The sequence below is a fragment of the Chamaea fasciata genome, unplaced genomic scaffold (assembly GCF_029207755.1).
Source record: "Chamaea fasciata isolate MVZ Bird 193981 ecotype frontalis unplaced genomic scaffold, bChaFas1.0.hap1 SCAF_4, whole genome shotgun sequence".
Taxonomy (NCBI): Eukaryota; Metazoa; Chordata; class Aves; order Passeriformes; family Sylviidae; genus Chamaea; species Chamaea fasciata.
In genome coordinates this window covers 45,727,902-46,016,259 of record NW_027094089.1, presented here as the reverse complement: position 1 = coordinate 46,016,259, position 288,358 = coordinate 45,727,902, and the positions used below count along the sequence as shown (strand labels likewise).

The 288,358-nt window shown below is 41.5% G+C and overlaps 3 protein-coding genes across 5 annotated transcripts; 2 read left to right on the top strand and 1 right to left on the bottom strand.

Annotated features, from left to right (window-relative positions):
• Nucleotides 1-16,854: 16,854 nt before the first annotated feature.
• Nucleotides 16,855-71,661, bottom strand: MUSK (muscle associated receptor tyrosine kinase). 3 transcript variants are annotated; one of them, XM_066182390.1, is made up of 17 exons: nt 71,565-71,661; nt 67,525-67,651; nt 64,084-64,235; nt 62,566-62,693; nt 61,931-62,072; nt 44,697-44,821; nt 40,856-41,015; nt 39,389-39,395; nt 36,406-36,672; nt 31,325-31,500; nt 30,892-30,915; nt 28,222-28,310; nt 27,723-27,882; nt 26,289-26,478; nt 25,759-25,950; nt 19,401-19,549; nt 16,855-17,531 (listed from the first exon to the last, which is right to left on the bottom strand). In XM_066182390.1, the coding sequence occupies exons 1-17, from the start codon at nt 71,659-71,661 to the stop codon at nt 16,855-16,857; spliced, it is 2,862 nt and encodes a 953-aa protein (XP_066038487.1). The 3 variants fall into 3 exon arrangements, with proteins under 3 accessions (XP_066038487.1, XP_066038488.1, XP_066038489.1); XM_066182391.1 differs by lacking the exons at nt 27,723-27,882; nt 28,222-28,310 and having other exon boundaries at nt 71,565-71,643; XM_066182392.1 differs by lacking the exons at nt 27,723-27,882; nt 28,222-28,310; nt 30,892-30,915; nt 36,406-36,672 and having other exon boundaries at nt 71,565-71,643.
• Nucleotides 71,662-116,482: 44,821 nt separating this feature from the next.
• Nucleotides 116,483-242,474, top strand: SVEP1 (sushi, von Willebrand factor type A, EGF and pentraxin domain containing 1). Its single transcript, XM_066181452.1, has 50 exons — nt 116,483-117,001; nt 129,999-130,254; nt 131,416-131,592; nt 162,779-162,937; nt 163,186-163,365; nt 168,350-168,529; nt 172,766-172,963; nt 175,359-175,477; nt 176,750-176,879; nt 177,516-177,623; nt 177,855-177,986; nt 179,237-179,431; nt 180,437-180,558; nt 182,548-182,656; nt 184,535-184,723; nt 185,056-185,289; nt 185,801-185,962; nt 186,685-186,846; nt 187,698-187,859; nt 188,422-188,516; nt 189,668-189,764; nt 190,404-190,517; nt 191,383-191,496; nt 192,374-192,575; nt 193,616-193,773; nt 194,896-195,097; nt 195,773-195,948; nt 197,240-197,364; nt 200,732-200,855; nt 201,384-201,554; nt 203,599-203,772; nt 206,377-206,496; nt 207,237-207,413; nt 208,176-208,260; nt 208,575-208,766; nt 210,705-210,872; nt 212,788-213,460; nt 214,861-217,640; nt 218,814-219,039; nt 220,183-220,338; nt 222,186-222,249; nt 222,906-223,079; nt 224,053-224,226; nt 224,651-224,824; nt 226,117-226,293; nt 227,642-227,812; nt 232,743-232,838; nt 235,503-235,598; nt 238,235-238,328; nt 239,914-242,474. The coding sequence occupies exons 1-50, from the start codon at nt 116,483-116,485 to the stop codon at nt 239,942-239,944; spliced, it is 11,073 nt and encodes a 3,690-aa protein (XP_066037549.1). The 3' UTR covers nt 239,945-242,474.
• A 32,673-nt stretch (nt 242,475-275,147) lies between these two features.
• Nucleotides 275,148-284,538, top strand: LOC136288383 (thioredoxin). The gene is made up of 5 exons (XM_066181451.1): nt 275,148-275,296; nt 281,173-281,277; nt 281,944-282,003; nt 282,830-282,895; nt 284,311-284,538. Exons 1-5 carry the CDS (start codon nt 275,273-275,275, stop codon nt 284,371-284,373), a joined length of 318 nt encoding a protein of 105 aa, XP_066037548.1. The 5' UTR covers nt 275,148-275,272; the 3' UTR covers nt 284,374-284,538.
• The last annotated feature ends 3,820 nt before the right edge of the window (nt 284,539-288,358 follow it).

Here is a 288,358-nt window from a genome sequence, read left to right as displayed (position 1 = left end):
TCCTGAGTCCCACTAAAATTTGTAGTATTTTTTTCTTCTGTTCCTTAGCAAAGAAGGAGTAGCACTCTAGTGAGTCCTTTCATACTGTGGCATTGATTTTTATAAAACATTTCAGGGTTTTTTTATCATTACAATTTTCCATTATTTGTTCCACTTTTAAATTTATCTCCAAAATCTGTTCTCAAATATGTGATCTCGGTCCCCCACCATTTGTCTTTTATAGTATAAGGCAAGTCAAGAGATGTGAAAAGAACATGCTGAAGTCTGTTTCATCATACAGCATCTTCATGGAACGTCCTGACCACACATAGAATAGTCATGAGTAATCTCTATAATTTAGCAGGAGATCAGAGTACGCAGAGTGTGCACACAGATTTGAAACCAAAGATTTCAGTGGAGGCACCAGAGACTGTTCTCAGGACTCACATCCAGGCTGGAGGGTTTGATCCCATGGGAGACAGGGAATTGCATGCTGTTACTTCAGCTGTGTTATGAATTGGCCCTGCAGGTGTTCACCTCTGCAGCATCTGGTAGGATAACAGATCTGCCAGTGCCATGCTTTTTGAGAGTAACCTCAGGGGTAGACAGCATGGGCAGCATCAGGTACGCTGTTGTCGTCTTCAGCAAAAACCTGAGATTTTGTAATGACTGCCTCCATTCCTGTTGCATGAAAGGCTCTGGAGACACCTGGCCTGTCTCTCATCTTGTCTCATCTTGCTGGACATCAGAGTGTTTCATGTAGTCACTGGTGAAACAAATGTGAGTGTTGTTCTCTCACAATAGGTTGGAGATAGGAAGTGTAGTGAGGTTTCAAAAATTCCCCAGAGTGGATATGGCAGGAAAAATTAAGCAGGACTCCTGATTTTCAGCCTCTACTGGCATGGTCCTTTTGCTCCCAGTACATCTTAAGAGCCATCCAACACCTTGAACTTCTGTGCCTTGCAAGAGCCACAAAAAAGTTAACAAATTTGCTTCTTTTCCCACCTTTTCAGGTACCTATGAAGAGAGTTGAGAGCCAAACCTACCAGTAAAGAGAGTGAAATTTCAGAATCTTTCCACACAGATCCAGTGATGTGCAGAAATACGGACCAAATAACTCCTTGAATGTGATCCATGGCGTAAGACAAGTAATTTCTTTACTGAGTGCCTAGTGGATAAAATATGCCAAGAGGCTGCTGCACTCATGCCATTGCTTCTTCAGTGCTGTTTCCAACTTCACTGGGATCACAGATACATGAAGCTGAGTGCTGGAATAACAAAAAATAAGAGGCAGGCTCTCTCAAAAAGACCTTGCCTTTAAGACCTAATCCCAAAGTTAAATCAATGTGGATAGAGCTTTTATCCTATTTCCAGTTAATTTCTTGCAGTAGCCAAGAGGAGGCATGGGTAGGACCTGGAGATTATTCTATACCACCTCATGTCATTGCCAGGAAAGAGGGTTTGGGGGTCTGTTCCCAGGAAAAGGGGTCTCTGACAGGTTGGCATAGCTTGGTGCAGGGAGTGGTCGGGTATTGTTGAGAGGTTTCCCCGCAAATTATTTGCCTCTTTCTTGCACCCTCTGTCATTAGTATTGTTATCATTGTGGTTCCTTTTTCTATCTCACTGCTGTTTCCAGTCAACTGTTCTTATCTCAGCCTGAGATCTTTACCTTTTGTGCCTCCAGTTCTCAATTCCAGACACCTGTAGAGGGAGGGAGAAGGGGAGGAAGAACAAGCAAGCGGTTCATGATTTGGAGAGTCCCAGTGAGAGTGCTTAATTGGCGAATATCATTTCTAAAGCATGATAGCCATCTGTGCTCCAGGGATATACTTGGAGCATTGCCCGAAAATACACCAGTTAGAACAAGACCTAAGTCAATGCCACATACTGGGGTGAAATGAAGAAGCAAAAGAGGGATAACTGGAAACGGAGCAATATACTTTAACTCTGCGTAGTATACATGGGTTTCAGGCTTTTCATTGTCTCATAAAGCTGTGGACTTCTCACCAAACTGGAAGCTTCATGTTTCATTCAATCTCTGTTGTTGAGCTTGCTGCAGGCCAATCTAGCCCATACTCCCAGACCATTTGGGTTCTATTTGTGTCTCATGTGATTTGGATTAGGGAAAAAATGATCATCCATATCAACCTTCTCATTTCCTCATATGCTGCAGTCTCACACCTATCCACTGTGGCTCATCTGTTCCTTTCTATCCCCTTATGGTGTACTGTTGCTGAAAACATTGTGCTAAGCCTTCAGATCTTTTACCATGGTCTGTTTAAAAGAGAAAAAACTAACCAAAAAAACACCCAAACACCAACAGCTTCCTATTTATCGACACTATACTACTACTAAAAAATCCTTGACCTTGTAAAAAAAATCTATTTAAAGTTTTAGGAAGACGTGACATTTTCCAAGGGCCTGTCTTCCAAGACTGCCAATTGGTTCCTTCAGACAAGGATGGCCCCTAGTTTGTAGCAGCAAATTACTGCTTTGGCAAATGCCAGCATAGCCTTCAGAGGTTTGATTTAGTGCCTCCAGATGTGATCCAGATGCAAGAAGTCCAAAGGAGATTAGGACCATGCCCTCATCCACAGGCAGAAGCACCTTGCTGGTATGTCCCTGGAGTTTGCTACCAAGAGAAGGGTGAGAGCAGCATGTGTCCCTGAAGAAGACCCTAGACAAGGCTGTATCTTCTCATTAGGAAGCAGGTCAGTGAGTCAGGACAGTGGGGTGACATTTGGCTCGCTCCTGTTGGCACTGGCCTGGGTAGGGCCAGGACTGTGTGAACTGGGAGTCTGGGTCACGATCAAGTTGATGTATTCAGGCTTGGTTTCCAGCAACAAGTGAGATTATGAGGAGAAGTTATTTAATGTATCTAAAAAGAAAAGTATACTTACTTATGGATTAAAAAATATAGCCTCAAGGGTCATGTTTTGAGCAGTACTGGATTTTGCAGCCATCCTGCAATGTATGCTCTCACTTTGTTTGTGAGGCAGGGAGAGGAAAACTGCTTTCCCTGTGCTCAAAAATTATTTTGCTGGGCAGCTACCAGACTAGATTAGTCAAGCATGCTGAAGCCCCATCTCCCCTATTCTGGTCAGAGTTGTCTTGCTAATAGTTGTCTGTCCCTGTAACTGACAGCCTTGTAAATATTTATGAGCTAATTCCCTGCCCTGAAATGCAACTGCTGTTGTTTCTAAGAGTCCATAGATGTGTGTGGTCTGAGACTGCTTGAGTTGGCAGGCATTGCCACAAGTTTGAGAGCACACACAAAGACACTCGAAATGTGCTGACAAAGAGAACTGTGGTCCAGAAACAAAGCATAAAACAAAATCTGTAAACCTTTTCTCTTCCCTCCTAGAAGCAATATCAGCTAGCCAAGAGTCAGTTTTATCTCCCTCATAGGGCATGCAAAGAGAACTGAACTGAAGGAGTTATTAAAAAACCTTCATCCAGCTCTTCCTCATGACTTTTGCTTTTCACAGAATGCTGATTTGGAAGGGACACACAAGGATCATCGAGTCCATCTGCTGGCCCTGCACAGCACCATCCCCAAGAGTCACATAATGTACCCAAGTGCATTGTCCAAATACCACTGTGATCAATTCCTTGGGGAGCTTGTTCCAGTGTCCAACCATCCTCTGGGGAAAAATTTTTTTTCTAAAATCCAACCTAAACCTTCTCTGACACGCCACTGCCTCATATCCTATCCCTGGTCACCAGAGAAGATATCAGTGCCTGCTCCTCCTCTTCCCCTCACAAGAAGTTGTAACTGCAGTGAGGTCTCTCCTCAGACTCCTCTCCTCCAGCCTGAACAAACCAAGTGACCTCAGCCACTCCTCACACAGCTTCCCCTCAAGGCCCTTCACCATCCTCATGGCCCTCCTTTGGACACTCTCTAACAGCTCAATGTCTTTCTTATTTTGTGGCACCCAAAACTGCCCCCAGCACTCGAGGTGAGGCCACCCCAGTGCAGAGCAGAGCAGGACAATCCCCTCCCTTGCCAGGCTGTGATGCTGTGCTCATTCCCCCCAGGACACGGGGGCCCTCCTGGCTGCCACAGCACTGCTGGCTCATGTTCAACCTGCCATTGACCAGGACACTCGGGTCCCTTTCTGGGAAACTGCTCTCCAGCCTCTCATTCCCTGTTCTCTCTGCACACCCAGGATTGCCTTTCCCAGGTGCAGAATGCGGCACTGTCCCTTGTTGACCTTCAAACGGTTGGTGATTGCCCAGCCCTCTAATTTCTCAAGGTCTCTCTGCAAGGCCTACCTGCCTTCAAGGGAGTCAACAAATTTTCAGATTTCATTCTCCTCCCAAAAAAACAATTCTGCGCTGTTTTCTCTGTTGTGGCAGCATATTCTGTGGCTGTGATTTGAGTGTGCATCATATTTTGGCAGTCCAGCATCCCCTAAAATATAGACACATACCTCCTACAAAGCATCTTAACTCCACAAACCTGTTATCACTTTCCTAGCCCTTTACTTTTTACCCCTGTATAGCTCACTCTTGTGTGACCCCTACCCACACTGCAGCACAAGCCATGGAACTCACCAGTTATAGCTCCTCTAGGGGTTTTATTTTGGAGGGAAAAACTTACTTCTTCCTGAAATTTCTTGATTCTGTTTAGATAGAAGACCACAGGTGATTTTTTATTTCGGCTTTTTTTTCCATCCACGGCTTTCTAATGTTCTGTGTTTCCGTTTGATGCAGATGCAACCTTTAGCTTTTTAGGCAGCCAAGAACTACTCACTACTCATGTCTCAGCCTCCACAAACCTCAGTGCTACTGAGTGCAATGCTTAGCCTTTTCTTGTCCTCAATTTACTGTTTTATTGAGAGGGAGGAGAGTAAAGCAGCCTGACTTGAAGAGTCATGTGAGTTATTGCCTTGTTTTCTCAGGATTAGAAGGGAGGACAGGGAAGAAGATCTCCATTAGTCAGGGCTGTGAATATTTTGGGCAATCACTGTGAGAGTTGATTCTTCCAGCTGTTCTCTTTCCTTTGTACAACTAACACGGAAACAGAGACAGCACAAAGGTACCCAGCCAGGATCACTCTTAGTCATGATGAAACCTATGTGATCCAAACCATTTCCAATATTGCGGCACTATTAAGTTTTTCCATTAATGTTTCATGCCCCAGAACAACTGCAGAAATTTGTCGCTGCTTTGTCAAAGAAAGTCGGGGAACAGCCATTAAAGTGATATATATTAGAATGAAAGGAATGGATATCTTCACCCTATGCCTCAGTTTTTCAAATTCTGTTTTAGTACAGTTTCAGTTTAACTTATTTATGAAATATCCCTCCGGAAAAGTTTGTTCATTGCTGGAAAAAGGAACCCATGAAAGGGCTTTCTAAGGGCTTGGTTTTTTGTAAAATAAATTCTCAAAGAAAGGTTCAGGTACATTTGCCATCTTGAAGCCCAGGGATGCCAATACCAGGGAAAAGCAACCATTACAGCTCTCCTTATTGCTTTCAGAATGTTTGGATTTGTGTTAAACTTAACTACAGTTGGCTGTGAAGTGTAGCCATCTCCTAAGTGAGGTCAATGGGAATTGTCAGTGCGAATTGTCTTCAATGAAAGCTGAATCAGACCCTAATATGCCAAATCTAACAGCTGTAGTGATACATAACATATTTTTGTCTTTATTTTACCCAAAGCAGGGTGGAGAACATGGCTGAGCCTGTTTCAGAGAACTATCCTGTTTGGCAATAAGTTTTTGGTTCCTAGTCAGATGTTTATAGGCAAGTCGGTGTCAAATACTGAACTTTTGTGCTCAGAAAGGGATAAACTGCACACACCCTTAGGGCAAACTTGCTTAAGTATTCTCACCTATTGACTTCATGGCAGCTCTCAGAAGCTCATACAAAATACACAATAGGGATTAATTACTATCTTGACCTCAATCCATTCACAATAGGAGCAGAGAGTCTCTCCTTGCTCACCAACAGACAGACTACCTCATTTTGTATGAGCCTCAAAAAATGAGTTAGATGTGGTAGGTCTCACAAAATTTCCATTATGATACTGTTGGTGTACATTTGATGCCTTTGTTTGGATAGACTTAGGAAAATGATTTCTAGACAAAATCATGCTTCACTGAACACTGCTGAGTAACTCACCATGACTCTAAGGCCACCCATTCGCTTGTTCAGGAATGTAGGTAAAAATAAGGGTAAAGTAAGTGGGACTCAATTATCTTAGAGGTCTTTTCCAACTCTGACAATTCTATAATCTCAATGGCCCCAGCACCTATTGTCAGCTGGGTCTCCCATGGAGTTGGCATTATACCTCTGGCTACCCTTAGACTGGCCTTCAATTAAGTTCTGAGGCTCATGGTTTGGCTGATTGGAGCCACAAGTTACAGCAGTCCTCTTCCCACCACTGCAGGTTTAGGTGACAACAATGGAACCTAGCAAGGTTTTATGTCTCCTTGTTTTTCCCCTCACTCTCCTTCTGCTGCATTGATGTACACTGTGTTGCAAGCATTAGGAGGCAGGGGACTTCCAGTGCCCTCCTGTCATTTTGACTTGGGAGACTCACAGCATGAATTTGTACTGCAGAGTTGGCAAATGACCAAATTTTGGCCTTATTGAAACATCCATTTAATTTAAAAATAGACAAACCTCAAAGGAAGGGCAGGAAGGGCACTTCCCCAGAGCTTGCTGTAGCCTATTAATTCAGCCAGGGGTGACCAGAAGGCTCTTCTTTATAAAAGTATCTCTGAAGCAAGGGAAAAAGGAAAGAGGAAGAGAAGAAATTTTCCTTGTTGTTCTGCCACCAAAACTGTGCATTTGGAAGATATGCCTAATGCAGCATCAGGCTGTTTGGAGTCTCAGCTTACCAGAAATATCTATATCTGGAATTTGCCAAAATGTTTGGATCCAGCTATAAATTTGTCATCAGAAGATCTCTAATGGCATGTGAGAAATTGCCAGGGGAGGCCAAGTGCAGGTCATTCTTGTATAACTCCCACATGGATTTGCAGCAACTAAAGAAACTGTGATATGTTATCAAAACTGTCCATATTTACAGCAGCATAGATGTTATAAATCTTTGCCTTGCATTACTGTTGATACTACAGAAACTTTGCTGTCAACAGTGAGGCTGGCATTTTCAAGCATGTTCTGAACAAGCCAATTTCTCGTGGTTGTGCCAAAATCATGGGAAATTCAACTTCAACAGCCAGCAAGTAGCAATAACAATGCAGGGGAGGGTGAAGGATGAGTCTCTTACTACTGCCCCACTTTTCCTTCCCCAGGAAACAAAGCAGATCAGGATGATCCCTGCTGTATCAAATCATGTCTGTTACTTGGAAACAGCATCAACATGCTTGCTGCTGCTTGGCTGGGACTAATTGTGTTCCTCAGGACAGAAAAGCCATCCCAAAAGTGGTCATACCCATCCTGGGGTGCCTTGTAGATGTTGTCCTGCAGTACCACAGTGTCTCTGCTAAACAAATTCCCACCATGGTGAACAGTGTATCTCACAAGTCTTACTCCTTCCTACCACCCAGCCAAGCACTGAGCCTGAAACAAATGCTCTTTCTGCGCAAGAAGTTTCTGAAAATGCAGAGAGGTCCATGCCAGCTCGGGGTTCACATCCTTGCTGGGGCAGAAAGCGCTGGGATTGTCAGTTATCTTGGCTGTGGGTGGAGCTGCCTGCTGATTCAGGGAGCCATCTGCAAATGAATCATGGGTTTCTTTGGAAAAAGACTGCCCCAGGAGACACAAGGCAGCCAGCTGCTTAGGCCAATGGTTCCAGGGTTTGGAACTGAAAGAACTGCATTTGGCTGCAATCATTTGAAGCTGAGGACTAAGGGCTGCTAGTGACTAGATGAAAAGAGCTCTTGCTAAAAAGTACCACTGCTGATACTGTGCTGGTGTTTTACAAGTCGTGACATCGCCAAATCTTCAGAAAGAATATTACAAGATCATGTGATGTGTGTGACCAAATCAGTTCAGTGCAGGGGTTGCTTTAGGGACACAGATGGACTTCAGAATCCAGTGGAGTGTGCATTTCCCTATGGCTTGCTCAGAGACGAGGGCTCCAAATGCAGGTGTTCGTAATTTTAACTTGGAAAATGTCTGTGTGCAATCCCTACTGCCACAGTGGGATCACAGGATTAGCTCCCAGCTGAAGTGTAGGTACTGTGTGCAGCTGTAGGGGCTTCAGTCTCTAGAGGCTTCCTCTGCAGATAACTTTGGCTTCTTACTCTGTATCATCTGGTCTATTTTTCCTTATGCCTTTCAGTTATTTCCCTTCAATGTTTAATACTGTTTCATCTCTATCAGCTGGAAACATGGCCAAAAGTCATTGACACAGTCAGTGGGTAGCAATACTTTGAGTTGCACTAGGAGTTTGTTTTGATTCTTTTAGCCCTGCAGGTACACACAGGGTAATTGCCCATTGAAGGATGCTCAGGTCTTGATTCAGAAGGTGAAATAAGCATTGTACAAGAGAAACTAAAACACAGTACAAGAAAACAGAAAGTTAACATTTTTTCATCCAGTTTCATGCCAATGCCAAGGCCAGACCAACCAATTATCATTCAGGTAGGAGACACCTGTGACCTGAGCCTAGATTTTAAAATCCAGGCTCTTCTGTGAAGGAATCTTAGAATAGGAGCAGTAAACCAGGTATCTGAAGGACAGATATTTGGTATCATGATTCCTGAAGCCATCAAATGTAATGCAAATTCACAGGCCTCTCCCATATGAATTTGTGTAATCTGTTTTGTTTTCTTTTTCTTTAAATGTTTTCATACATTGCCGTCTATAGCCTCATGTGCATATAATTGTGCCCTGTGTATGAATTTTTGCTTCCTTGTTTTGAAGTTCATTGGAAGTCCCTTCATTTTAGTGTTGGCAGAAGCAGTGAATCAGCCCCACTAATCTCTGAGTAAAGTTAGAATTGCCAGTGAAGGCAAAGAGGATCTCAGAGTTCCAAAAGAATATACTGTGCAGATTTTTTGTTGTAGGCAGAGATACTTTTATCTCATGTGTAAGAATTTAATCTAACATTTTATCTCAAGTTATTTTTAAAAACTTCTTGCTAATAGATAATGCTTTGTCTGGATTGGCATAAAAGGGCAAATGTATAGCAGCTACTTGACTGCATGGTAGCTATCCAAGAAAAATATTTGTGCAAGTTATGCTGAATCAGGGTATGTTTCCAAATAGGAAGTGTCCCTCTCATTGGCAGAATTTATCTCATGCAAGCTAAGTCAAATACCCTTCTGTCCTGTAGACTCAGGGCAATAGTGCATATTGTTAGCAAAAGAGACAGCAATCCAGTTCAGCACAGTGTATAAGTATCCTAGTGCTGTGTCTGTATGTGGTGTGGTACAGAGTAAAATAGATTAGCCAGAAAATTTATTGTTTTGTGTAGACAGGTGTCACGTGGTCCCCAGACAGTCACAGTTTTTCACATCTGAGATTAATGAGAGGACAGATCATTAAAATGCTTTGCTCTTGACTTGAAGATCTCACACGTAAGACATACCAATACCAAGTCATCTTGTCTATTCCCCGCCAGTCCAAACTGTTGGACTGCAATGTGCTACTGACACCAAGCTATAAATCAGAGCAGTTTCTCTTGCAATGCAGCTGTTCAGCAGCCTGGCAGCATGCAGATCCTCCCGGCAAGCTTCATCAAGGCCAGTAATGACACCCAGACCTGGGTGACTTTTCATTGCTGGAAGTTTTGATCTGAACACTTCGTACAGTTCTCTCCAAGAGTTCTTCCCAAACAAAATGCAGCCTCCCAGCCCCATACAGACTTGCATCTGTGTCGCAGGTCAGGTACCCGCCTGGGGTAGGGACAGTGCTGCTTTACACAGAGGCCAAACAGCCACACCTCTTCACCACTGTAAGTGGTGTGGAAATGCTCTTGTTTACTGGTGCGGCCCTGCTCCAAAAACAGGCACCTGTCTGGATCCTGTGGTCAGATGAAAGTCGTGCATTGCAGGGAGGAAGGGAAATGGAACGGGGCTGTCCTTCTGCTGGCCTTGAGAAGAGCACAAGGTGTAGAGAGTTCAGGGTCTTGGAGTGTGAGCATCAAGAGATCTCATTGTGTTCCAGAAAAGAAAAAAATGTAACAAAAGCCCTGCAAATAAATCTCAACCAAATCTGAGTGAGTCTGGCACGGGACTGTGCCTGGTATTGTACCCCTCAGGAAAATTGTGTTCTCCTCGGCTGAGGAATGCCCCGCTCCTTGCTGCAATTTCCATGAAACGATCTCACATTATCCCATTTGTTCTCTGCCAGCCACAGGAAGTTCCCCATCTTCATGAAAACCAAAGCCATCCTGTTCTTCAGTGTCACTGCTTTGAAGTTAGCACTACTTCAAATAAGAAGTCTAAATTAGCACAGCTTAATCTCAACATCCAGAGGGTGAATAACCCCCATTCATTCATCTGGCACTCCTCATTTCTGCACAGATCCCCTCCTCCATCAAGCTTTTTGTTTACATGAAAGTTAGCTAGCCTATAAGTGTAACAACTCTTTTACATAAGAGCCATGACGGAGGGCAGATAAACATACAAATGCTTCAATATGTTCACTCATGCCCAGTAGAAACGTATGGTGTGGTTATCTCACAGTCAAAATAAGCACACTGGCCTTTAAATGGCACAAGATTTAAAGGATCCCCGCAGACAGAAGAAAAATATTTCTTTAATAAGTATAATAAATTGATTAGTTGTTTGCTTTTTGGTCAAAATTTATCATAAAACCCTCTATCAGTTGCTGGTGAAAATCTTATTTATTCAATACTAAATTTGTGGGATATTATAAGATGCTCTGTTTGCACAGGAATATGTCAGTGGTATAAAGTATGACTTTTGCTAAGGGCTACCACTCCAGCGCTTAATAAAATTGTTAGTTCTGGTTTTAAGGCAGCTTTGAACTCCTTGTATGTTCCCCTTTCTACAGTTACAACTGGCTACTCTACCACTAAGTATGGACAGAGGCCTCCAGGGTCTGGAGGCAACTTGGCTGTGCACAGCAAGACTGTATAAAAAAAGTGAGTCTCTACAGATTTGTCAATGAATGAGTACATAATTTCTCTTCCAAGGCTGAGAAACTTGTAAAACACCCGTGACATTATTACAACAGGCTCTCTGGTTTTGGTGGAATGGGTAAATTGATAGGGTTTTTTTTCTTTTTTTCCTTCTTTTTAATAATAAACTGATCCTAGTCCTGCATTTGAATACCACTGAAAGCCTCTGAATTCTTTATGAAATATGAAAAGCTGCTTCATGTTACTTCAGAGCTTCACACCAGCAGCAGAGGGGCAGCAACTCCCACATCATTGCAATGACAGAAACTTAGCAAAGGCCAGACCTCAAGTCTCCTTTGAGGAAGTGGATGTCATTACTTTCAGCTGAAGATGCAAAGTTTTAGAATGAATGGAAAGACACAACAAGGAATTTGCATAGAGGGCTGAGTGAAACCTCTTTTGCCCTCCCCACAAAGTAAGCTTCCTCACCCTCTTCCCATACACACACACACAAACACAAGAATATGCATTTACAATATCACATATAAAAGCCAAGGAAAAAGAAATTATGTATTACATGCTTCTGCTTTTCCCAGCCCCAAGTTACACTCATTGTTTCATGCAGGATGGCTGAATTACCTAAAATACTCAGGGATACTCAAGGCACTGGGGACATCCCACTGTCCTGTCTGGTTCAGGTGATGTCAGAAGAGGGTTGGAAGGAGGGAAGCCTGGCAGAGATTGTACTGCTGAAGACAACAGGTTCCATCATAGGGTCAACTTTTTCACCAGGCTAGAAGAATGTTTCCCTACAGATTCAAAATCCGTTCATTTTGTAGTGGGAAAGTGAATGCACCACTTCTTGTGCCTTGAAAAACTTGGCATGTAACAGTCAACCCTTTAATATGATTCAGTCTGATTGAGAGGAGGAAAAAATAACTCCTTTCCTAATTCATTAATGACTTTCTCAGCAAGGACAATATTTACAAAACACTTCCTTCCCCCTAAGATTTCTAGCAAGAAGATTTGCAAAAAACAGTTTAGATTGTTGGGAAGGGCGGTGGGGTGAGGGTGCAAGAAAGAAAGAATGTACTTCCTGGTTTGCCTGACTAATTGCGGTCAGGAAATTTTGTTTGATTCCCCATTACTGATTGTTAAGGATTTGCAATTAATTTTGAAACAGTTTAAATTCCAATAGACTTACTGAGTGAGCTCATCTTCAAGGATCATGTGCAGAAAAAAGGAGTTATAGCCTTTTAGATAAACCCGTCAGCATGAAACTTTGCTCAGCAGTGTTCTACAGACAGCAAACTCATTTCCCCTTTGATTCTATATCACATTTTAATTCCACACATCTAGGCATGAGACCAGAATCGAGGCCCAAATACCAGCAGATATTGGGAGGGAGACTGATGTCATTCTCATCTATGTGAGGCATCTTACACCTCGGGATAGTGGTCAAGAGACTCCAATCCACATTGCTGTAAAAACATTCTCCTTTCTCTTGTCCAGCCCTTAATGTGTTCTCATAATGCAAAGTTTCTTAATGTGTTCTTACAGCACCCAATTTAAGCCACATAAACCTTTGAGCATATATAGTAAGCTGACATTACTGCAATTGCTTCCAGTATAACCAGTGTGATATTAAAGCTGTAAAAAGATATTTTTATAAAATGAAATACATCCATTTTCAGAAAAAAAAAAAAAAAAACACAAACCAAACCCACCAAACATAAGCAAAAAAAAAAAACCCACCAAAAAAACAAACCCACACCAAAAAACCACAACCCCCCCCCCCACACACACACACAAAAAAAGTCACCATGCTGGAAAAGGAAGAAAAGGAAGAGAACAGAAAGAAAAGAATTAGTATTATCCTTTTCAATGTCTCTTTATTTTATAAAATATTGCACACATGAGTTACACAGGTTGAGATAACGAGAAATATACATCTCTGCTAGGGATGTCTTTCAAAGCCATCATTCATGAAGGTATAACAAACAATCACAGAATTATAACTAATATATTCCCTAGGATGAATGAGACGAGACAGTTATGTTCAGACAACAAAGTGTTTGAGAGGAAGTTCCTTCGAACCAAATTTGATCATACTGCAAACAGTGCCCAATCAATTATGGAATTTATTCTTATAAAAGTGCATTTTAAATGCAACTGTCAAGTAAAGGCACGGGAGCATGAGAGGATTTCTGTGCTGTTTGGTTGGTCAAATTTCACAATATACCCAGGATAAAGACGTATACGTGCTCAAGGCAGTACACTTGCAAAGGGAATGAATGCATCATGTCCTGCAAATCCTCTTCTTGTGGTTCTCATCCAGTGCCCCAGATTGCTGGCTCCCTCTGCTATCAGTGGGAATGGGTACTGAAGCACCAAAAAGGTTCATTTTAAATTCATGTATTAGTATGGTCCCTGCACAAGGGTGACATGTGAATTCATGAAGCATTCGATATTTTTTGGGCCAGTATGGACAGAACTAAATGTGGAAAAGTGCTCTACTTTGCAGCACACAAATGTTCTAAAATAAACTCAAAAATGTTCATTTTTTGATTCATCCTCTCTCTCTACATGAATTATAAATCCAAACTAGAGATGCAAAATATTTTTGCTTCCAAGCAACTTTTTTGAGTAAAAAACTTTTATTGCTCTTCTACTCTCTCATAATCCCTTTGTTTACTTCCATTCAAAATAATTCGTGTTACATGATAATTTACAGAAAGTCTAGAAGAATCTGGCATAGCACACTGTATAACACAGAATGAAGACAGCAGAATCTTAAACCTAAGGAGGAGAAAAAACATCTGTGAAAGAAGGCATGTCCTGAAAACAGTAACCTCCAGCTCCTAGCAAGCTGAAAAGCATACAGCAGAAGGAAACAGTAAAATCCAACTACACACTAAGGCAGAAGAAGTCCTACTACAATTTAATCCTCAAAGGACATCACCCTTTAGGTGCTAAGCCATCCTGCTCGATCTGTACACAGGAGTGATTACCATTCCTGGAGAGCACAATGCTGAGAGCTTCTCTGAGTCTGTCTTGAAATGATCTCTTTCCTCCTGCAGGAAAGGAAGCTTTTTCCCTCCTGACCTGCAGACACTGACTACCTCACACTTCAGTACATGCTTATAATGCAAAGGCTGGAATGCTGGATGAGGAAAACCAAATTTTCCACCGTCATCCAAAATATAAGGCCACTGAGAGAAGCATTTGGGCTAGGAGAATGAGATTAAAAGGGCTACACTTCCAAGTCTGTGGGAGTCCTTCTTTCACAAAGACAGTGAGTGAAAATTCCAAGCATGTGACATTATAGGCAGCTAACAAGAAGAAAACTGTGATTATGGTTTTAAAATCATTTTCCTGGGGAAATGGGAGAATGAACAACTGAAGCCTGGGATCCTAGAAGGCAGAAAGGCAAACTGTAAATGGGTGTGTTTGTTTATATTTAGCACATGATGCAGGTTTTCCACCTGTTACTGTGTGCTTTGCCTAGCATAAGAATCATTCCAGCTTCAGAGGAGGTGCTAGGTACCTAGACTCACACCACTATCCACACACAGTTTCTGACCCTGCCCTCTCTAGAGAGGGTGATGAAAAAATGCCTGATGCCTTGAGCACTGCAAGAATCTTGAATGTGCTCCCTCCCTCACAGAGATGATGCAAGTCCTGGACTGCACATTTGGGCTCAGCTCAGCATCACCGCCTATCCCTCCAGGCCTGCCTCCTCACTTCTGCCTCCTCAGAACAGGGAAGACAGAGAAGGAGCTGATACAACCTAACAGAAATTTAACGATGCACACTGCAAGGTGGTCATAATGCAATAACAAGAGCTATATAAGGAACTCCAGTATATTTTTTAATTGAAATTGAGGGTTTGGGGATTTTCTGGGGGTATTTGTCTTTAGCATCCAAACCTCAATAAAGTGTTGTGTCATAGCACTATGATGGCAGGACTGCTAAATGAGTATGACAGCAATGGTCATTTTGTGCTCACTGTGAAGATACAATTATAGCACTTCAACATTTTGCAGCCCAAACCTCTTTTCTTGCCACTGTCTTTAGTAATTGCAAGCTCTTTGCTCCAAGTGAAAGTGACACCAGTGGTCTGAAAACATTAAATTATGCTATTGTGGCCACAATCAGAAAAAAAAAATCTATGGTTAAATGAAAAAAAAATCAACAAAACCAACAAAATGAAAACCCAAACAAACTGGAGAGCAGCAGAGAAAAGTATGATCTTTCCAGTTCTGTTCTTTATAATGGTTCACAGACCTTATCAAGTTTACTTTTCAGAAAGCATAGATAGCTGCTCTCTGTTGCTGCTTTCTGGGTAGGCTAAACCAGTGTGTCCCAGTTACAGAAGCCACACCAAACACTCATTCACTTGCACTCCTCTCTTCAGTCACAATGCACATCCCTGCCCCAGGCTGTATTTTCCATCATCAGTGATGCTCTGGGACAACTGCTTCTCACTCCACAAGGAGCTAAAAGGATACACCTGTCACCACAGGAATAAAATTTTCTCTAGCACTGAAGCATTCATTACAATTTGGAGAACTTTTAGCAGAGAAACATTTGGTGTTTGGAGATGGGCTGTGGGCTATGTGTAGCTAAGGCAGTCTCATCTTTGCCCTGCAGATGGACAGTTTGCAAATCTCCCTGTTTGCACCCACTTTCTCCACCTTCTCCTAACTGACAGGTTGTCACTGAAGGACACTGGTGGCAGACGTCCACCTTCCTTACTTCTCTGTCTCTAAACTGAAGCACAAGGAAAGGTGGCCAGCAAATATTGTCGGGGGACTTAAGAGAGCCTGTCAGGAAAGGAAAACCAGAAACAGGAGGCAAAGATTGTAAAGGAAAAGGAAAAAAATCATTAATGCAACCTGCCACACTTCTGCAAGAGGGGATGCATTTCACCCTCCTTTCGGCATGGTGAGGACCGTGCAGTGGCAAATAAATGCACCTTGGAATCCCACGAGGTGCAGCACCAGGCCTTTTGGTTGAACTTCTCCCGTAGCACCAAATAGCTTTGTTGCTTCAGGGGAAGGCAGGAAAGACGTGCTGCAATGCTTAAGGAAAGCTTTTAGGTGAGACTTTAACAAACATCAAATTAAGGTGACTCTGAATTTCCCACACTGGAAAATGGAAAGTGTCATGCTTGACAGGCGTTTGCCTGTCTTGGTAACATAAGATGCAGGTGGCTGCCAGCCATCCAGCAGGCTCCTGTTTTGACTCCATCAGTGTTATTGTAATGAGAGAAAGTGGAAGTTAAAAGAAAGACAAAAGTGGCCTACGGCTTCAGAAACATCCTTTTTCTGCAAAAAGGACTGAGGATGCAAAAACAAAATAGTAAACAGTATGCAAAAATAAAATAATAAACAGTATCCCCAAAAGATTGAACTCTGCAATCTTTTTTAAATAATACTTAAAAACATAAGAGAAAGGGGAAAAAAAGGTAGAAGCCAAGAGTGTAAGTGCAGAAGGGCATGGTGGGATCTATTAGGAAGGGAAGAAACAGTGGCAGGGAAAAAACATTGGTTTGCCTTCCCCGGGCAACTTTGTGCTCCTGGAAATGCTATATGCAAGCACTGAGTTAGCATGGCCAGCACTCTCACCAACCTGGGGAGTCCTGTCTTGGTGGCTAAAGGTCAGCCCTGTTGTTTGGGAGGTACAGTCCCACTCAATGAGGTGCAAAAGGGGGTACAGTCTATATTTCTCGCTTGGTAGTGGAACAAGCTGTTTCTCCTCCCTGAGTGGGACAGTGTACAAAGCCACCATTGCTCAGGAGCTCATGGACTGGTCCTAGTCAGTCTGGATAGGTGGACACAGGAGACAAGGAAGGAAATGCATCCCTCAGACAGACATGTTGGCCACAGCCCTCTTGTACATTCGCTCCAAGATGCGGTGGATGCTGGCAAAACCTGGTCGGTCGGCAGGCAACTTGCACCAGCAGAGGCGCATCAGGTTGTAGAGCTCCAGGGGACAATTGTCTGGGCAGGAGAGGACATTCCCATCCCTCACGTAGTAGATGACCTCCTCATGAGCCATCCCGTAGTAAGGCTGCATGCCATAGGAGAAGATCTCCCACAGCACCACTCCATAGGCCCACACATCAGACTCTGTGGTGTAGCGGTTGTAGAAAATGGATTCGGGGGGCATCCAGCGGATGGGGATGGCATCATTCTCATTTGCTTTGTAATAGTCAGCCGAATATATGTTCCTCGAGAGACCAAAATCAGCAATTTTGACCACCATGTTCTCCCCCACCAGGCAGTTCCTGGTGGCCAAATCCCGGTGGACAAACTTGCGCTCAGAGAGGTAGGCCATGCCGGCAGCAACCTGCTTGGCAATGCAGAGCTGGCTGGTGCAGCACAGTGCCAGGGGGTTGGGGAGGCGAGGCCTTGTGTCCAGAGTGTCCTGCACCAGGCTGCAAAGGTTGCGGGGCGAGCGGTCACGCAGGTACTCATTCAGATCCCCGTAGGCCATGTACTCGAACAGCAGGCACATCGGCTTCCCAACCGCACACACGCCTGGGAGAGGACAGACCACACAGCTCATTTGGGCAGCAAAGAGAGTTCTACTGTGCAAAAGCCAAAAAGTCCAAAAACACTTACACAAAAGGGAGACTTCCAATAATGCAGAGAGAGAGGTGACCATGCAAATACCATTAACTTTGTGTGCATTCATCATGCATGCTGCCTCTTTTGAAGTCCTTCATCAGAGATCTAACGCTGAGCTCCATGGGTGATGTTAACAAGTCATGCACATGCCTACATGCAGAATTTTTGTCAACATCCCAGGTAAAACACAAGTCTTTTGGAGCTATATTTAATTAAGAGCCCAGTCCTGCTTAAGCTAGCATTAACAAAAGTATTGCCTCTTCCCAGGTGCAACTGCAAGGACTTTCAGGAAGTAACCTTTAAAGTTTTGATCATATTATTTTTAATTATTTTATTTGTTGTGATCATTGTATTATTACAACAATAATATTGTTGTAGGCATGACACATAAGCAGGAAGTCTTCACAAGGGGCATGTTCAAGGGTTCAGTGGAACACTCGAATTGCAAGGAAATTCACAGCTCTAATGAATTCAAAACTCTAATTCACAGTTCTTTATTTTAAACAACTCATGCAAAAAATATTGGTTGAGGAACTACTTTTGGCATGAGTGATATGCAAAAATGAAAGAAAAACAAATAAAAGCAGACAGCAGAAAGGAGACATTTGCCATATCTGTTAGATGCAGAATGCAGTCCCACTGAAGGGCATATGGTTGGCTCTTCATCAGCTATATTGGTGGGCCAGCATTAACCACACTTGCATGAGCCTTACTGTTCATACAGTGATAAAGTAATATCTGTGCGCCTATCATTTAGCTGCTAACCAGCTAATGCAAACATTTAAACCATTTAAAATGTATGTGTTTTGCTTTTTTTGGGCCATCGCTTAGCAAGTGGTGATGCAAATTATTGTGAAATCTGAAATTCTGGTTGATGACCTAATATTTGAATTTTTGAGGAAAAACAAATGGCTGTTCCCAGTCTGATGAAATCAGGATCTGACAAGCATGACAAGTGTATGTGAGAGATTTATCATCCAAGCTGTCTTCAATAATGTGGCTGTTTCTCCACAGCCCCATGATGCAACATTAGTTTGTGCCTGCACCTTTGCCCTTTTCTGGCCTAAAATGTGTTAACAATAAACACAAAGTTTAGTTCAGCTTGGTGCATTTCCTGCTTTTCTTTTCTGTAGCCAAAGTACCTGTATCAACCCAGCTTCCTCAAAACTGTGGTTTATCAATTTCAAATGTTATGGAGCTTCCTACTGAAATAAATTAAGATCTCAGATACTCCCGTTCATGAGAACCAGATCTGCATACAACAACTTAGAGCAGGATTGCCAGATAAAGGTGGCCAGCAGCACCTACTTCAAACAAAAAAATTACAATTTTCTAAAAGAATATTTTTGGTCACCAGTTTTCTTCTCAGAAAATGCCTTATTAGTCACGCCGCAGTGTCAAGACTTTCTAAGAAAAATCCAGCAAAGAAGGATGTCCTTTCAGATGAGAGTGGAAGGAATGGAAAAGACCATTTTTGTGGCTGGCTTTTTTTGCTCATTTAATTTTGTTTTTTTCAATGCTACTAAGTGTTCAGACATCACAATAGTAAGTGGGACCTATAAAACTAACAAGACTTGTGCTATTTCTTTTCAGTACCCACAAAATAAATCACAGTTCCAGGAAGTTCATGTCTTCCCTTGTAAAATATCCGTGTCAATGTTATTAGACATGAAGCAGAGCTAGGCAGCAAGATGACCAGCAGTATACTCAGTGCAGCATGAGGAGGCTTTGATGCAATGCATCATCCTGTTAAGGTAATAGGATGCCTCACTGAGATACCTAAAAGTTTGACGATGTTCGGATTGTCAAATTCTGCCATGAGAGCTGCTTCCCTCTGAAAGTCAGCCTGCATGTCTGCAGATGCTTCCTCCTTCAGCATTTTCACTGCTACCATGGTGAAAGGTTCATATGGCAGCAGCCCTGGGGCCCTGCAAGGAGAGGGAAGAGAGGAAACAATCAGTGATGAATATATGCACAGTAAATCTAGGTTCTGTTTCTGATGCAAAAGGAGAGGCTGACCAAGAAAGAAAAAGAAAGAAAGAAAAAAAAAAAAAAAAGAAAAAGAAAAAAAAAAAAAAAAAGTTGGAAGGCCTCAGAACCAACAGAAGGAACCTTAAAGCCCAGTTTCATCTCTGGGGACTGCAATACGCATTGCATATTACAGAGATATTTAATTTGGTTCAGGAGGGACAAAATTCAATATAGTTTTATGATTACTGGTCTTGCTGCTTACAGACTCATTATCAAGTCTGGTAAAGGCATAAATAAGTAACAGGTTGGTAAGAAGCAACGTCTCCATAGGCTGGAGATCACATCAGAAATTTAATGAAGGAGAGGATGGACCCTTCAATCCAAACAATTCCCTTTTGGTGTGTAATGGTGCAGTTAAAAATAAACCTATTTTCTATGAAATTGTTGAGAGTTCTTCCTTTCCCATACCTGGCACAATGGCGGCTTTGGTATATCTGGCTACTGTTAGAGTCAAAGTAACAATTACAGTAAATGTATTCCCTTGGATTTGTAAGGAAAATAGCCTTTAGTTACTGTTCTCTGTGTATGTGTGCATGGCACGTGTCTGTACCTTTAATTCAACAACTTATAAAACCATTAGCTAATTTCAGCTGGATTTAATATAGTGTAGCTGAGGTCTAGAAAACAGTTAATATTCTTACAAGATTGTGGAAACACATGACAGGATAGAAGGGACAAAGCAAACCTGTGCCTTGTATGGAGAACAAGTTTATGTGTGAACACACAGGTTTTGACACTGGTGAATCTTCATCTAAAACTTAGAGACACAAATCCGTGGGAGACAGAACCCTGACCTGGAGAAACCAACTTGTTTTCTTATGCATGAGTCCCTGCACCCTTAACAAATTAATTAGATGGGCTTGCCAAAGATTTTGGGGTAGCTGTTGTCAGAGAAGAGTAACTTCCCACTCTTCAAACATGCACCAAACCTCAGACATACTTTTTGTTTCCAGTGCAAATTCTTCCCAGGAGCCTTGCAGCTGAAATTCTGTACAGGTAGCCAGCCAGACCCCACGGAGAGTGGTGCCCATTTATGTGTCATGTTACTACACCAGCCTGACTGCCCTCCCATTGCTTGAATGACAGGTTATTTTATTGCTCAGTAGCAGCTAGAACAGACTCCAATTTCCAAAGCAAACTTCCAGCTTCCTTGTCTTCTACTTCAGACACATGGCAGTTGTCACAGTTGCACTTGGATGCTGTAAATGTCAAATGTCACTGGATGGCAGGATGTCCATCAAGAAAGGAAGCACAGGTGGCTAGATCACAGCTGAGACACTCAGGCAAGGACGTTTGGCATGCCAGAGCAGAGGATCAGACCCCACACTTGTCTGCTTGTGCTGCCTCCATTACAGCACAGTGTCTTCCTTCTTTTCCCCTGTGCTGGGCTGGCAGCAGTTTTCAGTCTCATAGGAGGGGAGGAGTATAAGCACCTACCACCTGCTGTCAATTCTCAGCTCTAGAGCTAGCAGCAGCCTCCTGAACAAAGTAATAGAGACTTTAAAAGTAAAAATAGGAGGCATTTATGTCTTCCAGATAGTCTCATAGATTACCACTCATCTCTGACTAGAAGACCCAGCAGAGTGCCAAAGCAGGGGTAGGCAGAGCTCAGTCATGCCTGCTTTGGAGACAGAAACTCACCCCAGGTGATGTACACTCAACCACCCCATTTCACTGAATCCTGTAATAATGTAAACTCACCTAAATGTGACCAAGTGAGGTTAAGCTGCACAAAGTCTTTTAACTGGCCTTCAGGCAAAAGCCAGAAATTTCACCTTTGGTAGCTTGTGGTGATGCAGTACGGTTCTTAGCAGACCTGGGAAACTCACACTAATCTGGCACAGAGGTAGAGACTGTCTGAAGTCCTGGCAGACAGCTATCAAAGCTGACCCTTTTCATGACCTGAAGACAGTCTTTGCACAAATGACAGGGGCACATCTGCAAGGTAGCAGTGGGAAACTGCTGCCTCTGAACCTGGAAAATTCAGGTGAAGGGCCAGAAAGGGGAATGTTTTTCGAAAAATAGGTCAATTGTCTTCTAGAACAGGGAAGCACCAAAAAAATTACCTTAGGTAATCTCTCTTGCAAATAATTAAAAGTTGAGGAGAAATTTACACTGTTTGTGCACAAGGTGGATAGCAACAGTCCTTTGCCTGCTTCACCACCAATGGATTTGTGCACCAGAGGCATCAGTTGGCATTTAAGTACACGCTGCTCAAAGAACTAAGCAGCGGTGCAGTTAGGAATTTCACTCTGAGCCTATATAGAAAATGTCTGATTTAAGTTCCCAGCTAGGTTTTCTTTTCAAAGAAACTATGTCGTTTCTATGCAGCAACCATGAAAAAAAAACAAGGAGCAGTCTGAAGCTTTTATTTGAGACTGTGTCCTGCTCCCATCTTGCTCACCATAACAATCAAATAGCTTCTCTTAGATCATTACATAATACAATCAACATATACAGAGACTGGTGGGAATCTACCTTTACGCCATCCTTTGGTTTAGTTAAAAAGTGAGCAGGAGACTGCTCTGAATCAGCAGTGGCTGCTATTTGAGGGAGTTGGGAAGGGTGGGGGTTTTTTTTAAATTAACACCCACACTATTTTTCAGCTATATATGAGACAGCAGATCAAAGAAATACCCTTTGTAGATGGACAGAACATAAGGAGCTTCTGTCAAGAAACTCTGACCTTAGGGACAGCCTTGTCCTTAAGGAGCGACAAGTTGTGCATTTGTAGTGTAGGTCTACCAGCCTACTAGCAAAAACTCCATACTGGCCTACTAGCAAAGACTGCACATCCAGGTTTTTGGCAACCCTGATCTTCAGGCTTAGCCTGGACCACACGGCTCCAGCTCTGGGAGAAAACTTGTGTGCTGATCTGCACTGAACTGCATGGAGCTGGTGCTCTGGTGGCTTGTGGGGCCAGTGTGGTCCTCCCAGAAAGAGAATCAGCCACAAGGACCCAGCTGGAACAAACCTGAGCCATGTGCTGAATTTCGTTCTAAGCATGGTTACTTCCTTATCCTTCCAAGTGTAAAGCCATTCCTGGTGAAGACAGCAGCCTTTCAGGAGAAGCTGGTAAATGATAGCTAGACACTTCCTGTCCCAACATGTTGCTTGACCCAGGAGTGAGTAAACACTGAATCAGTACTCACAGCAGCCAACTGGCAAAGACATCACTGGCACTGCGTGCAGAGCTTTGTTTACAGAAGAGCGAGAAACATGAGAGCAGAAGTAAGAGGATTGCTAAACTTAGCTTGAGATGTCCATTTAACACAGGCAGGAAAGTACATTTTATCCTTCTGAGATGGGAAGGCAATAATTTGAGTTTTGATAGTTTCAGCAACCTGGATAGACACACAGCTTGTAACAGTGGGTCAACGGTCTGCACTGATCTGCCAGCAGTGCACAGAAATGTCCATAGCTTTTTATAAGGAATTATAAATCCTTGGAGGCACTTTTGATAGAGATGGTGATAAAATAGGAGGTCCCTCAGAAGCAATATTTCTGTAGCTCCTTCCTTAAGCCACAGAGAGCAAGCATCTCTCAGGATGTGGTACTCCTCACTTTGCAAATGCTTGACCAGGTCTGATGCTTTCTTCTTCATTCCCCTGTCTTTTTCTCTCAGTTACCACTAACAATAACTAAAAGTCTTAATGGAAAGAAATTGCAGAGCTGAAGTGGATGAAATCCACATAAAAAATCATCACATCACTTTGGCACTTGCTTAACTAGCACTTTAGTAACATTTGAATGCCCTTTGAGAAGCCTTGCTTGATATCCATGAAAGCCATTTCGAGCTGAGAAAGGTCTGTGCAGCACTCAAATTGTATTAGAACTCCCAGAGCGAGACCAAAGCAGCACTTAGCAAGAAGAATGTCTGCACTGTTCGCACACAGGTGAAGACTCCTGCAGCATGAGCAGGAAGGTGCCCTGCACCTCAGGGCAGCTCAAGTGCTGTGCTGAGGCTGGGACAAGAGCTGCCCTGTTCCCCCAGAGTGCAGTGCCCCAAGCACAGCTGTTGTACAGTTTCTGTAGCTTTGTTCTTGTTTCAAGCTCAGGCTCCAGGCTAACAATTCATCACAGGCTAAGCATCTATGATGATCTCACTGCGAGCCCTTTGAATTTTGCTATTTTTAGTTCTCTCTGTAGTAAAGAAAAGTATGCCTGCTTCTCTTCCATTAGAAATAATTTATCTCTTCATTAGGAAAAAAATCCATCACAGCTATTGAAACTGTTTCCCAGCTGTAACACATTTAACCTGTATGGAACTCATTTTCTAGCAGGTCTATCAACAGCTTAGCTATAAACATTACAAATACCTAGTTTGCATTATGACTGCTTTTTGCAAGGATAGTCCTTTGCTTTGTCAGTCAACAAAAGCATTTCACCAAGCAGATCTTGGCCTATGGTGGGACACTGGTCCTTCCCTGGCTTTTTGTGATGTCCTCATACACTACTCCAGATACAGCTACAAAATCAGCCATGCCCCATACTTGTTAACTGCAAAGGTCAAAGATAACTGCCCTGACTAAGCAGAGAACTATGCAGCCTGTACACTTTCTTCTAGGAATTTGGGGATGGGACTTTAGGAGGAAACCATTACTGTCTTGCACATTGTCTTGCAGAAATTATAGATTCTGTCAAGAAAAACTAGGCATCTTCCATCCTCCTCATTTTTGGGACTGTCAATTAAAGATTTTTCATATTTGTGAAAGTGCACAATCTCACCTCCCATGATATTATCAGAACTGAGCTGTCATCTAATATCTCAGGTTTAAAACAGGTAACAATGGCTGCAAATTCCAAAAATAAAAAGTGAGAAACTAACTAAAGGGGATACTGTAGAAACCTAGAGGTAAGGGAGTTTATGTACATTACTCAAACACTGATATCCAGATAGCTATGGAGCCAACAAAAGATTGTTATGGCTGGGGAAAGGGCCCACACAGAGGTAGAGCAACATTTTTCTGAGACAAGTGTCCTTGTTCTGGCTCCTGGAGATAAGGACAACACCGTACACCAGAGGTGCAGGAATGAGGATAAGAAGTAGGCAGGAAATGGACTGCAATGGGGGATCAAGAGCACCCAAGAACTCCAAAGCCCTCAAACCTTGTCCAGAAAGGTCGGGAGGAAGGGGCTGCCCATGATAACTCACTTGTACAGAAAGTTAGCTTCAGGGCACAGAAATTTTACTATAAAAGGGTACCCCCACAAAACCTGGGCACTCATGTGCCCCAGAACCCTAAACTTCCTGTCAGCAGAATTGATGGTGGAGCCAGGACCACTGATCTTTTTTCCTCTCCTCCTTTCTGTCTCTCCTTCCATTTTTAATCCATCTTTCTGTCTCCCTTCCTTTTCACACTGCCCCTTTATTCATAACCCACTGCCCTCTGCTTATATAGTAGGTTAGGGACTACAAAATAGCTATTGCCATGGCAGGTGTGTAATTTACTAATAAGAATTTTTTTTTTTTGGTACATTTTTGTAGATACTCTGACTTTTGCTGTTCCTTTCACCCATGAGCATCTACAAATTTTGAGTGTGCATTTCCCATTAAGATTGGGACACCACAGACACACAACCACTCCTCATGTCCTCATTGTCCTATGTGGGGAAATTTTTTAGGGGATTTCTAGTTTGGTTTGGTTTGGTTTTGCCAGTGAATTAAATTGAAATTCAGTTGGGACTGAACTGTAGCAGGATACAATAATGTAATCTGTGGTAATTGCACAGAAAAATATTGGTGTTACAATGGAGATCACCACACACTGACAATTCATAAATGCTGGGAAATGTAAGAACTTCACAATAGCTCACATGTCACAGGCAGTACCTTTGGCAAAATTTAGCTGAAATTTTACACCAGACTTTAGTATGTGAGTAAGGCATTACTTCTACTAGAGAGCAGAAAAGAGTAATTTGTGGCAAAAGTTTATCAAATATTGACAGATAGCACCAGACAACAAAGACAATTATTCAAACCTAAGGGTTGTGTACCATTTGATACACATGTATTTGAGTCGGTGGATGGATGGATGAATTATTTGCAGTGCCAATTTTTCACAAGTACCTTCACATAAAGAAGATTCACAAAGAGACTGCTTACCTGGCTTGGAAGACTCTACCAAATGCTCCCTCCCCAATATCTCTCACATATTCAATATTGTTCCTGGGATACTCCAGGCTAAGCAATTTTGGGTTGAGGAGAAGAGGCATGCGCTGATACATGGGGTTGGGGTGCAGCCGGTCCAGGAGCAGTTCAGAGGGCAGAGTGGTGAGAGTTGGTGTCTCCGACTCTCTGAAACAACAAAGCAATTTTTGGTCAGCGTGTACACAGCCCTCAACCAGGAGATAACTATACACATCTCCTCCTGAGCTTATGTCTTTCAGGATGGAAAAGGAAGGTGCAGCAGGGCTACTGAAGGAGCCTTGCAGCAAGGTGTTATGCCATGGCCCTAATCACCAGGCCACCTTCTGCCCTGGCACAGGAGTTCGACAGAATTTACACTGGCCTGCCACAGGCAAAGAGAGGGCTGCTGTCCCTTACCAGATGTTCACAGGACTTCACTCTCAAACAGTAGAAAGCCTTTTTTTCAAAGCAGCATTTCTTGCACTGAATTAAGTTCCAAGTTTTACCTTTTCTTGTTTTTCCACTGTTTTCGATGACGGCAGCAAACCAGGGTGATAATTCCAAAGATCACAGCCAGAGCAAAGCTGGAGATGATCGAGATGATAACGGTCATGGAGTATGTAGGGGAAAATGGAGGAGGAGGGGGGAGATTTAGAGTCTCTCCGTTTGGTTTTCTTGTTCCCAGTGATAACAATGCTGTAATGCAAATAAAATCAGAGGGTTATGCCTCTTCTAGATTATGGAGCTTTCTCTAAGGGAAATTTAGAGCTAGCCTGCCATTCTGGGAATTACTGACACAACCATATAACCACATGAGAGGACCATACTAGGGAAGCTTGGTTTGCAGTTTGCAAACAAAACCCATTTGTGCTTGCCAGATGCGAAAATCCAAGATCTGGTAAGACTGATATATAATTCCCATTAAGCTGAGAACACGGTTTTTGTATGGAATATTGGAAAGAGTTACAAATGGGAGGTCACATCTGATAGTCTCAACAGTACTCAAATATAGTAATGTCTGCAGAGGGAAGGATCGATGGTGCACAATGTAAACCACTATGTATCATGTGTCCTAAAAGGAATCTGCAGGGAGGAGTGCAAGACCAAGTAAGTTCAGTGTGATACTTTCCCAAAATATCCTTTTGCCCCCAACAATTTGCATCTCAGTCTCTTTAGGGGGAAAATAAGGAAAACTAGTTTAAAGCAGTCTTGGCTGTATTATTAGAGGAAAAAAAATCACTTAACTGTCTGTGGAGTAGTTTGTGAGACATTCTAGAAAATGCTACTCTCTGCATGCAATGATTGAGAACCAGGAAGAAACTGAAATTCTTCTACTTCTTAATTGCCAGCTAAACTGAAAATTACTTGTTTGCACTTATGTCCATGGAACCCCTGTTCCCTGTGCAGGAAGTTTCCAAATGCAGTCTTTATTTCTAAGCCCTGAAATCCAGAAACTTGGAATCTTGGATGCAGTATTTTCCAAAAAACTGGTCTATTCTTTGAACAAGAAATAACAGGAAGACTTAGCTTCAACATCAAAGAACAAAGATGCTTCAAACTTTTTTAGGCTTATTTTAGTTAAAACTAGGGGGGGAGGGGGGTATTACTGAAAAAAATCACCCTAAACTAAAAAACTTCGGAAAGCAGCCTGTAACCCTACCTTCTAAACATTCTGACAAATTAATTTTTAAGAATTCCACAGGACATTGTACTTTATCTTTGGCATTTATATAACCTAGGGCTTGATTTGCCTGTCTTCATTTTCCCCTCTTCATGGGGCACATTAAACCTTCTGGTTAAAGATGCTGAGTGAATCCATCAGAAGACCCAGACCTAGCTGAATTCAGAAGACAGAACATATTGGTGTACTCAGGATGCAAACACCTTGCATGGCCACAAAACAACCACAGTGGCAGAAATTATAAAGTGCAGTTGCCTACCATCTCCACAGGGAGACACACTGCAGTATTCCCAGGTCACAGCTGGATCCTTTGTGTAGCACCAGGGACGCTCGTTCTCACCTCCTGGATTGCGGCAGTAATTCTCAGCATCAAACAGCTCAGGGAAAACCTGGGGAGTCCTTCTGTGCATATGGGGGGCCTTAGGGGAGACAGCAAATTTTATTAGTGCTTCAGCATAATTTTCCCTGCTATTATTATTAAAACAAAACGAAAAAAAGCACCGAAGGAGTGAAGAAAGACAGAGCCTTGAAACAGCCTTCCAGTCACCTGGAATGACAGAGAATGCATTTTTACACAGTAAGGGGAACAGACTGAAATATGATGAGATTGTAAAACATCAGTGAGCTCAAGACTGAAGGCAACCTGTTCCTCACTCATCCCTTTCACTGAGACTGGGCTGCCTGACTCTGAGAAACTCCTTGGAAAAGCAAACCTTGAGCACAGCTCTCCATTTGGTGGATCTCACACTGACACGCACCTGATCACTCCACTTCTGGCAGGGAATGCCAGATGCTGTGACATTGGCTGTGCCCTGGTAAAACTGGCCGTTGCCACTGTAGCAAGTTCCTGGGAGAAAAAAAAGGACAAGAAAACCCCATGGGGTCAAGGCATTTCAGACCATGTCCTGTAGCAGAGACTCACAAGAATAAAGCTTGTGCCATTACATGAGACCATCCGACAGCATCAAATCTGAAGGACTAGACAAAATAGGAAGGGTACTGTTTAACCTCCTGTTTACACTCTAATGGATTGTGCACTCAATACATACAAGGAAATCTGGTAAAACTTCAAAGACAGCACTGCAGCTATCTCTGAGGAAATAGGCCATGTGCCTGTGATGGTTGAGCTGCAACTACCTAGTTCACAGTACATCATGCAGAAAGTGCAGGGCAGAACCACACCAAACCCACCCAAGCAAAACCAAGGCAGAAAGCAAATCACAGCACTGGTTGCATGATTCACAGCCTGCATTCTTACTGGGGCACTAATAAGAAGACTCTCATGTTCATCAGGTTGGTAGCAGGGAGCTGGGATTCATAAAGGTGCCCTCCTCCTGCTTCTGTACATTGCTTATCCTTGTGGATTATTTGGAAACAGCCTACAGTTTTCAGCATGCATAGAAACCATATCCTGAATTATGATCTGAACTATGACCTAAGGAATGGTATCAGTATAAAACAACGCTCCTTATAATGAAGATAGTGTAGTCAATGCATACACAGGGCCTGTTTCAGCTGCAGAAAAATTAAGCAGAAAATCTTGAGATTTTACTGCAGGAATATACATTCATGTCCTCATAGGACATATGTCCTCACATACACCTGAGCTCATAGGAGAGTTTGATGCATGCTGGCATAATCTAGGAAGCAGGAAGACAGCAGAGGTAATGCAGCCTTACACATTTCAATACATAGTAGTAATCTCTAAACTCAGCTGAGCCAAGGCTAACATTGGGACGGATGGCATATATTAAGGTCCACTGCATTGTTAGCCTTGGTAGAAAAATTAACAAACCAGGAAGTTCTTTTGTCATAATTTTGTTTTCCATATTTTTATTTTCTAATGTGTATTTCTTTGACTGATACATAAATACCATTTATGACTCCCATCAGCAATACAATAGCAGCCCCCACATGATGGCAACTGTAGCTCTGCAGAGGTGTAAAATCTTGTTAAGCTGTTCTGGAACATACTTGTGTACCTGAGCCCAGAATTTTATTTGTTTCACATTCAAAGGCAAGGAAAGCAGTGCCTGACACATGCCTCTTGACACAGCTAGTAATAAACATGAAAAAGATTTCTTCACAGATCTGAAATAAAAATCAGTGGGACACCTTAACAGATGAATGTGGAGAGCTTTAGGGGCAAGAGCAACACTAAGAAAGAACCTCCTGAATCCTTCTCACCTTCTGGAAATGCAGTTGCTTTCATAGACTGTCTTACTACAATCTAGACAATCTTGCTACAAACAGGACAGAGGGAATAATATAGCTGGTCCATCTGGGCATTAGTGAATAATTTGATAGCAAGCTAGAAAACAGTTCAGTTCAAGCTCAACAAACACTTATGCACATAACAATGGGTCTAAAGTAAAAAAGAGGGAGAAATATTACTAAAGTCTCCCTGGTTCATGACTGAATATTGCATATCTGTGCAATGCTACTCTGGGAAAATGTGGTGGAACCTGAACAAAAACGATCATGCATACTCAGGAGACAGAGGATATGTCTTGAAACCTCTGTGGCGAGACTGATGCCATCCCATAAATACTCCACTCATATGCTGACACCCCTCTCTTGTTGTCCCTCTACAAGGACAGGGATGGCTGTATTTGCAGGCTGTAGGCACTGGCCCAGAGGGTGCTGAAGCCCTTGTCTCCACGTCTGCATCACCAGGCCCCTAGGTCTTGGGTTGTCAGATGGAGCCAAGGTCTTTCCATGAAAGAATATTCCCCAAAATTCTTGATTTTTTTTTTCTTTTTAAAACTTTTTGTCTCTCCATGAAGAAGGTGTCTGACACTGCAAAATCTTCAGACTTCAACTGCTTGATGAAGTTCAGTGTCTGAGCTTAAAACTGCAATTTTATATGAGTGGAAGAATTGGGTGTGTGTGTTTCAGCCATGACCAGCAGCAGGGTGGGAGCCTGATGGAAGTCAAAGCAGCACTGCAGGAAATGTCTGGGTCTCACTACTAGTCATGGAAGGCTTATACAAGAAACAGCCAGACTTCAGAGGTGATTTGAGGAAAGTGCTGCAAGCTTAAGGTCTTGCAAGGCCAGCCTGACATAGGTAACCATGTCATGTCAACATATAAGGCTGGGACAACCTCAGAATCAGAAATGCAAATATGGATAGAAGGAATAAGAGGCAAAGGGTAGAAAGGAAAGGAAACAGCTGGAGGGAGGGGTACCATCTAAAACCACTGTGCCTCTCTCATAAAAGTTACCAGCCCATGGTCTCCCCAACCTCCAAAGAGCTGGAAATGTGTTTCCCCATGCCTTGGACGTGGAAACCCAGGCATTCCTCCGTAATAACCAAAATCCAGCCAGCCAGTACCAGCAGAAAACACAAAAATATTGTGCAAATGGCAGCTTCAATGAAGAATATCATGTCCATTTCTAAAAACATAGTCTGGAGCAGTCTACTTACTGGTTATGTTCTCCTTCTTAAAATCTGTGAATAGACAAGACAAGATGTAAGGAGGGATTGTCCAGGATGCAATATCACTGGATGCTCACTTGGAAGCACATTACATGAAAAAGTTTCCTCTCTAGCAGTGCTTCAACAGCTTGTTTATTTACAAAGGCACCTGAGTGGTAATTTTTCTATCATTAAGACTGTTTTTTTGGGATTGTTATGGTCTTCTAAATAACGATCCAGGCTTTATTTGCTTGAGGGATTTTTCCCACACCACAGTTGCACAAGAGAGGCAAACAGCCAAAGCAGCTGCCAGTTCCATGCACAGGTGCTGACAGGACCCACCATCGCCTTTTAGTTTAGTTGTAAATTATAGACTGTACCTTTCCCCTCTCCCTTACCAAGAGCATAGCTCTCTGGACAATCAGCAGCCTGTCCACCTTACCAAAGAAGGGGATGTGGGTGCAGGAGCCGGGATTCTGGTGCAGGCTGGGCAACCTGTTGCATTCAGGAAGAGTGAGCAGCATCAGCCCTGGCTTGTAAATCCCCTTCTGAGAGTTCTCCTCCATTGAGAGCCATTCCTTAAAGCAGTAGAGATCCTTTACAGCGAGGCAATTCTCTCTGCATTGTTTTGCAAAAAACAGTGAAATACAGCTGTCAATGGCTTGAAAAAAAAATGGCTGCACTTAGCAGTGATATGCAGGGGTTATGCAGGCTCCATTAACGGGGTGACACTTCTTTAAAGTCAGTCTGGCTGGCTCATAAACCATAAAGGAAACAGCATGAAATTCAATGGCTTCCTTTAAGGAACATACAAATCTACATTTTTAATGAAGCAGGGTTATGCTAAAACACAACACACACCAAGCTATGAGGAGTTCATTCCTATCTTTTTCTACAGATTTTTTGACATCTTCTACTAATAAACATCATAGAATGATTTGTGTTGGAAAAGACATCAAAGATCATCTAGTTCCAACTCCCTCCCACAGACAGGGGCACCTTCCACTGGACCAGGTTGCTCAAAGTCCCATCTAATCTGGCCTTGGACACTTCCAGGGATGAGGCATCCACAGCTTCCCTGGGCCACCTGTGCCAGTGTTTCACTACCCTCACAGTAAATAATTTCTTCCTATTATCTAATCTAAACCTATTCTCTCTCAGTTCAAAGACATTCACCCTTGTGCTGTCACTATATGCTCTTGTAAATAGTCTCCCTCTCATTTCTAGAGTTAAAAATTTTCAATGTATTCTAAAAATCTCACTTGATTTCTATGAATTGTACACTGAAGTGTCATCTACTAAAAGCAAGAGGTGAGCTGCAATTCTTAACCTTCTTTAATTAAACATTTGCACATACTTTTAATCTCACTGGATAAAAAAATGTAAATTTTTAGTGTGTGTACAGGCAATTTTAAATCCATTTTTCCTCTGTAGATATCTGCAGTAAAAGCTTTAGATTGCCTGGTAAAAAGTGACCTGTCTCTCACCTAATGTATTACCTCCATAACAATGTGAAACATTCACTGACAAGAACTGCTTTAGATGTTTAAATGGGCCTAATATGAGAAATTATGCCTGCACAGAAAAAAGAAAAAGAAAAAGAAAAAAGAAAAAGAAAAAGAAAAAGAAAAAGAAAAAGAAAAAGAAAAAGAAAAAGAAAAAGAAAAAGAAAAAGAAAAAGAAAAAGAAAAAGAAAAAGAAAAAGAAAAAGAAAAAGAAAAAGAAAAAGAAAAAGAAAAAGAAAAAGAAAAAGAAAAAGAGAAAAACAAGAAAACACACCATACTGGGAAGTCTGTGGATTTGTTGTATTGTTCAATTTATCAGTGATTTGCTTATTTATGTAGCCTTTCTTGAGAGTCTAGGTGACAAAATCAGCTTTGAGGTTATGTGCAGAGATTTATTTTGCACAGGTCAGCTGAAGTCTTTCCCAGATCTATAACTTTTCCAACCATCACACAATGATGCAAAAAGAAAATGGTACTTCTGGGGTCTGTGGTGAAGAATTTAGCCAAATTCACCACCTAGTGGGTTGATGTAATCTCTTTAATTAAACAACTGTTTTGGCAAGACCAGATGGTCATGAGTTTCAGCAACGGCTAACAACACTGCAAACCCTCTAAAGCACCTGAAGGATGGAGGCCATTGGGAACTATACCAGAGCAACAGCTTTTCTGCAACTGTAATGAATGCCCATCAATTTAACAAGCTGAAGTCATCAATGCCCAGCTGCTCTGTGCTTGGTTTTAGTCAGTCCTGGTTTATTCCTTTTTCCCTTCCATGGAAGCCAGAATGCAACCAGATGGCAAGTTTATCTTTGTGAAGTAAAGAAATACGTAGATAGGGAAATGAGAAAAACTTGCATTTGAAGCACTGGCTGAGACTTGAGAGATCTGGATTGAATTAGGTCTGTTCATTTCTGCATCCTGAGCATTCTTAAATAAGCCTTTTATTCAGTGTTCAATTGCAAAACACAAAATACCATTTTTCTGCAATGCGTCTGTGCCAGGGTTAAAGGAAGATTCTCTGCACCCTGGAAGACTGGTAAAGCAGCCAGAGGGGGGGATGGTCAGTCACTTCTAGCTGGGTTCACATGGTTGTAGCACCTGATGCTGAGCAGGGAGAGCTTGCTGAGGTCATGTTGCTTCAGGTTATAGTTAGGAATATTATGTCATGTAAATGACAGATGGACAAAGAACAGTAATGGCAGAAGACAGCAAGTTTGCCAGTAGTGTTTCTAGGGACCACAAGAGACTATGTCAGAGTAGGTGGGGACACACACACCCAAACAAAGTGAGAGTTTTCCAACATGAGACTGTTCCCTACAGCCTGATCACTTCCTATCAGCAGTGGTTGAAACAGAAACCGGGAATACTTCTGCTGTTGCAATAACAACCAAAGATAAGAGGCAGATGTAATCAAGAATTATGAGATGAGGCATAGCTTTCCCTTAAGAATTCTCATTCTAAACAATTTGCATCTAAATTTACATTAAGTGAAATTCTCCCATGTGGTTTTCTTCTGTTTCATTTCATCTTGTTTTACCCCTCGTAACTTTCATAAAAGCTTTATGCAGCCTATCAGTTGCTATTCTTGCTAGCTAGCTTCCAAATCTACCTTTTAATGCTCCAAATGAGCATTTTAAAAAAAACAGCATGTAAAGAGAAAAATTGGTGCAGAAAATAAACAATAAGATAAAAATACATGGACGTACATCGAGGAAAGTATTTCCCTCAAAAACTGGGAGAACTCTCCCTCATCTGAGAGAGTTAAATTCTTACTCATTAAGTATTTCAGCTAAAAATTTGTGTAATCTAGCCAGTTTCTGCAAAAAGCTATAAAGTTGTCAGTAAAAATAAGTTAAGAGAATTGGAAAGTAACCAAGACCATGTGAGATGTATTCAAGAGCCACCAGACCTCTCTTAGCCATTAAGAAGTATATATTAGATGTCTGAGTTATCAAAAGGAGTATTGGGCTCTGGAAGAACTGCTGTCCAGCTGAAGTTCTCTGAGGACAGGAATTCGGAAGGACGCTATTCCAGGACTTTTCTTATGAAGAAAGCTGCATTAAAATTGAGGGGGAAGGAGGGAGGTATAATTAATAAAACCCAGCATTGACTCATGAATCTGAAGAAAAATGGTTCCAGGCAAGCCCATTAACACTTAGGTATATTTGCAAATGTTGTAACTGTTAGTTCAGGTGCATCAAGATCAAGTGCACATTTATGTTGGTTTATATAATTCTGACTTTAGAAGTGCCCCAGGTCTTCAGTTAAATCACTGTGAGTTCTGGTCCTGCAGGGCCACTCATGAGCAGGGGTAAGTGAAGCAAAGCCGAGATCTAACTGAAATACCTTGAGGAGCTTTGTGCAAAACCCTGAGCTGATTAAAGGGCTGTGCATGTGTGTCTGAGATATAAATACTGCCACAGATCTTGAGAAAAGGCAGAGAGACCATGTGTTTAAGGGGACAGTGACAAAGACCAGAATAGCGAGTAGCAGGGAGGAACCTGCCAGCAAAAAACAAATTGTAGGACTTGGCTGCATGATTATCTCTGGATACTAGCACATAATCTTCTTTTGTAGGATATATGCCACTCCTGTGTTGATGGTAGAATAGAAAGCAGCATAGGTACCAAATAGAAAACTAAATGTATGGTCAGCATTCACACCGGGCTTTTCCTCTGTGCCTTTGTTTTAGAGATATTGAAGCAACAAAAAAGGTCCTGACTACAAAAACAACATGCTGCTGATTGTCCTAAAAAGCCCCCACGTAACTGGAGAAATTACTACTATTAGACATCTGGCCCAAGTCCAGCAAGCAGTGGGCTTGCCATGTCTGTAGAAAAGATTTGTATTTTCTTTGAGACAATAGAGTTTGTGCTACTCTTCTACTAAACACAAATCTGAATAGTATTTTAAAATGTAGATAAGGTCTTCTTTCAAGGAAGACAAGAACAGAACTGTGTGCTTTAGGCAGGGATATCAGCTGCCCAAATGTGAAATGGGTAATGACTAGGTTTTTTAGGGGCTGAATATGTCAGGGGGGAAAAAAAAAAAAAAAAAGCTTCACCCTGATATATATGTTTGGGGCTGTCCTCTCTAAAGCACACCAAACAATCATAATTACATTATAGTTAAAAATAACAAAACCTGGACTGGGCAGAAGAGCAAAAGCTATGTGCAGAGCTTGGAAAAATCTGTTTTATTCTAGTCAAATAATCTGGGAAAAGTGTAACATTTCAATGCAAAGAGGAAAGAAAGAAAGTCACCTCCATGACCATGGACAAGGAGAACAAGGAACAACGAGGGAAGGACTGCTTGGGAGGTTGCATAATGAGGCAGAAGTGTCTGTCACTGGGATGTGTTTACAAATACCTGTCAACAGTAGATTAGCTATAGTAAGAGATGCTTTGGACTCCTCAGGGTCCCTGTCAGCCCAATTTCAATGCACATTTCTCTGCATATAGAAGGATATAATAACCACATTGGAGTTTTGGTTTATCAGGTACAATTACACAGGCAATGTCTCTGGTCTCATCTTTTTTTTCACAATTTTGTCATAGCAGGAAGTGCTAAATGATTGGCATATTGCCTTGGCCAGATTCGTTGCATCTTCTGAAGCCATATTTAGTCAAAATTCCAAAGAAGCAATTACTCTTTATAGTAATAAAACATATACATACTGGCCTAGTAAGAGTTAACAGATAACAATATGTTAATTATTGAAACTATTTATGTAATTCAAATGGATATTCCTTTCAACACTGTCTTCCAAACACCTGATATAATATAAAGGTCTTGACTTCAAATTCAGACCATACCCTAGCCATTTGCACAGTGAGAGCTGAATCAGTCTGTGTGTGCAGAGGAGAGAGCAAAGGGAAAACCTGTGCAACCCTAGAAGGCACAGCTTCACTCAGTTCCACTTGCTACTGCAAGCCTGGACAATCCCTCACCACTCCCCTGCTGTGTACACATCCCCATGAAATGAAAGTGAAATATGAGCACGTTTTTCTTCATTTACCTGCACACTGGTTTTGGAGCTGGCCCAGCTCCCGAGGGATTGCACTCTTGGAAGATGTAGTTACACAGCAGAGACTCAGCAGCCGGTTGGCAGAATGAACTCACCATTTTCAGTTCAGTCCAGGCAGTGTGCACAAGCAGCTCTTGGGTCTCCTCTGGGTCAGCATACGAGGAGTTGAAGAAAACAAGAGCATTTTTCGCCAAGATAGCACTACACACCTCACCTCTGTATGTGCTGCAGTAGCCTGTGTCACCCTTGTACAGCTTGCTGTCAAGGACAAGAGCACACACACAGTAAGCTCACAGATCTAAACAGCCACGTGAACACAATGGCCCTGTTTCTGAATAAAGTGGCATGCGTAAGGCTAACAGAGGGCAGAGGAGATGGTAAATGTTTGAGTGACTATATAATCCAAGAATGAAACTTCTGCAGGGTATCCTGTTGCCAGCACAGGTGAACTCCAGGGATGAGGCTCTGCTCAAGAGTTGTTAACATTATAAATGGACTAAAGATTGAGTAATCACACAGAAGCATGACCTAGCATGGCCCCTCACCCTGCCCCTAAGCTCTAATGGGAAAATATTTTAGTTTCCTGCTCCCCTGAAGTAGGGATCAGCCATGCTGCTTTCTGCAGTCCTGTGATAACTTAAGATTTTTTCTGTGCTGTCTAACAAGAGTTAGAGTTTAATTTAAGATAGACTTGATGAGCAGGGGCCAGGGAATTTTTCACAAGATCAGACCAAACTCCTGCCTGCCCTTCCTCAGCTCCTGCATCACTCCTGACCCTGCCCCTCTTCCACACCTTTAGCTGGGGGACTCAGAGACAAGGAAGGAACAAGTCTCTGTGTTTTTATTCCCGGTGTTTCTCTGCAAGGTGCATCTTCTCTCTTCACCACATCTCCCATTTTGCAAAGTCCTGCCATATAGCATGGAGACAGAGTTTTGCAAGAGCAATAAAACTCACAGTAGGGTCATGTTCGAGGGCAATTTGTTTATCTTTTCCATGTTATTTGCATCTAGAAGGAGATCTCTCCCCCACTCCCTTCCTCCTTTCTTCCCCGTGGCCATCAAAAGGGAGCAGCAGGGTAAGGGCAATGCACAGGTCAGCCGCGCTTCCAGCAGCTCCCAGGGTCACCCAACAGCAGCAAGGTCTGGGGGTAGAGGAGGTGCCCTCTGCTGAGACAGCCTGTGGGATGCAGTGTCCTTGGTACGGGAGGCAAAGCTGGGAGAACAGACTCCCTCTGTGTGGGGAATGGCCAAATCAGGGCAGGGAGGAGGGCTGGGTGCAGCTGTCCCCACTGCTCATTCAGTCAGTGTAACTAGGGTCAGAGGGTTCAATTCACAACACGCCAACCATTTGGAGCAGTCAACAGAGCTATTTATATCTTTGCCTTTTATTTCTTTCCCTTGTCCAAATAATCACCCATTGTAAACTCCGGGGTTTCTTGCTGGTTTTTGTTCAGAAAACTGGAGGTACGTGGACTCCAAGGGATTACACAAGGATTACACATTTCTGTTCTTCAGATGTTGTTCTCTGCAGATGACACTCCCTGACCCTGTTTTAGCTGCTCTGTTTTGGGCTCTGTATGATTTTTTTTTTTTTTAAATGTTGTCACATTAGATAAAAAATACAGGAAGACACTAATCCCTTGAGGCTTATGAAAGTGGCAGTGATGCTCTGACACTGCATCATCCCAGGCTCCATGGACACACCTTCACGTGACACAGGAGTCCACCAGCATGCTGCACTAGTCTCACTGTCCATGAGATCTCTCCAGCACACAGGAGTTTTCTCCAAAGCAATGCACTGATCCCTGAACCCTGCTAGAACTGTTCTTGGCATGGCAGGGGTAATGTTATTTACATTTTCCTCATGATTCCCATCGTGCTTAATCTGAAAGTTGCATCCTTCCTGTGCCCCAGGGGCAAAAGCAGGGACAGTTGTGCTGCTGACTTCAGGGGGCTGCAGAGGCAGACTGAGAAGAGCTAACAGTACTAACATTTTATTTCTCTGCTTTTCTAAAATATGCAAGGAGACACAGACCAAGTAGCAATGGAGAAATATCAACAACCTGTTTCTCACAATAGTTTGTCACAGAAAGGGAACATCATGCAGCAAATGTTAACACCTATGGGGACAGATGGGCTGAGCACTTGATCTGTGATCTGTGTCCCCATGCCTGTCATACCTGCATTGGTGCAGATGTAAGGCATAAGTCTGCCATGATTACTTAATCACTTTTAAACTTCCTGAATCAATGTTGCAAGCTCCTGGGATGGAATCAAAAGCCTTTGCAGGGGGTCTGTGTCAGCAGAGTGACAAAGCCACGTGCTCAGACTTTCCCAGGCTCTGCTCTTTTCTCTGATGGCCAGAAGGTCCCAGCCCATCTCCCATTCTCGTTTTCCTTCCAGACTGATCAGCCAGTGCAGCATATAGAAACATGAAAGGATTGTAAAGAGAAAAAGCCAGCTAAATAATTCAGTCCTGCAAAAATTATTAAGCAGAAGTTCATTTCTCATCACATGGAAGTGGCTTTACTCATCTATAACTCTGCTTGGAACAAAAAATAACCTTCTCTTGCCTTCATCTGGTGAGCACCAAACCAAAATACATTTTTTAACCATGAACAGGCAGGAGTTTAACTTGTAGTTAAGCTTTGCCATGAAAATTTATAAGGTCAAGGGAAACTGTGGATCTGTAACCAAATAGAATTTCCTTCAGAATATTCTCCCCAATACCATATTTCAAACACCCTTACTGCTGGCTTGACTCAAAACCATCCTTATCTACCCAAGCTTAGTCTCCAATTATGCTTCTGTAACAGACCTCAGTGATCCCTTCGGGTGAACCTCATCTGCACAGTTGGTATGCAGAAACCCTACCCCTTCATTTAAGACAAATTAACCAAACCCCTGGGTTCATAATTATTCTTCTTCCCAGCCCAGAAAGAGCCTCCACAAAACCACAGAAAGACATTCTTACCTCCATTCTGCCAAGAGGCACCAGATCCAGTAATGGTGATGAGCCAGGAGAAAGAAGAAATGGAAAAGACATCAGTGACACTTCATTGTTCCCTCTGAGATGCATAAGTCAAGATTTCCAGGCTAGGAAATATGTCTGAGAACTGTAAGCTGTATGAAAAAAAGTGCACCTAAATTCTGTTCCTTTTTTTGTATCTTCTTATGGGGAAGAAAAGTTGGCCAACACAGAACACTGTAAAGTGAGAAAGAATGATGAGGAGGAAGTGGACTGTTGATGGCAATGCCAGCTGACGTGAACTCTTGCACTGTAAACCCACACTTTTATCCTGATCCTACGTAACCAGCAGGTAGCATCCTCTGTTTAAGCCACATAGATATCCATTACTTAAGGCAGCAGCTGTAACAAGTAGGAGAAGCCAGGGCTGGAGGTGCAGCACTGGCACACAGCAGTGATCCCAGTTTCCAGTGCCACAGGGAGCTGGGCAGTGCCAGCACAGGGAGGAGGTACTGAGCATCAGCCAAGGCCAGAACACCTCTGTCCTGGGAGCCTTGTGAGCTGGGGCAAGGCCAAAGCAGACTCCTGCTCAGGTCTAGGAGGGTGTTGTCCTCCTGCTGAGCACGCAGGGCCTGGAGGAATACAACTTCCACCAGCCCTAAGTACCTGTGCGCTCCACCACATTTGTAGGACACAGATGGGCTAAAGCAGAAGTGGGGATGGGAAGTGCCCAGCAAGTGCTGAGTACCTTATGGGGCAGAGTTTCCTGCTAGGTTTCAATACCCAGTGTAAGAAAGTGCATGATTATTTTCTCAAGAGAGCAGAAGCTAAGGCACAGAGAGATGAGCAAGTACCTGCCTGGTTAAAATCTACCAGGGCTACCATCCCATGTCCTATTGTGATTCCTCTAACTTAATCCCCCTGCCTGTCCAAAGAGGGATGGGACCAGCTTCCACCTTTCTCCCTGTATGACAAATGCTGTTAGTTAACTCTGACAGAGGTATTTCTCCTCTTTGGAAATTTATTTTGACATTTGGGAGGTGTTCCTGAGAGAAGAGATAACTCCAGGCAAGGCAGGACACTACTCTAACAGCAACCACCCTGCTTTCTGGATGCCAACCCCTTGTGAAGCTGAACTGCTTGAAACTATTTTCACTTTGCTGTTAGATGATACCAGCACTGGGCCATGGCCACAATTTCCTCCACATGGATGAACTTACCAAGTGTGCTTCTGGGACACAAAGTAGAAGACAGCATCAAACATTCAGGAAATGATAGCTATGCCAGTCTCCAAAGTGTAAGAGTATATGAGGAAATAGCCTGGTGGAGGATGTACTTGTACTCAAATTTAGGCCCCCATACACTATCAGCTCTGCAAGGCTTCCCCTCTTCCCCCGGAGTACTCCACACCCCTTTCCTCTTCCGCAGCAGGAAAGGCTAAAAAAATTAATGGCCTCTTCTTTCCCTTCATACCTGAAATGCTGATGGTTGCTGCTGCTTTTGCGGCTCCAAAAGTTTTGCTGTGTTTGTTTGTGGCAAGACAAGTGAACAGGCCAGGCCGGGTAACATACACTTGCAGTCTGGAATCAACCACTCTGCTCTTGACACTTTCTGCTATAGACCCCGCAGAAACCTAAAAGGTGAAAGCCCAGTGCAATAATATTTCAAAAAAAGATGCAAACAAGCAAACAAAGGAAAAATCTGAGACAGAGTCCCAGGCATTTAAATTAGCAGAGGAAGGTGTGGCAAGGAGACAGAAGTGGCAGAGTGTTAAAACTCGCTGGCATTACTTTGGTGCTTTCTTAGCAGCTGACTTCACACACAAAAATAAATGTTAGAAGATCTCTCCTATTTCACACTTCAGCAATATTTCTGCAATTATGTTTCAGTTCAAGTGGGTCATAGTCATAATCTGGTTTATGTAATTGAGCTGCCTAATTACTACAGGGCTTCTTGCAGTAGGTTGTTTAACTCTTCATGCCTTAGCAAGGAATGGCACAAGATGATTTTGTGAACATCCGCTATACAGAGGAAGAAAAGAAAATAGTTTGAAAGTCATTGCTTCTGGATTAATAGAACCACGGCCATACTCTCAAAGCAACCATGAACAAAGAAAGGGCTCTGGCTGCAATACTTCAGCAGATGTCTGGTAGATTTTCTTATCTGGCATCTGGAAATATGGAAGGGGCTGCAAATATGATAATTTTGGCCAGCTCTTCTCCCACATCAGTAATTCCCAGTTAAATGAGCTTGAAGCTTGCTGATTTTGGCCAGTTAGGTTTGATTTACCATCAGGTCTTTCCTGCCAACAAGGCATTCATTAAAGTAGGAGAGCATGGTACAAACAGATTCTATCCTAGAAAGGCAGTAGGAAGAAGAGAATTGCCTGCTCTAATCTTCATCCTGATAGGAAGCATCAAATGCAATTCAAGTATGATATGCTGCCTGTGCATCCCATAGGTGTGACCTGACTGTAAGGACATTGCAGATTGTCTCCCTGGATCCACCCCAGCAAAGCACTCTACCTATACATGTAACTAAGACAAAGATATCAATCTGACCTCCCTGGAGGTTGGTAAAAATGTGCTTTCAATGAGATCTTTCAGTGAAGTGAAATACCCATAGATATTGACAGCAATAATTGAAAAAGCAAGAGGGATCTCATCAGTGTTGTAACATGTCTTGTAAGCAGATTGAATTCTCTATGAAAAGAAAATGCTGAAAATAATATATTTGTTTTACCTCACTCAGAGTCAGCATGGAGTTATGGTGAGAGAATGTTCATGGGAAGAAACCACTAAATAATCAGACCAGCACAGTTTGTAAGTATTGCACCAGGTATGTCAGTTGCTGTGCAGATGGAGGGATCAGGAATATTTTTTGCCTTATAAAATGAAATCAGTTCAAGAGGGTTGGAGCCCAGGGGACATTTTTTTCACAAATATCTCTTTTGTCACAGAGCTGCTCAAATTTTGTTTTAGAATCCTTTTCTCTCCAGAAGCCACTCAGCACTAAAATGGGGCAGGGACCTTCTCAGTGGGAAGGAGGTATTTCCTATAGGCCACCTCTGCCTTCAAGCATCTTGGTGGGATAGGTGGCTACTTGCCGTGAGCATCTTGTGCTAATCCAGTCTTCTGCTCTTGCTGCCTCCTCAGGCCTCAGGTGTACCATTTTTGGCAGGGCTGGACTGTGCCTGCTGAGCACAGATAACGGAGATTGTTCCTTCTGGCCTGGGACGCAGAACGAAGAGGTAGCTCAGGTCACTGCAAGCAGTACAGGCAGTATGCACCATGTACAGTGGAAAACCACAGGCAGTGGTGCCTAGCACTTCCACACTGGCCATCTGTTGTTTTCTTTACTGGAAACTTCAAGATGTTCCCTTGTGTTAATTGATTCCCTTTCCTTTTCAAGCACATTCCTGAGATTTTATTTCTAGGAGTTCTCTTTTTAGCCTTTAAAACATCACCTCAGTTACCAGGAAATTAGAGACATCTAATCTTCACACCTGACTCATTTATTCCTGGATATGTGGAAAACTACATTATAAGGTCCATGATGTCCTGTGGTGCTTAGTGGGAGGAAAATTAATTGTGTTTCTATTTAGGTAGGCCAGGCAGCTGCTGCACAGAGGAGTTTCCATACTCCTCTTCCAGGGCAGCTCAGTAAGGTCAGCTGACTCCACTTCTTCGAGCCTCAGGACAATTACAGGTCAGTGTTCAGAGACCATAATGCCACAGGCATGCTGCATCTTCAAATGACTCACTACTACTGTGAACCAGTCCTCAAATTGGCCATCTCCAGTCCACTGGCTTCCTGCTGACTCTCCCAGAGACAGGCTCTCATTAAGGTTTCCTTGCCATATTTAAAGTGAGGCAATCTGGAGCACTACCCTCCTGGGACAGGGCTATGCTTTTCAGACAGGAAAGGGGCAGAGCTGATATGACCAGTCAGGCAGTGGCCCAGGAAGGGGCTGAGTATCACGTCATGTGCCTCTGCTTTCTGTAGGACCCATGCATCAGGATCTCAGCAGAGCGCAGGTCTGTGCCCTGGAAATGTACTGCTCTTCCCAGGCACCCCAGACTCCTGCAAAAGGTTTCCTTCAGAGTGGGGAAGAAGTCTTAAATAAACACTTGCAGTTGTCTCAAACTAAATATTGTCAGAAACCACTGAGCACTCATGGGTCTCAGCAGAGGCTGATCTGGTCCCCTTGCTGCACTGCCTAGCAACATTGAGGGAATATAGAAAATTAGCCCTAGTCAGACTGGAGAACACAGTAAGATATAGAGGAGGCAAGGAAGGCAAGAAAACCTTCAGACAGCTTTCATGGGGTCTTAATAATGTGTTTTAATGCATGGAAAGACAAGATACAAACCAGGATGGTGATAGCCAGCCTGCACTCAGCAGACACTCCACCTGCCTCCACAGAATCATGCCCTGTGGCTCACATCCTTTAAAAACTGTCAAAAGACCAAATAGAGTACAAAACAGGTTCCCCTTAAGGACATAAAGACTAGAGGAACCCATGGCTTGAGCTGCAGAGCTGCTATGACTGTGGTCCCTTGCTCAGTCCCACACAGGCAATATTAGGAGTCAAGCAGGTCTTCAGTTCACTGAAATGAAGGCATTACAATAGCCTACACACAGGCATGAAAGCCAGGCAAATTGAAAGCAAGCACCCATATTAAATGGTCAGGATCCTTAGACCACAGAATCTTTCCTATGAGACACAGTGGATTTGCATCCCTTGGTGCCTGCCACCGAAGAGGGTGTGCCTTTCTTAAGAACATACTTCTGGCCAGGGATAAATTGATTATATATCTATCTAGGTCAGTGTAGAAATTTTCAGATGTATTCTCTTCTTCAAATATGCTGTGTATAATGCTGTTCCACGGGTATTTAACCTCAAGAGAGTTTGCTCTACTTAACTCCTTGGTTTGTGTTGCCTGTCAAATGCCCAATTTTGCCTTTTTAGTGTCACCACATTATTAAAAAGGGAAGAAAAGATAGCTGCAGAAATACACAAAAAATCCTAGAAATTCTGGCTTGGAGGAAGGTTGAAGGAGTCTACAGCATCCTTCATCTTGGGCTTTCCAGATAGTGACAAATGAAGTCATACAACACCCTGGAGAAGGGGGACAATATTTTTTTCAGAGGAGAAAACTGCAGCAGAGAGATGAGCTGGACTCAACCAGTTTGAAAAACAAGCTGCTAAGTTAGCAAGGAATAGAAACCACTGGTGCTGACTACCAGCCCTGTTGTGATTCCAGCTGATAGCAGTCCTCCAGTGCCAAAAGCATGAAAAAGAGGCACTTACAGCTTTCCCATTTTCCAGCCAGGTAACAGTAGGGACTGGAAGGCCAGTCGCTGTGCACTGCAATGTCACCACAGACCCAAAAGTAATGTTTTGGGATTCAGGAGCCTTCAGGATTCTGGCAAACACTGCAAGAGAAGACAAAAGTGTTCGTTGAATGATAATGTAAAGCTGAGGCTGGTGCTGACATGGGAGTACTCCCTCCCCAGCGGGTCTTGAGGCAAGTCACAGCTGCATGAATAAAAGCAGAGCATAGAACAAACAGGCTTCCCAGTGAGTGACAGTCTTGGAAGAGAGATGAGGAGGAGAAAAAAAGTATTCTGTTATATTCTGCACCTTAAAGACCAAAAGTTTACCTCTGGAAATTTCTATGTCAAGTGCAAAGCCTCAGAGGAGGTAATGTGCAAGAAAACCAGGCGCAAAATCTTCAGTAGCATGCAGATGGAACAGTTTACAGCAAAAAAGCAGCAAGTTACGATGATGGCCTGCCCAGGATGACCTCCTGTGAAGCTTTGTTCAAACCATTAAGGACTACCAGTATGGACATGTGCCATAAAGGTAAAGGGTCAGATAAGCATCTCAGTCTGTTTGCAGTTAGTAAGACTTGCCACAGAGTGCTGCAAACACTGGCATTTTCCACACAACAATAAGCTGCCCTAAAGGAACAGTGTCTAACATCAAGCATCAAAGTATGAGAGAATGGCTAGCAAAAACTTTAGGAAGATGAGATGGAAAAGTAGCTTAAAGTGGCTTCTCAGTTCTATGGCTCTTGCGTCTTTTGTGGAAATATGGTTACTGGGCACTTTGCAGATAAGCAAAATAAGCATTCCCTTTGCCTCTCCCGGCCCCGTCCTTTTTTTGTTGGGCTTTTTGTTTGGTTTGGTTTGGTTTGGTTTTTTGTTTTGTTTGTTTTGTTTTTTGTTGGTTGAGGGGGTGTTTTTTTGCGGGGAGGGGCAAGGGGGGTGCTGTTGACCAGAAATAACAGTTGAAGTATTTTTGGTGAAAACTTATCTTGATCCAGAAACACAACCCTGATGGTTTTCACAAGCTGCTGTACTTGGACCACACAGAGAAAAGCAGAGAAGAGAAATTTCCCACCTGGAACATTTGAGTTTTGACCTAAAATTTTTAATGGAAATGCCAGAATGTCTGTACGGAAGCAGGCTCAATAGCACTGTCATTCCTTACTCAAATCTCTCATGCTTAGTGAATAACACTTTCTGGACCACAAAGCAATGTCTAAAAGTCTCCATCAGAAACTTTTATAAGCAGGGAAGTTTCTGTTGGAGTTGTCAGAAAAGCCTGAGATCTTGTTTGCCACTTCTACCTGTATATTTCTCCTTATCAACATACCTCACCATGTCACCATCTTCTGTTAGCCCTGTACAGAATTAGAGCACCTGTCCCCAGTATTTGTGATGGGAAGGCTTTGTCTGCAAAATTTCAGTTGAACAGGAAAAAGTATATGCTTTCCACATAGTGTTTTCACTGAGTTCTGAGCTGGTATGCAGCTGAGATTTGTTTTGACAAAGAGCCTAAAAACAGTTTTTGCTCATAGATAAGAAGCAGTAGGAGTTAATTTCAGTATGGAAATCTTTTTGTCATTCAATAAACTCTTGGGCAGGGGCTTTTAGGAAGATAAAGTTTAATGCCAGTGAAGTGAAAATGGTGAGAGGATAAATATTATATTGAGCTTCTTAATTCTTCTGTGTGCTCCAAGCAATTCCACTATCAGTGCTCAGTGCCACCTGCCTAAACTCAAAGAAGAGCAGCATCAGGCTTCTGCACCCCCTTACCCCTCAGCGAGGCAGGAGGTATGAAGCGCCATCAGTAATAAGCAAAGCTGCAGTCACTGGCCAAAGGCTTTTCTCATGAAGAATAAGTGAAATGAAACCTTTGCCTGAAGTTTGACTTCAGGCCACTAACACCAGATGGTTATGAATTTGGACCAAAGTTTTGCAGGCTAAGCTCATAATTATTTTTATACTTCTTTTGGAGAAATACTAAACTTTGGGGCCTGTCCTCTGGCAGCAGTTACATTCACGTGGCTCCTGCTGAAGCCAGCATGTTAGCTTCCAGAGTCGGAATATGGCTCTTAGTGTTTTTCTAGTGCTGCCCAGTGTGCTGCTGGGACCCTTGCCCACCTGATGATGCTGACTCTGCTGCTCAGATCCTTCCCAGTTAATACCAGTGACAAATTACCAGCACCCTGATGCTGGATGGTGGCACATATGACCTCCTCTGTACTAGGTGTTCTCCCAAAATCTGCTAGGATCTTTCAGCCAGGAAGAAAAAAGACACACTTTGAAAATGGCAATAGCACAGGGAGGGTGCAAAGCCACAGGAAGCACTATGGCTGGCCCAGCTCATGCCTGGAATGGGGCCTATGGGGAGGTCAGAAAGCTGCATTCCTCTTCCCAGGGTCCAACCATCAGTGGCAATCACTGCGCCTGCTTTAGTGGCCCAGCACACTGCTAGGTAAGCAGTTGTCTGCCAGCATAGGGAAGGTATCAGGCCATTCTTAGAATCCTAAAACACTGAATATAGGGATAAAAAATCCATTAACAGTTCCTAAACCTTCACATGAATCTGGTGGCAAGTACTGCAGGGAGGGATGGCTAAATAAAATTTGGCCTGTAAGGAGCTAAGCTGATTTCCAAAGTGTGGAAGAATTGAAAATCCTTCTATCCCCAGTTCTATCATGCACGCTTTTCAAGACCTTTAAAATTGAAGTTACATATTTAATTCTTTAACATTTCAGGTACTTACATTTGTATGCTTTCAAATATTTTACTTAAAGTTTAGCTATGTACCTAAACTTTGTAGCCGTAGATGGTATTACTGGAATAAACTGCAGAGGGGGAATTTTATTAATTTATTTTCAAATGAGAAATTTCCTGGGAAAAGGGCCAGATTTTCTGGGTCCCAAAATATTTTGGAGCATGGCTGTTTGGCCAATCCAGGGACATATGTTCCAAAGGGCTCTTAATCAATTTGGGAAACAGTATTAAAAAATAGCATCAGCTATTTCTCAACCACATAATCCATGGAGAGATGATCTGACATTGCTGTCAGACTTGAGTGCTGTGGGAAAGTCAGCATGGGTTGCGTAAGTGCAACCAGTGTCACCTTCCACCTGTGCAAAGCAGGGCAAGAACACCAGCATGAGCTCAGGGTCCATTTTGGCAACTGCATAAGCAATGAGATCTGCCCTGTATCTAAATGGCAGAACACAGTCCCCACAACTATGATTTTTCTGCCCCCTCCCTCACCCCCTGCCCCCCACCTCTCCCCCCTCTTCCCCTGCCCCCCAGTTCCATAAGTAAAGAAAAGAGGAAAAGGCAAGGAAGAAATGGCAAATCTGGTGGTGGTGTAGCTGGCAGGAAGAGGTGGGTGAAAGGCAGGAAGAGGAAGGATCAGGAAATAGCAATAAGTATTAGTAAAAGTCACTTTTTTTCGTGGGCTCAGGACTGTGTCTTGTTCTCAGTTTTCCTCAGAGTGAAGATTTCCAACAACCAGGTAATTTCTAATACTTCCATTACTTGTCTGCCTTTCCCCACATCCTCCTGAATGTGGATTTTGCCCTTGCTTGTTTAGCAATATTGCCATTACAAGGTTAGCAACATTCTCATCAATACCCCTGGGCTCTCTGCACTGGATTTACCCACAGGCATGCTAAAAAGCAGTTAGGGAAAGTGGGCAAAGACAGCTTAATTTATTTATTTATTTTAGCAGAAAATGAAACAGAGGAGCTGTAAATGAAATCCAGACAGCTAAGAGCCAAGCCAGCCTGTCAAATTTCACTTCCAAGTCCTTCAATAAATGTATTTTTTTTACAGCCTTGATAAATGATGTTCTGTGCACTGCAGGGCTTGGTAGGAGGTATCTGTACTGTGTCCAGCTGCTCTCATTTCTGAGAATTACGTAACATCATCCAGTCCAAATAGTAGGGCTTTAATTCAGTCACAAAATTTTTCATACTATAAAACAATTAAAGCAGCATGCCCTCCCCCCTTGCCTCCATGTTGAATGGCTAACTCTTTCCAGGTGACTTTTTTTCCCCATTGCCTTTGATTGAGCTACGTTTCATTTCCAAGGTTTGGGGTCTGGCCCTGTAGTTCTGGTAGATGACTGCCCTCAGTCTAGGTGAGGCCTATTTTTTTGTTAAATAAGGCTGGATTTGTCCAGCCAAAACCAGACAGCTCTGTAGATGGTCTGGGGCCATGCTGCTGCTTTGGGGAAAGAACAAAGTGATGCCCAGAGCACCAGTGATGCTGTTTGGTTTTTGTCTTTTTTCTTTGATATGTTCTCCATATTCTTCCCACAAATACCTGTAGCTCTGTAGTCTATTGTATTAGTGACTAGTTTTCCCATTACTTTTCCATGGCCTTTCCCTAGGCAGAAAGACAAAATAAATTCCAGAGCTCCAAGCCCTGGGAGGTGCCGGGCCTCTATGTTATCTTGGTTCCTCCAGGGAAGCAAAGCAGAGAACAGCTTTTTGAGACACATTTTCACAGACAAAGTACAGCTGGTGCCTAGGCGGGGCTCCGGAGAAGGGGCTTCACCTGGAGGGGGGGAAATTGCATCACCACTTGTCCTCCTAATTGGTGTTTTTTATCAATTATGCTGATTTCCTAAAACTTATAAAATAAAAAACCTATTAAAAAACCTTCTCATCCTTGGGAGGGTGGGCTTTTGTGGACATTTTTCCATAACTGCCCCTGAAGGCCTTCAAATAAATATCTGCTCTTTTATTACCTCTTTACTAAAATTATCTCAAGTTTCATTTCCAGGTTGGGAAAAAGGCAACACAAAGACCATTCAAGCACTAGTTTTGGGGTGTGAGGTAGGTTGCTTTATAGCCAGAGGCCACAGTTGCTTTGGTGAACCCTGTATTTAAGAGCATATGGGCAACACTTTCCCATCTATGTGAATTAACCTAGCTTGACAACATCCACAGGTGTTCGCATCCAAGAGTTTGTTACTAGTCCTGGCATACGGTAAAGCATCTGCACCCCCAGTAGTCCAAACCAAGGGAAGGCCACCAGGAGATAAATTTGCCTTGGCAACCACCTGGCAGCATTCCCTTCCCACTGCAACCAAAGCCAGCCCTGACGGGTGAACCAGATCCAGTGTGCCCATCCTGCCAGATCTGATATCTCAACTTCCCTCACTTTCCCCAACTGCTTTGTATTTACCAATGAAATGTGGCATTTTGGGTGATTGAAACCGGGTCTTATGCATAGCATTTTTTTTTTGCAGCTAAGCTCAGAACATAGTAAACGCAAATCTTGCATGCATGATGTATTTTCCTTTGTATCCAGTGTTGTGTTGAGATCCAATGTGTCTACATTGCTGCAGGAGCTGGTAAACTGCATATTGTCTTGGAAGTTTTCCTGACATAAATATCCTGTCAAAGATTTTGCACTGTGCAAAATTCATGTGTAAGTATTTAGCTAAATTGCAAGCATTTTTTTGTTTGTGTTTGCCAGTGTTCCCATAGCTCTTTTGTTCCTGAAGTGTGAAAGGTCAGAATTATTTCTTGTCTGCAGAGGTGTGTCTGGGTTTGGACTTTGCTTGCTAAGCCATAAAAAAAGATCATTTCCACTTAGCAGCTGTATGCTGTGAAGAACCATGAAATTGTACCACTGTGTTTTTTGCCAGTAGGGAATCCATTTGCCTAATTCCCTGTTCAGATTCACTCAGTCCATAACCATTCACTCTTCCTGACAAGCCTAAACTAGGCAGTCAAGGAGAGATAATATGTAGAGGGACTACCATTTCCTTCTGACTCGTGAGAGACGATGGAAGGTCTGACAAATACATTTTTAAATACATAGAAACCTGCAGCATTTATGTTTTCTAACATTACCTGCATGAAATCAAAAAAATCCTTGAAATGCCAGGGTCAAGAACAGGCCACACATCATGCTCATGGATCAGTGATCACAGAGACAGCCACACCAAGCTGTGTGCAGGAGCTTCCAAGAGCCAGGGCTGACCAGGCAAGATACAGTCTCTGCTGCTGAATCCCACCTTGGAGAACAAACAAATTCCCCAGCAAGGACAATCAACCACTCCTCTTGCAGCAACAGCAGCAGTAGGTTCTGTCCGTAGCTTAGCACTTCCAAAATGGGGATGAGTTAATAATTAAATCCCAAGATAACTGCAAGGTCAGTTTCACTTTGATCTCCAAGTATTTCTTACTTAAGTTCTGTATCTATCTCTTTTTGTAAGTCTATCAAATAACTACAAAGAGGAGCAAAATATCTCACAAAAGCTGATATGAGACACTTCCATTTATCTCTATCAAATTGCTTACCTATTTTATTTAATCTGTGTACAAACATGCTCATTGCTAGAGAACTGTGTGTATATGAGTGATCGAAACAAACAAAAATGTACAAACACAGTAAGAAATCCACACAATCACAGTATTATTTCTCAAGGAACAGCACTATTATGTATGGGGCCCAAAATAGCAAGGTGAGGAAGAGCTGTAAGCAAGCTGTAAGCAAGCAGTACTTCATCATCCACTGACCCCCACCCTGTTATTGTGGTAACTGAGGAGGATAAGCCTTTAATGCATCAGAAATATCTGCATTTTATACAAAATCACAAAATGCAAGCTCTTCTGGTTCCTGAGATATTAATTGGGAGATCTGGGTCCTGCTGTAGTCCTTAAAACAACACACAGCACAGGCTAGACTCCACAGCAATACACAGACACTCAGCCTGGAGCCTGAGGCTATGAGAATGGGCACCAGGGACAATTCAACGTCTGTGTGGAAGTAAGATGGAGCAAAGCACATCTCCATCCTGAATCATATGCCTTCAGATTCAAAGCTCTAGTGTCTGATATCAAAGCAAATTTTTCTTAGCAAGGCAATAACTTTTCAAGGTAATTTATTTTAGGGTGGACTCCTAGATATATGGGTGGTAGGACAATTCGCATTAGTAGAAAGACTCATGTGATGGCAAACATATCAGCCACTAACTTCTCAGCTGTGAAAGACTTCACACTGCATGTAGATGTCTCTGGAATCCTAAAAGGAAACACCACAAATATTCAAAGATGTAATAAGCAGGAGTAAAATGTAAATAGATAGCTTATATCCTGTGTAACTATATAAAACCTGTTCTGTACAAATGTTCATCTCTATACACAGAGCAAACACTAGATTCAAGGACAAGTGAGGATAATGTGTTCAAATTACTTCCCAAGGAAATGAATGAGGAAATTCTTTTCATGTCAGTGCTGGTCTTATATATGTGTTTGGTTTCCTTGAAGGAAAGACCCTTTTAAACCTCCCATGTTCTGTCTCATCTACGGTACAGAGTCACATCAGATGCATTTATCTCTGCCTCTACCCACTACTGCATGTGAAATTGGAAAAGAAGTTCCCAGACTCCCGAAGACAAGGAGCAAATCCTTTGCTTGTTCTATTCATGATCACAACCCATCATGGCTGCTACCAGTCTGTGTGCACGTATTGAAATCTTCACGGCTACACACAAGTCTCCCTCTCCCACTCTAAAGAATTGATCAAACAATTATGGGGAATCACTGGGATACCCAAAACTGAGATAATTCATGCATCATCCTGACATCTGGTCTCCACCATTGGGTAACAGCAATGCCATAAATTTAATTACATGTCATGTGAAAAGTACTTCCTTTTGTCTGGTTTAAAGTGCTGCTAGCAGTAGCTGCTAGGATGTTCCTTGGTTTGGGGGATAGCAAGGAGCCTGGTCCCCGCCCACCTTGTCCATCACTCATGCTTGATTTTTTAGTCTTGAAAATTCATCTAGTTCCTCCTACATCAGAGATCCATCTTTGTCCCAAATTCTCAACTCCCTTTAGATATGTCCTTTTCATGATGGTCTATGAGGGGTTCCAGTCACTTCAGAATACTTGTCTCGGTTTACTCTGGTCCCCTTTATCTGATTGCTATGAATATTCTCTATCCTCTACTCCCTTCATTGTTTTGTGGGAAGTTCATGCTTTCTAGCTAGCCAACGGTTTACAAGAGAGAGGGATTTTAACTGCCATATCTTTTTTCTCTTAAAACCACAATTCATGCAATGATGTGAGAAGGTCATAAATTTTTCAAGAGCCTTCCTGAGGTCTTTGTTAGGAGAAAAAAGTTTTTGTGAAAGGAAGTAGCAGACTCAAATGCTTCTTAAAGAAGAATCTTGTGTATGTGCCTTGTCTGAAGCCTCATGCTTCCCAGGAGGCCTTCACAGCAGCGCCTCAGTGCCAGAGGCCACCCTGTGATCATGACACAAGGGCAGCATGAACCTCATGCCAATGCCACAGCAGAGCAAGCCTTGGGAGCAAACTGAATAGCTCACTCCTACCTGTCATTTGCTGAAGGTCTGAGGCTGTTTTCTTTCCCCTGCAGCTGTAATTAGGGCCATGGTTCTTGCTGCAGCATCTGAGAGCCTTGGGATGACTCTGGTGGATGCCATAGGTAGGAGGAGGTTTAATGAGATACTCTGGGTTTTCAGTTATGCCCACGCCACCCCACTGATGTCAGTCAAATACTTTGGGGTAATTACAGGCCAACTTGCTCTTTCCCAGTTTCCTCCTCCCAAACTGTTCACAATTTTTAAAATCAAACTGCTGTATTCACCCTTTACTGTCATAGGATATTGCCTGCAGGTACATAGACCAGCACCAACACAAACAGCAAAGCCATCCTTTCCCAGAGTTTCTGCCTCTGCTCAAGGCAGAGCTGAAGATTCTTCTTAAGTGTTGGTATTTGAATTTCCATGAGGAAATTTCACCCAATACTTATATGAAGAACTACAAACTTTCTTGCCAGATTGCTATTTGGCAATTCACCAGAGCCAAAACACTCTGACTCAAAAGACAACACAGATAAAAATTCAGATTTCATACTGAAATATAATCTGTGGGAAATGCAAGGTAACAGTGCTGACTGGCTGATTCAGTGGTCTCTTAGTATCTCCCTTTCCTACATCATCTATGCCAAGTGCAGGCAAGTCAACACAAAAGTGTAAAAAACTTTCTGGATGACAAATCCGGAGACAGCTTTCATTTGAAACACAGATCATCTCCGGAATGTGGTCTTTCCAAATTGATAGAAGTGTCTGCACTAAATGCACATTTTTGTTTCTGTTACTTAAATTTTGGTGTGACTTGCTAGTCTGTTGATTTATATGTGATGCAAATTTGTCCCAAGACTATGTAAGACATCCAAAAAACAGCTGAAGGAAACTAGTGATTTACACTTTACAGGGACAGTCTCTTAACAAAACGGCAATGGCATTGCTTTCTATTGTCAATTAGTTTGCCATCCCCTCACTGGCACAAGAATTAGACTAAATGATTAAAATAAAAGTCTAGACCAAATCTGGCAGGTCCTTTCTTCTGAAGGGATGGTTCTCCAAGGAAAACCTTCCTATATTTAAAGCTAAGGCAGTTTTCAGAAGTGGCTTACAGGGGAAATTTTTGTGGCCTGTGGCAGGGGATTATTTTAGTAGCTAGTTGTAGGCAATAAAATGCAACCAGGAAAAGACTTCTATCTACCAGGGCTGGAAAGCAAAACCAAACAATATCTAAGTCAGGGGAGTGTAAGAAACCTTGCTTCTACCCTTGTTTTGATTTGATTGTTTTGTGTGCTGCCACATAGTAGCACAGAACAAAGTGAGGCAGCAACACTTCTGCAGAGCGACAAATGAAATGGCCTAGTCAAAGAAAGGGTGAGTACTCCTCAAGTGCCTCTTCAGACAGTTGGAAACTGCAGAGATTTGAACCAAAAATGTAGATAAATCCACGGAGAATAAAGGTAGCTTTTTGTTAAACACAACTACTTCTTCTAAGGTTTGACCAGGATAATTTGTTTGTTTCCTTACAGATCTGTGATTGCAGATTTCTAGACATGTGTCTGTAGAATGATGACTTCAAAGTAAGTGTTATCACACAGTATACTCCTGAATTCCACAAGTCTCTGGTGCCACAGGCTGGAGATCAACCTCAGTTTCGTATAAATCACAAGATGGAGTTGCATCTAACTCATTACATAACCTACAAGACCATGACATACTCTCTGCTCCCACATAGCAGTCCCTGTGTCTATTGGCTTTTTCTGTACTTTTCAACATTAAGAATACATCTATCACTGTGCAAACTGGAACTTCAGAGGTTTCACTAGCTGGATGCAACACCTAGAAAGACAGGAAATTTGTTCTTTACCCACTAGGGAAGGAAAACCTTTTGCATACCAGTTCCAGTAGGCTATTCACACTGTCTTCCTACATCAGAAGACTGCCATTCACATGCTCCTGTTGGATTGGAAGGACACCTCTCAGAAGAATATTTTACCTTCTGTTATGTTAGTGCCTGATTCACCACAACCCTTTGTACATTTCAGCAATAATAATTCCATTATTTTCCAGAAAATTGTCTTTAAATAGTTGAAGCTAAATATAAGGTTAAGGCTGAAACATGGTTTATGGCATTTTTTAATTTGCAAGCAAGTGTTACTTCAAAATTGTCAGAAATTCATGGTCAACTTTTCAATTTATTTTGTTATTTTTTGTTTTGAAGAATGAAGAAGGACAAGAGCCCTTCTTCATGTGAATTCTACCAATTCACAAAGTGGCATTTTCCTTCCCCCAAGGAAGATGAAGAAACATTCTCCAAAACAAAGAAAAAAAAATGAGCCCATGTCAGGCAATGACACCACTAAATCACCACAAAATTTACTAGTTTGTGGCTGTTCTGCAATGGACACTTCTTATTTGATGCAGGAATTACATATAATTTGAATGCTGGCTATAAGTACAATATCTGAAAGAGATGGTGAGAGATGAAAGCAAAACCATCCAACAGAATTTATTTCACATATTAAGAAAAAATTAATGAAGCAGATTCACTCTGTGTCGGAGTCATAAGCATGTTTGTAACAGGAATATTCCCATATCTCTCACCACACAAGAGCTCACGGCTTCAAATATATTTTTTTTAATGTCACACAATTCATACTCCATGGATATGGAGAATGCCATTCTTAACTCACTTCAAACCTTGGAGACTGTACAGTTTTAGGCAGCAAGCCCAGAAGCTAACCTGAAAAGTTCTTTCATGGCTTTTGTGGAACTGTTCTTATTAATGGACTAGTTCAATGTCACTGGAAATACCAACAAAAATGAAAATTCCTCCCCTTCTATGGCCTATGTACATAAATAGCTGTCCAATGTATACAGGGAAAAAAAAGACAAAGGTCTTACAGATTCTACCGATTTCAGATGCTCAGAGGAGGCTCAAAAATACCTTCTTGGCACAGCTTAAATCTTTATACCCTGCCCTGAGTTTTCTCTTACATCAATGGGAATTTCTGCATTTGATGACAAATCTCAGCACTACTGATGACAATAGCTGCATCTATATTTCCAAAAGAGTGATTTCACACTGCAGATAAAACTGGAACATCATAGCCATCTCAGTCAAGATCTTGTCAATAAACTTCAGCCTTCAGATATCTGTGTGAACTACAGATCAGATAAGCAAGCAAATGCTTCTATTTAACCATAGTTCTGAATCTTGGATTTATCCAGGAACCTTTCAGCCAGGTATTCACTTTGAGATCAATATAGCAAACAACAAAAAATCTGTGGAAATTCTTTGGCAAAATACTGCTTCACTGAGTATATGTCCTGGGTTGTAGTATAGGATGTGCACAAAGTACTCTATCACCATCTTCATGAACTGTTGAATCCAGGTGAGGTCGTGTTTCCCCAGACCCCCTCCCTCTGGGCCATTATCTTCTGTTAATGGCCCATCAAATGCCTTGCCCATGACTCATAGATAATTCCCTCCAGGAGCTATCTCTGTTTAATGGGCCATCAAGGACCCCCTGCATGACCCATCATCCCATTGTGAGATGCTCCGCCCAGGGGGAGGAACCAAGCATTCTCACTTGGATATAATCTGGGGTTTGGGACAGTACGGGGGGCCCTTACCCACTGGATTCCCAGAGGAACAGAGCTACCAGACCTTTCTACAGGATCACTGCTTCAGGAAGACCACCTCATCTGGACTGCTTCCATCACTCTGCTCAGGTAGTATTCTGACTCTGTCAGTGGTCTTTTGTATTATTGCATCTATTTTATTTTACTTTCTTTCCTTTCTTTCTATTAAATTTTATCTCTGACTTGGAGCCTCTCATTTATTTTGCTTTCAAACCACTACAGTATATAAATACTCTTCTAGGTTTTACAGAAATGTACATTACCAAAATTTATAATGGAATGATTAAAACGCTAGTTAGCAAAATGCTCATGACAATAGAAAATTAATACAAAACTGTGGGTAATAAATGTTGCCTCCAGGAAATTAAAAACTCATTTCTTGGAAAACAGTCAAGATTATAATGTTTTTGTTTTATCTCAATGCATATGTTACCTTCTGTAGACATCTATGGATGTACAGTAGCAAAAGGAAGTCATTATCACATGCTAATTTTAGCAGACCCAACAAACTCAGTATTTCTTATTTGTTTGGTGTTGTCCTGATTTTTTCAGCCTTCTGACGTTTGTATTTTTGTACTGGAGTTTTTCACAGACTTTTAGGTAAACAAAAAGCGATGTTTTGAAAACTGTGCATTCCTCTTTAAGAAAAAGAACAATTGATGGACTTCTAAGTTAACCAGTGGGGTCAGAGAGGTGTCAACCTCACTGCCCAACCTCTGGTTAAACTCCAAAAACTATATAAATTGAAATCAAGAAATAAGCACCTCTCTTTTTGCACTTACAACCTAACTGCGTAAGTGGTGTTCTTTCATGTCTGTCTAGCGACAGTTTGGCTTTGCTTAGTCCTGTGGAAAAGGCTTGTTTCTGCCTATTGCATTTCTGCTTCATGCCAGTACTTTCACTTGTCCTTTTTTTTTATAAGCTGAGTGGGCTGTAACTAGAAGAACCAAGTGAGGAAAACACCACCATGCAGCTTCAGCACAGCTGTGAACCAGCTCACTAGTGGAGAACCAATTTATAATGATGCCAGCAGATGTCAGAAAGAACCAACCCTACTCCTTTGAGGCATTCCTCAGAACTAAACCAAAGACATGTATCATTTTACTGCTACAGGACACATGAAAATCATAAAATTGTATGTAAATCTTCTTCAGGAGCGATGCCTGTCTTGCATAGCTACTCATAGTCACTCGGCCAATGCTTGCCTGTTGTATCCCTTCTCCATCCCTCATCTCCAGACCCTGTTCCCTGATGTCAAATCAAGGGGATGCTCCACGACCTGTTTCTTTTCCTAATACCCTCCAGGCACCCCAGACATACTTTCAGTGAAGGAAGTGCTGTCCATAGACTCAACACAGTTCCCAGTAAAGAACTCAGCTCTTCCCACAAACCCAGCAATTAGGTCCATTATGACCATGTATCTACCACATGTGGATTATGCCTTTTAAGAAAAAAATCTATTTCACCATCACTTGTCCAAATTCATCTGGGTTTGCTCTAAATTTGAAGAAAAGATGCCAAAAACGGCAAGATTTTTAATCCTCTTAATAAAAATCCTGACCCAGGATTAATTTATTGTAATTCATGATCTAAGCCCTGGTGCCTGAAACGTGCCCTGGGAAAGTGAACAGTCTGCCCTAACTTTGGACAGGTCTGTGCAGAGTGAAAAACCCACAGAATCTCCTTATCTCCTTCACCCCATTCACTGATGAAAATCAGGAATTGAAAAATCCATTTCACTAAGAGAGGCCTTCAGTGCTTTCTTTTTCCTGACAAGAACTGCCCCTGAATTTTCATCTAAAACCTATTGCTCAAATTATTTCAATTTTTTTAGAAAATAATGAAACCTTAAAAATACTTAAGCTGTGCTTTAAAAGTAATTAATAGAGACCAGTATTATGAATATTGAAGAAAGCTGACAAGGAATAGAGGAAAAAAATATCTAGAAAATCAAAATAGCAGTATTTTTCAAACAGTTCTGCCTTGGGCCACTGAAACCAGACAAGCAGTACTGTAAGGTACCTCAGTAGTGTATACATTAGGACTAAAACTGTTGTCAGTTTGAACAAATGGATCCTGCACAGTTCACTCTATGTACTTGTGACTTGCTGTAATTTCTGGGCCAACTTGAGCAAGTGCCTGACCAAAAGTACATTTAGGAGCCTGATTGCCTGCACAAGGCAGAGAGTCATTCTTTCAAGAACATCTCTGCACTTTGAACAATACCTTAAGCTGATTCCATGATGTGGAAGCCTAAAAGACAAGGGGCTAATCTGTGTGTCTCAAACACTATTAGCCACACATCTGTGGAGCCAACCAAGGATTGTTGGTAGCAATGGCCAATAACCAAACCATGACTGGAGAAAGGGGCCATATGGAAGTAGGGCAGTACTTTTCTGGAACAAGTGTCCTTGTCCTGGCTCCCGGAGTTAAGCACAACAGAGTACAGCTGAGGTGTAGGAATGAATGAAAAGGGAGATCAAGAGCACCCAAGACCCCTGAAGGCCCTCAACCCATTTCCAGAAAGGTCTACAAGAATGGGCTGCACATGGCTGCTTTCATTTGCATAGAAAGTGAGAAACCTAGCTCTAGGGCATGGGAAGTCCACTATAAAAAGGACTACAAACCCTGGGTACACATGCGCTCCAGGGGCCTGCATACCCCACCAGCTGGATTGATGCTGGAGCGAGGACTGGTGATAACTCCCTCCTCCTTTCTTCTTTTCATTTTCTCTCCTCCTCCTTAATTCACCTCTCTCTCTCTCTCAGTCCCTCTTGTTTCAACCTAGCCCTTTTTCCAAAACCCACTGCCCCATGCTTATATAGGAGGTCAGGGGTTACCACACACATTTCCATGCCAAATATGTAATTTATTAATAAAATTTTGTAAGCTTTTGCAGGCCCTCTTACTTTTGTCATTCCTTTCAGCCACAAGGACCTATGATCTTTGGGTGTTCCCTTTCATGTAAGGGTGGGATGCCACACAGGACTAATGCTGGAGTCACTGAAATGGAAGCACATAACAAATCAGGATCCATATGATCTAGATCTAGCTAGGCATAAATTATTACACTGCACTTTGAATGGACACTTGCCTTGAATTAAATATTCATATTTAACCAGCCATGTTTATTCATTTTGTTTTAATATTAAACCACACTATGCAGGCTGGGGACTCCAGTAAATACTAGGACCAAGATTTTTTTAAAAAAATATGGTAATGTTATTGCAGAGAAGTGATAAACAACAATTTTCATAAATTTTTTGAACACAATGAATGCCCAAAGAACACTGGAGTGTGATTTTCCTGCTTTGGATAATTTTAGTATCTTATTTATTTGGAGCTATTTTTAAATGCTGATACTAGTGGGGTAAGAGAGGCAGGAGGGGAGGGATACTAAAAATAATAAAAGAGGCATGTGAGAGTGATGTGTGTGAGTACCGACTTGCAGGCGTACACAGGTATGCACACATGTAGTTATGCTAAATATCCATGAAAAAAATCTAAAATACCATGAGGGGAAGGGATTTGTATGTGCAGCAAGCTGCAACATCAGGATTATGGGTGTTGTCAGTTTGAACAAGTGGATCCTGCACAGTTCACTTTATGTACTAAGTCAGGATTAATTCTTCTGGACTTTGGAAGCCAAAAATATAAACCAAACATGTGTCTGCCTACTTTGGGTGGCCACCTGAAATTAGGTATATTATACAGGTGTCCTACCCAGAGAAACCAAGGTGACCTGGAGGAGAGCATTTTTTTGTTCACCCAACACATGACTGGAATATGAGGGGATAATTTGTGTGAGGGCATTGACCTGCCACTCTAATTGACCACCATCAGTTAGGAACTAATCTTCTTCATTTTAAAAAGAGCACACATACACACCCCAAGTAGGGTATTTGTGATTTATTTCGTCAGTCCTTGAATTAACAGGCTACTGCATAATTCTGAAGATGGAGAGAAACCAAGACATCAACCTTAGCAGCTTTTAGATTCCCTAACTGGCTCTGGCAGATCTGGAGCAAAGAATTGCATTGCCAGAGGCCCTTCAATGTTTGTGTGCATGGCACCAAGTATCTGCCATTCACAGTTTAACTCTTGACAAGCCTCTGCCCATTTTCTCAATGACAGGGGCCAAAAACCCAGGCCCCAAGCTATTCACATCAAGATCCAACTCCTTTCAATTTGCCTTAACACTCTTAGCCTGGGAGAATAAAGCTCTAAATCCAGTTTAAGAATAGCTGCCTTCCTGTTTTAAAGCTATTTAAGGAATTTCTAGCATACAAGGGTATGTATGAATATTAAACAGGGACAAAAAAAAAACCCTGAAAAATAAAAGCATTTTTTAGGAAAACAGCAGACCTACAGTAATGTGTAGTTGGATCTAATATACCTGATACTGCTCCCAGAAGGAAGTCTATGTTCCTCTTAGAAATGGGATTTCACACTAAATAACCTCTGATAGTTCCAGGCCAAATGTAACCTACAATATTATTTGAAGCTTACTAAACAAATGAAGACCCTTCTCTATTTTTCCGCATTACAGTCATCCTGAATCAGAAATAAAAATTAGTTCATCTACTAAATCAGTCATTCCCTCACTCACTCCACAAACCCTTGCCCAAACCAAATTCTCTTATAGGATTCAGGAAGATAGAATGCCTTGTTGCCCAAATTTGGGTACCCCTGTCTACTGTTCTTAGCACTTTGAAACTGGTTGTGGTTCACACCACAAAGCAAACACCTTCTGCACATAAGAATTGGACACAGAGTACATAAGGACCAGAAACCGAAAAATCAATCTGGTATTCATTTAGTGGGCAGAAAATGTTCAAGTCTACAAAGGCAAAATGTCTCCTCTCCTTCTCCTTCTCCTTCTCCTTCCCCTTCTCCTTCTCCTTCTCCTTCTCCTTCTCCTTCTCCTTCTCCTTCTCCTTCTCCTTCTCCTTCTCCTTCTCCTTCTCCTTCTCCTTCTCCTTCTCCTTCTCCTTCTCCTTCTCCTTCTCCTTCTCCTTCTCCTTCTCCTTCTCCTTCTCCTTCTCCTTCTCCTTCTCCTTCTCCTTCTCCTTCTCCTTCTCCTTCTTCTCCTTCTCCTTCTCCTTTCCCTTCCTTTTTTATCACCCTCTAGGGTGGTTTTGCCAACATAAGCACAGTACTTCAGGTTAATTCAAGTTGACTGGGTATGCATGAGGGGCTGGGACATGGAACTTGAGCCTGGTTCAAAAGTCACTCACCTTCCACCACCACAGTAGCAGGTTTTGAATAGGCTGTGCCCAAACTGTTCTTGGCCACGCAGCGATACTGTCCTGCATCTTCTCTCTGAACATTGTGTATCCTTAAATTCCCAGAATCAAGGACAGCAATGCGAGCAGTCTCCTGCCAGAGGAAGGAGAAATTGAGGTGAGGACTCTATATGCAGGCTGCACACAAACAGCATCAAAAATCTGTTTACAAAGTTTGGGCTTACATGCATGAACACTATACATGTTGTCCTACAACCCAAGGATTTGGGTCCAGCTCTTCCTGTTCAGCATTGTCATGACATACTCACCCATTGCTATTTTTGCAGATCAGTGATTTATAGCTTCAAAAGAGAATCTTATAAAAGAGAACACTCACAAGTTCTTTTCTCAGTATTTGGCCATACTTAGTAGTAACAAGCATATATCACATAAAATATAGATACAGAGAGAACATTTGGTTTGTATGCAGAATTACTGCAGATGAAGATGTTTGTGAGATGAGCTCTGGATTTTCCAAATGCTTCCTTTCTTGCTACTAGAATTCACAAATACTATAGCTAATGCTAATATTAAACACAGTACCTTTAGCAAATAATTAGCATCATTGAAAACCATTCTCTACTCACCTTTACAACTGTTTCTCCTTTGACCCATGAAACAGAAGGTTTTGGATTCCCCATTGTAGTGCATGGAAGAACAGCCTTTAAACCTTCTATTATTTCTACATTTATAGGTGGACGGGTTATTTTGGGTCCTAAAATTTTAAAAGCCAAAAATAAAGTTGAAATGAAGCTAATAAATAATAGAATGAGACAAATTCAGAAATTACATCAAAAAATCTGATGTCTGTATATTGCTAAAAGATAGAGCAGTCTTTGTTGGTTATGAAATGCTTTGGTAAGAAAAAACATTCTTCAGCACAGCATTCAGTTTCAGTTTATGGATGCAAAAGCAGCTAACTTGTGTGGGTTATTTGTTTTCCTAAGTGGAGTTTAACAGTCATTTGAATTAGGGCCTGGGCTAAAATCCAAATTTAGATAAGAGTATTTCCAGTATTGAAGAATGTTAGCATTCCAGGTTCTAACATTCTTCACTGTGTAAACACTGTCTTGTCTCAAAGCTCAGATCTGGATTGGACTGATTTCTAAAGTGTTTTAACCCAGGCTTGCCTCTAGCTCAACAAGGAGGGCATGTATATGCAATTAATATCCTTAACTGAAGGATTTATAACTATGCTAGTGAAAAGGACAATCGAGCCTTAAAGAAAAAGCAATCAAACTCCCATTAAGTTAATGAAGGATCGATTTAAATTCATTTTACTGAAAGAACATGGTCTGTCTCAATCTGAGCTGAGAGTCTAAAAGATCATCATCTCAGTATTTTGGGAGATCTGACATTCTGGGGCCCTTGCATGATAATGAACCAGCAGAAAAGCAAACTTCGGAGAGCATCACCTCCTGGCCACCACCTGGAAGTGACTGGGATGATGCAGAGTTCCAGAATTACCAGACTTTGAGGGTTATCTCATTACCACAGACAAATCCTTTCCTACAAACAGAGGTTTTATTCAGAATATACCTCTGCTGCCCCTTAAAGTGTTTGCATAAATAACTCTAGCCATGTGAGTGCAGCTTTACTGAGTTTGGCACATATGTAGCTCTCTGCAAGAACAAGTCTTTTGCCTTCCATGTGGGAGGATGAGATTTACAACATGGTGCTCCAGACCATTCAACAGTGCTATTGAGAGCATCTGAACATAATTTAATTGATTTTGCCATCCTCTGGAAGAAACCTATTAGTGAAATTTAACATTTAAAATTCACTAGGAATCTGTGCAGTATTGCCACAGAGGTCTAATCTATAAGCTGTGCCTCTTTTACAGCGTTTTGCACGAAGGGCATTATTCAAAGCATCAGTTTTTGTCCCCAGATCTTAGAACAAGTGCATGTTATTCAAAGTAAATAATCACAACTTCTTCAAGTTATGATTCCATGTGCCATGCCTCTGACCCAAAGAACTGCACTCAGCTTCACAAGAACAAGTCTGCCCTGAACATGGATCCCCAGGCACCATACATGGGAGTCTGTTCTGGCTTTCAATCAAACACTCACATGGCCTCAGGAGGAAATTGCATTTCCACTTACGCATTTTCACCTGGAGAGCCCCACAGCTCTGCGCAGGTGCTCCAACTCCATTGTCTGCTGTGCAGCAGTACACCCCATCATCACTGTCCTCCACGCTCAGGATGGTCAGAAGCTGCCCATTTCTCTGGATGCTGTACCGTGTATCAAACAACCTGCAGGCACAGCACAGATTGTCCGGGACAACCAGGGACAGAGAAAGGGAATTGCATTTGAATAATATGCAGACTGCTCATGTCACTACTAATGGCACTAAGCTTTACCTTTGATTTTCAACCCACAAGCCGAAGGGAAGGTGCTGAAAATCTGAGTTCAGCTTTAAGATTCAGGTTCCCACTAGACCATGCAGTTACTGACCATCCCTAGTGTAGTGGCAATTCTTCCTCCACGCAGACATTGGTAAAGTAAGTAGATATCATGTCTGGGGTTTTGACTGGCCAAGGACAGGCATGAGCACAAACAATCCTTTCTGGCCAGGTCCTGTTTAAGCATAATTGCTCAATGTAAGAGAAAGGTGCTTATATATGAACTAGAGCTGGCTGAAATTGTTTAAAGAAACCTCATTCAGGAAAAACAAAACAATCAAAAAAACAACAAACGCAAAAAACAAAAAAAAACCACACCAGGTTTTTGTGGTGGTTTTTTTGTTTGTTTTTGTTTTGTTTTGTTTTTTAATTAAACAGATGAAGTTATGGAAATATTTTTACAGTTGTGAAAAATACACTAACCAAAAAACATGAACTTTTGTGTCTACATCCTGGAGTGGTTCTGTCTACTTGTTTAAAAAAAAAAAAAAAAAAAACAAAAACCCAACAAACAAGCAAAGAAATGTGCTGAAGGCATCTGAAAGTTAGAGCATTCAAGGATAGCTGTAGTTTAATGGCAGGAGGCTTTAACCTGAATATTTCAGGGAACTGAATAAAGCCCTGAAGCTGAAGCAACAAAAATACAGGATATTGTAACAAAGTATGTGGAGCAAAGACCAATTTCATATGTGAGCATGATGAGAGAAGTGTGGTATGTGAGTAGGGGAGATGTGTGAATTCAAGTGTGAGAGCCAGGGAAAGCAGAAAGAAAGGTGGTGAGAAATCAGAGGGCTGAGCTATTGATTTTCATTGCAAAACTGCAAAATTATAAAAAAATATAAATAAATAGTATAAATTGACACTACAAATAGTAAATTTCTTTGTATTTTATTTTCCCACCTTTGTTAATGCTTTTAGGAAGCACCTTCATGAAACTGGACTTTGATTTTTATGAACAGCAGCAAAAGGGTTCTGACCTGAGGATTTTGTCCCAAGCAACCAAATACCTGACCACTACATATGTCAAGTTTTGTCTTTTACTGTTAAAAATTGTACAGTATTCATTGACTAATCTGAATGTACCGTTTATGATGTTTTAGGCATGTATTTGCTTACAACAGCATTTCACCATTCAATATTACAACTTCCTTCTCTTTTTCAACACAGGAAGAAAGAGCGCCATGAAGTCATTTGTAGTGTAAAAGACATGCTGACCCTGTCGCCTTTCTTGTCCTAATGAAGATTCATTGTGGGCAGCCCTGTTCTGGAAAATGGGACAGGTAACCATTTCACTCAGCACAGGGCACCTGCTGGTTTACTTGCACAAGTTTTGATGTCAAAAGGAAAGGCACATCCAGAAGACTACTGCTGACTATATTCTCTGGCCTGGCTCTACTCCCACTGAAGCTGAAAATTTACATACTGTTTTGTTTTTAAGGTTAATCTTGCTGTCTGTCCAGGATGCTGGGACCTTGGCAAGAGAAAAAAAATTTGGAAATGACGTAAATGATATTAATTGCTTTCAATAACTAGGCCCTTTGAGGTTTGATATGCACATACACACAGAGGCACAGAAGTACATTTCTATGGAGTTTTTTTTCAGAAAAAGAGTCTTCTGACCTGATGTTTTTCTGTCGTGAAAATAATTTCACCTGAGTTTTTAGAAAGTAACAAATATATTCAGCTTATCTTTTCCTCTGTCTTTGGTCTCAGCTTTTGTATCCAGCAGTCCTGAATATAATGCCTTGTGAAACACTTGCTGTTATTAATGCTGCTTCAGAAGCCCCAGTAAAGGAAAGAAGCACTTGAGTTCTATGGCCTTACCAAAAGAGGTGTTTTTATCTTTATTTTCCATTTTGGTCAAAGCACTGTGTTTCAGAGAGAGAGTGGAATGGCTTTAAGAAAGATGTCTTCTCGAAGAGGGTATTGAGATGATAAATCATCTGGATTACAAATTACCTTAGAACACATGGAGAAGGATCATATTAAAGACATGGGGAGAGAAAGACACAGTGCTTCATAGATGGCTTTCTCTCCCTGGTTTGATTTTCAGCCATGATGTCATTGATGGGGAAGAAATTGGAGAAAGGTGACCTGATTTGGAAATAACATCCATGGCAGTTCAGACCTCCATGCTGGAACAAAACCAGGGTCATAAGATTAGGGTCAAATTTTGCTGAGATTGCAAACAATGAAAAAAAAACAATATTTCTGAAGGCCTATATTCATATTTTTAACCTTCTGCTTTGTCCTACTCTAAGGCAGTTTTCCAGGCAGTGAGACGTCCTTCTGCTCTTGACTTATTTGAAGCCTCCTATGCCAGTGGTTCAAAACGTTTTTGAATGTTTGACCACAATAGGGAGAACCATGCTTCAGGTGACCATCTGCCCAACATGGACATCTCCTGTGGAGGACGGAAATTGACTATGTTACAAAAAGGTTGTGCTGCATTTTCCCTCACAGAGGAAGTCCCTTACAGCCGTGTAGAATGAGAAACTGATCCAAAGAACTGGGGCAGATGTAATGTGATTTCAGAGCTAGAAGATCAAGTACAGTTTACTTTGTTAAAACCTGTCTACAGCAAAAGAACAAAAACAATGGTAGCAACTTCCATAACACATTTCCACACTTCTAAAAGGCTGCCTTCTTTGTTGACATCTTGATGCCTTGTGGCTAATATCTGACAGTGCATAACAATGAGAAGACAATTTCCAGATCCAGAACTAGAAGAAAAAAGAATGGCACAGCACAACCCCTTCCATTCAAAGCTTCCAAGAACATTGAGACAGACAACAAGTACTACTAAGCTCCTTTTAAATATAAAGTGATCTCCTCCTTCCTAAATGCATAAGTTGAGAAAGAAAGCAGATTGAATTGTCTGAAGCTGGAGAAAAAACTCCTTGCATAGCTTGGAGCAGAAACTAATTCTCAGCAAGCTCAGGTGTGTGAAGGTGCAAGAGCAACCCCCAAGTGCTCTTACCATTCCCTCAGAAATACAGAATCCTATATAATTACAGCCATTCATTATCTCTCCTGCCACAGACCCATTTTTTGTATTCCTAGATATCTCCTGTCTCATGAAAAAAAGCACTGCCAATTTTGGCAGAAGGTGCTGGTGAGGGCTGGGACTACTCCCTACCTGATGGGAATGCTGTTGCGTGTCCATGTAATCTCTGGCTCGGGATATGACTCCACTACACAGACAAACTTGGCAATGTCTTCTACCAGGGCATCCACTGTTTCCAGAGGAGTGCTGATCAAGGGAGCTGCGTGAAGAAGAGAAAATGAGAACACCTTCTAGTGCCTACTGGAGAGTGTTACACAGCCCACAAAACACATTTGGTGGAGGGAGCCAGGTCCCTGCAGGGTCACTCAGTGGCATTTTCCTTGGGGTCTCTCCATAAGGTGCAAAACAGCAAACCAAGCTCCAAAAATCTTAGTTTCAGACCCACCTCTTCCTCGAGACTCACAGCAATAGCTGAGTATACTGCAAGGACACAGGTAAGGCTGTCCCACTGCTATGAGGGTGGCAGTGTATAGGCTGGACGTGCAAGGGGCAGCACACAAATTGAAGCCAAGCTGACCTGCCCCTGGAGTGGGAAGAGTGCCTCCTTATTAGTGCATGAGATTTGGGGTATTTTTTTTGTCATTATTACAGGATTTATTCAGTCAACTGTTTATCTTGGAAAAAAAAAAAAAAGCCCCGCAAAACAAAATAAAATGCCACCACCTATTATATACAAATACCAAACCCATTACACCATTACATAGCACTGTATTTTTCTAAGCCAGGCTCACAAAGATCATTCAGGTCATTCAGATTTGTCTCATGACAAGGACACATTCTTTTTCTCAGTTTCTAACCAAGTAGCATGAGGGTTAGAAGTTGAATAGCTATGTCTAATGCTTATTATCACAAATCTGTTATCATACATTACTTGAACACATCTTTAGAAACATTTGCCATCACTCTGGTGAAAGACTTAAAGCACAGCTGGAAGAGATCAAAGCATAAGCCTAGCCTCTCTCTTTCCCTGCTCATGGTATTCATTACAGCCACTTCCTCCAAAAATACTTGGAAGTTTTGACCAATGGCTGCAAGTGACACATATCCATATTGGTTGGACTGAATTCCAGTGACAACTGTGCTGAGACAAACTAGTTTTTACCATATTCCTGAAACACTACCTTGAAAATATATCATGGATTCTGGAGTATTCCTGTTCCCCACTGAATGCTGCAGTATCTGGCCCATTGGTTCTTTCACAGAGAATCCCAGTTGCTGTGTATCTACTGGCCGTCCTTAGTACAATGAGATTCAAATTCAGGAAAATATAAGCTATATCCATTTTACCTTTCTCTCCCTAAGGAACGGGCAAAAGAGAAGACATTCAGATTTAAGTAGCTGAGAATAACAGAAAGTTTAAACCTTAATCCTTTTTCAATTTACATGGAAGTCAAAATTAGAATGTCTTTAGGATTCTGCTGGAATGAAGCTAGAAGGAAGAAAGGATCTGTTTCCACTATCACGTTTATGTAAAATTCTAAACGCTTTTGACATTTCATTAGAATGGATCTGCCTCAATAATATTTCTAGATTATATGACTTCAGATTGTATCATCAATTAACAATAATGACTATACTTACGTAAATCTCAAAACTACATCTAAGATAGCTCTAAAGATCATATGGATAAAACTTCAATTAGAACATTCTGTGATGAATTCATAGTTTAAGATCAAATTGTATCATGCATCACTTTATTAGGTCATTTTGGGTCACATTAAACAGAAATAATCATCTGTACTGTTCCCCAGATGAATCCCATGCCAGTGAAACCAAATGGAAGATTTCTATAAAGTCCTCATTTTGCTACTACTGAAGGTTGTCTTAGGAGAATAACCCCCACTGATGGTTATCCTGTCTACTTGAAAAGAGACCCTGCTACTTCACGACAGGGTTTACAGAGGTTTGATGGCATTAACCCTAGAGTTTTGTAATCTAATTTTATACAGTATGTTTTTGTTGCTGTTGTCCATATTCCTCTGTCTCCGGAAGGATGTTTTTCTAACCCTGAGAAATGTAAATTTTCACCGTAACAATAATTCAAAGCAACTAGTTTTATAACTGTTGTAATGATACAACCACCACTCCAACAAGTAACAAAGCTACATTTGTACCAAGAGTTGGTATGCACGATAACGGTTGTTCTTTGAGCAAACAAGACCTGTCAGGTTTCTATATTAAAAAAAATTCTCTAGAAACAGTTACATACTTTTAGAGTGTGCCTTTTATTCAATATTCAACAGAATATTGCATAGACATGGTCTGACCTGGCACTTTTTGAAGGCCAGCATACAGCTTTTTGGGCAGAATCAAGCCTCATACTTACGAGAAAATAGTGTCCAAACTGACAGCACTACAGTAACAGGAAAAGAAGTTATTTTAAAGCTGCCTTCCCAAATTCTACATCCTCCGAGGGCAACCATGACAGCAACAGGGATGCATAATTTTCTCGTATGTTCTTTTCACCTTTGTGATATTTAACCCAAGTAAAGACAGCGGGCAGTGGAGCTTGCCGTCATTTTGTGAGGCAGCAACAGAGTCCCAAAATGGCTGAGATGGTACTTACATCTAAAAGCAATCCAAAAAGCTTGGGTGCTGGTGTCAGTCCATGTTTTCTCCAGAAAGGACTCTAAATTCATGATGTGTGCATTACCAAATTTTAACACAGGAAAATAAAATCTGAACAGTATACAGACATATCTATCATCACATAGAAATGGAGCCAGGCCTTTCCCCGTGCATATACTGGGGATTTCTGATATTTTAAAGGTATCCTTGTGTCTTTAAATAAATAGAAAATAAATTAATTTTTATATGTGTAAAGCCACACAGGTGCCATTTTTCTGCACGTCAGCTGTAATTTCCAGAGATAGAAAAATGACCCAAGGCTGGTCACGGGACCATAAGAAAGCCAAATCCCCTTCTATCCCCAGCCCACCAGAAGCTTCCAAATGTCTTGGCTTTGGATTTGCATTCACACTTTTGAAACCAGACCAACCAGGCAAACAAAACAATGCAGAAACAGAACCAGTCCCTCTGCAACATTTCAGACACATGGAGAAACTGCAGTTTCTATGGTAAAAAACAGCTCATCTGTGATGTCCTAGAAAAGGGAATTCATTACACTGTGACACCACTTTGTTTTTGTTATCTCTCCAATACCACTTGTCTTACCACAACATTCAAAAATTGTAGAGTTCACAGGCTTACTTTAGTGCCTTAGAAAATTCTAACATTTTTATTTCAAAACATTTTTATAAAAAAAAAACCTTTTTTTTTTATTTTGGGAATACCCTGGCTAACAATTGTAAAAGCATAGCCCTGTAAGAGCAGTAATGTTGGCCTAACATGTGAATACTGGCATTCCCCCTAAGATTTTGTTTTGTTTTCCTGAAACTGCAAAGTTTCTAGTAAGTGTAGAATTGTACTGGACCATCACTGTTCAGCAAGAAATTGTTGTCCGCAGATTTACCAAATACTATGTCCAGAATGGTACCACAGTTGCATTTTGTAACTCAAAGACATTTCTAAACAGATTTTTTACCAATTCTTTTGTTGGCTAAAAGTACATGTGCATACTCCCATACGCGTGTGTGCACGCATGATAGGAAGAAGGCATGATAACTCCTATGTTATATGCTATAACAAATAGTGCATATTTGTACTTATATACATATTATTTGTAAAGACATCATAGATATTTATTTCTTTTGAAGCTTTATATACTTACAAACCTACACAGGTGTGCTAAACAAAACAAATCTTGGGCTTTGCAGCAACTGGTGCTACCAGCCATTAACACTTCTGAGCTTCCTTTCACATGAGAAATTTACTTTCCACCCAGGCTGAATCCAAAGGTCTCCCCTGCCTATTACAATAGACTATGTGCTCTTCACAGGCAAAGAACCTTCAATTTCAAACACAAATATGAGAATATTTTTACTGCTATCCTTCTAAAAGCAGAGAAGTGACCATTGGAAGCAGACCATTTTTGTATTTATTTGGAAAGCTACAGCACCACTCACCCCACCTTTACCAGAGACACCTTCCCCTTTGAAAAACCTCCTTCAACAAATGGCAAAAGAGCAAGGGAAAAGCCCCTCCAAGCAAACCTTTCAGAAGTGTCTCAGCGAAGATGAGGGCTGCCAGGGTGAGGACGTGCACCAGGGGCACCTTCAGTAGGTCATTCATGTTTGATCCAGAAGGCATCCAGCTCCTTCAGGCAAGGTGTGCAGACCTCCCAGCCGGCTGCATGTCAGAAGCAGTGCGCAAGCCGGACTTCTCTGCAAGTGACAGAGTGGGGTCTGAGGGATCTAAGTATAATCAGGAATTCTCCCACCCAGTGGTGGTGATGGACGTGGCCAGCTGGTGTGTATCCACTTTGGTCAGTGTGAAAGCGTGGGGCTCATGAAACAAGAGAAAGCAAATCCCTTCTGAATTCCTTCTAAGCAAACACAGAACACTACAATGGGCAAATGTATTTCCAGGGCAGGACTCTATCCCAGTGTTGCAAAGTCACCAGACCTTTATTCCAGCACACTGTAAGTGCAGTAGTATGAAAAAATGCTTGCCATTGCCCTTTCCTTCATTTTCTTTTCCAGTTTTTCTCCTCTCACTCATACACACTCCCTGTTATTATAACCTTTCAAGATTGGCTGTAATATGCCACCTGTTGCCCTGCTGATAGTATTTCTTTTCTTAACAGATGCATTTGCTGGAGCAGAAGAGGTTGGCATTTGTGACTAAAAGTGCATTTCTGTAGGAAATTAAGACGGTGGGGTTTAATCCCCAGAAATATCTTGTTAACCAGCAGGTCTCTGCCTAAGATGAAAGACTTAAAATCTCTTAGAAGTCAACACTCATTTTCTAGAAAGACTTAAAGAAACAACAGAATCAAGATCTCCTGACTCATTCTGTCTTGCCCCATCTTACCACAAAGGCCTACGTTATACTTTCCAAAACTGTCAAGTCATTTGTACTGCCTGTTTTTCCACCATAAATATGTATATGAAGAGCAAAGAGGCTTACTAGTGTGGAAAGGCTGATGCAGGGGCAATATCTGCAGGAGCAGGGAAAAAGATGAATAATCAGTCCAGGAAAAACCTAATAGATGATGATTCTCTTGGAAAATGACTCTGCATACTTTTCATCATTTTATCAGCAGAGTGGACAAGAGCTTTGCACTAAACTACATGGTTTGAGGAAAGCAAATGTGCAGTCATAACATATCACAGTAAAAGGTATTTTGAGATCTCTGGAATTTCCTTTATTTGCTGAAACTTTTAACTTAAACTGCTTCTTAACAGTTTTTTCTGCAATGGATGGTTCAGCATTGCTTCTTCTGAGGAGCAAATGGAGCAAAGCTTACTACTGCTGTGAATGGTTTGGTACAGCTTTATAAAAGCAATGTTACTTTGGGGACATCCCATTGCTGATTAGGAACAAGGATCTCTAGACAAGTGTTCCTCTGCAGATGAATAAAGGCAGAAACACTCACAAAAGACGTTAAAGATATTCCAAAAATTCTGGAGCTAGCCATGACAACAAAGCAAAACAAGAAGATGATGATGAAACAACAGTAATTCTACCAGGGAACACAGAAAAACTGATTCATGGCTGAAGTTACAAGTATTTCTTTTGTTTAAGTCCAGACATATTCAATAAAACTGCTCCATAGGAATGTGATTTGGTCTTTTAGGGTAAAATTCTGTTCATGGAGGGACTTGACCAAAGACCTTTACATTGTTGGATTCCTGTTTGGACTGTGTTACAAGGGCTTTGAAACTGCACCACCCATATGAGCGCAGAAATTAATATTTCCCTTTTATTTGCCAATTGCAGCATTTAGAAATTACACTACCATCAATGGCTGTTACATGTTAATAACATTTTTGCATTTTGGGCATTACCAAAATACTCTTAATCTCTCATTTCTTCTACTTCATATTTTTTTATGAATGATCATAATGAGCTCCACTGCTCTAAACTGAAAGGATCTAAATTTACACAGCAGATGAGAGTAGAGAGGATACAAGAGCAAAGGCTCACAAGCTCCAGCTATACATGCCACACAACTAACATACAATACATGCGGGAAGTTGGTGGTCATCTGTGCTCGTCATGGGAAGATAGTTCTATACACAGTGAAATCAGTGAAAATCAAACACCAAACCTGCTTTGATTCCAAGTATTTTCCAGACTTACCCTGTAAAAATAAAATGTGTCTTGAATTTTTACTCATGGGGTTATGAGTTTGATGCTTGTTGGCTGTTGTGTTTAGGTTTTTTCCTAACAAAGCTGAGATGCATGCAGTTTACAGATAATTGTATTTACATCTGTTGTTACTTACAGTCATGCCCCAAGGCTTCTGCTGAGATGAGGTTCCAGCAGCCTACACAATAATGAGAAGTCCAGTCCCCAGCTTTCAGACATTGAGGGTGAAGTTTTGATCCCACAGATTTCTGCTTATCTCTCTACACTTCAAACACTCCAAAGAAGTCAGCTCATGAAGTTCAGTACACAAGACAAGGTGTGGAGCTACCATTTTTTCCCACTGCAAACTGCTTGTGAAGTGACAAATACAGTATTTTGAAATAAATGCATAAATACAAAAAAAAAGTAGTAATTTGTTAGTTGCCAGAAGAGATAGTTGTCTTGCAGTCAATGAATTGCGTGGCATCTCACCACTATGATGAGCGGAAACTGTTTGCAAGACAACCGTGCTAGACCTTTTTCTGCACACCTCTGAACGCTCCCTCCTTCTTCCAAGTATTCTGCTGGAAGCTGACAGTTTTGCATGCTAATGTGACATAATTTGACCACTGAATTATTTGAAAACTGACTTTTCTCCCACATCGCCCTCTGGATGTCTTCTCCCTGGGTAGTCCCAGATGTTCATCCGAGTAGACAGGCTAGGACAGGTATTTCCACCAGAAACTGTCCAGACACAGAACCAAACCATCCTTCAGAGCGACTTCATGTAATTGCTTTGGCAGAGGCCCTAACCACCCAAGCATCTGGTGATTCACACTGAAATAATCCAAGCCAGTACTAACCCAGCCTGAGTAGTGATTGACGACTGATCTCAGATTAAGGTGAGGTTAACTGGCCTGTAGATCCCTGGATCCTCCTTCTTGCCCTTTGACTGGGTGACACTTGCTTTCTTCCAGCTCTCAGGCACCTCTCCTGAGCACTACAACGTTTCAAAGATTTGTTCCTGGTATGAGGTGCAACACCATACCCTTTGTTATTGGTTTCTCCATCTCTTGTATGAGAATGTTATCATCAATAGTTTCCAAGAACTCCTAGATTGTTCGTGTCTTGCTGAAGGCAAGCCAGAAAACAAGAGTACCCTAACCTGCCAAGTTAGCAGATGTGTACAGGCACAGAAGAGAAGTGGTTTTCAAATCCCAAGCTGCCATTTCACAGCTCCAAGCCTCTTCCAGCCAGCAGAGAGATGAAACGGATTTACTGTGTGGTCTTCCCTTCAGATGGATACATGCACATGTTCCTGCATGCACTAACCTGGTGCCTGATGCACCCTTGCTGCTTCCTGCCTCACAGCTGCTGACCTCTTAGATAGAGGCATCCTCACAAAACATTTGACAGTGAAACCCATTTTAGGGCTGCACATGTGCCTTTCAATGCAGAAATTAATCAAGATCACGTTGTCATAGGGTTATGGTCACACCAGTCCTCCCACTCCACCCTGCCCACTTTGCCAGCAGTACCTACTGCTCCTGGGTGTCTGGCATGGAAAACGCATTTTTGACAATGCACGCCAGCATTAAGGGAGGAGATAAACATAATTTTAGTTCTTTTATTACACACTGCAAGTCACTTCTTTACAGTGATCCTGAGTGGAAGCTGCTCATGTAACTACCAGCTACAAGGGATTCAACCCAAACTACAAAACATGTGGCCAGTAAGGTATTGTTGCTTGTGTCAGAACAGCATATACTGTACTCAGAGTAGCATGTAAAGGAATGCGCTGTACTGCACTTGAGATTTTTTATGCAGTGTTTTGATTTTTTAATTGTCAAGATGAAAAAAAGGCTTTTTTCTAAAGTCCTTTAAGAAACACAGACCCTTCCCAAAGTCCCACTTAGTGTTTAAATTTGAGAGTTTGAGACACGCTTGGCTTGACCTCTACCCTCAGCCATCTGGACCAATCTCTGGTCTCCTACTAATATTTCAACACTTACTAATCTCTGATGCCTGAATCTAAAATAATCGTCTTTTATTCTCCTGAGATTCTGTAGCAATTGGGAAACTCAAATTTTGCATTGATTTCTTGCTATCATCTTGTTATAAACTTCCCTTTAATTTTTCAGCTCACAGGATCTGATGGTACTAAGGAAAATCTAAGATGCCATACTATGTTTTGTGATGGGGCAAAATTATGTAGGGTTATGAGACGTAATTAGGGCAGTGAAATAATGTAAACACTGTCAAGAAAGAAAAATAACCCTTGTCATGCACCTAGCTAGCTGTGCATGGTATATATAGCACAGAGGGTGAGCTGAATGCAGTTATTTCATAATATCTAAAGCTAATTCCTCTGCTGGGAGATCTGCCTCCTGTTTCAGTTACTGCCAATGTTATCCAGCCCCACACCACAACACAGGGAAAGACCCCACCCTCCATAACCCTCTCCTCTCAGAGGATAATGCTGTCATGGTGCTGAGCTGGAGTAGGACATCCCTGTTTCCCCAAAAAGGGTTGCCACAAAAAATGTATGACCATTGTTCCTCAGCTTCTCGTTTCAGTCTTTTATCTTGTGCTTGCCATTGGAAGAATGCAATCTGGGGACCAGGATGTCTGCTGACACACAAAAACTGCTCTCCATCACATGGTATGACAACCCAGCAAGCAAGAAACAAGACCTACATATAAATACAGTTATAGCAGAGCTCTTGCTTACCCCCCAGGGAACTGGGAAAGGAGGGACTCAGTATGGATTTCCAGGCTGTGGGAGTCACATGAAGGAGAGCGTCTACCTACAGAATCCCTTTTTGCAGAAATAAGGAGGTGTTTCACAACAGAAATACACTAGGGATTTAATATATCCCATTGACTTTGATCCCACAGTACTGCACCTTGTAATATCTCATTCTCACCAAGAAATTAATAAGCCTCAGCTTGATCTGACAGTAATATTGGAGTTATTGCACAAATAGAGTCACTACAAAATAAAATCTGGCTATTTCATATCAGAACTCCTGTGAGTAATATTTTAATTATTGCAAACACCTCTTTAAAACAATCAAAGCTAAAAACAAAGAAAAGCAGAATGAAATAAACATACATGATATCTCATGTGTCGTATCAATAAATTTTCAACATTCAGGTTTTGTCTGTCATTATTTGCTGTTCTTGATTGTTGTTTTAGATTGTGGAGGAGAAAAAGGCAGGCAGTGGGAGTTTATAGGCATGCCAAAAGCAAACAACCAGCTTGATTTCAAACATACAACATCTAGCACAGCTGGCTTCAAGTGAGAGATTTTGGTCCTGTACACAGTGTAGAAATCTACTGTCCTGACTGATCATAGAATCATAGGCCTGTAAATACCTTTTCTTTCCATCCCTATAACATCTCTGAAACTCACAGCATCTCCCTGCAGCCAGCTGGGATCCAAGAGGTGTTACAACACAGGGGTGTGATATGAGGAAGCACTCAAGTTTCAGAAGTACCTGCACCCATGCAATAACTTGTCTGCCAGCAGAACAGGACACTTGAAATGGAGCTGCTGCATCCTGCCAGCTGATGGCAGGTTGCCATGAATGGCTGCAGGAGGTGTACAACACACAGGTCCCAGGGGCATCCTATCCCCTTCCCTTTCACTGAATGTGGGCAGCATGCAGCAACATGCGAAACAGCTCAGCTCTCTTTTTCCAGACAAGATAGCTTTTTCCTGTTGTTCTGACAGGAAGAAGAACTTTACAGCATGTGTAGCTGAGGAGTTTTTTGGCACTGTGCTATATGCTGAAAGTCATTTTGGGGGGCTTTGGCTATATATATTAAAAATGAGAAAATAAATTCTGCGCTGAACTCACCCCAGGCAACCCCATTGACGTCAGTGGAGTGTAACTGAGAGCAGAATGTTGCCTGTGATCTTTTTTACTTAGAGTTCACCTGCTGCTCATTTGAAGCCATAATCCTTGGTGACATCCCAGACAGAGAGAGATCAGGTCCCAGTGCGAACTTCACTCAATGAGACATTCTTGTCTATGTGTTTTGGATCATCTCAATATCTACCTGCTACAGCAGTCACATTGGCAGCTATTTAAACATTGCTGTGTACTACTTGGGAGCACCATAATTAGCAAAGCAGTATATGTGGGTACATCTCCTTAATCAAATAGCAGATCATGGCCCAAGATGCATCCAACACATTCAACATATTTAAGAGCAAACACTGCAAAAGTGATATACAGGTGACATGAGGGAAGAAACGGGAGGATAACCAAAGACAGAAGACACAAGGAAATGCCCTTAGCAACACACAGCTCTACATGAACAACAGGCTTTCACAGGGGGACTGCAGCTAGGACAGTGCTTTCTGCAGGAACCACAGTGGGGTTCTGTGTCCTTATGCAGATTTAACAGCCCAGCAAAAAAAGCATCAGAGGCACACAGGGTGAGAGGAGGGTGTTGAGAAGCCCATAAGATGCTGAAAAAGAGCGACAGGTATGGGAATTTGCACATGCCTTATGAGCCTAGGGAAGAAAACTCAACAGTGAGAGGAACTTTAAGCAGATTAGGCATAGCGGGTGGCATTTATGATAATGAATGAGATGTTATGCTTTTCTGTCCCATATTTATTAGCACTGCTCAGTAATCTTTCTTAGGTTTGTTTAATCTTGAAAAAGAACTAGGAAATAGAAAACCTGATCCAAAACAGAGGCATATCCACAACATTAGTCCTTTAACTTCATTGGACTTGACCTGAGGGTCCTGTCCCTGCCTGTTGTCAACATAGCATCATTAAATATGTCTGAAGAGAGGGCAATGTGCACAGTTTGTGGGCCTACCACTACAGCCCAGGTGTGCAGGATGTGCTTTAGCCATTTACTACATTGTGAGTAACTAAAGAACTGTGCATCAGCTGTATAGCTGGTCAGGAGATAATACAGAAGGGGGTCAAGGGTTTGCATCTAAACTGAAATTGTCTCATGGCTAACAAAAGCAAAACACTTTCCCTTGAAAATTGCACAGGGCAGAAGCCATTTTGGGTAACTCTGCAAGAGGATTAAACTAAGTAGGTAGGCTTAGAGGCCTTCCCAAGGGCCCTAGCTACTGTTGCCGAGTGGCAGTGACTTCTCCTACATACACCTGCCCTGACATTTTGTCCCCAGATGGCAGCTGAAGAGGGATGTTAGCCTGGGTGAGGGCCTTTTGTCCCTTTTCTTCCACTCCAGATGGAGAAGGGAGGGTCTGGTCACTGCTTCAGCACACCTCCAGCTTGGACCTTCTTCCTTACTTGTGGCAGATTTGCTGTGGGCAGAGGGTCACTAGAGAAGAGGTCACATTAGGGAAACCTGCATGGGCTCAGGGATGTAGATGCTCCCCAGGAGTAGTAAGATACCTGAGCATCTTCGCAGCTGTGGTCAAGGTTTCATCCTGTTTTAGAAATCATATTTGTCTAGCAGCATTGTTTTTCAGCCCCCAAAATAGCTTACAATTTAATCAGTCAATTCTTCCAGTCAGTGCTTCTGTGGAGAGCTTTCATCTTGGACATTTTCATAGCATTTGCTTTTTTCCTCTGAGTAGCAGTAGCAGCTCTGGAGCACCCAGATTAATAAAAAATTCACTGGGCCAAATTCATCTCCTCTGACCATTGCAACAGGCATGCAGCAGGGTTGGATTTCCCCCTGCTCAACACCAGTTTAATGCACTGCAGCTGCTGAGCGGTGCCTGCCGGCAAGTCTGGAGCTGGCAGAGTTTTCCCATGGTAGGATCCTTGTGTGGTTGCAGACTACGCTGGTCAAACTGCAGAGTCATCCATACTGCCCAGTCAGGCCACACAACTCCATGGGATGCAATCATTTGTGCCCTGTAGCCCTCTCTGTCCTGCATCAAGGGATGGATCATTGCATTTCATTGCATTCCAACTTCATGACTCTTCCCCAGCCATCTAGAGACACAGGGGATGTCCATGATGTATGCATGGAGACCCATTCCTCTCTTAGCAGGAGTCGGAAGTTCCAGTTTCATGGACACCAGTGGCCCAATTTCTAATGGTGTTGACAAGATAGTTGAAGATGCAAGACAGGAATAGCAGGATGGACTTGAATTTCAGCAAAATGCCTGCAAATTTCTGAGGGTGTAAACTGTTATCATTCTCTTGGCAATAGTGAAACTATGCCAGTTTGCCTTTCCTTGAGAACTTCATATTTGATTGGTATCACTGACAATTCAGCTCTCTGTCTTATCTGTACATCAGAGTTTCCCTGTGCAGCTGCTCTGCTCTGTGAACCACTCTCTCCCACACCCTACCTTCAGCTGAAAAAGAAGTTGCTTAGCCCATGGACATATTTTAAATCCAGTCTCTGTGAAGACTTCTGACACAGAGACTGTGTGGAATCTAAATTAAAACTTCAGTGGATGCATCTTCCTACTTCAAGACAAATCAGAGCAGAAGCCACATTCTACATTTTGAATACGAAGTTTCTGTTTAAAAGTTTCTGAATTGCTCACTTGGTCAGAGCATCGTGCCAATAATGCCACAGCTGCAGTTTTGATCCCTATGCAGTCCACTCACTTAAGGTTTGGACTTGATGATCCCTGTGGGTCCCTTCCAACACAGAATATTCTGTAACTCCTGTAATTTTTTTATAATGTACCATGTGAGGCAAAATGCAGTTTCTTTTTACCTGGGTCAGGATGAGAAGGCTTTACCACAGCAACCACCACCCACCAGTTTACACCCGTACTGCTGAACCACTCAAAGTAGACAGCCCTCCAACCACCTTCTGGTGAGACCCCATTCTAAAATGCAAGCCACCTCTAAGAACTGTTTTAACCTAGCCCAAGACTGCATCAAAGAGCTCATAAGCCATGGAATAGTATGCACCTTGACCTCCTAGCATTGTGACCATTTACAGCTGCAATCTACAGGTATATAAGGAGCTACAACATCCAACCAAAGTCAGGGACCCTCTTCTAAGAGAGATTGTAATTTTAGTCTAGACCAAACAAAATGTCTTTGGGATATGTGGGTGTTTGGCCCTTCCTCAGCTTACATGGCCCCAGAGCTGCTGTCCCCATTCATGCCAGTGTGCTTTTTACACCAACAGCAGTACTCCGGACAGGCCTTTCACAAACAACCATCACTTTCCTTTCTTCACCCAGCTGAGTTGGGTAGTTATTAGGCAACTGTCTACAACTCTCATGTAGAAACCACAACCCTAGCTCTGGTAGCTGTTGTCACCAATGCCAGCTGGTGATTCTTGTCCCAGGCTTTGTGCTTATCCCAGTAAATTCCTCTGGACTAGGCACTCTAGGCACTGTTGCCTATCCTCTTTCTCCAGAGCTATAGCACAAAAATTCAGCTACGCTTTAGTGCAGGCATTGTCTTCTTCCCACTCAGTTCTCTCCTTTGCCTCCTGTAAGCAAGAAACAGCCTCGCAAAAGGCAACATCACTTCCTGACATTGTCAAGGGTCAGACAACACAGGATGAATTTCTTTAATGAGACCCCAAGGGGGATGAGAGATGTGTCTGGGTAATACATAACTTTATCTCACCAGATACTGTGCCAGAAAAAGCAGGAACCAATTGTACCTGTAAAGTGACAAAAGAACGTGGGATGGCTGGACACAAAGTCAGAGTGCAAACATGGGTGCATCACAGCAGTTGTATGTCTGTTTTCAGACATTGGAAAAGGAAAGACATGTGCTTTCCCTGATGAAATTTACATCCTGATGAAAGTGTCATCACAGAAAGATGTCAAAAGTGATGTTCCATATCTGGAAAGGACTTTTTTTTTTTTTTTTTTTTTTTTTTTTTTTTTTTTTTTTTGGGGGGGGGTGGATGGGTCTTCCTTTTTGTTTTGTTTTTTTGGGGGGTTAGTTGTTTGGGGGGGGGGTTGTTGGGTTTTTTGGTTCTGGTTTTGGTTTTTTGTGTGGACAAGCATGATTTTGTATCTATTAATGTGTGGTATCACACTTGTCAAGGCACCTCCAACAAGAGATGCGTGGCAGACGCTCCTGGGGGCTTGCTTCTGGAATGTCAGAAATGCATTACAGAGCTACAGTGTTCAAAATATCCAGAGAAAAAGAAATCCCTGAATTACACAATTCTGTCAGGCTGAGGAAATAAGATATCAAGCTGGAAAACTTAAAAATAGTTGTATTTTTAAAAATACACCAATGTCCCTCAGGCATTCAAAAATCATGTGTCAGATCTTTAAAAAATTGTAGTTGACTTAAAAATGAGAGTTGTGGGGGTTAGTAATCTTGCATAGTCTGCACTATTAATGGTTGCATTCCTAAATACTTCTGGAAAAAATGGAAATTGAACTTTATTTTGTAATAAAAGCAGAGATTCTTACATAATCTACCAGCCCCAGGGGCTGAGGTATTTAGCAGAACATCAGATAATATGTGTCTTGGTTTAGGAAGACAGGTATCTGCTAGGTAAAATTACAATTAGAGGCTCTTTGGCAAAGATTTGGGAAATAGGAATAGCAGTTCTTTACTAGTATGTAATACAAAGCAAATAAACACAAAAAAAAAACTCCCCTCCCACCAAACAACTACAGCATTAATGACAAACGACAACAGTACCAAGAACCTTGAGGGCTTTGTTTCACAAAACCCAGGGCAGTTTGGTTTCGGTGTCCCTGCAGGATCTTCAGAGCACCAAGCTGGAACAGTGGAAAAGTCCCGGGCTGGTAGCTGGGATGGCAGGGTGTCCCGGCAGGCAGGGGCAGGATGTCCCGGCAGCGCAGGGGGTGCAGGGTCACGCTGCAGCAAGAGGAGCAGCGCCAAAGAAGCTCGAAGGCGAGGCAGAAAAGCGGCCCAGCTTCTGCTCGGCGTGCTTTGCGGCGGCTGAGATCCTCGAGGAGCGGCCGACACGCGTCTCCCGAACGCCGGAAGCAGAAAAGCACGCAGCTGCCTCAAGCTGTGTCTTTTACCTGCGTTATCTCCCCCTTCCACCTTCTGTCCATCTCTTTGTTTCAGCCAAGCACTCTTAAGTATCCAACACCCGGTCCCCTTGGCAACCCGTGGGGAAAAAATTCCCCAGAGAAAGAAGGAACAAACCCAACCCCCAACAATATGACAAAACCTAAACAGTCGACAATGCTGGAGCTAAACTAATTTGCATAGCCCTGGCAATAAATTTCAAGGCTGGTTCAAGAACCCACATCCACAGAAATGGTGTGCTTTGGTGGAGTCATTCATAGACATAATTTTTCTAGGATGCAGTTTTTGGATGGTGGCCATCAGAAATTACCTGATATCTCTGTTTCATTCAATGGAAAAAGTCTCTGAATAAGAGAAAAGAAAAGCCCCTAAGGGACAGACTTCTCAAGTGACAAATTAACTAGCAGAACAAAGCACAACATTTCAAAGGACCTTTTGAGGTTTTAAGGACTTTACTCAAGGCGAATGTCTCCCATTGTTTTTCAGTAAATGCACTGTGTTCCTCTAAAATTTGTCTCCTGTATTTTAGATTGTGATGGCATTCATGTGTAGCATTAGGTTTGGCTAAAATACACTTATTTATTTGCTAACAACTTAACTTTTAAGAGGACCTAAAGTTTGATTCAAGAGGAAGAAAAACACTCAGCTTCCAAAACTTCCAAAAGCCCTTGCAGATGCCTGGCCTCTCTCATGCTGGGAGATGACCTCAGGGTCTTGGGTCTCCATCATCACACTGGGAATGGATCTGGCATGGTTTCCTAGTCTTTAAGGATGTTACCACTCACTTTGCACTGGGAGAAACATTTCCCATATTTGACAGGGGAAAAATCCATATTTAGAAACAATTCCAGGATCCCAGACCTACCCTAAATGTCATATCCTTCACATGTTGATGTTTTCCCTGGAACACAGGTGACTATAATCCTCTGCCAGACCTTTTATTCACCCCCACAGATCCACCCAGCCTTGGTTGTTGCCATACATCACACAGTGACCAAAATTATTTTCAGAAAACATGTATCAACATTTCTAGCAAGAATGCTTCATCAAAAGTTCTTTGCCAAGTGATGCCACATCTGGCTGTGGCTCTGCTACAAAAGACAGATCACCATATGCCTTTACTAAGAAAAGAGATGGGGCTCTTCCTCATCAGCCATTGTCCTCAAAAGCAAAGATGCTGCCAGTATAGCACTCTGTGCTCAAGCAATCCTCACGGGTAGCTCCCCGCCTGTCAGAAGCACAAAATTATGCAATCTGCTCTGTGCAGCTGCTATTTGAGCAACTATAGTAATGTCTAGACTCACTTCTCCCTTGCGTGAGCTCAGAGGCATTGCTTTGCCCCAGTCCAAGCTCCTACAAGGCTTGATAAAAGATCTGTGACCCTTCTTGTGTGACAGCCAAGAACATATCTGTCAATGTGGTCATCCAGCATAGGAGGCCTTAGACTCTTTCATACTGCACCTCATGTTGAATTAGGTAAGAGAAGTTGGGGCTAATGAAGACCTGCTGTTCTGTGGCAATGACTCTACTGCTCTCTCTGAGGCTGTAGTACCTGTCTGTGACAATGCACAGCCTCTCTTGATGTCTGTGTGGGATGAGACACATTCCTTTGCCTCCACGTTGCAACTACTTGGCCTCAACATCAGCACTGGTGGAAAGGAAGAGGTAACCAGAGATGAAACTGGGTGCATCACTGGTATTGCACAAATTACATGTGGCAGAAAACGAGGCAACAGTAAAAAAAAGAAAGTGAGAAACAAGCCCATACACAGCAGACAGAGAAAGGGAAAGAACCTGAAAGATGTGGAGTTGACCAAGGATGCAGAGAGAAGCCAAGTTTGGCCTTGAAAGATGAAGGCACTGCGTAGGTTGAAAGTAAGTCTCAGAAAAGGGGGATTGTGCTATTGGAAAAAAAATCTGTGCTTTATGGTATTTGGCTGAAAGAGACTTGGTGTGGTTACCCCAATCTCACCAGCATATGGAACCAACAAGCCTGCTCTGTTAGGAATGGCATTGCGCAACCAAAGCAGGCTCACCTGGACTTTCACACTGAGAGGCTGCACATCTTGTATTTGCAATGCTGCCTACACTAGGTGAAGTCAGAAACCGACTCTGAACACCACTGAAAATATAAGGAGCTTAATTTCTTATCAGCAAGAGTTCATAGGGTGGTGTTTGCAGGAAAATTAAAAAGCATAACCTGGGAATCTCAAACTGAGGAACTAAGGCCCAATCAAGAGTTCTTAGAGTCAGTGGAAAGTCTATTAGAACATCATTTACAATACAGCTAGTGACTGTTTTGCTATCCTTGTGACGGCAGTCTGAGTCTGCCATCACAGACTGTCTGCTTTAGGAATATTCTTTAACCATTTGTATGGGGTTAAACTTGTAGTATGGAGGTATTAATCTATAAATAGCCACATCAGTCACTGGGCACCAGCAGCAACCAAGAAACTGTGCAACCAGTTCAAGAGGCAAAGAGTAAAACTTGCCAGAATAGTAGCTTCTCTCTTTATTAGCTGTCCTGTAAGTTACTATTTTAGTACTAGATCAAGAGTGTGGAAAAAGAAATCTAGCCAGAAAATCCCTGACTGTTGTGGCTCAAGGTGTGGGAACATTTTCCTAATGGTACCCAGCACCATGAGACAGCAGAACCAGAGGGCACAGAGCTCACACAGGGCTGACTGGGGCAATAGAACAGCAGTGAACAGATCTAGTAGGTTTTCATCCAGTTGGAGGTAACTGGTCATTTGGGAGGCAATATGCAGGGCTGGTGCCTCTGGCTCTCCAGCGCTACCCCATATCACATGCAGAGTACTTGCATGGAACAAATCCTAACCCCTGAGCAAAATTAGAGTTCTACAATGTCTGCCAAAGTGCCAGAAATTTTTTGTAGTGATACACATTAATTTTGAATTTTATATGCATTACAAGTATATTAAACAAGTAAAGTAACACCTGTAATAATTAAAAAATATGTAAATTTTTGCTCAGAAGTGGATTACAAAGATTTGTTCTCCTTCTTTGCAGAGATATGGTTTAATTTCACAAGATTTTGTATTACTACTGGGAGTCATCTACAGAAGCCTCTTCTGTACAGGTTTCGCTGCGTACCAAATATTGATTCTACGGAACCTCATATAAAAAAACAGCAATGAATGAAAATTTAAGGAAAGTCTCCTGATTTTACATTGGATTCTTATTCAATCTTCAGATAATCATTCTGTAATACTGCGTTAAGTGCCTGATTTTATCTAAAAGCTATTACTTTTTAAAAGTCAGTTAATAGGGATCATTGAACACTGCCAAGTTAAACTCTTCCAAACACTAAGAGAAATAAGTAAGGCCTTAAAAAGCAAAATGCAGCCTGGGACTAATTCCCAGGAGATTTTTGGAATACGAGGCCTCAATTATGTTAAAAGTACTGATAATTCACAGGAATAGAGCATGGATGATCTTCTTCTTTAATTATACTTCTATTTAAAGTACCTCAAATCTAGCTTAGTTTGGACTACGAAAACATCTGCAGGGAGTTTTCAGGTTTGAGGAAAGACAAATGGGATACAGTGGTGCAGTAAGTATTAGCTGATCTGAAAAATAACCTCACTTGGTACAAAATGCAACTTTCCTTTTAAAGCCTAGTCCCTGGAAATTGTGAGTACAAAGGCTGAAGTGACTCACTCTGCATGAAAATGAGACACTTCAGGCACATATCTGAAACTGTGCACCTTCTTTACCTCCAGTGAAGTCACTCTTTCAGCAAGACATTTCTGTGGGCCATGGAATCTGAATTTCCAGGAAGAGAGGCTCATAAGAGCAATCTATTGGGTATGTGCATATTACTGAACTAGAGATCATTTTGAGAAAGGCTGAGGATGAGCTTGGGAGATAACAACCAAGACAAAGGCAGAAAAGTTCAATTGTGCTATAAAGTAATTTTGAAAGGAAAATTCTATATTGAAAAAGAGCTATTGCTGTGTGGGTTGCCTTCTGAGCCACTGCGCTTGCTAAGGACACATATGCAGAATTGTCTGCTTCCTTTGCACATGTTCTCCACTAAAAGGACAGGACAAGGTCTCAGATGTTATTTACTATTAAACTCCCAGAGACTAAGGCATCCATTTCCAATGGTGTCAAGCTTGCACTGGTAGAAGACATTTCATGGAGAAGACTTGGCCCCATTTTTGTCTCATGATCACAGCCCTTAAGAGATATTGTTCTGTAAATGTGAAACTACATGCTTTGAATCTCAAATTTGAACATGAAGTCTTAGGACCCATCCATAGCTCAAGAAACCAGTGCCTAGAAACTGGACAATGCTGGGCATTCTCAACAAAAGAATTAAATCAAAACTGCTAAGATAAGTGGTCTAGGGACTTTTTGTTTCGCCGTTATGAAGTTTCACTGAGAAAGTGTTTTCCTGCAACAATTTTTTTTAAGGCATGTTCTCTTGGGGTTTTTTTAATGCATGATCCTGAATAGTCTGGTATGAAGCCACAAGGACGTCTAGTCACAGGCTCTGGCAGATAATGCTGTTCCTCATAGCTGAAGAACCAGGATACTGAAAAAAACACAAGAAAAAACATGAAAAAATTAACACAATTCAACATGTCTAAGAGGAGAAATAAAATGCTGACTGTTGGGACACTAGTTCCTACCAGTCTGCCATTTTAGTGGCACACAGGAAACTGCAGAGTTGACTTGGACAGAATGATTCCTACTCCTGTAATCTTCATCTGTAGTGTGCCTGGCAAACAAAGGCCACAGCCTTTCTGGCACTGAATATAATGCTGCTGAAAGCCTTGTGCAAGTCCTCACTGGGATTTTTCATGAGCTGTTTTCATGCCTCCACCTCTGACTTCCTTTACAATGCATGATGCTGTCAAGGGCAGAGATAGAGAAAAAGTCCATTCTTTCCAAAGCAGTGAATCTGGTTTGTTTCTATACTACTGTTTATTTTATGACAGTGTAACAAAGCCTGTAAATGTTGTTAAGTCAGGATCAGTATTAGCAATGGAAATAATTACTACCACTTTAACTGACATTTTGTTAATATTACTGTAGCGCTGTCTCATGAGTCATGACAGGATGGAAATTAATTTGTCACTGCTGTAGGTCTCTTTCTTTACTATAAAGCAAGTTTCTCCTTTTACATTCATCTGCTCTAGTGCCTGTAGCAGAACTAATAAACCAAAACCATGCTCGAACATCCTTGTATGTGCTGCCTTCTCTATGGCCAAAGCATTTTAAGTGTTGTTTGGCGTAGGTAATGGAACAGTCATGTGAAATTGAGGCCCTGGAGAAGGCATTTTTGAAGGTCACATGAAGGTTTTGGACTCCTTCACCCTTTGAAAAAGTATATTTTTAGTGTCTTCACAAAGAAATTTGCTTCTGAGGACTTCATGTATAAAAGCTGTGTCTCCTATCAATTGACAGCATAGCCAGCTGTCCTCTGTCCAAACTCAGCTGACAGCATGGCAGTGCATGGAGTGTTGCCCCCTTGGCAGCCACCAGTGGATCTTCATTTCTTCACACCCTTTCCAGGGTGTCACTTCCTTCAAATACAGTGAAACCACATAAAAAATAGGCAAGAAGATGCATATTCTACCTGATGACCAGAGAAGGTCCTTGCAGTGGTTAGGGCTGGAGCATGGACCATATGAGGGATGGCAGAAGATAACTGGGCTGGTAAAGCCTGGAGAGGAGGAGGGGAAGGATGGACTTTATGCGCAGTCATTATGTGATGCACAAGAGGCAAGAGGACATGATTTGCAAAAAAGTTAATTTTGATTTACTTACTAAGAAAGGTTTTTCACCTTGAGGGTGGTTATTCATCGGAAGACAGGCTTGGAGTCATTGCAGGATCTCCAGCCTTGGAAACACTAACACTTTGATAGCACAAGGCAAACAGTAACCTGTTCTAATGCATCCTGTTTCATGCAGCTAGAGGTCTCTTCCCATCTGAGTTACTCCATGAATTAATGAAGTTTTTGGAAAGACTTTTTGTTTTATTTCTTTTTCTGAAGAACGGGTTTCTAATCCCTGTTAAGTTTCTCTGCCTTGGATTTAGCAAACTCACAAGGTTTCAAGCAAAATCTTACTCCAGCTTTGCATATAAGCATTTTTATTTTAAAAACCAGTAGGAGAAAAGAGGTAGATTCTGATATAAAAATATAAAAGAAAATTCATCTTTAGTTTTTCTTTGACTGTTAAAGCAGGAATTTGTTCAATTTGTGCAACCATTTTGCCTTTATCTCTGGATATGTTCAGCTATTCTTCAATGCATCAAGGCTGCAGCAGCCTGGTCAGTTTATAGGTGGTGGCCTAACCTGCATATCCCAGTGTGGATTATGAATGAGACAGCTGCAAATTTAGCTGACTTCATTTGGCACTCTTCAGATCTGCTTCCAAACTCTGTGAAGAGTGAATAAATTAGACTCCTAATGATAAACTCTTTCTACTGAAGAGCTTTTTCTCATTTGCAGAGCTCAAGGAAGCCTTCCTCCATTGTTAAGGGATTTTTATTTTAAAAATTAAATTCAGCATTTACTGAAATTTAAATCTGTTGTAAGTTGGAGGCATGTACTTTGGGGTGTTTTGTGATATTTTAATGTATGAAAGTGATGCAGACAGAAAAACTGCAAGAAATTAAAACTTAAAATGAAAAACAACTTTTCTTGAAAACAGACTCCAGCAGTGAGGAAGCCTAAAGCTCTCATCTACATGTGGAGCAATCCAGCTTTGTCCCTGGGAAAGTATGCCCACTTTCTGTGACCAGTGAGGAATCACAGTCAATTGCTTATCTGCCTTGTACTTCAAGAGTAAGATCTGCACACCTCCACTTGCTCCCTTCACCCAGGCTGGTGCACTGCTCCCTGTCCCAAGCACCTTTCAGTAGGTGACAGGTCCCTCTCAGCAATGTGCTTATGCTTCCACAGCAACTTGGATGTGCAGCATATTCATCCAGCCGTGAAAGAACCTGTGGACAAAGGAAACGTCAGTCTCTCTTCTGAGACTCCAAACATGTAGTTTAACACTTAAATGTTTCATTATGCCAGGATGTGCTTTGACAATACATAGAGGAAGTAACGCTGGGCTTTCCATCTGCAAAGTCCATTTTTTCAGGTGAAATTTCAGCTCTTGAAACCAAATCCTATTGTGAAACTCATTCCAGTGGGCTTTCTGTGAGACAGATGTATATTCCATAAGTTCTGAAACAATACAACACCCTCTTCATGACACAGTTAAACTGTACCATTTTCCTCATTTCACCATGGGTGTCTGGTTTTAAGCATTGCAGAAATACAGATGTGCATTGCAGAAATACAGATGTGTATTTCAGACTCGAGAAAAAACAGGACGCTGATAGTCTACATGATGTATTGGTCTACAACACGGCTCTCTCTTGCATCAGGTAAAAGACCTTATCAAAGAAGGATCTGAGGAGGGAAACAGCAGCTCACTTTGGGGGTTAGGAGGGGTTGGCAGGACGTTTTTTTCTATCCCAGTAGCAGTTTCACTTGATTCAGTTCTATTAGAAAATGTTTGGACCTGAGGGCTTGTTCTCAAAATACATCATTTCTCTAACCACTGCCTGAGAAAACAACCACACCAGTATATTACCCAAAGAATACAGAGTGCTCACATATTAAGACCTGAAGGTCATTTTCTCAGATTTACTGAACAAGATGCCAAGGACTAGGTAGAAAACTTGAAAAGATATCATGTCCTGTCTATTTTGTATCTCTTCCTCCATGTTTATAATCTTCAGTCTCCTGACCTATGATTTTACAGCATATATTTTCCTAACTGAATGGGTCACAACATTATTCAAAATAACACAGAGCAGAAGTTAAGTAAGCTACCATTCTCTTTCAGTAGATACCGCATTTTAGCATCTGAACTCACCATATGTTGAATGCGATGATGCTTTGCTGATGGAAACCAACAGTGCACCTACATAACACATGAAGATTTGCTCAGCTAAATAAAGCGACAAAGCCTGGATTCTTCGTGTAGATCATACATGATCTCTTGGGACTTGGCATGGATTGCAAAAAAGAGCTTTAAAACAAACAGAATTTGGCTCCCAACAGGTTATTCAGGAATACATTATCTTGCCTCCTTCAAATACAGAGAGAGAGAGGTTTAGCCAGCCTTACAGAATGAAAAAGTAGAGCTGTGCACATACAGCCTTAGACAGATCCTAAAGCTCTTGAGATATCTATCTTTCAGAGTTGCTTTCCTTTTTCACGGGTGTGTAGATTCTAACACTGACGGACATATTGAAGCCTGTCCAGTGTGTGGTTCAACTTGAGGAGAGTTCTTCCGCAAATCTGACAAGGCAAATAATTAAGTTCTATTGTCGCCTTTGATCTTGTCAACTTAGTAAATATTTTTCTGGGTGGGAGAGAATGGGTTGACTGCCTAAGATATAAATAAGATTTGAGATGGTCCCTATTGCTTCCTTAAGTTGTCTATGCAAGCAGTGCACCCTTTGTGAATATCACTTCTTGGTTTCTTTGACATACTTGCTTTTTGTGTTAGCAGATTTATGATTGATTGATGAGATGGGGAAAGTCTGTTCATGAGCAATTCCATAGAGGTCATTAAATCAAAGGCACAAAACCTTTGTCAAATGTTACCAGTATCAACCAGTAAAATCATGAGTCATGGCCATGACTCAGCAATCTAGATGTCATGAGCATTTTCAGTAAACACCAGCTCTGATTTTCATCTCTTCTTCTGGTTTCTCTTTTCTTGCAGCACTTTCATGGAATACAATCTAGAGATTATAGAGAGGACAGGGAAAAATGCTAAATTCTAAAAATAGCATGGCCATTGCTTGATTCTGTCCATGAGTAAACCACAGGTGCATTCATGCTAGTGGCTTTCCCGTATGGATATGGAATTCTCCAGGATGAATCATTTTCCTAAGTCATGTCATGTAAAAGAGGAGTGGCTGGGATCATTCAGTCTGTTCAGCCCGGAGGAGACCGAGGGGGACAACTCACTGCAGTAACAACTTCCTTGTGAGGGGCAGAGGAGGGGCAGACAGGACATGAGGGAGTGGCCTGATGTTGTGTCAGGGGAGGTTTAGGCTGGATATCAGGAAAAGGCGCTTCACCCAGAGGGTAGTTGGGTACTGGAACAGGGTCCCCAGGGAAGTGTTCACAGCACCAAGCCTGACAGAGATCATTAAGTGTTTGGGCAATGCTCTCAGGCACATGGTGTCACTTTTGGGCGTGGTGCTCCGCAGGGCCTGGAGCTGGACTCGATGAACCTTGTGAGTCCTTTCCTACTCAGAATAATCTTAGATTTTGTGTAAATATTAACTTCTGAGGGGAAAATAAGCAGCCTTAGACTGTCTTCAGCACAGTTTTAAACCATCGCCAGTGGTTTGTTCTTTGTGAACATACTGACATCTTGTGGTTCCAATCTGAAACTGACTGGTTCACATTCACAAGAGAAATTTCTACCAGGGATAGTCTAATCTTTTACGTAAGTTGCATCATTTTTGCTGATTCCATGAAGGTAGGGAAAAAACATATGTTAAAAAGAACAATTTTTTTAAAAACGGCTGTTTCTAAAGTGGCTGAACAGACTCTGAAACCTGGACCGCTGAAGTGCAGGAATTCATAGTTTCTAGCAGAGTCACCAATGGTGAGACTCAGCTCTGTTTCCATCATTCACTGCACTGTCTTCAGATGGAGGGAGGTGAAGTAGTTGTCTGGGGGGTGCTGATTCAGGGTGACCCAGCCTTGTCCTTCTCCCCAGGCCCCTGGATCAGTGCACCCATGCACTGACACAGACCACTGCTATGATCATGCTTACCTATAAGATCTATTCTGTTCATGCCAAAGAGCATTTCCAAATGTTGGCTAAATTAAGACTAAGGGCTGGCTGAGTAACACGTGACATTCAGGCCACAAAACATCCTCTTTGTCACTAAAAATCTCAACTTCTAAATACAAGGAGTTTTTAAAAAGTCTGTGTTATGGCTTCAATGGAAACTGTAATGAGAGGGAATAGACAAGATGTGAAGAAGAAAGGCAGCAGATACAATGTTTGGCTGTAAGGATTATTAATTTGTCATGGAGCTACTCCAACTAAGCCATGCAAGTGGTTCTTCTGAGCTGCATGAAAAAAGACCTTTTTCCCCCAAAAGTGGTAGTCACAGTGAGGGGAAGAAACAAGTAACAGGAATGCTCTTAAAACCCACAAAGACTATGTGATCAACTTCTCGCTCTGTCAGCCAGTGAAAAGTGAACCAGGTGTACACAAAACAGTCATACATTATGCATGCAAACTACATGTGACAAGAGCTGCTGTGTCCTTGCATGGAGCTTGTGGCTGAACAGCAGCACTTGGCAGAGGCAAAGCCCAAGGAGCCTGCAGTCCCTCCCTATGAGGCAAAGTGCACCCCTCATGGTCAGTGTGCCCCAGACACACTAGCAAACTGCTACACAGGCAGCTGCTCTGCCCCTTCCCTGGCTTTCCTCCATCACTGGCCCCAGGCACATTTTCTCCAAAACATGTATAGCCAAAACACGCTCATCTGGAGACAGGCTGACATTTCTAAACCCGCCCTCTGCTTGACACAGGAGGAAGATACTTGTGTTAGGAAGGTAACCATCTCAGCATGCAAAGAATTGCTGAGACAGGAAAGTTTTGTCCCTTACAGTCTGTGTTTAGACACTCAGTTTTTCCTTTGCCTTAAAACAATCCTATTGATATCTCTTTGAAACAAATTCTCTAGATTAATTTCTGTGTTGATTTAGCATCACTTCTTTTTTTTTTCATGTAATGTCTAACTGATTTTATGAAGACACTTAGACTAGTCAGTGTGATGGGGAGCATGTACAATATTTATTCCCAGCCATCAAAACATGCAGGAATGTCTTGCCTAAAGCCATGGTAGCCTTTGTGGATAATTAGGTATGAGTGTGAGTCTGAGGCTCAGGCTGTAATTACCATTCACATCTCTGTAGTGATGCCTGTTACACTGCAACTTATATTCCCTCTGAGATACCCTTGTTACTGTCAGGAACACTGTATGAGGAAGAGACGTTGTACAGAGTACTACAAGTGTTACTTGTTCATGTCAACACCTCCTGAAAACGAAAAAAAAAAAAGAAAAAAGAAAAAAAAAACACAAAAACAAGCAGAGATCTTGTGAGGGAAACTATTCCAGTTTTCATGAGAGTTCAGCAATAATACTGCATTGAATAGTTAGTCACTTCTTTCTCTAGCCAGTGGACATTGCCTGCTTCTCCTGAAAAGAGCATTCCAGCTGCACACTGCTAAAATTAACTTCATGACTGGAAAGCTCAAAGTACTTACACCAGAGAAAACTGCTGCAGATCATACCTCTGGTCATTTCTATTAATGCTTGGTGTATCTTGCTCTCAATGTCAGCCTTTCAGGAGCTGTGGAGAGTGTAAGTAAGACCCATACAGCAGTCCTCAGGAAGATCTGTGTGTGGTACCTTAGTTCATGGAGGATCTGCTGCATTTTAGGTACTTTGGGATGTTTTTTCCTTAAAGCACAAGAACTTGCCACCCTTGAGAAATGTAAGCAACCTTTAGAAGATAAGAACCTGTAGAAGATACTTTTTACAATCTGCATTTACAACATGTCGTAAAATCCATGTCAGCCTCTCCTCCGGGCTTTCACTGCCAGTTTGGCTGAACCTTAGTGATGCCCACAAGGAGAGGGTCTGGCAGGGCACACAGCCACTCACAGCAAAAGTTTTCGTGTGTGTGAGCTCCTTTGATCTGGATGGCACGCTGACTTTGTGACAGAGGGAGCAACAAGTAAATGTCAGGCCGTCAGCTCTGAATAGAAATAAGCTGTCTGGGGAGTGGAGGACACAGCTGGGTGGAGAGGCTACCCTGCAGGTTTGGCCTCTCTTGGAGCTCTGAGGTGCTCTCCCCAGCTCTGTAATGTAATCTCTCTCATGCTTCCCTAAGTGATCTCAAATGCTTGTGAGGGAAGGGATCTAAGTAAAATTACTATGAAATGTTGTTTCAACTCATAAAATCCCTGACAAGGGAAAAATAAGAGCAACAAATAAAAGTCACACAAAATTGGGTCTGGGAAAAGATCTCATCTGCTTCAATGGATTTTGAATCAGCCTTTCAAAGTCCTTCAGAACTACATTTTGCCCTTACTGCTTTCAGCATTATTCTATGTCCCTTCACCTGAAATGTTGTGACACCAGCCATTCTGATGGATATCTCTTCGTATGCATCTACCTGGTCCTCAAATAAGAGGTCACTTCCTATGGCTTAGCTGTGATTGAAGTGGTAGCAAATGCTGCAACCATGCACAGAGAAGAGTGAACAAGAAAAGAGAGGGGCAAAGTATTTTCCCATCTCTTCACTGGCAAGATTGTCATTCTTCTACCATCCTGAAATGGAGAGGAAAACTTCCAAAAAAGAGTAATGCTGGGATGAAACAGACAAAAAGTATCATTGATCTTTAAAAGAAAAGGACTATTTGTCAATTCGGATTTTCTTTGGATAAAAGCAATTTTGAAAGTGTTGAAATGTCACAGTTTGACAGCTCTTGCTTTAAGATATCTATTTTCTTCAGTCTCAAAACAGATGAATCTTTCTGGAAAAGGTTTCATAGGAAAAGGCCACTTGTTGCCTACTCCATCTACTCCACTTTACCCTGCTTGTTGAACTATGAGGACACATGAGATTATCCCAGCAGGCAGAAGTGACTAGCTGCTTGGTTTATTGACTTTCTTTGCCTCGCTTGTGCGGCTTATTTCAAATCACTTGTGGGTGTAATGAAAATAATGATCTCAGTAGCTCATGGGTGCTTAGATTCTGCTCAGACCCCTTGGGCACTAGAACAGCTTCAAATGTCATTATGCCTATAGTATGTCAGTAATTGAATATTTGTAGCCTACCTAACTTTAAGCCTTTCTTGTATCTATCTCTGAAAAAAAATCATAAAATATGCAATAATATCTTAAAATGCCTCCTCTCCCCCGAGTAGATGGCGAAGTCCTGACTTAATCCATCTTCACCAGATGTTGCAAGCATGCTGTGTTCTACAGAATCAGACAGGCAAGCACAGAAATTGGTCTTTTTCAGGTTTGGATCACACTTTTAAAAAGCATTTGTGTTAGTGACCGTCTAAGAAAACTGCTAATGCTTGCCGCAGTTTCGCTAGAGCATCACCAGAGGGTGGCAGGACACTTGGTTGAGGCCACTGCTGCTGACTTGCAGTGCTGCGTTTGTACAGACACCCATCTCAGCTCACCCTGCATTTATTCTCTTGATCCGCAAGAGAAGTTAGCTTCCTGAAAGAGTAATAGTATTTACTATCTTTATCCTCTTGAAAGACAGCAGAGAAAATTGGGACTGAAATCTCAAGAGTTTTTGTTGTCACTCTTGTATGACAGCATGCCTCACTGCTCAGATTTTGTGGAAAGACTACTTACTCTTCTCATGCAATTCCAAGAGCAGTTGCTGTTCTCTGACCTTCTACCTTCAAGAGCAAATGCACTGAAATAGGACCTTGTCTTTTACTTATTTCAGAGCTATTGCTACAGAAAGCAGGTTCTGGAATGCTAGTTTCCAGAATGGACTTTGCACAGCTTTATGTGGTTGCTGCTTAGTTGTGAGTACTTGCAGGACCCAAGGTACTTCCTTCTACATAGCAGACTTCTTTTCTTCCATCATTGATGATCTTGGAGGGTTTTCCAGATAGGACCAAAGTGGTTCTTGTCAAGAAAGAAAGAAAGAAAGAAAGAAAGCCAGGAAAAGAGAAAGACATGTATGTCTCCCAGAAACTTCAGCATACTTCAAACACTTCCCACTCATTGGCATGAAGACAGAGAACTACAATGTTCATAGGTGCACTGGCACGTTTTTATTTTTCACTGCTGCCTTTGCTTCTCACTTTGGAATGTCTAGGAACACCTCTGCAGAAGGAGAAGGCCAGCCTCAGTGGAGACACTCAGCCCATCTAGCAACTACTACATCAGGCTGTGTGAGGCTTGGCTGGACCAAGTCCTTTACAGATAACCTTTTCTCCCTGGAGGAAAGAGGATATTTTCTTCACCATGTCAAAAAAATGCTATGGGCATCAGTTTATGTTCAGCAACTGGATCATACAACAGTGACTTGAACAGTTTTGGTCAGTTCCCACTAGATGATGCTGTGGCGCCTCCAGGGAAAAGGGCTATTGATGTTACAAGGGGGGAAGTACATCCCTAATTTTAACTACAAGTTTAGCTGAAGCACTCTTTCTGCTCATCCATTCACATCCAAACCATACTCTTCATCTTATACTAAAAGCATTCTAAGCAAGGTATTTTGCATAGATGACAAGATGATGTGCCAAGATGACCTCCCACTTATTTAACAGGATATTCACACCTGGGTGACAGCAGACTTCCAGTGTCTGGAAGCCTGAAGTTCCAGCTCTCTTCTGTCTTCCTCCTTTCTTCTGCATGGGACATTATTTAGGGTATTTTAACATCGGAGTTTGGTGGTCTATTTCCAGAATATATTTGCATCAATCAAGCAGGGCAGATGTCCAAAAATCCTGCCTCATTTAACTGGAAACTGAAACAACTCTTCTGGTAAGTCTGTGATGTGGTAGCAATGGGGATCATAATTTTAGGAAAACAAACCTAAATTATCATCTTTCATGTTGTAGTGGTTGGGGAAAAAATGAGAGGGAGGGAGGTTGTGTTCATATTCTCTGAGTGACTTTCTTAACGACACTCTCATTGAGAGTGACTTCTGCCAAATGCTGTTTATTTTTTGCTGTCAAATCTGTCTGAATTAATCACAAGCATCTTGATTGAAAAGTGAGACTTGTTCCCCTCTGCTTCCTAAGTGACACAGACTGAGCGTGAGAAACAGCCTGCCAATGGCTTCATCAGGAATCCTGTGTCAGTGCAACAGCTGAAAAATAGAATCAGTGCAGTTATATGGCCAGAGCTTGGAGAAGGCTGTGCTCTACAAAACTCTTGTCTATGGAGCTGTTCTTCCACTGCTGGAAAATTCAAAGGAGAAATAAGGCAAGAATCTTATTCAGCCCAGACTGATCATACACAGCTTACAACTGAAAGAAATTAAGCCTGGATAGCAGTAGATATGAATTTGGGAAGGCATATGAAACTAGTGAACTAGAAAAATATGAGGGAGTGGTACACCAGATTTAATTAATTGTGTTCATTTCCAGAATCACAAAAATTTTTACAGGCTTTAATGCAATCTTCATGGAGTATCTGGACACTAAAAGAAGCAGTCCTCAGTCTCTCATCCTGTGAACACATCCTTTTCTACAGTGACCTGTTCAGTATGTATTGGTGGTATTTATTCCGCCCTTACAGATTAAATAAGGAATTCTTCTTACTTACACTTATGACACAAAAAATAAATTTACTCTGAAATACAGGCTGTGACTTTTGTTTCCTCTCTTCTTTTCTCAAGACATCCAAGTTAAATGTGTTTGCTTCAAAGTTAAGATACCTGATTCGTCCTTGGCTTTCCAGGTACTGCACAAGGAGTTAGATCCATATTTGACCAAGTGACATGGTCAGTGCTGTAGCTGTCAAGGTCTATTTATAAGTGTAAAGATTTTTGGCTGGCAATACAAATTCTTTCTGGGCTTGACCATAATACATGACTTTGGTGCTGCATTTCACACAACCGCAAAAAGTGAAGAACTCAAGCGAAAGTGAACCATCCTATTTGAGCTACCCTTTCCTGGATTAGTTGTTGACAAATGGGAAGCATAAATAGTATTTTAAAACCTAAGGGTAAGAGGAGAAGATTCGCATGTTAAGCGGTCTCAGATGCTTCCACATGAGCAGCCAAAGCAGTGCTCAGGAAGCCCTTGTTCTCTCCTATAGGAGACTCGGCAACCACCATCAGTTTTTTATCCCCTCATGCACATTTTTGCAGGGAAGAGGCCTGTATGAGGACGAATTACAGGGGACAAAAGCTTTGTGCCGGCCTATCTCCTCCACTTAATCCCTATAGGGGGCACCCTATTGTTATTATGCTCTTTCCTACCTGCCTAACACCTTTATTCAAGAGAAAAGAAAAATCAAACTTCATAAGCCAACATACAAAGCCAGAAACACTGGGGATTAACTATATCATGGTCTTAGAAATCTAGAGGATTTTGCACAGCCATCCTCTTCCTTTGCACTGCTAATGCTTTGTCTAAAAAATCCTTGTCAGTTTGACAGAAAGAGCTAATTCTATGCGAAGACACTTTATGATTTAACTGACACTAGAATGGTGAAAATCTGTTTGTTCTCTGTACCTCAGATTCTCTAAGACAAGTATCATGGCTGTGATCCAGCCAAGCTTTTAGTATGAATCTACACTCTAACTATGTGCATCATCTTATCAGATGCAAGCAGTAGCAAAAATAAGAGCCATCACAACAGAAATGTTCACTGGATTGCATTTATATGAATTTGTCTCTTTAAAATGGATGCTGAATATCCTCCTTGCATGTGCTTTTCATTGGTCCTCACTTGAACAGAAAGCTTCTTTAAGAAATTTTTTTTAATTGAGCAAGTGGGGGCAAAGGGAAACAGATTTAGAAATGGCCCTGAAACAAGTAGAATGACAATTTCAAATTAGCATGAACTTGAAAAAAGTCTGTACAAACTTTACATATGTTTGCAGAGTGAGTCTTGTTCTGCATTATTTTTGGAATCTGGATGGGGTTCCTTCACTTTCATTTCCAAACCTCTTCGGCTGTCTGGACAGACCTCTCAGGCTATCCCATCCCTGGGTAGTAAGTCCAGGTCAGACTGCTCTTCCAAGGCTCTGACCTATAATTGTTATGTTTTAACAACACCCCTGGGAGTGAGCTTTCCCTCCCTGTCTTTAGGATGAGAGGGAAACAGACTTTCAGCTCTCAGACATCCATTGTACTCTGTTCTTCCTGACTTTGTCCAGGTTAGCAGCATGCAGAAACACAGTCAAGAACTCAGTTCTTGTGGTGACAAGCTAGATATGGCTTACAACAGAACATGTCCTGCTACACTAGTAGGTGGCACATTTCATGAGAAACTGTAAGGCTGCTCTATCAAAATTGTTGTACTTTGAGGCACCTGAATGAAACAAGACTTTCCATCTTGGCACTGTTGAACAGCCAGTGCTAAACAGCCAGTGCTTCCCTTACAAGCAGGGAAACATTCCAGTTATGTAAACAGCAGAGAAGTTTGTTTTGTTTTTTTCTCTGCATTCCTAGAGTAAGCTGGCTTTAGCTGACTCCATAACTTCTGTGTGTGCTGTTCCCTTTGCTGCCTCCACACACACAAACTGATTTTTTTTAAACCACAGCCTGCTAAGTAACCCTACTTAAGCAAGGGGTTTCAATGTGTTCTTGTAAAAGCCAGCAAGATTTTGGAAAAAAAAAAAATGAGTGACCAGCTCTAAAATTCATTTCCAAAATAAGGAAAAACTGCTATGCTAGATGACGCCAAATGCTGCTCTGAGCAGCAATTGTTTCCAACAACAGTTGCTAATGGCAGTTGAAGAAAACTTCACAACAGGACAAGTTAAGACCTCTTTTTTTCCCTCCTGCTCTTCTTCTTCTTCTTCTTCTTCTTCTTCTTCTTCTTCTTCTTCTTCTTCTTCTTCTTCTTCTTCTTCTTCTTAAAGTACTGACTACAATAAAGATTAATAGCCATACATAGTTCTCTTCCTTGAATCCATTGAACCTGTTTTAACCTGTTAATGTCACTGTCCTCTGCAAGATTCCATCCTAGTAATTTTCCATCTGAATTCTGTAGTGTGTATAGTAGAGAAGAGATCAAAAAAGGAGAGAAAGAACAAATTTTTGCTGATTTAAATTGGCTGCTTCTCATTTCATGTCAGTTGCCTCTAACCCTTGAATTATTAGCAGTAATAATTCTCAATCCTCTACACTTTCACTTTTTATAGTTACATTTTCAATCACTGTGTTCCCAGAAGCAAGAGTTATTTCACATGTGTGATGGTTTTTTTGTTCTTTTGTTTGCTTTGAGATGAGGCAAGAAAATAGGCACATAATGTTACTGATCTGGCTATATGACCAGTTCATAGAGGACTGCAATATTTTGTTTTCTATCTTTCCCTTCATAGCTATAAGAGAAAGCTGCATCTTTTATTTTTCCCACAACATATACAGGCACTTGAAATTCATGGAGTGGAAGAATACTGTCACAGCAATGCACAGTGGGTTCTGGTTTTCCTTCAGTTGGATCAGACCTCCACCTTGACTGCAACAGAAGACAGGCAGAAATCATGCCTGAAGTAAAAATACAAACTTGAGATTCTTCTTGTGCAGCTCAAGCTCACTTCTTCACTCATTTATTCAGGAATGTTGTTGGCAATGTATGTTGCAATCAATCCAATCCTACATTCATCCTACTACATTGACTTCACCCTATCAACAAAAATTTTATACATTTTCTGGTTCGTTGCCTTTTCAAATTCAGCTTGAACAAATAACTATTGGTCTTTTAACATGGAGTGCAATTGCTTTACCTTGTCTTGACTCCTTCAGATGTATGTCAGACAGAAGATAGAGCAGAACAGACAGATTAACTTTAGCTATTTGATAACTAGTGCCAACAGAATCCTCAAAGTAAGGCTTCTCTGGAATGTCAGAGATAAGGAAAGCCCCACATAACTAAACAAACAGCTCAGAACAATAAAGTGATCCATGCAATTTCCTGGATTGTCTCTCTGGAGTCCATGGGCTCATGAGGCTCCTAAGTGAGCAGGAAAAAGACAACCAGCTCAGCTGAAAAGAGAGGTACCACCATAAAAAAAAAACCTCTGCAAGAGCTGTGTCAGCTGCAGTGGATGTTATTTCACCTAACTGCAACCAAAATTGAGATTACCAGAAAAAAGAAACAGCTTGGGAAGTTTGAAGGATATGTGTGCCAGTTCTTACTCAGAAACAGTAACTCTACTTTGATACCAGCATCAGCATTTATATGTGGAAAATACATTTTGAAAACCTAATTTTCAGGTGCACACCAGAGTTTCATTTCACATACACATATGGAAATGGGGACTATGGTCTCAAATGTTGAAGACTGCCCTCTTTCTACTGAATCCAGGGAGAGTTGTGTTGGTGGGTGCATTGTTTTGCAAGATACAATTTATCTAAGTCACATGTAGTATTATATATGCACCTGCTTGCATTAATTGGTGAAAAGTCTGTGGATTTGTGGAATGAGATGTTTTCTCCCTATGGCTTTTTATTTCTGTTGGATTTTCCTTTTTTTAATTACTTGGAAATTTTAAAAAATTATCTCTTTTCCAATCTGAAGATGAAGTCAGACACTTTTTTAAATAAGTAGCAAATGTTTACTTACCACTCTGTGTTTGGCATCTGGGTGTAAGACAATAAAGCTTATGCTGACTTTAAAGGACTCTGCATATCATCCACATAATGCTGCATCTTAGAAATAAGCTTATATATAAAATCAGAAGAACGGCATGAAGCCAACAGACATGCAAGCCCCTGCGGCTATCAACAGATAGCCTTGTTAAATGTTTGGTAAACTACTATGGATAGTTGTTGGTACAGTTAAAGAATATTTTTATGGAGTAGCTAGCCCTGTGAGAGGCGGAGACTCAAATTAATTCAGTGTGTGCAGCAAGATTAATTTTGTCAGCACTTTTTATTTATTATAACTCCTGCCTCACTCAGAGCAAGCAGCTTTATCCAAACAGCCAAGACAAAATATCTTTGTTATTTCCCAGCCTCTGAGTAACCACTTTTGCAATCTGAATGTATCCCTAAAACTTTTCAAGTGGTCTTAATATATGATTAAGGTGGCGGGCAGATATTACATGTTTCCTGTGGCTCTCTGGAAAAAAGAAAAAAAAAAAAAGTTTTCTAGACAAAATACAAACTTTAAAATATTTGGAAGGCAAAACCAACAAAGTTTCATAGTTTGCCAGAGGATGGCTGTTTCACAACAGCTCTCAAGTCTTCAACTTATTTTCAATGTGTGCTAAAGGAAAAACAAAGCCCTTTCAAAGCTTTTAGGAGGCAGAATCATTACAAAATTAATCTCCCCTGACATGGAAGTCCTGGGGACATACTTTCCACCTCTCAGCAGCAAATGTGTCATGTTTGACTCAAGAATCTTCTCAACCTGCATGTAAGACAAAATCGTGTTGGGTAAATGAGGGCATTTTGAAAGTCTTTGGGCATATCTAGTGGATCTAAACCAAGTGTCACCTTGCACATCTAACAGATGCATAGAAGCCCTGGCTCACAGGCAAAGGAAGCAATAGAAATACTCTGGATAACCTTTCTAGGATAGTAGGAATTTCTTTTTGTTTGGTTGGATTTTTTTGCTGGGGGGAGAGGAAGCTGTGCTTTTTAATATATTTTAGTCTTTTATTATTCCTACATGTATTGTCTGAATATAATTCCCCCCGTTAGTCTTGAAAATAATTTTTTAAAAAACAAAAAACCCAAAACCACAAACAAACAACCCTGCAGTTTAGAGAGCATGTAAAAAAATCGTATCAGTAGAGCAAAGCCATAAGCTTTCCAGAAGGAACCATGTACTTCATGCTGGTTTTATTTGTTCTCACAGTGCACAGAAACACATTTTGTATGTTCTGTATGTTCACCCATAGGATGCCAGAACATTTGCCAGTGAACTTAGCATCTTGCCATTTAACCTTTAGCCACAACTATGCAGACTATTTAACAAGACAGGCCAAGGAAGTTAAAGTTTTTAAGCATTCTTGTGTAGTGATCTTAGAATTTTAATGTGTGAGTGGTCAAATCTTTTTATATTCAAAGCCCAGAAAAATAAATGAGCTTTCCCATTTTGCTTCATGTGACTGTTAAAGATTGTTTTATGAAACAACAATCAATGTGACTTTCCAGGGTCATGTGCACATTAGTGACAGAATTCAAATCTAAAATGTCAATGCACTCTTAATTAGGTCAAGATGTCTGAGCAAAATTCCTTTTGTCTAAAGCATCCTCTTATTCTGTGTGCAGGATAATTAAAATAAATTATGCCCATGAGAAAAGCCATGCTCTAACATCAAAATCCCATTTATCTAGATAAGTTTCAAATCCTTTCTTGTTTTGTTCTGATAAAGTTCATCTGTCTTTATTTACAATTGATCTGGCTTTGCTTAAGCTTAGTGCAGTGAGTTGTTGGGGGAATTTTTGCCCATGTAGCCTCCATGATTAGGTTTAGATCATTGAAAATGGGGGTCCTTAGCCCCTTCTGCTCCCTTTCCAGCTCCCCTCATGCTCTTTATCTTAACCTTTGTTAGTGACCTTTAAGGCCTCCATTCTTGGCTGTCCTCAAGAAGCAACAATCCAGAGTCATCAACAGAACCATTTCACTCTGAGGTTGTAAGGCCAGTCAATGGTTTAGATTTTAGAGAAACACCACCCTTTGGTCATAGGTATAATAATGGAGAGTACTTTTCACTCATCTGTACTCTGGGGAGAAGGCTTGAGACAGGCAGTTATGCCAAAGACACAGGAAGAGGATGAAATGCTCTAATATTTATTTTTCTAATAGATACTTCATTTCCTGATCTTTCTTTTCAGTATTTACATTAGGAAGCACCTCCAGCTCCATTGCATTCTATGGCATAGTTCACTAGTAGCAATCATACTCACACATAAATGGTATATTCAAAACCAAAAAGGATGGCTGACCCTAGCCTTTAAAACTGGAAAAGCACCCTCCCTTTTTTCCTATCAGCTGGACTAAGAAAACTAGCCACCACACGTAAAGGGCAACTGTTTCCTTTACCCCCCACAGATTCCTAAGGATTCATCATGCTTCTACTCTGGGGTTTTTTGAGGTGTTCTGTAAGGGGAAGGTGGTTGCCCCTGAGTTTAGACACTGCAGAATTATGTGTCATTACAGTAAACTCTTAAATGTGCTTGCAGGAGAAAGAAGCAAGAGTACACAATGAAAAGGAAAGGATGAAACAAAAAGAAAAAAAGTTCTTCCTTCTATTTAATGGAAAGGAGAAAATTAATACTCAACTGTCTACATTTGTCATTTTAAAAGGTTCTTGCTTGCTGATTTGTAACACATGCAGCTGATTATAAAGTAAGAAAATTTAATAAAGAAATTAACAGGTTTCAAAGCTCACACTAGCCTTTCATGGCAATAAACAATTCTGCATTCTTGTAGCCTTTTATTAAGGACAAAAAGCAGTTTCCATTATTATCTCAATTTTAGTTCTACAAACTTTACTTTGGGAGTTGCAATTTTCTACTCTTTTTTGAAATCCAACTATTTAATGACTTCAGAGTGAATTTTAGCTATCTCTGGACTTGGTTTGGATTTCGACTGGTTTTCTCATACATGTCTTTCCTAACCAGAGTTATATACATGAACTGAAACATTAAATGCATGTATGCATATTAATTTTTTATGACTTTTGGTAAGCCTGCTGGCAACTCCTGCAGCTATGAACTTGAGATTCCATGGGACAAAACAAAAGAGGAAGAAAATTTGAGATTTTTTTTTGTTCATAAATCTGTGGGAGGGTAAGAAATATTTTCAATATCATAACTAATTACTTTTTTAAGGACTCTACAGTAGTAAAATTCAGGTTTAGATTTCATGCAGCATTAGGCGTCCTCTTCCCTCTTGTCTATATAGATTTTTTAAGGGTTCCAAAAAAGAAAAAGAACGTTAAAACAAAACATATGGATGTACATTATGCATTTTTTAACATTAAAACTTTCCCACCTCTAATAAACAATACAGATTTGTGATACACTGTACTCCTTTTTCTCACATTTTTTAAAAATACAATATTACACTCCTAATCCATTTATTTTTGAAAGTGGAACATGAAAATCTGCAAAATTCCTGGTCATTGAAACAGAACCATTCTTAGAAGGAACAAGATACTTTGACCTTCTCTAGTTCTTGAAGAACTTATCAATTAAATGAGAAAAAATCTCTGTGAAAAATGACCCTTTTTCAGTGGTTGTGGTAAGAGTTCTGGAAATACATCTAGAATTCACACTGCAGTTTCTTCATTCCTCTAATTTTAAGTAAGATTTGTTCCACACTTTTTTATCCAAACCACAGTGTCTATCTGAAAGTTAAAATCCTCATCAACAGGGACAAGAGGGAAGAAGAAAGCAAACTTCTGCTAGCATGGGTCTAGCACACAGAAGCAGAGGAAAAGGTGATCTTATCCTCAGCAAAAAGAACCATTTTATGATTGAGTGCCAGTAAAGCTGGTGGTCTTTCAGGTGCTTAGTTTCTACACATGGCTAGTTGTCAGGTGTACCTACACTGTTTTTAAAGAGTTATCATATGGTCTTTATTTGGAAGGGCAGGGACAGTCACTTCAGGGACTTTTAGAGATGCATTTTTGAGATATTAAAACAAAGACTGTGTGTCCCCATTACTGTTATTAAGTAATAAAATTGCTTCTAAATATCTTACTCTTTCCTTTTTAAGTTACATTATACAATACAACCTTTTAACACCTTTATAAGCTCTATCTAACAAGGGTAACCTATGGGCTGACACTTGCACATACACAAACAAAACAACACAGCAACAAAAAAGTGAAGCAATTCTTGTACTTCTTAAGGAAAAAAAAAGCATTCCTCGTGGAATGATTTTGCAAGTGTGTATAATAAATTGTAGAAGTTGGTGTTTATAAGCAAGAAACTTTGAGTGTAGAAGACTATTTAAATTGGGGTGAAATAAGCCATTGCTTTCATTCACAAAGAGAGTTTTCAAACCAATTATGTTGTGTTATGACTCTTCTGCTGATGTCAGAAAAAGATCTTCTAGGGATGGTATCTAAGAGGAGATTTTAGTTAGTTCTTTTTGGAAGTAACAGTATCCTAACGATATGAACAGAAATTGTCCCCCTCTTCTTGGTATATGTATATCATCACAGTCTGAGTCTACTCAAATTTAAAATTAGGATTTAAAGTCTGTGTAAAAGCCTGCACAGGTACCTTCTGTATTTAGAGACCTAAAGGGTCTGTTTGAAAGATAGAACACCACCTGATTACGAAATAGTGATATAATGGTACTGCACTGATATGTTTAAAAGAAGGGGTAAAATCAGGAGTGTGTGTTTTGTGTGTACGCTCAAATGATTAGGAGGGAAAATGCAAATACAAAGCTTGGAAGGAGAAGTGAAATCACCAACAGGCAGAAAAGAAAACTTCAAAACAGAGCCAAAATACTTTCACATACAATTCATGATCCAGGATCTTCAGTTCCTACCTGATAGCTACAAACAAGCCTTGGAATTTCTCTTCCCACATGTGAGTAGGTATTATTTATATCCTGTAAGAGAAGTTCTCCACACTGCTGTAATTCCAGCCCATATTTCTGGTGAACACCTGTGCTTAAAGCTTCCACTCATATCATCTTAAGAGACTTGATCTAAGCCAACTCTAAGCTGACTGATCCTCTTAGAGGTCCATGAGCCATGACAGTTATAACCAGATCCTCCAGGCTGTCCTAACTCACCTAGAAAATGTGGTCATAACATCACTGATGATGAAGACTGCAAAGTTGCAAGAAGTAGATTCTAATTGAAGATGAGCCTGGTCATGCAGTGCTATTAAGTGCATGGTGCTGATAACAGCTGCATAACCTGGCATGTCTTAGGATGAGACACAGCTGAAGCAGAATGAAGTCCTCTCTGCTTAGCTACCTTCAGCCAAAGCTCTTTCCTCCCTGGGCATCTCTTTCCTTGCCCACAGTACTTGCTATAGGGATGAACTTTTTCTTCACTGATGAAAAAAGCTACATCACAGCAACAGAACGGAGATCCTTAGACCAAATTTTTGCCCAAACTTGGTGTCTAATGCAAAGTAAATCAGCAATTGAATCACAAAGACTTCAGTGAACATGGCACTGAGGCACCAAATGAAATTATAATTGCTTTAAAATAGAGTTTCAGTTTACTATGCCTGTAACAAGAAGAGAGTACAAAGGTACACATAAGTAGAATAGCTTTATAAAATGAAAGAGCAATACCACTAAATTGATTAGACTTGACTTTTCATCATGACCTAATTTTTGCACACCTCAGGTAATTTCAGTGGGGAAAAATAATTTATTCCTGACAAAATAATTTATTTATGACAAATACAGGCTTTGTACAACATACACTAAAATTATTCCAAGAATTTATTCTACATCTTTTTCCCCAAGATATTTTTATGAATAGGGACAGTACTGACACATACAGCAATTTTTTCAAAGACGTGTGTGTTTTGTTACTAGTTGTTCATTACAAAAGATCATATAAATCATCTTCTACCATACACTTTTCAAAGAGATAGCAATTAACTTTATTGATTGCCTTTCTGATAATAATCATGATTTTATTTCATTTGACAATCATGCTTTACATGTGAGAAATTTCATCTAATGGCAAATATCAAAAACAATAGAAATGAGGGCATATGTTCACTGAACTAGATTCATTTATCTCCTTTTTGACCAGGCAATTACTGATGTGGTGACACAGGCACAGAAAATCTTTGTGACAAGTAGACAAAATACAAGACCATGGAAAAGGTAAATAGCAAGATATGGTTCCAGACATGATGACTGTACAGCGAGGGGAGTACACTAAGCATAGAGCTCATCATACTGATGTGTCTGCCTTCACCAGACAGACAGACTTAGGGCCATCACTTACATGGATACATAGGTGTGAAGACAGAAAGCCAATTCTTTCCTCCATACAAGAGAATGCAGGTGTAACATTTAGATGATTAGTTTCAGACTCAAATCTGGGGCTCTGAAATGGAACTGTCACGTTTCCATTGGTTTCACTGATTTCCAAGGTCCATCCAAATTTTGGTGTTTTTCTTAGACCTTACTTTGACAAAATTTCCATTAGTAATAAACATGAACTATGCCTGAATATGCATGGAAGAATTAGTCCCAGAACACTGAGTCTCAGTTTGAGTTCCTGATGTTTATTTTTGTTTTGCTGAAATCCAAGTATTATCTAGCCTTCGTTAACCAGGCAGGAAAGCAGACACTTTGGAATGTTAACAATAAGAGGATATAACCTGACTGTCCGTTCAGCCAGAAAAAAAACCCCACATGAACCAAATAGACTGCTTTAAAACGTCTTAAGACTACTCTGAACACTTCTTTAGTTTAACTTCTGCAAACACACAGATCTTCAGTGTGATTTTAAGTGGGCGAGGGAGCCAAATGCAAAACATAGCATGCCCTCCTTTCTGTTTCCTTTCACTTCTGATAGGCTGACAAAAGGGACATGGCATGGTTGTGTGAGTGACTTCAAGCAAGGGCTTGTAAGCTCTTGGGTTGCTGAGTGTACCTGCTGTTAGGACAGAAAAGATGCAGCAGATGTCTGGAAGAGTACAGGATGGAGGCTGACACTCTTCCAGCTGTCCCAGTATTGTGACATGACTGTTGGCCCCAATGCTACCCTCATTAAAGTGTAAAAGAGGTTACTGGACCTTTCTGTTGATCTAGCTCTCATTTCAGTTTTTGTCTGCTCACATCCTGAGCAGACAAAAATGTTACAAACATCCTCAATGTTACTTATTACTGCTGTCCCTGAAGTTAGCTAAGAACTCACACTTCTTTCTGTAAGAGGAAAAGAGTGTATTCTTTCTCCAACCTTATATATTTCCTTTTTCATGGCACTGTGGTTGCAAGAGCTCTTTGTCCTAGATGTGTATCACAGAAATTCTGAAAGCATTTCAGTTTCTTGTATTTTCAGTCCTGGGTTAGCTTAATTTGAAAATAACAATGTAGTCCCTGACATTTTCACTTAATACTATGTAATTTTTTTATTAGAAATGATAGTGAAGTCTCTCTCTGCTCATCTCCTCTGTTTTTCCTCATAAGTCATTATTTATCCTATTCCTTTGTCTGTGTTGGTTTTAACACTAGCTGGAAAATAAACTCCAAGTAAGCCACTCCCCCACACCTCTTCTGGTAAAAGAAGGGACAAAACCAGAGACTATGGGTTGAGGTGACAATTCATAGAAAGCACAAAGCAGTGAAACAAGACATGCACCATAACAACAGCAATATTAATAGCAAAAGTATACAAAAAGAGAAGGTGTTTTACCCACAAAAAGGTGTTCACCACCACGAACAAAACCATGATGGCATGGATCGGTCACACCCACATGGCTTCCCTAGACAAAGGCATTCACACAACCCTGCAACCAGGACACCATCACACCTCTTATCAATCATCTCCACCAAGATGAAGACAATGTCTTGTCTGAGAGCAGCATTTTCATCATAGTATCTTAAATGAATGTCCAAAATATTCATAGGCAATACTGGAGGTTGTGTGAATCTTAGTAAGGTAGCTATATCCCTTGAAACTGGAGTCCTTTCTTTAACCAAGAGAAAAGTCACACTTCTCCTGCTTGTGAGTTTCAGTTGCAATTGGGAAGAACTGCTGTGCATGCCCCAAATCTTCTTTCCCTTACTCCTTAAAATTTCAGTACCCCTGGAAATTACAGAACTGCGCTACTCATTCAGAAAAGCACTTTCCACTGGTGTTTGTGAAGGTCATTTCTTAGAAGCTTTGAAGCCTGTTTAACATAGCAAAGAGAGTTTAGAACTTTACCCTCATTCTTCCAGAGCACTCCTCTGCTGGGTTAGTGCAGAACATCTGGAGAAGCACACATGCACAATCAGCAGTATTTGTATGCTGTAAGTTAGCAGAGTGAAAGATTGACAAGAGCTTTTGTATTTCAAGGCTAAAATGCAGAGCAAGTTTTGAAAAAGCAACCTGGAATAGCCTGTTGACCAAACCTATTTTTTAATTGCATCAGCCTATTCAAGAGAAAAAAAAAAAAAAAAAAAAAAAAAAAAGCCATAAACAGGCATCACCCTACAAACTTTGTCAATATCTTTTGTCCTGCCCTACTGGAGTTTTCAGAATCTTAAGTTACCTTGAATATGAACCTGTCCTTTATGATCAAAGGTGCCTTCCATGTTTTTCTCACATTCGGTGTTTGCCTGGATTTTCCAAAATTCATTCAGCACATACTTCAGGGTGTAGAATATGGAAAAATATAATCACTTTAGCATTAATGTTGTAGGCCAAAGACAGACTGGCTGTGTGCTTATGGATAAAGTATGCTTCATGAATTCTGAAGAGCTTAACTTAGAAGTGTAGTGAACATCTGCTGTGCAGAGACCAGCAGATGCTTTGATTTTGCCTGACTTTTTTTTAATCTTGGAAGCTAGCCATATGATATTCTTATTGCGCATTGGGCTTGCCCATCAGTGAAGACAAAATTCTTATGACTAAACTTCATCATTGTCTGAATACTGAGAAGCAATATGAATCTTGGTTTTCTTTTTTTATAACTTGAACTAATAACCCATAATTTGGCTCATTCAAATGCTTGTTTACTCTGCTGAAGACTAAAATGCAGAGACCTCTGGCTGAAAGAGGAAACTTTTGGCAGACGGACACTTCTCCTACATAATAATCTCTTTCCAAAGTCATGTGGACAGACATTTTCCTCTCATTTAAGTGCTATGTATTATCTTCAGTCTGTGTCAGAAATCCCAGAGGTGTCAATGGGATTTGTGTGTATGAATCAAAACTGACAGTCTTCAATTTGTATGTGCTTAAACAATATTTGTGTGGGAAATCTGAACTTCAAGTTTCTAGCCCTGGAATATTTATCTTAAAATAATTACAGCCAGTGAGTTACTGATATTTGAAAGGATTGCAAAGTATCTCTCCCAACTTTTAATGATAAAAAAGTGATAATTTAGGAGCTTAATCTCCTTTTAATCCTTCTTCTTGAGAATACTCTTATATTTATAGAAAATTCTTTGTTTCCTCCATATGTTCCGTTAATGACTGAGGCCTAAAATGGCCAAAAAAATCCACTCAGATTTTATGACTAAGATCTTGATAGTCTAGCTTTGGCTCCTCAGTACTGAATGCACAATGCATGCTGTAAAATGCACTTCTCCACTCTCCTTTGACTACTGCCACTAAAAAAAAAATTAAAAATTTTAACTGTCAGAAAGTGCTGAGCATTCTAGCAATGCATTCTAACATAGGGAGCTTCCAAGAGCAGACCCTGCTGTGCAACAAGACTGCAGTCTTGCTTGATTTTTGCTGTAGTCTGGGGGCAGTGAATGAAGCTGCAAGCAGGTATGGCACTGCAGCACTGGGAGGTGAAGGTTCTCAGCCAAGAGGAGAAGACACACATTCCAGGACTCAGGAGCTGGACATGTTCTTTCTCCTAAAGGGCACAGGAAGTAAGAGGATGAAGTAACTTCCCAAAGCCCTTTCTTTCTTCCTCTTTCCTAGAACAGCTCTGCTGCTTTCATTTAAACCATGAAGGCTGGATACAACCTACCAGAGCCTGGCACCACTCTGATACTGTATTAATGTCTCCCTGGTGGCAGATTTCAGAGGTCATTTTCTGAGATTGAAAGTATTTCTACCCCTACTCTGTAAATACTATTCCTGAAAGTTTTCCTCCTCATACAGTTCCTGAAATACCCCCTGTTGAAAAACTGCCTGACATCTGCAACAGGAAATGGACAGCTGAGAGTAATCCTGTACCCTGGCAAAGGCTGAAGGAGAAGAAGGAAGACTAGCTTTTCTAGCTACACGTTGTATTAGGTTTCCCCAGATGGACACTGTCTGCTTGAACACAAAGAGAGTCTTAGAACAAGCTTAAGTAACATCAGGTTCTGATTTCTGTTCTTAAACTGTCATTTTATCTCCAGCTTAGCTAAATTCTAGAATGCTGTAAAAATCCTGCAGAAGACCTAACATTTCAGTTGCAGCTGGGTTTCCACTGTGGCACAAAGTTGCTAACAGAACATCCTTACTGTAAAAACAAAAATGACCTGCATTCCTTCAAAAATTGTAGGGTATGTGATATTGTGGGGTTGTCTCTGCAGGCACAAATACTGTGTGGGCTGAGTGTAAGGATGCATTCTGTCCAGCTGTATTTGGGGGAACATTAAGGGGGGGAAACACAATGCTTTTCTTCTCCATATTTGGAAAGATGCTTGGCCATGTTTCATTGAGTAATTCAAGCAAAAGGCTATTTGGCTAAAGGACAGCAATCCTCAGACTGTTTGTTTGCAGAAGGGTTTTTAACTGGGGGTAAAGATTTCCCTTCTGTTGAGTAATGAGGGTGGTGTTAAATGATCATATGATCTTGTGGGGAGACAGTAAAGAATTACTGGAATTCACAAAGTCTGTGGATTTTAATAAGACAATTAAAGACATACAGTAATGTGATTGTAAAAGCAGCTGAAGTGCTGCTCTTAAGCTTTCCTTTTCAGGACCAGTCAGCCCTCCTCTGTCACATGACAGTTTATTCACAAGATCTAATTTTTTTTATTACCTGCTGTTTTGTAATGGAATAGAGTCACAGTCCAGCAGCACCTTCTGAAGTACCCTGTCATCAGAAACTACATGGAACCTGCATTTTCTGTTCAAATAATGAAGCCCAGGGCAGATATTTTGACCTTCAGGGACACTTAAAGTGGGAAAAAAACTCCTTCTGGTCTCCATCTCCCCATCTGCTACAAATCAGTATGAACCAAAGCACAAGTAATATGCATGAATACAACAGGGAAAAGACCATCAAAAAAAGAGAGCTTAAGTACACCATGATGGAAAGGATTTGTAAAGAGTTGGCAGGAAGGCTTGGAGAAAGCAATTTCATTACAACAGAGATTTCCCCTGGAAATGCTGCTTTCAGAAAAGCTTAGTGAACACATAGTGAACAAAATGCTTGCTTCTTACACATGCATACATGACCTTCACCATCTGCAAGATGACTTTTTCTTTTGCAAGTACAGCCTCATGGATAAAATACCTTCTTGAAGATTTTACTGAGTCCAAGCTTTTAAGTATCAGTTTATTCCAGAAATTATTCTAGGGTTTTATTAAATCACAACAGGAGCAATCTTGAATTCTTTGGCTGCCCTCACTCTTTCCCCCATTCCATTAGATTTTGTTTCCTACAGATGCTGATGCTAACTTCTCAGTGTCTTGTAATGCTTTAGTGTCTCCTCTCTGCACAAATAGATTGAATGGCAATGAATGTAAAGAGAGGTACCTGTGTTATATACAAAGGGAAAATATATGAGGAGAATTATTCACTAAATACAGGTCACTGATTCTTTTCAAAGCCTTTTGCATACAAATTATCTATGGACTGAAATTTCCCCTTTCAATTCAAATATTCCTGGATTTTGTTTCACATCAGTACTGTGCTAGCATCTCAGTCTTGCATCCATAGTCAAAGTTTAGCTGTTCACTTCTTTATTTCTCTACTATTGCAAACTCCCAGTGTGATAAATGTATTTATATCTTGCACTGATGACTTCACTCTGCAGCCCTGTACACATATATCTTTTTGCTAAACCAGTAAGAGCTTCTGTGTAGCATCACTGGAGGGCCTGTGTGACTTTAGAAAATACATGCTTTCACAAATAATACATGTATTAAGGATTAATTTACAATTGCCCTGTTATTTTTTGCATTTGTAATTCTGATGAGATCACTAAGACTGAAATAACTACTGTGTTTTCATCATTAGTCATACCTGATTGCACATTGGCAACTGGTTGTTGACACGAACTGTTCTTCCTTTGCTAAAAGTGTTTTCAGTACATCTTCTTTTCCTTTGCTTCTGACTCCTAAAATGTGTGGCATTTATAAATATGAATCTGGCATTATGTAAAAATTGGTGAAACAAAGGAACTGACAGCTTTCCAACAAACTAACCCCCAGACCAAAATACTTTTTATGATATGAAAACTCAGGGGTAATAGCAGAACATCCTAACTGCAATGATCCAGTTCAGTTAGGAGCACCTTGAGAAACCAGTCTCTTCTTGCCTATACTTTTCCATTCTTTCATTCTGATTTGTGCAAAGACCAACAAAGTCTACAGCCCAGTGCAATATAGATGAGAACACTAGGTATACTAGTGGCGTGACTCAGACCACAGTGGACGCAATTAGAGCATCTTTCTTTAATCTTCCAAAGACCAATTATGCCAATCAACTTGCTGAGGACTTCGGTGGTTGTAGCAACTTTCAGCTACCCTTTCAAGACAAAAAGGTCTTACAGTAGCCTAAGTGTGATGCAGTCTCTTTCATTTTACTACAACATGAACAGAAACTGATCCATCACATAGCACATACGTTGGTACCAGAACTGTTCTTCACATATGCCTCTGTGAGTGTGTCTGATTTCTATTTTCTCTTCAAGCACAGAGTTGCAGAGGTATACCTAAGAAACAGATTTTTGTGAAGCACTTGGACTACTCCATAAACATAAAACATGTAAAAATATGTTAGATGTGTGTATCAGATGCATCATTTCCCTAATTAAATAATATTTTCTGTTACTTAGTCTCTTGTCATCTACAGTGAAATTTGAGTATTGTTGTGAAGTTAAAAGGACAATATTGGACTAATTTTCCATCAGCTAAAAGCCTGAATGGATAAAGAATGTATAATTCAACCAAATGTAAATGTGAAGCTTAATTTGCAAAGGCACCAATGTACCTGTGTATTCCATTGCCCTGTGATACGTCAGCAAAAGCAAATTCAAGAGGAGGAGTAGAAAATGTGTAAAGGAAGGAAAACACCAACAAAAGGCCAAAAGTTGCAATCAAGAGGTTTACATGGCTAATCTGTCCCAGGGGAATTTTTCTGAGACTAAGTTACTCCTGGAAATGCATTTGATTATTTAGAAAACTGTTTAATTTGAAATGGCTAAAATAAACCCAAGTTTTCGACTCACAGTATTCTTGAGAATTAAATCTGTGCTGAGACTGGTTGAAGGGTAGCGGGTTCTGAATTTGGCAGGAGGTCTCTTCGCAAGTATCTCTCTCGTAAAGTGATTCACAGACAGCAAGACAGCACAGGACCTCTTCCGAGAAATGGCTTGTAATGTCACACTTGGCGACCAGGAATTTTTTGTAACGAGCAGTTTATTTTCACTGTTGCTACATCAATGTATATGTTTGCATACACATGCTGATGTACATTTGCAAGTGCTGTCCCTGTCTTTTATGGACACACCCTTGTGGACACTCAAGCCACATATCTGGACACCTCGCTGTGATTTCTGTGAAATGTACATAGATAAAGTATTGCTACAACTTGAAAGTTTAAAAACCGAGTCCTCAAGCTGCTGAAGCGTGCCCTTGAACAAGAGAGGGAGACTGTGACAGAGTCAGGAGCGAGACCACAGCATATGGACCCTTCAAACCTCCCAGCCATAGGAGCATCCTCCCCGCAAAACAAAGGGCTAAATTAACCAGGGTTAATTCAGCACGTGCCAGTGCAAACCCTCACTCCGTCCCCGGGAGCAGCAGCTCCAACCCGCGCGGCGAAGGAGCGCAAAAGGCGCTCCTCTTTTTTTTTTTTTTTTTTTTTTTTTTTTTTTTTTTTTTTTTTTTTTTGGGGTGGGGGGGAGTCCTGCCTTTCCGCCCCCCTTCACTTCTGCTCGGCGCGTTCCCAGCGACCGCTACCCGCCCCGCTGTGGGGCTGGCCCCCGCCAGCCGTGCGGGACCCATCGGGGCGGGACGGGGCGGCGGGAGGCGGGGAGGGACGCGGGGGGAGAACGCTACCGAAAGGCGAGGAGGGGAAGACGGAGAGGGGGGCGTGCGAGGGGTAGCGCCTCAGCCGCGGGGGATTAAAGGGCGCGGATACCTGCGGGGGCCGGCGGAGAGGCCGGCAGGGAGACAGAGAGGCAGGCCGACGGAGAGGCAGGCCGGACGCCCCTCCGAGTAGAGAGGAGGTGGGACGTCAGGGGACGACCAGCGGCTCTTCTCCCGCGGCTGTCGGCGTCTCCCCGCGCCCACCGCCACGCCATGTGGCCCCTGGTGGCTCTCTGCTGCTGGGGGGGACTGTCGCTGTCCCTGTCGTCGTCAGCGCCGCAGGGCCGGGCGGGAGGCCAGCCGGGCGCCCTCCTCCGCGCCCCAACTTTCGCGTCGCCATCCCTGGAGTCGCCGCCGCTACCCGACACAACGGAGAGCAAAGTGGAGAAGCTGGGGCGCGCCTTCAAGCGCCAGGTGCGGCGTCTGCGGGCGCGCAGCGGGCGGCTGGAGCTGGTGTTCCTGGTGGACGAGTCGTCGAGCGTGGGTCCAGCCAACTTCCTCAGCGAGCTGCGCTTCGTCAAGAAGCTGCTCTCCGATTTCCCCGTGGTGCCCGCGGCCACGCGCGTCGCCATCGTCACCTTCTCCTCGCGCAGTAACGTAGTGCCCCGCGTGGATTACATCTCACGGCGGCGGCCGCAGCAGCACAAGTGCGCCCTGCTGGGACGGGAGATCCCCGCCATCGCCTACCGCGGCGGCGGCACCTACACCAAGGGCGCCTTCCAGCAGGCGGCGGTGAGACCGGACGGCGGGCGCGGGGTGCGCGGTGCGGGGGATCTGCGGTCAGGGGTGCGGTGAGAGCGGCGAGCGGCGGTGCCGGGAGAAGCGGCACCGGTGCGGGGCGGGGAGCGCTGTGGCAAGGCAAAGGTCTCGGCATCGAGGGAAGGCGATGTGAGTCGCTGTAGTGCGTGGGGTGCTGCGGTGCGATGGCTCGGTGTACGTTGTGCTGCGCTGGGCAGCGTGTGGTGTGGGAATGTGGTTCTCCGCGTTGCTCGAGGGTGTTCCGCGAAAAGGGGCGTAGAGCTGTATGGTGGAGTGTGAAATGGTGTGGTGTGGGATGCAGAATTGTCTGGTCAGAGCAATTAGTCAATATCTTTCCGCGCTGTCTGCACCTGCATCTCCCATGTTTTCTGCTGCCCTTGAAAACTAATGTGTGAAATTAGTTCTTTGAAGGGACATGGAGCCCGTATCTCTATTTCAGAAGTGATACATATGAGTCAAGTCTGGCATCCAAAATGCCTGCCTGGTTTCATGGCAGAAGGACTTGAGTGCTCGCTAGCTGTCAGACATACCGACGTACTCTTGCCAGGTGTCTGTTTTAATTCTTGATGACTTACAAAGGACCCTTTAGGCTGCGTACAGTATACCAGTAAGTAGGGGCATGTGCCCAGGAACATTTCCAACACCGTAACACAATCACTTGTTGTGCTGTCATACAGACTCGTGTCAGAAATTTGGTCTAGGCAGCCCCTGGACATGTGTTGGCACTTGATCCTACTGAGGAGGCTTCCCAGTAGATGGTTAATGGACAGCTAGTCTACTCAGGAAGCTTTTTTTGCCAGGCTCGTCCTGGCTCATCCTTGTCATTTAGCCTCTGTGTTCAGAAAAAAGCACCAAACCGAATCTCATTTTCGAGAGATACATAGATAGATAGATAGATAGATAGATAATTATTTTTTTCCATCCATTCTCATTTGGCGGTGAGGAGTGAGATTGCAAGAGGTGCATCACTGCTGTCCATATGAAATTGGCAGAGATTATTCTCTTCTTCACTTTTGGCAGGAGAAAGCAAGTTCATTGTATAATGTGCTCAGAGCTACCCATGCCAGACCTGCTTTAGGAAAACACATCCCTGTACTAGATCTTCCACTGTGAAGCCATGTATCAATATAGATCCATCCCAGGGGTGTTGTGTGAAAAAGTTAATGATACAAGTTAAAAATAACCGTTAAAAACAAAATATAAGCTTAAGAAATACCATCTGTTGTCTTGATATGAAATCTTGACTAATGATATATTTAAAGTGGAATAAACAAAAAAATCTCTTCAGAAACCTATAATTTAGTTTCTTGACCCCAGCTAAATTTTGTGGCATAAATTTTGCAACAGCATGACTGTCATTTTACATTGTGTTCTTACAAGAATGTGGGAAGAAAAATATTCGCATGGTGACAGGGAAAATTAGGATAAAATAACAAGGTTAAATTCCGGTCTGCTTACTAGCTCTTGGTTAAAGATACTGTACTGTGGTTTTCTTCAGTATGATTTCTTCATGTGAGACAAATTAACATCTTCAGAGAATACTCTCCTTTCTAGACACTCTTTAGAAAATTACTGTTCTAAGTTTAAAATACTACTTTGGGAATAAATCTAGAAAGTTTTTTAAGTATAACAAAACTGATATTCCCTCTGCACTCTTAGACTGCTGCCTTATGTTTTTAACTGTCTTTTGGTCCAACCATATTTATTTCTTTTTTCACGTTTCTAAAGTGCCTCTTTTTCGATTATTATTTTTCTTTTACACTTTAACTTGGGATTCCTTATGCTTCTGACCGGAATTCTCTGCTTCTTTTCCAAACTCACAAGTATCTGCAAAGCATGACAAAGTCTCTGGGATTGTGTCACTTACGTGTTACAGTAACAGAAAATGAAGGAAAGTGCGTTGTTAGAATAAACTCAGCACTTAAATCATCATGCAGCGCTCTTCATTGTTAGGTCTCAAAGTGATTGATTCATATCTGTGGCAGTTCCACTGAAACCATGGAGGCAGAGAGGTAAGTGAATTCTGCAAGGTCATCAGGCCAGTTAGTGTTTGACCTGGGAACATGAGTGAACAGAAGCAAGATTTGCATGGCAGTTGCTGTCTGAGAACCTGTGGCAGCAAAAAATCATCCTAAAAGCAGACTTGTTCCGTTTGACAAGCTATTGCGCAACCACACAGTGTCCATCTTCTTTGAAAACATAACAGGGCACTGCAGCTTTGTGTCCTCTCCAAAGGTACTTTGCCGACAAGTTTATTGCAGAGTTTCTGTGTTTTGTCAAAGCTGTCCTTACTTCCTCACTAATTTTTGCCATGTAAATCACACTTTGGCATTCATACCAGCTGATTAAAGATAAATTCTATGCGATTCACAGCAATATGCCAAATATACCACAAGAGACATTGGCAAGAGACAGCATCTGATGAGAGTGGCTGAACTACTATTGATGTTTGGGTTTGCCACCCTGTTTGTGAATTTGTGCCATGCTTGAGCTAGCAAGTGCTCACTTTCGGAGTCTTAAGGCACATGCAGACAGTCTTAGGGGAAGAAACTGAGCTGATTAATTCAAAACTCTTCGGCTTCAGTTTTTCACAGCATAAGTTGGTGGGACAGCACACACTACATGCAGCTTATGTTAAGCAGATTGCTTATTGCGTTATAGAAAGCTACAGAGCTGTTGTGACAGCAAGAGAGAACCAAAGCAGAATTGAAAATACAAACAGGTTTGAGCAGGTGTTGCTCCTGATGCTTAAGGAATGCATCTAAAGCCAAGACCTCAGTAGTGAAAAGTGTTGAGAGACCTATAGGCAACTGCACTGGACCTTCTGATTCTGAGAGATAACCACTGCTAACAATACCCATTACACCTCTTTGGAGGGATGTGCTTTTGTTACCAGATGGGTTTTGAAATAGAACCGGGGGGTCATCATGCAGTGATGGAAGTTTAATTCGTCCTTGTTTTAGCATCTGGAAATCACAGTTACATATATGTCAGCATTGGTGTGCTGTCTGTATTGATGGACATTTTAAACATCCTGAAAGCTGCATTGGTTTTGGTGGTCTAAAAAAAAAGATGTAAATAAAAATTATTTAAACTACTCAACATGGCAATGTGTTAATAAAATGACATCTTCCAGGATGAAGATAGTCTTATTTCTGTCTTTCAGTGGAAGTAAAATGGGAACAATTTCTCTTCATAATTGAAGTGGAAGTTGTAGATGTGTACTGTTATTGAGCAGAAGTCAGAGATAGTACTCAAACAGTCTTAGACAACCCAAATGTCATGAAAAATCTGGCAAAGTGGTTGCTGAGGGAGACTTTGTGGCCTCTTCAGTGTTATTAAAATAATTGTTGCATTAAAAAGTAATCTTTTTGTTTTTATAATTCATCTTCCCTCCATTGAAGTCAGTATAGGTATAGGTATCTGCAAGTGGAAGGTTTATCACCTACAGAATAAGATTACACATCTTCTGAGCATCTGGTGTTTGAAATCTGGTGTTTGTATCTCATGTGATCATGAAGTAGCATGATGAATGTCCAACCAGCATGTCAAATTCCTGTGTTATAATTAATATTAAAACAATGTCCCTCAAAAGAATGTAAGCACGTATCAGTTTAGGATACACAGTTCTAATGCTTATTTAATGCTTGTTTAAATAAGTAATGGTGGCTTTGTCTCTACTGTATAACAAAAGAACAACAGTACAAGATGCAGCATTGTTACCCACTGACATGGGAAAATTAGCTTTTATTTTCAATACATTTTCATATTCAGAATCTCGTTTTCAAATTAAAATGAAAAGTTTATTGAAGCTAAAGAACTGAAAATCTTTTCTTGCCATGTACTTGGTTAAGTTTTTTTAATTGAAATAAAGTAGTACCCTCTCACTGAGAAGATGAATATTCAGAATCATTCAGAATGTGTGTTGTCTGGTTATCAAACATGTATTTGTGTATTTTTATGATCTCTGTAAAATCTGCAGCTAATAATGAGAGAGCCGCAGATTCTAGATTATCTTTGGCATCATGCTCCTAATATCTGATGATGGCTTTGGTCAGCTAGACTTGTTGACATCATTGCACCTCTCTGAGTTTTGACATGGCCTTGGAAGTCTGTGTTAGAGATATGGTGGAACAAAAACTAAAGCCAATTAGGTTTACCTCTGTGGCTGCCTTTGCAATTGCAGGGCTGGTAGTTAGGGATTACCAAATTGAAAGCAGCATTCCTGTCAGCCATCACTGCTGTCAGCTCTAAATATCCAGTTTTAATCAGTGTGGGGTTTGTGAAGAGTACTGGTCCTGCATACTCCAACCTTGCATGAGATTTGTTCATAAGATTAATAAGTCAGGGTCAGAGGCAAGATCCACGTCTGCACATTGTTCATTGCCCTTAGACCAAGCCTGAAGTAGACTTACCTTTAGAAGTTTTTAAGTAGTTACTTTTTCTCTGACCTTTTGGCTGGGACAGGCAAAAAGTGCTCTGTTTCGCATAATATCTGCGACTACCTAATCAGGATCAATATTTTCTTTAGTTGAAAACCTCTTCTTTGGAATTCTTCTGCTTGTGCTTACAAAATTGTGTCTTGCATTTTGATCTAATCAAAAGCATGTAATTTGGAAGTCTGATGTAGATATTACTGCACAAAATAAAACAGATCTTGTGGATGTGATATCTGAGCCAACAATATAACAAATGAAATCTTTCACCACTATGGTGTGTGGATGATATCATCCTCAATGTTTCAGGAATAGAGGTGCCCTTTCATGAGAAAACCATTTTTTGCTGTCATCTCAGACCCTTTTTTGGAAGGGTCTGAAAATAAGCCCCTTCTGATACCCAGTCCTTAAAAGTTATCACCCTCACAGAGAAATCAGTTGTAGCATGTGCTTTGCTTCAGAGATACAAACACAAACCAGAAAAGCTGATAAGTGATTTGTTCTGAGAGATGGAATAAATCCCCAGCACTAAAATTTTGAAGAAGTCAGACCAAAATAAGTTGGTTTATTTTTAACTAATTTCCCAGGCTTATGAGAGGCCTTTACAGCAAAATAACATCATATTTAGCTGTAGTTCCTGACATAAGCCTCAGCATTAAACTTCTGAATGTTTGTTTTACATGTTCTGGGATACATATTTTACCCTTTGTCCCCAATTCCACATGTTACTGGAATTTGTGAGTCAGATTTTGCAGGTGAGACAGTATGTTTGTGATGCTCAGAATTTTCTGACTTTTCTAGGTGCAGAAATTAAAAGCACTACTGCTTTTAGCAGCACGTTCTTTGTAGGACCAGCACCCTTCTTAAATTTTGTAACTGCTTACTTCTCTATGACATTAACACAATCCAAAACAAAAGCTCTTGTTAAAATTATAATACTCCTTCTGGTTCTGGCAGCCTCAACCAGGAAGATGAAAAGCCTCCTTCAATGTAAGCAGCAGTCTGTAAAGAGCTTTAACGTTCAGAGTCGTTGTGTTCTGCTAAGCATACACAATATGAACTGCTAAGCAGAGATGAATTTCTCTCCCAAACACTCCCCCACACCCAGTTGGTCTGGGACATCTCTGGTCAGTGATAACTTTGTGTTAGTGTTGCTCAACTCCAGCAGTCCTGGAGAAAAAAAAAAAAAGTATTCAGGTGATAATTGACTAGTGACCGGGGGTACATGGGCCAGGTCATGAATTGTGTTTGGTCTTTTGGAATTAATTATTCAGTTCAGCTTTTCTTCTTTTTCCCTGCTTATTTAAAGCAATAAATGTTTAAAACAGACACAAAATACTAGATGTACTAGTCAATAGTAATGTGAATGCTTGATCTGAAAATACATGAAAATCAGTCACGTATTTAGTAAAATATTTTTGAGTCCCTATTTTTATTATTAGCAGAAGACCAGAGCAGTACTAAAGAAATCAAATAACATCTTTGTCATATTTATGATGGAAACTGCTCACAGAGAAAGAAAACTAGGATTTTTCATTTTTCAAATCAAACTAAGATCTATTAGCAAATGATATTTTGAATATGGCATGCAACATGGCAGCATATAAAGGCCTTCAGCAACTTTGCAAAGTCTCAATAAACTTGTTAAAAGGTTATATTGCGCAAGAGCTCAGAAAATGTCCATGTACATAACAGGCGCTAGTTTTAATGTCCTGTTTAGAAGACCTTCAAAATTATAGAAGATGAAGGATAGGCATCTTAGTTGTTTCCTGGAAACTAGGTGCATTCTGTTCTTTCTAGCTCAGAGCTCAAAACTGAAAGCCACATAATTTCCAATCACCAGATCCAATGGTGCTAACACAACTGTGTTAGTCGAAATTCTGTGTAATAGCTCCTGTCATTGTAAAGCCAGTGGTGATTTTGGGTTGTTTAGGCTTTTGTTCTCGTTGCTCAGGACTGTGTCTAAGTTGGTGTTTGAATACATCCAGGGATGGAGAACCCACAAACTTTCTGGGAAACATGTTTTGATAGCTGATCACTCTTACAGCAGAAATGTTGCTTCCTCTCATTAAGTGGAATGTTGGTATTTAAGTAGGTGCTTCTTACCGCATGCTGCCAATTAGAAGATTCTGTACACATCTTATTTACTCCCCCCCCCCATTAAGTATTTATATCTGTGCGTGGATAAGAAGACCTTCTTTTCCCCCATCTGAACATTACTAGATCTGTCAGTCTTTGCTCAGATGTCTTATCAGTACATTTCCTGGCCATAAGCATGCCTGGCTTTTTCACCTGTGTTCTTTCATCCATACTATGGGGTTGTCTGACACAGTTGTGAGATTTACTCAGGTCATGCCTGCCAGTTACTGGAAGAACTATTTAAATATTTTAAATATCCAGATTATTTCTATAGATACCTCTTTTCTCTGAATTAAGAGTGCATTTCTTGCTAAGGGAATATCCAAGGGAAGTTTCGATATAAGTTTATTTCTTCTAGATAGGTAACAGCTCATTCTCTGGAGCCGGTGTAGCAGTGCAGAAAAGGGAGGGAAAGGTTGGAAGCCAAAACCTCTAACTGTGGAATATCTTTTGTTAATTTTGTGAAGCTGAAGAGAGGATAAGATTCATTTGATTTGAGCAGTGAAAATAGCAATATATAGTGACCAAAAGGAAACGTGGTGAAATCAGACCTTTGCTGTTGTAGAGAGGAAGCTCAGGAGGTGTAGCCAGGTCTTTTATGTATAGGAATAACACTTGTATTATTTTTACATTATTATTTGTACCAAAAATTAGTAAAATAAAACTCCTTAGCACCAATGTAACATTAAGAAGCAGGCATTCTTTATTCAGGTTGGATGCATGAGGGAATGTCTCCTCCAAAATATCTTACATGCTGAGTGCAGCAAAAGCTCATGTTTATATGCTATATTTTATGTACCTATTCATAGGTTTTCCCAGAAAAAACGTATATGTGATAATCATTTTCCCAAAGTCATTAACTTACATTCCCTTACCTCTGTGCATGCTTTCTATCCGGGGAGACTGGTGATCTCTGGTGGTCAGCAACCCCAAAGTCATACCTGAATGCCTGGTAAATTAGTAAAAGTTTGCATAATTGGGCTGGTTGCTTTCCAGATCTTCTACAGAATTAGCATTGTGTGGTTCTATAGGCCAGCGGTTTTTGAAGGATAAGCATTGTGTTAATCTACCAGGTGCAAACAATTCTTCACCTGGCAACATTTCCCTGATGAAGGGGAGTTGTATTTGTCTCCCCCTACCTTTGCATTGCTCTTGTGAGATGACCAGGTTCCTCAGGAGTGCTCTGGATTCAGTAATAAGATGTCTCAGCTTCACCAAAAGCTATGTTTGATCACAGTGCTGGTTATTCTTTTCTTTATAGAATACATATTTCTGTAAAATCTCCTGTCAGATTTGGACATTTTTACCTGCAGGAAAGGTGAAAGCAAAGATACCTTGGAACAGAAGCTGAGCTTTGCAAAGAGTTAGCATTCTTATTTTCCTTTGTAAATTAAATGCTGATCTGCTTCTGAAGCCACCTATGATAAATTATGATGTACTGTTTTAATATTTAATATTCTTATGGACCAAATCTATATCATGTTTTTTTCTAATAAACTAACATTTATTCATTTTAACATAAGTTTAATAATGAATATGTTACATTGTAGATAGTTAATTCTGTAATATTATAAAATGGAAATTATTTCTTTTATATTGAATAAGTGATTGTCTAGGAAAAATAATCATTTCATTCTACTCAGAACTCATCCCCTGGTGTGTGTATTTTATGTCATTCCTAAAGTGAAAAGAAATCCAGTGTAAGTAGTCTTCTGGGGCGGCACAGCCAAATGACTCTCTAGAGGAAAGCTTTCTGGTTTGTTTCTGGGATGCAAAGATGGTGGTTTTTCCTTACATATAAGAAATAACATTCGCTTTGTAGCCTTAGGTAGTGTTTTTCCTACAAGGTGAATTTTGGATAATGTTATTTTGCAGGCTTGACTCCAACTTAAGCATTCTAAGGCAAGCTTCTCCTGGGGCTGTATGATGTTATTGGTGACTTGGTCTGTAAAGTGAGAGAGGGTAACCCATTTCAACTTGTTTCTCCCTAGATAGATATACTAATACTCAATTCTGTATGGTCAGAATCTTCTTTAAAATCTAAAGAGAGAGTAAGGATAGGAATCAGGCCCAAGATCATATGTTTATGGATTGCATGCAGAAGATGTAGTTGAGACTGTAACAAAGGACCTTTGACAACATCATTGCTGTGGCTGTGCTGTGACTGAAGAAGTCTTTGCCCTGATACTTCTCATCTCCCAATTCTGTGTTGAAACTCCATGTTGATATTAAAAATGCAGAAGTTAGAATTTAGCTGGTTTTGTGACTGTACTGATAGGATTTAGTTTTCCATTACAGTAGTGAATTTCTAGAGGAGGATTTTGTATAATAACTCTTATTGCACAAGACTTCATTTTTTTAATTCTAAGGACTTTTATTGGCACAAAAAATTGGTTAGAATGCCAGATATTTGTACACACCAAACAGTCACTGAACACAATACAGATGGTAATAGCCTTTTCCTGATGGGAAAATAATGTTTTATTTAAGATCTGTAAGGATTACTGAAACTGACTGATCCTCTGAAGAAAGTGTAGACAAGAAAATAGTTATTGAAATGGTAAAGGACTGGGTATTTCTAGTGGCCCCATGAATTTCTATTCAGTCATCAAGAGCACTTGCTTTGTTTCATTTGTGCTTATCCCCTAATAATTTATTGTAGTGACCAAATGGGCTAAATTCTCAACTTGATGGGCCATTCAGCCCTGTATTTTGAGTTATGGCTGGTGTTCAGTTTCATTTAGTGGTAAAATCAGAGGCAGATGTGGATATTCATGTCAAAGAAACAGGTTCTCGTGATCCTTTAAACTTACTAGTACCATTTAGTGTGCTTTTAAACTGTAGTTATTGAAGAACCTGACACTCTATGAAGGGATTGCAAAGCCTTGTCATGAAAAAAAAGTAATGTTTATGTAGATACAGTCCATGAAGTTGGCAGGGGCTGATGAACCATCTCTGTGTGTACTTACAAGTTTAGGGGTTAAAAAAGTTTAGGGGTTGAACAAACATTTTAAAGTACATTAACTTGCTGTTCCAGGAAAAGCAGCTTTCAAAACTGCTTTCTGGAGAGGGAAGGAGAGAGAGGTTTCTCAGAAGAGAGGGAAGTAAGTCAGGGTTAGAGTAAATAAAAATTATGTGAAATGCTGCACAAATATTGCAAAGAGGAATGGAGACTGATACTCGGATTATCAGCAGTTCTGACAGGATGGTGGCCTGTCCTTTTGTCCTCACAAAAATGCTAAGCGGACCAACAAATATACACAAATTATTTCAAAATAGACTTTTGTCTCCTCCCCCCACCTCCTCCCTGCCCCCCCAACCCTCCCCATGTTGAATGTTTCTTTCCTTCCCTTGTTGTTTTCCTCTGTTTTTATACAGCAGGAATTCTGTGTCTCCAGTTACAGCTGCAAGACATGAGGGCCAAGCTGGTCAGTTGCTTTGTTTTGTTTTGATTTCTAGGGGCAATATGTAGCAATCTTGTCTGTTTATCTGTTTCTCAGATTCCCTGGTGCCTGAATATTCAAGTCTTCTGGGTAACAGGAGGACAGCTTCATGCTCTCTTACCTGTTGACTCAGTTCGTGTCTGTGTGACAGAAGTGCTGCCGTGAAGAGGTGGTTGCCCTTTGAGATGCAGAGGACAGAAAAGATGTTGGCTCTTGCCTCATCTGGTCATGTAGGCATGGCATATTTTCCCCTCAAAAATAGTCATTTTCTCTTCAAAGATGACCTTTTACTGATGCTCACTCACCCACATTTTTAAAAGGTCTTGCTAAGGAATTTTTCATGGGACCAAGAACTTTCTTGATTACATGGAAAATCATAGAGGGTTTGTGTTTCAGAAGTTTCAGAGGGCATTTGTAGTCTAATTTTATAAAGCAAAAATCCTTGCTTATTTGCTAGTCAGAATTAAATAGTCCTGAGATATCTGTAGTCCTGTCTACTGGGGCTCAAGCTCATTTGTTCACTTGGCATGTAGACATGTCTCTGTGTTTAGGGATAACATGGAAGTTTGATTGCTGATGATTATGAGTATTAACTGCTGAAGCTCCAGGACCATGTGGAATGTTGTCCACTACCTTCATCTGCTAAGTGTGTGAAGTTTTCTGTTATGCACCAATGGAAACAGTGCGGAAGGATACTACAGAAAATTGCCATCCTTCCAAAATTAAGCTTTGTTCCCCCTTCTATACATGTTATGACACAATCATGAGTTGAAATCATATTCTCCTTGAGTAATCTGCGTGTAGCTGGGATCTTCAGAGAAATCCACTGACAATTTCTATTATGTCTCTTAACCCTGTGTAAGTAGTGGTTTCTTCCTCAGTTACACATATTCCACAGCTTGCATTTATTTTGAGCTATTTTTCCATCTTTATTATGTGATTTTAAGATAAAAAATTCTTTTTCAAAACTCAGAGATGATACGAAACTAAGTGTATATGGATGGAACATATATTTTTCTTGTCTTCTTTTTCAAAAAAGAGGGCCATTTTTACTGAAATAGCTTTAGACAAACATCCCGAATATCAGCCTGAATACTTAAGAAGTTGGGTAGAAGTTTACGTTGCTTATATTCTGTTTTAAAATAGCACAGTTAATGCTAAATATGTTAATTATATTATAAATAAGACTACCATCTCTGTCTGCAGTCACTTATTTTAGAGCATCAGTTTCAGAATGCACTTTGCAATTAGGCATTTGTACATTTTTTTCCTGCTGTTTGTCTTCATGTTGCTCTTTGTCTTGTATTTTTCTTCCTGATTCTTTTCATTGTAGTTTCCCATTTCATTCTGTTTTCCCACTTAATCCTGGTTTTCCACTTATAACTTAAGCAATGTGAGGAACAGTAAGTTTGATTTGCGAAGGGTAGTTTTGTCTGTAAGAGAATTTGGTTTCCCTCCCTTTGGGTTTTGCAAGCAAGTAGTAATAAAATCAAGCCCAACAGCAGAACATTGCTTGGCAGTCTCTCAGACCACAGTGTCAATGGTATGTGCTTTGATTTATGGTGTGTGTACTTGTTTTTGCATAGTCTCTGCCTGAAATCAGTGAAGTGATGAATCAAAATCCATGGTATAAAAACTCTGCAGATTATTTAGGCTGGCCTAGCTAGTAAACTTTTGGATGAGCTGAAAGCCTGATCATTTTACTTCATAAGAGTTACATAAAGATTTTGTAATGAAACAGCTCAGCTTGGTTGATCTCTGGTTTTGGAATTTGTGCTTGTTAAGAGTGTCTTAATCACATTTACCTGCGTGCCATACAATGACATCTTTTTTGTGTCATTCAAAGGTCTATTAAATGTGGTCTTTAGCATTAACTGTAGCATGCAAATGGTCTGTTACTGAAATAAACATGGTCACAATTTGCCTCCTACCAGATTAAAAGTCTTAATCTAATTCTACATAAGTTCCCAGAGGATGGAGAAAAAATATTTTCACAATTTCCTGCTTTAGGTTTGTGGACAGCACCTGACCACAATTAGGAATTTGATTGTCATCCCTTATTTACTCACACTCTGACAAACAGTAGCTAAGCATCAGTATGGTAATTCCATAGGGTGCCTTCTAGTCCATGGCACATTGGTATCACATTTTTGCTGTTGCTCTCCCTATCGCCCAAAAACTGAAAGTCTTTGGAGAGTAATTAGCACAAGTGCGTTGTCAGACCAGAAGACTGAAATGGGCAGGAATCTGTTGGGCATGTTCTCATTAAGGCAGTACTGAGCAGTGTCACAAATGCCTTGTGTGAAGTATTGGGAAGAGCGAGCAGCAGGGTAGAAGGGACTACTGGCATTTTTGAGGCTATGATGGGCAATCTAAAGTGATCTTAGCAAACTCTTGTAAGGGAGGAGGGCATCATCCAACGGGGCAAATGGGGAATTTTATGCTGGGTTTAAAATAACCAACAGTCTAAATACTTGTTAGGAAAAGCTTTACAATAAATCAGCAGTAGGGTTTATAGTTAATGGATCAAAACATAATATTGCATTAAAACATATTAGATTGTATTTGGGGTCTTGCACTAGATTTTCAGTGTTTGTTGTACCTATTTAAACTTCAGTCTGAATAAAGTCACTTAAGCTCTGGTCAGAATCATTGCTGAATCTGATGCATGAGTGACTTATCAATCAGGATGAAAAGTGTCTTTTTTCTTATAGTGTCATGATTTCTGTGGTTGTGTAAGCTGTGACCACCTGAAGCGTGACTCACTAGCTGACTTTGTTCAACTACGGGCTGTATGTGCAGATGTTTGACCTTTGTTATGGTGGGTAACCTTGCAAGGGTTTTATTAGCAGTATAATTCAAATTAAAGGAGTCATATAATGGAGGAAGTAGTGTACCGGTCAACCACTGATAACCCTTTGCTGAGGTGTGCAATTTCATTTTCTCTTACAGCAAATATTACGGCATGCCCGTGGAAACGCTACAAAAGTGATATTTCTCATTACTGATGGCTATTCCAATGGGGGAGACCCAAGACCCATTGCAGCATCCTTGCGTGAGCTTGGAGTGGAGATCTTCACTTTTGGGATATGGCAGGGGAATATCCGAGAACTGAATGATATGGCGTCCCACCCAAAAGAAGATCACTGTTATCTTCTTCACAGTTTTACTGAGTTTGAAGCTCTGGCACGCAGAGCTCTTCACAAAGGTATTAATTTCCTAACCTCATAAATCTACAGGGAGCAGAGAGGTCTGAATAGAAAGATCTCCAGTACTGTCTTGCATTTACACTTCACATAGTGTTGATTCCCTTTTTATTTTTCTCTTACTGTCTAGCAGAGGTGTTTGTTCCTCAGTTAAAAGGATAAACTTTATTTGGCTTAACTCAGCACCAACAAGATGTGAGCAAAATTCTCTTCATTGATGTGTATACATACACACATCCATTCAGCTCTTCATTTTATCTATGAAGAACAGACTGTGCTCTTGCCTCAGTGTATCTTGTGCTTGAACAGATGAACCTTGTAGTCAGGTACAAGAGGCACCTATAGTGTACACCTTAGAACTAGACATACTACCTTTAGGGTTTCTCACACAGCAACAACAGCCTGTTCAGAACCAATCTAGATCCCTCTGTGTGAGAGTCAATACAATTGGTGTATTACATGCAGTACATGCAGTAAAACTGAAAAGAGAAAGATGTGGAAAGTTTGGACTGTGATTCCTCTTCTAATCTGCTGTATCCTAAAATAAAAGTTCTTTTCAAAAAATAGGGTAGGTTTAGGCATGCAAGTGAGGACACATGATTAAACATTTGTTTGACAATGCTGCTTGATTGAGGCTTAGAATAGACATCAGATTAGCCATCTGAATTTATTTGCTATAATTTTTGAAACCATGCTACTTTAAAATAACAGTGTAAGATAAGGTTTTCTGGTGCTTTGTTGCCAGGCTGTTTGTTCCAGGTAAAGTTGGATTGGTCTATGTGAATGTGCCAAAGATTTTTATTTTATAATATGACCAAATGGTTTTACATGCCTTGACCAAATGTTCTTCTGATGCCAAATATGTCATCCACCAAAGCTGGGAAAAACTGTCTGAACAGCTTCTCTCAGGAGTGAGACTGCATTCTGACAGTGTTAGACTCAAACGAAGAGGAAATCTGAGTGCATTTCAGTGACCCCTTTTCCAGAATAAGGACACCAATCTTTTGCATGTTGATCATAGCAAGGGTCTGCTTCATAGACCCTTCTCTGCGACTTAGAACTGGACCCTAGGGTTTTTAACAAATGTCTGACTAATGGTATAATGTGAGACTGTGGGATTACATTTGTTTGAATTCTTTGTTAATAAATTGATACTATTTCAGACCTGCCCTCTGGCAGCTATATTCAAGAAGATACATCCCATTGTTCATATCTCTGCGAGGCAAACGAAAACTGCTGTGACATCATGGCAAGCTGTAAATGTGGCACTCACACTGGCCAGTTCGAGTGCATCTGTGAAAAAGGATACTATGGGAAAGGACTACAACATGAGTGTACAGGTGAGTCTCATGTCTTGGTGTTTGGGTTTCTCTGTATGCCCTGAATACATGGCTAATCTATCTGAGAGCTAAAAGATCTGTTTGGGATTATGGCTATGAACCTGGGTCAGAATGCATCCAAGGCTGCTGGAAAACTCTCTGGCTGGAGACATATTCTAGTTCTAGCAGTCAGATGCACCTCATACCTTGTCTTCAGCAATAGCTCAAGGAGATGCACAGGAAAAAGGTAAGAATAGGACAAATGTTTGGACAAAGTAAAGCTTTCCTAAAACACAGCACACTGGAAATTTGTGACTATGAGTTTACCAAGTCTGAGGTAATATCTTTTGCTCTCAAATGCTCATAGCACGTTTTTCCCTCATGAGTGTTGCTGATAACTTTTTGAACTTTCATAAACTCTCCTGTTCAGAGAGGAGCTTTAATACCTGGATCTTTGCAGGATAAATTCTGGGTGAAACTTACAGTCATGTAAATGTGTTTTAATTCTCCCATGATGACTTCTAGTTACTGTAGAGGAAGAAAACAGTTGAGTCACTAAACAGAGATGAGTCATCATGACATTTTGCTAATAGTGGTTTTGTTGCTACATTTTGGACAAACCCTTTTACTCGTATGCGTTCTAAGTATGGTTAAAATAACAACAATTTACACTTCTTTACAGAAGTTGGACTGTAAAGTTGTGTTACACTCCCTGCCAGTTTTCACATTGTAATTCACCTTGTGCCTCTGGAACACCTTTCCTTTTTTCAGTATGTAAGCAGGAATTAATTGAGTTTTGAGTGCAACACGAGTAGAGGAATGCAGCTAGGAATCAGCATCAGCACTGGCGCATTGGATCAGAATCGTATTTTATGTAAGTGGTTGCAGCTCCCTTGTATGCTCAATTAACTCTAAACAGATACACTTTTCCGTTTTGCTTATTTTCAATTCAAACACTAATTTATTTAAGACCAAACCACATTTTCATCATACTTTTCTCTTGTTGTAAAGTAATTTTACTTCACCTTGAGTGCAGTAGTAAGATATTGAATAAAATACATACAGGATTTTTGCCTTTATCAGTAGTTTATGTCATTAAATATTGTTTTGAGCTATTCCTAAAGAGAGCAGGACCATCATTTTAAAGTTGCCCTTTCTTCATGAAAGGGTCTTTTGACAGGGTAATCTTACCTTTCAAGTGTCACCAAAAATAGTAAAAGTCAGATTTCTTAAGCTGCAAGTAAGCTGATGATTGCAGCCTTCTGCTGTGTATGTGATAGTAGTTGAAGTTCCATGCATGTATTTTAGGGAGAATTTGACCTGAGTAACTCAAACCTTTTCTTTATGTAAGCTCATTTCAGCTCTTGTGTTTTTCAAGACAGAGAAAAAAAAAAAAAAAAAGATAACATGTGTTCTTTAAAGGAAAACCAGCTTATTTTGAAATATTTTATTCTGAAAAGGATCCCAACCTTTTTTTAACATTTCACATCTGAGCATAGCTGTGGATTTGTAAAGCATAAGGAATCTTAAGAATGCATCTTAACTTTTCCTTACTCTATAGTGTGCAGGAGGATTTGTGGCAAGTTTACAGTGACAGGACTTCAATTTTAATTGGCTATTTTTAGCATTTGTCAAAACTTGAAGATATTCCACTGTGTTTCCCTAATACAGTAAAGCTTTTTTAAAAGAATTTTAATCAAGAGGGAAATTGCTTTTTTGTGTAGCATCTGTTATTTTTGCTATTGTGTTTATTTTCTGTGATTATTTTCTGTATGCTCTGATTTTCATTATACCACCTTAACTGTTGTTTATGGTTTTAAACATGAGGCATCAGAATAACATGTAAAAATCCTTACAGTTTTCAACTTCCATAATTACCAGAAAACGCTCTAGAAATCTTCTGTAAAATAAAATAGGAGCCACATGCTCTGTGCTGTAAAGCAGAAATTCAGTGTCCCACTCCCCTTCTTTGTAGTGTTGTTGATGATGTGTCACTAAAGGAAGAACAGACTGACTGTTCTCTACTTTAAAAAGCAAACCAAACAAAGTTTCTTGGCCTGCACTGGGAGCTTCATGTGGCCAGAGATATCTGTGACGATTGTGGCAAAGGAAGAGAGTGAGAGGTAAAACAGAGGCAGAATTGTAACCAGTTCCCAAGTACTGAAGAGTACATAAACACCTCCTCTTCAGTAACTCTACACTTTTTCTTCTTCTTCTTTTCTGTGATTACAAATGTCAAGGTTCCAACTAGAGACTACCAAAGAACAATACAGAAGGAGCAAAAATAAATCTTGTGATTTTTTCATTAGGACTCTTTCTTCTATTTTGTCAATAAAAGGTGAGTTGTTTAAATCAACTGCACCTTTCATAGGAGAGTAAAAAATATTCAGATCTCCATGTGTATCTTCTCTCTCTTAAAGATTAGAATAGATGTCTTTGACATGACATTTTCACAATTTTTTTTCAGTAAGATTCTCCTTGAAAGTTCTGTTTTAATGGTCTCTTGGGTTGGATGACCTTCTAGGTTCAAGATGATGCAACTAAAGATAGTACCCACCATGTTAACCTCATCTGTTACTTCTAAGCACAGCCGCAGGTATTGGGGAGGTTAGGAAACTGTTGTCTTACAACCACTAGTTTCTTTTGCCTGACATATAGACCCCATTTTTTGCAGCACAAGGTATCCATAAAGATGATGTGCAGCTCACAGGGCAGAACAAATTTTTAATTCCATGTAATTTAGGCTGGTTTTCCATTCTTTTGTTTATATTTAGCTCACTGCTTGGGTATAATTATTGAATTCCACCATCTGCATGAATATTTAATAGCTTGCTTTGGCTTTTATTTAGGAATATGCAGCATATCTGTAATCATATGCACAGCTACTAGGGCAACAGTCTTGGCTTCAAAACACCACATGGATTGGATTTCTAAAGAGCCTTTCCAACGAAACATGAAAACATGTGAAAACTTCACTTGTTTTTTTTTCTTTATTTTTTTACAAATATTAATTCAGAACACATTGCTGGAAAGACTTTAAACTGAGGATATGTAGGTCCTTCCAGGCAGGGAAGATTTGTATTTTGTGGTTTCTTGGACCATGGACCTGATTTTCATCTGAGCACTTTTTCCATGAGATTTTTGGGATTGTTCCTGTTGAGAATGCAAATCCAAACCTGATATTCATAAACTGGGTATCTTTCTAGTTAGAAAAACATTTTGAGTTTAATATACTACTAGCAGTCCTTTTCTTAGTCACGCAGGAAGAACTGTATTTAATTCCAGTGGTGAGTCCAATCCTCTAGTCAAAGGAAAGTATTTCTCCTGCCATCCTGTTTCCTTCCTCCCTTCCTTTTGATAGGAACTTCCACTCCCCAGAAGCTGAATCACCCTTCCTCAGTATTTCTCTCTGGGAGGTACTTATCTAACTACCCTGGAGGAGTTACTGACTAAATGAAGCTTTGCCAACTATCTTGGAACTTGGCAGATGGTACTTGGAAATTTTTGCTAAGTTTTCGAGATTTCCTCCAAGTCCCAAGGCTTCCAGAGTTAACAACACATATAACAAATACTGTACTCTTCAGCAGGTGCCTACCATGGATTGGAGGAGGACCACCAACAGTACTCTGAGATTCTGACAGACAGGGAGGGAAAAGAAAGCAAGAAAGGGAAGGGGAAAAAGAGTGTAGAGAGTGCCTTCAAGCGTAGTAAGATCTCAGGCTAAATTTGCCTGTTGAACCTGATGGTATTAGTTCATGGAACTGCAGATTTTCAAACCCTTTGAATTTAGCTTCTTGCTGTCTCACAAAGCAGTGCAATTTTATGCTTTCATTCATTGATTCTGCATCTTAAAACAGGGTGGGAGTTTGTTTTGATTCCTCTCTCCTCTTTTGCTTTTAATTTCTAAATCAGAAAAATACTCTTCATTTCTAACTGAGCTGTCACTAAAAGAGGGCTCCTTGTAAGACCTGCAGCCATTGAAAATTGACAAATTGAAAAAGGGGCATTTCTTTGAAGAAAGTGTTAGATGGCTGCTGTTGTGGTATTTTGTGTCACATAACCCTGCAGATCTTGATATACCAAAACCAAAAAGCAAACAAAAATTTTACATCAGATGATTTCAAATACAGCTGTGCAAGGAAGTTGGGATGTATGTACATAACGAAGCAATTATGAAATGCTTTCAAAATCTGATCAGTTTGGAAAATTTTAGGAGTTAGGCTCACCTGCTGTAGAGACAGAAAGCATTACTGGAGAGACATTTCTTTGTGTACATCAATCAGCCTGTGATTCACCCCTTTTACTGAACAGCTCTTTAATCATGATCTTAATTTTGTAACCCTATGGGGGGATGAGATATATTTGTATAGTTTATTATTTGTAATTTAGTCTTCTTTTGTTACAGAGTGACTTTCGATCTGTGATAATACACAGAGGTTCTGTTGTGGATATGCTGTGTCAAAATGACTGGCTGTCATGTAAGGAGGAGGGAGCTAAACCAAGACAAAGGATGCAAAATGCTTGTAACCAAGTAATGCTGAATTGATGCCTAATTAATACTGGCAAAAGTATTCCTTGCTGCCTTTCTGTGCATTTTTTTCTGTTTTGTATAAATCTTGTGACTCTTTGTGGGTAAAAGTTTCAGGAAACATTGTGATGGTTAAATACAAAAGAAATGTAAATGTGTTTTTCTACTGAGAGTAGCATAACATCATGATGGGTGAGTACAGGAGAAATGTAAATCAGTTTTCCAGTGGTTTTCCACTGAGAGTACTGGAAGACAAGTGGATGAAAAAGGTGGATATGAAAAACAATGGCTATAGGCATAGCTATGGAAGTTTAATGGATTCATGATCTTTTTGAAAGTCTTTTTAAGTCTTAAAACAATAACGTAAAAGCATTAATAATTATTGTTTTCATGAAGACTGAAGAAAATGGCTTTTACAAGTGGTTTGTGTGCAAAATCAGTACATCCAGAAGCATGCAGAGATGCTACTCCAAATTTTTTGCATTTAAATTGGCTTTCTTAAAAATTAGTCCCCCGAAGTCCAATATTGCGTGCTTTGCTTCTGAAAATTAGATAGGGGGTCTCCTACTTATTGCTATAGGAACCAAAGCAAGGCTGAGGGAAAAATTTAGTTGGATGCTGCAAGATTTTTGAAATGTAGCACGCAGTAGAGATATACTCCTTCGGCTTGAGAATTTAAAAGTATATTATCAGCATATTCTTCATATCAGGAGAGGCTTTTGGTGGGATTTTTGGTTTGGTTTTTTTTTAAGAATGATTGATAGGGACGAATGCTGCATGATCCCACAGTAGCTTTGCTATTATTTTAAGTGACTTCTGACACCAAAGTAGTTTGTTTCCCACTTTTACAACCTGCTTTATGAAGATGGGACATTTGTGACAGTGAATTTAAATCCAGATTTAATCCATCAGAAAAAGTCTTAACAAACTCTTGAGTCAGACAGTGAACTCTCCATTAAAAAAAAAAAATACTATGAGTTTTAACATCTAACCACAGGGGCTCTGCCTGCAAAACTGTAAAAAAATGAGCTTTTCTTAGTCAGTTTGGTACAAATTTTTCACATAAATAAATGACACATGAAGCTGCTGGTTGGTTTTGACCATATCCGTAGTTTTGACAAGCGGTTGAAGTGCGCAGGAGTATCTCCACTAGTATTGATGAGATCTGAATCAAGTCTTTGGAACTGAGCGACTCTTCACCTTGTGTATCAACTATGTAAATCATATGTAAATATGTAAAATTGTGAGTAACATAATAGCTAATATGGATAACAGTGTTTCTATGGTATATATTTTTTCTCACTCTGGACCAAGTAACTTCGCTCCCTTGAATTTTAACCTGAACTGTGGCAGAAGAACTCAGAAACTAAACTAAACCTACCAACAAAAAGTTTTCTCGGCATTTCTGCACCATTTCTGGCAAATTTCCTTAAAAATGAAGTTGTGGGGTGAAGATGAAAACCCAGATTCAATTTTGATGTTTGCAGATCTGAAAAGCAGAGGGGTAATTTTACATTGGTATGTATTATTGAAAAATATCCATCCTTTCCACCTAGATGTTATCTGAGGCTTCAGAAAATAAGTTTTTATGCTAAACCAGACTCTTTCCTTTTAAGTACTGTTTCTGCAATAAATTTGTTGGAATGTTAGAAAGTGTTGTACAACTTACTCTTTTTTCCGTATCTCCAAAGTGACATGTCTTGATCACCTCAAAATGTCAGGAAAATAAAGCCTCCTGAACATATGTGGAATTTGAGGAGAAAAAAATCAACCATTTGGAGGACTTGAGAGATGCAGAAACCATCCTCTGATTAGAAATAGACATGATACAGAAATAATCTTCCACTTTCTGTGTCAATTGGACTTAGGCTCTCCATAGAGCCTATCTCCTTGTGTCCTTTGGTCACAAGGTAAACATTGCAGACAGTCATTCTAATTAAGAAGGTTAACAAAAGCATAAGTACAATAACAGTTAGGTTTAGCCTTTAGTTAAATGACTGTAAAACCTTTACTGTTAAGGCTGGGCTTTGCCCTGAGGCTCTAGACAGGATGTAAAGCAGGCTGTCCTACCTTCACTGAGGTTATGCATGGTTTGAAAGCATCCTTTTTCAGTTCTGCAGTCCTGCAGATGTGGTAGTTTAAAAGTTTGTTCTGAATGTGGCTTGTTTAACTGCTTAAAATGTTCATCAGCCAGTTGTCACAGATTTTTAAACAGTTTATGCTCCAACCATTTGATAAGGGCCTTTGATAAGACTTTAACTGGTCTTGCATATTTGAGAATCTATTTTAGGATTGGGACTGACATCATGGCAGGCACTTATCAGAATAGTTGTCCCCTTAATGAAATCCTTCATGAAACGTTTTCTACTGCAACATTCTTTGGTTACCTGTGTGGATCACATAGTGTCATCTTACTTTCACTGCCTTTTCAGAAGCACATAGCCAGGATGTTTTTGTAGACATATAGTTCCTGAACTTGTACCATCTCAAAAATTATAAGCAGACAGCTGTCCTGGGTTGAAGTATATTCTATCACCATCTTCATGAACTGTTGAAACCAGGTGAGGCAGTGCTCCCTGCCTCCTCCACTCTGGATTATCTTCTGTTAATGGGCCCATCAGCACCTTTGCCACATGACTCACAGATAACCCCCTCCTGGACGACCTCCTGTTAATGGGCCCATCAGACCTTATCACATGACTCACAATCCCATTGTGAGATGCTCCAGCTAGAGGGAGGAACTAAGCATTCCAGCCTGGATATAAGCTGAGACGCTGAACACCAGAGGGGCGCTTACCCACTGGATTCCCAGAGGACCCGAGCTACCAGACCTTTCTACAGGATCACTGCTTCAGGAAGACCACCTCATCTGGACTGCTTCCATCACTCCGCTCAGGTTGTATTCTGACTCTGTCAGTGGTCTTTTGTATTATTGCATCGATTTTATTTTACTTTCTTTCCTTTCTTCCTATTAAATTGTATCTCTGACTTGGAGCCTCTCATTTGTTTTGCTTTCAAACCACTACATTTTTTGGTGCCTAATGTGGGGCAGGAGGCACCGAGAAAAGTCAGAATTACAATTTTGTATTGAAGAAGACACTTGTTCGCTATGTTGCTCAGCATGCTTACATGTGTCTTATACCTATCTCTCTGTATTTTCCCACAACTGGGGCATTATCTGCTGGTCTTAATGCTCCTGCGTAGACCAGGGTATGGTACTAAAATTGCTTTATTGGTCTATTATGTCCATTGCTTGATAAACTCCGAGGCAATGAACATCATTCAGAATATACACCCAGTTTTGTTTTCTTGTTCTGGTCTAAGATGCTACATTTGGGGCCTCAGCAATCTCACCCAGCCCCGGTGGGGAGGGGTAAAGGATGATTTTTTCCAGCTTTTCAGACATGACACAGCAGTTTTTGAAAATATGGAGTACCCTCTGGATGCCAAGGACAGCATGATGTTGTTGTTAGTCCTGCTTTGTCTCCTCTGCACGGCCCGCACCATGCTTAGAATCAAAACACTACATGGTGTGATACAGCGTGTTCTGAAGGAAGAGGAAGAGGGAAAAAGAAGCAGAGCAACAGCATCAGTGTCTACACAGAGTGTCACAGAGGCGAAAGGAACCAAAGGCAAGGCAACAGTGTCCTCATCTACACAGACTGTCGCAGAGGAGAAAGAATCCAAAAGTGAGGCAACAGTGTCTACATCTATGCAGACTGTCACAGAGGAGAAAGGGACCAAAGGTGCCATCAGCATTTCCACACAAACCATCACCAAACCAGAACAGCCTAAACCAGTAGCAGTTGTCCCTGTTCAGAAGAAGAAATCAAGGACCAAATCAGTCCACATAGTGACTGATGAGGGTGCACCAGGACCTTCACACCCAGCAGAAGAGACAGAGCCAGAAATCATCACTCGCTCTCTATCTCTGGGTGAGCTGCATGACCTGCGAAGGGAATTCACCTGCCAGACCAACGAGCCCATCCTGACCTGGCTGCTCTGCATCTGGGACGCTGCAGCCAATGACACCATTCTGGATGGAAGTGAGGCCAGGCAACTGGGATCACTGTCCCAGAATGTGGTCATTGACCAGGAGATCTGGAAAACCCAAGAACCTCTCAGCCTCTGGCAGCGACTGCTAACAAGTGTGAAGGATAGATTCCTTTGTAAAGAAGACCTCCAAGTGCACCAAGGAAAATGGAACACAATAGAACAAGGTATCCGATGCCTGAGGGAATTGGCTGTGTTGGAGATCATTTTTTCAGAAGATGAGAGATTTCCTGAAAACCCAGATGGTGTCCAGTGCACATCACGGATGTGGTTGAGATTTGCACGGCTTGGACCCGAGATGTACTCACGTTACCTGGCAACACTGCAATGGAGGGAAGGTGAGGACAGGGTAGGTGTCTTGGCTAATGAACTAAGAATTTACGAGGACACTGTCACTGCCCCAGTTCGTACCCATGTCTCGTCTGTGGAAACAAGACTGTCTGAGCAAGTCCAGAGCTTGATTGAAGAAGGCCATCAGAAACTGAAAAAAGAACTTAAGGAAGAAATTTACCATATCTCACCAGAGCTGATGAGAGTCTCTGCCATTAGGAGCAGGCGTCCCCCAGCCAGGGAGAGAGGATACACACCACGAGGTAACCTCTGGTCTTTTCTTTGGGAGCATGGAGAAGACATGAGGAAGTGGGATGGAAAACCCACCTCCTCCTTAGCAGCCCGGGTACGTGAACTGAAAAGAGAAACACCTACCACAAAGAGCCCATCTAGAATCAATGTTGCTTCGGTCTCTCGTGCACAGAACTCCAGATGGTACAGGAATGATGATATGACTGATCCTCTTGAAGGAACCTCAGAAACATTTTTACAGGAAGAGAGCAATGTATGCCATGACCAGGAACAGGGGGGCCCTGCCTCTAGCCAGGTAGAGGAAAGGGACCATCGAATCTACTGGACTGTGTGGATCCAATGGCCTGGAACATCTGACCCACAAAGATGTACGGCTCTGGTTGATACCGGTGCTCAGTGTACTCTGATGCCATCAAGGTATGTGGGAGCGGAACCCATTTCCATTTCTGGGGTGACAGGAGGATCCCAGGAGCTGACTGTACTGGAAACTGAAGTAAGTCTAACCGGGTGCGAATGGCAGAAACACCCCACTGTGACTGGTCCAGAGGCCCCATGCATTTTGGGCATAGACTGTCTCAGAAATGGGTATTTCAAAGACCCAAAAGGATACCGCTGGGTTTTTGGCATAGCTGCTCTAGAGACAGAAGGCATCAGACAACTGAGTACCTTGCCTGGACTCTCAGACGACCCCTCTGCTGTGGGACTACTGAAGGTTGAAGAACAACAGGTGCTGATCGCCCGAGCAACAGTGCACCGTCGGCAATATCGCACCGACAGAGACTCTGTGGTCCCCATCCATAAGATAATTCGTGAGCTGGAGAGCCAAGGGGTGGTCAGCAAGGCTCGTTCACCTTTTAGTAGCCCTATAGGGCCTGTGAGTAAGTCCAGTGGAGAATGGGGACTGACAGTGGTTTACCGTGGTCTGAATGAAGTCACACCACCACTGAGCGCTGCCGTACCAGACATGTTGGAGCTTCAGTACGAGCTGGAATCCAAGGCAGCAAAATGGTATGCGACCATTAATATTGCAAATGCCTTTTTCTCCATTCCTCTGGCAGCAGAATGCAGGCCTCAGTTTGCCTTCACCTGGAGGGGCGTGCAGTACACCTGGAACCAACTGCCCCAGGGGTGGAAGCACAGTCCCACCATATGCCATGGACTGATCCAGGCTGCACTGGAAAAGGGTGAGGCTCCAGAACACCTGCAATACATTGACAACATTATGTTGTGGAGAAACACAGCAACAGAAGTCTTTGGGAAGGGAGAGAAGATCGTTCAGATTCTCCTGAAGGCCGGCTTCGCCATCAAGAGGAGCAAAGTCAAGGGACTTGCTTGAGAGATCCAGTTTCTGGGAGTGAAGTGGCAAGATGGACGGCGTCAGATTCCCACTGAAGTCATCAATAAGATCACTGCAATGTCTCCACCGACCAACAAGAAGGAAACACAAGCTTTCCTAGGTGCCATAGGCTTCTGGAGGATGCACATTCCCGAGTATAGCCAAATCATGAGCCCTCTCTACCTGGTTACACGCAAGAAGAACGATTTCCACTGGGGCCCAGAACAGCAGCAAGCTTTCCCCCAGATCAAGCAGGAAATTGCTCATGCGGTAGCCCTTGGCCCAGTCAGGACGGGATCAGAGGTGAAGAATGTGCTTTAGTCTGCAGCTGGGAGCCATGGTCTGTCATGGAGCCTTTGGCAGAAGGTGCCGGGTGAGACTCGGGGACGACCACTGGGATTCTGGAGCCGAAGCTACAGAGGAATCCGAAGCCATCTACACTCCCACAGAGGAAGAAATCTTAGCCGCCTATGAAGGAGTCCAAGCCGCCTCAGAGGTGATTGGTACTGAAGCACAACTGCTTCTGGCACCTCAACTAGTGGTGCTGGGGTGGATGTTCAAGGGAAAGGTTCCTACCACACATCACGCCACCGACACCACGTGGAGCAAACGGATCGCCCTGATCACACAGCACGCCTGTATTGGAAACCTGAATCGCCCTGGGATTCTAGAAATTATAACAAACTGGCCTGAAGGTGAGACCTTTGGATTATCCTCTGAAGAAGAGGAGGAGCAAGTGACACGGACCGAGGAAGCCCCACCATACAACAAGCTACTGGAGAGTGAAAGACGATATGCCCTTTTCACCAATGGTTCCTGCCGAATTGTCGGTACTAACCGGAAATGGAGAGGTGCTGTATGGAGCCTCACACGACGAGTTGCACAAGCTACCGAGGGAGAACATGGATCGAGTCAGGTCGCAGAGCTTAAAGCTGTCCAGCTGGCTTTGGATATTACTGAACGAGAGAAGTGGCCGAGGCTCTATCTCTGCACTGACTCGTGGATGGTAGCTAATGCTCTGTGGGGATGGCTGGACCGCTGGAGAAAGGCCAACTGGCAGCGCAGAGGGAAACCCATCTGGGCTGCTGAGATTTGGCAGGACATCGCCACCCGAGTAGAAAGGCTGACCGTGAAGGTTCGACACGTGGATGCGCACGTACCCAAGAGCTGGGCTAATGAAGAACATCGTAACAACGAGCAGGTGGATCGAGCTGCCAAGGTGGAAGTATCTCAGGTTGATCTAGACTGGCAGCACAAAGGAGAATTATTCCTAGCTCATTGGGCTCATGATGCCTCTGGTCATCAAGGGAGAGATGCAACATACGATGGGCTCGTGACCGAGGGGTGGACATTTACTATGGACAGCATCTCCCAGGCTATCCATGACTGCGAGACCTGTGCTGCAATCAAACAGGCCAAGCGAGTGAAGCCTCTGTGGTATGGCGGACAATGGTCAAAGTATAGGTATGGGGAAGCCTGGCAAATTGACCACATCACCCTTCCCCGAACCCGCCAAGGCAAGCGCTACGTGCTCACCATGGTGGAAGCAACCACTGGATGGCTGGAGACCTACCCTGTGCCTCATGCTACTGCCCGGAACACCATCTTGGGCGTGGAAAAGTAGGTGCTGTGGAGACATGGCACCCCTGAGAGAATTGAGTCAGACAAAGGGACTCATTTTAGGAATGGACTCATAAGCACTTGGGCCAGAGAACACGGAATCAAATGGATATACCATATCCCTTATCACGCACCAGCTGCCGGGAAAGTGGAATGCTGCAATGGACTGCTTAAAACTACCCTTAACGTGCTTGGTGGAGGGACCTTCAAAAATTGGGAACTGAACTTAGCGAAGGCCACCTGGATGGTCAATACCCGAGGGTCCATCAATCGAGCTGGTCCTGCTCAGTCTGAATCCTTGCACACAGTGGATGGAGATAGGGTCCCTGTGGTACACATGAGAGGTATGTTAGGAAAGACTGTTTGGATTAATCCCACCTCGGGCAAGGGCAAACCCATCCGCGGGGTTGTCTTTGCTCAAGGACCTGGTTACACTTGGTTGGTGATGCAGAAAGATGGGGAAACCCACTGTGTACCACAAGGAGACATTATTTTAAGTGAGAATTGTGTGTAGGTTTTCATTGTATATATGTGTATGTGTGTGCAGAGTTTAAGGAAGGTATTGATTTGGGATGATGTAGATGGTAATAGAATAAGGGGTGGACAATGTCCTGGGTTGAAGTATATTCTGTCACCATCTTCATGAACTGTTGATACCGGGTGAGGCAGTGCTCCCTGCCTCCTCCACTCTGGCTTATCTTCTGTTAATGGGCCTATCAGCACCTTTGCCACACGACTCACAGATAACCCCCTCCTGGACTACCTCCTGTTAATGGGCCCATCAGGCCTTATCACATAACTCACCATCCCATTGTGAGATGCTCCAGCTAGAGGGAGGAACTAAGCATTCCAGCCTGGATATAAGCTGAGACGCTGAACACCAGAGGGGCGCTTACCCACTGGATTCCCAGAGGACCCGAGCTACCAGACCTTTCTACAGGATCACTGCTTCAGGAAGACCACCTCATCTGGACTGCTTCCATCACTCCGCTCAGGTTGTATTCTGACTCTGTCAGTGGTCTTTTGTATTATTGCATCTATTTTATTTTACTTTCTTTCCTTTCTTCCTATTAAATTGTATCTCTGACTTGAAGCCTCTCATTTGTTTTGCTTTCAAACCACTGCAACAACTTAGCATTCTGTGAGCTTTCTAGTAGCTTTTGTCTTAGAGGAGAAAATATTTAAATTCTTGAAACAGTGCATCAAGGACAAAATTAGATAGCAGTATACAGCAAAGGGTTAATTTATGAAGTGAGGGGAGAGGTTAAGAGGCTTAAAATCTGTTTTAATTACCTACTTTGTTTCTCGTGGCTCTCTGGGGCTCCAAAGCTTCACATTTAACTACTTAAGTCATTCCAAGAAAGTGAGTTCTACTACCATTCTTAAGTTTTAGACTTAGTGCCTGTGAGGTTATGAATAAGTGTCAAGATTTCTAGCATCATAAATTGCCCCTGAACTCTTGTCAAATTTGATTCCTTTAACTGGACTTGAGCATATCACTCTTATTGTTACAGAATCAGGCATCCTCTGTGTCCCTACATTTGGATTTTAATGGATTGTATACAGTGTATTTGTCACATGTCAAACAAATTTGACTCTTAGCTCTCAGAATCAATTTCAAATTGAGATGGAGTGTAGGAATATTTTCTCCTTTTTTAAAATCCTTTACTTGACTTATGCTGTGAAATTCATTCTGCCCAAGCCAGTGTTGCAAAGTGTTTTCCCTGTAAGAAAGAGTGCTTCCAATATTTTTAAACAAAATTATCTGCTTCTCTCCCAGTATGATAATATTGTGTATAAATGCAATTTGCAGCAATTGCAAATGTTAAGAGGTGGTGCCCTGTTACTTGCCTTAGTTTTCCTGAGAGGGAGAAGAAAACAGAAGCAAAAGTGCACAAAGCTCATCAGGTCATAACCCACATCTAAATAAGTCATTTGTTTGCAGAGTTTGACCTAAGCAAAGCTTTTCAAGGGATGTGTACCCTCTTTGAATACCCCCTGTTCACTTGTCTGCCACTATCACAAGAGCATAAACGTGGTGAGAAGGACTAAGATTGTTTTTCTGCGGCCTCTTTGGTTCAGTCCTGTCCAGCTGACTTCTCTGTGCTCTCTGTGGAAAATTGTCTGACAGGTTCCTCAGATCATTTCACAATTACTTCAGGGAAGAGCCCCCTCTGCCCTCTGCAGTTGTGCTTTTCCTTCTTCCCACATTCTCTGTTTCTCCAAACCCACAGGGGTTCCAGAAGCACTTCAGATTCTGGTACCACTCAAGCAAAGACCATGGACGCTGTGATGAAAAGGGTTCAAAAGCCCACTCAGCTTGGGGAAGAATTTACAGCATGTAGGTTGCAGATAGCTAATAGATATTCTATTATAAGCTGATTATACCCACCAGGTACTCAGCAACCAGAATGTTTGGTTGAGTGTCTTACAAGCAGTCATGTTATCTTCTATCAGCCTAAAATCTGCTGCAGATAGCCCAAATTTCTCAAACTCTGGCAATACTGACTGCATAGTGGAGTGTGATCTGGCCCTTGGGGAATGAGAAAGCAGAAGCAGAGATCAATTTCATCAAACATGAAATTATTTTAACTGGGTTTTTTTGGTGATTTAATGAAAACAGAATCATGACTCTGTATTGAAATGGAAACATCGTCAGGCAAAAACCCTAGGGTTTAGTTTGTAACCATGCAAAACAAAGCTGGTAAAGCAATTCAACACAGGCAGTGCAGATGTTTTAGTAGAACTGACACCTGAAGGTACTTTGAGAAGTTGAGTTTTTTCTTCCTATTCTGAAATTTATTGAATAGGAAATGTTTTAGTTAATAAAAGTGGGAAGAATGAATGGTCCTTGGAGTTGGTGGGGAGTTGAGAAATTCTGATGTTACAGAAGTGAGTATAATGTAGTTAAATATATGGTCTAACCTAATATATGGTCTATAGCCACATCATGTAGATGTAATTTGGACCTGAGAGATTTGAAACAAAACCCAATAAAATTAGGCACTAAATTGCAGGTTTTAAGCAGTGTAAACCATAGAGAAATGGCCAAAATCTACCGTCTGTGAAGGTATGGGCAGACTTACTGATGTTACATGGATCTGCACTTACTGTAACAACCTTAGAACTGACTCCTTCTCCTGGTCATTAATAAAATCTTCTGGGTTTTTTCCCCCATCCAACATCAAAAGAAACGTTCTGAAGACAGTGGAAAAAAAAAAAAAAAGGAAGGGGGGGGGGGTGGTAGGGGTGGAACGTTTTCCCCAAAAGAGTTCAAAGAAAGGATGTTCCCTTGTAAATGTTAGTGAGTATCCTTGCGAAATTGCTGTCTCCTTGTGGCATGTGATTTGCTTCTCAAACAAAAATTACGAAAGATAAGACCTTTTCTATATTGAGGTTACTAGTACTGCATGTCTTTGGTTTTTTTTTACATTTTATTGCCACTAACTCCAACTTGTTTGTTGGTTAGCATTTCACAATTAATTGAGAGCATAGCATTGCTCTGACTGTTGTCAGGCTCCATGTCAGCTCCACTTTTTGGTTTTATGGCAGAAAAGTGCTTGCCAGATTCTCACTGTGTTCCCCTAGAACAACTCGTATCAGGAAATTAAAAACTGTATAGATATAGAGGCAGTATTCTAGTGGAACACAGAAACACCTACGTAATGGCCTGGGAATACCCTAAGCCGCGTTAATTTAAAGGCATATATTCTGAATTTTATGCCTGTATAAAAATATCTGGAGCTCTGGAAAAAAGCTCTGGCTTCTTACTGTGTTTTTTCTTTTTATTCCTCATTTCACACACTGACCACCTGCTGACTTCAGAACATACCATGAAGCTTGTGCAGGCATGGGAATGCCGGTGTGCTAAAGCCTTCTGCAATAACTTTAGCATCATAGGAGACAATACCAGTGCATCTGACTTCAGCAACACTGTGTATGCTCACTTTGGGGAGTCCAACCAGAGTGCAGGTGCTTTAGGAACTTTAAATGCAGGAGATAACTAGTCTAAATTTTCTGCAAGTGATGCCTTGAGTCTCAAGAAAGAAGGTATGAAGGAGGGGCTTTCTTGCAGGAGTATGAAATACTGTAGAAGTCAGTCAAGTAACTCAGTTCACAGGACTAAAGTTTTCTAATACAAAGAGGAAAGTGGGAGGCTGAGTAGCCTTGTTCTGAGGAGTCATGGTGTCAGCACAGGATGTAAGTAGTGCTTGACAAGCCTCATAGTCATATACCAGAAGAGCTACATGTTGTTAAGCTGGTTTCTTTTGGACTTGCATTATCTTCTGTCTCACAGAGGCATTAGTATATATGCCTAAACATATTCCGATCCTTTAGGCCTGTTTCTGTTGTCAGCTTGGCAAAGAATATTACATGAAATGCAAATGTTTTCTTCATTTCAGAACATAAGCCTTTGCCTCAACTTTGTATCAAAATATGCTGTCACTTGCAAATCCCTTCATTTGAGTTTTTACGTCATTGTGAATTGTTAGACGAGTAAAAACACATATGTAGCTTTTGATCTCTTTTATTTCTGAATGGAAATTCAAAATGTCTTATGAAATGCAATACCTTTTTAAAAACATGGCATTTCTGTGAGCACCCATATTCTTCCTGGAAGGCCAAAAACACTAAAAAATTGTCCCAGTGGCAGCACAGGGGGTCTGGCTAGGTCGTGGCAGGGGTTCTGGTTAGGTCATGGCACCAAAGCAAGGACACTTAGTTTTCATTAGTCATTTGACTTCATTGGTAAGCCAAGATGCATTCATATATGGCTTTTTAAGTGTACCAGTAGCTCACCTTGTGCTCACACTCCAAACCCCTAAAAACAGAAGTAATGTGGTCACAAAATTTGGACTGAGAAAGATCTTAGTTGCCTCAGACACTGAGGGACTCTCTTCCAGTATGTCTTTAGTGTAACAGTTGATGAGGGTTCCCTTCATACCTATCTTTTCCACTACTTAGTGGTGATACTCCTTTTCAATACCCATAGAATCACTGAACTGTTGAGCTTGGAAACGACCACTAAGAGCATTGATTCTGACCATTAACCTAACGCTGCCAAGTCCATCACTAAACCACGTCCATAAGTACCATTACTACACATTTAGTAATACTTCCAGGTTTGATGACTCCACCACTTTTACAGACAGTCTCTTCCAATGTTTGACCTTCTTCACCTTTTGGTGAAGAAATTTTTCCTAATATCCAACCTAAACTTCCCCTGGTGCAATTTGAGGCCATTTCCTTTCAGCCTTGTCTTGGTTTAGACAGACAGGTATCTGCCAGGGAGGGTTGGAGTCTCCCTTAAAATGTAAGCCCCTCCCCCCCTTTTCCAAATTATCGTTTGCAATTAAAAGGCTGTCAGGCAAAGATTTTGGGAATAGGTATAGCAGTTCTTTACTAGGGATAAAAAAATACAGATGTTGTAGTACAGAAGAATAAGCAAGCAAACAAAACAAACAAGAAATCCTAGGAAAAAAAAACCCTGACAGAGTCAGAAATACAACCTGACACCCTGTTGGTCAGGGTGTTGGAAGCAGTCCACAGTAAGCCCTCCTGGAGTGGCAGATGTGGTTCTATTGGAGTAGAGATGGTCCTGTTGGAAAAAGGGTCCAGTAAGGGTGAGATGGGTCCGGTCTTCCTCCAGGGATCCGGTAAAAAAACTGCATACTTAGTGGGACTGTGGGTCCTTTTTATCTAGGTTAAGATGGTTTGGCTCCTCCTCCCTGTGTGGAGCAGCTTACAATAGTGCAGTGTAATGTGTCATGTCATTGATGAGCTCTTAATGGTCCATTAGCAGAAGACATTCCCATGGAAGTAGTGAAACAATGAAGAGCGATAAGTAGCACTCCACCATCTGGTAAGTGACACTGACCCATTTGGGCAAAGATAAGCAATTCTGCTCCACCCAGATGGAATAGAATAATATGCTCTTTACAAAACCCATGGCAAGCCTATAACTTGCTGCTTAGAATTTGTTGAACTGCACCTGGCTACACCCTCCTTTCAGGGAGTTGTAGGTAGCAATACTGTTCCTCCCCTGAGCCTCATTTTCTCCAGGCTAAACATCCCCAGTTCACTCAGCTACTTGGGCTCTAGATCCTTTTCCATCTTTGTTACCCTTCTTTGGGCGCGCTTCAGTGCCTCAGTGTCTTTTGTGTAGTGAAGCGCCCCAAAATCACCCATGATAATGGCTTTCTCATCTTAAGTGCCAGAGGAGTTTGGCCTAGAAGCAGTAATAAGCTATACTGTGGCCCCAAGAGCACAGTTTGTATGGCACTCAATTCCAGCTAAAAAAAGAGGTGTCTTGCTTTGCCAGCCTCCAGGATTCTGCTGTCTTTCCTCTCCTGATAGTGCATCACCATCAACAGCATTTCATTGTCAGCTGCCTGAACACCTTCCCCTCTGTAATAGACAAGAAGGCAACTTTGCACTCTGAGAGCCTGGGAGAAGGCCCTTGCTGCCTTCTTGTTCCCCTGCTTGTTTTTGCCTACCTTTCCCTCCAGATGGAGGTGATGGATTACAGCTGTTACTTGTCTGGTTTTAGCCTCAAGGCTGTAGCACAGGCAAGTATTAAAGGTAATAAGTTCAAGGTCTATGAATGTGATGTTTCACAAAGTTGTCTGTAACATCTTAAATTTCAGTCCCAGTGATGTTATTGATTGATTTATTCTCATTATTTTAAGGTAATTTTTGGGAAGCTTCCTGCATTGAAATAGAAAATGCAGTGCCTCATGCATTCATAATCAGAGAGGTAGTTTATAAAATGTCACATGCACCCCTCACTGGTGCACGGTCTGTAAAAGTACAAGAAACTAGCCAAGAATTTGGCTCCATCTCAGGAAAAACTGGGATGTTTTTAGACAGCATTAATTATGTTGTGAAGTCAATTATTTGGAATCAAGTGCTATTTAGAAATAGATTTTCTAGATAAAGCTCTGTGGGTTGATAATTTTAAGTCTTGGGTCCATTGAGCAGTAATTTAATCATGATTGCTGTTTACCTTTTTTTTCCCTTTTTGCTTCAGATTGGAGTTAAGAGTGTTTCCTCTTTCTTATTCTCCATCTCTGAAGATGTATATGGTCTTGTTTATGGCAAAAGTGCTTAGAAGGAGAGGATGTATTTAAAGAAGAAGGTAGGACTGGAAGTGTGGCAGACCTTTTTTATCCCAAAACATGCAAAGAATCTCACTGCCCTTTGGAAAGAGAACAAGTGATTCTGCCTTTCCAAGGTGGAAAAATTACCTTTGAAAGCGAGAAGAGGATGGAGAAGTGAGACACAGGGCACAGATTCATTTAAATGTGCAGAGGGGTTGAAAACCTGACAGTTCTTGAGATAACCTCACTCTGGTGTTTCCCTGCTCCCTTTCTGGCAGCTGCTGCAGGGTATTTCATTCTAGTTTAATCAACTGCCTTCAGTAAAGTCCTTGGATCTTACAGGTGCTACTTTAGCACTTTTTGTCAATACTGATAGTAAAAAGGGGCCTCAGAAATGCATGACTCACTGCTCTGGGATTCTTTCTTTATGGGAGAACTCCTGCATTGCAGAAAATTAGGCCTTTGAAGAGTGGCTGCCTAGTGGGGGATGAAAAGCATGGTTGAGAAATGTTTTAGGCAGTTCTTCACAGAAGGAAGCTGTGTTAGACTGAGGCCTGAGCCTGTGTATTTGGTTAAGGTACTGCAATGTAATCTTTTTTATCTTTCATCCCTTTTACCATAGCCTTTGCAGCAGTAATGTTCACTTCGTTGGCAGCCAGAGGACGTAGTATTTAAAAATCCTTTCTTCAGTTCAGATCTGAAGTGACCCTCTTCCTGCAGTAGATACTGCTTTAGCAGGAGTTAGATATGTCCTTTAGTACATCTTTTATATCTTACAAAGGAATGAGAGGGGGAGGACAAGGACAATTTGGGAAGATGAAGTGAGAAGCAGTCAGTTTTCCAAATGTTTCTTGACCAAGCAGCAGTTAGTAGTGAGCAAACTGATTAGTTGTTATCTCAGTGCTCTTGCTTTCCATAAACAAGACTTTATTTTGATATTCATATTTGGATAATATTAAAAGAATTCAGGGAATCCTGTTAGTTTCCATAAGAATTTTTCTTGAGGAATGGAGAATGGGGTTTATGGCCGTTTTCACTGTAAATCATGACTATCAGTAGTGATTCCAGGAATTAAGCAGGAACTATAACATCAAGATTACAACAGCTTACTGAACTCTATGCAGGGACAGTTGGGCTAGTTTCACAATAATTGAAAAAATTATTGGCAAAACCACCGCTTTTTATGGCCCGATTGCTGGCTTGAGCCATTGCATGTGCTCCAGCCGTCGTAAGTTAACCAAAAACTCTGTTTCCTACCCTGGGCAGCTAAGTAAATAAACATGGAAATAGTGACATATGTTCTCCATCTGCACAGTCGTGCTATATCTTCAGTGCTCAGAAATGTTACTTGAGTATAATCACTGTTGTTGAAAGTACATTTAATGATAAAAATAAGGGATGTGGAAAAGAGGCCAAGTTTGGCACCTAATGCAGTAGTGACAGTTTATTGAGGGTCTGGCAGAAATAGCTTCTCTTCCCTGTTTATAATAACTTTTACTTGCTGCATTCCCCATCTGTGATTGAACACTGGAACTACTCTGATCTGCAGAGGAAGGAGGCAGAAATAGGTATCTGGTTTTTTTAGTTAAGTGGTGGGGGGGGGGGGGGGGGGTAAGTCTGGGATCATATGCACCAGAAGCTGTTGGGAGAGGATGTTGGAGGCAACAGCAGAAAAGGAGTATTTCACATTAGACTGGTAAAATTATTCAGGAACATACATGGCTCTGTTAATAGTTTGCCAGAGAGAAAATTCACAAATTTTTGTATCAATGAGAATGAGAAAAATCTGAGAATGTACAGTCTCTTGACTACTCCTAGATTCCCTACACAACTTGCATTACCCAGGAAAGCCAGTTTGCTCATTGAGTTTGTGCAGAGAGTAATTTTTAGTTACATTTTTAAGTCCCAAGAATCACTGAACACGAAACTGTTCAAGTTGCCGAGTTGGTGAACATAGTGGCAATGGATCTTGAACCACCAGGCACATTCTTCACTGCAGTAACCTATAAGTGCTGTGAGGCTCCAGGTGCATGCTTTGTCAGCTTCTAAAACCTTCTCCCTTATTTTGTTAAACTGAGCAATCCCAGGAGGAGGTGATGTGTTGAGTTAGCTGTAACATGAGACTCTTGCTCCTTGCTTCTGGAAGAAAAGTGCAGGCTGTGCTGAGCAAGTGCTGTCTGGATTGTGGTAATTTGAGGAAGTCCCAGGGGTCACAGGCAGTGGAGATTCTCACTTCTGTCCACATTCCTCTGGGTGTAGCACATTAGTTGTTAAAGAATGAGATTTTTCATCCCAGCTCAGAGTTCTCTCTTGCCAAGTCCCTCTTTCATGCTGCGGATTAAGGAAGTCTATTTCTTGTTTCCCAGTGTGTGCCTCTAGCTCAGACAGCAGTTAGCTGAGCAGCATAGTCTGCACCCCGGTGGAGCTTTTCCACTCTTCCGTATCTAACAGCCATCACTTGGGATCTGGCCTAGGGATAATTTTAGCACCTAGTTGCTGATTATTTGTCTTTCTTGTTAGGGAGGTAGGTGATGTATTGGTGCAAATGTGTCCTTCCCTTTTCCTTCTTGACCCAGAACCCTTTGTGAAAGGGTGAAAGGACGAGTAGAGTTATTTGACACATGATACAATGGTTAGACCAGGCCTAGAGAACCCTGGGCTTCCAGTGCCTTCAGACATGAGAGATACTAGATCTCTCAAACAGGTATTTGCTCAACTATGTGTAGCCCAAATGAAACAAAATGTTTGGAATCTGTTTAATGGAATTTTCTTTACATCAATCAGTCTGATTTTGGGTTGTTTTTTTTTATTTGCTGTTCTAAAAATGAATGTGCAACTTCACAGCAATGATACCAAAATGGCAAACAAGTGCAGATAGTACAGGATGGTGAATCTTCTTTTCAGTGTTTATATATTTAAATAGCAGGATGCTATCCAGTGCACTTAGAACAGTACTGTTTAGAGTAGTGTGTGCTATCACATCAGCAGTGATCAAGGTTTGCTGAGGAATATGTGTCTGTGATTATGATAAAGACCATGTCCAGAGAAGCCCACTGTATAGCAGCGCTGCCCTGAGCAAAGCATTTTCACTATTTTTTGTATTTCCCCTTTTGTATAAGGGTCTCACTTCGTATGAAGTTTTAGACAAAAAATTCTTTCACTTGCATGTAAATAAATTAATAAATAATCTTTATTTGCATAGCAAACTTAACAATATTAACTGAGTTAATTTCCCAGAAAGAATTTTTTGTAGTTTTGGAATTAGTTTTCCACTTCTAACATCATAACTTCTAGAAATACATGGGGACATGAGGACATAAATCAGTATTCAAGTTCTAAAAATCAGAAGTGCTGGCATGAACTGATATCTGTAGCTGATAGGCATGTATATGTTTGGACATCTCCTCCAATGTATCGCCAAGGCTGGATTTTATGTCCATGCAAACAGCAAACCTGTAACTGTCTAAAATGCACTGCTACTTAAACCCAAAGAGCTTCATCTCAATACCTGAATGTCGCTTCTGTATATAGATATTGCGCAAGTTGTCAGGATCTGTCTTGTGATTTTGTAGTTTGAATGAAGCATAGGTAGACTTCCTTTAATATTACAATACAGTGCATGGAATCAGGATCTGTTTTTCTTATTCTTAAGAAATGCATTGAAATAAAAAGAGAAGTTACCTTCTGTGAAAGATTGTATAGTAATCTCTATCAGTAGTCTTTATTTTTATGATTGTAAAACATTTAAAATGCATCTCACAACTCTGTGTCCTTGCAATGAGGGTGTAGTTCAAGCATGAGTCTGTTGTTTAAGGTGCTTGTGGCTGCAGAAACGGAGAAGCACGGCGCTCCACGCTCAAGTGGCAATAGACAGTTTCTGTGGAGCGCTGTTTCCCTTATGGAGTTTCAAAGTCCACGGGATCAGCTCTGATTGGCCGAACCAGTTGCTAACTCGCCAATGGCTGCCCACGTCCCCAGTGGCCCAAACTGGTCCAGTTCTGTAACCAAGGTAGTTATATGTCAGGAGTCCTAGAAACTTAGAATTTGGGCTTTTGGTGTATGGTAATACATATGAGTCATGATAGTGGATTTTGGGTGTTGTCCTTGTCCTCCTTCTTCTTCACTTCTTCCTGTTCTTCCTTCTTCTTCATGGGTTTAGGTGGTTTTCTGTAATTGGGTGAAAAAGGTCCACATTGCAGGCGTTGGGTAGTGATTATTGGGCCAAAACCATAAATAATATAGGTGTCACCTTAGTATTGGGTAGTTATCACTTAAAAGACCTTAGAAAGAGATAGAAGCTCTCCATTTTACCTTGTTTCCCTAGGTTGCTAGTTAAGCTCACAGCTCGTGAGCCTGTAAATACTGTAATTTGATAAGATATAATAGACATTCTAAGTCCGAACTCAACATCTTCATTTCCCGTGTAATTCATCCTAACCTTAGCAAGGGAAAAAAAGAAGCGTTAACTGCCACAGTTATATAACTAGTTATGTATCTGTTATGAAATTATAATTAGAATTATTTATGGCGGTGAGGCCTCCAGGCCAGCTGTTAGCCACCACAGGCACTTGCCATGATTTTAATATATAATAGTTGGTCTGCTTCTTAAAAAGTTTTAAAAGTGGGCATAAATGGATTTCCCTTATGTTCTCAATGCTATGACCAAGGAGGGTGTTTTGCATTCAGAGTCATTGCTTTGCAGTAATCCTTTGTAAATGTGCTGGCTCCAAGCCTACCCAGGGCTGCTCAGCACAGCCAGACCTCCCTGTGGAGAAGGTTCTCATTGTCATCCTAACTTTTACAAACTGTGATGCCTCCTGAGCTTATATTCTTCAAGCAGGCAGATTGTTCTCCACGTTGTGGATGCTTGAAGTACTAGGATGAGATACTCACCTTCCAGGCTGGATCTCCCAGGCAACAACTTCTGCCCCATAGTAAGGGATCAAAGATACTAATTTTTATCAAGAAAAGGTTTTTTCTTCCGTAAGTTTGTTATGACTGTTTGAAGTGCTTAAAAATCTAGAGCTTAATCATCTCAAAGTGTCATAGAAAATTCTGCAGACTACTTGGCAGTAGAATATTTCAATTTTGCTGTCTGTAACCTCAACTGTAAGGTTTGAATGAGCCATCCCCTATGTATCATGTAGAGACAGCTAAACTTCTGAACTGTTTCAGCCTGCTGCCTGTGCTTGAGAGGAAATTTGTACAACTCCTAAGGAGATGGAGGAAAATACTCGAATAGGAACAGAGACATCTAGCTTGTTAAATTGCTAATCATGTTGCTTTGAGAAGGGTAATTAAAAAATACTGACAAAGAGCAGATGAATGAGCATGTTCAATGCCGTCTGAAATTAGTGCAGAGCACATTCTGAGGATAATGGGAGATATTAAAGAGCTGGGGAACATGGTAAGACTTAGAAATCTTTCCCTGATCACTACACATGTAGTCAAGCTCAGGGTTTTCCTTTGCAGTCTTTGTAACAAGTCATACATGTCAGATGTTTAACTAAAGCCATTTCTTTGCCTGTTTGTAATCCTAGCATGCTCCTGCCTGGGGTTTGTTGTTGTTGTTGTTGATTTTGTTTGGTTGGTTGGTTTTTGGTTTTTTTGGTAGTATCATATGTGTTGCAAACTGCAGATAGATGGATTATTGTATCTGCCAAAAGTTTAGATTTGTTTTTCCTTCTCTTTCTGAAGGCATTTCATAATTGCAATGTGGGCAACCTGACAAACCTACCACATAGCAGATCTTAAGAAAAAAACCCTTCCTAGATAATAAATGTGGCAACAAAAGCTGTAATTTCTGTATGTTGTCTCTACAGTAGAGACACATCGAGTGGACTGTCTTAGAGAAGCAAGCTTAAAGATCTCCATGCGCAGGTCCAGTAAAATATACTTTAGGGATGTGATGGTAATTGTCTGTAATCCTCCTGGCCCAAACTGAGAATGGTTCATAAAATGGTTGCAGCAAAAGCCAAGAGATGTCACTGTGAAATACACAGAGATGGCAGAGGGCTGAGGAGTTCCATGCAGCTGTGGCCTCCCATGTTATTCACGTCCTTCATTGCAGAGATCACTCACACATTAAGTGTGCAGCAGCAGCAGAAGGGGTTTTGGAGGCAGGAGGGAGTTTGAGCAACACTGTACACTAGTACTGCAGGACATCCCAAACTCATCTTCTGCTGCAGCAGTAAGTATGAAGGTGTCGGGAAGTTTTTGACTGCTTGTTATGGAATAGGGGTCTCCATTTCCTGCATGAGACCATGCCTTGTCCTTGTAAAGTGCATTTTATTTGGCAGGCTATTGTCAGAAGAAATTCATAATAGCCCCTTGTTCCCACTGCTGCTTCCAAGCAAGAGTGTGCTTGGCCCTTAGACAAATCTGATCATGTAGTCCTTTGTCATGTTGAGAGATGCAGGTATGAAAGTAGGAAGATGTAGCATGCTACTGCGCTGTAATTTCTCCATATATCCTAATTATTAAAGTTTTAATTCCCATTTAGTAAAATAACTAAGTTTTATAGTCAGGCCTATTCATGGTGTCAAATTTAAAACATGACTAAAGGCAAATATAGCTACCAGAACACTTCTTTCACACACATGAAGGTTACAGTGACAACTTCTCTTTTTTTTTTTTTTCACTGTTGCCAAGGCATAGCAATCATAGGTGAAGAGGTGGAAGGGAGAACCCACAGTTTCAGACTCCAGTTCTCCAAGGACATAAATGTGAGTTAATTTGAGGTTTTGGTTGTGGATATTCCACATAACTTCCAAGAAATTACTAGAAATACAAGGAAGCATATGTCAGGTCTAAAATCCACACAACTAAAAATCTCCACATCCAGTGTTTGGCCATTCTGTGGCCTATGGGTTCCATCATTTTTAGTGGGCACCAGGAAACCAAGTAAGAACAGGTATTCATGGTGTACTATCATTCTGGGACAGATCTGTTGAGTACCTATCCACACAAACAATGTCATAAAAATAATTACAGTATCATAGACACAACTTGATTAAATGGCAAACTAGGCTTTCTTTCCTCATGGAAGATGTTTGGAGGCTGAGTTTTAAGGACTGTTGGAGATTTGCATCAACATGTCATTTCATTTAGGCTTTGCACTTTTGGGGGAAAAAATGAGAATTATAGACTACAGTCATCAGAGTAGCTGTGTATCAATAGAGCTCAGTTTGATGCAGAAGAGAGCAGGATATTGCCTAGCTGATTCCTGCCATATCCCACAAAAGATAATCCTTAATCAGATCCTACATTAGCATAAACTGTGGAAAAAATGGTTCATGCCAGGGATTACTTAGTAAAGGTAGTTAATTATGCATTGAAGAAAAATACAAAATCCCTCAAATTAATCTTTGAAATGTGTGGAGTGTGAGTCTCCTCTCTCTTAACACCAGGATAATTGAAGAATAATTCCATTTCAGTGACTTAGAGCACTAGACTTGTTGGAGAGGAAATTGAGTTTGCCTGGTCTCCCAGGATTTTGAAAGTTTTACATTTTTAAGGCAGAAATGTTTATCCTTAAAATTTTTGCTTGTACATTTAGAGGAGGAATTGTGATCCCAGGGTGTCACAGAGTAGAAGAACTCTTTGGCCCATAATCTCCACCTGTTTAACTCCAGACTGGAGTCTTTATACCATTGTGTGGGTTCAATGCTAGTTGGTTTAACTTTGCTTATGGCTTTAGTATTTGTGGTTTTAAATAAGCCAAACTGGATAATACATATGTTTGGTGAATCTCTGGAATAAATCTTTGTTTTTGTTGTCACTTTTACAATTATTAAATTCTTGTGTGAAGCTTAAAATGTCAGTTATTTCATAATTATTGGAAGGCCGAATGGAATTCCTGCTGAATTTGAAAGTCTGTTCTCTAGTTTTTTAGCGACCCTTTCTATTCCATGTTGAACATTCCAAGTTCGTTGCTTAGCTTCAAACAACATCTTGACATATAGTTGTGCTGTCAGTATGGTTAGTTGACGGAAATGTTTTTATTTCTGCCCTGTGGGTCTTTATTTCTAGCAGACCCCTTTCGTATTTCATTTCTAGTGATTTCTTTTCTATGTGCGACTTAAGGATAAGTAAGAAAGTGCATTCTGTTGGTGGCCCAACATGTCATCAAGCCCAGTAATGTTCAAAACCAGAAGAGACATGCTCGATTTTCTTACAATTTTTCAGTTAGTTATATACCCTAGGAGAATATATGTGAGGCAGAAAATGCACCAGGCATGCTGAATTAATCATGTATTACTTCATTATCATTTCTGGTCAGAAAGTTATTGTTCTGTCATTACTATAGATAATAGAATCTGCATGTGAATTGTTGATTAATGTCTACCATTTTATGAAAGCAGGTTGTTGATGACAACTTCAGTATGAGCCATCTTTGTGTGCTTGGGGAATTTGGGCCTTGTGCTTGTTTGAGTTAGCACACTAATCCCTGCTTCCAGATATCCTCTAACAAAGAGATAATCCTCTGGTGTAGCTCACTATTCTGGTCTCAAAAGGAAAATTACATTAAATAAAAAGCATTTCCTTGCTCCTCCCCTCGCTTCTGGGCAGAGAACAACATGGTTCACATATAGAAATTCACATCTTTTGTTGAGGAAATCATGTATGCAATGTGCACGTGAGATTCCTCTCTCTTTAAAGGCTGATACTGTTTAAATGGTTTTCCCATTTTTAAATTCTTGCCTCTTTTTGTCATTCTTGACAGTGCCAAATTGGTGTTTATTTATACTGGTGTTTAGTCACACACTGTTTTGAGGCTTTTTTACACTCTGACATTGCTGGTAAGGGGAAGCAAACCTTGAAAAAAAAAATTTAGTTGTTTTTACAGATTAGCACCAAAGAATATGATCTTTCCCTGTAGTCATTTTTTTGCTGGTACAGAGTTGGTGAATGCATGCAGGCAACTAGAATGAAATTCAGCACTACTTGATCCTTGAAGATTCTTGACTGTATGATCAGTCATGGATTGAGCCATGTGTGCTCTTCAGATGTGCTTGCCCCTTAAGCTCTGGCTTAGCTTTGAATCCATCACTGAGTGTAGACTTGGGTCATGCTGTAGTGCTGGCTGGGATGGGTCTGCAGTCTAGCTGGGTCAAGTGTGAACAGTCTAGAGCAGATGGCCAGGCCTCTGCTCATCCACAGCTGATTTTGGATGGTTTTAACGTGAGCTGTGGCCAGGATAACCTCTGTGACTGTTACGGAAGTAATGGAAATAAACAGTGTGCTTATGCTCTATTCTTAAACCATATCTTTGACATCTCAGGATAGGCTGCGTGATCTCACACACTTGGAAATATCTCTTTAAGCCATTGCTTTCTGGCAAAGATTCTGAAGGAAACTTGTTTGGAGTTTCGTATTTTGAACATGTCTGTATGTCTAGGGCATATGTGGGATCAATGAGCAGGGATTCTGACTTGAAAAATTCCACATAAAATGCCAAGTTAGGATATAGTTTAACTTCCTGTAAAGGCAGTGATAAGCATTTGAAGCATACAAAAAGAATGAGGACATTTGGGAAAACATGTTTTTCTCTGTAGAGATATTAATAACTATTTTTACAGTGTTGTTTACCTCCTGCTGTTTGACTGGAAAGAGCAAATTGTGTGATTTCAGAGTTAGTCATTTTCGTCAAAGCCAGACTGATTCAAAGCTCTAAGCAAATTACTGGGTTTATTGTTAAAAATGCTCACATCACTGAATGGGTAATTACTTTTATCCCATAGTTCTCAAAACTGAAAGAGAAATTTTGCTGCTTGTTTTTTTATTTAACGTGAGGTTGAAAAGAAAGAGAGAAATTAGGTTTGGGGTTTGTTGGTTTATGGGGGATATTTTTTGGAATGAAACACGTAGTTTAGATGTCATTTTATGTGCCATACATGGGAAAAAAAGAGGCTAATTTACTTCAATTGGCATATGGAGGGCAGCTCTGCCATAGAGCAGGTCCCCTGTGATGCTTAATTTTCACTCTTTCCTGTCAGTTTTAAAAAGGATGCACAGAGACCTTCACAAAGTGCCAGGTGGAAATATTTCAGAGATTTTACAGTAATGACTCTGATACTCTGATAATCTAAAGCAGTAGAGAGTATTTCAGAGACATGTGCTGTCCAAGACAGGAATTTCTGTACTGAACAAATGAAAGAAACGGTAGAAGTCCAAGAGGATTGTCTTGGATGGGAAGAACACGTGAATTATATAAAAGGGATTTTTTTTTTCCCAGTACTTTCCTGAAAATCCCAAAACAAAAATTAAAAACTACCATCTCTCAATCTGATTGGATTTTTCTGTGCTATTTCCTTCCTGAAATACTTTATTTTGTACTTATATCCCTTACTGAATAGGCATTGTCATTGTATCTTAAGAAGTGCATTTAAAGTACAAATTTGTGAATCCAATTTCAGCACCCAAAATTGTCTCTTAACTGGAAGCCGCTCAGTTGCTTTCTTCAAAAAAACCATGCAAAGTTTTCCAAAAAACCAACAAAAGTATTTTCTCTGGAAGGTGCCCAGAAATCATCCTCCTTCTGTAAACTGCCACCTGTTCATGTTAGCTGATTTTGGGGGGAGTATATTCCATAAAACCTGGCTTATGAATGTCATTTCTCTCATGAAGGTGAGGAAAAAGAAGAACGTATTTTCCTTTGCCTTTATTTTTTGGTATTTTTTTCCCCAGCTGCCTAGAAAGCAGTAGGTTTTCATTAGTAAGACAAGAGGCAGAGTGTCTTAGCATCTAAGTCACAGAATAGACCAAGTTGGTCTTATACCTGCCAAAGAAGAGATTGATGCTACCAGAATGTCTGGACTCCAGGAAATGAGACCAGCTCCACAAGCAGGGCACACCTAACTGTGTAAGGAAGAAGTCAGTTGAGCGTGTTTATGGTTGTACAGTTCTTTATACCAGTCAGAGCTACATCAAATGCTATAAATTGATTGAGGGGAGTATATGAGAGCCTCACCTGCAGTCTGAAGGAGAAACTGTGGCCATTTTGTTGACTCTTAAGTTAATGGACTGAGAGTTTTTTGGCTGGGTTTCAGTGTTTCTATTGCATAACCCTCTCAGAATATTTCCTTCAATTTTCTTTAGGAGTTACATTTTTCAGCACAAGTGTCTTTGTGTTCTGTTTCAGGTGATAATCTGGTCAATCAAAATTTCACTTTAGCAGCACCTGTTGATTAGTCACTCCCCTAATTCACAGGTGTTGTGAAAGAAACAGGTGATTTCCTGAGGAATAGAATTCAAGGCAGAAAACAGTAAGACTCAGAACTATTATGCCCATCTGAAGTTCTCTGGTGAGAGGTGCCTTTTCCCTATGCATTTTCCCTGCCTTAGAAAACATCACCTGAATGTTTTTAAAGCTTGTTATGTAGGTGTGCAGAATTAAAAATATGAAACACAGTGTAAATGAGTGCAAAGGCTTCAAGGAGTAGTTGCTTTGATTGATTTCTTCATTGTTTGTGCCTCTCACATATTAGCACATCTAGTATAGAGATCATGTGATCATCTCTCATGACCAAAATGCGTAAATCAAAAGTAGGGCATTTTGCTGCCTTGTATTAGCTTTTTACTTTGAATCTGTATGCATTAAACATCTGTGTAGTTTTGAACGGCAAGGATTAAGTCTGGTTTAATTTTTCACACTTCTGAATCAGGAATGTCTTCATAAGGTCTGCGCAGGTTTTGTCAGTGAAAATCTGGTATGTCTTCTGGGACTGGGCTTCTTTCCAAGATGATTAATCATGGACTTAATGTCAGTCCCCAGAGAGTCGCTATAGATAACTCCACTGAGCCTGGTAGGCATTAGTTCAAACCTGTTAAGAACTCTGCAGTACTTTAAGTGGAGAGTGCTTCTGCCCCAAGTGACACTGAATATATAAATGAATAATGTAAAAAGAGTAAAACAACTCACCTGAAAAAATATGCTAGGTGAAAGGTGAATGTCCTGAATTCCTTTCTGTTTTCTTTTGCTGAAAGCTTGTCCACCAGGAACATACAAGCCTGAAGGTTCACCAGGTGGAATCAGCACTTGCATCTCATGCCCTGATGAGAATCATACTTCTCCACCAGGAAGTACCTCCCTTGAGGATTGCAGATGCCAGGAGGGATATCATGCTGTAGGACAAACCTGTGAAGGTAAGTGTTTCTATCCAGGAACAGAATACCCCCAGAATGCACAGTGCATTGCTGGGACAATTTTTTTAATGTGGCTTTGTGCTGTGAGGGACATGTCAAATTGCATGCAAAATTTTCTCTTGTCATTCCAAACCAGCAAAAATGCCAAGGTGCAAGCTGGGTTAGAAATTTTAAAATACTGTTTTCCTTCAAATGGCCTATTGCACTCCAGCTAGTAACCACTTGGTTGTGGCTGTTTAATTGTTTAGTTGTTCACTGCCCTGAACTGAAGCCCCCTGAAAATGGTCACTTTGTTCAGAATGTCTGCAACAATTACTTCAACGCTGCCTGTGGAATCCGATGCAAAGCAGGATTTGATCTCATGGGAAGCAGCATCCGGCTTTGTCAACCAAATGGGCAGTGGAGTGGATCAGAGGCTACTTGCAGAGGTATGTGTTTGAAAAGTATTTTTTTTCTTGTTAGTTCTTATCAGTGGTTTTCTTTACTCACTACATGGTTGGCTATGCAGATCTGATCCTGTTAGCCCTTGTGTGAAAGAAAGTTCCAAAGGTTGGCTACCACCCCAATCGCTCTGTTTCCTTTCTTTCCAAAATGGAAGGAGTACTTCTACAACAGAAAAAGCAGAGCAAGATTTACTAGATGGACAGTCGTTTGCAAGTGAATATACAGCCTCCTTCCTTAAACCTCTCTTCACCTCTGCCTACCTAATTAATATGAATTTTTGTATCACGCAGTATAAATCCAGTGAACCTACCAAGTATTTAAACGTGTAACAAGATCTTGCCACCTGGCTGTTTTAGGTCCTCTACCATAGTCTCAGTATAGAGGGGTGTTGTTGTTGGGAGTTACTGACCATGGAAGAATTCCATCTTGCTTTCTTACAATTTCTTCTTACCAAAAATAGGAAAGCCTGGGGCTTGAGCAAGGTCTTCTGGAGAATTTTGAGTGGAATTCCAATAGGGAATAACTGACAATATCCTAGAAGTTCACTATAAAAGAATGTCAGCCAGAGATAAACAGAAGGTTTGAAAGGGAGGAGACACAAGAAAGAGCATCCTGAAAAACATTATTTCTAGATTTTCTGATCAGAACAGCGTTTTGTTTTGCTACAACAGTACTGCCTGAGGTTGGGGTTTTCACGATTTAGAATGCAAACTGCAGTCCCATGCCTGCATATCTGCCTGGTATGTCTTCCAAGGAGAGGATGAAAAAAATAAACCAGGTAGAAGCCCTTATCTCCTCAACAGCCACAAGATGTAGTTCAGCATGCTTAATTTGACTTGGATTCACTTGAATTAGTGTGCTGCACTGGAAGCTAGTAAATGAAAAGCCATCAGCTCATTCTGTAACTCTTGTCCTGGCCTTGTGTTCAGGGAAAAAGGCAGGATTGATCTTTGGAGGAATTAGCACTTTATGACAGTACAGCAAACACTGCAGCCCTGAAAAAACCAGCAACTTATGGTTCTGAGAGGCGGAATCTGAGCTAGAGTCTCTCAGGACATTTTTCATATAGCAGTTTACTTCAGCTTAGATTTATTGGAACTTTCTTCAAATCATCCCAGGAATCCTAGGTTTCCTTTTTAGCTTCCAGTGACAAGAGGAGAAAGTTTCAATAGAAAATAAATTGCTGGCCAGTACTGTGAGAGTATCTTGAGTAGCAGGACTTGGAGCTGTGGACTTTCCAGCAGTCAAAACTGGCACTGAAGATGCATGCTGCTTCAGGCAGACCAGATGCTGGGAAAGAGCAGCCTCTGTCAAAGCTTCTTCACACAGGTGCCTTTTGTGCAAAAAATCTGGGAAAAGCTGCAGTCAGCTACAAAGAAGGGATCCTTCATCTTCTCTTTCATGGAGAAGTGGAAGATTCTAGTACCTGAAAATCTTGCTGGAGCATTTAAAGGAATTTGCCTGTTTGGTGTTGAGGTGTGATCTTTTTTAACAGGGAATTTGGAAGGTGAGGGAAAAGTCTGCATTGAGATACTGTTTTGATATTGAGCTAATATCCTTTGAAGCATTGGAAGGATATATTTTTGCTTTGTTTGTGCCGTTGTCCATCATACTGAAGACTTCCAGTTAAAAAAAGAAAAAAAACAACTAAATTTAAAAATCCCACTGTTACATGCGCTGGATCTGCTAGTCTTGATTCACTCAGACTGTGAAAGAGAGCAAGATCAAAGGCATGGTTTATAGCTGTCTTGTTAATCCCAAGGGTATTTTATCACATAAATTAGGAAGAGGAGAGTGAAGGAAAATCCCTTTCCACTGCTTTGGATTTTGACATTAAATACTCCTCAGTTCTCTTGCTAGCAAAGATCTGCTGTGCTATTAGAAAGTGATTTATGCAGTCGTATGTCATGCAATTAACAGTAACCCAGGAAAAACACGACTGCAAACCATATATTTAATGCAGAAAAAATTGGTTAGGAGAAACACCAGAGCAAGCAGAATATACTGTCACTGTTGCACTTTTCACAGGCTTTATGGAAATGGTCATGGAAAAGCCGTTACTGATAAGAGGATGGGTTGGTGTTTAATGCTCAGAACCATGACCAAGGTAACATGGGCTCAGGTACAGGTTTCTGCCAGAGCCATGCTGAGACACTGGGTAAGCATGGGCATTGGAACTCTTGAGGAGGGAAGAGCACTTCTGCTGTGTAATCCTTCCAGCAGAAATGGCTACACAGGAGATAGTGAAGGGACTGCCTTCTCTGCAGGCACATGGACATTGACAAGAGCCTCCTCAGTACTCTAAATTCATTCAGGCTTCCTCAGTAGTAAAGTTTGGTAGAATTTGCTTCTTTGTACTGCAGATTGGGTATTTCTGCTTCTGTAGAAACCTTAAAAGAGAAAGCCTGCTTTCTTGTGGATAAAGCATGTAAGATTCAGCTGTAAATATGTTTTTCTTACTCCCCATACCAGTTAAGTATGGGGAGTTAACTAGAGTTAAGATACAGCATATTATGAAGCTGCTCTGAAGCTTAGAGTGCCTCACAAAATGAGCCTTTCAAGATTGTTTTTAAATACACTTCCTAAAGAATGTCTGTGTATATGGAAGCACAAGGGTAGTAATACCTTCAGAGAGTAATCATGAGACAGTGGTAATATAAAGATATATTGGGTACATCTGGATGGCTTATGTTCCTTCTTTCTTATTCCATATACATAGGTTTGCTACTTTTTTTCCACTTAGGTCCCACCATAGCTGTTAAAAAAAAGACATTATTTATTATGTGTTGTTTGTACCTTTCAGGGGCTATGTAGTTACTGGTAATTACAGACCTGGCTTGCATTTGAAGCAGCATTCATCCTACATGCCCATTAATTATTTTGAGGTGTCTAGTGGTGTCCACTTGTGTGCAGAGTAAACAATTACTGGAGAAAGGAGAGGTTGCTAAGTCGGTTTCCCTTTGAGTCCATTTGTAGAGGAGATTGTGTTTTGCCTCCTACATGGCAGGAGCAAGATTAGGTTAATTGGTAAAATCAACTTCCCAAATCACAGCAGAGAAGCAGCTCTCTGAAACCACCTACCACCAGAGGTTGCGCTCCTGCCAGCTAGGTAAACAGAAGCTGTGAAAAAAAATAATGTGAGAATAGAGTTCCTCTTGTGAGGAAGGGATGAGAGGCTGGAAGAGCTGGACCTGTTTAGCCTGGAGAAGACTGAGAGAGAATCCTGTCAATGTATGTAAGTGTCTGAAGAAGAGGGAGCCAGGCTCTTCCTGGTGGTGCCGAGCAATAGAACAAGAGGCAAGGGCAGAAACTGATGCACAGGAAGTTCCGCCTGAGTATAAGAAAGAACTTCTTTACAGTGAGAGTGACGTGAGCACTGGAACAGGCCACCCAGAGCAACTGTGGAGTCTCCCTCACTAGAGATATTCAAAGCTGTATGGACACAACCCTGTACAATGTGCCCTAGGATGACCAATGGAGAGCAGAGAGGTTGAACTAGATACACTCCAATAGCCCCTTCAAGCCATAGCCATTCTGTGATTCTGTGAGTTTAGGGAACCACAGTCTTCTTCGTTATATTTTTGAGCAATCACACCTTTTGCCCTTATGTGTTTTTATCCCTCTTTTGGACATACTGGACAATAATCTCCCAACTTTGGCTGAGATCAGTTTTAAATCAGAGTTTCCCACTCATTTTGGAAAGCCAGTATCTGGATATTGGTGTATCATCATCATCACATACTCATGTCCAGACAGTACGTGTGTACAGCTTAGCTGCTTGACAGACCCAAAGGCCAGACAGTGTGTATGTAGTTCAGAGTTTTGTCTGGAGGGGATCAAGGACACAAATGCTGGAGCATGACATCCTAGCCAAAAAGGATCTGCTCTGAAAAGGTAGTACAAAGGAAAGAGGCGTTATTATAAAATCTCAGGTTATAACATTGAAGCATAAGAACATAAACCTAGGTCATACCATTGCTACTTTTTCCTTACTACAATCATTTATCTCCTCTGGGATCAATCTTAATTACAGAATAGCTTTGTGCTGGATTGCAGCATCAGGATTCAGTAGTAAAACCATAAGACAATCTGATGATCACTCTTCTCCTCCCTGCCTCCGTTTTTGCATAAAAATCCTGCGCAGGACTGCATTCTCCTTGGTAGCACACCTACAGTGTTTGCAAGACATTAGAGGACAAAAGCCTCTGTGCTGAGAAGCAGCCAGGACTGTCTCCATGCCTGACATCTGAAAAGGTCTCTTTGTCTCAGCAACAACCTGATTTGTTCCTTTTCATCTCTCATGCACCTGGTGTACAAGCCATACAAGTGGCTTGTATTCCTTCCTCCTCTCTCTGTCTCCTCCAGCATGCTAGGTATCTTCTCTTCTGATTTGCTGAGGCTTACACGTGTCTATATTCTGTGAATATAGTCCAGAGTGCCTGAGAAAATTCCTGAGAACCTGGACACTGTCACCCAACCTGTTCATAAGCTCTTAGCCGGTTCCCTGGTATGTACTCAGCCCATACCAGCCTGACAGTTCAAAATCCCCCAAAAAATTCTCAGACATTGTTGGAGACTAGAAACTCCCAAGAAGACACACTTTTTCACAGGATTTAATTTGCATGCAGCTGTCCTGTTTTGAAGGCTGATAGACATTACCAGCTCAGGCCGCACACTGTGTTCCAGATGCACAGTTAGTTTGTTAGCTTGAATTTACGTAAATACCTAGGTGAGACTGGAAGTGTGTGCCCAAACTCACACATTCTATGTAAGAATGTTTCAGGAAGAGGAAGGTATCAAGCCTTTGAAAAAATTCACTCTAGCTAGCTCTGTTCCCTAAATGGATACAAACTACTGTAACTAATGTACCAGACAGTATCTCTTCTACCTCTGAAAAACTGGGCAAAGTAGTGTAACTCCACTGATACTCAGTGCTGAGAGTGAACTGGAGTTCTTTTCCCTTTGCAGTTCGAACATGTCCCAGACTTCGGTCTCCTCAAAACGGACACATTAATTGTTCAACAGCTGATATTTCCTACAAGACAGTATGTTTTGTGACCTGCAATGAAGGCTATGAAATTGAAGGAAACAGCAAACTCACCTGCCAGGGAAACTCTCAGTGGGATTCAAAGGAGCCAAAGTGTGTGGGTAGGTATCTGATCTTACTTTCTGTTCATGTTAGAGTACAGCCTTTTCTGACATGCTGTCACAGGTGAGAAATTCTTCATGTTTTAATAACTGGTGATGCTAGGATAGAAATGAGAATTTGTCTATGGATGTTTTATACAGGTCTTAGAAGTTGGGGAAGGGTAAAGGAATTTGTAAATGGTGAAAGTGGACAGATTATCATTTAAATACAGTGTGCACTGGTGATTACTGAAAGGTTGTTGTGTTTCGTTAGTGTCTCACACATTGTGTTGCAAGAAACATAGAAGCAGTAGGTCTAGGGATTACATATGAACAACCAGCAGTTTGAGTTACCATCATAAAGCTAAAGTGGATCTGCAGGCAAGGACTAGTTTATGTTACAGGTACTGTGAGTGCCAACTAAAGGTTTAGCAGTTGTCACTTTTGCTGGACTCATGGCAAGGAAATAAGAGTTTACACAAGTTAGGAACTGAGCACCTCTAAGTCAGGATTCAGTGGTTGCACCAGCTGTGCAGGGATAGGTAGACATGTATTGCTGTTCCAAAAATGAAGGACTGTATGTTTCAGAATTATCTGTTTAGGACTAGTCATGGGTATTGAATTAACTTTGAAAGGTAAGATGATGAAATACAGTTGAAACACTTCCAAGCATAGACTGAAGGGGAAAAAAAAAAAGGCACAAGTTCAAAGTCCAGCTATACAGAAGCTGATCCAGTCCTGACTAAAGCCAGGGTGCAATATATGTCACCTGGATGCAGTAAATGCAGTGCCAGTAGAGCCAGAAACTCTGGCCATTTCTTTAGTGTTTTATTGCAGTCTTTAAAATGTGGACTTTGTGTGAAACAAGCATAAATTTCTAACTGTAATTACATTCTCTGAAATTATGAAAATAATCCACAAGAATTAATTTAACAAGACAGTTTGCTATGAGATCCTAATCTTTCTTCTGTTAAAATCAGTGGAAAAACTTCAATTAACTTCAAAAGGAAGGGACCCTGAAATCCGGTTGAAATATTATAATTAGAAGATTAACCATATTCATCAGTTGAATTCATCCTTCCTAGCTTAGCATTTTGATTAATAAAATCCAGCTCTACTGTCTAGCAGAAGATTTCTTCACACCATGCAATATTGCCTCTATTCCTGGATTACCAGTGGTAATATCTTATTTTTGCTGAGTCTGAGACATTAAGTGAGAAAGTTACCTTTGATTGTCAGAAAGGAAAGGGTGTTAGCTAGGAAGCATCTCTGCTCCTTCTTGTGACTGGTGTTTAGATCAAACTTGCTGAAATTCTGTTTCAATATAAATATATAGAGTTTTATCTAGGGAACGGTGCAAATCAGAATGATATAATATCCTCCTCTTGAAGGTTGAAGCTACCCTTTGTCATCATTGTCATGGAGGTATTGTCTGTTTATTTTTAGTCCAAATAGGTCCTAATTATTATTTATCATTTACAGTCTGCTGTATAAAAGGTCTTGGAAGTCCTGCTGAATTTAGGTATTTGCAATTGGTAATTTATTAACTTCATATCCTTCCGTTAGAAAACTGAAATGGAGTTATCTTCAGTCTGTTACTTTGAAACAGATTTCTTGGACCTCAGGGCATCCTTCTGGATGGTTTTCTGAATGCTTTTTGGTTTGATTACTGATCAGTGCAAGATTTGCCATATTTGCAAGTTAGCTCACTGAGACTGTACCACAGCCGTGTGTAACCATAACTGACACTGTACCATAACATTTCGTGGATTGCTTACAGTCACTTCTGTGGAGTCAGTTGTCATGCATCTCCTTCCAAGAGACTGGAAGGTAGTGCAAGTTTGGATATGATGTTTGTTTTAAATTTTTGTCTTTTTCATTAAAGGTTTTGTTAGCAACAAGCTACTTCTGAGGAGGCTACATATATTTTATAGGTGGCTGACAAACAAGATATCTGCTGAAAAGGGAAGCTTTGTCATTTCTCCAGTTTGGGTGGAAAAAAACAGAACCAGGAAAGCTCCATAGTCATGTTCTTGTGTTTCCTATCCATTGGCAAAAGGTTAATCACTTTAAAATTAATAAATTTTGTAAGATGCTTTTTTTCTTTCTTTGTTCAGGGGTTAGTTAAATAAAAATACAAATGACATCCAGGGTGTTGATGCCATCTAGCGTTGAAAGTATTACTGGTTCACACTTCTGATTGCAGCTGGCGAGTTTTTCCTGAAACAGTCTTGGCAAAGGGGCTGAAGGAAAGAGGCATGATTTGCTTTGTAATCTTCCTATTTGTCAAGTTTCTTTCTATGTTGAGAATTATAATCCAGTGTTGTGTGTTATCACAGGTAGTTGCAGGTGAAAGCAGGTTCTTGTGTCTCCTTAGAAATACTTCTTTGTTATCAATTCCCAATTGATATGACTAATGTCATAGATATCCCTTTACCCTCAGTGAATTCCTTTACCCTCAATGAATTTCAGACTTGATCAAATTCTGGAGTTGAGCACAGATAAAAAATATCTGTACAACACTATTATAGTTGCTTTTCCTGCTAAAAAACCTGTCCTACTTAAAAGAAATTCCCTTGTGCTAGATATATCAAATTTTATCCTGATTTTTGTCAGCCATTTCAGGATTGTGCTGTACTTGGATTTTTCTAGTATAGCTGGATGTGTGTCAAGCAAGAGGCCCAGCTGTTTTTGCTTCCCAGAGAGCAGCAACTTTCTCTGCTTTTCATGCTTACATGGAGTTTCTCTACTTCTTCCCAGAGTAATATATATTTTAATGCTTTTAGCTTGCCTCTACAAATACTGTTTTTAAAATTTGTGATCTTTTTGCTATTTGTCAGTGACCTTCATGTGGTGAGCTAACAAAACTTAGCCCTTGGGGTTTTTTTTTCTGATGGAGTTGTTCCACTTTCTAACAGTATCTGCCTGAACTATACAAATGTGTTAGAAGTGTTTGTGATCTCTGTGTCCTATTGAAATGCAGTTATTAATTGCTTGGGCTTTTAAACATTTCAGCATTGACAGTTTAAATTTCAGGAAATACACAGAATGCTTAGAATCTTTAAATTTGTTTCATGCATAAAGAGCAGTTTTCAGTTACTTGCTGTGTGTTTTGGGAAAGGAGAGGAGAGGAGAGAAGAGGAATGTATTTTGAATGTGAATCACTTTTCTGTCATTAAACAATTGCTAAGAGCTCAGTAGTTTCCCTTCTGTGTAGCTGGGTTGGGTTAGTTTTTGTGTTCTCTTGGTCCAAAGACCTGTCTGATTTCTACACTGACAAGTTATGAAGAGCTACAGGTCTTCTCATCGGCTCTGAATAAGGCAGCATTTTTCTTGTGTGTTTGCCTATTATTTGTTGTAAGAAGCAGTACTGAGAGTGTACTAACTGCATTCATGGGATACCTCTTTTTGCCGTCTTTGTTAATATCTCCATATTTAAAGTAAAAATAAACAGCTAAGAATGAAACAAAGCTTTTGTGAACCTGTTTAAACACATCATGGTTTTTGCTTTGATGCCAATGGTATTCAGGATTTGTAGTTAACTCTGGTAATAAAATAGTTCAAAACTTCCATTTTAAATCTTTAAGCAACCATCAATCCTTCCTGATTTTACAGAGCTCAGCTGTTTCCTGTGGTCACTCTTAGTCTTTCCAGCTGTTTTGAACACAGACAAGACCAAGTCCAGTTTCATTTGTTTTGGAATGCAGTAAGCAAAATCATCTGTCATATTCCTAACCTATAGAGAGATCATGGCAGAGTATCCTTCTTCTTCTCCCTTTCTTATTTCAAGACAAAGTATAGAAGATGTAGAAAGCTACAGATACTCCCTTTTCTATTCCCTCTCTCCTGTTATTGTATAGTTTTCATAGAAGCAAAGAAATGCAACTGCAAAGCAACTGTGAAAGATAAAGTTGTAAGGAAAAGAAGAAGAAGAAGGAGAAGAGGCAAATCTAGAGAGTGAGATATAGTGGATCTGCATGAAAATTACCACATTTCTGTTTCAGTGAAGAGAATGGGCAAGAAAACAGAAAACCTGATAAACTGGCTGCTGTTTACTGCAGTCAGAACTGACAGTCAAGTTGCAAAGTTTCATCAGGTTGTAATGTTTTTAATGTGCACTCATACACCTACAGACTCTTGAAAAGACTGTGTGTATTGTGTTCCCACTAATTTTCCATGTGACTTTATTTGCAGATTTTTTTGAATGTATACTTTGTGTCTGTCAGTTATAAGTCATGTTCTACTGCTCTCTTGCAGAAAAGCGTTGTCCCATCCTCCAGAAGCCAGCAGGTGTGACAGTTCTCCCTCCCAGATGTGGGCTGGAGCCTGCCATTTCTGGGACTGTGTGCCAGCTGAGCTGTCCCCAAGGATTCATCTTGTCTGGAGCTAGAGAAGAAATAAGGTGCTTTTCATTTGGGAGATGGAGTGCAAACATCCAGGAGGCTCTGTGTAAAGGTAGAGACCAGCACAAAATCATGTCTGTGTATACACGAGTGCAGAATTGAAGAGAAGCACACAGCAAATAACTGAGTGAGGACAGGCTTGAACTGGGGAAAGCACAACTTAAACATTGTGTAAGAAGTATTGCCTGTACCTTTACAGCTTGCCTGTCAGATTTACTTGTATTTTGCAATAAAAATACGGAGTTCAGAGGTCCCTTGAGTGTCATCTTGTAGTGCTTATCATCAAGTGCCTCTCCTGGATTCCATCTCTCAGTCGTTAGGAAGTTGCCTGGTAAAAGGCCTGATGTGCAGGTAAATTTGAAGTTTCAAAGTAGAGGTGAAAGCTCATAGCTTAAAAGATATTTGAAGTGAAACCCACACTAATTCTAATAACTTCTAATAAAATAATAGCGGTAATACTATCATTACTGGTTTACCACAAGTTTATGCAAACCGTGGAGTCAGAACAGAACTGTAAAGGCTGTGTAAGCCTTGGCTGATAGACAGACTATAGAAAAATGTTCATTTTAGTTGTTTTTAGTGGCTATGGCTGTTGACGTGCCCCAAGCACAATGCACAAGAGTTAATGCCAAAATTCACTAGCACCAGGTGTACTGGCTGACTCAGAGTGTAAAGTTGGGCAGAAGATGGTGACATGCATTTCAGTGTGGTTCTGCCATATTTACCCACCTCTTCTAGAAGTGTTAGGTTATTTATTCCCTTACACACATGCATAACTGAAATGGAAAGGGTCTGGCTTTGGATTATGGTAGTATAAAAACAGGGGCTTGTCTGGGAATATGCATTTCACCTCTTCATGAACTATTGTGCTCCAAAAATTATTTCTTTCCCTGCAAACTGGGGCCCTTGCCAGCCGTTGGGTGATGAAACAGTACAGAAAACATTTACGCCAGTCATCATGCCAGATCACTACAGAAACTGAGGGGTTTTTTTCTCTTTACAGGCCAGGAAGGTTTTGTCTCTCTCTTTAAATATACTGTTTCCCACTTCATGATGTACCACGTGGTTTTTCTGAATCTCTTGTGTAAACCTGGGCCAAACCACAGTTTTTAATATTTGATGGGATCCCAGCACAAGCTGAAGTGTTTAGATCAAGATAAAACACCATGGCTTGGGTTCAAGCTTTTAGATATTACCAGTACATAAACCCCTAATGTAGGAGGCACTGAGAAACAATGAAGTTTATTCTTTTTGAGTAAAAATGAACAGTTTTATTTCAATTGCTTTCATTCTTGTTATTGTCTTTCTTTGTTTTGCTGCCAACATATTTGGCCAGTTTAAAAAAGCCGTTTTCTTTTAGAATTATTTATTATTAGCCTTTTCAGAGAATTTCACTTTTAAGTGGAATTTGCCCAGTCTAAAGGCTGTGGTCAAGGGACTGTGAACCATAACTGGTAGTTATTTATACGAGTGCATTTCTAGTAAAATTTTCATTTGAATGAGTTCAAAGGAAGGCAAAATTGCATGTATTTATTGCTTTGCATTCTTAATTACATAATTTAATTGCCCAAGTTATGTTTTAACGGGAAGTATTTCATAATAAAAATATAAGTGATATCAGTTCTGAGTTGTTTTAAAGCCTCTTGGGCATAGATGAGTTCAGAGCCAAATGTGTCCTTGTCTTAGGATTCTAGAGACCATTTATCAAGCACTACCAAGCAATAAAATAACCTGACCACAAATGTTTTGGGAGGCCCTGTGCCAGGGAACTAAAGAAGTGCTTCAAGTTTGTCAGAAAAACTTGAGGTGTAGATGTTCCAATGCCAGATGGTGTAGTAACCATCTGGCATTGTCACATGTCAAAAGAAGAGTCCATTTATCTGGCAACTGCTGCCTGAATTCTTGACACTGTTACTTTTAGGTCAGTTCCACAGCATGCTCCAGAGAATTTTAGTCACTATTGTCTTGTTCATAGTATCTATATCATGTCATAACTGTTTTCAGGTTTTTTAGTCACTGACTATCAGAAACAAGTGTTTTCATCTGTATATGTCCTGTGTCTAGACAGGGGAAGCATGGAGATGGAAGGGATGGATATTAAAAGAAACAAATTTATTCTTATTTATTTATATTCTTACATATTTACTTATATATATATTCTTGTTTATTTACTTATATTATTCATATTTATTTAATGGGGTTTGGTTCTGTGTAGAAACCAGAATATCATTGTGCTCAGCGATAAACAAAAATACAGCAAAAATAAATCCTTTCCACAGGATAATTGACTATTCATGTGTAAATCTCTAGGCAAGAATTACAAAAGGGAAGAGACAGGAAGTTTACAAAAATATGTACATTTGTATTCCCTGTAGTATGAAATAGAGTGATAAGATTTTACTTCTGTAATACTACATATAAAACCTGATTGTCTTTTTCTGGTTTAGATATTGAAGCGCCTTGGATTCACTGCCCAGACAATATTGAGACTATGACTCTGGAACATCAGAACTCTGCTAATATCAGCTGGCAGGTACCAACAGCTGAGGATAACTCTGGTGAAGAGGCAAGTCAAGTTCTGTATCTATTTAACTGGAGGCAGTCTTTCTGATTTCAGTTAATTTTATGATCCACTGGAATTTCTTTCTTCTGATAAGTAGAAGTAGAAGAAAAATCTGCTAGAAAGTTTGTATCTTGAGAATTCAGCATATTCTCTCTTGATTAGAGTTATACAGTCACAGAACACTGCATGGAGTTTCAGTGTGAAAACCTCATGTGGTTAATTTATATAGTCAAAAGAAAGAATGTGCTCTTGTTTATAATATGAGGACAGCTGCTTTAAAAATAAGCACTTAGAATGTAAAGAAGTTTAATAAACTCATCTCAGAAGGAAGTAAACAGTTCATTAATCTTAAGGGCTAACAAGTACACACTGTAAGTACTTGTTAGTAAGTAAAATAAGTACTTGTTAATAAGTAAAAACTAATTTCAGCTTCTTGGGTGAGAAAGAGAAATCTGATTTTCCTGTGCAAGGTTCAGAAATGTGGCTATTGACTACTATGCATGTCAGGGGATCTGGAAATGGAGTTACCAGGAAAACTTGCTCCAGAACTATTTCATAAAGAGCAACATTCCCTACAGGCTCAGGCATGATCAAGTTACAGCAACTGAATGCTTTATCAGGAGTGAGCAGAGGAACAGTGAGTTTGTGTGTGCTTTTAATGCAGAAGCTTTTTGCACTTGGAAACTGAGTGGTCCCAGTAAAAGAGATTTAAGTTCACACAATATTTTCTGTCACATAGCTATGGTCAGTTACTACAGCTCTGCTGACACAGGGTCATTCACTGAACTGTAGAAGCCAAGTGCCATACTAAGTATCTGTGGGCTACTGGCTTATACACTTGCTTAGATTAAAACTGGATATGTAAGTACTTAGGGCCCACAACTGTCTGCTCCACTCCTCTCCCAGGTCAGCTGCCCTTGCAGCTGTAGAACTGTCAGCAGACAAAACAGGTTCTAAGCTGACACAGTTTACCTTCAGTCCCATTTGACAAACGAGGGTCAGTATGGAATTTTCTTAATGCACAGTGCTGTAATCTGCACCAGGTCAGGGTCCAGATCCTGACTAGGGAAATCCCTGTTGTTATAAAGAAGGCAGACTTAAGAAGGGACATAGAGCACTGTTGTGAAGTCCATCCTCATTACTTTAAGAGGCTATTTGCATTCAGCATGAACAGGTTTGTCTACAGTCAGAATACTAAAAGTATTTTGTCTACTTTTTGAAACGTGATTAGTAACCAGCTTTGGCTTTTAAATAATGAGTGTTTTCCTGTAACAGGTCTCAGTTCATGTTACTCCAGCTTTCATACCACCATTTCTACTCCCAATTGGTGAAGTTGACATTACTTACACAGCAATCGATAGGTCAGGCAATGAAGCAAGGTGCACATTCAATGTCAAGGTTATTGGTAAGTACTGGGAAAAATCACTTGGAAGGCTGTCTGTCATGGCTGAAATCTTATTTGTGCAGAAAGAGATTGTGAGTCAGTGTAGCCTTTATGGGTGCAGTTACAAGCCCTGGAGTATTGTCATCTCCATAAAGGTTTTGCATCTCCATAAAGGCTTTGCATCTGTGCAGTCACTGCAATGAACACAATGGTTTGGGATGTATTTTATTCTGCTGTTCTTTCTGACTGTTAAGATTTCTCCTCACACTAGTTTATTAAATGCTTTATTGCATTGTCAGTTATTGACTTCATCATAAATCTCTATTGAATTCTTGAAAGACTCCAAAAAAGTTTCCGAAGTTCACACATATTACTGATGCAAGTCATTATTCAAGTATTTGTCAGACAGTTGTGTTATTCAAGAGTCCTGCAGGAAGTCCGAGGTTTGCTCTGTAGAAGGCAAACACTGAGGAAATTCAGCAGAATAATTGCTCTTATCCATTCACTCAGCATCTTCCAATAGCAGCCATTTCCAAGTGTGCACCTTTGTTGTAGCTTCTGATATGAAATTAAAGCTGCTGTTCTGGTTTTAGATGCTATTTGAGTGTGGCAGTTGTTCTGTGAGCTAATGTCATTCCATCCTTTCAAATTCTGCAGATGCAGAACCTCCCGTAGTTGACAGATGCAGATCTCCACCACCCGTGCAAGCAGCAGAGAATGGCTACCTAGCAACATGGGAAGAACCAGAATTTTCAGACAATTCAGGTGAGGTAGTGCTCCCCAAAACATACATGCAACAGTGGAAGGCTAGAGAAACTGCACTCTTCACCCTTGGTCCCTTGGAGTTTGAGATTTGCTGAGGTTTCTTTTACTTAGTTATTTTTAAGGATGCATTATTTTGAAGATTTGCTGCCATTTGCTTTTGCATTTGTCAAGGTTGGGTATGAGCAACACTCTTATTTACTGATGCTTTAAGTTGTCTTTTAATGCTTCTAGGTGGTCCACTGACTGTTACTAGGAGTCATGCACCTGGAGATCTCTTTCCCAAAGGAGAGACAACAGTCCAGTACACAGCTGTGGATCCTTCTGGCAATAACAGGACATGTGAGATCCACATTGTCATCAAAGGTGTGTTGTCTACAAATGCTGGCCAAGACCTGGCATTCTTTTAACTAAATATCCTAAAGGATGCAAGATTGTTCCACCTCCTCATTTAGTTATTCCCATTTTATATTGAAGTAACTTGAAGGCAGTCAAAATATTTGAACAACAGATAAATTGTCTAGAACTGAAGAGGCACAGCAGTGAATTTGGTTCTATAAATTCAAATTACATTTAAAAGCATTGAAATTATGATTCATTAAGCTGTAAAACTTAAAATTTTTGCAATACAATGTGAAATGTATTAATAGGTGTTACTCAAATCTTGCTTCAAATCTGTAGTTAAAGTGAAAACTTTCTGCCAATTTTTCTCTAATTACATGCAAATACTGCAGCAGATAATAAAACACTCTTTAGATTTTGGAATATGCCTGTACCTATATATATACTACTGCATTTTGCTTATTGCATAGACATCTCTTCCCCACAGTTCACTTTCTCATTAAAAATCCGAACAATAATTTGGCAGATAAATTATTAAGAATGAAAAATCTACTTCATATCTGCTTTCTGCTTTCTGTGTCTCAGTTGGACATCTGTATAAAAATATCTACTAGTGAAGAGAGATTTTAAAATCATGCAGACTGGAATTTTGGTTGTGGCTTTTAGGAAAGGTAAGTTGCAAATGAACATGCTAGTCTGTGTTATGCTCTGAATCTTAGCAAGAACCAGTGATTGCTTAGAACTGGTGTTGTTTCAAGGCCTATACCACCTCAGACTTTTTGTGGTTCAGTGTTTGTGACACAGTATTTACAGACATTCACAACTTCCTTCACAGTTGGCCTGAAAAATGAATTGTAACTGAGGTTATGAAGTTATCCTAAGATGTTTCTAACAAATTCATATGTTTTGTGATGGTGCAGAATGGGTAGTATTTAGTTTCAGAATTCAAGATGTAATATGGTTTACTAGAATGCATTGTGTAAAGTTCATGTGAAAATTTAGATTTATATTTTATATTATTTTATGAAATGTATAACATTTTTTAAGTCTGCATGTTTCTGGTTTTCCAACTGCAGTGGCAGAATTTGAGAATTATTTATCAGTAGCCTGATCCTGACTTTATGGATATAGCAAATAATACTTCCACAAACTTCAACAGAGGCAAGATACAAGTCAATACTAGTAACTTTTGGAAATCCTATCAGTACTGTTTTCATGCAAGATCACTTATTTCACCACATTAATCAATATATAAATCTTCATATTTTTCATAGGTTCTCCCTGTGAAGTCTCCTTTGAGCCTGTGAATGGTGATTTTATATGCACATCAGATGAAACAGGAGTTAATTGCACATTGCACTGTGCAGAGGGTTACAGTTTTTCAGAAGGTTCAAGTGAAAACTACTATTGTGCATATGATGATGGTCTCTGGAAGCCACCTTATTCTCCAGAGTGGCCTAGCTGCTCTTGTAAGTCTTAGTTTTCCTAAAATGAATCTGCAACTCATGAAACACTGCATTTAGTGAGAAAGCAAATGAAAATATTTTAGAAAATCTGACTTCTGTTTACTTACAACAAGTATTCTCTGCCCAGTGCCTTTGAATTGTTACAAATATTGTGAAGTAATCCTTGGAAGCCTGTAAATATGTAATTTCAGAAGCTGTCTAAAGGACAAAATTTTTAGTCCCAGGAATCACAAAATAGCAAAGATGGCAAAGCAAACAGGTTAACTGAAACAGTTCGCTAACAAAGATTAACAGTGTCTTTTTAAGAGGAATACAACAGTCTTTGCAACTTCCTGATTGAAATGCATTGTGTGCTGTGCTTACATATCTAATTACCACCTGATTAGAAGAGTTTGTGTGTTTTCTATGAGAGGGACACATGCAAAACTTCACTGCTGAGATTTTGCACGCCCTGACATTTTTATAACAAATTTGTTAGAACTACTTTTGAAGCCCGTCTTGGTACCATGTTGCATGCACTTCCGTCAGACTCAATTTCTTCGTTTCAGCAATAAAGGATCAGTGTTTCAGCTATGAACAAATGAGAGTTATGTTTCAGAGCTACCAAGTCAAACTGCTTAACGTGGACACTTCAGAAGTTTGCTCAATTTCTGGATAAAAATTTTTATATTTAATCTAGCAGCATTAGTAATAAGACTTCTAGATTCATTGCTTTCCTCTCAGACGTTAGCATGGAGTTTACTGGACAGTTCATAGGGTTCTTTTGTTAAGAAAATGCTGAAGTAGAAAAATTACCTGGGTTTTAATTTGTTTGAACTTTTCCAGTAAATGTCATGCCTGCCAAAGGGTCGTATCATTGTCTGAGATATAAGTGATCCATTTGGATTGCTGATTTAGAGATTATGGTTCTTACCTTCTGGTATTTCAGTTTTAGCCTAAATTATCTTGATTTTAGTCCTGAAGCTCATGCACTGGTCAATAAAAATTTATTTCTCCAACATTTTTCAGTAAATCGTTTTGCAAACCATGGATTCAAATCCTTTGAAATGCTCTACAAAGCAACACGATGTGATGACAACAGTCTTCTAAACAGCTTTACTGATGCATTTCAGAGTGCACTTGGTAAAATGGTAGGTTAGTAGATACTCCTTCCGTTTACATAGTTCTTGAGAAATATTGTTACTTTTTCCAAATAACTAATTTTGTACGAGGAAATTGACAGCAGAAGCCCATAAGTTAAATCTGAGTTTTTCAGAGGGTAACAAGTTATTTTTTAAAATAAAGATAATTCACTGGTATTTTAATGTAATTTAGTCTTCAGTGTGGACTTGCATGAGACAGAATTTATGCAAGTGTCCAAGTAGTTTAGGGAGTTGCAGCTGGTAGATTTTCAGTGGTCTTCTAAAGAGAACCTATGTAGTTTTGAAACCCCCAATCAATTTTCCCCTTGGTGCTGTTTTTGAAAGTTGATGTGATCATAAAATAAATGCATTTTGTATAGAATATGCATAATACACAGCCAACTAGTATGAATGAACACACATAGATACAAATGGATACATTCCACATTTGGTGTGTACATACAGGTACTCAAGTCCAGTAGCAGTGATCTGCTCAAGTTTCATGAGTTTCTGAGCTCTGACTCTTATCATTAAGAACTGCATGATACTGAATTTGAAGAGGTCCTATCTTTCTTCTCTGCCATGCTCTTTATTTCCACTTCAATATCACAACCTCCTCTGTTAACCCACAAATCTCTCCTCAGCTGAGAAGTAGAAACAGCAGAACACTGAGTTCTGATCCCAGGAGTGGATGTCCAGGCCTAGTGCAACATCATTTTTCCAGTACAGAACACTGGGCCTCTACAGGTTTTTTGCAGAACACAGCCCATATTTTAATAAAAGGTTGTCTACTAACTAAAAAACATTGTTAGCACATACAGATCATGGGCAAACTCCTGAAACTTTGGAACATACTTCAGTAACACTTGTCAAATGGCTGAAAACTTAGGTGACATGTCAGGCAATGTCTAACGCTTGGAATGAATATCTGACATAATTCTCTTGCCCAGGTTTCAGGTTTTTCAGGTAATTCAGTTTTTTTTCTGTCCAGTAGAGAAATCTTGACTGGTTTTGTTTCTGTTTCTTTCCCTGGTACCACCAGGTTCCAGTGCTTGGACCATTCCTATTGGCAGGTAAAAGATAATAAGGAAAAAATTGGTAATGATCTTTCCAAGAAATTATATCAAAATGCAACAGTCTGGAAAAACATTCAGAAAGGCTGTTTTGAATATGCTTATTCCTATTCTCAAGAATTTGAAACTTTACCAGAGATGTGAAAAGTAGGAATGAATGGGCAAGAGCATCTTTCAAATGAAAGTTGTTATAGACAAAACAAAACAATTTCAAAAGACGGCCTACGGCCCCATTTTCTTGAACCCTTTCTGGAAAAAGCAAAAAATGCATACTTAATCAAAACTCATGCATTCATCTATTTTTATGTAATCAATCTCCACTGTTTTTATGGAGGGGAATAAAATAATACCAGAAATATTTTTGATGAGTTTTCTGACATGTGATTTCTATCCTCCTGAGATATTTTCCCTCTCCTCTGAGATCTTTTGATAAGTCCCTTTCCTTGGGTAGGGAGAGGTGGATATAAAGAAGTACCGTTTGAAAGCTAGAAAAAAGTGACAATTTTGTTGTAAACCTGACAGAATTACAAGTAACATTGCTGGAAAGAACACAGGTACTTTATAGATTTGAACCCTCCAGTCCTCTTTGGCAGGGAGAAAAATGCCTGAATTTATTTCTGTATTCTGGGTTTTGGCATGCAAGAGCCATTAATTGTAAGAGTAATGAATTGACATCTTCTCTTAAAAAAATTATCTTTTATAATTAAGAGATTGTACTTGTGCAAGTTGCTTTCTTTCTTTCCGAGTTTTATCAATAAAACATCCATCTTCTAGCAGACCTTGCTAGGGTTAAGAGACATGAAAGGAGAAATCTAGTGTCACTGGCAGAACCAGTGTTCTACTCTGTAATTAGAAGTTTTTATAATTCAGGGGAGAGGGCTATGTGGTTTTATGTTTTTAAAGTTGTTCTTCTTTATTTTGAAAGGTTCCATCATTCTGTAATGATGTTGATGATGTTGACTGCAGATTGGAAGATCAGACACAGAAACACTGCTTGGAATATAATTATGATTACGAAAATGGATTTGCCATTGGTAATTATTGATTCCATAGGTTCTTAGCCATCCGGGTTTAAAGCAGCATGATTCCTGCCACAATGTCTTTAGTGAGATTTTTTTTAAGTAACTGTGGTACTCATAAGATAATAAGCAATTACATAAAAGGTTTTATAAAAGTATTGTGGAACTCTTGATGTCTTATATTGATGCTGCTTCCTCTATAGTGTGGAGGAGAATTTCCTGGGATGCCTTATGGTGGAGAGGGAAAACAAATACACACACGCAGCCCTAGAAACCTGTTTGATTAGCCTAGGAAAAAGGAACTTCATAAAAACATACAGTTTAAAACCAAAAGACTGAAAAGTTACAATGAATAGATTTGGAGATTGTAAGAAAATGAGAAGCATCTGTGATACCAGTTCAGGTCTGCACAGAATCCTCACTGTGTAAAGTTATAATCACTTAAGTTGGCCCATTTGCTGTGAAAATACTTCCTGCGTGCAAGGGCAGATTTTGCACCTGGAGTGTGGTTATATCAGAGTGAAAGCCATAACCATCCTAGTGGTTATTCCCACTTTGGTTTATGCCACAGTAAGTAAGTTATCATTTTCAGTCCATTTTTGAACAGCTTAGTGTCTGTGTTGTACTGCTGTCATTCTTGGCCTTTCTGAGTCCCATAGGGATGGTGAGAGCAGAAAAGCTGAAAGTGGATAACTTACATTACCGGTGTTAGCAGGACCATTTTGCAGATCCACATCAGAATCTGTCGTAGGACTGTGTCTCTTTTACAGATTTATAGGGGAGTTACTTGGTAGAACTTCCTGCTTATGAACACCTTCTATTATGCTTCACTCTGACAGCATTTGTTTGTGTTCAGACACAGGGCTGGTCTGGATGTTCAGTCTGCAGTTATCATCAGGGTATGGATGAATGCTGATGACAGCTGGAACTAATCTGTAAAGGCATGTAGAAAAAACAGTGGAATGTAGCATCCTATTCCTTTCTGGTTCATGTCAACCTCTTACCAGAATAACCCTGTTGCTGTTTCTCAGGAGTTTCTCATAATTTTACACTGTGGAAGCAGGAGAGGAGGACACTCCTCAAGGCATAAAAGACAGCAGTTTAGAAAATTAGTTGTGAAACGGTCACATGATATTAAACTGTGGGGTTAACTTGCCCTAGTTACCACTGTAAATAAAACATAATCTTTGTGATGCTAACAGAAAATTGGCAGATTTTTTTCTATCTTCATATTTTTTAAAACATTGTCTACATCAATGAAATAGACCACATCCATCTAGATTTAGTAATCATGAAAAAGTAGAAGAAGATATTTTGATTGAAAGCATGTGAAAGAGTGGTGAAGGACATTCGACAAGGGTGAATTTGGCTCACTGTGTGTAACAAGAAATCCCTATCTGGAGGTAATACACAGATAAGGTGATGTCTTTTCTGAGAGGACAGACAATGTTAGAACTGTTCAGAAGCTGTTAGAAGAAGATGCCATGAAGATAAGGCATAGGCTATGCTGTCAGTAAGAAAGCAAGAAGTGGAATCAAGGACAATATGGAATTGTTGTAGAAGTTGCTGGCAGGTGAGGTTGCAGGTGAGGATTCATGCAAGACAGAAGAAGAGAAAGAATTGCCACATATAACTTTTATAGCTAGTTCATTGAAGCTTGGACTAATTTCACCACTCAGGACCTCCAGGACATCAGTTAGGAGTAAGACTTTTCATTATTAAAAATGCAGGTACTTGCCACTTGCAAAGACTCAAAGTCAGCACATATCATCTGGAGCTCCAAAAAAATTATATTGGAGTTGTATTTTAAAAATAAGTACAGGTACTTATTTTCCACATTATGTTGCTTTTCTTTTTTTCTTTTTTTTTTTTTTTTTTCCTAATGTCCCACAGGACCTGCTGGCTGGGGAACGGCAAACCACTTGGATTATTCCTATGGTGATTTTGTTGATGCAGTACAAGGAGAAGATTTATCCACACATGTCTCTGCCTCTGTAAAAGCAGCACCTGCTCGGGTCAAAAGGCATAAGCTGAATGTTCCAATGACTGACCAAAAAATCAAGTTAATATTTAACATCACAGGTGAGACAAAGTCAAAACACCAAACTTCTCTGCTTCCTTCTTTTTAAAAATTGTATCTCTAATACATTCGGTAAAACTTCTTCAGCTCACAGAAGCCTGGTGAAGATGCAGATGGCAGTTCTCTGGACACATTCATAGCCTCATTCCCTCACAGACTTTCTTCTTGAGGGCAAGATCACAACCTCATGTTCATGGAGACCTTTGTGCACATGGTCTCCTTTTCACTTTCCACTGACAAGCTTGAGTGTTGCACTCCTGATAAATTCCAGAGTATACTGGAAGTGCTGACTGCAAAACCTGTGTGTGTTTTGTGTTTGCTGTTTGTATTCCAGCTAGCGTGCCACTGCCTGATGAAAGGAATGATACATTGGAACTGGAAAACCAGAGACGGCTCCTTAAAACTCTGGAAACTATCACAAACAGGCTGAATAGAACTCTCAATAAGGAACCTATGTATTCTTTTCAGTTTGCCTCTGAACTCATTGTAGCTGACACCAACTCACTGGAGACCGAGAAGGCCTTTCTTTTTTGCAGGCCTGGTTCTGTGCTGAGAGGGAGAATGTGTGGTAAGCCAGATGACTTGTTTATTACGTGTATTTAAAATCCCTTTGCAAAACAAAGGTTTAGAGGATGTTTGCAGAGGGTTATGATTTGACACAGTCCAGTGCTTGTGGTCTCCCATAATAAACTGCAAAAATGCTTTGCACAGTTTGACTTCCAGAGGATGTTTATGTTCCTAAGGCCTGTGGAAAAGGGATGCTTTGTACCCAGGATTCCACTCCCAGGGGGAAATCAGGCATATCCATGCCTGGCCATACAGAGAAGACAGTACTTGGTATGCAGTCTTTTAACCCTGTTAGTCCTGTGAGTGATGTGTAGCTAAGACGGGGAATTGGATTCCATTTCTCGTGCGTAGTTAAATCTTTGCAGTGTTCCAGAGAGATACCCTATCTGCTGAGGAACAGAGTCACATTTCATAAAAACATGGTTTGACTAAATGGGAGCTCCAGGGGCAAGAGAGGTATGTATGATTTTTCACTCTGAGGGAAACTTAGGTTTTCCAACATTACATTACAGTCAACTGCCCTTTGGGTACCTATTACTCGCTGGAGCATCTTACCTGTGAAAGCTGCTGGACTGGATCCTATCAAGACGAGGAAGGGCAGATGGAATGCAAAAGTTGTCCATCTGGTAGCTATACTGAGTATCTACATTCTAGAAGCATCTCCGAGTGCAAAGGTAAGAAGTTTCATCTAATTCAGAGAGCCATTTCTGTATTCTTGGTGACTTCCTTTTGGACCCCATGGTGGAAGTACTGGAATGAAGCTAGCCTGTGAAATGAGAAGCAATCCTAACTGACCTTAATGCATATGCATAGGGAAATATCTAAGTTTTCATCACTGCTCTAGTATGCAGGATGCCTATGCAGAGGTTTTGAAAAGAGTTGGCCTTTGATGCTTTGTTTAATTTCTGTTTTTCATTTCTGTATTTCATTTCTGTGACTGCATTTTTCAGACACTAATAGACTTAAAATAATTCCATTGTCATCCTTGCTAGCCACTCTCCATCCTATGCTACAGTGCTGAGGCATTGAACAGCACAGAACCACTATGTGTTCATGACTTCTTCTAAAAAGGAAATAGCTAGTTTGATTTAATTTTCATTGTCTTTATTGCCATTAGTTTTGTTGATTAAAATGTGTAACTGAATTGCAGTAAATTATGTGTGAGGGTGAGTGGAGAGAATTCACTGTTTAATAATACAAAATTGCACTATCAGTACCTTACCACAACTGTCTTTTTTTTTGTTCTTTGTACCCAAGAAGTCCTTCAGAGTAGAGCATGCTCCAGAAATAAAATTCCTTGTGAGGTGCATGGTGATTTCAACATTATTTTCAGAGATCAGGAGCCATGTTTCCTGTTGGACATTGTTTAGTCATTCTGAACTCTTTTGCCTTATAGCTCAGTGCAAACAGGGAACATACTCACCTAATGGTCTTGAGACATGTGAAACATGTCCACTTGGAACATATCAGCCATCATTTGGATCCCAGAATTGCATCTCTTGTCCAGAAAATACATCAACAGTAAAAAGAGGTGCAGTGGATGTTTCAGCTTGTGGAGGTTTGTTACAAAAAGGGTAATGATTTTTTTTAAACTAAATATTAAAAATGCTCAAATTGTTGTTTAAACATCAGCTAATGTAATCCAGTTCATCTGCCTGAGACTTAATTCCTCTTCTGGTTAAGTGTAGACCAAGTAACATTTTCCAGCAAAATATAGATCATTTCCTGTTACCAGTTACCCTCCTTCTGATTCTTATATAATGAAGAATTAAGTGAGATATGTGGTGGGTACCTAAATGAAAAAATATTTTTCCTTATGGAAGAGAAAGGGAATTTGTCACTATTATTTCTTCCTTGGTTTCTATATAAAAATTCTGAATTTTAACTCAGTTTGCTCCATAATTTGTTCTAAGAAATTCTTCTCAATCGTCTTTGGCAAGCTTTGCCAGAAAAATTCCTAGGGAAGTAGTCTGTAAGGATTCATGGTCCAAAAAATTCTTATCTTTGTCCTTACTCCTTCTTGAAGGGGAAACAACCTAACAACAACAACAACTAAAACAAAAACGGCCCCCCAAACTATAAAGGAACCAAACAACAACAAGCAAAAGAAAGGTGTGAAAGATAGAAGGGAAGTTCCATTTAAAAGCTGCCCCCAGAACAACAAAAGTAGTAAAATTAAATACTTTCCAGATATTTCCATAATCCTTTTAGAACAACATGACATCTCACAGAAGATTTTAAATTGACATTTCCTAGAGTTGTGAATTCCTGGCAGATTTCATCCTGTTCCTTTTAAGTCTAAGAAGAGACTATGACAGTAGAAGAGAAAGTGATAAAAAAGAGGTGGAAGGAAGTAAGGTGGATGTGCAAGAGATCAGGTCACTCAAAAAGGTTTTCTTCCTCTTGCAGTGCCATGTCTTGCAGGCGAGTTCTCTCGTACAGGTTTGACACCTTGCTACCCTTGTCCCAGAGACTACTATCAACCAGACCTGGGAAAGTCCTATTGCTTGTCTTGTCCCTTTTATGGAACAACAACTGTTACTGGGGCCAGATCCATCACAGATTGTTCAAGTAAGCCAAATTATCTCTGCTGGATAAAGTGAGTAAGGGGGACATCTAAAGGATAGCCTGAAGTAGTCTTAACAGAAAACATCCCACATACTCTCTGGACAGATGTAGGACTTCGATTTCAAGCACTGAAGTTCTCAGCTGGTTAGGCCTACTGGTGTTGCCTCTGTTTTTAAGACTAACTCTGATACATGCCAAGGCTCAATAAACAGGGTATACATATGCCATGTGTGTGTGTACGTTGCCTATGTGTACTATACACATATGGTAAAGGGAGAAATATATGTAACTATACATTAATGTGCATATGCATGCATGTATCTGTTAATAAAAGCATAGAAAATATTTTTATGTGTATACACATGTATATGTTTTAGAAATGTGTGTCCTTACAAATACATATTTTTTGTAATGGATACTGTAAGGTTTGCTTTTTATTCCCACAAATTCACTTATTTCAGCATATCTTTAGGCACATCACTCACCTGCAATTATAATGCCCCCGCAGAATAGAGACCTTGCAACACAGTGTTATTAACAGTGCTTTCATACCTTTACTCTTTAGGTTTTAGCTCTACTTTCTCAGCAGCTGAGGAAAGTGTAATGATGGTACCAGCCTTACCAGAAAATATCAGCAAGCAGTACAAAGTCAGCAGTCAGGTAAGGACAAGTGTTATTTTCCAGTGCTATCTCAAATGGAAGAAAAAGCACTTCATGCAGCAGTAAACAAGTAAGACCTTTTTAACTGTAATTCTTTTGCTGACTTCATTTCCTAAAGAAATGAAAGCAATGGTTAAGAGGGGAGCACTCAAACTCTCTTTGTAATTATAAAAGCACTTTCATTAAACAGAGGAAGTGACATCAGCTGTTGACAGTCTTAAATTCTGGCTTTGAAGCCTTCACCTGATGTATGAAATACTTACTACATTTGTAAAAGAAAAGTAAACTACATGGAAGAGGTTCAGACAAAGTATCTAGAAAAAGTATATTGACTGTGTTCAGTCATATGAGGTCTTCCATATGCTGAGTTCCAGAAAATGCTACCAGACATCTAAGTCTCAGATGTAAAATCTTGAGTTTAAATACTGTAACACAGATACTCTTAACAGGAGTCAAGCAGAGCTCCCTTCTGTTGTGGGTAACCTCTCTGAAATTCAGGCAGGTCCTCATGTGATACTCATCTAGTGACAATGTTTGCTGGAGATGCCTCCTTACCCCACCCCCTCACCCCCAGTCTGTAACTCTTGACAAGACTGCTTTGACTGAATCAGAATTTGGGATATTGTGTAAACAGGAACAAAGCTGACTCATGAGAAGTTTGGCCTGAACCATTACATAACACATGGACAGGTGACAAATTGATCGTTTATGGGTTTAGTTGACCATTTACTCAAGGGCTTTGGTGAATTCAGATTTGCAGGAATAGGACAAATAATACTACATGGTGAAATTTCCTCCCAGGTCACCTGATGGCCAGTAGCAGGAAGTGATTAGCTGATGTAGAGAGATGCAAAGTGGAGAACTTGCATATAAAAATAGCTTAATATAAACTGTGGATCATAGTTCAGACATTTTTGAGGAGATTTTGCTAAGTAGAATGTAATTTTAAAATAATATTCAGATTTGTGGTATTTTTCAGTAGGAAAAAATCGCAAATGGTTAGCATGCTGAGAAGACAGAGGAAAAACTAGAAGCTAGTGCTGGTGACTTTTTTATCCCATCTTTCCAAAGTGGCTAATGGTGTATACAGTTAAAAACTTAAGTATCGCATGCCAATTTTCCTGTAAGTGTATTATTTGTGCCTTTGGCAGGTCTTTCATGAATGTTTTTTGGAGCCATGCCACAATAATGGGACATGCAAGCAATTGGGAAGTGGATATATTTGCATATGCCCACTTGGATATACAGGTAAAAAACTGGGAAGCAGGTGAAGTAGCTTGTACTTCATGATGCCCTTAAAATGAGGAAGTATAAAGGAGCAAAGCATTTCAGTATAGCCTAGCTAATTGGAATTTTCATCACATATTTAGAATATATAAGAAAATAGATACTTCCTCATGTCCTTGCTGAATTACATTGTGTTTTGCAGAAAAGGTTTTGAATAGTATTCCTAATAATTTAATTAATTTCTTTTAATGGAGTTCGTGGATGTGAAAATCCTATCACTTGGAAGTACTTACGATTAACAAAAGCTAGAAATTTGCAGTCTTGACAACTAACTACACCTGTACGGAGCCCATACTTGCATTCAGTGTTAACATTGCTTCAAATCAAAGAGATGTCTTATAATTCTGCTGTTATCAAGAAGTTATTTTTGATTGCCACTCTCTGAAGCTGATCAGTCTGTTGCCCAACGTGCATCACACCTTTCTAACATTTGTCTCAGATCTGTCTTAAAGCGCAATCTAATGAAAAGATAATAAACCTGAATGTCTGCTATGCAGGCAATTAATCATGTTTTCCTACATTAGGTAATCATGACATCCACTTTTCTTAACAATTTTAAATTTTCTCTTCCTATTCTCAGTCCTTTGTTTTGCATTCTAGGCTTGAAATGTGAAACACAAGTTGATGAATGTAAATCATCTCCATGTCAAAACAATGGAATATGCAAAGATGGCATTGGGACCTTTGTTTGCCACTGTCAACCAGGCTATTCAGGTAATTTCTTTCACTCCATAGCTTTTCTTCAGACAGGCATGGTTTCTGTGCCAAGTAAGTAACACAAAGCACAAGTGCTATGTAATTCTGTATCCAATTATAACAGAAAACAAAATGATCTACAGGTTAGAGTAAGGTTCTACTATATGTGAATAGTTTTTGAAATAAAAGGACAAGCATCCAGGGACAGGGTGTGGGAGTGTGTGTGTCTGTGTGCATGCATGTGTCCTTCTCTATTGTGACATTTCTGGTCTGAAGAGTAGGGAATTAGTAAATACTAACAGGGAAAGTGCTTGTGAGACTGACTGCCCAACTGGACACAGCATTTAAAGCAGTTGCCTTATTGCATCCCTCTGAATAAATAAGTGGGCTTTTGCTTATATTTTTTTCTCAGTGTTTTTAACTGTCGCCTACATTCACATTGAAGGTACTGAAATCTGCAGGGAGACTAACACACTTGAATAGCTGGACAAAGCAGCACCCGATTTCTTAATACGGAAATAAACTATCGAGGAGATAATTTTGTGTAATCAAAAAAAGCTTTCTGTTTTCCATTAGAAATGATCTACCTCATTGTTCATGTTTATGACTATACATTTATCAATAGCAGCATTAGCTGGATGGGTTTTTAAACGTCATAAAGATACACAATGGACTTTGCATCTTGATCCCAGCATCTAAGTAACAGAGATAATCTCTGTAGCTGTTGCAGTTGTGCAGTCAGTCATGTAATTTTGTCACCCGCTCTCAGTAACCTTTTGTCACACTTGTGGTACAGTGTTGTTCTGTTGTCCACATCCAGTCCCTGCAGCATACCGTCTATGACCATGTCTTGATCATGCCTTGCAATCCTTGCTGTTCAAAGGTCTCTTGTGTGAGGAAGACCTAAATGAATGTAGCTCCAGCCCGTGTTTGAATGGAGCCCACTGTGTTGATGGCAAGAATGGTTACCGCTGCACATGTGCAAAAGGGTTCACAGGTACACCTCATTCCCTTCCAGTCAGCCTTTACTCTTTCTGACCGGAAAATATGTTTTTCTACCCTACCCAAAGTACTTCCATCTCAATGCTATATAGCAATATGTATAATGTATTACATGTTGATATGAATGTAAGTTATAGATGTTCCTTAGGTCCATCTAATCTTTCAGACTCTGTGTAGTATTAACATGACTTTGGAAAGATTTACCAAGTGCTAGAACTTCAGTTACTAATTTTGCCATGAACTTGCTGTGTGGTGTTAAGGAATGAATAGCGGCATTCTGATAGGTTCAAATCGTTATTTTTAATTTTATTTAAAAATAAAAGATATTTTAACAGTAGATAAAATGATCTATATTAAAACTACTCCCCAATCCCATACTCTACTTTCACAGATTTCTGTAACAAATACACATATCTGTTGATTATCATGTTGCCAAAGAGCTCCACTATAAAATCACATGCAGTTTCAGTGCTTGTGACATAGAACCTCTTTCACATCATAAATCACAGAATCATGAGTTTCTGGCTTTCACGTCTCTCCTTAGAGTTGGGGTTTCAGCCAAAGGTCTTTTATAGTAGCTTTTCACTAGTTACTCAGAATAGTTCCTCCGGTGATGTCCTGGTTCGCCCCAAATTAGTCATTCAGTGGGGTGCTACATGTTATTTCTGTAACTGTTACGATTGTTCCCATAATTCTTCTGTATTTACTTAACCTCTGTTAATGGAATAAATTCCAAACCTGCATGGCTACTCTGATATTTGCTTCTTCTCAGAAGATCAGCAACATCCTATAAAAAGCAGAGATGGGTTGACAATCTTTTTTCTTGGGTTAATTCAATCTAGATCTGTTACTTTGTTCTTTTTTTTCCTCAGGTGATCGTTGTGAAAGGGAAATGAATGAATGCCTTTCAAACCCATGTCTCAATAGGGCTGTTTGTGAAGATCGAGTTGGAAGTTTCTCCTGCAAATGTCTCCCAGGTTTTACTGGTGTCTTATGTGAAAGAAACATTGATGAGTGTCTCAGCAGACCCTGTAGGAATGGAGCTACATGCAGAGATGGTATCAACAGCTTCAGGTGAAAAACAGATGACTGATGTAATATAATATGGAAAGTCAGACATGTTGAGGTGCCTCAGCCTTCATAGGTTTCAGTAAGCATATTTGGGCAGCCTGATCCAAAATAAGTGGTCCCTTTCACTAAAGGGGATCTTAAAAGACAAGAAAATATATCCTTGACTTGACTTGACTCTTAAAAAATTCCAAGGAAAACAGCAAAGAAAATATGCAGAGTTTGAGATGTAAGCATGGTGGGACTGCATGGTTTTAGTACAGATCTTCCAGAAGATGTCAATTTTCCCATACTTCAGGGGCATATCTTGCTTTCCACTGGAATAACACATGATGGCAAATTATGTACCTGGTAATACTACATTTCTGTAGCTTGGAAAGATGGGGATAGCTGTACATATTGAGCCTATATAAAACCCCAGTGGAAAATTCCAGATATTTAATTTTATGATTTAGGGTGTCTGAACTCAGATCAGAAGCTACAGATGCCAATAGAAGTGTCATGTTCTAGATCACTGTATAAGTAGGTGGGCCAGCTGTTAACATCTGTGTTTAGTAAGTCTTTTACTCCCAAAAGCCCCAGAAGTTTTGGTGCCTTTCAAGCACCTTGGTTTTCCAAGTATCAGAGGGTTTGGTATCTTTATTTTATTTTTTTTATTTTTAATTTTTTATTTTTACTTTGTTTTCCCTGTGTATAAAGATGACTGTCTGAAAAGTTGAATACCTCTGATCTTTAATTCTGTGCATGTTAGAGGTATGTTTTACTCATGGAAGTGCAATGATTATGTCTCACAATTTCATATAAAGAAACGCAGGCTGTTTAAATACTGTATTGTCCCTGTCTAGAAGTGATATTATGCAGTTAATAGAATACAAGCATGCTTAAGAGGAATGACCAAAATAAACCTCAATTAATTCTATAGTATATCATCTCTTGATTTTTTTAGTATTATTATATACCATTCTCATTGGCAGATCTGGCCTCATAGCCAGAATTCTTTGTTACGACAGCTGTCACCTTTGAAGTGTGCTTCTCTTCCTCCATAGGTGTCTGTGTGTGACAGGGTACACAGGACTGAACTGTGAAGTGAACATCAATGACTGTGACTCCAGTCCCTGCTTAAACCAAGCCACCTGTGTGGATGCCTTGAACTCGTACATTTGTAAATGTCCCCCTGGCTTTACAGGCAGCAGGTGTGAAACAGGTACACAGGACTAAGTGAAAGAAAAAGGTGGCTTGACTAAGTCTCTGCAGGATTTGCACTGGCTGGGCTGATTTCATACAGCTTCCCCAGAGAGTAGCTAGAGTGATGGGACTGTGAGAGGATGAGTGAAATCTGTGTGACTGCAGCATTAATAAGTGTAATTGCAGACAAGTAACAGCATGTGTCTGTGTCATTTGTCTTTTCTAAGGCATGGTTCTATCTTTTTAATACCCACTAGGTCTATTGAATTTAATTCATATTTGCTCTGTGTATCTGTGTATATAGATCTTTCTGTTTCTTGTATTTTGTGTAGGGCTTTGCATCACAGGGTCAGAAATTAGTGAGGGGTAGTCTTAGCTTCAGAAGTCCTAAAGGCATCAATTTCTCTACATGCAAAAGGGTATCAAGCTTGCTATGGACAGCTGGCATGGGTCACACCCATAGCACAACTTCCAGGGCGATACTGGAGACATTTGAACCACAAGGCTCAAATCCCTCTCCCCCAAAATTATAAAGTAGCTTGTGAATCTTTAAACGGAAGCTATGTTGATTTCACAAAGACAGTAGAAGACATGCAGAACACTTCTGCATGCCATCCATGTCAGACTTCAACATCCACCTTTCAGGAGAGCTCCACTTGATAACGTTGCATGTAGCATCCTTGTAAAGCATGTTACTGTGCACTGAACAGCAGCACAGAAGTGCTGTCCCACACCAGGGCAGTGTATTTCAGAAAGTCCAGAACAGGAAAAATGTTGGGTTGTTTTGGGGTTTTTCTTCATAGCTTGATTAAATGGAACCAGCTGATTATACCTCTTTATGTTGTTGGATACATGGTAGACAGATAGTGTCATTTCAGAGGACAGAGAAGAAAGGTTTATGCTCATTGCTAGATAATCAACATCTTTTCTAGATATTTGTGTTGAAACATTGTATTCTAGCCTTGGAAAGCTCTGTATGCTGGCTGACATTAGACTGCCAGAAGTTCTTTCTACGTCAATTCAATTTAGTGAATAATTTTTGTAGATCAGCTGCAGTTTATTACATTTGCTTAGATTTCATTGGATTCTCTTTCCATGTTTGCGTGAATATTTTTCTGAAAACTCTTTGTCTTTGTTCCAGAACAGTCCTCTGGTTTCAATCTTGATTTTGAAGTCTCTGGTATCTATGGATATGTCATGCTTGACGGTGTTTTACCATCTCTTGGTGACATCACCTGTACATTCTGGATGAAATCCACTGACACCACAAACTATGGGACTCCCATTTCTTATGCAGTAGAAAATGGAAGTGATAATGCATTTCTTCTGACTGATTACAATGGGTAAATCACAGTTTTGCTTTTCTGTATCTTACAGACGGATTGATAAAGGAAGTGTAGAACAGAAGTTTGAATAAAAGCTTTGCCTACTTTGAGGCAGAAAAATCTGCATCCAAACTCACTTGACAGAGTTGTCTCTTTGTTTTGTTTTTCTCCTTGCTTTGTTTCCATCACTCTTTGCTCCATGAAAGGGTAATGGCAAGAGAGCAGTGAATTTAGACAACATGATTTTTTTTCTGGACTACATTCACATCTTTTCTAACTGGCTCATTGAGACAATGAGTGGAACAAATGGAGCTCAGCACTCAGAGTACTTCTGGCATGATTCTAAAAGCAGAGTATGACTTGCACTTCTACAAAAGCAGAGTATGACTTGTAGTGTGACCCCAAACTCAACAGGAAAATTTTAGAATCCACTATGCAGCCATGACTTGAGCCTTAATATTCTGTTACAGAAGCATGTTGCTTATTTCACCATGCTTTGCATATGATAACCAACTTCCAAGTCCTCTGGGAAGGACATATCACCTATGACGATCTTCCAAGAGAGATTTCTCGCATGCTACAGTCACAATTACCTTGTTAGTCAAATAACATTTCTTTGAGTCATGGGGGATGGATGATGCTTTTAGTGCAGCTGCATGCAGCTGAGTATGCCTGTGTCTTCCTTCCATGCAGCTGGGTTCTTTATGTGAATGGGAAAGAGAAGATAACAGACTGTCCTTCAGTGAACGATGGTAACTGGCATCACATCGCGGTGACATGGACGTCCACACATGGGGCATGGAAGGTGTACATTGATGGAAAACTGTCTGATGGAGGCAGTGGGCTCTCTGTTGGATCAAAAATCCCTGGTATGCTTCATTTATATTATACCACATCTGTTGCCTTCATTCTGTTTTTATTGCAGAATATGCAAGAAAATATTTAGGTGTTTTTAGTATATATGCACATTTTCAGCATTTCTGGAAAGCTCATGTTTGCTGTCCTTTTTCTGAGAACAGTTCCCCTCAGTCAGCTTCACTGAAGACAAAATGCACATTTCTAGGTTGTACTGGTAGGTAACTTGTTTTGTAGACAACACACTTTAGTCCACAAAGGAACCTGTGCAGGGCTGGTTCTGGGTCAGCTTTGTGAGAGTGTCTCACTCAACAAAATAAAGTTGATCTGGCATTTCCCTTACATATGTGTGCTCAGGGTTGATTGACTTAGCCTTTTCCTGTTTTTTTCAGCTGTATATATGAAGTTATGTTTGTATTTTTTTCTAACAAGATGAGGCTTACTATTTCGTTGTTTCTTGTGATCAGTCATCTGTAGAGTAATATCAGAGGGCATAAAAAGGAGTATCTTCAGCATTGAAGAGCTATGAAAAGCCTGGTATTATTGGCTGCCAAGAGGTTTTGTTTTGATATTGTTTGCATACTGCCACTATCCAAATTTACATAGAATTTCAGAAGAATATTTTATTAAAACAAAAAATAAAATATTGAAGGATTTTAGTCCATGATCCTTATATTTACCCCTGTCTTTCCCACTTAAATTAGAGTTCTCTCCAGGGATAAGACGTAAGGAAGTGTGCTGTCTCCATTACTTTTTGACCTTATCCACATACCCTATGATGCAGGAAATGCGTGTTCACATGTTACTGGTCAAGGAGAATAAATTTAACTTGTGTGCCATGTCTCAGGGTATGGGCTACCTTCAGTGGGCTTCTGAGGATACAGAATCACATTTGACCTTTATGACTTTGTAAGCTTTTGTTCAAAGCAGGAAGTGTAAGTTAGTATTGTAAAATATGCCCCGCCTGCTTAAAACTGCATTTTACATTGCTGTGTGCTATGCTTCAAATACTGACCCACAACTGATCTCTTTGAGCCAGTATCATTCCTGAAGCAGCCATAGGTGATTTCTGCTCCCGTATGTATTTGACCGTCAGCTTCCAAATTGCTATGTTGACCTCCCTCAGTCTAACTTCAGGCTTCCCAGAGGTTTTACTGAGAGATATTTTTGAAGGTGGCTGGTCTTCACTGCAAAATCCTAGTAGTATAGGGCAGCAAAATTTTTGTTTTGCTTAGTTTTTAATCTTCTTATGGATCCCTGCTGTAAGGCTTTTTTTTCCTATCCCTCTTCAAATTCTGAGTTTAGGTGGTGGTGCACTTGTGCTGGGTCAAGAGCAAGATCAAAAAGGAGAGGGGTTCAACCCAGCTGAATCTTTTGTGGGCTCCATCAGCCAGCTCAACATTTGGGACCGTGTACTTTCTCCACAGCAGGTAAATCCTTTGTGCCATGATTGAGCAGAGGGCTCTGAACATAGGTCAAACATTTGAGAAGGCATTCTAGGTTAGCATATTGAGTAGACCCCTACTCCCACAGAAATCAATGGGGACCAGATGGAGTTCTGGCTTACAGTAAAAAGCTTAGTGTAGTTAGTAAAGTAGCTTTAAGCAAAACTAAGTCTGGTAAAATCAACATTGAGTCACCTTCTATCTTGATTGAGCCTTTCTGTAGTATGTGGCTTCGAAACAGAAAGGAAATCACGCATAAAAATTAACAGTACTGCTAGAAGAGAGAGAAATCCAACGAAACAACCGAAGTGCGTGTTTTACAGACTATGTACAATTTCCTTGTTCTGTTGTTAAAACTTCAGAGGGGAGATACCAGAATTTCTGTCAATGCATTAGACACCGAAAAGTCTGAACTATATAGTTTCAGGAAAAGTCTGAAAGGGCAGGATAACTGAGTATTGAGTTACACCTAATCAGGTACCTAAAATAAAAGCTTGGCAGCAGCAAACTTCCACTGAGTTAAAAATTAATAAAGATTGAAAGATGTCTGCAAGGACAGTGATCCATCAACTTTTCTGGAAGACAAACTTCAGTGCTCAGTTAACCTCAGAGTGGAATTTGTTTCTCTATGCCGGTTGGGACCTCCCACTTGCAGTTATGAGTATTGGTCATAAATGGTTGTGTCTTCCACCATGCACTGCTGTACAAGCCTGACTCTATGTACCTGATCATCTCCCCAAACACACAGGGCCGCTGAGAGGTGTCCCCAAAGCTGTTTCTGCTCTAGGCTGAACCAGGCTCTCCTCTCAGGGCAAGTGTTCCATCCCATCCCTGAACTTGCTCCAATTTGTCAATGTCTTTCTTGCTGTGAATAGCCCAAAATGGAATGCAGTGCTCTAGATGTGATCTAATAAGCACTGAGAAGGAATAATCACTTCCTTGGTTTTCTGATGGTGACTCTATTCACACAGCCAAGGACGCTGTTGGTCTTCACTATTTGCACAGTGCACAGCTGGCCAGTACTCAGCTCACTGCCTGCCAGAGTCCCTAAAGTTCTTTTCCACAGAGCTGCTCCTGCTCTTGGCTTTCCTCACCTATATTGTTCAGAAGCTTTTTCCTCCCCATTTTTCCTTGCTGAATTTTTGAAGTCTGGGTTGGCCCTTTACTCCAGCCTGTCAAGGTGGCTATGGGTGCAGTTCTGTCCTTGTGCACCCTGACTGGTGATATTATCACCAGCTTGATATTATCTGCAAACCTGATGACAGTATTCCATCACCACTTCCTGCTCATTAGTATTTCAATCCTGAAGATCAGAAGTATTAAGCAACTGATAACAGTTTAATAACAAAGATAAATGTTTAAACAATATGTTTAAACAATGTTGAACGACAAAGACAAATGTTTAAAGTTAGAGGCATTTCTTTGGGGAAGGATCTTTGGATTAGGTTTTGCTCTTCTGATTTTTCTTGAAGTTGTATCACTAATTGGTGGTTTATAACTGTTTGTTATCCGTGGTCCAAATAAGAAGTAATAACATGAACAGGAAAAAAAGTAAAGCAGAATCTTTGCTTCCAGCATCCAGATGTCTCCTCTGTTTATTTCTCTGGTTTTTTATTTCTTTGCCTCTCTGATAGGTTTAAAAGTACCCTACCATCTGCTGCTGGTCTTGGCTTTTAGAGAAACTGTTTTAAGTTTTTAAGTTGCATTAAAGTGCAACTTTCTGAAACTTTTTCAGTAGTTGCCCCTCTTTAATGGCAGGTCTGATTGAATTACCACTTGCTTCAGATGCAGTAGAGTTAGGACAAGGAAGAAAATCCTGCCATTCATTTATAGTGTCCATATTACTCATCTGAAAAGACAGATGTGACACCAGACAGGAAGCTGAGCCAAGTAAGCTTCCTGTACAATTTTTATCTCATTCACTTCAGAGCCTGGAATAGTAAAGTGCGGTTGTAATTTGTTATCATTAGGTTTGTTCTGGCCAGCTGGAACTGTTCATTAAGTCTTGCCTTTCTATTCTCAGCCATAAAGGAAAGCAGGGTGACAGAATATGTTGCCTAGTGGATAAAGGAAGGTGGAATCTAGTCTTTAAGATTTTTCATTGCATGCTTTAGTTGCTTATCCACTTACACAGTAATTTGATATTGATGAATTATCACTCTAGTAGTTCTGTTGTTGAATAGGCAGCAACTGAAATATGAGTAGTGTATAGGGAACTGTGAGGTCCTTTCTGGCTCTCCATTCTCCATCATGTGGCTTGAAAAGGCTGGTTCACAAACTTGTTTTCCCCACACTGGAAATTTTTTCGTGCAGATTCCTTGCAAATTGTTTGCAGCCTTTGGTCTTAGCAGTTTCCATTGACACAGATGGCTGAAATGAGAACTTTGAAATGGCCTTAGAATAAACAGAGAACATTGATTTCTTCTCCAGCTATAGTGACTCTAGAAAAGTCCAGCCTGCCTCAATGAGTTCAGAGTAGGAACAATACGAGAACAAATCACTCTGAAGTTCATGATGTACCTTTCCTTCTCACAAGGATAGGCACTGTAGAACATTAGTCTTGGTAGTTGACTTCATCCACTGGAAACTTGATAGAAGGCAATTACCCACCTGAGAAAACTTCTCCATCGGAGACATATGACCAGATCTTCTCTCAAGATACTAATCTGCTGTTGGTCTAATAGTGTGTTCCTTTGTTCTTCCTGTACTTATATACTGGGCTTATATAGCTGGCCTATATAGTTCCTGTTTCTATACTCCATTAGTTATGTCCCTGTCCCACTTTGGTTGGGCCTTGCCTACAGTGTTTTAGAGAGTATAGTTAATTCAGTTCACTTCATTTTTGTTCTGGAATCTTAATAGCCTTATTAAGCTGCTCCTTTTTGTGTTTCTGTCCCTTGTATGGTGCAGTGCTAGCAGTTTTCAGAGCACAGATCTTGAACATTAAGTTCCTTTTGGCTCCTCTTTGACATTTTCTACAAATAGATAAGTGTTCTCTTCAGGTTGCATCCTCATTACTGTGTTTTTCTGTGACGTAGATGTGTTTTTCTTTTACACTAACAAATGCAACAATCTTGTGTCTCAAGAACTGTGTTCAATACCTTGTTTGTATGTCAAGTAGTCCTTCAGGTAGTGACTCAGCACGAACTGTCCATAGCTAGATGGCTTATAAGAACAGAATAATAAGTACTTCAGCCAGGAACCTCTTGTGCTAGAAAGGATGAGCATTATTCCCTCAAGGATCTGTTCTAGTGTTGCATGCACATATGAAAGTTTGGTTTGGTTTTTTTTTTAATATTCTTTTTGTACACTGTCCTTAAACATCACCTAACCAAATGTTTTAAATCCGTAGGTAGAATCTCTGGCTACATCCTGTCCAGAAGAACTGCAAAAAGGAAATGTACTAGCCTGGCCAGATTTCCTGCCAGGAATTGTTGGAAGAGTGAAGATAGATTACAAGAGTATATTTTGTGCTGGTCAGAACTTTACTTCCTAGATCCCATTTTTTTCTGAACAACACCATAAGACTCTTGTATGGGGTCAACTAGCTAGCTTGCAGCCTTTTCTCTACTAACCTTGAATAAATTATTTTGATAATTTGACAGTTAGAGCATGCGGCCCTTCATTCTTCAAATTCCAGGTTTTTGAAACAAAAGTTCAATGAAATCTCTGACAAAAATTTATTGCTTCCTGAACTGAGATGGGTAAAGAGTGATGATGGTACTGAATCAGAAAAAAAAAATTCCTGCCTTTTATTCTAAGAATAATTGTGTGGTATTAAAATACCTGCTGCCTCCTTGCTTCTTTTTCTGTAGATTCCTTTTCTGATTTTATATGTTGATGATTCTCAAAACCCTTTGGACCCAAGAGAGATGTAGCATGCCTAACATTTCCAAAAGCTTTTTCCTGGATAAACTTATACGGGATCAAACAATCACATAATCAGTTTATTCATTTCAGCATGTGGCTGTACGTCTTACTGTATGCATTTATTTTGTCCACAGATTGTCCATCTTTGCAAGGATCCATACCACATCTTCGGGCCTCTTCTGCTGATTTAAAGCCAGGGTCAAAAGTGAGCCTTTCCTGTGACCCAGGATTCCAGATAGTGGGAAACTCTGTTCAACACTGCCTTAACCTGGGACAGTGGACACGACCTTTTCCCCGATGTGAAAGTGAGTTGTCTCAGGAGGCTGGCAGGATTAGGAAACCCTCGTGTTTGCTTGGATCCTATCACTATTCAAGGCCAGGGCTTTTTGCAGCTATCATGCACTTGAATCCATCCATGTTACAGCACCATGTTACATATATACTTAAAACCAAACTCATGTTTTGCTGAGAAGAAACTGTACCATGATCAGGTTCTTACATGTTTTTCAGTCAGTTTCTAACACCCATGGGTGTTAGAGAAATTAATCCATCTGGATCAGCAATCTGGTACTTTCCTCCCCAGTGGTATCAGGAGTGTGGAAGATGCACAAGAAATGCTAGAGTATCTCTGTGATTTTTAGATGTCACTGAGAATCTCTGGTTTGAAGTAGAAGCCTTGACTTGAGTAAGTTATGAATTAATTTCTTTAAAGGCAGCAGATATTTCTGTTAGGACTTGGAAGTAGGGCAGGATTTACAGGATTTATTCAAAGAAACTGAGCTGTATGCATTTAGGCTGCCAAATTTCTTTTGATTCTATGATTTATGCTCCTGCTTTCTCCTTTTCTTTGGTCCTCCTCTGTTGTGACTGCACATATGACTGCAGTTGCTTGTTTTAGAACTGTTTACATTTTTCATTTCAGCAGAATAGTAAATTAGCTACAGAAGTAGATATTGCATAATCCTAGAATTTGTATGCAGTTTGGAGAAAATCATCTGATTTGTTAAAAATGACTTTAAAATAGTTTGGTCTAGATTTTAATATCTTCTTCTTTATTCAGTTAATTGTAGCAAAACTCCACAGTCCATCTCATCTTCTGTGTAAAGAGCAGCATGCCCATGAGGATTTATCCAAAAGCAAGTCCTGCCAGGCAGAAGGAAAGCTCACTGGCAGAGAGAGCTTTCACTTTCTGGTGTGTGATCATTTACAAATCACCAGAATCCTGTTAGCATTTTTGATTTCACTGCATTGGGCCAAGCAGTTTTACCTGCTGAGCACAGAACTGATACAGAACAGGGATGACCTGCCACAAGCAGGCTGAGTGGAAGAAGGCCAGACTCGCCCACTGGCCTTTACTTTCAAGGTACCTGTTCCATGAGCACCTGATGAATGAAAGTTACTTGAAGATACCTATTTACTGCATAATGAACTACAGGTTTATGTTAGTGGCACAGGCCTCAAAAAGTCCTGACTGAATCAGGCTCAGTGTAATCTCTGTCTTCACCCACCAGGATCCTTTTCCTCTTCCTGGTGCTAAATACCCCCAAAACCACAGATGCTTGAGAGCCTGTCTTTGTTAAAGGCTCTCCAGCTCTATTCCTTCACAGCAAGTACTTGGCTTCCATTACTGTAGGCTTAAAATTCTCGTTGTGTGAACCTTGCACGCAGCTAGGGGACTAGAACTTGCTATAACTCATGTAGCTACAAAGATGAGCTATTTTTGGTTGAGATAATGATGCAGAGAAGCAACTCTGCTAGAATAAATTAAAATCTCTGGCAGGCAGGTACAGGGATGCCTTCTCCTGGCACAACTGGGATCAGATGGGCTTATTTACTAAAGTAAATCTAAAAGATGCCCAGAGTTGTATGTAAGGTCAGTTCCAATCTCTCCATCATTCATGCACCCCCTCATCTCAGGCCGGTACTGTAACTCTTAGCAGTGTCTGTTGGCTACTTTTGCAGTGCTGAGTTTGCTTTTCAGCAAAGGGAAATAACCTCCAGCCAGGCAAACTCAGTTTTCCTTTTTCTTTAAAACTCACCAAGGATAATTTATCAGAAATGTTCTGTGACTGAAGTGCTCAGATTTCAGCCACAGATGTCTCCTCCAAATCTAGCAAAATTTTCTTAGCAGGAGCTGGAGACTCTTGTTGAGAAATGCCCAGGAAACAAAACCCTCCACTAGATCTGGAATCAATTAGCTACTTCAGAAAAGGATGGGGCCCTCTTGCTGATGGGATTGTACAGCTGCAAAGACAAAATATGCAGCAGTGGCTCTCATGTGGAATTATTCTGAAGATGGTCTGTGTTTGCTCTGCCAATGCCTGTGCTCTCTTTTCACCCATGTCACAGGGATCAGCTGTGGAGTGCCTCCAACTTTAGAAAATGGATTTTATTCAGCTGAGGACTTTTTTGCTGGCAGTACTGTTACCTATCACTGTAACATAGGCTACTATTTGTTGGGTGACTCCAGGATGCTCTGCCTGGACAATGGAAGCTGGAACAGCATCTCACCATCTTGCCTTGGTAAGATGTGCTATACATTTTTCTGCTTGCACTGACAGTCTTGCACTTCTCCTGTGCCCTTAGGTTTGAGTGGACATTCATTCTGAAATTGTGGAGGCTAACCACAGTCCCAGAGTCATAATCCAAAATACTCACTTTTCTGAAATACTGTGCTCAGCCTTATGTGAAACCAAAACTACATTCTGTCACCTTTTTCTGTCCATCCTCTTATATGCCCCACATCCTGCAGCTATCAGATGTATATAAAATTATATAGGCCTGCATTCTACTCCCAGCCTTTCTCCTTCAATATCCTGCAGTCCTTGCATTTTGTGTTTTTGACCTGTGCATTTTGTTGTTCTCCAGCATGCTGTCAGTGTCCCATGCTCCCTTTTAGGTATTTCACACATGGACATTGTAGTATTTCATATCAGATGTACTCACCTGAAGACAATAGATGCTGCACAGAATTTCCAGTCAAGCAGAGTGATACAAAATGTACTGCATAGCACAATATAAAAAAATTCAAGTTACTCAACGAAATACAGCAATTGTAATACACAGTTCAGGCACAATTCCAGTGTGTTTCCTATTATCAAGCTTAATGATATGTTCATCATCATGAACTTGCACATCCCCAGTAGCTGGGAGTGAATGTGTGGGTTAAGGTCAGCTCAAGCCCATTGGTAGTTGTCTGACATTTATACCTCATGTTGACCATGTATTCACGTTCACTCCCCCATGCTGGTCTGGCTAACTCAGGAAGACATTCACACCCTTTAATGAACTCAAGGAGAAGCATTTTCACTGCCAGTTGATCTACTCAACTGTTAATTGATGTTTACCTAAAAGAAAGGCCAGCTCACTGTCTCCTTAGTCCCTAAGCTCAATGGGCACGTCACCTCTGCCCTTGTTCTCAGAGCTTTTTTTCTATTTTGGGATTTTTAGGTGAGTCACACATGACTTCCAGCAAGCAGCTGCAGCATTGAGAGGGCTGGGAGTGCGCTTGTGGACACAGTTCATGCAGTTGCCACTGTAACTTACTTGATGGTCAGCCAGGTCTGATGTGCCAGGTGCAGTGGCACAAGCTGAAAGGTGTGACAGACTGGCACTGTATTGTGTGCAGAGGACTAGGTGTCACGGCCCTTGCAGAGTCATGTCTCCAGCATATCCCTGCTGGAATCCACTAGCTAGCTGTACTTGGATTACTGCCTCTGGTTGTACTGGATCTTAGCCATACCTCAAATGGGAGTTGCACGGCAAAATACTGGAAAGATATGTGTTTGAGTTGACTCCTAATTCTTTATAGGTACAGCACATAATTTTTTCAGTCAAGACAAGTAAAAGAAAGGCCAGAAATCTTCTAGTTCTGTCAAAACTCATTTTGGAGTAGGATCCATCTGGTTTCATAGCATCCTGTTCAGCAGCACTCCTTCAGAAATTACAATCATCACAGGAGTTTCAAGGCTGTCCAAATAGTGAAACTTCTATGCAGGAGGAGTCACAGTGTTCAGAAGGAAAAAGCCTGTGCCCCACCTTCCAGCTTGCTCTTACAAAGCAGAGTTATGTGAAAGTGAAAACAAGAGTGGATTTGGCACCCCGACCCACCATTTACCTTTCTGACACATGCTTCAGGGAGGTACCAACAAAACCTGGTACACCCATGCCCTGAAGCATTCCTTTTGTTCTGTTAGGATCTGAATCACAGTGTACTTCCACCCCATTGGAACTCTCTTGCCTAACAAGACATTACAGAAGAAGGAGTCATTCCAGTTCTGCTGTGGTAGCACTTGGCATTCTCCTGGTACTTGTGTAATTGGCAACTGTTTTGGTATTAATGTGCAGCTATCATGCTGCATATCAGAAAGAAACTCCTTTTCTTTTCAATGTGTTGTCGTCTTTTCATGCTGATCAGACTCATCCAGCAGTGAAATATAAACCCTATAATTCACTAAATTGTCTTGCTTTTTAAACCAGTGCTTTTACTGGAAATGGGCGAAGAACCCAAACTGTGTGTTTGCGTGGTATACCTAGATCAACAGGTGTCCTGTAGCAGGGCATTTTAATGAAGAATTGTTGTATCTCTCTCTAACAGTCTGAAACAAGCACATTTATACAGAGAGATTAATCCCTGAGAATAATCCCTGGTTCCAGCACTTTTCAATTAAGTACTTTGAAATTGACTCTTTGCAATTTCAACTCATTATTTTCATACCAAGAACGTTTCCTTACTGTCAAGATTAAAAGATTTTATGAGGTATTCTGGAGTGAGGGATAGAGAGAGAGAGAGAGAGAGATGTTCTTTTGCAGTTTGGAAACCAGATACTTTATAAGGAAATAGTGACTAAAGATTAATAAGATTTATCTCTGATTTTCTCAGGTTGTGCAATACTGTCGAGTAAATTTTAATTAAAATCGTAATAAAAGTTTACAGTGTGTTATAAATATTTGTTTAAATATGAAATATTTTTACCAATGGATCAAAAATGTTATTGTAGTAAGTGATTTTTAATTATACTCCTTAAAGTAATTCCTCTGACAATAAGACAGAAATTTAACGCAAACACTTACTGCAAATAATACGCTAGAGACATGGGGTTTGTGGTTTTGTTTTGTTTTTTGCAGATGTTGATGAATGCGCTGTTGGATCAGACTGCGATGAGCACGCATCTTGTCTCAACACAAATGGATCCTACGTTTGCACTTGCATCCCACCTTACACAGGAGATGGCAAAAAATGTGCAGGTATGGGAAAGAGAAACACCCAGGTAGCCTTTCCAAGATTCTCTATGGCCCAGTATCCCACCTTCCAGTTGCCAGACAATAACTGATATCTAGGACAGACATGCTTTCATCTCCAGGTCAGTTTAGTCTGGACGAGGCTGTGATAAAGCCTTTTGATTCTTGAAAAGTCACCTCTCCATATGGATTCAGCTGTCATTGGGATGCTGCTCCCAGACATACACACATGAAAAAACCTTATTGCACACAAAGCACAAGACCTGGGAAGGCAAATGTGTTTCACTTCTCAGAGCAGAGCTGTGCAGTGAGGAAATATTTTAAAACAGACTTCTGAGTAGGGCTAGAGCTGCCTGTGGAAACATTAAACAAGATAACTTTGGATGAAGATTACAAGGCAGTGGCATAGATTAGGATAAAAGGTAGCTGGACGGTTTTTATGTTCAGGGATGGACATGCTGGTTTGGGCTTTCCCTCACAGATGGAGAAATTACTGTAAGATGTGTTTGCTTCTGACAATTAATGTAAACTCAGCTAGAGGGCTCTTCCATGTCAAAATTAGCTTATTTTCGTGAGTCTTCAGTGTCTGTCACTTACATATAAAACAGAAAAGGCTGTAAACTACTTATGAGTGTTTTCCGTGTGCTTTGCCTTCCTACTCTCAGCAAAATCCCAAGGATATCTCCTGCAACTTGTTCATAAAACTTGACAATTATATTATTCGTAGTTTCCCTCTTCCTCCTCAGAACCTGTGAAATGCCATAATCCAGGAAATCCAGACCATGGCCATTTTTATGGGGATACTTACAGTGTTGGCAGTCAAGTAACATTTTCCTGTGAAGAAGGGTTCCAGCTGACAGGAGCCACAAAACTTACTTGCATGGAGTCCGGAGAATGGAGCCACCCAATTCCCTATTGTGAAGGTGTGGTTCCTGAGGAGAATGCATGCTGCAATGTGACTTTAGTATTAGAGAGATGGAAGGGGCAAAGTAATGGTGAAGAGCCTTTAGAGACCATGGCAGAGTATGAAACCCTGTCCTAGCAGATCTGGATCTCAGTGTTGAAACCTTTGTTTTCTTAAGACATAAGCACTGTTGTCATATATGTAGTGGTATTCTCTGACACAGATTCTCCAGTGCGTCAGAGGTATAGACTCAGTCTAATGCAATCATTAGAAGTGTTCTTCTAATTCGTCTCCACCCAACATTTCATTTTCAAGGAATCAATAACTTAAAGACCATTAACTGTGTCTCAGTGGATATAAAGCAACCAGAAAGGACAGGCTGATGCATGTTCATAGTCATGGTGTAACAGCAGAAATTGTTTCTTTAGAAAACCAGAACAAATGAGGTGAAGCAACAGGTAAAGTGAAAAGTTGACTAAGACAGACTAAGCAAAAAAATAATTACTTTGTCCATAAAGAGAGGTAGATATGGAGTCCTCTTGATAGTCAAGCATGTTGTTTGTAGAGCGGTTATAACTACCTAATTCCAATTTGTTCAGTTTCTTAGTAAGGTGAATTCAGATAGAGTCTTAATGTCATTTACAGGTTAGTCAAGAACTCATTGTTACATAGGGCTTTATACGTCTTCAAATCTTTTCAGAGAAAACAAAGCAAATCGTAATTTTCTGTTCATTTTTGTTTGTGTTACATCAACCTCTCTTGTATTCCTGTCTTTTTAAAGCTATATCCTGTGGTGCTCCAGTTATTCCAGAGAACAGTGCCATTTTTGGCTCAAATTTTACATACCATAATAAGGTGGTGTACAGGTAGGAAATCAGTATGTTTGAAGTGCTGTATTAATAACTGATTGACAGTATGGCAGCAAATGAGAGTATGGCTGAATTGAGAGATTGGTTGAAATGAAGGAGAGGAGCAAGATGAGATTAAAATAATGGAAAGACATTTGGTTATAGAGTGACTGTTCATTAGCAGAGCTGAATGTTTACTCCAGTACTGCTTCTCTAGTCCCCAAAAAGAAAGATGGTTTATGCAGGTGTGGATGATGAGAAAAAAGGGACAGCTGATTATGTTGTGCTTGAAAGGCTCTTTGTTTGATAGCACTTCTTTTCCTCTAATGCAGTTGCAATGATGGATACAACTTAGTGGGTGAAAAGGAAATTCTGTGTCTTGCTAGCGGCGTTTGGAATCATGCTCCTCCCTCCTGTGAAATGGTGATGTGCCCTAGCCCACAGGATATCAGCAATGGAAAGTACACACTGAGTGGCACAGCCTACCTTTCCTCTGTATCATACACCTGTGACAATGGATATAGGTAAATGCATGAATGTGCCTGAGCCAAAAGCAGGTGGCATGCTTGTTAGGAGGTCTGACTTATATCTGAAGGAGACAAAGCTTGGGATCATTGCTCAGAATGATAAAGTACTAAAACAGAATTGAAAAAGATTTCTTTATACCTTGAGGGTGCTGTCTATATATTATCCTGAACTGGAGCAGCTCAGAAAAGTCACTCAGGATTTGCTATTTACACGTGTAATGCTTTCGTTTTACCACCTAATTTACAAAAACATTTTGAGTGTTCAGAAAAGCAGCTTTCATTATTTCTGAAAGTTCTCTTTTGTCTTTAAATATCATTATACCTCTACAACTGTAGTTCATATCCAATAAGATTTTTGCTATTACTTTACAACACTTTTGTGAAGGAGCTTTCTGGAAGTTACTCATTTACTTCTTGAACTCTTTGTACTAGTAATTTATTCTAAGGTTTTATTCTGTTTTACATTTGTAAGCAATTATACCAAAAACACATTTTTAACATGCTGCAATTAAAAATTAGCACATTAATGCTGTTTCCAAAGATGTGGCTGTACATGCAGGTTTCTGCCTCCCCTGATATCTGCTTGTAACTCTGGCAGATATACTCTGACATAAGTGGTCCCAAATGGATCTGTTTAGGGATTTTTTCCCTACGTTTTCCGGCTGCAATCTTTTCCTTGTCCAGATGCAGGCAGGTGGGTGAGGTGTGTTCATTTGGTGAATGTTTTAAATGTGTTAGTACAAATGGATACCTCAACTGTAGTTCAGTGTAGTGTTAAGTCATAGATTCACATTGGGGGCTTATCTCTACCCCACTAAGCCAGACAGTGCTTTTACCAGTACCAGTGGGGTTTTGACTATAGACTTTGGACATATAAGCAGCAAATACCACATTGGTTTTGACTCTTTGTCTTTGCCTGTCTACCATATCTTGATGAGAGAGGTCCTCTCTCCTGTGGTTACCACTTCATAGGAAGCCCTCTCATACAGTGTCCATTTTATGCATTATTTCTGGACCCAGTCTCTTCCTTCAAGCACCTCTTAGGTGTTTTTAGCCCTAAACATATTGCCACAGGTAGGCAAAGCCCTCCTTCCCTGACAAGGGCCTGTGCCAAGTTTGTAAAAGCATTACAGGTCAGTGTTCTTTTCCTTTAACTTATTTCAGTCAGCTAAACATGGGGGTCTAATACTATTTTAAACCAGATTGTAGGGAATCAGACACTCCTGTGCAAGGCTCTCAAATATGAAGTGGGCCCTACAGGGAACCCACAGACAGCTGACAGAACAGGAGACAAGGGGTTTCACCCCAGGGCATCTCAGGGAGGTGTTGCACACTGTTGAGACATCAGAGTCATACCCTCTGAACCAATCCTGTTTCCTTAGCTAAGGAAACCAAAAAATACCGTTGACTTTGAATGTGTGTGGTCATTCACTCAAGCAAAATCCTTTACCTCCTGGAGGAACTGAAAGCCTTTTTGTGAACAAACTTGAACTGGAGTATTTCCTTCTGGGTGAAGATAGTGTTTTAAATCCTTGAGTGAATCAGGTCTCAGGCAGAGGCCTTGTTGCAAGTCTCAAGACTGGCATGTTGTTGATGGCGTACAAGTAAAATTTTTAAGCCTAAACAAATATTTATTTCTTTTGTGCTCAAAGATGGGCAAAGCTACAGCAGTAACTGTGTGTGTCTGCACAGAGCATCGAGGCTCCACATCAAATCCACCATCAAAGCTTGTTCTTCAAAGTGATGTGATGACCACCTTTTTTTGATAGCATCAAAGTGTTTTTCCATGAACAAAGGGTAAGATTCTGACCTCTACTGAAGTCAGTGAGAAAGACTCCTTTGTTTCACAGGGGCCAGAAAGCAAAGCAGCTCTTTCATTCTTTGTCTGTTACCTGGAATGAAATGGCAGCCTTAATAATGATCTTTGTGTCTCAGCCTTCAGGGACCTTCTGTACTTGTCTGTGCATCTTCAGGGAACTGGAACAGCACACCACCAGCTTGTAATATTGTGTCTTGCGGATCCCCTCCTGCCATACAAGATGCAGTCATCAATGGAGATAACTTTACTTTTGGAAACACAGTCTCCTACACCTGTAAGGAAGGGTATGTAGGTTACCACTACTGGATTAATATTCAGGTTGAGTAAAACTGGTGCACTGTTTCACAAGTCCTTTATAACTGCACACTAATTCATTCTTACTACTTCTGTCTTAACTTTTTGTAAGTTTAATGCAATGGGGATTTTTTTGTGGGCTGTCAGGTTAGTATGAGACACAGACATTTCTTAAAGTAGTTTCAGTTTTCCATTTCCTGAATACCCTTGGGAAGAGAAGAATAGAGAAGAATCAGGGGGAATGGTAGCACAATTCAATAGAAAACCCTTTTCCTTTGAGTTACTACAGAACCAGTACTTCTGTGTTAAACTCAGGGCTCTGATCATAGGAAATTCTTTATATCTCATCAGCATGTAAGAATGCTTTTGATGCAGTTTAACAACTGTTGTGGTGTTCTAAATTCTATCCTTAAAATTAACACTCTCAGTTTATTGAGGTGCATTATTTTTAATTTCTTTTTATCTACTCTGTGTAGAGAATTTTTCAGACCCTATTTCATCAAAGAGGAGGCTCAGTTTTGATGATGTCAGCCATGAAAGTATAATGCTGGACTCTGATCCTGCAAGAACCTTTGCACATGGTAATCTTTACAACCTGTGAGCAGTTCCATAAAATTTCATGGGACTGTTCTGTCTAAAAGGAAGAGCGGGTAGGCAGAGTTTTTTCCAGTTTAGGTCCAAAGTGACTGAAGGATTTTCTGCTCTTTCTTAGTGTAAAAAGGTAAATTGACAAGCCAGTATTTTTCTTATAAATTGGCTTTGCAATGTTATTTGAAACATAATTGAAGCAAACCATCCTTACTATGTTTTCTAGACTGTATTATGATTTAAAAGGCTGCTTCTCTTTCCTGTGCAAGCATTTTAAATGGGATAGGATAGCAGCATTTAAAGATTGTCACAGCTGTCTGTCTGTGGCAGTGGATCATATTAAACATCGGCACATAATAGGCTCTTTTTCTGGGGTCCAGTCATGAGGCCTTGGAAACAAATCCTGCAAACCAGGTAAAACAGTTTTACAGAGGTTGCTTCAAAATCTGAACAGCCTGGAGTTGGAAAGTCACTGAGGACTTTGCAGTAGTTGTTGTTTCTTTGCTTTTTATGAGAGCACACCACAGAGAAAATAATTAAGAAGATAGTCAAAGGTACTGTGAATACATTACTGCCTGTTGTATATTTAAGCAGCAGGGGTTTAAGTGGGGTGATGAGCAGCACAGATTAATGCCTGTCTCTGCATGCCAGAGACAGACTGGAGAACTACAGCTACTAACAGTATTCATGTGGTACAATTTTATTGTAAACCATTTCGTTGGGTTTTTTGCAGTTAGCATTAATTTTTTTATTGACTTTCTAATATTTTTAACCGTGAATTTTTAGGACAAAGTTATTTTATAATTGCTATATGCATTATTGGTGACAGCATCTCTGGGTAACTCACTAAGAGGTTTCACTTTGCTTGCAAGTGGGAAAATAGATTGATAGGGCTAATACAGAAACCCAAAAGCCTTTCTGGGCTTTTCATCTCTTTCTTTTCCAATTAGTTTTGATAAGCAAAAATAGTGTCTGAGTGGGATCATGTCCTTGAGGAATGCATGGACCATCACACACAATGTTAGGTTTGTGGTAGTAGTTTGAGCCAAAATGGAAGTTCAGAAATGGTAATTGGATGGACAGATGAGAGAGAGGCAATATGCACAAGGTGTGCTAGGATATCCACCATTGTAATACCTCACCCATGGACATGTAGTCTTTAAGATTTTCCCTTTGAAGTGGATCATAGCTTTTTAAAGGGTCCTGCTCTTTTGAGGTTCTAGCAAACAAGCTCATATGCAAGGGCTCCAGGAAACCTTAGGCAGAGTTTGACAGTGCTTGTCTTTTTGACTTCCTATGTGGTTTCCTTATCCACAGTTACACATTAGTTGGCCCTGAAACCATAGAGTGCTTAGCCAGCGGCAAGTGGAGTGGGAGCCACCAGCAGTGCCTGGCAGTATCCTGTGATGAACCACCCCATGTGGAAAATGCATCACCGGAGAGTGGCCACCGCCTCTTTGGTGATATAGCTTATTACTTCTGCTTGGATGGTTACAGCCTGGCTGATAACTCTCAGCTGCTTTGCAATGCAGAAGGGACATGGGTACCTCCAGAGGGCAGGGACATGCCCCACTGCATAGCTGATTTCTGTGAAAAGCCATCCACCATCTCATACAGCATCCTGGAGTCCATTAGTAAAGCCAAGTTTGCAGCTGGCTCCGTCGTGAGCTTCAAGTGCATGGAAGGCTTTGTTCTGAACACCTCAGCCAAGATCGAATGCCTTCGAGGGGGCCAGTGGAATCCTTCTCCTCTGAGCATCCAGTGCATCCCGGTTCGCTGCGGAGAGCCTCCCCACATTAGCAATGGCTATGCCAGTGGGTCCAACTACAGCTTTGGAGCAGTGGTGGCTTACAGCTGCAACAAGGGGTTCTACATCAAGGGAGAGAAGAAGCGGACCTGTGAGGCCACTGGCAACTGGAGTGGCAGTTTGCCCACGTGCCACCCAGTGTCCTGTGGAGAACCACCACAGCTTGAGAATGGCTTTATTAAGGTACAGAATGAGTTTTCTCATCTGCCTAGTACCATGGCAAACTGAGTATGTCTTCACAACTGTTGTTGTTGGGGTTTTCTTTCTTCTGTTTTGCTCTTCCATTAAAATTGAGGAAGTACATGACTGGATAGAATATGGAAAGGGAAAAGCAGGTGGATTTGCAGCAGAGCCATATCTGAAAAGCGTGAATACTTCCATGGGATTTCTTGTCATAAAGTAGGTTGTTAGTTAGAAGGCTCAAGATGCTATATGACATTCAGTTGATTTTCTTAATGTCTTATTCTTCATTTGTTTGGTTCTTGGATGGCTTTCAAGTGCCTTCTGGAGGTGGTTGAAGTTCTGATGCTAGTTCACAAGCCTTGCTCTTCTCACTGCTATGAAAAAAAAAAAATCTGATATGCAATAGATAAATCACCTAGGGATAGTTTTTCTTCTTTTGATGCAAGCAAACACTTATTTACTGAAGTCAGAACTTCCCCTTCCTTATCAAATTAAATTACAACAATGTGTTTTGCTTTGGTGCACAATGATAATATTGTGGTAAGGAAGATAAAAACCACTATTATAAAGATTTAAGATTGAATTTTTTAGGCGTTTTTCTTCTGAACATCCCTCTTCCTTCCTTAATTCCAGGGATTTAAGATACCAGGATACCAGATACCAGGGATACCAGATACCAGGGAATCTGCATTTGCCGAATTTGGAGGATAGAGTTTGACATTCCAGTTCCTACAGGAGTTTCCAGCAGTAATAGCAGCAATTGCTGTTCAGACTCCCACACAGATGCATCTTCTAATTAGTGCCTATCACTCTGTTTTTTCTTCCTTAGGCAGAATCACTCCTTCATATATTCCTTTCAGTTGGAGAAATTTTTTAATACCTCAGTCAAAACCCAGACTGCAACTTTGAGGTGCTCCTCAGCTGCCTGTTCAAGACCCTGCAGCTGCATATGTGGCATTTATAAATATCTCCTAGTAGAGTAGATTTGAGGGCTCCGTCCTTTGATACACCTAGAAACTAAAGAATTGTGACAATAGGCCATTTGATGGCAGCTTCCCTTGATCCATTTCTTTTCCATCTTCCTTTCCATACCTGTTTTGGTCTCAGGGGTCAGGAAGGGAGAAAGAAGAGGAATTCTTTTCCAGCTTTCACCTTTTAAGCCTTAAATTTTCTCTTTTCTTTTGGAAGTGGTTTCAGATTTCCTGAAAACAGAGTACATCATTTTAGGCAAGATATTTTGTGCTGGTTACCTGCCTTCAGTCCTTTTGAGACAGCCTTTACTGCTGTCAGGGATTCAGCTAGAAGCAAGACCAGGAGATCACAAGAAGTTAAACCAGTCTCCTATTGCCCAAATCATGCATCTTCATTTCAGACATGTCTCTGTCTTAACTTTTTTCCAGGACACCACTGGACACTTCTTTGAAAATCAGGCAAATTATCAGTGTGACTCTGGTTACCAGATGGTTGGGAGCCCAGTGTTTATCTGCCAAGCAAATCGGCAGTGGTACAGTGAATCACCTCCTTACTGTGCTCCCCTCAGCTGTGGAAAACCACCATCCATCCAGCATGGCTACTCCAAGGGAGAAACTTTTGATATGGGCTCCAAAGTTGAGTTCTTCTGTGATGAAGGCTATGAGCTGATTGGAGATGTTTCATGGACATGTCAAAAGTCTGGGAAATGGAGCAAAAAGCAAAGCCCCAAATGTGTGCCAGCAAAATGTCCAGAACCACCCCTGGCAGAAAATCAGCTGGTCTTGAGAGAAGTGTCTTACCAAGTCGGTGTTGTACAGTTCTCTTGCAAGGAGGGTTATGTTTTGCATGGCTCCTCTGTACTGAAATGCTTGCCCTCCCAGCAGTGGAATGATTCCTTTCCCTTCTGTAAGGTTGTACAGTGTTCGGCACCTCCCTATATCCCCTTTGGGGACCCCTTGACTTCATCCCTGCATTTTGGCAGCACTGTGAAATACATCTGCGTGGATGGGTTTTTGCTGAAGGGTGAGTCTACCATCAGATGCCAGGCTGATGGTTCATGGAGCTTGCCTTTGCCAGAATGTATTCCCGTGGAGTGTTCTCAACCAGAAGAAATTCAGAACGGCATAGTTGATGTGCAGGGCCTCACCTTCCTTAGCACAGCCCTCTACACATGTAAACCAGGTTTTGAACTGCTTGGGAACACAACTGTCCTCTGTGGAGAAGACGGACAGTGGCTTGGGGGAAGGCCAGTTTGCAAACCCATTCAATGTCCAAGACCTAAGAGGATTCTCAATGGCAAATACTCATTCACAAATTTCCATTATGGGCAGACAGTTAGGTATTTCTGTGACAGAGGTTTCCAGCTCCAAGGGGAAGAAACACTGAGATGTCTAGAAACAGGAGAGTGGAGTACAGAGGCTCCCTCTTGCAAGGCCATAAACTGCCAGCCCCCTCAACCCATTGAGAATGGCTTTGTGGAGGGTGCAGATTACAGCTACGGGGCTATGGTCATTTACAGCTGTGTGCCAGGCTTCCAGCTGTCAGGCCTTGCCATGCAGACCTGTGAAGAATTGGGGTGGTCCAGCTCCACACCAGCCTGCCTTCCAACAGACTGTGGCCTGCCTCCCCACATTGACTTTGGAGAGTACATGCAGCTGAGACATGGGGAGAGACGTCCTGACCAGGAGGGTGTCACAGAGAATTCCTCCCTTTCGCATATGTTGCTGGCTGGCAACATGAAAGACTTCAAAAGTTCCTTGAAGGAGGACAGTGCAATGCAGCTCACCACTTTCTTATTTGGAACTATCATCTTATACACATGTTACTCTGGCTACGAGCTGCTGGGAAACCCTGTTCTAGCTTGCCAAGAAGATGGGGCATGGAACGGCTCTGCCCCTGCCTGTGTTTCCATAGAGTGCACCTTGCCATCCCCTCCAGAAAACGGATTTCTGCACGTCACAGAGAACACGCTGGGTAGTACAGTGCGGTACACCTGCAGGCCAGGGTTCACACTGGTTGGCTCTGGCACTCGGCTCTGTTTACCAAGTCGGCAGTGGAGCCACTCTGCTCCATACTGCAAAGCAGTAACATGCAATCCACCTACCCAGCTTTTGAATGGGAAGATAAGAGGGGAAAACTACACACACGGGAGTGTTGTCTACTATGAGTGTGATCCTGGTTACCAGTTAAATGGCCCCGCAGAGAGGAGATGCCAAGAGAGCCAGAAATGGGATGGCAGTCAACCAATCTGCATTCCTGTTTCCTGCAGCCCACCACCAGTTTTGGAGAACGGTCAGGTAACTGGAGAAGACTACACATTCCAGAGGCATACGGAGTACAGCTGCAGAGAAGGTTTCCTGTTGGACGGGGACAGGAATAGAGTCTGTCTTGCAAATGGAAGCTGGAGTGGAGTCACTCCAGTCTGCAAAGCTGTGACCTGCCCTGTGCTGCTGCCTCTTCCCAATGGGAGAACTACTGGTTCAGATTTCAGCTTTACTAAAGAAGTGCACTATCACTGCAATGATGGCTATAGCCTGCAAGGAGCATCTACGCTCACCTGTCAGAGTGACGGTACCTGGGACTCAGAAGCTCCACACTGTGAACCAGTCATTTGTGGACCCCCTGAAGACATCTCCCATGGCTTTCTGAATGTTTCAGCCTTTACTTACGGGGAATTTGTCCACTACCTATGCTTTCCTGGTTATGAGCTCCATGGCAATCCCTTACGGCGTTGCCTGTCCAATGGCTCCTGGAGTGGAAGCCTTCCGTCTTGCCTACCCTGTCTGTGTCCTACACCACAGATTCAAAATGGGGTCGTTCTGGGTACAAATTTCAGCTGTGGGATAAGTGTCCAGTTTCAGTGCCTGGAGGGTTTCAAACTGCTGGGACCTTCTGAAGTCACCTGTGAGGGAGCTGGCAAATGGAGTTCTGGGTTTCCTCGCTGTGGACAGATTTCCTGTGGTGCTCCACCTGTCATCCCCAACACATTTATCAATGGGAGCAGCTCTGAAGATGAGAACACAATCATCTATAGCTGCTTGACAGGTTTTGTCATGAAGGGGAGTCCAGAACTGACTTGTGTGGAGACTGGTGTGTGGAAGAAGCCATACCCAAGCTGTGAACTCTTAAGCTGTGGCCCACCACCATCTATCCCAAATGCAGAGGTTCTTGGTAACACTTACACCTATGGAAGTAAGGTCCAGTACAGGTAAGGATGATGCTGCTATTCTGTTTTCATAAAACATCCCTGAAGACATGAGGACAGAAGGTTTATGTCTTAGTGCAAGTTTCTACATACTCAGATTGACAAAGCCCACATTGCCATGCACTTCATGAAGTATTATTTGGACCACTCATGAAAACTCCGGAAAGGCATTTCAACCTGTTGGGCTGACACCTCCACTGACTTTAATTTCCCATTTCGAATTGCTTTCTTACTCTCCTCCTCTGAAGCACTGGTTTCAACATACAGGTTTTGTTAGCAGGTGACAGCAACAGTCAGCAGGATGTGCAGCTTCTCTGCTCTTGGCATTGCATTTATGCTTTCCTTCTGCTTCAGGTGCCTGTTGTAATACAAAAGGGCTGATATCCCTCTTGTCCCATTATCTGCACTGCAGCACTGTGCTGTCTGGAGCACTGGAGCTAGTCCTTTGTCAGATATGAGAAACTGAGGGTTTTTGTTAATTTCCTTAAGTGTATACACTGCGGATCTCTTTCTCCAAGATGAAGAAAGTCTTGGCAAAAGGGGAGATATATTTTTGATGGTAAAAGCAAATAATGGCATGGGACTGTACTGGGACGGAGATGGCAGGTGGATGAATTGAACTGTATCAGTCATTCCTATATAACTTCAACAAGGTGAAGGGAGTACTTTTGCTGCCATTCTACAGGTAAACCCACTAGTGCAAGCCAGTTGAGTTGTTCTTGATAAAGCACCATTGAGTCAGCCTTAAATGTCTAAGCAAATGGTCTGTGGTCAGGCTAAGGCTTGGGTTGTTTTTGGAGGAAGGTGAGATCATTAGAATTGCTTGGTGCTCACATACCCTCTTCACCTCACCAAAAGCCCTCCTAGCAAAGAGATCAGCAGTGTAGGAACTGCACTAAAACTTCCAGTACCCTCTGAGTACTAAAGCCACCAATTCATTTTCCATTGTGATGCTGCAGCAGCATGAAACAACTGGAAATGAAGCCTGAAGCTTTTGCAACAGAATTAATTCAGTCCAGACATACTTCTTACAGGCTTACCTTGAAATAATAGAGAAAGCTCAAGATGTACTTATTAACAACTAATGCTGAAAAATTACTGTCCTGGCTTTTAAATTTGTGGGTTAGCCGATTCCCAGCTGTGTCTCTGTGGTCAAGTCTTCATGCTGTGTTGCAGATGTCTGGAAGGCTACACAATGTTGACAGAAGTGGATGTATGCACTTGCCAGGAAAATGGACAATGGTCCCCTCAAAGTATTTCCTGTTGCCCCAGAAAGTGTCCCCTTCCAGGAAATATCACTAATGTAATTGCACTTGGGAACAACTTCACTGTGAACTCAAGCATCACTTTGTCATGTGTAGAAGGCTACACTTTGGTGGGACCAAGCACATCTACATGCAAGGTATAGTTTTATTAGCACTGTTCTATTCTGCTGACTTTCTTGAATTCAGGAGTCTTTCTCATACCTTCCTTCCCTTTGGCCATTAACTGACCACAAAAAAAAAAAAATCAAAGCATATTCTGCATAATAATATTTCCCTAAATATTAAAACATTAAAAGCATATTCTGAAAAATAATGTTTCTGCAAAAAATGTTTCCCAATAAGAACAAGTATTTGGTTTCTATGTATAGACTTTCAGAACTAGAAATTTTTTGTTTCTTCTTCCACCAAAAGCTAAGGCTGTCCTTTAGAAAAGCATTCATTTTATCACATGCTAGGCATTAAATCATGTCTGGGATTTTAAAAAGTTATGTCCAAGATTTCTAATTATTTTGAGGATTGCATGAAGAGCTTTTTCTCCAGAATAACAGCAGCAGACATTTTAATCCACTGTACACCTGTAGAAACTTGAATCCTCCGAGTGTTAAAGAGCAAGCATCTTCATCACTTCCACTGAAACATATCCATCAATTCCTGTCACATTAGCTGTGGACAGCCTCACCTTAAGTTTGTAAATTGACTTTTGTAGTCATTAGGTATGCTCTTAGGAGAAAAACTGAGCATGTGTGGGTTTGCAGAGTAAGTCTTATTAAATGTTTTCCCCTCATTTTGCTGTTTCAAATATCTGTGGAAGTAGGAGTAATTGTCTTTGTCAGGTGTTTATTCAGGTATCAGACTTCCCTTAGTGGGTCAGAGAAGGCTGTGAAGCACTTAGTCATGGTGCTAGACATTCAACTAGGAGAGAAATACAAAACATGACATCAGGCAGAAGTAGTTTTCATTCTTCTGAAATGTTCTCTGAGCGGTTAGGTGACCTTCCACCAGTGCACTTGCTTTTCCAAGCTTCTTTTCCCCATTTTACTTTTTGTTCCTTCTGTCTTTTAGGTCTTAAGCTAAGTGTTTCTGCCAAAGACAAATTCCAGTCTATGTTAACACCGTAAAAAAATTAAATTGCCAAGTTTGATAAAGGATTGAACAGATGATATTGTATCTGTACACCCACGGCAACTGGATGCTTCTGCTATGATTTTTCTTTTTCAATTAGATGTAAATTGCAGACAAAAAGCAGTGCTTTTACATTTCTAATTACATTTCTTTTTCAGGAAAATGGTGTTTGGGTGCCACCATTTTCTGATGACATCTGCAGTCCTGTGTCCTGTGGAGCTCCAGATTCTCCAGAGCATGGATTTGTGGTTGGCACTAAATACAATTACAAAGATGTGTCTCTTTATAAATGTGACTCTGGCTATGAATTACAAGTAAGCAAGCTCAAATCTCCAACACTCTAAATTTTTAATTTTCATTTTCAGTTCCTTTGTGATTGCTGTGGACTGTCTCATTCATATTGATGCCATAGAAGCTGGGTGTCTGCTGGTTTTGTTATTGTCTGTAGAGAGTTCATGGTATGTTTGGGGCAGTCTTTGAATGGCTTAAGGGTTGAAGCAGATATAAGAATCCTGTTCAGAGGTATATGTGCAGCAGGTATCTTGCAGTATTTGAGATTTCTTAAGCCCTCTGTAAATACATTACACATGCTTGTGACCGTAAGTCATGGAAGAGTTAATTTCTCACGTGTCACTCTCTTGATCTGGTTCTTTAGCCAGAGTTAGATTGTGGGTTTTTTTTCTTCCATTTCATAGTATCCCAAGCATTATGTCTCTGTGCCAAGACTTGTGCCTTCCAGACTTAAAGTCGCCATAAACTCCACTGCCCTCAGTTTTGTGTCACTGCTAGATGGTATTAAAGTGATAGATCAAAGGTATTCCATTTTGTTCAATGGCAGCTTTAATCCCTGACGGAGGAGGAATCAAAATTCATTCCTGTCCATTTTTTTTATTATGGGCGTTTATCCCCACCTGAGCTCTGAAACAGCATTGCTTTCCCAGTATCAAGATTCAGGCTAACAAGTTCAGAGCTGCCTCAGGGGTGTTTTCAAAAGCTGCAGTGAATTCAGAAATGACAGTAGGTTGCTGAGGCCAGCACGATCTCCACTGTCCCCAGGTGATGACAGAGTGAGACATGAGGTGGTGAGGTGTCTCCAGGACAGAGGCTGGCTCCTAATGCTGCTTTTGTGAGTGCCAAGCAGAGTGCAAGATTGCCCTTCCTTTGTAGCGTTATAACACCAGTAATTAATTAAGAACTTCATGCATGTAAAATCACTCAGTCAGAAGTTAATCCACTCAGTCAAGATAAAAGTAAGAAGAGTTTGAAGAATGCTTAGGTAACAATGACTTTAATTTTCATTATGTTGTCAAATATGAAATATCACAGGAGATGAAGGTGTTAGTATTAGGACCTGATAAAAAAAGATAGAGTTGCCATTTCAAATAATTTTAGGAAGTAATAAACGAGTGTTGTTATGCAGTAGTAAATTCTTCCAAGCTTCATAATCCAGTTTCGCCACCTAGTGTCAAACTGTGTCCCCACTGCAGGGGAGAAGTCCTGCTTTTTTCCTTCGGGAAGCAAAGTCCGTTGGGTGTGATGCCATACGACAGCGGGTCAAACAGCTGCCCTTTATCCATGGGTCTGCTTTGTAATGAAAGTACATTACAGGAAGGGACAAAATTAAATATTGTTCTCCATGTTTTGGAATAAAATAAGAATTAAATCCCGGGCAATTAGGCTGCCTATAAAACTTGTATGTAAAAAAGAAATTATGTAAATTACAGGAAAATATAAAGAATGAGCTTTTGGGATGTGTTTAAATCGGCACATCATGTTTGTCAAACACAAGCTTGTACTGTTGTTGAAAAATTGCTAGTTGAACTTCCTTTAAGTGAGTCCTGAAAGGAGAAAATTTGTCATCACAACACATTCCTAGGAACAGGAGTAACAAAACTGACAAAAAAGATACTTCAGAGATACAAGGACAAGAGGACTAACTAACTGGCCCCACAAACTTTTGGTTTATAAATAACATCCATCGTTTTGCAGAAAGTTCTACCATAAATTCTACTCGTAGTCTTGGGCTGTAGCATTTCATTTTCTCTTTACATGGGTGGCATATGCAGAAAAAGCCTCCTCACCTTGTTGGATACTAAAGCTGATCTGAGGAAGGAGTTAACCAAAGTAAAGTTGGTTTTGAGCGTTTTCTATTGTTTCACAGGGTAACGCAGAACGGACTTGCCAAGAAGACAAGCTTTGGAGTGGCACTGTGCCACTGTGCAGAAGTACGTTCTACCTGAGTCTATCACTTAATGTTGGTCAAGGGTGATATCACACAACAGAAATCACTAATGCTCATTTTGCTTTATAACTCATACTGTCTGCATTTACCTAAACATTTTTGGTAAGTACCACTGGTACTGGTGTGTGCAGGATTTAGTGTGAAGAAAATTTCTACACATTTCTGCCTTGCTCCTCTGCAGCTTCCAGGTTTAAATAGCTCTAACACTTGAGGTCATGGGTTCTGGGGTTACTGAGGACCTCTGAACACAGTTTCCAGGAGTCACAGGTATTTAGCGTCCTTAAATGTAACTCTTTGGATATCATTCTCAAAGGTACTTCACTTCTCTGAGATGTCATTGATTGCAGTGCTGAAATAGGAGTTTCTACATAAATGCTTACGTGCACTTCAGCTGTTGGCTGAAAGGGGCAGCAGTTTCCTGAGGCTTCTTGCCGGCACAGTCACAATAGATTTTTTACTTCTAGCATGAAGTGGAAGCAGCAAGTATGATTGTGCTCTGCTACTCGGGAGCAAATTCCTGGCAATGACCAGACAACTGCTGTGTTCTTTCCTGTTTCTCAGAGTAAACGGTGTGAGGAACTGTGAACAGGACAATCTGTATCTATTTTGTTTGATTGGAAAGTATTGCTTACATTACAGGAATATCATGTGGACCCCCAGACATAATAGAAAATGGATCTGTTCAGGGAGAGGAGTTCCTGTTTGGCAGTGAAGTTTTTTACAGCTGTGACCCTGGCTTTGAGCTGCAGGGGCCAAGCAGAAGGATTTGCGGCGTTGACAAAAAGTGGAGCCCTTCCACCCCTACGTGCATGCGTAAGTGGCAAGCAGAGCAATGCGATGTCCAGGAAAGCTAGGGCAGGCACAGAGTGTTTTGTCTGGCTTCCTCTCTGTCTTTCTCTCCAGCAAAGGGACTGTAAAAGGAGGAGCCAGAGGAGAAACCAGCAGGGAAGTTCTCATTGGCAGTACCTCTCTGGTCTGAAGCAATCTCCTTTTGGCACACTGAAATTGCATAAACATAGAGAGAGTCGTGCTGAGGTCATTGGGGTAGGAATGTGGCCTGCTGTATCTGACTTGCCTTGAATTGTGGTGTGCAGAGCCTTGGACATCATGTTCATCCCTGCCGTGCCAAAGGAAGTATATCCTTGCCACTCAGTATGTCTGGATACCATAACTGTGCTCCCTAGGATCAGATCCTGGCTCTCTATCAAGAAAATAACTGAGGGAGCTTAGAAAGAAGGATTTTTTACTTATTTCATAGAGCTTAAAAATAAAACACCAATATTTATATTCTTTACCAATAAATCATTTTCCATCTTTTCTTGCTGATGTCATAGTCCTATGCCTTGCATTCTTCTCTCTCATCTTTGATGAATTTACTTGGTCTCCACAGTGTGGGACAGAGGTCAGGATTCTTCTGAACTACTGCTATTGTTCTTGAGCACATATTGAGATCATTTTCCACTGTAGGGGCACAAAGGAGACTGAAAATGCAGCTTCAGGCCTGCACAGAAGAAATATTCTGGATCCTCTATTGGTTTGAACATACCTCGTATCTTAGAACACCACCAAATACATTTGGACACATTTTCTGGTGTCTGCAGTGTGAACCCCAGGAGAAAGGGCAGAGAAGGAATTATATGACTTTCTCCATGTAACAGTTCACAGCTTCTTTCTTGCTGTCATCCATTAATTCAGGGTGAGAACAGAGCTCTCAGATAGTGTATAACTCATAGAAAGAATAGTCTTCATTGTGTGTCTAAAACCCAGAAGTTTTCTTTTTTCTTAGAAATTACTTGTGGGCTGCATCCCTCTATTGAAAAAGCAGAGGCCATTTCTACTGGAAGCACATACAGAAGTAATGTAACCTTTGTGTGCAGCTCTGGATACCATCTTGTTGGGCCCCAGAATATCACATGTCTTGCCAATGGGAGCTGGAGTAAACCCCTGCCATTGTGTGAAGGTAACTGTTTGGTTTCATGTCCTGGAACATTCCGATCTGGGATAAGCAATAGCTCCTCCCTTATACATGCATATCATATAATCCAACTGAGTTGCTTTTGAGAAATGATTCTGTAACATGGGGTTTCTGGAGAGTCTGTCAGTGGCAAGAAATAGTGATTTCCATCTTTCTGCCCTACTGGCCCCAGTATGAAGTCATAAATGTGTCCTCACTTCCCCATTTTGCTGGGGCTTTTCTCTGTCACTGGGTGAAGCTTCTTTTCTAGGTTGGCAACATTTCCTTCCCAGGGCTACTGAATCAATGTTCTTCATGATTCATAAGTCTGTGGTGACTTTAAATGTATTGTGTTATTAATTCAGGAAATGTTTGAAGTCCAGGATATCAATAATATCAAGCTGAATTAATAAGACCCCTTCCTTTGCAGAGACCAGATGCAAAATTCCAGTTTCCTTGCTGAATGGGAGAGCAATTTATGAAAACAATACAGTTGGGAGTACAGTAACATACCTCTGTGAGAGGGGATACAGCTTGGAAGGAGAACCAGCAGCTGAGTGCACAAGAGATGGAAGATGGAGTAATCCCTTGCCTCTCTGTAAACGTGTGTGTTTGCTTTGTAATGGAAAAGTTTATGCAGAGAAACAACAGGAGCACTTACTGATACAAGTTAAAGCATTCATTTCTCTAAGTGTATTTTTGTGACAGTAAAAGAACAACCTGTCTTCTGCATAGCTCCCTCTAGTTGGAAAGATGACATAAAATGGAATTATTATAGTCAACCACTTAACATACAGTAGAAGCAGGTGAGAGAATCATTTGGGGGAAAAGGCAAAAGGGAGACCTTAGTGTTGTGTACATGTGACATATTGACAGGGTGTAAAGGAAAAAGTGTCAGACTCTTCTCAGAGTTGCACAGTGGTAGACTGAAAGGCAGTGGACACTAGTTGTAATAAAGGAAGCTCCAGTGAAGTTTTTGAGGAAACTTTTTACCATCAACAGAGTCAAGCAGAGGAGCAGAGACCCAGAGAGAATATGAGATCTCCATCCACAGAGTTACTCAAATTTAACTCAGATTTCTGGTCGGGTTCCAGAGCAGCTTCTGACCTAGTTGGTCCTGCTTGGAAAAGCAGGTTGGACTCGATGGCTGTATCAGTTCTTCTGCAATTCTGTGAAATAGCACATTATGTACATATGCACTGCCCCACACCCACAATAGCCTTCCTTGTATGTGCCTGTAACTAATTTTAAGACCTAGTGTAGTCTTAGGGTGGTTGAGACATTTAATTTTTGTATCACAAAGTATTCATTCATTTTAGTATCAAGAAAATTACATAAATTTCTGCTCTTTGTACAGCCAATATTTTCCCCATTGGCAATGAGATCAATAGACCATGCAAAAATAGCCCAGCAAGCTTACAGCCAGCAGTAAATAAAATTAGAGAGATTCTAAACTCTAATGGATGTCACAGTAAGTCTCTAATCAAACATCTGAATTTTCGCTGCTCTTTCTTGGTCCAGCCCCTCCAAACATCCAAGTAGGATAGATCTGGTTCTTTTCTATAGAAAGGTTATGGTAAACAGGAAGGATAAGAGAGAATGATTTTATGATTACAAGTAGGATATTTCTCCCTTAAATCCTTAGTATGTCCTCTACTGGCATCAGCCAAGCGTGGTAACAAGCCATGTGACAGCAGTGGATTAGACATTTTTATTATTATTTATGACCCAAATCTCATAATTTCAAATCACATTACAAATTGGACTCGTGCAGCCTCCATTTCTACTGCTTTTCATGTGTTTTGGGTTTGAAATTTGCAGAAGCTATTCTAAAGTGGTCTCCCTCTCTTCCTCTTTTTCTTCCCTTCTTTTCACTCAAACCCTTTCTTTGAACAGCAAACCCTTGTCCTGTGCCTTTCATAATCCCAGAGAATGCTCTTCTGTCAGAGGTGGATTTTCATGTTGGCCAGAATGTGTCCATCAGGTGCAGGGAAGGCTACCAGCTGAAAGGGCAGTCTGTGATCACCTGTAATGCTGATGAGACCTGGACTCCAGCCACAGCTGAGTGTGAAAGTAAGTACAAGACACACAGTTCTGCAGGGATTGGTACTTTCCAGAGGGCTCTAAGAGGCTCTAGAGAAGAGCTGTGTCTTCTTTCTTTCTAACAGAGTTGTTCCTTTAAAAGGATTCAGAATACGTCTGAATGGCTTGGTGCTTCAACAGCATTCATCCTATTATTTACTAGGCCCTTTTGTAAATGTATTCTTAATTTACCTTTCGCAAGCCCTGGAGCTGGGATTGGTTGTTGGATACCCTAAATACTCTAGGAATGATACCCAGAGGTTATGGGTAATGAGACAAGAGTTGCAGGAAGATACACTGCCTTTTTTTGTTTTCATGGATACAGACAGAGGGCAGTGTCCTTTTGCAAGCATGTTGGAAAGCCTTTGGACTTCTTGCAAGCAATATTGTTAGATTCATGGGATCACAGAATGGCTTGGGTTGGAAAGGACCTTAAAGATCGTCTAGTTCCAACCCCTCTGCCATGGGCAGGGATGCCATTCACTAAATCAGGTTCCTCAGGGTCCCATCCAACCTGGCCTTGAACACTGATACATATGGGGCATCCACAGCTTCCTTGAGCAACCTGTTCCAGCACCTCATCACTGTCTGGGTAAAGAATTTCTTTCTGAAATCTAAACTAAACCTGCCTTCTTTCAATAGTTTCAAACCATGGCATCTTGTTCTGTCTCTATCTTCCCATATAAATATTATCTCCTCTTAATAAAACCCCTTAAGAAACTCGAAAGCTGCAGTGAGGTTTCCCTGAAGCCTTCTCCTGGATCCTTGCTGAATAATCCCAGCTCTCTTGGCCTGTCTCGGTAGGAAAACTGCTCCATCCCTCTGATCATCTTTGTGGTCTTTCTCTGCACCCACTCTAAGACATCACCATCTTCCTTGTACTGAGGATCCCAGAGATGGATGCAACACTCCAGATGGGGTCTCAAAAGGCAGAATAGAGTGAGATAATCCCCTCTCTCACCCTGCTGGTCACCCTTCTTTTCATGCAGCCCAGGGTACAGTTGGCTTTCAGGGCTGCATCTGAAAATGCAGCTGTGGGCTCACATCCAGCCTCTCACCAAAAAGAATCCCCAAGCCCTTCTCAGGGTTCTCCCACTCTGTATTCATGTTTGGGATTTCCCTGAACTGAGTGCAGCACTTTGCACTTGGACTTGTTGAACATCATGGGGTTCTCATGAGCCCACTTGTTAAGTTTGTCCAGATCCTCAGATTCCATTGCTGATTTACCACCAGAGGTGTGTCTGTAGTGCCTCCCCCAGACAACAATGTGTCCAGGGTTCAAACCTGTATCATGTGGGCTCTGCAGCTCACCAACATCTGGATGGTTTCTTTTGTTTAGAGATCTCTTGCGGTCCCCCAGCTCATGTGGAGAATGCTCTGATTCGTGGTAGCTTCTATCAGTATGGAGACATGATCACCTATTCATGCTACAGTGGGTACATGCTGGAGGGGCCCTTGCGGAGCATTTGCTTGGAAAATGGAACATGGACAACACCACCTACCTGCAAAGGTAAGTCTTTTTTTATTAACAGAATGATAGCTAACTTGTCATAAACACAGAGGTGTCATCCTAGGTGCAATAAAAATGAAATTTTTGCTAGTTTTAGTGCAGTCATGGTTTTACTCAGAGCATTTATTTTTGGGTTATTGCTTTATTTCCAGGTTAAAGAAAGGTTTCCATGATATTTCTCTTTTGTTCTTGCTAGTCTTACAGTTTCATTTGCTACGGTGTTGTATCCCACACTTAGGATCATTTCTCCTGATCGTTTGTGAGAAAGTGACAGAACAAGTCACCTTCCTGACAAGCTGAGCTGTTTCAGATAAGCATTGCCAGTCAGTTTTTCACAGGCAAAAATTGAATACTGCAGAAACCAAAACAGAACAAATGGATGTTTAGTCCCTCACTATGTTTTAAGTGTGGCAGCTCCTGAAAATCAATTTGAAATAATAGATTGATATATCTCTAATTAATGCACATTGAGCAGTCTAGAAAATTCATAGATTTAACAATATACCAAAGTCCAGGCTTTCTACACTTTGCATGCCAGCAGGTATTTACAGTTTCTTGGTCTGTTGAGACCAAAACACATCGACTTTTTTAAAACAAAGTGTTAACTCTTTCATTTAGAAGATTCAAATAAATAAAAAGTTTTGAACAGAAAATGGGGGAAACAAAAAAATGAAGAGACAGTAAACTCAACAGTAAAAACATATGTAAGCATATTCAAAAACTAACTTAAAGTCATGGATGAGGCACAGCAAAAGACTTCAGGGTCACAGGGCTTTGGTGGAAGAGATCCTGCCATCTGCCATTTCCATATCAGAAGCTTGGCTTGCCCTCTGCTGCTGGATAGCTGAGGAGCTGTCAGTTAGCTGCACCTTCAAATCTTATTTCACATTGTGGATCAGTCACCATGACAAATTGAGCTTTAGGTACTCTGTTTAGGAAGCAAAAAACCTTGCAACACAGCAGTAGCCAGTCACAAGCAGCCCCATTCCTCTTCACACAGAAGAAGAAAAGTTAAAGGACACTCACCTGGGAACACTGGAGCCATTATCAGAATTTTCAGGTCAGTCTCTCATCCTGCAAGCCTCAGCTCTCCATATCAATACAAACAACAGTTCTTCCTTCCTCAGAGGCTTTCTGTTTAGGTCAGAAGCCATTTGGAGACAGAGGATTCTATACTGTGCTAAGCCTGGCAAATCATGGACCCCTCTTCAGTTTTTTTATATGAATTCTGACAGCAAAATGTTATGAATACTGACACCTAAACGAGTTGCCCTACTCTATGAAAGCAGGCACTCACGTAAGTTTCCATTTCTGATAGTTCTAATGTCTTGCCTAAAAATCATGGGTCAGTAGAGTGTTATGAGGAGAGCCAGAACGAAACAAGAGGGCTTGCAACTCCTGAATATTTCAGAAATAGAGTAGCTTCTCTTGAGAAACAGGTTTGTCTTGGGTTTGTGACTGTGGCTTGCCACTGGCATGAAGCATTACCCATCAAGCAGCCAAATAGAAAAGATTTGAAGGAAAGGCATCTGAGTTACGTCAGTTGTCATGATGTATCCAAAAGTCCTGTTGGAAATTTGCACTCCCAAAACACCAGGCTGTTTCTGAAAAGTTTGTATTTCTAAACTGTGATGGCTACACAATTCAAGGGATCTACATAATAGCTACTTTACCTAAGCTAGAATTCATTAGCAAAATTATTTGGATATTATCTGTTCTGATTATTATCTGTTCTGATTGTAAGTTTCAGTTGTTCAATATCACCAGCTTTACTTTTTATTCTTATTAAATATTTATTCGTTTCAAAGAACCCCTCTACTTTATGCCTAGGGATGTAATTGTCTCCCAGGAAAGGTTCATGCCACTGATTACTAGCAACCAAGAAGGGCTGATCTGCAAAGCACTGTCAAACATTCTGTTTGAAACACTGCATTGTCTACTAGAACTGTTCAGAGGAATAAGTATTAGGGAAAACTAGTTCCAAAAAATGCAGTGAAGAGGTGGACAGGTGATGAGGGTGGAAAACAAAGCAGGATAAGCTGTGTATCAGGGGAGGCGAATAACGATTTTCCTCCTCTTTTCTGAGAGGGGACTTAAAAAGAACTAAAGATGCTTCTGAGAGGACTGTCCTGCATTTTCATAACACATGTCAAAGTTATCTTTCAAAACTGCTTTACAATTCATGCAAGTGATTTTCCTAACAAAAGTCCTACATGACCCAAGCCTTTGTGGTCTACATCAGAAACAACATGAAAGCACTCTTTGTAATGACTCATGCTGCATTTCGTGTTTATGGCTGTGTGAGTTGATCATTAATGTGTCCTAAGCCTGCTTGAAACGTTCTGTCCCAGTTGAACAGGTTAGTTAATGTGAATATTATAATTAAAAAGCAGCCTTCTTTAGTTTCTTTGGAAGAGCTCTCAGCACAGCTGCACTTGCCTAAATCACCACTGGTTAGAGGTTGCTGGCCAGATTCTGATCTGAGTGTCAGGAGTAAGAGGTATTAGCCTGGATCTGCTGACTGTAAATATCTGCAGGACTTGTTAGGCTGCACAGATGCATACAGCTTACCTGACTCCAGTTTCTTCTTTCTGAAGTGCTCTAAAACTGTCTAGTCTGTTTGCCCTCTTCACATCTTGCTGTCTGTGAATGGTCAATGTGGAGCTCTCAACCAGAAAGTTTGTACCCCATCAACAAACAAGAATATTAAGAGAAGAAAGCTGGGGCCTGAGGAAATTTTTTGCAAAGCTAACAGAATTTATTTTTCCCCTTCTGACATGTTTGACTTGAGCACTAATGCTTTTGTGTCCTGTGTAGATAAATCTACAAGGGATGTATAAAAGATTGATACCATGGAGGTGAGATTTATTACCATTAACTAAAGACACAACTGATCATTCCTATTCCCTCCTCAGCACATCAGGACTGCATTTGCTCTGCCTGCTTTTACAAAAAAAGAGACAAAAACAAAAGGGGGGGTCAGGGAGAGAGAGAATGAGATAACAGCTTAACTTCCAGTCCCAAGCATTTTTCTAGTCTTGTCTGTTGATAAGAATAATCCTCACAGCTACATACAAGTCATTTCTTCTTGCCTAAATTGATGTATAACAAGTGCACATCTAGGGATGATACGTTCTAATTCAGTTTCACAATCAGGACCTGGGCAGAAGACCAGGAAAACCCTATCTCTACCTGACATCTGATTGCTGAGTAGCATGGAGTTTCTATCCAAAGCAATTTTTGTAACTCATGAAATACCTGCATCTTCTACATTGACAGAGAGAGAAAATACATTTCAAAAAACCTTATTTCATGGGCTTTGAATTTAATGTGGGATATCATTTACACATGAATCTTTTATCTCACATCCCATTATATATTCGGGGAATATTGTTTAAGTGGTGTAGATCACACAAAGCTTTAAATGTTTTTTTCATTGCAGAAAAGAAACCTGTTTGGCACACTGTTCTGCTTTAGTCAACACCCAGAGACAATCTGTCTGAGCAGTAATAGGTATTTTTACAACAAAAATTTTCAAAATCACTGTTAAAATATTGCAAATTATGTTAACCTTTCAGAGGTCTCTTCCCATTCTCATTATCAGCTGACACTTGTTGGGAAGACTCTTGAGATTGAAAAATAAAATGGCAGAGCTTTGGCCTCATTTCAACCTCCAAGACTCCAAGCTGTAGCTTACATTTTGGCATGGCTTAGTTCCAGGAATTACTCAAGTTTGTCTCTCTGAGGGAAAGATTTGCATTCTTTCCAGTGTGGATTTCAGGTCTGAACACTGTTTCAGTGTGCCAATCCACTGTCTGTATTTAATGCTAATATCAGGATGTGAAACACTCAAAGCTTAAATGCATATTTTGTTGACCTAATAACTAATTAAAGATAGAAGTTCAGATGCGATTACAGTTCAGATTGAGTTTCCTGAGATTACTGTCAGTCTGATTACTTATTTGTTCTGTAGTATTGTCTCAAAGCCAATTTTTCATTTTCTCTGTATAGTATGTACAGTCATGAGAAAGAGTGCACTTTCTCCATTATCTTTAAGTATAACGTGTTTGTGCATAGGGTTATTTTCTAAAGTAGCCCTGGTTTCCCTGGATGTATGCATCAAGATATGGTACAGTGTTATAGAAGTGACAAAGTCCAAAGTATGTCCTGTCCAGGCAACATATAGGCCCAGCATGATAGATTGCACTCCATATTCCTCACTTTTATGATCAGGTGCTTATTAATAAGAATGGAAGCCGAGGAGCACCAGTCAGCATGAATGCTAGGTGAGGTTTATAGTCACACTTCGAGTTCCAGAGATGAACACTTACTGTGCCACTGCTTCCTTTTTGGTCACTCCTCATTATGCTGAATGATAGTGCAGTAAAAATTGCCTGTTCTATCACACAGTTAATCTTTCTTTAGACATACTGTGTATTATGCCAGATGGCATTATCTAGGTGTTTCATACCTAGGTTAGGAGAAAGCTTGTTTCTATTCCAGAGTCAATTTAGAAGGCTTGGGGGAAGGGGTGAGGGGGGTAATCAGTTTGTATGGTGTATTTTATGGGTATTTTCTTTTTGTTTTACAAAAGTTAGTGAGAAAAATCAGATAAAGAATAGTGTCAGCCTCGAAAAACTATCCAAAGAATTTATTCAGCTATAAATATGTCTACATTTTCATTCTTTCCATGGACATTTTTTTGATTATCTTAACGATTCCCACACTCTGGCTTACAGTACCTAATCTAACACACAGAGTCAGAAGATGATGTAGGCCTTGAAATCAAAATCAAGCAGTGTTTCTGAACTTCACTGCCTTTGTTTGTTCTGCTCTAAGCTTTACAGCTGCAAAGGTCTGTGCAAGATGCTGAGTGACTAGGCTTGTAGTTCCCTGTCCTGAGTTTGTAATGAACTGGCTGTGTTTCCAGCTGTTTGCCGGTTCCCGTGCCAGAACGGTGGCGTCTGCGAGCGCCCCAATGCCTGCTCCTGTCCGGATGGCTGGATGGGCCGTCTCTGCGAAGAGCGTATGTATATCCTACATCCCAAACTCTGATCTTAAGGGTGTTGTAGGTAAGACAAATGGATTTACTGCAGTGAACCAGAAAAGGCATAAGAGCTGAAACCATAAAAATCATTACTATATTCTGCTTGACAAAGGAAACAGAACAGAAAGGTATATACTTGGCTTGCTTCTATAAAAGTAACTGTTCCCTTACATCTTCAAAGCAAAACAAGCACTTCATAAATTGATGTGATTTTGTTTCTGGGTGCTCTTTCACTGTGCTTGAAGAACACCTTGTTTCAGTTCTCCAAAGTCTGTTTCTAATAGCGATACCTGATAGTTTTGGGGAGTGAACAGGGATTAGAACAGAAGAGACTTGAGTGTTCTGCTGGAGGCTGCATTAGTTTCTTAGCTTCTATTTTTATCAGTCTGTGGTTATGAATGTCATCAATTCATGTTCATGTAATGTGTCACCTTTTCCATGCTGCCCCTCCTGACCTTTGTACTTGTGCCTCACAAATTCTAGACTGGCTTTTCCTATCATGGATCTCCAAATTATTAGAGAACTGGATCTGTTCTCACTGGAAAGAGCCAAATCTGACTCTTGGCTCAGTCAGAGATTTCCTGGGTGATATTGGGATGCCATTTCATCCATGTTTCTCTTCGTGGTGGTCTTAGCACAAGAAATTTGGGAGATTTAACCCTTCCAGGCTGGAATAGCTGCTGTATGAGGAACCTTATTACTGTACATATAGTAAGCCATGGGTCTATGTGGATAGAAAATGGAAGTGCCCTTATTTAGTATTTAGTATGCAGTATGGCCCTGCTGTAAGGCTTTAGCGTGTCCAAGATCTACAGCAGGGGTGGTGTCACTGTTCCCAGATCTGAGTCACTGCCCCTGACTCTGAGGATACATGGAAACCTACAAAAATTGTGCACATTCTCATCTAGTTCTTAGAAAAGAATATGGTTCAAGTATTTAAAATGTATCATATGTTAAAATCGTCCTCTGAATCTATATATGCGTCTTTCAGGACTTCTCTGTGACTGTGTCAGTTGCACATGGCACAGATAAGTGGTAGATACAGAATGAGAACAAGAGGTTCAGCAGGTTTTGTCTTTTTGCTTTTATGGAATACTCCAGCTATGTGGTACATTCAAACAGCCCCTCTTTTTCTCTCCCTGTGCCTGGCAGTATCACCACAGCATACATGCAACTTAGCCCTGTAAGTCTCACAGTCTCTGCAGATGAGGATTGCACCCTGTGTCTGACAAAATTGTGTTTGGTATCTCACAATTGAGTTTATTAGTTTCATCTGTAATGACACTTGAAACATGCTTCAGAACTAGGCATTTCATTTATGATCGCAAGCATTTCAATCATCATCCCAATTCAAACCAGCAGCTGGTCAGTGAAACACTGATTTTGCATTGCTTGTCAAACAAGGTGCACCAGTGAACAGAAAAAAACAGGCTTAGTTGAAGTTGAGGGCCTGTTCTGGAAGACCAAGGAATTTTTGAGTGCTAGCACTGAGCACTGATCTGTCAGTATCAGGCCACAGTAAGGCCACTGAGAGAATTCAGCACCTTGTAGTTCATAGTACATTAAACCAAAAAAGATAAGATTCATCTTCTTGAGAGAGTTCTGACCATTCTAAAAAACCTGCAGTGTACGAGTTTAATAATACAGAAAAGTATTTCCCAGTGATACAGGTTAGTTCTGTAAGGTGCATGGAAGTTCAGAATTATTTTCTTACCCAAGCTGACTGCACCTGCTCAGCTTGATCTCTGCTGTGCAGCAGCTGCAGAAGAACCCCTACCTCAGTTTTCTGCAGCCCCCACCCACCCTTCTAGTATTAAACTCTACTGTAACTGCCACCTGAAGGTCCAGATTTGAGACCCAACTCAACTCTTGCTCTTTTTAGAGCATGTATGCTCAGGTACTTAGTTCACCTAGCATAGTGGAGGTGGTAGTTTTGTGAAGATGCTTAAAGCATGAACATATGAGAGTTTTTCAGAACTGCTCTCAGGAGCAGTGTAGCTCAGTTGTTGCTCGGTCCAGAGGTCATCAGCTGCTTGGTATATGCTTTGTTTCTTCCCCAAAGCTTTCAGCCCTAGCCTTTTTCACCCAAAATTCCTTGTATCCAAGCTGCCTTTCCCCAAGGGGCTTATGATCTCACCTGTCTCAGCATGTTTTCACTGGTCTAGACAAAGTGCTTTTCTATGGGCAGGGCATAGGTTAACTTGTTTTGGATGCTACATCTGCAAGCCCAGAGAAGTCACAATCAATCAAATTTTTTGTAATTAAAGCATGAACTGCTTTTGCTAGCACCATCACCGAAGTGGACACTATCTGGATATTACATGTGAGATACAAACAGCCCTGGCTCATTTCCCATGAACACAGAGCCTACAGGCATCTGAAGGACTCCAGCAATTGGTGAAGCAATTGCTCCAGCCTGTCCATTTCTTTGCCACTACTCTTTGTCGTACCTGTCTGCCATGCCAGTCATTTTTGCTTCTCATGCCTGGTGGGTAGATCCTACTCAAGTCTGCTGACACTCCATCCAGACACTTGAAGAGGCAGTGGAGCTTCTAGTTAAATGTAACTTCATCTCTTGCACACTCTATTCTTCGCTTTCATGGGAGATAATTCTTTTCTCTGGTTCTGTTCTTCTCTCCTTAGCAATATGCATTCTGCCATGTCTCAACGGAGGTCGCTGTGTGGCCCCTTACCTGTGTGACTGCCCCCTCGGATGGACTGGATCACGCTGCCATATGGGTAAAACCTCTCACCTGCATTTTTTCTCACTTTTTAGGACTCTACTAGCAATACCTAGCACAGTTCTCTAGGGACTCATAGAACTCCTAAGTTTGACAGAGGAAAACCCAGGCCTACGATAATATTCCTTGAGGATTTGCTGTTCCCAGCTGTAAACTGCTTTCAGATGAGTCCCTCCCTGATGAGTCTTTAAAACTCTGAGAAAAGCTTGCTCTGAAAAAGGACAGACAGTATTCACAAAAGTACTCTCTGCAAAAAGCAGTGCAAAGGAGAAAGGATTTCCAGGGAGAAGAATAAAACTATTTTTCTCAATTCCAGATGCATGATTTTCATTTTCATCTTCAGGAAATTCAGGTCATCATTAAATTCACAAATAAGCTGCAGGTATTATAGAGGTTTTTCACCACATAGCTGCCTGGTTTGGTGGATTCCCACTAATTGCCTGGGTACTGAAACAGGAAAGACAGGATACGAAAGCAAAGATTTAAGGGTGATTGAGTTTAGTGGATACATCGTACATGGGTACCTTACATTAGGTGTCATCTAAGTTCTCTGAACAAATTCAATGCCCACTTCTTTTTATTAGATCTCTTACTTGCACCTAACCAAAGGTGAAGGTCATGGAGCACACAAAATTAGTGAGGGGTAGTAGGGGAGTGATTCTAGTGTCCAGGTTTGTGTCCTGACCAGCCCATTCATGTGAGATGAGGTTGGCTGCAGATGTGGAAAATATTTGAACCTGAGTCTGGAATATGGGGTTCCACATCAAGACTGAACAAACGCCAGGTTTTGAAAGACTTTTCCTTGTGAAAACACAGTAAAACTCAGCAACCGAATGATTACTGAAATATCTTTCAATCATTATTAAATCTTAAACACTTACAAACATTAACTATTTTTAAAAATATATTTCAATTTCTTCACTGTATTTTTATTGTCCAGCTGCACCTTAACTGATTTTTAACAGGGACTAAATGTGAAACCACAGTTTTACCTTCCTGCAAGACTTTAAAGTAGCTGATGGGGTGAGCTGGGAAGGAATACATGCCTCTGTTAATGAATGTTCATAGTATTTGTTTAACTGATAAAAAAAGGGAATCTGGGGGATAAGCTGTGCAGTGCAATACATATATTGCAGTGCAGTACACTGCAAACCCAACCCTTCTGCGGAAAGTTGAAATACCAGAGAGTACATTTTAACTCAGAACTATTGTCTTTTGAAGGGACTCTTGCCTAATGCATCATTTCCTCTCATATTTCACAAGCTTTGCAGCTATAATAGGTGCTTGAAGAGGATAGATGGCTTCTTCACTTTTTGACCAGCAATTCAAATCTGTACAGGCTTGACTTGCTTTTCAGTAGCTAAAGGGAAAATTACAGTGAACAACTGCATCTGCATCATAAACACTGCTTATGAAGTTATTTAATCACTTCTTGTTTCAGTTACTGATACTGTCATTTTGCTGTGATAGAGAAATAGTTCAGTGACAGCTAAACATGTTTTGGCCATATGCTTCATTCCAAAATCAGAAGTAATTTTCAACATTACGTACTTGGTACACTTAATTGTATATGGATGACCTCTCACTATAACCTCCTGCCATTGTTTGTTCTTGTTTGGCCCAGAGGAATTGGAGTAGGTTTTTTGCATTCCTGTGACTACTCATTTCCATTTCCTGTAATTCCATAATAATCAGTGCTTCCTGACTCATATTCCTTGCAAAAATATTACCCAGCCTTTACCCTCACTAGTTTTTTTAGATCTGTCCTCTACATATGGCATTATCTGCTTTGAAGTATTCACATCTTTCCTGCAATATAAATGTCTGTGTTTGAAGGACATCATTAAGTGTGTATCTAAATTGGTTCTATAAATTGTGTGGTTCTTTACCTTTCAATCTCAAAATTGATGGGAAGACTTGAAACTTTGACTTTTGTTTGGTTACTTGATGCCCTTGGGTTAGACTGTCACACAAAAGCATCTTCAACCAGACTCAGCATGACCTGTAAGGCAGACAAGGGTTTTTTCTCTAACACCCTGTTGCACCTAGTCTTATCTCTTAGGGCTATCCAGTGTCTTTCAGGACTGTACTGTCATTCTCTGCTTCCTTTCCTTGTCTCCATACAGGTGCCATTGCTTGAAGTCTTAACTCCTTGCTTGCTATTGGTCTGCATGTGGCTTTCTGACCTTTAGCTTCCCCTGCTTATGCTGTCTCTTTCTATGTTTTTTTTGCCCATGTGTGGTGTCTGCTTGTCCTGGCTAGTGTTAAGCTGTCACATTCCTTTAAAAAAAAAAAATCTACATTTTATTCCTGTTCTCCTGTTCATCTTATGATTCTTCTAATTCTTCCTTCTGCTTCTGCTTGTATTCCTTTGTTGTCTTAGTTGAAATCAAAAACAACAGAATTTTTAAGGCAATGTAAAATTACATGCTGGCTGTTTCATACAGCTCATACAATGCATCAGACAGCAAAAATAGTAGCAGGAGTGAAATCACACTTAGCAGACATGTGCTTCTCAGGCTAGCCTTTCCATTCTTAACAGAATAAGGCAGGATGGATTTTCAGTGCCCTGCTACTAAATCAGCTTGCTGTGGATGTGCTAATTAATGCAAATTTGTGTGTGTTTGTGCACAGCTGTTTGCCAGTTGCCTTGCTTAAATGGTGGGAAGTGCATACGACCAAATCGGTGCTACTGTCCCTCCTCCTGGACTGGACCTGACTGCTCTAGGTAAGTGTCACTGAGCACTATCCCAGAGCTAGGCTGGATCACACCCTACTGAACTCTAAATCTGAAGAATGAGCAAATCATTTTACATTTTGAGCATCTCTAGATTCTGTAAATCAGTAACCTTTAGATGACTCAAGATTTATGGGCAATATGTAAAGACCTTAGAGAGTACTCCGCATAATGATTGCCAGACTTGTAGAAAACTTAAAATTGTATCTTAAGTAGACAGGCAAACCCACAATTTTTTGACTGATTTTTCATTAAATAAATGGAAGTGGGGTTTTGACACATAATACAGAATGTTCTTCAGGAAATTTTGGTGGCTTACTGTTTACTAGTGTTCATTTTGAACTGTAGATACCTCAGCTGGGTCCATGTTCAAGACTGGGGTCATGCAACAGTTGTCATAAATAATAAGTCATCTTACACCCAGCATTGAGTGATGTAATCATTTAAAGCAGCTCAGAGTACAAGCTGCCTCTGAGGCAAGTCTCAGTTCAAATCTTCTGGCAGCTCTAGGGCCATGATAACAAAAAATGTGTATACCTCAACTCACACAGGCTCCTGCTGAACACAGGGGTCATTATCCTGGAGAGCTAAATAAGAATCACATCAATATTAACATTTTTCTGCAGGGAACAGATGAAGCCTGTGACACTGTATTTTTTTCTGTTCTAATTTCTGAGCAGAGAGTGACAGACATTCCTTCCTATCTCTCTGATACACAGTGTATCTTAAAGCTGTAGGAGAGACCCTTGATGAAAAATCAGTTGTCCAAAATGAATAGCTTTAATTTGTCAGCTGTGATTATATGTGCCTTAGTGAATCAACTTAAATGCATTGCCAACAAACAGTATCTTTCAGCTTAGACTGAAAGGTATACATCTGAAGTGTGGTAGTATTTCCATTTAAATTCAGTGGGCATAATAGCCAAAAATGGTGGAGTTTATCTCGTGAGAGCCAAAGCAAAGTTATAGGCTATTCCCAAACTAGATTATTCTTTGCTTCTTTTGTTGGGTTTTTTTGTCCAAGTCCTTAGCTCTGTGCAGCATTGGAAGTCTGGGAGAAGGTGGGTCTTAGCCCTGCAGGATTGCAGTCTAGCAGCTTGTCTCTTCCAGAGCTGTTTGAGAGGACATTTCCCAAATATAACTGGGTTGGTGAAGTGAAGAGAGAAATAAGCTCTGAGATCTGTTTCACATTTTGTTAAGCTTTGGCCTCAGTTACATGTGATTCTTTATGGAGTATGACACCTTTCTAAGAATTCTAAAATAATACAGGCAAATTACATGATAGCAGAGATTCCCTGCTGCAGGTTAATAAGGTGTGGATTTATAAAGGGAAGCTGAAAGGTCCCAAAGCTTTTATCAGCATGCAGAACAAGACTAATTCCAAACTACTCTGTGATAAGCCATGACTTAAATTAAATGTCAGCTATCTTTATTCCCCATGCCCACTCTTTGCCCCTCTTTGAGGGCATTCTAATTCTTGGTATATTTTCAGACACCATTTTCTTGTGCCTCAGTGTTGATCATTTGGTATGTTCAGCACACCACTGATTTTATTTTGTTTGGGTTTTTTGATGCAGGAAACGGAAGGCTGGATTCTATCCCTTTTAACATCAGCACAGCAATTCTACATTCAGATATCTTGCTTCAGCCTAGGCTCCAGGGCCTGGATTCTAATGCATTGCAAATCAAATCCTTTGTTTCCCTTCCCCCACCCCTCCCCAGCTCCCTTGTTTTGTATTTTATTTTGTGATACATATTTCAATTTTTAAGGAAATCCTCTTTATTTTTCATTTATAAAAGTATTATCAAATATACGCTGCTACACAAGTGTCATACACACACACACAAATGTAAAGATTCTTACAATCCACTGAGGAAGTGGTTTTTTATAGTGAAGTCCCTCCCATTTCTTACAGTAAGTCAGCTAATTAAACTGTACTATAGTGCCAACCATGATTAAACAGAACATTGCAATTCTGCTTACCAGCTGCCAAAGCATACTACTGTCCAGCAACTCAACAGTAAACAGTGTTACACAAGGCTGAATGAGCCACTAAACTCTGCATTGGGCCTGTCTTTGAACTTCAGTTGATAAGAATTTTAACTGCATGTGATCAGGTCTATGTTGTAACCACAGTTTCTGGTGAGCATAAAAAGATGATTCTGTAGTGTGGTTTATGTGACTTCATTGGAGAGTGACTTAACTTCAGTGGAGGGTGACTTAATGGGAGGCATCGGCATGAATTTTACCTAAGATTTCTTAGTAAAAGAGATGAGGGAACATCATCTCATTCAGAGAAGAATGGATTAAGTCTAACAAACAGGAACCTTTGAAGCATTCTGATCTACAGGCCATCCAGATGTAGCTCTAAACTGCATAATCCAGGATCCAGCAGTAGGAAGCAGGTGGATCTCTGAAACTTGCACTTTCCATTTGCCATGGGACGCACCACCTGCCTGTAACCACCATCCCTTTCCTATGTAAATGAAGTACATATCTAGCAGCTATCTGCTAGGTGAATGTTTTTGCTATCTGAGGTTTGAGTCCCAATATTTGACTGCCCCTGAGATGGAGAAAGGAAGCACCAGATACGTTTACAGGGGAAAGGTTGCCATCTGCTTTCCAAAATGTTGCAGTTTTGTTATGCAGAATCCTCAAAACACTGGAAAAGGCCTCTCTTGAGAACACACACAGGCAGAAATGCTCAGCTGACTGAGAAATAGTGAGAGCACACGTTACCAGATTTCTCATTCTCACACTGGTGATCCCATTATGTCTGAACGCATACATGCATGAATGCCATCATTAAGTCATGCTCCAATGAATTGTAATGTAAAAATTTATGATTAAGTAGGATGCTGGAATTACATGACAGAAATCACATGCGTTTTTCCAAGTCACATGTTTGGTAATTGTCATAGTTAGCAAAAAGATCTATGAAAAAGATCTTAGGACTTGAGAGTCATTGATTAGAAGCTCCATTTTCCCCAATAATAACAGAAAAGTGTAATTTGCAGTTATCATTGGGAAAGAAAAAGGAGAAATAAATTTTACCTTCTGTAGCTTCCTATTCCTGCTTTGTTACCCTCGAGATTAAGAGTGTGCAGAACTGCCCCCACCCTCCCCCCTTCATGGATGTTCCTTTCTTTTATGCATGAACCCTGATACAGGAAAGTGATAGAACACCAAAATGAGCTCACAGTTACAGTAACAGGGCTCTAGTAAATACTGACACATAACTGATGGCTGTCAGCCCAAGACCAGAAATGGGGAAGAAAGAAACAAGCAAAGTTGTCAGCCATTAGGAACTTTCAGCCAGTTAAAAGAAAAACAGATAGTAAAGAATAGGAGTCATTAGGGGATTAAATTAATGTGAATGTAGATTCCTTCCCAGTGGGAGCTGCAACCAGCTGAAGAGTTGTGGTTCTAGCTCCCAAGAACCTTCTCTTTCTAATGGACTCTGCTAGCACGTAGCAAAAATCTTCTGTCTCTTAGCTCCACAGCCATCAACGTTTACAGCTTTGACTGAAGTTAGTGTTCAGTAAGTAATGTCCACATTTCAACACACAGTCACCACCATCTGTAGCACTTTGTTCCTTGACTTCCTTGCTGCCTTAACAGCAAAAGAAGGGATGCTGCAGTGAGCAGCACAGGACTTCTGAAGGGAAAGGAGTGCATAGGTCAGAAAAGCAGATCTTTATTTATATGTCATTCTCATTTTTTTTGTCCCTTTTCCAGTGTGCTTCTCTGGTGTGTCCTCTGACTCTGTCCTGGTCATCTCCAGAGCAGAACAGCAGTGGTGAGGAGAGTGCTTAGATCTGGCAGGACATTGCTGGAGAGTTTAGGGCTGCAGAATAGCTTTTAGCACCCCAGTGCTAAAAGTGACTAGTGACTAGTACATGGAATTCCCGGATCAACCCAGTCAACGTGTTTTGTGAGATGTATTAGGACAGAATAGCTGAAACTAGAGGCTGTCATTTTAGTGCTATTGATGATGTTTTGATACTTGCTGAAATATTTTCCCCTCCCTACCCAGTACTGTATTGTCATTTATGTCACTGCTTGTTGTGTGTTTTAACCGACTTCCATGTGATGCACTTTACACTGTAAATAAAGTTGCACCCTGTTTAGTACCAATGTAGAGGCAACATTGTATTCTTTTTGTAAACCCTCACAACAATGATATTAACCTACCCTTTAGGATCTGCTGGCAATGACTACAGAAATAGACCTCCACTCAAGCAAAAAGACAAAATAATTGCCAGCAATCTTAAAAGATTGTGTTGGATTAGTCCAGGTTTGATCTGCAGATAAAAATGCAGTTAGCACCTCATTTTTCAAATCCTTTCTTCTGCTAGGGCATATTTTTAAACCTATAAAGTCCAAATTTACCACTGGCATAAAGAGACAGATTAAAGCCTTCACTCACCATTATCTAGTTGATGGCGTACAACTTGTTTTATTCTGCACCAGTACTGGAATTTTTAAAGGTATTTGCAGATTTTTAAAGGAAATGCCCAAATTCTGGAGAAGCAAGGTAAAGAATGACTGTAGCAGAAAGAAAATTTTTTTAATTCAAACATCACTCCTCCAAACAAGGAACACATAAGAAATTAACAAGGAAAATACTTAGGATGTGAAGTTTTTGGAAATAATGTTGTAAGCCTGTCAATGTTTGGGTACACAGGCATTAGTGGAGACTTGGAAGTGCAAAATGTGGTCAATGTTTGATAGCCTTCTCCTAAGCCAGCAACTCAAAAGGTGGTATGAGGTTACTATAATTTTGTTAACGAAGTCCTGAAATTCAATGTGTATCTTATAGAAAAGATAGAAATTTGCATCTCAGATTTGCAGTACTTGAAATATGGTTAAAAATCCTGAGTGGAACAGCTGGGATGCCTGTGCACATGGACCCAGATCTTGTGCATGCTCTAGAGAACTAAAGGGAAGTATAGTAAGAACAGACTCTTTCCCTGGCCCTGTTCTCTTCACTGTGACCATTGAACAAGCTAAAACTCTGAAAGGAGTCTACTGACACCTATGTCTCTCTGCTTGGAAGCACACTGGAAAATGTTTGAGGGTTGACTCTCATCTCGCCGGGGGGGGGGGGGGGGGGGGGGGGGGGGGCCTGGACAGGGTTAGTGTGTGCCAGCAGTTGTTAACATGAGGAGTCACCCTTACACTTTACCAGTCTGACCAGAGATCTCTTTTGCATCTCAGCACAGGAACAGTTTGTGTGCCTCTGAATTGTCTTAGAGCAGTTTTCATCCTCACTGCAGAAAGGATCCCTGCTGCTTTTACCGCACTGCAGATTCTTTTCTGGGAGAACATACCCTGGCCACACATTTCCAGCAGCAAGAGACAGGAATAGCAGTACCCAGAGGCAAGCCAGGTGGAATATGCAGTATTATTATTGATCTGTTTCTCTAAGGTTATTTCCATTCATGCACACAATGCAGAGTGCTTCTTCACCCATTTACATGTGAGTATCCATCCCATTTACAGCAAGCTTCTCTCCCAGGAGCAGGGCTGCACTTCCATTACCCTTGCTTTCTAGCCTGACATGTTGCCTATGTCAGGCTAGCCTGCTTGCCACCTCTCCCTGCTGAGCTTGGAGCACTGCAAAAGCTGATGCTCTTCACAAGCTGATGGACGTGGTTCTTCAGCGCAGGCTTGTCCGTCCTGCCAGATGTCCTTCCTGTAGAGGGACCAGCATGAAGACTTGGTGCTGTAAGAAGTATCATGCACGGCCTGGTGAAGAGGACACTTGAGTTTCTCCCAGCAGATTGCGCCACCACAACAAAGTCACTTAAAATCTTCCCATTTTATGGGTCAGATGAGCCCTTCTTTCTCCCTCAAGGTGCTGCAGATTTAAAATGAAGATGAGATTTAAACATGATTATCATCTTTACTAATAATAGCCCATCTGCAGAAGGACTATCATTGCTAGCTCAGTGGACCAGCACTAACCTTAATCTTTTCTGTCTAATATCTTTTCTGAATGTAAATCTTCCTCCTTCAAATTTTCATTTGCAACCAACATCTGCTGAACAGAGTGTCCTGAAAACTCAAGTTTTCTCTCTGTCTCCAGAAACTTTGAGACTGTGAAAATGTCATCAAGCCCAGATGGGCACCAGTTCTTCTTGGACCCAGAGCCTGCATGCATGGCAAAGGCCAGAAAAGGAGGCTGCTGGGCAGGGCCAAGTTGTCACTGATACACTGCTGGCCTGCACCACAGAGCAGGCCAAGAGCATGGTGAGGGCTGACCCTGGATCTCCACACAGTGCTCTCCTCTCCTTGATGACAATTCTGCTGTGCTTTATCCCAGCAGCCTCAGGAAATCAGTCTGTCGTTAGGCAGCCAGGTGGCAAAGAACAATCCCAGCTATCACCACTCCACTCCCAGCTATCACTCACCACTCCCAACTCATCTATACTCCGCACACAAATCCAGGGCTTTCCTGGCTGCCACTTAGTCATGCCTTTCCTTCCTATCCCCTTCTAGTTCTTTCCTCAGTACAGTCCATCTATTTCACTTCATCTTTCACTCTAGTACTTCTCAGTTGTGAGTGGCATGATCTTTTGCATTTAACTCAGAAGTCACCAGGATTCATTGGATGTGTAGTCAGCAGTCTCACTGGCTGGGAGGGAGGCACAGTGTGAAGGGTGATGAGGCTCTGCAATTGTCATTGCATGCAGGACTGGCAGCCTCTGCAACGCACAGTGGCAGCCCTTCTAGGAGCTGAGCACTCCTTCAGCTGCTGCTGCCTCGCCTTGCCTTACCATCCCTTCCTCTTGCACTCCTTGGCCATGCTTTTCACTTTACAGATACAGGTTATGCTTGCAGCTGCTGGGGGTATGTCTGCATTTTCCAGACAGGCACCAAAGGCACAGAGTAGAGGTGCATCCAGATCAGCTTGCAATAGCTGGGGAGAAGATGCTGTTACCTTCTCCCACTGCACTGCAGCAGCCTAGGGTTGCCCTTTTCCTTGACAATTGCTTCACCATTGTGCGTCACAATTGATTTCTGCTTCTGTCCTTCTGCAGCTCTGTCCAGGAAGCTGCAGTTTCATAGGTGAGGTCATAAGCAGGGTCCTAGGCTGGTGCACAGGATAAAGGAGTCCAGCAAAATGCAGAGACTCCATCTACCTCTTGTATACATACCTCATGAGATATTGTAGGCAGGTCCCAAACATTGTTCTGTGCCAAGGGAGTTATTAAGGGAATTACTGCTCTTGGCTGCTTCTGGAGGGTGCAATATCAACTGACACCCTCCAAGCCACACATAGCACCAAAGCCAGGCTGCACGCCCATCCCTGGCTCAGCTGGGGAGGCAGACAATTCCTCAAGGAAAAGGTAGGTTCACAGCACCCTCAAAAACCAAAACCTTGGAGTTCGAGCTTGTCCTGGCTCAGCCACTGCCTGTTCACCCTGGAAGAGTGTGGAGCCATACAGTAACACCAGAAAATAGACATGGGAGCCCAGGAAGGACCATAGTACATCCCTGGCAAGTAGGATGGGGGCAGAAATGCCTGCAGCAGTTACTTGCGGTGTTGAACAGGGACTGTCTTACAGCTCTGCCCAGGAAGAACCTGGACACAACTCCAGACCCATCTCACCTAGCATGGGACACTTGGGGAATTCCCAAAGGGGAGGAGAGGTTTTTCCATGCTGGAAGAGAAGGGGTGGCAAAATGGGAGGCTGTGTGGTATGACAAGAATGAAAACCTCAAGAGAACTGCAGCTTAGAAAGCACTTAACCATATGGTCATGTCATACAACCATTAAGGGTACTGAATTGCATCTATGCAGGTAAAAACATGTTTAAGACATGTTTAAGCATTCTTCTGGGCTGCAGCCTTAGTCATTACAAGATTATTATAAACATGAAAAACTGTGCCTGGCCTGCAGACTCTGGTGAGATGGCTGCTAAGTGCCTGGCACTGAATATTTGCCATCAGTTGAATGTAGAAAGTTGATAAAAGAGGTGGCTGCCCAGTCAGGAACTGCTAGGCCAGATGTCTGGTTTGATTTTATTAAATATCTTGGTTAACAATGCAGGGTAAGGAACAAACAGCTCATTAATTAATCTTGTTTATTGCAGGGAAGTGCTATAAGCACCTGTGAGAATAAATTATGTGAAGAAAGGATGATCATATTAAAGAGAAATTATGAGAAATTAAAGTTAGAAATGACAAGACAGTGCATCCTGAGGGGAAAAAAGCAACAAAAAACCAAACCAAACACAATAAATTAAAAAAGAATGCCTCTGTGGAGGGAGGGAAATGTGAACGCAGGCTAGTGATCTGGCTGTTCCCACCCCCGTGCTTTGGTTTCATGCTTGGGGACAAGCAACACTGGCGGAGTCCTAGGCAGATGTGAGGAGAGCAAAACCTAGACCAGCCCACAGCACTGGGCAAAATGCAGCAACAGAGGTTTTTTTTGTTTTGGTTTGGTTTGGTTTGATTTTGGTTTGGTTTTGGTTTTGGTTTTTTGGGGGGTTTTTTGTTAGGTTTGTTTTTGGTTTTGTTTTTGGGGTTTTTTTGTTGTTGTTTTGTTTTGTTTTGTTTTGTTTTTTGTTTTGTTTTGTTTCATCTTAGTTTTGGTAGTATGATTTCTCTCTGGCCCGCACCAGTGAGATAATCTTACTGCCATTCCTGTGTGTGCTGGTATATGAAGCTGGCAGCTGGTGTCCACATGGAAGGTAGAAGAGTCTCACAAAATCTTGAGTTGCTCTAAAATGATTCTCTAAAATGGCAGATAAATAAGGGAAGATAAACACAGCCAGCCAGGGGCAGGGGGTAAGCAGACCCTGTTTGTGCCACCTAGGATCACTGCACAGCAGCTGTTCAGAGTGTGATTTTGCAGCCTAAATGTTCCAGAAGCAGGAGTTCTGATTTCATCCCTGGTAAGATTACCAGATATGAGCGGCTGCCATGTATAAATACCATGTGTAAGGACACTTCAAAGAGTAGTCACTGATGGTAGCTATGGGGTTCAATAAAACAAAGGATTGATTATAAGTGGAGCAGATATCCAATTGCACCAAAAAGCATATGAGTTTTCTGGGTCACCTGTAGGCTGGGCTCCCTCTAAGGGAACATTGGACTTGATGGAAAACAAGACACAATACAGCATAATAAACACACTGTACAGTCAGAGAGTTCAATCCAGAAGGTTTCTTACATTTCTGCTTTCAAGAAGCTACTGTGGTTTTGGGGGTTTTGGGTTTTTTTGGTTTGGTTTGTTCTTTTGGTTTTTGTTGGGGGGTTTTTTTGTTTTGTTTTGTTGTTGTTGGGGTTTTTTTGAGACTTCAGGTTATTAATGAAAAGTTGCAAAAGTAGTATAGAATGCAGTCTGTGTGTGGATGAATGATTTGGTACACAGACACCAGCACTCTGAAAACCATCAAGCACTTAAGGACCAAGAATTAGAAGAGGGAGCCCTGTCCATCCACTTACATTTCCCAGAAGATCTGGAATTGAGCCTTAGAGCAATAGAGGTAAAAGCTATGCAGCAGAAGTGAACCACAGAATCATAGAATTGTTAAGGTTGGAAAATAGCTTTGATAACATTGAGTCCAGCTGTTAACTTCACACTACCAAGACCACCACTAAACCAAGTACCACATTTACATGTCTTTTAAATACATCCAAGAATGGTGACTTCTGGGCAGCCATTTTCAATGCTTGGCAACCCTTTCAGTGAAAAAAAAATTACTAATATCCAGTCTAAGCCTCCCTTAAGGCTGTTTCCTTTTGTCATGTCACTGTTTATCTGGGACCAGAGAATGACCCTCACCTGGCTACAACCGCCTTTCAAGTAGTTTCCTTTTCTCCAGGCTAAACATCCCAGCTCCCTCAGTCGCTCCTCTTGAGACTTATGCTCCAGAACTTTCCCCGGCTCCATTGCCCTTTTCTGGACATGCTCCAACACATCAGTGTCTTTCTGATGTAAGGTGTGCAAGGTCAGGTGTACAAATCTGGGCACAGCATTCAAGGTGGGGGTCTCACCAGTGCCCAGTACAAGGGGGATGGTCACTGCCCCATGGTCCTGGTCCAAAACTATTGCTGATACAGTCTAGGATTCCACTGTCCTTTGTGGCCACCTGAGCTCCCTGCTGGCTCATGTTCAGCCAGATGTTGACCAGCACCCCACAGTCCTTTTCTGCTGTGCAGCTTTCCAGCCACTCCTCCCTTCATCATGTGAGGTTGTTGTGACCCAAGTACAGCATCTGGCACTTGGCCTTGTTGAACCTCATACAGTTGGCCTCAGCCCACCATTCCACACTGTCCAAAGCCCTCTGCAAAGCCTTCCAGCAGATTAACACGCTCACCCAGCTTGGTGTGATTTGCAAACTGACTGCAGGTGCAGTCAGTCCATTCATCCAAATCATCAATAAAGATTTTAAACAGGACTGACCCCTTCACTGAACCCTGGGGTACATCAGTAGGGACCATTTCCCTTTGAATTATAGGGGCTTCATTCTACTCCATATGCCTGCCTTCTAGCTCGACTACCCTGAGGCTAAGAATACCTGAAGTAGGTTTGCACAGGAACTTGCCTTCACTGGCACCCAGCTCCCTGTCAGACCCAAAAAGGCTCAGGACCTTGTCACATTTGATGTGTAGCTGGGTACACTCTCTCTCTCAGTCTTGTCCTCATCATCAGTGGGTGCCTTTGGACACAAAAGCAGCTGCAGATATCCCCAGCAATCAGTATTCATAGTTGGGCAAAGGTCTTTCTCTGTAGTTCAATGAAATTCAAATCAAGTCAAGGATCAGGATCTATATGAGGCACCAGTGGGCTAGCACAGGAAATAAGAGCCAGGGTGACAACCTATGTAAAACACAAGACCACACCTGGACCTTCCACATAGTCCAACACACAAAAAAATTCCATTGGGAAACAGTGATAGCACATAATCCAGACAATCTCTGCTATCAGAAAACCTTCATTGCCAATATTCCCCAACAAGTGAGTTATTTCTATACCTCCCTCATGCACACACACATGCACAGGGGAGCCACTGTCTGCCGCTTGTGGGGAAATAGTGCTTACTCTTGTGCCAACTCCACATCTCTGTAGGCATGGATGGAGAGTGGGCTGCAAAGGACAAACTAGATCAGCTGCCCATGGTTAAACTGACTTCCTCTAATTTAAAAATGTCAAAAGCCTGTTGGTAGGAGATTTAGTTGTGCCCTGCGTGTGCAGGCACAGTGAGGCAGGCAGGCATCTTCAGGAGTACAAAGCAGGGAGCCAGATGCACCGCAGCCAGTGTCCTGCAGCCTGGCAGCATCAGACGCCTTTCAGGGGCAGCACTGCTCCACACAGCAGCCACGTGGAGAAGCACTGCCCAGCACGTTGTCTCAGCTGCTTTGGAGGAACTGTATACAGGGTGTACATCTCCACAGTGCCTGGGTGCAGTCAGCCCTGCAGCAGGGTGTTTTAAGGCCAAAAATGAGTGCCACACCTCCTACAGGAAACAGGAGGGTTTTAACCCAGTGGGGAGCAGGGCAAATGGGACCCTGAGCAGACAGTCTCTGGGGGGTCTTGTGAGGGAAAGTCAGTCTCCAGGGCAACAAAGCTGCTGTCCCTCTGCAGACTGACAGGGAGCTGCACTGGCCCCTGTATCTCAAATTAGCACGCAGCTGTCATGTCAATTAAACCCAGGCTTGGCCTCCAGGAGGAATGTTATATCTGTGTGGCATCCTGCTGTACTGTATCAGGGCTACAGAACTCCTTGGCCCCCTGCACTCAAAGGCAGAACTGGCTGCCAGGGCAGCAGCCCAGGCTTTTACATAAGGGCATCAGAAGCTCAGGCTCCTCTGCCACCCCTGCCGAGACATGATGAGTTGATGGGATAGATGCTGCTGCCACCCTCAGTTTCTGCCTGCATCCATGTGTTGCTGCAGCTGGGTTGGTTTGCCACTCTTCTTCTGACAAGATGAAGTGTAGATGTCACCTGTTGTGATGCCGGGCTGGTGTCTGGAGTGTCACAGGGCAGATCCTCTGCCAGTGGGCATGAGCTTGACCAGTTTTCAGACCACAGCCACATGTAATTAATTTCCATAGCAAGACTTGCAGGTATTGATGTCATCTAGAAAGATAGGGAAACTAAAGCACAGGCATCAGATAATCTGCCCAGCCATGCACTGGAGATGGAGAGATAGAGTCTGGGCTGAAAATGGGGCATCCCAGTTCCTCCCCCAGGCTGTACTGCTGCCAGCCCATGTCTCCAAAGCAGAGCTTTTAGTCAGTAGCTGCTGGGGCTCGAGAGATGTAGTGGGGTGTCTGAGGATGCAAGAGGAAAAGTGCCACATGTCACCACTACCAAGGTACCCTCTGCCTCAAAGGCAGACAGAAGAGTATTCAAGAAACCTTGGGAGAGCCACATGTCAGATTATATAGTAGATCATCAGGACCATAAAAGCAGAAAATAACTGGAAGCGCTGAGAAATAAAAAATATCTGAGTGGGCAAAAAGATGAATCTTAGGATGTAATGGGTTTGGGCCTTCAGGCTTACCATTACCTTTCTGCAAGAGTGTGCAGAGCCTTGCCTGCTATAGCTCTGCAGGCTCTGGGCTGCTTAGTCCTCAGGAAGATTCTCTAGAAAATGGCAGGATTTCAGTTTCGCTCCAGCTCTAGCCACTGCATCAGCAGCACTGCCCACCTGATCAGTTTGTGAGACTGATGCAACCAGATGTGAAGTACTGCAGCTGCATATCCTCTGCTGAAGGTGCCTGTTAGAATAGAGGGAAGAAAAAGAAAAAAAAAAAAAAAAAAAAGAGAGAGAGAGAGAAAGTCAAAGAAAGCCAGATAAGATATGTTTCATGGTGTTCAGTCTTGTCTGGAAAGAAGGAAAGATCCAGGTCAGACCTGGTGTATTCCTGCTTGCTGGGAGGAGGCACCAGGCAGCAGTCACCCTTGCCCCCAACTGCCCACCCAGGACAGAAACAATGGAAGGTCTGAGAACAAGCTTTTAGCCCTGCTGTTGCTTCCCATAGCCACACAGCCTCAAATCAGTGTACCTGGGGTCCCAGTAGCGTGTATTTTTCCTGGAGACACAGGTCCTTACTCAGACCAGCCTGGAAACCCCACAAGAGAGGGTTCCCACACTGGGATTTTGGTTGGGGTATTGGATCCTATGTCACAACTGAGCAATGCACAGCTCCCATACCAGTGTAGAAAGGAGGTCTACAGTGCACCACAATGAGAAGCTCCTCTACCTTCCCCCTGAAAATGGTGCTTTTACCCAGGTACCTGAAAATCTTTGCTACCATGGGTAAAACAGTCCTCGAGGGTCCTTTTCTGAAGGAATTTTGCCCTTGGTGAAAACCGACGTTTAGCTGCTGTCTTTTTCCTAAAACAGACTGTTTTCATTGGTCTTCCTCCAAAGCATCTTTGGGAGGAAGTACTGCTTTTACTATATGAGGGGGGAAAAAAAAAAAAGAGCCAGATGAAAATGACTGTTTCCCTGCCAACCTTGTGATGTTTCGGCCAGGATTTGATGCAGTCTGATTGATATGTCCAACTAAAATGCTCCTTTGAGCTGGCCACATTTCTGAACTCTAACTTAAATCTCACAATAAGTCAGTGATTCTCCTGGAAGTCCAAAAGTGTTGCCTCTGCCCTGCCACTCTCTGCAGAAACCCCTTTGCCCCCATATCCTCCCACATCAGTCTCTCCATGCCAGAGTTGAACTGGCAGCCATAGACGGACTGCCCAAGACACAGTTTGGCTTTCTCTGTGCTGTGTGTAACTGCAGCTTTGTATTTCTCCCCTCTCTGTAACATTTTGTACAGCTTTTTTGTCTTTTCCTCCCCTACCTTTACTGTTTGTATTTTTCTTTCGCTTGGAGATTCAGCAACCATGTCCAGCCAGAGCCTTTTGCCTTTATGCATGTGGTGTCAGTAGTTGTGCATCCCCAATAGGTGCTTCAGCAATCTCTGTTCAAGACAGTGATGCATCCCAGCAAGCTGGACCAGGGCTCCTGCCAGCCCTGCTGTGGGCTCATGGTGTGCTCCTGAACAAACCACTCATCCCCCATCTGTTGCACTGCAGACCTTGCACAGGAGCTGCCTTTTACCAGGCAGGCACAGACAAGCCCACATCCAAGTGTGCATTGCACAGGGACTTGCACTGAGGGTAAAGCCTTTTCCAGTCCCAGGTATAGGCTGAAGTCTAACTCAGTCCCAGTCTGCAACTCCATTTCTCCCATCATCCCAGTGAGTTGATTGCAGTGCTGGAGTGTCTCCATAGCTGCCATTCCCAGAGCCCAACAGCCCTGGTTTGGACATAGATCCTGTTCTTAAAGGTGTCTGTAAACATATTTTTCAACTTTCTACTGCTTTTGTTTTGGGTTTGTTGTTTTCTTTTTTTCTGCAGCACCCAGGAGACCTTGCAGAATACAGTGGGAAGTACTGTACATGGGGTTATCCCTGATCTCATGTTACCCTCCAGTGCACTGGTCTCTGTGGAAAGGAGGATGGCAGAAAACCCATGCCTTCCAAAATAATCTATATTTGCTACATCCTTTATCACACCTGTTCACGGCCCCCCAGGGTGTTTTGGTTCCTGTTTGTCCTAATTTTATTTGTACAGAAACAAGGTGCAGGGAAGGAAGAGCAAGAGGTAAGGAGGCAGGGAGAAGAGAATAATATCTGCTCTTTTCCTCCGCAGCGCTTGCCTCCAAGTCCAGGCATCTCCAAGGCCATCTCTCCAGGGACAGGTGGCCTCAGGGCCACCTAGTACCCAAGGCCTCAGTGTCCAAAGGTGTTCTTGTGTTTACCCTTTTCATGGACAAGGACTCCCAACAGGCACCCTCATGTGGTACCCGCTGCCTCAGCCACCTCTCAGACATCTCTGGTCAGCACACATGAGCAGTATGAGATAACATCTTTCATGTTTTGTGCTGATGATGTAGGGGTTTATATTTCTCCTTTTATATTCTGTGTGTCCAGGAACAGCTTGCCAGCTGTCAGTAGGGGAAGAAGTTTCCCAGACATAATGCAGGGATGTAAATGAGTTGTTTGCACAAACAAGTGTTTGTGCCTGTCCTTCTTCAGAGTAATTCCTTTTATTAACCAAACCACTTTTCCAGTTTGCCAAGATCATTATCATTATTCCTGCGCTTCAGGGCAGTGCATCCCAGTTCATCATCATCTGTAGATGTCAGAAGCACATGCCACAGTCCTGCATTCAGGTCAAAAATAAAAATATTAATTGAGACCAGACTGAGAAAAAAAAAGATAATAACAATCATCATCATCATCATCATCATCATCATCATCATCATCAAGAACTTCTGAAGTTTGCTTGAAGTATCTCATCATTGTGGCCAGAAGTAATTGTCACCAGATGCAATCATTCAACAAAATCTGCACCCACCTCCTTGTAATCTCACTTAAACCATGCTCCGGAAAGCCTCAAAGGAAAAGGTACAAAAAGTGTCGGCAGTGCCAAGAGATGTGCCAGGTGTCCTGCTCCTGCATGTCAGCATCATGTCTTACCTCCTTTCAGAGGAAATCAGTTTTTATTGTACAATGTGCTGTGCAGGAATCATGATGCACTTTTTGAGTCTTCTGTTACATTTCCTGCCTTCATCAAATTTTCAGTGGTAAATACGAATAGTTCTGGGATTGACTGAGCCAACTCTTGCATTGTTTGAAGAATAATTTTGTCAGGTCATGACAACCTGTCAGTGTCTCACAGCTATGGTTCTTCTTCTCCTCCTCTTGGCTGAAATCTCATTGGTTTCTATTACAGTTTAACAACTAGCACAAAATGCAGCCTGCAGCTCAAAATTAAGACTGATACAAATGCAGAATTAACCATTTTAGCCCTTCCCATGCCAAAAGTTGCTGCCTGGTTTTCCACTTTGAGTCTCACAGGCAGCTATGATTATATGTATTTACTGGGACTAGCACTATATCTGCTTGTGCTGTCACACTGAAACCTTGCATGGAGTGGAAAAAAGGCTAAAAATAAACAGAAAGAGCTCCCACTCTTTTCTTTAAAATTCACTTTCTCTACTGAAAATACACTTCTAATGATCAACAAAAAAAATGTTTGTTTTTTTTCTTGGAATGCCCATGAACCCCTAAGTAGCACAGAAAGCACAAATTTAGTTTTGGATCTGCCTGAAGCTTTCCACAATGAAACAGCCTCAAAGAAGTCTACCCACCTCATAATATTCTCTGAGCATGCATTTCACTTGCAAACTCTGCTTGCATGAAGGTGCAAGTTGTAAATGCCAGATATGTTCCAGCTGTCACTACCTCCCCATTTCAATTCATCCGGCTCCTGCTTGATTCAAACAGCCCACTGCAAAAGAGGTAACTTTGCAGGAAGTTTGGCTGTGTGGCTTCACTTATGAGAATGAGGATGCTGGACCTTATGCCTTACACTGCCAATACAGTAAGGACAGGGTACTGTGAAACACAGATTTTGGTCTTTACCAAAAAGAGAAGAGGCATTAACTTAAAATGCTCACCCAATGCATTAATGTCCTGCTGGTACTTTTTCCTTCAGACAAGCTGCAAGCATGAGTTTCATTAACCAGCCTTCCCGTGCTGGTCCTGGCAAAGCTAGCAACACAGTCAGGGCAGAAGCATAATTACTGCATTGCTGCACTTCTGGCAGGGAAGGCACTGTGTGCAATGTGCATTTAATGGAACAGGTCAAGACCTGAACACCAGGCTCAGTGGATATTTAGGGATTTGCCAGGCAGGCAAAAGCACTTCAAATGCATCATACCACCAAAGCACTCAAGTGTGATGGCACTTTTTTTTGGCAGGTCATCACCACCATCACACTCAGCAGACTTCTCCTTAGCCAGTGGACAGAAAAGTTGATATGCCCCTCTCTCTTCTGGCCAGTTGTATTCGGTTTGCATGGTAAGACTTTGGTAGCAAGGTAAAGGAAAAATAAATGTTTCACTGCAGATGAGAAATTCTTTCTGCTGATAAATGGCAGATAGAGGGACCACTGACAAAAACCTTGTTCAGTCCAATGTCCCAGCTCTGGGGTTTTCCTACAGTGCTGGTACAGTATGGCACACCACCACACACTGGAAAACCCATGTGTGCGGATAGACACACATGGAGGTACACCTATGCGCAGGGCATGTGCTGCTGGGCCAGTGGGACTCCATTCCCAAAAACTCTGAGCCAGGTCTTGCTGTCAAACTGGGACTCCTTTTTTGATGTCAACACCTGGACAAAGTGCCTCGCCTGCAGCAGGAGCTTTCCTGAGCGTGACCACCAGGATGTGCAGAATGGAGTCCTGAAAGAAAACATCCCTAGGAAGTTTGCTAAATAAGAAAAAAAAATGTTGAACTGGACCTGTTTGGCTGAGTCAGGATGATGTAAAGGTGCTCAAGAGTAATAAACGCTCCCAGTTCTGAGTCATCTGATAAAATCACATCCTTTAACTATCTCTTAACCTTGCTGATATGAATGACTTTTACTCAGTAGTTGGCAGATTGCCAAGTTCGAGAAAGCTCTTTGGAATACACAGAATGCCTGGTAGATGGGTGTGTGCTGCACACTGTTTCTGTGGATTTACACAAGCTCTCCTTCTGATCTCACTCGTTGACAAAGGAGGAGTGCCACAGCACTGAGAATATAGCTGAGCTAGTATAAAAATGCTGTATAAACAAAGCCAGACAACTCAGATTTTGCAGTCCAGATAGCAGAGATTTTCCACCAGGGCACCTTTTTCAGATCTGAGGCATTGCTGTAGGAATCTGCTACTTCTTGTAAGAGCAAACTCAGCCTACAAATACAGCAAGTTCCCTAAGAGCCAAGGTATGGGCTAGCAAAACTCTTGGGTTAGTGGAGAGGAGGTACAGGCTGAGGAGCCATCCTGCATGCCCTCAACCAGTGCCCATGAGGCTTCTTTGCCCCTTAAAGGTAAATGGGTGACATTGTCACCTCCACAGCAGTCATAAGCAAAGCACTGCTGTGGCAACTGCATCTGCTCTGGCAGGGCTTGTGGATTTGTGTATTTGAGTGCAGAAATGGAGAGGGATAAGGGAGGATATCTGTCACTGTGTTCTATTCAGTTTGTCCCAAACTAGTCGTTTGTTCATCTACTGTGAATTTGACAGCCATTTTTAGCTAAAAAGCTACAGTGACTTTTAGCATCCTTTTTTGTTCCTCAGGGAGTGCTCATTACCCAGGGAACAAGAATGCTTCTGGGTCAGAATGACCTGCTACCTTGTGCTTAGGATCAGGCGTCAACTGCAGTGGGGAGGCACCCAGCAAAGCTCCTCTTTGGGCTCTGAGAGAGCAAAGACCCTTGACCCCAGGAAATATGGTGCTATGGCATGCCAGAGAGGTGACCTTAGCTAAAACTGGTTGTCCAGAGGAAACAATCAAAACTACTTCATGCTTGTCTCTCTGTCCCTGAATATTGCTGTGCTGTGCTACACCCCCATGAAGAAGAAGGCCACCCTTCAAGCACCCCCATAGCTAAGACAGGTTTGGGGCCTGCTCATCTTGCAGGAAGTGCTGGGCATTGGTTGGACAATTCAGACCCTGGGAGCACCTTGTGGTGCTGGGGTGCTGTGTTGCACTGTGTCCTGGTGCTGCCTCAGAATCAGGCAGAGACCTGCTAATGCACAGTAAGCAACAGACAAAAGCTGGGATCAGGTGGAGGGAGCTACATTTTCTGTTCTGGAGGACAAAACAAGAAAGCACTGTGCTGCAATGCTAATCCCAGCAGCACAGGGACCCTAAAGTAGTGTCCTTGATTCTGGCAGAGGCAACCAGAATTTTTGTTCATGGTGACAGCTGTTCAAGCCTCCCCAGTGCAGGTCAGCCCTCAGGACCCTGTGGGTTCTACTCACAGGCAACTATTCTGATCCTGAAACAAACCCCAAACCCTGAGCACTTAGCTCAAGCCATGCCATCTCTGGAGCTACAAGATCAGAGAAAGAGAAGTGCAGGGTGAAATGCAGCATCTGGATTTAGAGCGAATTCTGAAGTTCCCCAAAGCTTTGAGAGATTTGGTACAAGATACTTTGCCCGGCTTTCTTCTCTTTTTCACCAGAAATCCCTCCCCCATCTGAAAGCAGGCCAAGCATTTGTATGGTCTCAGGTGTAATGTTCACAAAAAAGTCCTTACTGGCAGTGCCACAAGAATCCTCTGTCTTTAGCAAGCACAGTGGAAATCTAAAGAAGCTTCCTGACTCTGCCTCAGTAGCTTGCTTTAGTAATAAACTGCTGCAATTATATCTCTTCTTATGGGAGGAAATAGGGTTCATCTCTCAACTTCGAGGGAATCAAGAAGATGCACTTCAAAGGAGTGACTGGCTTGTGAGTGCTATGGTTTAATTGCAAAAGAGCAGCTTGTCCAAATGTATCCACATTCAAGGACATTCTGTAGCTCTTCTCTGCCCGTGAGTTTATGTACTGAAGACAGCATACTCAGGAAAAATAACACAGCAGCTGTTCTGCAAACAGAGTCCTGGAAAGTGCTGGGCTTGTTACTTGTCATGGTGGCAAGTTCATTTCTTCTACTTACTACAAAAGGAATGAGCAACATAACGTTTTCTAATTTTGAAGTCAGTCTGATATTGTTTAGGGCTGTAAAACAAACACTAAGCCACCTCTCTTCATAGTCCCATTGTCAACATTATGTCTTGAGCACAAAATCCAAACTACAAAGACCCCCTCCCCAGACAGAAGTCACCCCCAAGAATTTAAACCAACTCTTTCAAGTAAAGCAGTCCCATTGACTGCAAGAGGCTGCCTTTTCAAGGGTCAGACCAGTAAGTAAACTAATATTTGCACATAGTATTTGGTAGCATGTGTACAAAGGAGATGTAAGGCATGAAGAAATAGGCACTTCTCCTTCTTAGAGTCTCTTGTCTGTATTACAGCAACTAAACTTTGCTATAGAATGAGAAAGGAATCAAACTGCTCCTGGATTTGACTCTTGCACAACCAAAGCCTCAGGTACATTGGTGTATGAGTCCAGCACTAAACATTCAAAAATACCCACCGACTCAGGTTTGTTGGAAATATATACTGGGCATCTAGTTCTAGTTTCGCATGAGGAAAGTCACATCAGGTTCGGTCTTACTGAATAGAGACCTTTCCTGGTAGAGATAAGCATGAGAAAGGGAGTTCCAATGTATATTTCTAATATTTTTGCCAATCTTTGCCCATTTTGCTTAGTGCTAATAGAATATACAGCAACTAAACAAGTGATACTAACGTACCAAATATAAAATGCACCTTTTCCTTTGGTTTTCTGGCAAGGATTCTTAGTTTCTGGAAACAGTCCTGTTCTGCTTAAGCTACCAGATCATTGCCAGCTGATAGAGAGAGGGGTGAGCAAATCTAAATCAAACACAGACAAATAAAACATCATGTTTTATTGCAAAAAATAGGAGGGGGTTACTGGCCATCTTCCAGGAAGATAATGAAGGATTAGCTGGACATTTCTTATCCCGATCTTTCTCACTGTTCAAATTTCCATCTTGGTATACAATTTGGAGAGGTGGCTACTTCTCATCATGAGCAAATCTCATAATTGTAACAAACACTTAGGGAAAAAATGAGGAAGAAGTAATCAGGAAACAGCAAATCTCCTGAGAGGGGCAAGCAGACTTTGTAGGACAAAATGCAAACACATCTTGAACTGCAGGAGGGTGGTGTGTTTTCTCAAAAATATGCTTCAGAGCAACCTTTCATAATATCTGTATTCAGTGGCCACTTATTTCTATCTGTGTCAATAAATAACTGGAGCCTCATCTTCTCGAGGCCTGGACCTGGCTCTCTTGGGAGAAAACAGCATGCAGCTCAAACATTGCTCTTTTGCTTCTATTTCAGTCCTGAGGGCCTAACATTGACAGGCCATGGGGACAAAGGGCAGGTGCATTTTGAGTGAAATAGGAGCTAGAAACTCAAAGTTTACACTGTCCTGAGTGAATGGTTTAGGTCATTTAACAAATCACCACCAGCAAAAGCAGGTTTAATATAAATTTGTAAAAGCACAACAAAGTGCTTTCAATGGCAGGCTCCCCTCTAGTACATATTGCTTAGATGAGGCACACAAAGGAAAATTGTATTAGAATCACTTTGGAATTATTTATACAGAGGCTGGGGACACAAGGGAGGTCCTCCCACTGAATAACAAGGTTTGGTGAAGACCCTTTCTTTCTAAACTCTTGATGAAGCCTAGGTGTGGCTGTGCCCAAACTTAGCCCCAGAACAGTTTACAGCTAAAGGATTTAACATCCCTTAATCACTGACTAATTTAATAATCACAAAATTACTCAATAGGGTGTACTGCAACCATAGCAGTAAAATTGAAATGGCATCATTCAGGTTACACTGTATAGGTTTGTACACTTGCTTTAGGCTGTAAGGTGTGTGAATCAATTCATATATGCACACACATAGAAGTATGTACAAAGTTATATGTGCCTGTTTAAAAATATCCCTCAAGTTCAGTGAAATATGTCAAATGCCTTTGCCTTTCTCAATGGGCAAAGGACTGACCCTTGAGGCGGCACGGGTATCAGCCTGGTCGCATGGGCAAGTTTTGGCAACAGTTCCCAGGATCCCACATGTGAGAGCTGGTAAGCTCCAAGAGGCATCCCACTCTGAAAGTGTGGTAGGTTGACCCTGGCTGGACACCCACCAAAGGTCCACCACCCTGGTGCCCACCAAAGCCATTCCACCACTCCCCTCCTCAACTCAAGAGGGGAGAAAGTTTCATCAGTCAAGAAAAGGTCAGGAAGAGATTACTCATCAGTTACCACCATGGGCAAAACAAATTTGACTTAGGGAAATTAGTTGAATATATTACTAATAAAAATCAGAGTAGGAGAATCAGAAGTAAAAAAACCAAAAATCTTAAAAACAGCTTGCCTATACCCCTCCCTCTTTTCCAGACTTAACTTTATTCCTGAATCTCTACCTCCTACCCCACATTGGTGCAGAGAGATAGGGAATGGTCAGTTCATCACTTATTGTTTCTGCCACTGCTTCCTCCTCAGGGAGAGGAGCCCTCCCCCTGCTGCACAGTGGCATTCCTCCCATGGGAGAGAGTTCTCCATTAGCTCCTCCAGTGTAAGACCTCCCTACGGGCTGCAGTTCTTCATTAACTGCTCCAGCAGTGGATTCACAAGTCAATGAACTGCTCTCTCACAGATTCACAAGTCCTGCCAACAAACCTGCTCCAGCTCCTGGTCCTTGCCAGGAACCTTCTTCAGTGTGGGTTTCCCACTATGGGCCTGTGGATGGTGTTTTTTCAGCATCCACCTTTTCCAGCATGGGGTCCTCCATGGGTTGCAAGTGGATCTCTGCTCCTCTACAGTCCTGCATGGGCTGCAGGGGAACATCCTGCCTCACCATGGTCCACCACAGGCTGCAGAGGAACCTCAGCTCTCTGCCTGGACCACCTCCTGCACCTCCTTCTCCACTCATCTTGGTGTCTGCAGAGTTGTTCCTCTTACATAGTCTCACTCTACTCTTCTTTGGCTACAATTGTTCCTGTGCAATTTTTTTTTTTTTTCTTTCTTAAATATGCTATCATAAAGGTGCTACCATGTCACTGAAGGGCTTGGCCTTGGCCAGTGGCAGGTCCATCTTGGAGCCAGCTGACACTGGCTGTGTTGGACATGGGGGAAGCTTCCATCAGGCTGTCAGAGAAGTCACCCTCATAGCACTCCTGCCAAGAGAACCTTGCCACAAAACTCAATGCAGATGGAGATGCTGGTCAGAGCCCGCTGTGGTCCAAGAGACCTCAAAGTGCTTCACTCAAGACCACTGTTCATAGGGTTGTTAGATGATTTGCTTTAGTCACCCTGGTCACAACTGAGGATTTTTAACTGGAATTTTCCTCAAAAAAAAGTACAATAACATTGTTTTGCTTGGGCTGGTACTTACTCAAAAATAAGGGTTTAAGTCTAATCATTAGAAAACTGGATCTCATTAGACAACAGAGGTTCCTGGGAAGAGACAGGTTTTTTTATAAGCTCAAGGATAACTTTACCTATTAATCAAGGCCAAGGCTAACAAGAATTCCTTGATCATAGAGTGGTCAAGGCAGGCACAGAAGTAGGGGATGTGCACTACCACATATACACAGTTTCAGACACAGTCTTGGGGTGTCCTGCTCCAAGACCGGTAAGTGTTCAATTTCAGGACCAAATAGATGAAGGCATCAGTTTAGGCATTTTCTTAGGCACCTTTCAATGAGAGTGCATCCCAACAAATACCATTTGCCTACAGAAGGCTTGAGCTACGGTCTTAAGGCATTACTAGTGTTTTGGGCTTAATCTATGCTAGAAAGGGGTTAAATATGTGCTAAAAAAAAAAATAATGACTGGGTTGTTTTTACAGGCTTCTGAATGGCTATATATTGGATGGAGGCTGCAGAAGTTAGAGCCTTCAGAAGGTGTTAGATGCCCAGTGCTTCTCAAGAGAGATGCCCAAGGTAAAGCACATCAGCTGATTTCCCGCCTATATGGGTGTGTTAGCTTGGCACAGCCTGGTTTTTGGTAGTGGGTGGTGCCACAGATGTGGCTTCTGTGAGAAGCTGCTGGAAGCTTTCATCATGTCCGACAGAGACAATCTCTGATGACTCTGAAGATGGACATTCTGCTGGCCCAATTAGAGAGGTTAGTAATGGGTCTGTGATGCCATATTTAAGAAGAAAATCACAGCAGCACAGGTGCAGTTTTTTCCAGAGGTAGCAAAGCGCCAGCACCAGGAACCATCCCCAGTGTGGCACTGGTGATGTGCCGCCACAGCTGCCACCATCTCAGCGGGGAGCGCAGCGAGCCAGCCACGCTGCGGGTGAAGAGGGCAGGGGTAGGGCAGGGCAGGGACAGGGACAGGGACAGGGACAGGGACAGGGACAGGGACAGGGACAGGGACAGGGACAGGGACAGGGACAGGGACAGGGACAGGGACAGGGGCAGCAGCATCCCTTTCCTGCAGGAAGAGAGGCATTAAACACCACCAGCACCGTGGCGGCCACCACTGCCCATGTGATGGTGGTGGGGCTGCCTGGCCAGCAGTGGAAGCAGGGTGAGCCATTCCCCAACGTGGAACCTAGACGAGATCAATCTCTCGGCATCATGGAATCCTGCAAGAATCTTTGAATTAGTGGAACCTGCTGGCAATGGTATCTACAAACAGCAGTTTTTCTTCCAGTCAGGGAAGAGGAAGAAGTGAGGATATGTGAGGGAAAACAACATGGCGACACCAAGGTCAGTGGAAAAGAAAGAGGGGGAGGAGGTGCTCCAAGCATTGGAGCTGAGATTCCTCAGCAAGCCATGGTGAGGACTATGACAAAACAAACTGTCACCCTGTAATGCATAAAGTCCACGGGGGACGCAGAGATCCACTTGCAGCCCATGAGAAAATTGTTCCCACTGGAGCAGGTGGATGCCAGAGAAAGCTGTGGTCTAGTGGAAGACCCGAATAGAGAGAGTCCCTGTTTCCAGAGATAGAGAGAGCCCTTGCTTCAAAACTAGAGCAGCCTATTCTTAAAAGACTGCACCCCATGGACACGTAACCCATGCCACAACAGTTTTGGGAAGCCTGTTTGCCTGTGGGAGGGACCCCATGGCATAGTAGAAAAAAGACTCCTCACCCTGAGTGAATGGAAAAAGACCTTGAGTAACAAACCGACCAAAACCCCCATGCCTGGTGTTCCTGCATTCTCAGTGGAAACGAGGGAGGGGCTGGGGGAAAAAAAAAAAAAGATGTTTTAAAGGCTTATTTTTACTTCTTGTTATCTTCCTCTGACTCTGCTAAAAATAAATTTATTTCATACCTTTAAATTTGAACTTATTTTGCCCTTGGAGTGTTTTTTCCTCCCTATCCTTATCTCAGTTCATGAACCCTTTGTTAATCTTTTTCCCTCTCCTCTGCCCAACTGCAGCAAGAGAGGGTGAGTGAATGACTCTCGTGGGTGCCAAGCATTTGGTCAGTGTCAAACCATGACAATGGGAGACAAAAGCAATGTGAGACAGCTATAATAAAAGAGGTACACACACACAAAAAAAAAAGCCAGGGTACATGCAGCTCAGAAGCCTTTTCTTCTGCTCTCACCAATAACTTCCAAAAGGCCAGTAACCAGTCAATGTAAATTAAAACAGAGGTCCTCTTGGAAATCATCTTTGTTTGGAGTCAAGAAACAATGGGCAATTGATGTCAACTGCCACTGTGGTCAGTGTGGTCCAAAGACAAAGGCTGGAAGTAACTCCCAGGTATTGCAGTTGTCAGTAGCAGCCCAGCTCTGAGTGTCCTCACAGTCTTGTCCTCTCTATTCCACCTACCTTAACAAACTTCCTTTGACCTCCCTCAGCCAGCCAACCACTGGCCTCACTCTTAAGAGAAGCAAGCCTGGGCTGGGCCCAGACCAAAACCCAACAGCCATGCTCTGACTTTCTATTCTCTCCCCCTCCTGGCCACCAGCTGCCAAATGAAGTGTGTTTGCAGTGACTTACCAGTTTCAGTGCTTGGCTGAATTGCAGCCTGAAACAAGTATCCCAAACCTCATGGTGAAGCTGGCTCCCAGAGAGGTACAAGGCTGTAGAAACCTGGTCCCTGTCTCCCTATGATGTTATTTTCAGCAGATCAGGAGCAAAGCTTTCAAGTAACCGCACCTGGGAATGGGTCCAGCCTTCCCACTGGACCATTTTCTTTTTGCACACAACCCTCCCCCAGAAATAAACCAGTTTGTTCCAACGACAGCATGCTTTCTGTAAGAGTCTGTTAAAAAAATCTGGGCCTTTATGCCAATACTGAAAGGAGAAATAAGTCAAGGGAGCTGTTAATCTTGTTAAGAGTTCAGAGGAGTGAAACATTAATTGGCCTGTCTAGACCAGCTCTGTGTCTGGACAATGTTATTGTAGCCTCTACTGCAACTATTGAAATTAGAGTTTGGGACCACACACATAATAATTTAATTTATTTTCTTTGCATTGCATACTTTATTTCCTGCTTGCAGCCTCTTTTCTTTTTTTCTTCTTAAAAAAACCCATACTTCTCCATTTTAATTGGTTTTTGTATTGCTAAGTTTCTGCGCTTTGTAGCTGCTGGGAAAAAAAGCTAGGGCTGTGATTGATTTAGAAGGAAAATACAAAAATATGATGCTAAAGAGTAAACTTAGGACTGAAAGTGCTTGTCTGGCACAGATGCCATTGTGCAACACAACGCTAAGGGAAGGGTCCTGCTAAGTTCCACATCAAGGTTCAGTTTTACATCTCGAATTTGCATAAAATCTGAAAAAAATCTCCAAATTTTAAAAAACTTCTGATTGAGACAGGATTTCCCTCAGACCACAGTCAGAAGGAACTCTTATCTGGAGGAGAAAATGCCTCATCTATCCCTGTACACTGGTGCTTGCCTGGTGTAGTGCTGCAACACTGGTGGGAAAAGCCAGGATTTTTCAGAAAGCAGAAAGCACATGACCAAGAAGAAGCCCACCAGCTCATGTAGACTGTCCCCGTGCCGCCCCTGCAGAAATCCCCACTGCTCCAACACCACACGCACTCACCCCAAACATGGGGTAGTCAGGGAAGAAATTGATGTCTAACATTGCAGCAGGGCACCTGCATCCAAATACAGGTGCCCAGCCCATTTGTCTCTGGTGGCAGGCAGCAGTACTGCACTCATGCAGAAGCATCTCTCATGAGGCATGGGATGCCCAAAGGCTGTTAATGAGTATCACACTTCTCAGAAATGTCTCATAAGTCATTGTGGAGTTGCCATGAGAGGAAATTGCATGGCAGCAAAGCAGAATTATTTGGTTCCTGTTAATTATCCAGAAAGGTGGTAAACATTAACTATCTTTGAGAATCATGTGATACATACACAAATGTTCAGGTTCCACTCTAAGCTCTACACTGTTTTGTTGGGGTTTTTTTTCATTTGGACGTATCTGGAGGTGGGCTGTCTCAAGGATCCTATCAGATATGATAGCACGCTAAGGAGGAGTTAGATGTCCAGAACAGGAAGGAAAAACTGCAACTCTTTGCCTTCCTGCATCTTTAATCACTGTCATATCCTTTGCCCTACAGAAGTTCAGGGAGGTTGGTATGTCAGCACTGACTGCAACAGCAGTCACCTTTCCAGCAAGCAAAAAATGAAAGGAAGATCCACATTTTCGCCTGTGTCTTCACTAGGCATATGACCACAGCCTCACTGGGAGGGTCATGGTCCGCATGTGGCATAGCCAAGTAACTTGAAAACCTCTTCTGGTTGGAGGCTGAGATTCAGTGTGGCTGTAGAGAGGGTAGGAAGGGATCCATTGCTCCTTTGTGGCGCACAGAAAAGCCAAGGTCAGGTCTTTTCCTCATGGCCTGTTGGTGACTAGGAAAAGATTCCCTTGTACTCCTCTGCTCTCATAGAGAAAACTGGTGCTGACAGATGCCTGAAATGCATCACTGAAAATCATGTGACCTGTACCAATCATACACTTGGGTACCTTCTATCAGTGATCACCCAAGTCATATGGAAAGACCACAAACCATGCATATATGTTGGCCAAGCAGCTGTGAAATCCTTATGAAACAGTTGACACCTGTTACCAGGATGGATGTGACATTTACAGCATCTCTTCTGCCTGGATGGAGCAGCGGCTTGAGATGTCTGACGGATAAGTCTCACTAGAAGGGAGGCTCCTCTGTCCTGGGGCTCTGGCTGTGTGGTTCCTCAAGCCTTGCTGTCATTGCATGAATCACAGCCACCTCCAAGCTTATGGAAGGGGCAAGAGCACATGTCTCATGAGATAGCCAGCTAGTTTTGTTTCTTCCTGTCTGCTCTAGGGCATCTCACCCCTGTTTTTCAAATGCTTTATTACAGATGCCTTCAAAGATCCTAAGTTTTTCCAGGATGTGGTGACCATCTTCTTACTCATCTCTGCATATTTGCACATCCAAAAACATAATTGCTTTGAAAAATGTCAGCTGGACAACTTCTACGGTATAAACACGGACTTTTCAGCATTATTTCTTTAGCCACAGAAATGCAATTGTATGTGAACTTTTGGAAACTGAAGCTTGGGCCCATCTCTCTACAGTGAACATCATGGAGATTACGTGTTTTTTAAACTTGACTCCATACCCACACACAATCATCCCCTGACCTGAGCCAGAAACAAGAGATGAAGTGCTCTTTGTTTCGGGTAAGAAAATGAGACAGTGATGGTTTATGGATGCACTGCATTTGCACAGCAAGTTTTTCCTAGTGGAAGTGGGGGGGGGGGGGGGGCATAGTTTACAGGGGTGGCTTCTATGAAAAGCTTCTAGAAGCTTCCCCCATGTCCAATGAAGCCAATGCCAGGCAGCTCCAGAATGGAGCCACCACTGGTCAAGGCCAAGCCCACCAGCAGTAGAGATAGCTCCTCTTGAGTAACAGAAGAGAAAGAAGTTACTGTGTACAAAAGGAGAGCCAGGGAGAGGAGTGAGAATATGTGAGAGAAGCGACTTTGCAGACACCAAGGTCATGAAGAAGGATAAGGAAAAGATCCAGGCACCTGGGGTGAAGACCATGGTAAAGCTGTTCTCCTGTAGCCCACAAAAGTCCACAGCAAAGCAGATATATACCTGCAGCCTCTGGAGAAATCCAGGCCAGAGAAAGGGAAGAGAGAAAGGAGTCCTCCCCTTGCAGAGGAAAGAGCAGCAGAGACAATGTGTGATGAACTGAGTGCAGTCTTCTCCAACTCCCTGCATTTCTGGGGGATGAGGTAGAGAAATTGGCCAGGAAAAAGGGAGAGCTGGGGTGGAAGATGACTCTTTAGCATTTAGTTTTATGTCTTATTACCCTACTCTGATTTGATTGCTAGTAAATCCAATTGATTTCCCCTCCAAGTCAAGTTTGTTTTGCCCATGATGATAATCAGTGAGTGATCTCTTCCCGTACTTAACTCAACCCATAAGAATTCTGTCCTCTGTCCAGGAGAAAAGCAGAATGACAGAGCAGCTTAGAGGAGCACCTGGTGTCCAGCCAGGGCCAACTCACCACAAGAGGCAACCATACATTTCAAGAGACTCATCAACCCTCCAACCTAGGGACAGCCATGGGTGCAAGGACAGAAAACAGTGCTGAGGCAGTGCTCTAGTGCTCTGAGGTCCACCTTGTGGGAGGGTTGTGATGCTGTCGCACAGGTAAGATGACATGAATGCCTTGAGACACCTTGAGATGCGGGCTCAAAGCTAGTTCGCCTTTCTCTTTCCATCATTTTTCCTTTATGCTGCTGACAGCTTCTTTACCGCACTGATACAATTGTCTCCAGACATCAGATCACCCATTTCAGGGTTGCAAGTGGAGCATGAAAGTAAAAGCTGCATAGAGTCCTGAGAGAGCTAACATTTGCTCTTCTGAAGCCAGCAAAGATGACCCAATGCCCCACATACATTCTAGTTTTTGGAGCAGAGAGGACCATAGACGCATTAAGTTTAGGGACTCTGGTGCCAAATTTGTCTCCGCAGTAGTCCAGGGAGCGTGCAAAACAGGAAAGAGAGTGTATGTGAGCCCCACAACCTCCCAATAAGCCATTAACAATTCTCAGTGTACAAATCACATCATGTATTTTTAAATCAGACCTGACAAATGCATCACTGCTGAAGGTCAAAGTCTGTGTGGCTTGTGCATCTAGGCCACTCAGCCTGCCAGTAGTGCAGGAATGCAGAGGTTTGTGAGGCAATTCAGAACTACACAGAAAAGTAGCACTTTACTTCCAGAAGAAAAGATGTAGAGCATGGTGAGAAGAAAAACAACTAGGAGAGGTCAGAAAATAAGAAAGAAACAAGACAGGGAAGAGTGTGAAGCTAAAAGAGAAAGAGAAACAAAGCAAAACAGCTTTGGGCAGCAGATAGTCAAAACAATGTTTGTCCATGGCACTGGTTTGTAATTTGAAACTGATGCAAAGAAAAATGAAGAACTGAACCTTATCTCCACAGCCCTTCTCACACTGCATCTTGTGGGCAGGACAGCATGGGCAGCACAGCCAGCTGCCAAAAGGCACTGGACTCCTACACATTTGATTGGGAGATCAGAGCCAGGCTTGATGCAAGGACACCTGAATGGTGGCAGTTGGAACAAACTTCAGAACCACAGGAGCCTACCTCAGGTGCATAGGGACTTTTTTTGGTCTGTGAACAAGATTTGAGAAGGTAGCTAACCATAATTGCAGCTAACTATAATTTGCAACTTCTCTGCATTACCTAACAAAGCACCTGTGTGTGATGTCAATACTTCTAACACAAATGTGAGTGTTAGTTCACTGGTCACACACCAATTCAGTATATTTCATTCACAAACTTGCATTTAATAAGAAGAAAACTAAGAGCATCTAGCAAATTGTGCTAGTGGAAACTGGCTGAGCCCTGATAATTTCCTGGAAACTCTCTGATGAAAAAGGTCCTTCCCACACAACAATGAGCAAACCCATCCCTGGTGAAATACATACATTGGTCATTTCCAGGAAATAAGGCATTTCAGATAAATTCTAAATGAAATTCACTGGATCAAATCTCTGACGAATGGGAATTATGTGTGAAAGTTTTGGTAACAGGGGCTTGCAGGGGTAGCTGCTGTGAGAAGCTTGCCCCCATATCCAATGGAGCCAATGCCAGTGAGCTCCAAGATGGACATACCACTGGCCAAATGTGAGGCCATCAGCAAAGGTGCTAGCACATCTGGGGTAAGAGAAATAAGAAGACACCAAGGTCAGTGAAGGAGAAGGGGGAGGAGGTGCTCCAGACACCAGAGCAGAGATTCCTCTGCAGTCTTTGGTGAAGACCACAATGTAGCAATCTCTGCCACTTCAGCCTAGGGAAGTTCATAGTAGAGCAGAACCTACAGAACCTGCAGTCTGTGGAGGACTTCATGCCCAGAGCAAGGGGACACCCAAGGGAGGCTGAGACCCCATGGGAAGCTCATTCTAGAACAGGCTTCTGGCAGAACCAATGGACCTACGGAGAGAGGCGCCTGTACTGTCACAGGTTTGCTGGCAGGACTTCTGACCTCCCAGGGGACCCTGGCTGGAGCAGTCTGTGCCTGATGAACGGCACACCAAGCAAGGGACCAACACTGAAGCAGTTCATGAAGAACTGCTGCCCATGGGAAGAAACCACAATGAAGAAACTCATGGAGGACTGTTTTCCATGGCAGGCACTCCACAGTATCTCCCACCCAGGGGAGGAGTGTGAGTGCTGCCCTGCAAAGGAAGGAGTGGCAGAGACAACAGAACTGACTGCAGCCCACATACCCCATCCTCCTGTGCCACTGGGCTAGGAGGTAAAGAAAATCAGCAGTGAAGTTGTGCCAGAAAGAATGGAGGGGTGGAAAAAGGTGTTTTATGGTTTGTTCCTATTTCTCTTTATCCTATTTGTGATTTTAACTGGCAATATATTAATTTCCCCAAGCAGAGGCTATTTTGCCTATGACAGAAACAGTGGCCTGTCCTTAATCAACCCACAGGACTTCTGTTATAATGTGCAGCTCAGAAGGGGGAGCGATAGAGTGTCTTTGGTGGCCAGCCAAGGTCAAACCACCATACCTGGACGGAAAACACACACCAACCATTTTGTCCTCTATGTAGACACTACATATACATTTACTCTGCATGACCTGCCTCCTCAAAGACATCTCCACATGTGCATCTCCACCTGTCCTGAAACACCAGTGTTTGCCAAATCAGCAGATACTGTCCTCCAGACAAAAAGCTGTGAAAATGCACATGTCCCAAAAACCCAAAAATATCTCTTCTCCAGGAGTCTCTTGGTCTCCCATTCTGCAGATACCCAGCACAAGCACAGCAACAACAAAGCGCTAAATTTCAGCTTCAACCTTTAGCACAGCCTCGAAATTCTCTTGTCCTCTTTGTCCACTGCAGTCCTCAAGGTCAACAGTCGTGTAATACCCTCCTGCTATCCAAAGAGTCTTGCTCTTGAGTAGCAGCAGTGGACATTTGCCGCAGACAGATTCAGCAGCATTCCCTAGGAAAATGAAGGATCTCCTAAAAAAAATAGGTGGTTCTCCAGAAAAAAAAAGAAAAAAAAAGACACAACATATCTTGCAGGAAAAATGCACGTCTGCTTGCTCCAGCCTGCTCTGTTACCCAAGGAAGAAAGGAGGCTGTGAGCATGGAGGAGGTGACTGAGTTGGAGACATTTAAGTCAAATACACAACATGTGTTTGTCTTAACATGCGACCTGAAGTACCTCAATACCAGAGAGTGCAGATAAGCATTCCCATGTTTGCAGACTTCTTGCCAGGGTACCTTCCTTTCTGGAGACCCAGAACATGCCATAAACCCAGGTGAGCTCACAAAAAGTTTCTTAAAAAAAAAAATAGGTTCCTTCTAATACAAGGCCCAAAAGTAGCAGCTTCATCAGCTCTGGAGTGTTTTGAAATTCTTTTCTCCAAAGAACTTACTAAAAATGAAGCAAAAATGAGTGTGAAAGAAGTAACAGGGATGTTTTCTAGATTTCCAGAAGTGCTTTGTTAACCAACATCCCTCCATGGTAAGGGGAGATAAACAGTGGCCAAGAATTTTATTCCTCTTTTTTTTCTTCATATTTTACTCAACTTCTCCTCTCAGTTTTAACCAGACATGCTACACCAAGCATTCAAAAGATTCTGGGCAGTTACATCTGCAGTGCATCAGCCTGGGAGAGAGAAAGAAGCCTGTTTCCTCTATGACTTATGCTGGCACAACACCAAGCACACCTATCCAATTACTAAACATTTATTGCACCTTTAATAGGTCAGTTACAAAAGCAAAATCTTCCAGGAGAGCAGGCTGGAAGGAAAAGGAAAGTACAAATAAAAGTTGCTGCTCTGTTGCATTGTCAGGGCCAGGTGTTACAATCTCAATTTCCATTGCAAGACACTGGCAAACAGCCTGGCTCTCCTATGGTAAAATCTGATGGCACTATGGCTGGAGTTGTTGCCTCTAGCAGCTTCCTCATTTCTGCAACTGGATACACTATTTCTTAATGCTGGACATGACTGACCATCTGTGCCATGTCTGATAGTAATATTATCCTTGTAGCTGTGCCTTTTACTGAATGACACATTTGAGAGGTCAGGAGACTTAATAGTGGTTTTAGGAGACAGAAGTTTATCTTCCATATGCTCATGGCAGCTTGGACAGGTCAACTTGCGAGAAGTTAGCACAAGCTACTGGATCTGGTTTCCTGCTCTTTTTTTCCTTTTCCATTTCCTTTGTTTGTCCTCTTCTTTTTCCCTCTTATTTTCACGTTTTCTCACTCTCCATTGCATGCCAATGAGAAAATGGAACATGAGTGACTATTGTGTGCCAGAGTCCAAAGCCTGCCAAGAGCAGGTTTTTTGTTGGTTAATGCTTTGCAACGCCCACACTCAGGATGTCCAGCAGCAGACCTCCAGCCTCCCTTGGGTCCCAACACTCCATGGCATTTCCTCCATCCACCAACATGTACTGGCACACAAATGAGAAAAGACAAAGCAAGCCCTTGAAAGCAGATTCATGGCTCCAAAGCCTTTAAACTACAGACAGATAAACAGATCTGGAAAGCCGCAATGGAGCTGGGGGGGGGGGGGGGGGGCGCAATCACACCAAGATCATGTGTGACAGCTCTGGCTCATTCATCCAGATGGACACCATGATTTACAACCTGCGTCACTGGTAATTCTGTCTGGGATTACTGCTGCCCACCTTTCCTACCATGTTTCCCACCTCTCCCAGCAGCTCAGAAAGAATTGAAACTGTAATTTGCTCCCAAACCTACTTCATGTCTGACCCTGAGCACACCCTGAGTTCACCTCCAGCTCTCAGTGAAGCTCTTCCCTACTGCTGGCACATGTTGCTCTCACCTAACAGGTGACAGGAATCAGCACAAGCAAAGTTTAAAAAAAAAAAAAAAAAGGATGCTTTCCATCACAGGAGCTTTAAAAGTGACTAAAACAAGACAAAATTAATTCCCACCTGGATGCTTCTGAGGATTGTGGCATAGATGAGCTCTCAAAAAATACAGTCCTTTTTACTGGCCTACACCTAAGTGGTACTGATTAATTCTCTTGAGGGCACCTAAATTCAGACCTGCTGACTTTCTCTCCCACACTTTTCACACACAACCAAGGAGTGTGGCAAATATATACTTACTTATAGTGCATGGGTGGCTCAGGCATTTGTCTATGTCTCTTGCAAGAGAAACTATCTAGGGACTGATTTTTGAAGCATACACTGCCTTTCCACTCTGTCCCTTCTCAGGCCACATTTTCTGACTTTCAAAATGAAGCAAACACACTTCCTGAGTGTCTTTAAGTGCTTCCTGGTCCCCCGGCACCCCACACTTGCCAAGAGCCGTCTATTGGCCACCATCCTATTCAGTGACTCCTGGGTATGACACATAATATAGCAGTCTGCTGAAGCATGAAAATCATGTGATTTTCAACTTTTCCAAAGTCAGCTTGCATATTTTTAAGATCCACTCTCCGTCAGCCTGGGGGAGAGACATATGTTGCACTTGTGGTTGTGAGGAAGGTGGGTGGGAGCGAGCACACACGAGAAGCTGAGGCCCTGTTGAGTGGTCGGTTGAGTGACTGTGCACATGGGACAGCTACAGCATTGTTGAGCCAAACAATGAGACATTCTACAGTAAAAAAAAAAACAACAAACAAACAAACAAACAACCCAACAAAAAAAACCCCACACCAAACACAAAACAAACAGGGTGTGTTTTCTGAGTGTGTAGATTTTTTTCCCCATTTAGAGGACACACATTTCTCTGAACCATTTTTATTATGTGCTGTCATGATAGTTATTACTACAGTCTAAGAATCAAGCACAGATCACATCAATTATATTACTGTCCAGTTATTTTAGGCATCCATACAACAATCCTACAGCAATATTTTGGACTTCAAACTGCAGTATGCCTAAGCCTGTACTTGACTGTGAGCACAGCAGGAAGGAAATGGCACCTGAGGAGAGAGGCACCTCTCTTCCTAGTTTCAAAAGGGTTTAGCCACCCACACGAGCCTATAGAAAGCTGTTGATTTCTAAGAATATATTATCTGGGTGGGTTGTTTCCTGCCTTTGCTTGCACTGGCTTCTGCAAGAGCCACACGATGCTTGGCTGAGGTGGGGCATTCAGGAGTTGGACTTTGAAGGTAGTCTGGGCTTCTTATAATTTTATTCTGCCAGGCAGCAGGTTGTAGAGCAAGGTGCCTTGGCTGATGAGGAATTCCTGCTTTCCCTTGAGCCAGCAGCAGCAGCTACACCTCCCCAAAGTAGCACAGTTCTAGCTGTGTCTGTCAGCCACAAGACACACAACAGACGGGCAGCAGGGACCACCTGGAGGAAGCTGAAAAAAATATGAAATCCAACAGAGACCACCAAGCCTTCAAGGTGCTGCTTCTCACCCACAGGCATCCTGGCTCCTCAAGGGATGCTACCAAAAAAAAAAGGGGGATGCTTATGGCGTCTAACAGGGGAAGATGCAGGGAGCGTAGCACCCAAAGTGTTTCAGGCACAAAGTGTTTCAGTGTTTCCTATCAGGTCTGGAAAGAGCTAGACAGGAGGTGGCCTGCTGTGGTGCAATTAAGGTTGAACAAAGGGTACGCAACCACAGGGCCAGAAAAGGGGTTACTAGTTCTGCTGCTGTAGTATGCCACACACTTGATAAACTTCCAAAATAAAAAATTACAGTTTCCACCACAAGCAAAGCAACATATGAAGGCACGTCCTGTTGGGATGAGTTGGTACTGTACCCAAGCCAAACTGTGTTTTGTTTTCTTTTTAAGGAAGAAGTATATTTTTTATCCAGGACCTGCACTAAGCCTTCGCATCCTCTGCTCAGCTGTATCCCAGAGGAAGCTTTTCACAGGCTGGTAACCCAGCTGCTAAAACCTGCAGAAACAGCCCATTTGTGACACACCTGGCACCAATATCCCCAAACGCAACCTTTTCGGGGTCCAGTGCCGTGAGAGCTGGAGTCAGCAACCTCCAGAGTCCAACATTAAATCCTACTAGCCAAACAGACGGAGAGGAGGGCTGTGGCAGACCTGTTTTGCACTGTGGAGTGGGCAGCGGTGCAGCACGTGGTGGAACAAAGGATATCTCCAATATACAGAGAAATAAACTAGACGGGAACTTAAGGTTTTACCACAGAGTCCCCTCGGATGGGAAGGCTGAGCTGTTACCGTGAGGAGTCTTTCTGGTCCTGGCTGAGAGTCTCCATGAGGGGAGTTACGGGAGACGGTCAGTGTTTACCCCGGGAGGGCACTACTCGCGTCGTTGAGCCTTCTGCGCTGCAGAAAGGCCCGCATGCCACACGGAATCGGGGCCACTCCGTGCTTTTGGTGGTGGGAAGGAAAACAACAGGGGAAAAAAAGGGGAAAAAAAAAAATCACGTGATTTATCCCCGCCTTCCTGCTTTGCAGCAGCCCTGCTCTGCCCGCATTACGACCAACACCATCCCCCTTTCTCGGAAGACGAGCAAAGCGCCGCGTCAGACAGAGCCGCTCCACGGGGGGACGCGGGCGGGGAGGCCGAGCACTTCCTGCTCATCGTTACACAGCACTTTTCCAGCCTTCCTGGGCTTTCCTTTCTTCCGCTGCTGCTGCCGGTTTCCCCTGGCAGCCGGCAGGGACGCACTCTCCCCTCCCGGACAGGGCTGCGCGGCGCGGGCGGCACTCGGTCCTCGCCGGCTCCCCTCAGCGGGGTCTCCCGGGACCCCGGGCCCCAGCGGCGCCGGGGGCGGGAGCGTGCGGGGAGTGGCAGGAGGCGGGTCGGGCCGGGCCCTGCGCAGGCGCGGCGCGGCGCTGGGCATAAAAGGGCGGGCGGGGCGGCGCGGGAGAGGCGCTGGGACGGCCGGAGGCGGAGGAGGAAGCGGAGCCGAGTACGGGGACGAAGCCCTTGGTTTCTTGCCTTTACGCCACCGACCCTCCTTTCCCAACCGTCGCCGCCATGGTGAAGACTGTGGGCAGCCTGGTGAGTCCGATGGGCGAGGCGGCCATATCCTTTCGCCGTGAGAGAGGCGAGCGGGGGGACGAGCATCACTCCCCTGCGGGCGGGAGGGCGAACGGGGAGGGAGAGCTGCCGGGGGCAGCTTGGAGGGGAGGGACCCTCCTGGGACTTCTTGAGCTCCCGAGAGGCCTTGGCCTGCGGGAGATGGCGGGGGAGAGCCCGTGGGCCGCCTGGGCAGGCGGAGCCTGCTTCAGCCATGCGGCGGGAACGGGGGAAACCGCGCGGAGGGCTCGGTCAGACCAGAGGGAGGGGATGAATAACTGCGTGACCTGAGGCTTCGGGGAGTCGGAATGAGCAGGGAGGTGATGCAATGTCATGTTATCACAGGTTGTTTCTCATCGCACTTTAAAGTCTTAAGGAAAAGGTTTCGTTTCTCAAGTGGGTAGCAGGGTACTACAGCGACAGGGGAAGAGGACATAGTCTTAAGCTGCGTCAGGGGAGATTCAGGTTGGACATTAGGAGGAATTTCTTAAAATACAGGGTGATTAGGCGTTGGAATGGGCTTCGCAGCGAGGTAGTTGAGTCACATCCCCGCAGATGTTTAAAGAACTGGACGTGGCACTGAGTGCCATGGTGTGGTTGACAGTGTGGTGGTGTTGAGTCATGGGTTGGACTCGAGGATCTCAGAGGTCTTTTCCAACCTAACTATTTTAGTGATCCAGTACCCTAATTTAGTAGTCCCGATTTGCCTTATCGGGAAAGTGTGTAGGGCGACCAGGTGGCTTTCTTGGAGTTTGGCCTAAGTTCTTTTGCATTTCTGGGCAGGACGTAATTGATAAGTTCGTCTATTCGTGACTTGAAAGGATCTGCTAGAGCCCGTTTCCCATACTTAAACGGCAGGAGTTGCTGGCATAAGAAGTATTCCCCTATGAGCTGTCTGACATATTCACAGCCCTAATGCAGCACATCGCTGTTTGGACGATTCTGTGAATACAAACACATCTGTGGCTCTGAGGTGCAGAATAGTAATAAAGCCTAGGCCAACACATGGAGAATACCCTGCTGGTGATGAAATAGCATGTGGTCTTGTTCCCAGCAGCTGATGTGGTTGATAGACAACAGCAGAGTATTTGTTAGCTGTAACTTTGGAACCCAGGTCTCAAAAATTATTCTCCATGCAAACTTAGAAAGCTCTTCATTTCAGGAAAAATCCTTTTTGGCTAGTCGCACCTTTTAAACTTGAAATTTGGTGCAAGTGTCAGTTTGATCTCATTTTGAGGCATCTGCAGGTGATGCTGTATGGGCGTCCTGTAAGGCCCCTAAATGTCACTCAACGAGGTCTTTAACATGGCTTATAGTTGTTCTAGTACTCTGAGTTAGACGCAGGGAAGAAATACCAACCAGATATTCTTGAGAGGTCAAAACAACAAAAAAGACTTCACTGGCAACTTCAGAAAAGCAGGGAACTTTGGCAAAAGGTTTTAGTGCAACATTCAGCCAACATAAAACACTTCTCAAAGCATTAACTTAGCCCATTCAACTTAGCAAACTCCAAGCCTGTTTGATTTCAAGTTACTCAAAAATTCTGAGACAAGGAATTAGAAGAAAGAAAAGATATAAAAAAGGGCACATGTAGCTACTAACTGCTGGGTCCCAGTGGCGTTCATCAGTTAGAAGTTCCAAGAGGAGGTAGGGTCAGAACATACACTAACAGCACGTTTGGCCTTAAATACCCCTTGCCTTCAGTGTGCCCGTGATTGGTGGACGCTGGGTGTCTGGGATACAGACTCCAGGGATAGCAGGGGTGGGGCAGTGCACTGCCTCACCAGAGCAAGGCCTGACCTGCCCCTTTCCCCACACATTTGCATCCCAAAATGTTTCAAGACAGTCTTTCCAGTCTCTCACCCATCCAAGTTTGTTTTCTAGGCTGTGGTCTTCTCCAGCCAGTTCACTTTATAAAGGAAGGCATGTCAGACCTCTCCCCCGGACTGCAGAAGTGTTGACATCTGTTACATAAATATACAAACTAACACTTGTGACCACAGCTCAAAAACCGGTGAATGAAATGCCTTACCGTTCAGGACCTAGAGAGGAAATGCAGCCTGGAATTGTTGTTCTGCTTTGCATCTCTTCCCCCTTCTCTGTTGACGGTGACTCAGGAGGGGCAAACTTCTGGTGCAAGGGGCAAACTTCTGGTGCAAGGGTCGAGATTTTGTTACACGCAGGAACAGATTAAACATGGCAAGTCAAACCTGGCTTTGGAGGAAGAGCCTGCTCTAAGTTAGCCTAAGTTAGCTTCCACTATCCTCCTAGCTATGAGCATTTGACTAATAGTCTGCTGTAGTTAAATCATAGGTAAAGCAAACTTTTGTCACTCATTCATGGAGAGTGTGGACTCAACAGTCATGCTGACATCAGCATTTTAACGTCAGTGACACCCAGAGTATTTGAGCACAGCGCGGCTAGGATTTCTGGATTAATTCCTGTTTTCAGTAAAGCAGTTCTGTATTCTTTGATACAAAGGGGAAAACCCGTTCTTGCACTGCCGGCAAGAGCTTCTGTGAGTGAGAGCTAACTAGATGTGGCTCCCTGCACACCTCTTCAGAAACAGAGTAGCTTCTGAAGAATGGCTACTCTCAGGGTGCTTGACTGATCCCTCTGTAGTACCTGCTGTGGCACAGAAGGAGCAGTGTTTTGGTTGTTTTGTAGTGGCCTTGAAATGAGTGACTACTGTAACTTGTAAGAGGGTTTGACTATGGGACATACTGCCTTCTATAGCCAAAGCTAATGGGGTGTATAAACTTAAAAAAAGCTGGTGCTGTCAAAGCTTTTCTCTTCATTCTAGCTGCCTCTCTTGTTATTTGAGTTAAAGAAAATGCTGAAAAAATTGCAGCTTTTGCTATAAGTGATATTTTAGAAGTGGTGTGTGCTAGGGAGTTCAGGCAGTTGAACCTTTGGTCTGTTCATGCCAGCTTCTTTACTTAAAAAAACTCACTAAATTACACAGTTAACCACTGGTAGTCAGCTGATGACTGGGCAAATTCAAGGGTGACTTGGTATGTGTTGAAAATAATGTTTACAACCAAGCTTTAATCAGATCTACCAGATAGTGTGGGCAGGTATTATCTACTGCTGAGAGCAGCAGACTCCTTTCAGCACCACCTATGGCCAACAGCCTCCTTTTTGAAGCATTACCTGATCCTGGGAACCTCTGAGGCACTAGTGGTTTTGTTATTAGAGCTTTTTACTTGGCCCCTGGGAACAGATGCCTGCTACCAATGGGTTTGTTAAAGGTAGCATGCTCTTTTCTGCTGGACAACCATACAAGTAAACTGAGGTCTTGTGTGTGCTCAGGGAGGTTGTAGTTAAATACTTAAGAAGCAACAAACAAAAACAACCACACACACCCCCTCAACCCCCCCCCCCAAAAAAAAAACAAACAAAAAAACAAACCACCACCAAAAACAGACAAACAAAAAATACCCCACAAACCATCATCGTCGTCCCGCCCCCCCCCTCCCCCCCAACATACCACAAAAGAACAAACCAATACTGGCCAGCATGCTAGCTGAGGTTTCCCCCAGTGACCTGCTACCTGAAGAAAATGCTATTTAACAAAGCTGTAAGATCCTTTCAAAGCATGACAAAATAGTCTTGTCATGGGAGGTTCTTTTTCTTGCAACAGAGATTATTTATTTTTTCTTTAAAAAAGCTTGTCACTTTACAGTTAACATGAAAGACAACTAGTGAAGTCAGTTGGACAGGTCAGGCAGCTTGGTTTTTTGTTTTGCTCCTGCTACTGTCTTCCTTCCTCCGGGGAAATGCATCTCACTAGAAGAACTTTCAGAAGAACTTTCTCACTAGTTCAAAATTTTTTAACTTGCAGGGGTAATGCCTTTGGACCCAGCATATCTTTTCACTGTCCTGCAGCAATTTTGGCTGATAGTAGAGGTGATTTGCAGGGTAACACCTGATTTGTAGTCAGTCACCCATGGTGAATGGATATGTGACTATACTGTAATTATAATGCCATCCCACTTTCCCTTTGTTATGTGCAATAGCTAACCTGAGGTGTGTGGCCATATGATGAATGCATTCCAGGGCTGAGCTTCCTTTTGCAGAATGCAGTAATTATGTAACTGGATATGAGACTTAGGGGTTAAAAGAGGATGGTCTAACTGGTAGCTAGGGGAAGTGGAATCAATAGCGTGGTGATGTTACCGTGTTACAGTCTGAGAAGCTATAGAAAAAATCAGTAGTAGGATTTCAAGGCCAAAAGGAGTGAAGCTTTACTGAAGAATTTATGGTATAAGTAAGTACTGGGAGGCAGCAGTGAGTGTGGATTGCTGTGCACAGGGACATTAAGCATGGTTGGTGGGAATGGGCGAAGGAATGCATACTATGTCCATACATATGTAGGGTAATATAGGGAGATGGGAAAACTTGACTGTTCCATTTTTCGGAATGAGAGTAGGTGGTGTGGAGTGTTATTACTGGTCTTGTAGCAGAGTAGACTATGACTGTACAAGATGCAAGGATGAAAAAAACAACATGGGTGCTGTGCCTCTGAAGAGAGCCATGAGGAGAGGAAAACATCTGTTATCAGGGAGATGTAATGCTGAGTGTATTGGAAGTTACAGGAAGCTGTGAAGACTTTCACACACGATTATATGTATATAAGAATGCTCATGCAGGATCTCTTCTTGCTTGTTAAATATATTCATGTCCAGTTTGACTTTTGGTTCCTCACCTGCACGATGTTCTTTAGCTTACTAAAGTAGCAACTTATTGTGACTGATTGCAAAGGCAGATATGAATCTAATCTAACTCCTGCACTGCAAAACCAACCCCTGTGTACATCTGGCAGTAATCGTATTGCTTTGAGTCAGCTGTTGCTGACAGGACTAAAGCAGTTATCTTTTGAAGTTTATACTAACAGCTTTCCTGAAGCTGTAAGCCAAGACAACAAAGTAGAAAATCATTGAAGTGGCTTGTACTTTCTTTGGCAAAGACAGTATCAGGAAGTAGGTGATCAGCACTTTCTGCTTCTGCTCGAGATATTTGTTTGCCTTTTGCTAGCATGCAAGTATTTATTGCTTTTAATATTTTTTAGTTCTATTAAAGCATTCACTTTTTGACCAGTAAAAATGACTAATGGCATGTAAGGATGTTTAGTTCCAAGAAATATTGTCCAGAGATGATTTGTGTGACTAAGTGCAACACACAGACTTGAAGACTCTGAATAAGTGTTAGGTGGTTACTTGTGTAGTCTATATGTGTAGCACTGCTTTGGCTAATGATATCAAACATGGGTTCCCTTGGCAAAATAACTATCCTATGAGGTTGCTTTTGAAAACATGTTTTAGAATAAAAGTCACAATCTCATTTTAATGTTAGCCATTGATTGGAAAAGTCACCAGAGTGGAGGACTGTACAAAGGTTTGTGTCTGTCCTTTTCAAATTCTGCAGAAGAAAGTCTGTCCCAGAGGAAAGTGAAAGTCTTACTGCCAAGATAGAAATAAGATTATGGACTATAAAAAACTCTGAGGATCCTATTTTGGGGGATCACACAAAACTGCCAGAGTTGAGTATCATAACTAGAGAATTTCTAGCTTGTTTCCACAATTCATTGAGTTTGACTGAGCATTGTGGTTCTTTTCTAATTGGTGAGTCATAAGACACTGACTGCTGCTAGCACCAATGAAAACAATTCATACTGAAGCACTTACATGATGGTACAAATAACCTAGTCAAGTGTTTAGACTTGCCATAATGATTAGTGTGTTAGTTCTGAGGGCAAGCCAGCATTGGGATTAGTCTTGTATCATTTAGGAAAGGAGGGGGGACATCATCAATGTGTTCAATTTCTTTTTTTTTTTTTCTTTTTTTTTTTTTTTTAGGTTGAATTTGAGGCAGAGCTGAAATCTGCTGGTGAGAAGCTTATAGTAGTTGATTTCTCTGCCACGTGGTGTGGACCATGCAAAATGATCAAGCCCTTTTTCCACGTAAGTCATTTTTCTGGGTTTATTTCTGCACTAAATTGTATGTAAATGTTTGTGTTGCTTAACAATAATATGGAGGAAAGTTCCTTTTGCCTTATGTGATTTCCAGCATTTTCTGGAAAAGTGAGACATTGAGGAAGTATTTATTTTTAAGACTACCAAGTGAAATAGACTGACTGTGACTGTTGATATTGCTGGGAAATAATATGAAGTTTAGCATTTGTTCTGGTACTTACATGCATTCTACAGAGACCTGCCAGTTGCATTGCCTCAAGCAGTGGGATACAGAGAGGAAACAATGTTTATCCTTCTGTGCATGGGTAATGTACTTCTCCAGCTGTGTTCAGGTGGCCATGTTACTCCTGATGAGGTATGAGATGCTGCAGCATCTTTCATTGATAAGCTGAAGGCTGCAAGAGAAGCCTTCCTCCTATGCCTTGGGATATTTGGGTCCTTGTGGGGAGAGTATGTTGCCACAGACTCCTCCAGAAACTGTCTGCAGCAGAACAGAAGATTTTTGCTCTGGTAGTAAAATAGCTGCTTTACGATAGCAAAGTATATTTCACTAGCAGTTTAAGAAGCACCAGCCTTTCAATTTATATGAACACATCTTTTCAGGAAGCTTTCCTAGAACACTGTAACTACATAGTTCTTTTTATTTCTTTCTAGAGTTTGTGTGATAAGTATGGTGATGTGGTGTTCATAGAAATCGATGTGGATGATGCCCAGGTAAGGTCTGGGGTGGTGCTGAGGGAGGACAGGTAAGGACTTCCATACAACTGACAGACAAGAATTTAAAATGACTTCACACATACTGAAACAAAACAAGAGTTTACTTCAACTTAAATTGAAACACAAGTAATTAAGCTGGAAAGAATGACTTTTTTTTTTTTTTTTTTTTGTCAGGGAACATCTGAACAGAACAAACTGCTTTGGTTATTAGGACACTTGAAGTCCTATGGCATGTGTCAGATAACTTAGGAGCACTGACCCTTTACTTTGGGATGGAGTGTTCGTCTAAGGTCTTAAGTTGCTTTGATGCAATCTTCCTTAAACGTAATAGTTCACAACCTACTGATCTGTCTGGTGCCTCCACTGCTCTTGGCACTGTTTCCTCTTTCATTAAAAATTAAATTAGATCTTGAATTAAGTGCAATTAAAATGTCTGCTGTATTGCAGTTTCAGTATTGTCAAATAGGTACTTGAAAAATATCACATGGAAGTGCAAGTGTTGCCATAGGGCTCTTGGGTCTTACAAGCAGACGTCTGTTTTGATGCAGAGGTCTGCTTGGTTTTTTTCCGAACACAGAGTACAGGTTAAGAATTTTGCTATTGCATGAATTAAATGTTGAAGAAGGGATCTTTAAGGCTCGCTTCAGGGAGATGTTAACACTGCACTGGTTTAGCTAGTGAAGCAAAAGCAGAAGTGCTTTTGCTTTATCTTGAGCAGTAATGGCTTTACCCTGTCACCTAAACTGAAGTCAGCTAGATGGGTTCTAAATCTAACATCCTTAAGAATATGCCCAGTTGAAGATTTTGTTTTTGTCTCTTCCAGGATGTTGCTTCACACTGTGATGTGAAGTGCATGCCCACGTTCCAGTTCTATAAGAATGGAAAGAAGGTAGGCTCTGCCTTTTGAAACTGGAACAGACAAGCTAAACACTTAAGAGAAGATTGAGAGTGGGACTAGACTGCTTTTTCTTGATTATGTCTCTGTGGTACCACTAGCATTAAGACACTCCTGAGTGCAAGCAAGTTCATCTTAGTACCGCAGCAATTGTAACCAGCAGTTAATTGGTGATGCAGCCTGTGTTGTTCAGAGGTAGTGAACTGAGTTAATTACAGGTCAGTTTTACAGTTTCATGAGAGATAGTGGGGTGAGATGTCTGTGACTGCTGGTCAATGCACCCTGCTTTTTACTTGATCAGTGTTTGTTATCTGGATGCAGCTTTTGTTCAAGCAGAGACATGACTACAGGTGCCCATGGAATCCCACCCAAAGAGAAGTCTCTAACCTGGTTGTGGTTATGTACAACAAAAAACCTCTGTAGTTTATTTCACAGAGAGGCTGTATAACCTTTGAAGTAAAGGTCCTGTCCCTGTTAGCGGACTGAATAGACCCCTTGTATCTGCTCTGCTAAGAGATGGATGAGATGGGATGCAGATTGTATTCTGACAGCACAGTGGGCTGCCTGTGCAGGGTAGTTTTGAGTAGCTCTCTGCCTGCACTTGCTGAGGTGAATGTGTTGTCTTAGGCTTTTAGTTTGCTAAGCAAGCTGAGGGTAGGCTTTTCTAAATGAAAACAATGCTTGGGTGTAAGTTTTGTGGCTGAAGGTGGTGGAATTGCACATTGGATAGTTGAGTGTCACATGTAGGATGACTTTCAGTTCAGTATGGAATCAGTACGAACCTTTGGCAGTTCTGTTAGGGTGAATTTCTGCAACTTCATGATGTTATTGGAAGAACTGTGATTACAGCATGACAGTCAATGTGTGGCTTTTTGTATCAAGAAAGCAGTTTCGTGGCCTGTAGTGTGTAGTATGCTCTGTACCTTGCACCTCTGTAGATACAGGAGGACAGAGCTGCTGTTTTTGAGACAGCAGATGAATGTTGCCTCTATCTTTCTGCCCTGTAAGCTGCAAGAACAGTTCTCACAGGAGAAGCTGGGCACATTTGGAACAGTCCTTCCAGAATTTAATTGGTAGGGTCCTGAGCTACTCACGGTGACTTTGAGCTGCCTCTGATATGTGGGGACCTTCAGAGTCTCTTCAAGCCTCTTTTTGAGTCTTACACAATATTGATTCAGGATCAGTGGTAGTCCAGAAGTGAATTTTGATAGTCTTTTGTCTCAACTTTTGCATGAGTTGAATAGAGCGGAAAATAAATACATTAACATCTGCAAAATATTCCCTATTTTGAGGGTAGGAAAAATTTTAGTTTTTAGCAGAGTCAAATAGGTGTGTATGTGACTGGATGCTATGCAACTAATGTTAAGAAGCATTGAAAGCAAGATTTCTAATGATCAGTCTCTTTACAGGTGCAGGAGTTCTCTGGGGCCAATAAAGAGAAGCTGGAAGAGACCATTAAAAGTCTAGTCTAATCTCCAACCATGAAGACATTGAAGAATGAGTGCTTTGGCGATATTGCAGTCTGCAACTTTTCTACTTAAAAAAAAAAACCTAAAGCTAGCTAGATTAAGTGGTGCAAATTATCTTATTGGTCCAGGTATATGAGAACAATAAAGTACAAACTCTTCACTTTTGGATATTGCTGTGTGTTTAATAAAAATCTTAAGAATTTCATAATGTCAGGTTTTGCTGTGTTAAAGGAGTACTGTCTGTATAAAAGACTTGTCAAAGGCAACCTCATCTATTGTTGGCTTGGGGATAGCCATGACAGTTGCTTTAGGAGGAGTCTGCTGCTACCCAACTCAAATGGTAGTTGCCAGGCTATAATCTGGTTTACAAATACAGAAAGAGGAGCTGGATAGAAGGAAGGTAGTCAGTGGGTGGGATAGTTCTTTCTTTTGTTACCTCTTTTTAGTTAAAAGACTTCTAAAATGTTTCAAGCTGCATTTTAGACTTCAAAGCTCAGACTTGTCCTTCCAGAGCATAAGACCAATTCTACCATGGAAATACAAGGTAGGACTTGGACTTGCTGTCTTTTTGCCTTTTCAATTTGCCTTGCCATTGGGATGTGTACCTTCTGGTTCTATTAGTAAAAAAGTGTGTTTAGTCTGAGTTGGGCTAATTTGTTCCTAGGCAATAGTCTGGAACAAATGACTGAAGTAAAACTTCTAATGTCTTAAGGTCAAGAGAATTTTAGATTTATTTACTCTTGCAATTTTCACTTAGTTGCACTGTTGCACTCTTAGAACACATTTGACATTGTGTAGGACAGTAAACTGGACTCTGTAGTCCTCCAATCCTGAATCAGGCTGTCTAGATGAATGCTGACTTGCCAGCCTTTTTATACCTGCCATTCAACTACTCTTGACGCTGTAACCAAGGGGAACAGTGTTTCATCCACTGTACCAAAACAGCTTTTTTGCTGGCTTGGATGTTGTCCTGTATAAGAACTCAGTAAAAAAGAGAGCAAGGCTGTAGCTAGCAGTAGGTACAGTTTAGTGAGCTGTGTTGCTCACTGAGTATCACTCATGAAAAAGCTAGACTTCCTGCTGCTTATGCAAACAATGTGGAATTAGTGAGCCTCTTGCCTTTGTGGTAGGGAACTCACCCATGACTCAGCCTTACACTCACCTCACAAGCATGCATGAATTTCTTGATGGCTCTGGAGGACTGGGAGCCTTGAATGGCTTGTATATATGTTCCTAATTTGAAACAAGATTTTTCTAGTCCAAGAAGTGGCCACACCCTTTACTTGAGGATGAGCCATCAAGGTTCTTGGATATAAGTTCTGAGTTGTGATTATGCAATGAGAAGAACATGGGAAATATTTTCCATGTAGCTCTAGCCATTTGACTAAGAAGTGCAGCTGCATGTTTGAACTGTTTAAAGGTAAATGGGAAACCACTACCCCAAGTGGTGCCATGGACAGACATGTGAGAAGAGAATAAAATGAAGCTGTAACAAGAATGCACTGTGAACACCACACCATCTGCAACAAGCATTGCTTTTGCAAGCAGTTTCTGCATGGCCTACTTATTCCCTTTGGGCAGTAACTGTGAGCAAGAAAGGTTTAAAAAATTCCTGCTGAAAGTTCCAGGTGAAGTTCAGTAAGAGGCCCTGGCATCCCACTTCAACCTTAAGAAATAATACTCAAGTTTGCTGCAACATATGGTATTTCTGCTGAGGCAAGACCAGACCAGGTTGTTGCAGGGGAAAGGTGCCATCAATGGTGCATTGCTGCTTGTGTGTTGAGTTTAACTTAACACTTTGTTTACTTTTTTTAATAAGATCTGTTCTGCAGTAGCCTTGGACAATCCAGGTGACCGTGGCTGGAAATTCAAGTCATGATTGGGAAGGCTAGAACAGCTGGAATACCTCTTGTGCTGAAGCAAGGGGTGCAAAGCAGTTCTTAAAAGGGCAATGAGTTCAGCTCCCTGTGCTGCAATATCTTACCCTCCCAAGAACTGGTATGTAGGCATACTGTGATGAAAATAACCTCCATAGCCTAATGTGAAAGGTTTTTTTAAGGCTTGGCTCTTTGAGAAATATGCAGTGAAGATCTCCAGATTAGGTAAACTTTCCCTTTAAAGAAACCAACACATGGTCCTCAAATGCAGACTTATAGCAGAATTTGACTGTAGTTGGTCCTTGTCATTACAGGTAATGGAAAGCAAAGCCTACGCTTTGTTCTGGTTACATGTAAGGAGCCCCAGTTCCTAGAGCAAAAGTGCCCCTGCTGGGAGGAGAGAACCTTCGTTCAGGATGGGAACTTGCTTGAATCTTTCAACAGGCAAGGACAGGGTGTTTCAGTCCTTAACAAGCCTAGGTATAGCAAATAAACATTTTGTTCTAAATGGAATGGGTATGAGTATCCTTGCTAAAGCCTAGGGCCACATGCCTTCCCACATGAGTATTAAGTAATGATACTTCATAGAGAGTTTAGTGGGGGCATTTTTTGCTTGTTTTTTGTGTGAAGGTGTGAGGCAGGTATTGCTGTGTGTCAGGCAGTAGCACAGCATTCCCTCTCATTAAACTCCGTGGTCTGCTGCTTGCATGAACAGAATTGGCTGCTTTGATCCAGTGATCTGCAAAGATGCCTCTAAGAGGGTAGTGGGTAGATGGCCAACTGACTTGAATATTTGGTAAACAATGTACATGGCAGAGAAAAAACATGGAAAGGTTTCTTCTGGGAATAAGAGTTTAAGGAAGAAGTTCTCCCCTCAGGCAATGACTGCAGTCTGTGTGTCATTTGGCTATGACATAGCTGGGATCTGTGCATTGCTGTCAAACAAGAAAAACAAGATGTTTTCTTCTGCAGACCTGTTACATAGCTTGCATATAATGGGCTGTCCAACAGGAAGAGAAGTACTTCCTTGAGTACAGCAATTAAAACACATAGCTGGAATAATTAGGCTTAATGAGAGAGGACTAACTAACATGAAAGGAAGGGCCAAGGGGTCACTGTGAGTGGACAAGTGAATTGTGCAGCACTGGAATAGTGACACTCCTTACCTCCATCCAGGGGTTCTGAAAGGGCTGTTGTGCACTTGGAGAAGTGTATGTCATGGAGGTGAAGTGCTTAACCACCCACATCTCTTCAATCTCTTGCAGCAGTCAACCTAACTTCAGCTCCAGCTAGCCATCTGCTTTCCGTTCTTTCCTTGACCTGAATGAAGTTAGACTTTGATTCCCCTCTGGAATGATTCCAGTAAGAGTATTGGTAATAATTTTAATGTTTAATTTCTTAACTGTTCATACATCAAAACTAGTTGGATCTATGAAGCTAAAAAGTTACTTCTATTTTTTTACCAGTGCAAACAAACTGGCATAGCAGCTCCTCTGTGTTGTGCTCTACTGACATGCAGCTTTCAGCTACCAAAGGATTTGGCTTGAGGAACATACTGTTGAAATTCTTGCTGGATTGATTATGTTGTGGTGGTCCCTGGCCCTTGGTGAAGGGTGGGACAGTCTGACCTGGTGAAGGTGTCTTACAAGATGCTTTTTCTCATGTGCTTGTTTCCTTTCTCCCTGCTGCTATAGTTTAGAGCTTTTATTTAAACTCAGATATCACAGAGGGCTTGGCTTTGGCCATAGGTTAAGTCCCTTTTGGACCTATCTGTCACTGGCTCTATCTATGATGTGGTGGCAGCTTCTGGTCCTCAACAGAAGCCAATCCTGCAGCCTCCTCAGTAACAAAACCTTGATAAGGATGAACTAGATGTGTCTGAGAAACTTGAAAAAACCTGAGGAGATGATCATGAAGGACATCCACCTGAAATGAAGTATGGTCCAGGTTGGTAGACAGACAAGGTGAGGGAGGCATGGGAGCTGCGTGAAGTTCTGTTTTTATCTGCAGCTGACAAACACAAACTTGTGACATGCGGATTGCCACAAGATGGCTGTGGCTGTCTGTGAGTTTTATACACGTGCGCGTACACAGGCAGACTCTGGGAATGC

What these genes read in the sequence shown, in the direction of transcription:
- MUSK (XM_066182390.1), bottom strand. Translation starts at nt 71,661, where the DNA reads ATGCCTTCTGGATCAAACATGAATGACCTACTGAAGGTGCCCCTGGTG. An exon ending in AAGGAGAAACAGTTGTAAAG is followed by an intron (nt 62,073 to 62,565) that starts GTGAGTAGAGAA and finishes TTCCTCTGGCAG; the next exon opens with GAGACTGCTCGCATTGCTGT. An exon ending in GGTAGAGTCTTCCAAGCCAG is followed by an intron (nt 19,550 to 25,758) that starts GTAAGCAGTCTC and finishes CTCTCCTTGCAG; the next exon opens with GGCCCCAGGGCTGCTGCCAT.
- SVEP1 (XM_066181452.1), top strand. Translation starts at nt 116,483, where the DNA reads ATGTGGCCCCTGGTGGCTCTCTGCTGCTGGGGGGGACTGTCGCTGTCC. An exon ending in GTGTACTTTCTCCACAGCAG is followed by an intron (nt 197,365 to 200,731) that starts GTAAATCCTTTG and finishes TTAAATCCGTAG; the next exon opens with GTAGAATCTCTGGCTACATC. An exon ending in TTCCACCCCTACGTGCATGC is followed by an intron (nt 223,080 to 224,052) that starts GTAAGTGGCAAG and finishes CTTTTTTCTTAG; the next exon opens with AAATTACTTGTGGGCTGCAT.
- LOC136288383 (XM_066181451.1), top strand. Translation starts at nt 275,273, where the DNA reads ATGGTGAAGACTGTGGGCAGCCTG. An exon ending in TGATCAAGCCCTTTTTCCAC is followed by an intron (nt 281,278 to 281,943) that starts GTAAGTCATTTT and finishes ATTTCTTTCTAG; the next exon opens with AGTTTGTGTGATAAGTATGG. An exon ending in TCGATGTGGATGATGCCCAG is followed by an intron (nt 282,004 to 282,829) that starts GTAAGGTCTGGG and finishes TGTCTCTTCCAG; the next exon opens with GATGTTGCTTCACACTGTGA.